At 40.0% G+C, this 288,358-nt stretch overlaps 1 protein-coding gene across 4 annotated transcripts; it reads right to left on the reverse strand.

Moving 5' to 3' along the window:
• Positions 1–119,010: 119,010 nt before the first annotated feature.
• ZNF516 (zinc finger protein 516) lies at positions 119,011–218,165 on the reverse strand. 4 transcript variants are annotated; one of them, XM_071554930.1, is made up of 6 exons: positions 218,031–218,165; positions 174,421–176,440; positions 131,564–133,033; positions 126,660–126,764; positions 125,685–125,752; positions 119,011–119,172 (listed from the first exon to the last, which is right to left on the reverse strand). In XM_071554930.1, the coding sequence occupies exons 2-6, from the start codon at positions 176,312–176,314 to the stop codon at positions 119,113–119,115; spliced, it is 3,597 nt and encodes a 1,198-aa protein (XP_071411031.1). In that variant the 5' UTR covers positions 176,315–176,440; positions 218,031–218,165; the 3' UTR covers positions 119,011–119,112. The 4 variants fall into 4 exon arrangements, with proteins under 4 accessions (XP_071411031.1, XP_071411033.1, XP_071411032.1 ...); XM_071554932.1 differs by lacking the exon at positions 218,031–218,165 and adding an exon at positions 217,881–217,952; XM_071554931.1 differs by lacking the exon at positions 218,031–218,165 and adding an exon at positions 217,849–217,921.
• Positions 218,166–288,358: the final 70,193 nt, after the last annotated feature.

The following is a 288,358-nucleotide window of genomic DNA, read 5'->3' on the forward strand; positions in this document are numbered from 1 at the left end:
ACAAAGTTTGGTCATACATACACACACACATACACTTTTCAATGGCTATTACTATGACATATAACAGGTCAAAACATTGTGAATAAATGGCATATTACTTGGCTGCTGGAATGCACAATACTGTGCTTCTTAGAAACCATGGCTCCTAGCTAGCTTCAAACTATGCCACAAAGCTAGCATAAAACTCAGCTTTTCACCTCCACCATTGGTAAGAATTTGAGTTAAACAATATGAACAAAACAAGCAAAAACACACCAAGCGACCAAATGCATGAGATAAAATCCAGACAAAAAAACATGTGGTTAAATCATTACATTGTCTGTCTTGTCCATTCTGCAGTCTGCTCTTTCAGAAACAGTGGTGACCTTTCCATAGGAAACAGGTTAAAGTAGAACAGTACTGAACTCTAGAGAAGAGACCTTGGGAAGGCATTTGGTTTTTATCAACCAAGGAGGTGTCCCTTTTTTTCTGACTGCTTTCTGTCACAGGTAATCAGGATTGCCACAGCAGGAGTTAACTAACCTCACACAAGCTGGGAGGGACTCACCCGGGTGTGGCTGTAGCTGGAAGTCCCAGTCAGCTCAGACACTGAGCAAGCGCCAGGCAGCCTTGCAGCAACAAACAACTTCCAACTTCCTCTTGCGGTTGCCATCTCCTCCTGCCCCCTATTCTCACTTGAGAGCATTGCACCCTTCAACAACGAGTGGGTCAGTAGCCGGCAAGAGCTCTGCCTCTGGTGCAAAGTTGTTGCCAGAAGAGTTTTGGCATCCGGCCTCAAGTTTTAAATAAGCACCTAGATATCCAAATGCCCCCATCTACACCCACAGGGGCTTCAGGGAGCAAAATTAAGCCTGGGATTGATTTTATCTAAAGAGGATGAGCACAAAAGGGGTTTTAAATATCTGGCCTTAAATGCTATTGAAAATGCGAGTGTAAAACTACACAGAAACATCTTCCTTGAGGAAGACTTGCAGCCGAATCATGCAGCAGAAACTGCTTTCGGGTCTGTTCCAAGTCCATTACAGATGACAAAAGTCATATCATTTTTCTATGCCTCACTGCCACCTTTGGATGACTGTTCGGGCAGTAAACAGTTTCCAGAAGGAATCATCTCTGGCTGTGTCTGTGTTGCTCTGAGTTCAGTGGAGCTCAGCTGAAGCAGTATTGTAACTATCTGTTTCTCTGCTGCAACAGCAAATCTCTAATTATAAGCTTAATTGAATGGTCTCAAAAAGAAGGTAGAGCATCATCTCCTATGCATATGCATTTAATAAAAATAGGACTGGGAGACAGAGCTGTTACAGCTTGCATCTTTCAGAAAAAGAATTAAACACAATAGGCTATTTCAGGATTTTGAGGGTCAGCTCATGACACCCCTGCATTGCTGTGTGTGAGACATACATTTTAAGCCCAAAGGTTCTTTCAAAAATCTTGGCCTCAGTAGTTAAGACTGCTTTATCATCAGTGAAGGGATCCTTTCTAGCCCTAGGGGAAGTCAGTGTGATCTGCTGGATAACACAGTGCCCTGGAACTGTACAGATTTGCTTCTAATCCCAGCCCTGTTATTAGTTAACTGAGATGACCTTGAGTACATCATCTCACCGCACAAAGCTTTAATTCCCCATATGAAAATGGAGGCCTTGACAGTTGCTTCATTTTTAAAGAACTCGAAGATCTACTGGTAGAGGTATCTTAGGTAACAGCCTAATATTATCATTAATAACTCACAGTTCTTATGCAATATTCTCTGTGCCAAAGATGGAAGTCATTTAATGGACCGAACTGCCATTAATTGCTCCCTTGCTGCTAAAAAGGTAGAATAATACTTGAAAAACTCTTGCAATAGAGGTAGTGGGGGCAAAATCAAGACCAGCTTTCATGTGAGACTGGTTGAATTTATTATTGTTGCAATTGCTTACAACAGAAAGAAGGACCCAAGGAACTTCGTCCCCATACTATTTCAGGAGTGTCCTAAATGTTTTAAAAATGTTCTTTTCAGGTCCTCAATCACCAAGCCTCTAATTAAGCTGAAAAATACTTTGACCCTTTGCTCAAAATCAGTCTTTTACTCACAATAGTGTAACACTTTTTAATTAAACGTAAACTTTAAGATGTGCAGGTTTTTTCTTTCTTCACTGGCACATTGAAATTACAAGGTACCAGGAAGCTGCAAAATAAAGTCTCTTTTCACGGAGTTTTAAATGAAGAAGGTTAAAAAAATGGAAACTCTTATATGTCCTAAGCAAATGTTTGGTAGGTAAGTTGCAAGCACTATTCCTTATTCTGTAATTAGAAGTGAAATGTTCTTTAATGTGCAGTAATAATGTTCAACCTATGCTATTTTGCAACTAATAATCGTATACATCAGCATGGGGCATGATAGCTAACGGAGTTTTTCCAGCTAAGTGTATTGCCCACATCTATTTACCTTATTTTCCAGTGCCTTGGCTTTTCAATCCAGCCTTTATGCTGGATATTTGAAACTGAGTGGAGCAGTAGTTACTTACCTCTTTAAGGAAAGAGTTTGAAGCAAGACTGCTGAGTAGTTCAAATCATTCCCATACAGAGCAGTGCATAATAGAGTTCTTTTGCTTTTTTGTTTGTGTCAGATAGAAAAGCTGGAGATTTGACTCCTTGATTCCTTTAGTCCTGAAAAGCCTTAAATTCTTTCCAGACTCACACAATGTTATGCAAACAGGGGGAAACTGACAGAAAAAAAAAAAAAAAGCAGAGGTCATCAAGACCTAGCAATGTGCGTCAATTTGCTCACAAATGAAGGAATAAATTTATCATTGCAGAGGCTGCATAAGTTACCATAGACTTGCACCACTTCCAAGATTTCTCGGGGGGTGAGAATACTGCTTACCAGAGCCAGCTTCTCCATTAGGCTTTTAACCGTAATGCTTCCTTGTTTTCCCAAGGAGGAGTTGAATGTAGAAGCATAGGGAGGGGAAGCAAATACACACAAAACCCACCAACCCTCTAACTAAATTAAACTAAAACATAGGTGAAGCCTCAGTGGGAAGCCTGCTGCACAAATTTGATCTCCAAATGAAGAAAAAAATAATTATGTGATGCACAGCAATGAAGTAAGCAACACCTTGAAGTTAACCTGGACAGAGTTATTGATTCAGCAAAAAATATAGGCACTTTGCTTCACCCTCTCTCTTGTTCTAATGTTAGCTTGGACTGTTGCCTGACCATTTCCAGCTAGCATTTAGTTCATTTGCAGCTGTTCTAAATGTGCACTCTTCCCCAACAGTTCACACAAAAAACTGATCCTATCTGAGTTGATGTGTTGGTTTGGGAGAAAATAGCATGTGTGCAAAAAAGAGTTTGCTGTAAACACAGCAGAGCAGACCTTGCCACCAGCCTGGAGCTCTGAAGTGGATGGCTCTCAAAACCTCTAGGAAAGCAGATAGAATTGTTCAAGCAGTTTTGCCTACTTCTGCTCCAACAGTGCCAGTAAATCACTAGCAACAGATGAGCCTTCTAATACCCAGAGAAGTCACATATTGCCCCATCCTACACAGCCTTCTGCCATCTCCACTCTTACATGCTGTGTCAATGGGAAACCTGTCTAAGAAGGATGATTTGGACTGCACACGTGAGTGATGCAAGGAGCACACAGCTGATCCATCTGCAACAACACTCTTCAAGTTTATATACAGCTATTGGTCTGTTCAGCAGCCTGAGAGGCCTCCTTAATAGCAGTGCCTTCCTTGCTGCTCAGAAACCTTTGAGAGCCAAAGTTTTGCTGATCAAAAGCTTTCTGTTCCAGATGCACTGTGCTGATCACCACCAGCACCTAACTCTTGGGGCAACTCTGCACTAAGGATCAGTGCTCCTGATGCATGCTACTACATGTGTGCCTGTGGCCATTTTGCCTCTCTACTGAGCCACAGTCATGCCTCCTGCATGTCTTTCAGTGCCACCTTCCAGTTAATTACACTGGTTTCGTTATCTACTTCAAGGTTTGAATCACTAAATAATTTGGATTCACCTCTTTCTAGGGATCTGTTCAGTGGTATTGTCTTGACTGACAGAGGCATGAATTACCCGGGAGCAAGCTCAGCTACAAGACACTTCATGTGAAGGTATCTTGGTTCCATATTTTTTATTTCCCTCCTTGGTTTAGCAGAGACAAGATTTATTGACCTTCAAGCCATGCCACAAAACCTTGCTGTTCTTGGCTTTTCTCAAAGAGCTACAGTGGCAGACCAAGGTACTATGGAACTTTGTGCTAGAGTACTTCTTCAGATGCTGAGCTATTAAAATCTCTGTACTTTATAATGATTGCTGTTGTGTCTGAAGTTTCAGTTGACTGTCTTTATACAAACCAAATATAATCAATCAATATACTGTTCTTTATGGACAATGATAAAATTCTATTATTTGTTGGTGGCTTATCTTTTTTACTTCAGATTTCACTGTTTTACAGGAACATGAAGGAAATTCAGACACATTTAAAAGAAAAAATTTACCATTTGCACCTAAACATTGCACATAGGAGGTTCTAATCAAGTTTCGCTTTTCCTGTCCTCTACTTTGCAACAATGAAGAAAAAGTAAAATTCTTCACTGTCTTAATTAGGAAGAAAACAACTTTGTTGCAGAAGGAAAATAAGACCCTCCTTACCAGCAATGCATCTGACTCACTAACAGGCCTGAAAGAGCATGATCTCACTTTTCAGAAAGTCGTAACAGCTGACATCTGGTGGATTGAAGTGTGTCAACACTAAAAGCGTTATTCTTTACGGTAGGAAAAACATTACAGTCATGAGGCTGGAATGAGGATACAGAACTCTAGGCATGGTGATGCATTGTTTCACTTTAAGAAGAAGGGAAAATGTAGACTGATACCCTGAAAAATTTTCCTAGGAGTAAGGCCTGTTAGACTGAAATTTTTTTAGAACAGAAAAGTCTGTGGTAGAGGGGAAAAGAAGCAGTCATAAAAAACCCCCTATGAAGCCCATTGAAGACTTCTGTCGCATTTATTAATTATAGGCAAAAACCAAACTGGGTTAGTTTCTCAATAGTAATTAGACATGGCACTGTAAACTTTGTCACTGATATTTTTGCAATTAACTTTGGCACCTAATGGAAATGCCAGCTATGGGTCAGGTGCCAGCAGTCAGCTACAGATAGAATTCAAAGAAGATGACGTGGTCCACAAAAAAAAGCCTAAAACAGCTCAGGTGAACTGTGCTCATAAGCAAAAGAAGTGGCATAGGACCTGCTCTTCAGACAAATTCAAGGGCTTGACTCTAGGCTGAAGCTTAGTATCTCTTTTCTGTTGAGTTTTGGAGCCAGGTAGCACTCCCTGGATGTCAAAGAAGCAAGTAAGCAATCAAGCCTGAAGTCCTTTCTTCACCATAGGGGAGCTTGATTCTCCCACATCCTAGCTGGCCACTCTAAACTGCCTATATTAATTAAGATAAAAGAAGAATAAATACCTCCACATTATAATTTCTAAACAGCATAATGTATTCAAATAATCCCTATAATGTTAAATCCTAGCTGTGGATATAGCATTTAAGTCCTACTGGGTCTCAGGCACAGGCTAAGCTCAAAGTGCTTTCAAATTATCAAAACACCTGATTTTGCATGCAATACAGAAATGATAGCCAAGAATCTATGTAATGAATCTGAGGGTGTCTTTAGGATCAAAACAGAGCACTGAGGTTTAACAAGTCAGACATGAGTATCTACAAAGACAGCTAGTCAGACAGATTCTCCTCCTCCCCAACTTATGATGGTAGCAAATGAAACTGTAAAACCTTGAAACAGGATTACTTCCTTGATTTGTACTTTCAACTTCCAACATTTGACCTTGGATTATCACTGCTTGGAAATTTTCCTTTGCTGAGAAGCTCACCCATGACTCTCTGTCCCTCTGAACACAAAACTATCTGACCATGCCAAACATCATGACCATGAGCACGGTTTGAACTTCAATTTCTCCAGTTCTGTACTTTCAGTTCTAAAGGGGAAGGAAACTACCATGAACAAAGAAACCAGTTTTTCTATCCCTGAGTCACTGACCAACACAGGAGTATTCTAAAACACATTGCTTCTCAGAATTGGTTTGAGACCTGGAGTAAAATTACAGTACAGGGCATTAAATATGAAGTGGACTGAGAGATCAAGAAGCATGTGCCCAATGAAAACCTTGACGGTCTTAATATATGATACTAGTTCAATTAAATACAGTTAAGTGCTTTAGTGACAAAAGCCCAGAAAAGTTAGTCAAAGTTGTCATTGACTTTGATGTCTATTTTTAACACACTGAGTCCCTCAGTCCCTTGGTGCCACTAAGTTGTTGCAGGTTAATTAATGACTGCATAGAGAGCTTTACACTTCTTTTAATTTAGAAACACAGACTGCATTTCAAGGAAAACAGAAAGCTCATCAACCTGAGTTATCCAAAATGATTCAGAGCAAAATATAAAGACCATCATAGTGTGGCAAGGACATTGAGTATGACTTTGCTTGGAAAAGGAGGCATACCATTCTCAATGAATAAAGTTAATCAATTCTCTAGGCCTTTTCCTCTCTCCATGAGTTACCTGGTAAGTCCCAGTTGCTTCAAGTTTGCTTAATGCAGCCCTTGGATACTTCATAAACATATGGCACAAATATTAATGAGTCACTGTTGTCCCAATGTAATTGGTCATCTAACCAAATGGCTCTGTTTGCATTCCTTGATTGGATTACCTCATTTTCTTTACAGAAGTGTCTAAAAATTGATTGTAGCTTAGTTTCTTTCAGGAGGTTTTTTCATTACCAACCCCATCTTCACCCAAACTACCTATCCTAACTCTCTATACTTCAAATGATTTCTTAACCCTTATGTTCCTGTGCAAAAAGATCATTCTTTGTCTCCAGTTATTAATTACTGACCTATGATAATGAGCATTGCTATGGTAGCTTTAACCTAAATGACTCTCGTAGATGTTATTTGAACACTTGTGATTAACACTTTTTCCTTCCTCAACTTCAGTTGATCAGCTAAATATTCACAAAAAAGAGCCTAGAGGAGGGTGTATATTCCAGTAAAACAAGTATGTATATATTATTTTTTTGTATATTCATCTTGCTAGTGACAAAAGAAACCTTCTACCATCTAGAAAGATCTGAACCGCACATGACAACAACCATTCCTCCTAGAGTTAAATGCTAATACTTTTAGGTAAACAGAACTTATTTATAATAACACCATCTGCGGGATTCTGATAATGTTAGGGGAGGAGATTAATTTATCTTGCATTTTAAATAGACATGGCCACTGGCATAAAAATCCAGATCTAGCTTTTAGCCACCCAGTTATCAGGGAATTTCACATTCAGGGTATTGCGTTCCTCACCAGAATGTCTCCATAATACTAATGGACAAGTGCTAGGAGGTGACAAAATGGTAGCACAGATCAGCTCCTCCTTCTCCCCTAAGCATACAGCATGCCCAGAGGGAGAACAATGCAGAAGTCTCTTAGTAATGGAAAGATCTAAGATTTAGGACTGAATTTTATTTCTAGGTTTTTTTAGTAGCCTGTCATATGACATAAAGGTCTCACCCTTTTTTGCAACCAGTTGAGATTACTACTGGACTTTGTTGTCCCAGGAAGACAGTAAGCAACTTCACTTCTGGACAGAGGCTTTCAGACACTGCAAATCTCCACTAAAAGGCTACATGATACATACATAATGTATTCCACTCCAAGCCTGCTACTATGCCCTCCCCCTTTTCTCACTTCATTCAGGGTCACTTGTATAGCATAAACAAAGAAGGTGCACCTAGGACAGGTGACCATGTGAGCTACTGTGCTATCCCTTGCTCAGTATTTCACATGATAAGTTGGTAACTGGCTCTTGTAATAACTGCCACAGTTGTAGCAACTGAATCAAAAGTGAATGGTATGGATGAGTACTAAAGGAAGTCCTCTGTCTTCAAATAAGGCAAGGTGACTTAGGAATTAAGTGTCCTACACAGCAATTTGGAGACACCAGTTCTGTGACACTCTTCACAGCCGCAACCTAAGGGAAAAGAACTCTGTCACTTCAGATCCTAAGGCCTGCTCACTTTTGCATACCTACTACTTTACCCACCTTGAAAGGTGACAGTAGATGGTGTGTCCAAGTAAAGAAAAAAGTCTGAAATGCCACAAAAATACAGGAAGCAGATAAAATCAACATGAAATTCCATCTACAACAATTTTCATAGAATAATGTGTTTATCCAGTGGTATGCTGCACATTTTGTCCAGAAGTATACTATTAGAGATGGTATCAAAACCTTTACTGAAATCCAAAAAGATTCTATCAACTGGCTTCTCTCGATCAGCTAGGTGGGTTACCTTGTCATAGAAGGAATTCAGACTTGACAAGAGGGACTTTCATGAAGCTGTGATGGCTGTGACCAATGACTGCATTGTCCTTCAGGTGTTTTTCAATACCTCCCAGAATAACCCTCTCTGAGGTGAGGCAAGATGATTTCCCTCCAAGGAAACTAAAATTAGTCCTGCTAAAATAAGTCAAAACCAAATTCAGTTTTACTGTACCAACATTTCCTTCCCATGACTTTTTAACTTATTGACTGGATCCCTACCATGGCCTTTAGGATTACAGAACTTGGATTCAATCTGTAAAGGCAGGGGAAAATGGCACATTTCAGGAATGAATGACTGCATATGCAAAAAAACATCACAAGAACAAAGAGTATCAACAACCAAAATCCTGGCATTTCTTAACATTTGAGTATTTAAGTAAAGTTGAAACCAATATTCTTTTAATGTCTTTTCATTTAGTGCCTAGGGTTTGCGGGTGTGAAAAAAAATAGATCTATAAATAAGCTGCATAAAATTCTTTACATTCATCTGTTAGGTGGACAAGAGGTTTGCAGAGGGAAAATGGCTGCTATTCTTGCTAGACAGGACACTTCACACTTGTATAAACAATGTGGCTTTAAAAACATAGCCAAGCTAATTTATGTACTGGAAGCAACATAATGGTGTTAGTGCCACCAGCAGCATCAAGATGAATTTGCTCCTAGGTGTCTGAACCTCACTCAGGTATCTCCCCACAGCATTCCACATAGATATACTGCACAGACACACACACCCCTTCTGCCACATGCTGCAAGGTGTCTGAGAAGAAAAGCTGGTAAATAGATGCAATGCTGCAAGAGGAGAGATTGAAAGACAGTCGAGAAAAACTCTGATATATTTGAGGCAACATCACGTACGTGTGAGCACTATGTGTGAACCTGATACATGTCAGCAGCACCATGTAAGTAGCAATGGGTATGTGTGCCTAAGGATTTTTCAATAAATAGCCAAATATATCCATGTCTCCTGACCACCCTACACCAAGATCTCACCACTCCAGATCTCAGAAACAGCAGCAGTTCAGGAGGGCAGGACCTCCGATGCTGCTGCACATTAAAGGGAACAAATCTGAGAGAGCAGCAACGTTCATGAGGGAAACGAGGACCAGAGGCAAGGGAATATGCTTATATATGTGCTTAGTTTCCTAAGACCTATGCTTGGTTGTGGTGTTACCTCGCTGAAAGTGTGGATCAGAAAGGAGTGACAGCCCTCAGCTGAGCCCCACGGGAGAGTGGGGGGCTGCAAAAGACAGACATGCTGGAGCTCTGCTCCCCCTCAGCCCAGGCAGAAATCCATGGGAGGTTACAGGGAAGTGAGAAATCACCTCGACAACACATTTCACCTGGCACTCCGACATTGTTTATCAGCATAATAAAAAGTGCCAATACTTACCACCTGTCTAAAATACGCAGTAATAATAAACACAGTTACAGGGCATATTATGGTCAATGATGAGATATTAATTTACAGCCCTGGAAGGAGGGAAGAAAGGAAGAGGCTACAGTGCCTTATGGGTGCAAAGCTTGCTGGGGATGAGGCCAAAGCCTTTTCCTCTCTTATGAGAATGAATGGAAAACCGCATTGATTTTTTTTTTCCTGTGGAGATTTTTTTTCTTAGTCTTAAAGTAATATCCCTGTTTATATGATCAAGTTACAAAAACAAATGGCCAGGATATTACCTTTCTGTTCCTATGTCATCTGGTATTATCTGCCTGAGAGTGCCCATTGATCATGTACAGAATTAAAGACAAATTAATTGAGGAGTGTATAGGGGAGGTCAGGGCTCTGTGGGGGCCAGGAAGGTGAGGGATCCCCATGGGATTCTGTAAGGGCAGGGCTGGGCAGCCAAGGACACCTGGGCAGCCCCATCCCTGGGCACCAGGAACCTCCCTGGGAACTAGGAAAAGGCGAATCAAGGCCATGGACCTCTGTCTGGGTGGACCTGGTTCAGGGGCCCATGGCCAGGCAAGTTCAGGGCATGGGGAGCTGGAGACCGACCCTGCTGCAGCACCACTGGGACAGGGGCTGATGGCCCTGGGGGCTGAGATGGGGGCCTGGGCAGGGTAGGAGATAGCCAGGAGGCTGGGCAGGGACAGGAAGGGCTCTGGGTGCCCTCAGGGTCATGCCAGCCAAAACTTGCAGTGCTCTCACACCAGCCTCTGCCTCATTGACTTAATTTTTCCCTTCTTCCCCCTACTCCAGCTCTGAACTAGAGCTTTTATAGAATAGGTTTTTTTTCTTTTCACTTTGGGCTGTTTCCCCCATGGAGAGTGAGAAGACATCCATGAGCTGCCACTGCCACCAGCACCATACTCCCAGCAGAGGAAGAGAGGTCCCCAGGATGTGCAGGGCTCTCCCAGTGCTGACTAAAACCTGAGTAAAACTTGGTTACTTCTGGTGCAAAGGTGAATGTGTGGGCATACTGCTAAACAGAAATATTTAAATTCTCTGTGCATGGAAGCATTTTTACCTACAAAGTCCAGAGAGCTGCCTCCCAGCCATGAATAAGAGCTTTGTGAGTATCCCAGCATGATACCATGCAGGTGGTTGTTATCAGTGATGTATTTAAACAGATTTTTTCTGTTTCTCAATTTGGAAAGGCAATAGCTATCTCCTAGGGCAGGGCTTCACTTATTTTTTCCTACTGAAAAAATATACTGAAACTTGCTGTGGCCAATCAGGCCACCCACGTTGATCATAACCTCACAAACATCACTGATTATCTCCTTAAAACAAAGAACTTAGATTGTACTTTGCCTTTAGGTTAACATCAGCTGTAAAAACACACTATCACTTGAAAAGACCAGACTACTCATAGAATGGTAAGGGTTATCACCGAGTCACTCAACAAGTGCATGTTTTTCTGTATTACAGTATGGGTTAAGAACAGTTGGCTGGGAAATTTTCAACCAATGGCTTATTTTTGGCCACAAAATTTCAATTAACTCAAGCTTCATTTAAAGTTCTGGCCATCAATGTGGTTAGCTATTTTCCAGAAACTTATGTGACTCAAGCACATCATAGGAAATAACTATGAGTTTAAGTTAAAAGAGGCAGATGTCTTTCTGCCATATCTACAACCTCCTACAGAGAGGTCTCCACCTGTAACTTTAGACCTGCAATGAAATGGGGAGGTAGGCCTATACAAAAAGACATAGTTACATGCAGCAGCAACTGAGCACTCTCTTGCTTATGTGTGGCCTGTCCTAATTTGAGCAGCCTGGACCAGCTTATTAATGTGTGGGTGTAACCCAAACTGTTTATTCTACACCCTCTGTGTAATTTCTAACAAACTGTTAATAATGGATCATTTGCAGCAGCTGCCCAGGGCATACCTGACTCCTCAGGCTACAAGCTGGATGTTAGAAAACCCTGTGACATAAGGTCTCCACACCAATGACTCAGGTGTGATAATGCCTCTCTGGGGAGGCATTAGCACCTTCACACACAGCCTGGGGTCATACCTGCTAATGGGCTAACAAGGAGTCAAAAAATATCCCATGACTCACAGAGTAAATCATCCATTGTGAAACTCCTGGCCCTGGGGGAAGTACTGGGCATTCCCATTTGAACCTGAGCATGTATAATCTTGGGGCTTGGGGACTTCTGGTATCACTCATCAGATCCAAAGGAGGATCAAAACATTGACAGGAGTGAGACCACCACTCTCGACCAGACTGCAACGATCATCCTCACCAAGAGGTTTTTCCTTTCCTTTTACTTTGGACTCATGGGGACCACGTGGGGCTCAGCACAGGGACTAATGAAGAACATTCTGTTTGGGCCCCAGAGTGCTGGTTTATATCTCTGGTTTTTGTAAATTAAAATCAATTTCTCTTTGTATCATTGCATTTATTGTAATATTTTTATTAAATTGTAACCCTGACTTATAATCTTTTTTGAGTTGGATTCATTTCTCCTGCCAGTTTACTTTTAAACCATCACAGGGCCCATCTACAATAAGACTGGGATTTCATTTCACTGGGGTTTCACTTGCCTTGTCTTGCGGCATAGCTGGGAAAGGAAGGCAGGGAGAGACGCACACCTTCCTTTAACTTGCTGCCCTCCTGTTGGAAGGCTAAGATGGACTTCAGGAAGGAATAAGAAAACTAGAGAAAGGGAAAGGCTGGGTGAAAAGCAGACCTCCTAGAGCCACCTGGAGGGTGAGAAGAGAGGATTGATATAGTACTTAAAGAAGTGGGGGTGCACTAAGGCCTGGCTCAAGCTCTAGGCCCAGGGTCAAGCGGACGAATGGTCAGGTTTCAAGCCATGTTTTGGCTACCTCCAGCTCATTCATATGTAGATTTTAGCAGAACAAACTCCTAGCAGTCATGTTAAACACAACTTCTATTCAAATACTTGTGGCCAGATAAAAATCTTCCTACACTGTCTGATTTGAGAACAATAATTAGGACATAATAACACAACTGAAAGTCCCAGGAGATAAAACCTTGGGATTGTGCTATTTAAATGTAAACACAAATTTTGCTAATGGCCTTGCAGAAAGATTGTGAGCTTCTGTTTGCCTTCAGCTTTTATTTGGGGAAGGGATTAGACCCATTCATTACTTCTCTGTATATTCATACGATCTTTTTGAGCCATAATATGTGGTGTCACTCTTGGAAAAGAAATAAAGTCTCCTTGTTGGTGAATTTGAGAGTAAATGAGTTCTAGAAATCCCACTCACAAATTTTTTTGGCATGCTTCATGAAGCCAAATTCAATATTTCCACATCACTCGCCCCTCCCTTTTAGTTCTCTCAAAATTATGTAGAATGAGTCTCATTGCCTACCAAACATCTATGCTCTTTCTCTCACCCACATGTACACACATGCTGCTGCACTGGTGTGTGCATACATCTCTCCAGCTGTGTCCTGGAGGTTCCTGGGAGCCTGAAGGGAATGCTCATGAAACATGACTTTCACAGATTCTCTGTCCATCTGGAATGCTAGGGCAGCATATGGCAGGCAGCACAGTAACTGTTTGTGGACATGTCAGACATTTTTGCCTTGTATATTACCTGATTAAGGTAAAAGAAGACATGCTGATATAAGCCTCTTTCTCCCACATTACCCCTCTCAAATTTTATTTTTCAATTTTAAAAGAAAAGTTGTTTTGGCCAGCCCTGCAGGAATACTGTCCCCTGAAAGATACAAGAATGTTCACATAAACACCGCATTGCTGATACAATGATACCAGATTTGCATAGACAAGGATAAAAAAGAAAGGTGTGCAAGGGAAGAATGTTTTTTAATACAAATTGTACGGTTATCCCTAGGGCTGGAGAAAAAGGCATAGTTAAAAAAAAATATTAGGAAATAATAACTAAAGCTGCATGCTTTATTACTTCAGGTAAAAATATCTTATGAATAATATAATCATTGTCTGTGGTTATTGGGTATGAAAAAGATAAGTGTAATCAGTGTACTGTGATACAGGAACATTAACACTTTCACATTGACTGAATACAGACTTAGAAATGAGTTAAGAATCACTGGGTCATCTAAGTGGAGGATTATTCTACACACAGGCCCCTAGGTCAATTTAAATTATTTAATTTATCTTGGTGACCACAGGGGCCTAACCATCCCTGTGCTTGCATTTTTATCTTGCAGTCCTGTTAGCATAAGTTTAATTCTGGGCAATCAGAAAGGCTAGCCTAACAAGACAGTGTACCAAAATATAGGCACTGGCTCTTGTAGGGTTAATAGTAGAACCACAAAGAGAAATGACTCAAATTATACCAAGGACATTTTATTACCCAGCAGCCTTAATCAGTATATATATTTTTTTACACGTTATTATACCAAGGGTCCTTTCAGTGCTCATTGGCTTGTTACAAGCATTAAAAGAGGGGACGATGCATTGCAATTAATTCCATGTCTTACCCTGACTCTTGCTATTTTCTTTGAAAAGATTTGAGAGGAAGCAGACAGATGCAGCTGAAAGCTGTCCAAGAATACTGGAAAAGAAGGTGAATAAGTTTATTGGCATGCTACGTTTTCACTCATTTATTTCACAGACAGTTGGGACTACTAGTCATTTAGTGCCGGGGTATGCAGGGTTTTTATAACCCAACCCCATTGCTTGTGAACACCAAGCTGGTTTCACTAGGCTAGGTCAGTGTGTGTAATACTCACACCGATGTGTTTTGGAGCTCTGAAAATTTAGAACTTTGGCTCTTTCTCATCAGGTGAAAGATTTTAACATACATGCTGGTTAGTAACATCTCTGGAGATGTTTCAGCTCTAGTGGTTTCTAGCAAAGAGCAAGAAAGACCAAGAGAGAACAGTAGGGTCAAAAGAAAGACACCAAAGCATTGATGATACAAATTGGAGAAAAGTTAGTGGCTAGAGTCTGTACTAAATTATTGACAAATATAGTCATGCTTCAATTTAATTTAAGTCAGCTACACAGTCAATGGTAAGATGATCACACAGACAGGAAAGATACAACCCTATTGAAGAAAACAAATCAATGCCATCTATGTGCTGATACAATATGTAGCCAGGCTGTGAAATTTCCCAATGCCTTGCACTCATATTTTCTGGGAAGTTAGGAAAATCATCTTATCCATTTAGTCATTCTTTACAATGGACCAATAGGTTTAAGTTTTGCATTGGTTTCACTTTTGATGTGAAACTGATATTCTCATAGATATTAAGGTATTTCCTCTTGTATGGTGTTCTTTGAACAAGCAGATGGTAGGATGTTACCAGGTCTCTGCTATGCCTCAGCTGCGAAAACCTTCAGCTGAAGTTTAGTGATCAAAATACAATTTTTAAAAAAGGAGAAGTTACCTGCACTGAATATGCCTCGAGTATGATATTTAAGAATGAAAAAAGTAATTGAGAATTAACAACTACCAGACTTCCTTATGTGAAGCATTATACTCCTAGTTTGGACTCCAGCAGCAGCTAAGCAAGCACCATCCAAGGCAATGCTAAACACGCTGTGGAAGATTGTCTATCAGGTAGGATTCAAAATTTAATAAACATTGCTTTGATTTGTAGCTCTAAAAAGGAAACTATGCTCAGGAAAGGAAACTGTGTGAGGAAAGTTGGTTCTCTAGCATTTTGTTTTTCCTTTATCCAACTTCCATTATTTCAGTTTGCTTTAAATTCTAAGCATAGTAACATCCCAAACCTGAAAGATAATTTACCAGAAACAATCAGCTTTTGCCTCTTTGCTGCTTCCAGGTCTGTACTAGCTCAAGGTTGTGTGTTGAGTGACTCAGCCTTGACTTGCTCAAAGCAAATTCACAGAATCCCTCTCTGGGAGTTTGTTTTAAGTTTAAGCCAAAACATGATTCAAAGAAAGAGTTAAATCTGGTGGTTTGGTTTTTGGTTGTTTGGTTGGGTTTTTTTCCAAAATGTAGAATGGGCATTTCAGACACCTCTGCAGTGCCAAAGAAATTCATATCTGGATAAAGCTTCCAGAACTTTCAGTCACAACAAGGTTTCAGAATTGGTTACAAATAGCTGGTAAAAAAAATCAAAATAAAAAAGAGACAAAATCACTGACTTGGTTCTGCATAAAAAAAAAGGAAAGGTCGTTTTGTTTTGGTTTTGTGGTGGCTTTATTGTTATTAACTGCTGAGAAAAAAGACTTAACACTATTGCTGGGGCTAATATTCCCCCCTCTTGCAGATTAGCCCAGGTTACTCATGGTGGTTTTGTACAGCATATTCTTTTCAGCAAGCCAACCTTTTCCACCAGAAAAAAGGATCATTCTAGTCTCCCTGTAAAAATCTGTTTACATGGAGATTTATGCAGTCTATGTGTTATGTTTCAGAGGAAACTCAAGGTGAAGTTGTTGACTCTATATATGCTGTTCAATGTGAACCTGAAATAATAGTTGCTCAATGCAAGTTAATAAGAGCTCTTTATTTAGTACTTATTTTTTCCTTTTATTTGGAGATTCACAGCAGTAATGATATTTCAAAATAAAACCAGATTCATTTTAAAAGATTACTTTCCCAGGATTTTTTCAAATTTAGATGCTTTGAGAAGGGACCTACAAAATACTACAGTTCAATCAATCATTCAGAAGGAAACAAACATTTCCTGAGTTAAATCAGAGTTGCTAGATACCATGAAAACAAGAAAATAAACAAACAAACAAACCAGAGGAACCTGGAGGAAACTGTATTTTAAACAGAAAGTTCTGAGAGTCTTGAAACAGAATGCCATCAGCAAGCTGCAAAGCATGTTAGCTGGAAAACTTCAGAGTACATATTGAAAATTATTTTGAAAGCATCAGTAGGTCAAATATTCATCTATTGCTTATCCAAGACGCTCAAGAGAATTTTTTTGATTTCCTGTTTTCTTTGAATTGAATAACAGGCCTAGATGCCCACAAGTGTAAAACTGCCTCTTTCACAACATTACAGAAATGATGGTTATTACCCCAATGCAGCAAAGCTTCTTGATGCAATTAGTATTTTCTTTGTATTGAAAAAATACTTTGTTTTCCATTGCTGAACATGTAGAATACCTCTCCAGTGAAGTATCAACTTTAGTCCTCTTATCCCTCAAATTAATGGAGGAAAGTGAAGTTTATAAACATGCTGGAGCTTGTAACATTAGAAACACTTGCCTGTGTTTGCAGCTCCCCAACTACACAGCCTCATTTGCTGCCCAATCAAACTCAGTAGTTTTAACAGTTACCTATGCAGGTCTTACTCTAGAGTTTAAAATTCCCCACCTACAATATATATAGTTAGTCTTAATAAATAAATGACTTGAACTATGCATTATATATCATTCAAATCCATGAGGACACAAATTATGTATAATACATTGGCTGTGTAATTTATTTATTAAGCAAAACGTGAATTTTCCGTGGTTGTGTTTTGAGGCACAGTTTGTCACACATAGCTAAATGATGTATTCTTATTAGTCCCACTCAATTACCAAGTCATCCCTCTGTGCACTGTATATTTGTTAATGATAGTGCCACAACTCTGCATCTACAATACCTGTGATTTTAGTGATTCATAACCACTCACTAAAACTGTGAAAATGATAAATTGACTGCTGTTGATTAAATGCCACCAACAGTATGTTTCGTATGTGTTTGTCGCAGTTAGGAGTTAAAGAAACAGCATTGCTCCAATCATTTAAATATCTAATTAAGCAGAACCCTGGCTAGATAGAAAGAGCTTGTTGGAATGAAATATTAAAAGAAAAAAAAAAAGAAAAACCAGTATAGCACTGATTTTTTCATGTGTGTATATAAAGACGTTTCATCTCAACCCCACTGGTCATAAATATGTCATGAATAAAACAAGACCAAAAAGATAAAAATTAAAAAGGCTCAAGAACTTGAAGTGGAGTCCTCCCAGACTTGCTGCACAGCTGCACATGGTTGATTTGATGGCTTTAGCTGATATCCGAGATTGGCTTTAAACAAGAGTGAACTCCAGTAACATATAAGGCAGTCCTTGATGACAGCCCTTAAGACTGGGGCAAATAGAGTGGAGAGGAGAGGATAAGGTGAAGCTATATTCCAGTAAACATATAGCATCTCTCAGCCTCCCACTGTAGGGAAAAATGTTTGCACACTTGCAGCAAAGGAATGACAGAAGAAGGAGGAAATATCTCTTTCGAACTTAGATTATTTTTATTGCTTTACTTAATGCTTTTTTTCTCCCTTTAGATTAATTCTGTATAGAGTCCTCAAGCTAATACTGGAAGAAAAGTGGAACAAGACCAAGAAAAGTGGATGTTTTTGTGCCAACAACTTGACTCCTAGCTGAGGATGCTGGAGTAGAGAGAGTAATAAAAGCAAAGACTTGCCAACTTATGGTCATCTTATTAAGATGAATTGGAAGGGGTTTTTTCCCCTCCCTCATTTTGAATTTGGAGTTAAGTAGATAGACACCACAGTAGATTAGGGGTTTCTCTTTTTTCCTCACCATTCTCCACATAGGCAATGTTTCCATATTTCTGTACCTAAATAGTAGTGACTTTCACTTCAAATCACTTTGCACACTCTGCGGCCAGAAAACTGCCAGTTTAACAGGAGAAGCAGAGAGAGGAAATATCTAGTGCAAAGTCTGTATCTTACATTGTCCATGGTATGTTTTCTTTTAAACAGAATAACCATGCCATGTCTGAAAATGCTTCACATTTTAAATCTGCAAAGAACACACATGTGCAGTTTATTACAACTCAGGAATAGAGGTATAAGCCAATTCTGCCTAAATTTTAACTTGTGTCCACAAGGAAGGTAAATATTTTAGACATGATCTTACATGACAAAATCACCTCCTGCAGTAGAGTCTTACTATTATGTCATATATGGTCTTTTTCATTTAGTTTTCAATAGGTATTCTCTTTCTACAGAAAACATGTCCCCAGCATTGCACATGACTTCCTGCTCCTGTACCACCTGACTCCCATTCAGAGTTTTGTAGAAGTCAGTAAATTAGGAGCAAAGCAAAGATATCTGTCTTTCCAGGGAACTGTTTTGTATAAGTTGAACAAATATTATCATAAAGAAAGCAGCTCCAGGCAATGCAGGGCTGACATGAATAAGATAATCTTTGAGGTGCTTAACACTATAGTTAAAGTGACATGCCTAAATTAACAAAGAATATAGGGATAAAAATTGAAACATGTAGAGAGTACCTCTGAAATTTAAACAAACATCTTATATTTAGAGCCACAAACTATCCACTCTTCTTGTTAGTTAATAGGACTCTTGAAAATACTTTGCCCTCTAAACAATTATTTTATTTGTAGAATTGAAAATGCATATTCCTCTTTAGATGCCACAAAGACTAGAATAGTAAATATTGTTCTGTTACAGAAATCTCAAGCTTTTCCCTCCAGTCCACTAAACAGTGATATTGAATAAATCATTTACCTGAACCATACCATTGGTATCAGAAATGAGACATATCTAAGCAGGCTGCGCCCTTATACCTCCATGGGTAAGATTGGCTTTATTCAAAGACAGCAAAGTGGAATTTTTTGCTACATGCTAAGCAACAAAGAAGTTACAACAGAAAGAACTAGCTACAAAGTGCAGCAAAACATTGCCTTCATTTCCTGGAATCCATGTAACTATGCAGTCTCACCTGTCTAAAACAAGTAGTCCTATAGCTGACTGTGGTTTAGAAGGATCAAAGGATCAGTCTGACTTTTAAACTTATTCTTTGGCAACATGTGGTAATGCAATGCAGTGCTAACCTTAACACTGGTTAATTCACCATCTGAAGGAAAAAGAAGCCTCTGACTGAATCCCTTGTTGTTTTAAGGAAAGGCTCTGTCCATGAATAAACATTTAAAGAGGTATAACTGCATATTAAAAAATAGTGAAAATACTTGAATAGTGTAACAGGAAATAAGGAAAGCCCTTCTTGTCTATGCTAAGAGTGGTCAGAGGCTTTCCTTGGCACAGCATTTCCACTGCAACCTCCACCTGAAGCTCTGAGCAGTTTGCAAAACCTTCGTGAATTATTTCTTAGGCAGAACTGAATTCTTCACTGCTCCAGAGGATAAGTTATCCCTGAGGACAGCTATGCAATGTACCAGTGAGGAGCTGGTTACTCACTACAGACTTTCAGAAACCCTTGGAAAAGGCCATGTCATGTCAAAAGGGCAAACAACAAAAACAAGAATCAAGGACATCAGCTCACAACAGCCAAATAGCCCCATTGTTAACTTATTCAGTTACCTGCCATGAAAACAGAGACACTTGCTAGAAAGCACAAAGGTAGAAAGAAAAGGCAAATAAGTATCCAACAAAAAGGCCAGACTTTTCTGGGCAATGCCACACTAGGGAGAATGTGCATGTGGGAGTGCGTGGGTAGCTGGCTATTCACGTGCACTGGTATGTACATAGACATTAGCTAATTGTCCATCCAGAGGGTGAGAAGAAGTAAAAATGCAAGGGCACTACAAAAGCTGCTGCTAGGGTTAATTTGTTCTTCCAAGTCGGTTTTGCACAAGGAAGTATTTGAAGCACATTCCCCAACTGTGCTGCAGCAGCAAATATGAAGCACATATAGGAAGAAAGGGCAAAGATTTTCCCAGGACCAGAGGCTGGAAAGATTGGAAATTAATGTCTTTTCCTTGGTTTTTTGTTTTTTGGGGGTTTTTTTCCCCATGTTGACCACCACCAGACTCTAAATGTGAATGCTGAATCTTACCACAATACAAATAATAAATCTGTTATGCACAAATAGAAAGGAAAGCTGGAAGCATGGTTGTGTGTCTAAACTGGCAAGAAAACAGCGTCTAATAAAAGTCTCCTGATTTTTTAAGACAGACTCACCATCCCAGCAGTTAAATATTTTAAAAAGGCCAAATCTCATGTTATTTTGCATCTGAAAGTTCATAGAAAAAGAATAAATAAAAAGCATTGCATAGAAGTGCCACACATTAATACTTCAAACAAAAAATTCTACACTATAGCAGGATCCTATTGAAACTTACCTTTCAGACAAAGTGCCTAAACAGATCTTAACTGTAAATTATTGGGAGGAAAGGGAGTAAAACAACAATTTTGACAAAATAAAACCCCAGAGTATTAGGTGTCATAGAAAATGCACATCATTCTTCCATAAATAAAGTTGCTAAGCAGATTTACTGTGAAACCATTTATGCTGTGTTATGTAAATGGCAAAATTCTTAAGCCTGCCTGGTTGTAAAGAACAAACCTGTGAAAAGAACCCATTTTTGCCATCAGTCACACTATACATTTAGCAGGTGTCTATTTTACCCACAAGCCTTGCAGGTATGCAAATAAATACATAAATTGTCAAAAGTTTTATCTATTGCAATAAAGTTTTCCTGCTCATTATTTTCTGAAAGAAATGAACAATTGCTTTATTAGACCTGGATCGATGTCCCTTTCCAATTTCTTTGTAATCAAACAGAAACTTGGAATTTACTCTTAGACAACACAATGTTTTAGCTTCTACTTAGCTACTCCTTCTGTAAAACACTCTTGAGAAGGACTCTATCATATCCTGAAGTGTACTCATAATAGATAATAAAATTCTCAGCTGGCCTTTTGCTTACCCACTGCACAAGCAACACTGAAATTCAGGTTGAAGAACCACAGATACTGCTGGTTGGAACCCTGTTTATGGTTATGAAAGCAGATAACAAGTGCTAAATGGGCAGGGTAGCTACATGTTACTTCTTGCATGGCATATCTGTGAGTCACATCATAGCTTTCAATATCTATGATTAAGCATTACTGTGAGAAACAAAAAGAGGGTTCATTGTGGGAGGTGTGGAAGGAAGGGGTTTTGGCTGATTTGAACAGTTGAATTAAAAGGTTCTGTGTTAATTGCTTTTTAGAAAAGCGGAATGGCCCTTTAAGGGGGGGATTTCTCCACATGCAGGTTAGACAGACGGGCAGTCTGTGAGGCAGCAGCCTCAGCAGGAGGGGCTGTTGTCAGGGCCTGCGGATGGTGGTAGGGCCTGATAGGGCCACTGGATGGGCCAATCAGCGTTGATGGCGCAGCAAGAAATTGCCCAAAGAAGGCAGTGAAGGAGTGAAGTGATGGAGTAACCTCGAATCAGCGTGCACGGGACCATACATGGACTACGGAGGGATGGACTCCTGGAGGGGAGGGAAGAGGGCGTGGCGTGAAGGAAATAAATGGGGGTGACCTCCCCCTCCCCATGTGCTCCCTGGTGACTTCGCTGTGGCGGGGCACCCTGTGCGTGCAGTTTGGCCATTAAACCCTATTTTGCTTTGCTCCTTCAACTCGTCTCTCTAAAAATTCTTCAAGCTGAGATTTTTCTCACAATTACTAGTAAATGCTTCCATACATTTTCTGATATCACTTTCTTCCCTCAATCAAAAAGGAAAATCATAAAGTTTTCCATCCCTCCAAGTTTCAAGTAGTTATAATGGGAAGATCAATCCATCTTTCAGTTCATTTCTGCTACAGAGCTCAGTATTTATTCTCCCTGCACATCCACAGGAACAGAAACATCAGGTGCTCAAATGCATCTGAAAAGGGTGACTGCAATCATAACTGGACTGGTTTGAAGCCAATGCAAGTATAAGAAATTATTCTTCCATACTTGCTTAGTCTATCTGGTGGTGTCCAAAAAAACAATGGTTCAGAGGTGGGCAGAAGATGTATTGCTGACACAATGGGAAATAAATGCCTACAGTTCAATTTACCATGCTGTTATCACACATCTTTGATACTAACATTTGAATTCAAACATGGCACATATTCTTCTGCCTACTCAGACCATGCAAATAAAGAAACCAGATAGCACAGAGGCACAGGCACAAGGTGCTTCTCTGACTCCCCATCGACGTCTGACTGTGGCACACTCACAGAGACACAAAGTTTGCAGCTGCTTAAGCACAGTCAAACAACACCAAAACAGTAAAAGCAATCCACTTTGGTTTTGGTTTTGCTTTATAAAAGATCCAGAAGTGGTTTCTTTCCACCAGATGTGTTTGTCTTCCATTCTTGTGGCTGTCCTCTATCATTTTCCCTTATTGCTCAGCCTGTGATCTGAATGAAGTTTCCCCTTGCAAAACTGAAGCAAATTATTATAACAAGGTACTATTATAAAAGTCAGTCCTTCAATCAAGATATTACATATTTGCCAGTGCAAGATTGTTTAAGAGTGTTAGTTTTTTAAGTTAAGAAGTTCCTGAAACTTTTATGGATGCTATTTTTCTAATCTTTTTCATTATTTTTTCACTGATCACTAAAGATGATTGGCTGGCAGACTGTATCACTCAGCCTGAGTGCAAGAATTTGCACAATACTATATTTCCAAAAAATGTGCAGTGAATATTCAAGGCTCTATCCTGAGTAGGTGCCTTAATTAGTCTGTTTGATTGGATCTTGTCTTTCATTTTCAAGTTATTCAGTAGCAGACACAGTGTCATTCAGTTCCTTACTGGCTTCAAGTAAAAGAAAAACTTCAACATATACAAGAAAGAACAGTATCAATAGAAAGTGGAACATACAAATTAACAAAGATGAAAATTCTTAATAAATAAATATAAGCTTACTGTTTTATTTATGGTTTATGTTTGCCCCATTTACTCTCTAGAGAGGAGTAAAGTTACTGTCTCAATTTTTCTAACAATAATTCATTTGTGTTTGTGGAGCTGCTGTGGTTTAACCCCAATCAGCAACTCAGCCCTTAACAGCTGATCACTCACTTCTCCCTGGTGGGATGAGAGAAAGAATTGAAAGGGTAAAAGTGAGAAAACTCACGGGTTGAGATAAAGACAGTTTAATAGGTAACACAAAAGCCATGCCTGCAAGCAAAGCAACACAAGGAATTCATTCAACCACTTCCCATGAGCAGGCAGTGTTCAGTCATTTCCAGGAAAGCAGGACTCCATCACACGTAAAAACATCTTAGGAAGACAAATGCCAGCACTCTGAACATCTCTCCCTTCCTTCATCTTCTCCCATGTTCATATACTGAGCATAATGTCACATGATATGGAATGTCCCTTTGGTCAGCTGAGGTCAGCTGTGCCAGCTGTGTCCCCTCCCAGCTCATTGTACACCCCCAACTCACTCACTGGTGGGGTGGGGTGAGGAGCAAAAAAGGCCTTGACTATATGTAAGCACTGCTCAGAAGTTAGTGGTTGCCAGCCAAAGGGAATGACTCCCAAGCACACACTCCACACACAGCAAAGGGTGGGCAAAGAAGCAAATTTATTTGGAAGAGCACAGACTTTTATAGGGTCAGTGAGGGAAAGTTCTAGAAACTGGGCGGTAACCTGAAGAGGATTGGAAAGGAGATGGGGTGGAGTATGCAGCCAGGAAGACAAACATCCAATAAGGAGACAACCATCAAACAACCAATGGGAAGAGGGTCTTAGGAAGAGGCAGGAAAGGTCTGAGGGGAAGAAGATGACATGGAGGGAGTGACTCAGGGAAAAACAACAACCAGGAAGGCATCTTTAAAATGTGAAAAAATGGGGGGAACATTAAAACTCTTAACACAGAAGACATTATAATTTAAACAGCACTCATAGGCAAGTCCATAATGTTATTTCCAAGTCCTAGATCCCATTTTCGTTGGGTGTCTGCCTCCAGTCGTTTCATTGACCCTTCATCCTCGTAGATCCACCTCTTGTAGTAGTCTTCCATTCTGCATAGGTCAAGCATTCTCCCATAAGCAATAACAAAAACCCCTGTCTTATTGACACCATTTTCAGCTCAAATCCAAAACATTGCCCTATACCAACTAATGTTAGGAAAATTTACCCCAGCCCAAACCAGTGCAGGAGCCAAGAGGCTCCATTATCAAATTCTAAACTACAACAGAAACCAAACCTAATTGTAATTATTGTAAAAGAGGCATGAAAAAATGTTATAAAGCAAGAGGCCTGTGAATTGGAAAACATGAGAAAAGAGTCAATACAAATTAGAAACTCATTACCCCTCAAAAGTTTGTTGAGCTGCTTGGTTGCTGGATGGGTGGTATTACTTACATTTTATATTTAAAATGTATTAAAGGGTATTTTCAGTTAACATGGCATGCCTACTTAAACAATGTGTTCACTTTTTGTATTGCAAAGTATTTGTTATAATTTCTCTAAATTTAAATAAAGTGCTTTTTGCGTTTAGTGCTTGAGCCTACATAAACTCATAATGGAAACAAAGGAGAACCTTTTACTGCCATTAATGCCTTTAAGGTATTCCTGAAAAAAGAGACACTTTTCTATTTACTAATGCCTTCAGGTTTCATTAGAATTTTTTTTCAAAAAAAAGGCTTGAAATCATCACATAAGTATTTAGCCTTCCAATTTCCTCAGTCTGAAGTACAGTTAATACCTCATTAAAACAAAGACTTGAATTTAAACAAACAAAACACCATACATTTCTAGTGTGACTGCTTCTAATACATGCAAAGTTATAAAAAGAGTCTGTCATTTATAAAAGGGAGTAGACTTCACTTCTAATGCAAGAAGTAAACTTCGATTTCAGGGGAAATTTACCCTGAGACAACTGTATTAGTCAATACATAAAATAATGACAGTTCCTAGGGAGTAAGGGAATTAGAGATTAGTGATGTATCACAGCCTGCCAGAATTAGAAACACAGGGGCTAGGAGAAATTTTATTCTAAGCAATAAGTTCAACTAACCTGGAAATTCTCTTTCTCTCCCTCTAAAAAAAAAAAAAAAAAAGTCGACTTGAGCCATACGGAGCAGACTTAGCCAAATAAGGACACAAAAGAACTAGAGAAACCTCAGGACTGATCATTGCAGGTCTCCACTAAATAAAAGAAAGAGAAAAGAATAACCAGTACTTTGGGTTTTTTCAAAGTAGTTTTAGATAGATGTTTTCCAGTTTTCTGAGCCTTTGTGATTCACTTTTTGAACACCCTTTCCCAATGCAAGAGCTAATTTTTTTCCCCAAAATCTCAAAGCTGAGAGGATCGCCTCTCACCTCATTCCAGAAGCTGTAGATTTAAGGGTCACAGTAAGATTCCTACTTTTCCCCTCAGAAGACCATAGATTGCATTAAAAAGCCCCAAATATTGAGGACTCCACAAGTCCCATGACATCATGGTTCCAAACCCAAACAGACACAGGCATTAAACAATAAAGCAGCTGCTATACATTCAAGTAAATTTCTGGTATCCCAAGGGAACAAAGGTACCAGGACACAAAAACTCCATCATCCTCCAATATATGTTAAACATGTGTAATGCTGAGGCTCTCTGAGAATCTCAAATCACAGTTACATTTCAGTGCTTTTGTTCCTATTTTTCCACATTTCTGCATGTAAGTTCTTACCATGCTTCTACAATAGATCTATGACATAATGCAATATAAAGTTATGCTTTGAATCTATTTTTGGCACTGTTCCATACACTTCTTGCTCTGTTTCCTTAAATAAGAAGCAGGTTAATTAGTAGACTGCATTTTAAGCAAACACTCTATTTTGAGTACTGATGCCTTCCAGATAGCACATATCAGTCCACATTTCAGTTGCAATCTACAGAAATCTACCACAAACCTGAAATTTGGCCTACCAGATCCAATTTCAGTTACATGGCATGTACAAAACCAAAGTATTTTCAGTGTGCAAGTTATTATTAATTTCTGTCATTTGTAGGTGAAATCAGGATCTGGACCACTGAATTTATTTTTCCCACTTGACTGTTGTGAAAACAACAGTTCCGTGGAGGTGTCCATAGAAGGCACTAATCTGTTCAGATTCACTTGTTAGAACTACTTTGCATCAGTTTTAGTAAACAGCAATGTGCCTTCCATTTTTTCTTTCTCAGACATTTTCTTTCTTCTTAGAGAAAGCTTTAAAAAAAAAATGCTTTCTTCATGAGTCTTCGGCCTTACGGAGTGGCCTGTCCTCCCAGTGTCCTTCCCCAGGCCCCGAGTCATGCATCACTCATCTTGTCACATTGAACTCCAGATGCTCCTACCCTAGAGAATGCTCTGACTCTGGCAATTTTTCTTCATTCTCACTAACAATTTGGTAATGAAATATTGATTTTTAGTTAGATTCATATTGATGCTATTAGGTTTGCATTGATAAATCATGCTGGCCTCCTGTCTGAGAGGCTAGAAAGTGCTACACTGAACCCTGGAGATTACAATCAACTCATTGATGTGTTAATTTGATGGATTTTTCCGTTCTCTTAGAAGTAGGAGGGGTAGTGGAAGATTTTTCAGTACTGCTGTTGTAAAGTTTTCACAGCAAAATCAGGGACAATAATTGTGAGGTTTTCTATGCGCATTCACTTTAAAAGTATCTTTCTGCCTATTTGTCCAGAACATAAAAAGAAAGGAGGGGGAGAAGGACTCTGGGGTTGAGAGGATATGACACACCTTGTAAACAGAGCTCCAGACTCCCACATAGAGTGGAAAAAATAAGAACAGTTAAATCCCAATTAAACCCTTCAGAGGTCGTAGTCAAAGAAACATTTCCTTCTGCTAAACAGGTCTTCATGTAGAGCTAAATCCCAGGTGAAGAGAAAATATTGCGGGAACCCCCTCTGCTGGCCCTGTTCTATCAAGAGCCGAAGCAGTGGGACAGCTCCCCCCTCCCTTCTCCAGTGAAGTGCCACTTAGCCAACGTCCGTCCACATGCATCTGCAGCCTATTTAAAACAGCCCCTAGCTTTGATTTATGGTACTGTGCAAATGTAATGTCTGTCATTAAGGGACAATACGTGCCAAACCAAGGGATTACATTGTGATTTTCTTCAAAGGCAGAGGGTTTCAAGGGGGTACAGCAGCCACTACAGCACAGGAGGAAAGGCTTTTAGAGAACACTTAAGTCAAATTTTGCTGTATCATTATTTTGTAAAGAAAACCATTTCACATTTAGTGATGCTTCACTTATTTTCCCCCCTTCATTTGCATCCCCCATCATGATACCCAATACCAAGGGACAGTAGAAAAGCCAATTCAACAAGGGACCAATCCTGTAAATTTCATTAATAAAACTATATCCCCCAATAAAATAACTTCTCAACTCCATAACCAGATGCTTGCTTTTTTTTTTATCCCGTCCCCTGTCTTTTCCTGTCCCTTTAATAGCACCAGTGATCAGCATGACAGGTCAATGACATCTTAACTGAGTCTGAACATCATACAGCCTATGGTTGACCAAAAGACTTACTGAAAGACCCTCAGCAAAAGACGTGCAGCTACCTTAGCTACCTTTGATTGATAATTATTGTATGAAGTTGAAGGGAGCAGAGGGTGAGTGAAAGAAACTTTATTATCAACTCTTTCTGCCTTTCCAAGAGGCTTCTTTACTCCATTCAAGGTTGAACCATTAAAAATAATAATGCCATTTCAGATAGGGCAGTGTATTTTTACCTTAGCTGTTCTGTTTAGGTGTCAGTTGAAAGAAAGAAGGGGGACTTGATGGAAAACAAAAAACAAGGGGGTTTATGTTACATAGAAATGGGCACATTTTTGCTGGAACTTGATTAAATAAACCAATTACATACTAGAACATTTTCTAATTAGCTACACTTCAAGGCTCCCTCCCCACCTCCCTCTCCTTCTTCGCCCTCCCAGATGAAAGCATACGAAGAGTCCTGTCTTAAAGAAATATGTCCTAGTACATAAGGAGGCAATCATCTGTACCTTCAAAAAGATTATGTCAGTGATGAAACTGTTAGTTAAATTCTGTTGTACTATTGACATCTTAATGCCACAAACCCAGCTGGTATGAGATCAGTAACGTAAACAGTCAAGTTCAAATTAATCTCTTTGAACCTCACTGCTGAGCTGAAACCTCTGTTTGACACTCTAAACTGCCAACTTCATCTTCTTCTCTCAGTTATACAGTAGGCTAAACATGAAAAAAAGCACCCTGCTAATGTGAAAAGGTTTTGCATGTAGCAAGGAAATTTAAGCTCTGGCAACCATTTCGAGCACAGCTCTTACTCTTTGCACACATGTAGTATTTTGCATTACCACATATGCTGTTAAACAATTTACTCATTTATTTAGATTTTTACAGCACTTATCCCATGCTCCAAGTGCTTTTAGAATTATTTAAACATTCAGTGCAACACTTAACATTTAAATTTACAATTCAGTTAAGAATACTTAGGTTATGGTAGAACAACCAAATTTAAAACTAATTTACTCTACCGAAGCACCCTAACAGAAAACCCACAGGGAGTTAAAGCTGTCAGCCCAGCTCCATCCCACATGTCTGGAAAAAACTGAGAAAGAAAGGAAAAGCAAGCAAGACTCTGTGCTGCAGTAGCTCGAACCAATACAGACTCTCAAGACTGGGGAACGGAACTATATTCCAGAATCAGAAACCCATTAAGTGCCCTGCAAGCTACTCTATACCTTTAAAAACCAATTCCAGCCATTCTGTCAATGGCTTACCACGTCTTAAACTACTTCATCGGGACTTATAAATCTGTGTCCGCCGAAGCTCTCTCCTATGAGTGCAAGGTGGCTCAGGGTTTATACCCACACTCCAGCTACCATGGCTAAGCAAGTTACCAGAGATTCGTTGAAACCAGATAACTCTCTTTGAGTGCCCTTATAGCCCATCATAAATATGAGGTAATTCAATTTAGCCTGCAATGAAAATAGATTAAGCTAAGTCAAATCACCTTACATTTGTCAAAGGCGAGGAGGACACACGCGGACTGCTTCTGCAGCTTAGCTGATGCATGCTAACCTGTTAAACTGCAGTAACTCAATTGCAGGTCTGAGCCCCAACCTGCAGTCACTCAGAGGGGCTGAACCTCTTGACATGAAGCATGCCACTTTCCAGCAGGGCTTTCTTCACTAACCTTAACAATTACAAGTGCTCATAGCAAGAACACAAGTCCTGCCCTGTGGTTTCACTGAAGTCCGATTTAAACAAGTGTGTAAATACCTGCACCAGGTTGCACATTTAAATTCAACCTGAAGTTATTCAGCCTTCTCCCCTTACACCTGAAATGTTCCCACTGACAATTCAAGAAACTTTCATGGTCTGCAGGACTCCAAGAACTAAATGCAAAGCTTTTGAGAGAGCACAGAATTTATTTAAAGCTGGACTGCAATTGCACTATTACAAGGATAAGAATTACAGGAATGGTAGGAAGAGAGGGGGAAATAAGATTAAGGGCTAAGGTCTAGAAATTGGGTCTTTTCTGACTGATTATGTAATATTTGTTGATGTTTTCAGGAACTGGATGACTAGGAATAGCATAGGTATGCAGAGATATGTATTTTATACATGATAAAGGGCAGCAGAAAGGTATAAACTTATATATCTACCTACATGCTTGTAAATAGTAAATGATTTTCTAACTATTATTTGTCTTCTTAACTGTTTCCATATAGATTTTCTCAAAATTTCTTAAATAGTCTTGATCCAATTGACTGAAGGCTTTTATGTTACCCCTAATGTTCTAATATGGGATTTCTTACATATAGATCAGAGATAAAATCCATCATAAAACAGCCCATAGAAATCTTGGGACATTTCACATTTGATCTTAACAATTTTCACATTTTTGGACCTTGTGCACAGATCTCTTCTTCTTTGATCAACTCCTATTTTCACCTTGAAAAACTCCAGCTAACCTGGCTTTCCATTTTGCTTTTACATTAAGTCAACACATCCCCTGCACAAGATCCTGCCCACCAGGAAAACTTGTACAGATGACAGCCACATCCACAGTGGCTTTTCAGTGCATGCAGATGTTAATTTTGCTCAGGAATGGAAATTTCACAAACTATGGCAATTCATACCAGTACTGCAATGATAGAACAAGGGGGAATGGCTTTAAACTGAAAGAGGGTAGGTTTGGATTAGATATTAGGAAGAAATTCTTTATTGTGAGGTTGATGAAACACTAGAACAGGTTGCCCAGAGAAGTTGTGGGAGCCCCATCCCTCGAAATGTTCAAGGCCAGGTTGAATGGGGCTCTGAACAACCTGGCATAGTGGAAGGTGTCCCTGCCTATAGAAGGGGGCTGAAACTAGGTGGTCTTTAAAGTCCTTGCAGTCCAAACTGTTCTATGATACTGTGAGTCTATTTAGTTAACAAAGCCTGAAGGACCCTTTGGGAGAGAAAGAAAGTGAAACCATCTGTACCAGTAAACTTTTAGTGACTTTAGCCCAAGTAGAGGATGAGATACAAAGCCTGTCTCCAGAGACTGCAGCAGGCAGAAATGTTTTTCCACCAGCTCAGCTCCCACCTCCTTCCATGAGGCCATCTTGTCCCCTAGGGGAGAACCGGGGACCAAGGGTGCCAGTGAGGCCACCAGGGTCAGCTCTTTCTTTCAGGGAGATGTCTTGTGCATTGCCATAGAGGCCCCTGTCACTGGCCTCCCCCTGACCCTTCCCCTCCCCAGCCATGCTCCACAATTAGATTTCACTAAAAGACAAAACCTCTCTTCCTCCTTTTCACTATAGGGGTCCTGAGGAGGGGGAAGGGGTAGAAACATCATCTACATGGAAAATAATTTCCTGCTTGCCAGTGTATCTGAAATTGATGCAGCCAACAGCATTCCTTGTGAATTTTAAATTAATTTGGAAAGCCTTCATGTATTGTTCCTTACTATGAAAAGCACTCATCACTTCTCACTGGCTCTCTGCCCTGCCTAGGAACAGGGAGGGAAGTTTAACAGGCCACAACCAAAAACGTTCATGAGGTTGCAGCATGTGACTTAGCATGAGGAATGGGAAATTCTTATTCCCCAAAATATTGGCCAGTAATGACAGCTTTGTCTCAAATGCAGAGAATTCACAGTTTATTAATGCTGCTGCACCAACTGTGAAAGGGAGATTGAATTGTCCTTAAAGGAAAATAACAGTAAATAATGATTTCTTTTGGCTTCACACTTACTTGAAGCCTGTTTAGAAGGTCAGTACCTAAAAGCTCACTGGACTAAAAAATGTATAGGTATGGAAAACAGTATTATCAAAATGTCAAAATAATCTAGAAATATTTTTAAAAACTAATAAATCTTCTTCTGATTAGTTTGAACTGTGCTTGTAAAATTGTTGTGGGTTTGCTTAAATGCTATAAGGAAACAAGAAGGATTCAAATTAAATTCTGGAGAGCAGGTTTCTTTCTTTGTTCTTTTTAAAACCACTATATTGTCAAAATTTGATTCTATATTGTATTTCATTTTCCATTGCTGCTTTACCTTACTCTAGATGCCTCCAAGTATAGCCAGTCTCTCTTACAGTGCCTCTCAACTATTAACTCTGTATTTTTTTTTATTGAACTTGCTCATGCTTTCTGCCTGCCTTATATTTCAGAGGATGATGTTACATATTAAGCCATTCTGTCTTTTACCTCTCTAGTAATTTTGACTTTTTTCTTTCCTTCTCAGAATGGATTTTCTTGTTATTAAATCCACGTTCCACATCAGCCTGCTAAGTTGAAGATTGACCTTTAATTTCATTTTGCTTTTAGGCCTCCATTTCCTTCCCTAAAATCTATTTTTGGTATTTCATTTCTAATTAAAAGTAAGTCTGAGTAGCAAAAAATCTCTAACCCTTCTAACCTTCTCAGCATTTGGATCCAGAGGTTTCAGCAGCCACAGCCAGGCTGTCCAGCTGTAGAGCTGCAGATCTGGGCACAGGCTGTGATTTCAGTTGCCTGAAGGTCACAACTTTGGGAACCAGCATTGCCATGAAAGTCATTATTTAGAGAAGGCTAAGCTATTTTATTTTTAAAAGCTTATAGTACACTAACAAGAGGAGCATGAGTCTGGTTTTCCCAGCAATTACTCAATTCCCATGGAAGAGAGAAAGGTCTCCTAGTTCACCCACTCAGGAACTAGAGTATTGCCTCATAAAACAGACCAGAACTCCCCTGTTATCACGCAACTCATTTGCTGAAGTTTACCTCTGAGATATCATGAAAAGAAGAATTTCAAAAGCCCATTTTTAAAACTACCCTCTATAACACTCATAAGAGACTGGATTAGGAGACAAAACAAAATGGCTGAAACAGAGTTATCTCCTTTATTCTGCAGAATGGGGAAGTCTCCTTCCAGGTGAGGGATTGTGCTAGAAAGCCACAGGATTGGCAGAACTGCAGTATACTTCACGTTATCACTCCAAACAATGTGTGCTGCCAAACCAATTCTAAAGCACTAATTAGAATAGGAGATGACTTGTCCTTCCTGACCTCAAAATTTCCCCTACATCTGCTGAAATGGTATAGCACATACTAAATGTACATGTTTAATATGTTTAACATCCTAAATTATGTTTCTCATTCTTCCCTCCCCGATGGTGCACCACCATGTGCAGATGTCTCCTCAAGAGGCACTAATGGACTTGCTGGCTTTTCCAACCTGTGTTTCAGGTCCTAATGTGGTTAACTGGTTTTTTCCAAACAGGGGTTTTTCAATTCCTGTTTTGCAAACAAGGTATGTGTCCATCACAGATCAAGGAACAAAGCTGGAACAATCACCTTCTGTCTTTTATTTGAGAATTTTTAAGACTAATATTGCTTCACAACTCCACCTGAAAATCACCTCCTGTTTTGCAAGAGATAGTGAAAAGCAACCTATATCCCAAAAAGCTTCCCAGCAGGCAGGGCAGACTAAACCTGGGAGTAAAGAGAGAAGAAAGACAGAACAAAAAAATGGCTTGCCTGGGGGGAGGACCAAGAAATAAACCACTTATTCAAAGGTCCAGCTTTTAAAATGAAGCTTTATTATCCATATTTGCCAACAAAAAGGTTACAGAACGAATGTTGAAGTGGGGAGTGGTAGTGGGGAATGTCTAACCTGAATAATTCAGTCCTAAAGACAAATTAGTAGTGGTAGACAGAAAGGAAGCATGCTCCCCTGCTTTCCTTTTCCAGTTCCACAATAAGGATTTCCAAACTGAGTTTACTCATTTAAGGTGACCCAGGAAACATGCATTTTTATAGCACATGCTATCAGGTACGCAGATCAGTCAGAGGGACATAGAGAGATGTCATGGCTCTGTAGATTAAAAAACTGAAGGTTACTTGCCATTAGAGATGGAGGAAAAGCTCCTTAAGCAGTCTTCTTTAGCAAAGACACTTTAGCAACCATACTGATTTCCTGCATACACCTAAGCAGGAGTAATAATTTTGCTGCAACAGCGAGGGCCTGACCTTCAGCCTTGGGTTTGCCTTCCCAGAGTGTCCTGTATAACCCTAAATGATGATAAATGATATCAGAAAGAAACAAGAAAGTTCTTAATGGGCCCCAAGTACTTGATGGTTCTTGGGAAAGGGCTTCTTGATCATAGGTTGCCAGGCTCTGCTTAAAACCAACAACTCAACATATTGGATCAGCATCAGTATGCAAACATCCAGGTAAATCTCAGAGAAACTAATCTGTCTCAGGTCTATAGAATATTACTCAAATTCAGGAAACATTTGTACAACAAGCAATGAACATCTATATCTTTCCTTTCATAATCAAATTGCAAGAAAAATGCAGAGAGGCTTTCCACAAAATCATAAGTTAAGGAGGGAAACATTTGACATTTTCTCTGTGTCCCAAAGTATACCTGTTACTACAAAACTAATCATTATTATTATTATTATTATTATTATTACTTATTTGCCAGCTATTTTCAGCTTGACTGCTTTGCTTTTGTAGTTTGGCTATACCAGAAACTTTATTCCTAACCAATGTCTGGTGTAAACTTAAGCTAATGAGGTTGGTTTTGGATGTATCATATGCTAGGTGAAAGACTAGAGATGACTTTATCAGGGGCATCTGATCAAGGTAAAGAGTACAGCAAGGGGGTAATGGAAAAGACATGTACCTGTGACTATCACATGCAAAATCCATCCCTAATCATGCTTTCCCATTGGTAGACCTGGTCATGGAGAAAACCATGCTCACAGATAGAGAGAGAACATTTGCCATGATAGATAACTGCTGAATAAAATTAAATGCAATCTAATCAGAAGCCTTGATGATTCTGTCTATGGGCCTGTTCCACAAAGGTGAGGTAGTTATATTTTAAGCATTTTGAAGGGGAAAAGTTCACCACTGTCATGTATGTTTTCCATTCATGTATTTCTTGTATTGGAGCATCTATCCTAAGTAGATTTCTCAAGCAGAGTTCACTGCAGAGCTCAGCTAGAGATTGAGAGCTTTCTTTGTAAGTCACAGCCCTTGAAATGAGATTTGAGCGTGGCGTCCTGGACATGCAATGCCTGTGTGTTTTCTTTCTATGTGAATCAGATAGAGGTCCATAGGCTACATTAACTGTATTGCAGTCTTCTAGTAATTACCTATAGGCAGCCTGTCCCTTTGTGCTTACCTGCTGGGAAAAATGGTATTTATCTGAATAACCTCTAACCCACATTTTAAAATCTTGCTACTTATTCAGATTAAATCTTACTGTTATTGTTTCTAGAAGCTATGAGGCCTTGTTGGGGAAGTAGTTATCTTCCTTTTCTAGTCCATTCTCTGTGCTAAAGATGGGGTTTTGTGGAGTTGGAAAACAGGATTTAAAAAAAATAAAATCTGTCAGTCCATCAAAATTTTACAAAACTAGCTAATAGATAACACAAATAAGATGCATTGCTTTAGTAAATTAATAGAAAATAAACAAAGGAAATGCTTATCTTCCTGTTTTAATATGTTAGTTCACTTTTTTCTAATATTTAAAATCTGACCACCTGCAAAAGATTATCAAGAGCCTCTGTGGATTTGCAGGAATGCTTGCAGTACTTGGAACGAATGAGGTACTCTCACTAGCACACACTACTCCCTATCATTCAGCATCCTAACAGTGAGAGACGAGACCATCAGCAATGCAATTGTTATTATTTGGTAAAGACTGGGGGTGACTTATGAGTTTCAGAGTGCAGCTTTCTCATTTGTTTACTGTTGAGAGATTACACTTTCCATTTACTATGGTTTTATAACACGCAGGTGGGAAAAATCTCTTTTCCGAAAGCTTGTGAGTAGCTGGTGCCAATGCTGAAATATTCCTGCTTGATTCTTGCAAATGAATCTATGCCATGTTTGGGTACAACTCAATGTCCAGATCCCATAACTAATGCCTGCTGCTAGCTGCTGCCAAGTGCCCAGACACGGTGCCCATGGACAGGACACACTGGCCGCACACCGCAGCCGGTGGGACAGGAGCCAGGCTGAGATCAGCCTCCAGTGTGCTGCTCGGGTGCAGCCGGTGCTGGGTGAAGGAGCCTGAATGAGTGGTAGGACTGCTGCACCCTCACAGCACTCCAGTATGACTCCTGGCCCTGGTGTCTTCCTGTCTTGGCTTCCCCACCACTGAGGGGGATAAATAGGCTAATTGCTGATATTAGAGGAACTCCCATGTCCTGGGGAAGAGATCCATCTGTACAGTTTTAAAAGGCTGGAGAAGATTTTATGGATATCAAAGCAGTAGGTCTGAATTGCAACATATTTGAGGTATGGGCCCTTCCAGCCTCTTTCCCCTGGAAAACCCCAGCCTGACAGCATGGATAGCTTCACATGAGTGCCTCTGTTCCACTCATGTGATGCCAGCCTCCCTGCTGCCAAAACCAAGGCTTTGTTTTGGGGGTTCAAGCTGAGCTATGCCCTATTGCCTCAGCTCTGCAGTGCTTCAGATTAAAACCAGTATGATAAGCAAGTTGGAAATGTCAAATCAGTTTTCCAGAAGGTAAGGGTGCAGCTATGGGGCTCTGCCATGAAGGATGTCACCCCATGCTGATTGACTACCTCTGCTCCATTTACTCTCTCAAGAAGCAGAGTTGGCAGAACTGTAATATTAGTAGTAGTCTAGTATTGCTGAAAAACTTGAGCCACACCTTGACTGTGGCAGGGCAGGTACAGAAATGGGGGTCAAAGACCACAGGCTGAGGGTCAGGGAGAGCTGCTGAAAAGCAGCAGCAGGTTATGTTAAGCTGAAGGGTGGGTAGGACCTTTGAGTAAAATCTTAGTACCTCTTGTGCTCATAACTAATGCCATGTGGATTTTTTGTAATGAAAGGTTACGTAAGTCCCCATTTTTGTTGGAGGAGATTGAGTGGGCAGTAACTGAAGCACTGGAATCAAAGGCATGGCAGCAGGAAATCTATCTGTAGGTGCCTTGCAGCTTTTTGGTCCAGTATATAGTGTTGAATGCAACAGGTGTGGGGATTTTTTCCATTACCTGTGTATTATTTCCCCTTTAATGATACGCCTTGTGATCAGATTTCTGGGGATGGTGATAGAAATTGGTGTGAGCCTGTTCCTAGGCAGATATAATGGCAGAACCAGGTCACAAGCCCTGTGTTCGACCTACACACGTGTGTGCATCTAATAACAAAAGTGTGTGTTGATAAGCAGCATTTTATGAAAGAATTATTTGCCTAAAATATTATTCTGACTTAACATCTGCATGTGGATTGAAAACTGACCGACCAATCCAGAGTAATTTTAAAAGGTACATGACAGTATAAAGATGGTGTCAGGTGACCTCCTGGGACAGTCATGGTGAAATCAGATTGGCAAAAGTAAGGGCTGAGCTATTACTTCAGAGAAAGAGGCCAATTTGTAACCATGGTATGTTATTGTGTTAAAAGAGTATTTTTACCTTAATCTACTTACTTTAATCTGAAAGCTTGAAGGTCTTAGAAAATTAGTTAGAAGTAATTTCTTCTCTCCTTTTTTTTTTGCTTGTATAGGGTTTTTTGGGGGTTCTGTTGTGGGTTTTTTTTTTTATTTTGGTTTTTGGGGTTTTCTGTTGTGTTTTTTTGATTTTGGTGTGTGTGTGTCTGTGTGTGTGTCTGTGTGTGGTTGTTTTTTGGTGTTTTTCTTTTTTTCTTCCCTCTGGTTTGGTTTTATTTCCTTTCTTTTGTATTTGTACAGTAATGCAGGTTGAGTATCTCTGAGAAAATGAAGTACCAGGAAGGGGACAGAAAATAGTGTCTGTTATTTCATGTAGACAGAGAAAGAAGCAACACCTTGGAGGTGAATGATAGATATTATTATAAAAGAGTTGTAGCTCAGGGCAGGTGAGCAGTGTGTTAATGAGGAGCCACCTCCTGCTTTCTGACAGATGACTGTCATTGTTCAAATGCTGCCATCAGATTGATTTATAACTGGGTCATCCTGCCCTGCAGTTGGAGTAGACTGACTTCATTCTTTTGCTGATTTCTCTAATCTGCTGACCTGGAGGTGACCCAGTAGAGGTGGAGCTGAGATTAGCATTTCATTTCTTGTAGAACAACAAGAAAAAATTCACAAGGAGGTGGTGGGGAAGGGGGGAACATTAACTAAAAACTCAAAGAATGTTCTGGCCCCAGAGCAACCCCCAAACTTATTCATCATGTGCAAGAGCAAAAGTCTCTGCTTTATGAATAAGGAGTTTTAGTATTCAAGACATTTATATTTTTAATAAAGACTTAAATCAGTCGTGTTCATTTCTGCAGTGTCAGCTTAAGCTATATGGAAAGATGTATAAGATCTCTTCAGAACACACAAAGAAATATAAAGACCAGTGTATTGAGGGGCAAGAGAATAAGCTGATACAACATCAAAATGCTTGCTTTGCCTTAATGTCTCTTAATGTTCACTAAAATCACTATTAAAAGACCAAATAGTAAACAGCATGCTTTGACAAGTGAAATACAGGCATATTATCCCAGATGACTGTTATTATGTGGAAATAATGGCAATTCTCTTTCAAGATTTGTGTAATTTTCTCTCTTTTCTTGATTTAAACTCTTCTGAAAGCAATGGCATGGTGAGTTTACCTTTCTCCTTGTCATATGTTGGCAAGGTACGATGGCTCTCATCTGCTTTGGGAGCATGGAGTGCAATATAATAGTCAACTTGAGCCAGAGGGATCCTTGCAACTAATTAAGATTCAATTTTCAGAATTTTTGGAACATTGCTTTGGCCAAAAGTTACATGAAAATATCCTTCAAATAGCTTGTGAAATTGGCTCATTTCTGGCACTCTTTTAAAATTACTGATCCTTCTATTACATGGACCAGCTCTGCAATTTGAGACTTTTCTATTTAAATGCAAAATTTTGAACATTTTACAAGAATATGTGTTATTGCTTCCATGTTCCTGGAGAATCCTCTACCTCCTCCTTTCTCATTACTTACAAAAGCAACCAAGCCTTTCTATCTTGGGACTCCAAAACAATAGAATACACTTATGGGATTTAGCTAATCAGGTGTATAGACCTGGAAGTGTTCTGTTTGATCATGTGTGCTCTGTTCATGTGCACAGGCCACACAGAGTACCTGTAGTTCAGTTAAAGTGTTAGGCCACTTCTGAATTAGTTGTTTTGCTTCTACCGAGGACAATCTTTCCTTTTTAAGTGAGGCTTATGTTTTCAGACATAAGCAGTGAGAAGTCAAAGTCAATAACTATCAGCTTCGAGATCAGCTTCAAATCTCCACACTACAGTTCTGAATCATGATTTGTGTTTTAAACACACTCAGCCTTGCAGCATGCGAGATTGCTTTATGCTCCCGAAATACATAACTAGATGCTAGAACTAAACAAAACACAGAAGAAAAAGAGGTTTGTCAAAAGAAAAACATAGCCAGCTGTTCATTTTTAATACTTAGTATCTGTAACACCATAGTTCAAGCCATTTCTGTACTGTGGAGTAAATTTTAAAGTTATCTCTGCCTGCAGAATCTTTCTTAAAACAAGAAAGAAAACTTTGATATAGGTCAACCTCTAATAATTAAGGGGGTTTGAGTATGGAGTATTTCAAAGAGAAATATTAAATCAGTTCTCCTTTACCTGAAGCTGCATGTCTATAAAGTATTCACAATTTCCTGTGCAATGTGTATAACCTGGGTCTTCATTTGTTGCTGTTCTTTAGTGCAAAACAGTGGGTCCCATGTAACTTTCAGTTTGTGTAAAACAATAACCAGGACAGTTGTTTTGCTATTATAAGAATAATTCTTACCATAGGCCTTCTGTGAAAAAGTCTGCCCTTGGATTCCAGGAATAAGCACATTATCAGGAAGCATATTTGAAAGGGTGCCTTGGAGTTCTGTGAGTGAAGGTGGGTTTCTTCTGAGCCCCTTGAAGCAACTGCTACGGAGATTCTCCATTTAGCTAAGGCACACTGCTAAATCAATTCAGCTCCATAGGGCTGTGTTGGAGTGACATTAAAGGTTGACTTTAAACCCATAAAAGCCAGGAAATTTAGGGCTAAGGCTGAAAATCCTGGCTGCAGATCTAGTCTTGATGCAAGGCTTCATGCCAAAATAATAACAATAATGCAAAAGAATTTGCATTGAAGTTGCAGTGGCACACTAGATTTCAGATTCCACTACAGTTTTTTTTTCTTTACTGCATCCTTCTCTTCAGTCACTTTTTGTACTCTGTTCTGTTACAGCAAACACTTCTCAAACACTCTGCTTCATATACCTGATCTAACCAATACATTTCTGCAGATGGAAGTGGTGACATCTCAATAATATAATTGCCAGGAAATGGCAAATGTTGTCTTTTCAGCATTGCCCACTAAAAGACCTTTAAGATTCCCATCTTGGGATGTGTGTTGACAAGTGTGCCATGGTATCTGAAGTGACAAACTGGTTTGCTGTTGTGTCTATAAACTGCCTTTTAATGTCATCTAGTTTTGCTCCTTCTATTTAAACCATAACTCAGAAAGGAAAGAGATCATCAAAGAGTTCCAGAAGGCAACAGAGAAAAAAGAAGTTTTCAGGGAGAAGGCTGTATTGTGGGTTGGTGAAAAATAGGAGACTCATTTGATTTCAGTTGTGGGAGTGGAAAGTCAGTACTGGATGAGCAGCAGAAGAGCCAAGATATAGGCTGCAGAGAATTCAGAATAATCTTGGCTTCCATTTAGATCTATGGCAGAATCTCCATTGACTTCATGTGGGTCAAGATTTCAGCTTCAAATCCCCAAGTTCACAAATGAGATGGTCATTGTGGATTTTGTGTGCAGACTGGCTTGTTGTCCCTCTAAGCTAATTTTAGCTTCTCTTACTGTAGAGATTTTTTTTCCCAAAGAAATATGGGAAAAATATTTGGATGATGATTTACTCCTCACTTGTCTTCCAAGATGGTTTGTTTCACCTGACACTTTCTATATAGGCATTGCAAGCACAAGCTAAAATGGTGTAAAGGGGGACAGTGTGTGGAACCTGAGCTGAACACTGGAGTCTCTTGCAGTAACTAGCTAAGTATTCGTTGCTGGCTTCATGAGGAAATTGAATTGGCATATTTAACATTGTTTCTTTATTTTATAGGTAATGGACTATTCCCATAGCTCTGTTAAAAATACTATGCATATGTATATATATATATATATATCTCACAGATTTACAACTCTTCTGTTTCACTAGGGATACACTTAACGTGGTATAAGTCTCTGGATATGACAATTAAATTCACATGACCCACAGACTACCTCACAACCCAAAATTGCCCTTTGCATATTACAAGAGAATAGTGATTAGCCTCTAATCACTTATTAAATCTGCTTTTCAAATGAAACTTTGTCTTTCCAGGACCTAAAAAGATGGAGGAAAAAAATCTGGTGTTTGTAACAAAACCCAGTAATGTTGCAGTGCCCATTTTCTCTACTTCTGCTAAATATGCTCAAAAGAACAGTGTCATGTTTCTTCTCCATAAGAAACTTTAGGAGTCAAGAGAAGCTTTTGTTAAGAAGAATCTTGTATACATAACTTTGCAAATGGATCGTTTGGTGTGGTGAAGAATATTGCACTGAAATAGCAAGAAATTAACATGTTTGCTATCTATCCTAGCATCTTGTGCCAGATAAATATAAGTCTGCCTCAGCGTTGATAAAAGTGATCTTTTCTTTGTTTTGAACTGGTGTGGATGAGCAAAAGCAATAGGGAAAATCCATGTTCTGAATTTGCCATCTCTCTGTGGTTTTGGAGAGTCCAAGTTTTTGAAAAATTTGAAGTATTACTTGGTCACTGACTTGCTACAACTTTTTGTTATCATAACCATAAGCCGGAAGTGCAAGAGCGTGGTGTTTTCTGCATTATGCTTGAAATGCCCAGAGCCTCTAACATGTGAGATTGAGGCTTGGCTGAGTCAACTCAACATTTCATACTGCTGAAGCAGATAAATACACTTTCATTAAATTTACTGTGGGAAAATCTTTCAAAGCTAGGTCCCATGGCACTTCTGATGGTAGCAGATTTCTGCACCTGGGTTTTTGGCCAAGGTTACTGTATACTAGCTGTCCCCTTAACTGCCATTCTTCATCTCAGAGGTGACTGAATTTCAGTGATGGGTGAAGTGATTTTTCTGCTTTGACTTAGGATATCTTTGGAGAAAAATTATAAAATAAATGTGAGATATAATTAAACACAGAGTGCAGAATTTTCTGTATGGGGAAGGGATAGATAACCTGACTGTTTCAACCTGATCTATAAAAGAAGTATATTAAACCATGCTTTCTTTCTTCCTTTGATTGTGTAACTATTTTTCAAATAAAACCCACTATTTTTATAAGGCACAAGTAAACTATCCCTGCCTTAGCAGGTCTTAAAATTAGTAGGGAGATCTTTTCATCTCCTGGCATGCAAATAAAAGTGTTTTGTTGTTCTTCCTATCTCAGGGATAACCATGGTGTGCCCCCCAATAATGTAATTCATGACTAAATGAATCACCTGTCCAAAAGGCCAGACTGACACCTGCTAACAAGGTCTCTGAGGTGGAGCATTAAATTCCACACAAACCTCCAAACTTTGCTCTGATCTTTTACCTGCAGCTTAAATCAGCTCTGCAGGCTTTATAAACAGCAATGAGAAAGATGATTTTATATTAAAAAGTAAAGGCAAAAATGCAAATTCTTGTTGCTTAAACTGCTGTATTCTGCAGGCTTGTTTGGGACTTGAGGCAAGACTGTGAAATCCAAATATGGTTTTTGGCCCTTCACATAACTACAGGGGTGAAATGGTCTAGTGAATAAGCATAAAACTCAGGATAGCTCCTTCCCCTTTTATAAACTACCTGTGTTACATTGGACAAATTCTCTGTGGAAGCGTGCCCCAGCTCCCTCTTTGGAAGAAAGGGGTGAAATAGCATCTCTCTTGTCTATAGAGATGAAGAAAACCACGCTAAATACACTGCACCTTTAGACTCTGATGAGGAGGGAAAAAGGAAAGCCTATATTCAGCATGTTAATGCTAATGTGACTAAGATTAACCTCACCCGAGGTTTTTTAGTTGAGATCAGCTAGACCTGCAACACCTGGATCATAGTGTCACTGCACTTTGGGACTTAGGGGAATCAGAATGCTTTGCATTGGGCCCCCCTCTAGCATGGAGACTTTTTCACTAAAACTGACCCCAGGTCTTCCAGGCTGTCCCCTCCATCACTCTGATTTCATGCGTGACTTTTGTTGTGATGGTGCAAGGCCGGACAAAACAAGCACATCTCAAAAGAAGAAAGTTCTCCAACTAAGACATGCTTATGCCTACATACTTACATTCATGGTAAATCAGGAGCTCACAGCAGTCAATATTGCCAAGCAGTGATAAGAGCATATATTTCACATTGGTACCATTATTTTTAATAACAAATATGAGTGAGAAAAAGAGTAAGGGCACCAAGTACACAACCCTGTTATTAAGTCACTCACCTCATTTGTCTTTTTGTTGAGCTTGAGTTCAACTTGAAGCATCATACAAAGTAAAGCAATGCCTGAATGCCCACCAAGATCAGAAACCTTGGTTCGGGGTACAAGTTGGCTAGGGTTGACTATGAGTCCTGGAGATCTTGCAATGAAAACAGGGAACAAAATGATGGAGGGAACTTCCAAGCACAGCAAGCAAAGCATTTGCTGCCAACATTACATGAGAGTTACAGTGTCCTTTAGCAGGATGCGCTCCTAAAAGGGAGGTCTATCCTCAGCTGTTTTGTATCTCCTGTGCCAAACCCAGGTGTGGACAAGCTATCTTACACAAGCCAGCCCGGGGTGAACAGACCAAGAAGTAAAAGGCAGCAGCTGCTTAGCAGTCATTAGTAACAGGTAGTGCTTCCTCCCTGTGTTTCTAGAGGAGATCTGCAATATGGCAGGTGGAGAGGAGGGGGTAATCGCTGACTTGAAGTGCCCCCAAAACACTGAACCAAACACCATCCAAACTATGTCTGTCTGCTCAAATGGGCTGGAAATTCAGCAGAGTGAACTGAAGTGCTGGTATTTCTGGCCCCCTTTTTCCACTTCTATTGAAAGGACAACATTTCACAGGCTGTCAAGCCCCTTCCAGTTACAATACAGCAACACTAGCACATACTAAAATGGGGGGGAAAGCTAACACCATAAATGTTTTCAATAGTCAGAAAAGGAGATTAATTTCAAATTTGGGACTCCAGATCATTCTTTCTTCTCACTTTCTTGTGAGCAGGCCTGAATTGTAATTTTACTAGAAGGTGCAGTTTCATATTTTAATTTTGTCAATAAATCAAGGCAGCATTTTCTGCATTACATTGTTTATTAGCATTAGACCCAGAAAAACAACAGAAAATAACACACCAAAACTTACAAAAATATGCAACAAAACAGGCAAAACCACCCCCACAAACCAACAACAACAAAAATCAACAAACAGAATCACATGTTACAAACACTAGAATCACAGTTTTCCTGTCTAAACTCTGTTTATTTAGGCAATTACATTGTCTGCTACTTACCCATAATGTTCTCCTTTTAGTTAGAGTGCTCTGTGGATGATTTGATGCTGATAATGTCTAGTTTTCTGGGAGGAGAGATGAGAAAGGAAACGTTACTCCTGAACTCTGACCTCAGTAGATGGCTTTCTGGGGAATGCACTCCACTAATTGTCTTCTTTTTGAGCTGCAGTGGATGTAATTGCATATATATGGCCTGTGTTTTGCTTGCATTACTTTTTTACGGTACAGGTCCGTGTCCACAATGGTGCATTAAAGTAATAATAATGAAAATAGTGTCCATCAAGTAATTTCAATGCTGTTACCACTCTGGGATGTAACCGCCCTGCAAACCCTGCGTGGTTACACCTGGGCTCCATCTGCCTTCATGCCATTAGCTCTCTGTTCTGGATGGCTTGGCAAGAGGCACCCACCTTGCAATTCCCAGGCTTGCAGCTTTCATTCCATCTAAAAGAGTATTTGGCAGTGTAGTTAGTCCTCTCTTCTCTGCTATAAGCACACGTGCATTTTGGTGTGTGCCCATCTTCAGCACAGCTAGAGAAGGGGCTGCTCAGGGAGAAGCTCATGGGCCCTCAGCTTCATCCTTCTATGAGGGAGAAAATATTATCATCGTGTTACAGATGAACAATCAGATACATTTAGGCAATACACCAAGCACTAGCACATGAACTAGTTTAAAAATAACGAAGGTGGCCATGCTGTTATTGAATCTTCCTCTCACTCTACAGATATGCCTGCAAACCTTCATGGCTGGCTGTTTGTGCAGAAGGGCCCTGTGAAGGAAGCAAGTATAGGGGCTGATTTCTCCTTTCAGAGATTTTTCCTCCAAATTAATGCCTTTTCCCCAGCTGAAAAAACAAAACCAAAACCAAACCAAAATCAAACAAAAAAGCCCTACCCAATACACTAGCATCAACAACAAAAGAAACAGCTTCATTTTATTCTTCATCGTACTCTCATTTCCTCCTTCTCTTTAGCAAGGCTACTGTTAACACTAGTTTCATACCAAAGCGTTGTGTCTCATATTTTGTTTGGTTTTTTCCCCTCAGTAGAAAACCCTAGAAATAAAAATATTCATGAGACTATCCATCTATTTTTCAATATTACATTCTTCACTAAAGTTACTACATTCTTCACTAAAGTTTTTTCTGTATTTGCACAAGAAATTTGTATTAAAGTCCTACTTTCTCTTATTAATTTTGTACAAGTGTATATGTTAATTTCAGTACAAGTATGCATGTATTTTTGTACTGCAGATCCCTTTTATATATCGTGGTCTTTCTATATGTACAAATAATGTAACTATACATCTCCCTCTCATGTTCTTTGTGTTTATAGACATATATACATTTATGTATATATGTTTATATATGTGTATATATATGTATGTCTGTGCGTGTCTGTTCCCCTGTATGTATATATGTATATATATGGATAAAACATACATAATTGCCCAGGCTTTACAAACGGATGCCAGCAAGCAAATACCTGTCTATTGCTCTGTCAAATGTGACTCACCGGGAAAGCTATTGGGTTTATAGAAGAGACAAACATTTCAGGCACGCCATTCTGGGGTAATGAAGCATGGCAACAAAATATACCTGTGCAACATTTGATAAAGATGAGCTGACACACCAGTCCAAATAGGTTCTTTTGTGTGTCTGCACGTGTCTACCATCATTGCTTTCATCTTAAAACAGGAAGGTAGGAATAGCAGCAGCAGCTGGCAGGAACCACAAGAGGAAGAGCAGCTCACACAATTAAACATCGTTTACCTCTGGCCTTTATTTCACTTCTCTCTCCCCCTAATTTATTATGTGTTTTCTCCATCTCTATGCAAAAAACACAGGCTCAATTTTTCTTTCTTTCTCGTGCTATCTAGCTCTTTTTACAGAGGGACTAAACAAGACAATAGGCAAAATCCCATGGCATTAAGCTTTGGATCTTAACTTGAAATGCTTCTAGTGGGGTTTTTATGGCCTTTATTGTTCTTTGATTAATGTAAAGTAAAATTAAACCCTACAGTTACACATTAGAACATCAACTAGAGAGAAGGCAAAACTGCACTGTGTACCTCGCTTTACAGAAAACATCTTTTGTTGTGTTTAATCTTCAGAGCGAAGGAAGGGAAAAGCCTCACCTGCTGCATGGATGCTGGAAGGGAAGAATCATGGACTTCAGCTGCAGTGCCGAGCACTGTGAGTGACCCAAGTTAAACTGTTGTCCTCCTTAGGGGCTGGGTAATAGCCCTAATTTAGGCACAGCTTCTGTGTAAATCAACAGGTATTGTCTTGGTGTATGAAGCCCAGAAAAGAGGTCTCATAGGCTCTGCCTGATGGCCACAGATCTTGCTTTCAAGCAGGGTGCTATTTAGACATAACCAGACTTCATGGTGGTTGTTATGTAGTTCTGCACCAGTTTTTCCCAGAGAGAGATGGCTGCAGAAATATTTCTTTCATGTTTTCATAGCATAGAGATGTTATACATATGTGTATGCTTGCAAATATTTGTATTTAACTCAAATGAAAGCTTAATTACTTATATCATTCTAGCTAGTATCTTCTACTGAACAGGCTGAAGTCTTTCTTCTATATACATTGTATGTGACAAATATGTGGGTTTGGTTTTCCTTTTTTTTTTTATATGCCCTCCTCTTATCTCTTCTCCTTGAACAAAATCACTTTAGTATGTGTGATTTTTCCCTCTGCCTGCTGATTAATTTCTACTCCTTGTTTCCAGTGATTCTTTTCTTTTCCCACAGAGCTTTCTAGATATAATGCACAATAGTTCAGCTGAAGTAAAATATTCAGCATTATGGGGTTTGAGTGGGGTTGGAATTCGGGAGAGAGACAGAACAAGTTTGACTCCTTGTAATCTTTGTACTGAAGCAACACAGAACTGAAATGATTCTTTTTTTTTCCACCTGGCGAGTAAAACCCCTGCTAAATCTGAAAGAGGGTTCATAGGTTTGGCATTACATATCCCTCAGAGCAGCAGTGTTTTCATTATTTACTACTAGTCAATGTGGCTGATAATAAATGCCTCTTAACATGCTTATTGTTTTCAATTTTCATCAGTAGTCAGAGCATGGGAACTTCAATTTCAACCTCTGGTTGTCCCCCACCTCACACTCATTTCATGAATCTATTGTATCTGTAGCCAAGTTCACAAGTTAAATGACACATATGTGGCCTTTCTGTTCATTTCATCTGACACTAAGACAATTCAATTGGCACTCAGCATAAAAAAAATCCCCAAAGTTACCGAGCATCTCTGCCAAGGGTAAGAATAGGTCAAGAGCCAAAGGAATTTAAGCAAACTGTCTTTTATACACAGGATGCACTTAACATATGGAATAAAAGAACAGGGATAGCAATTGATGAAACATTTGGGAGAAACTTAGATAAACAATCATAAAAAAGATTTAGAAAAGTGCTCGGAGTAGCTAAAAAAATAAATAAAACTGGTATAGAGTGTGCAAGTGACTCCATGTTCCTTCTATTCTGAAATAGCTGAAATAAAATAGCAATGAGCAGATAAACTACAAAATATCATTATGATTTAGTAGCCATTTCTTTCCATCAGAGCTACTGTTTTAATTTTCATTCTTCCAAATTACAAAGTAACAATAAAACATCCTTTTCAATTTATGACAATGAGATCCTTTTAATTGAATTTCAGAAATTAGTTGATTTGACTGATGTGTAGGTAATGGGGGTATAATATTTACAGTTGGAAATGCATTTCTAGTGGAAGGATTTGAAAAAGCACAACCAAATAGATATTTATAAGCAGGATTTCAGATGGCTTACATACACACACACACACACAAAAAAAATAGATATGTTCACCTTGAAGTACAACAAACAATATTTCTGTTTAATCCTAAAAGCCTCTACCAAAGGAAAAAAGTTCATGAGCACTTAGACCATTTATTTCAGTAACAGCCAAATGTACAGTCGCTATGACCTCATTATAACTCTTACTTTTTCTCACTGTACAGACACTTGGGATTGAGGGTGTTTTTTCCCTGAATGTTAAGCCAAATCTGGAAATATTGGAAACTTACAGGCCATCTCACCCTGCCTGAGAGTTTACATGGAGTAGTCTACATCAGCCATCACTTTTTGCATTGCAATGGCAAAATTCCAGCTGACTTTAATGGAGCCAGAATTTCACCCCAGGTGCACTATTACAATTGCCTAGGGTCTGATAGATTGATTCCTGAGATGCTCTGGATTCCAGATGTGGATCTCATAAAATTGTAGAGTGTGGTGTGTGCAAAGCTTTTTTTTGGTCTTTTTTCCCCCCCATTAAATAAATAATAATAAAACACAGTCCTTTTAAGCAGTGTAATGGAGAGTATGTACTGCAGTTTTTTTCTGTCCCCCAAGAAATAGCTCCTTCTTCTTTCTCTACTACTTATGATCTTACATTTATATAGCAAGGAGAAACAGCAACAACAACAAAACAGCCAGTGAGCTGCATCTGGTTTAATGTATATGTAGAGCTGAGTCCATATGTGACTGTTGAAATTTTATCAGCAACACCTGCAATAAAAAGTCTAATCAAAAGGCAATTGTGCTAAGTAACAGAGACTGAAAAATAACCTAAAATGCCAGGCAGTCCACAGAACTGTAAGGGGAATAGAGCAAAAGAAGCCTTCAACTGCAAGAGGACTTGGTGCAATAAAGGGAGAGGAAAGGATGAGAGTCCTCCCACTCTGAAAAAAGCCCTCAGAAACCTGGAAACCACAAGATGCCAACAGCAGGGCAGATGTGTCCTATCCTGAGCCTGTCAAGTCTTGGGAAAGGGAGGATGGCTGCCCTCCTGTAATCAGATACCTGTGCTGGCTCTTCCAATTCTCCCTTCTGTTCTTTTTTGCTCTTACAGTTATTTGAAGTAAATTCATCTCCGTGTCTATAAGGAACCTAGGAAGAGGGAAAAAAAATTTAAATTCCCAGGAGACAAGTAACAGTGGAACAGTGTCCACTCAGTAAGGATATAAGGGCAAAAATTTGAACCTTTTTTTCTCACTACTACACTCTGTAGTAGCAGAGAGAACTATTCCTCATGCCTCACAAAACAGAGACAGGGAGATGAAGACAACAAAAAAGCATGAAAGAGTAAGATGTTCAGTCAGTAGAGTTATTCTTCTGCTGTCTTTGGCTTCCCAGGGGTTAGGAAGCTTGGGCAAAGCAGAAGTGACAGAGCCCAGATAGGCACATGATATTCTTGTCGTGTTTTCCCACAACTTTGTGGAGCATGTATGTGCTACATGTAAGTTAAAAACAGAGTTGTGAGGAATGTGCTGTGTAGGAAAACTTCCAAATACTTCCTAGAAAAGGTGTGTTGCCAGAAGCAGACGACCACAAAGATAAATAAGCAAGGCAGCCAAAAAGAAGTAACAGTCAAAAGGGGGATGTTTGATCTTGGGGTAACCCTACTTGGGGCTTTAGAACCTACCTCTTCTCCAGTCACTGAGTGCAAAGCAGTGAAAACAGGCTGCACATCACCAAAGAAAATCCCAGAGATTATTAGATGATGTGCTAGATGTGATTGAAAGAGTGACAAAGAAGGAAGAGGTTTCATGAAGCTACATGGAGGAGAGATTAAAATCACTATACTATATCAAAAACCCCCCAAACATATCCACTATATACACCAAAAAGGCATGCCAAAAATAACTATCCCTCTGTTTGTGAGCAGTACGGTGGTATTTTAAAACTTTCTGAAAAGCACTCTGTAGCCACTGTATTAAAAGACATACCTGATCAGGTCAACAAATGCCCCTCTTTACAATTCCTACTGTGGACACAAAAATATTTTGTGTGAGTCTGTATTTGTGCAGAATTATCAGATGCATCTGCTCATGGAAGGACAAACATGGACAAGGTCAAAGGAAAATATTCTTTAGAATAGCCCTTAAGCAGGCAGAGGAATTAGACCTGATTTATGAATGTATTTCCACAATTCACTTGAAAATTTGTAATGTCTGTGCAGCCTGGCAAGAAAAAAAGTTCAGGGTAATGTGAAGGAATGCTTCTATTCCACTTTATTGTAAAATTATCCCATGTTACCTGCTCTAATCCCCTGAAAACAAATTAAATCCTCACTAAGCTGACTTTAAATCAATAGTTTCATTTAAGAATAGTGTGACTTAATAAAAATAAAAAACTAACTGGTCCAGCCAATTTAAGAGGGAAATAAATCATTGCCCAAGGAAAAAAGCAGATTTGACTTGTATATGGGCCGCAGTTTTGTTGAGGGGCTAACCTGCTGTCTAAATTAGCTTGGGGTATATTACAAATCTCATCAGCCTCATTCAGAAATCTGCTCCACTGTACTAGGGAAGAGTACTAAAAACAAACACACAAACAAATAGGCAAACAAACAAAAAACCCTGGAGATTTTATTATCTGAAACAATATTTTTGAGAAGATTTAGTAAATCATGAAAGAAGACACACCTTTGAATTGCCCTGAATCATCACCTTACACATCAGTGTCTCCCATGTCTAACTTGTTTGGAGAGGATGTTTGTGAAGTAAAAAGGCTGCCATATTTACAGCTAGAGCAAGAGCAAAAATAGCTACATTAGAAATGGGAGAGAAAGGAGTAGTAGAGCAATGAACAGACAGGCAAGCTGCCAGCTGCTTAATTCATTCATACAGCAAAACTAGTTAAAATAATAACTAAATAAATTATTTGAAAATCTATAGATTGAATTATCCATGCAATCTTTGCAGCTTGGTGAAGATATTACTTCAGTGTTATTAAGTGTGGATATATTTATCATTAATTTTCTTTTTAAATGTTATGAAACTTGCATAATAAAAGTCTTAAAGGTTTAGAAGACTAGAATATAAACAAAGGCTACAATGAAGAGGCTTACTCAAATCAGTGCAAGTTATGCATTGCAAGCCACTGACAGCAGGAGAATTTAATAATCCTGACTCCAGCTGACTTATTCTAAGCATTCCCGGATGAATACCTTTCTCTGTCACCACATTTCCAGGCAAGCCTTTCAAAACTATCTTTTAAATAACCTAGGTAAGGGCACCCCACAAGCTGGCAACAAAGGACGGGACCAGTTTGTCCAGAAGCTCAGAAAATGCTTTCACTATGCACCTGTCCTGCAGCCCATTGTCATAATCTGTAGAAGCTGACAAGGTTTCTGGATTTGCTTCAAATACCCTGGATTCAAGAAATAGATTGCAGTGAATCTGTAAGCTTACAGACTTGGCTTAGAAGAAAGGACTTCTCATGCAGATTCCTTTACATTTATCTGATTTCCCCAACATGATCCAAAAATATGTTAGTATCTTCATCTCATTTCTCTTACAACATTCATAGACCAGTAGAAATAAACACTAATAACTTTGATGATGAGAACACTAAGAAGTCATGGGATGAATAGGGGAGTAGCAGTGATGGGCTATAGACTATAACCTCGGTGTTCTCCATGCTGCATCAACAGTACAGGCTTGCAAACACTGGCAGGGCCAACATAAAACTACCTTGCAGAAATGTTTCAGTGGAGAAGGGAAATGAACCATAAAGTGTCCAAGTTTATAAAACTGGGGAAGCTGTTCTTCTTCACTTAGTTTTATTCCTAATACAAACATTACCATAAAAGGTAATGATACAAAAAAAAAAGAGGAAAAAAAAGATGCTCCAGGATGCCGAGATTGACTTGGAGGGCTCCGGAGGAAATGGAGCATATTGCAGACCACAATTGTCCAAACTGCCCTGAACCTGCCTGACAGAATACTACATGACTCTGTGTTTCACAGGTACTTTGGAGTTGCAGTTATTCATATTTGTATTCCCCAGTAAGTGCTCCTAGATTCTGCTGTCCCACTGTGATTTTGAGATATGAGGTCTTAAGGAGAGTTGGATCAAATAGTGTCTCACAAGATCATCTGCACTGGGCCTTTTTTTTCTTTTGGTTATCATTTTTCTTATCCTTTCTTGATTCTGAGCTTGCCTATTTATTTGTTATAGGGATAACTATCTGTGTTAGAGCTAGAATGAAGGATCATTGTACATGTTACATTTGTATTTGATGGACTCCTTCTTGTTAGATAAAAATACAGTATGCTGTTGTACACTGTATCAGACTGAAAATACAGAAGTTAGTTTTCTTTCTGGCTCTGTATTAAGTAATAAGCTTTTAGATGAACTTTATATTCCTGAAGGTTTATGGCTGCACTCTCCTGAGTGGAAAGGATTTCACTATCATCTGAACTTTTTTTTTTTTCTAAATTCCTTAGAAATGAATGGTTTCCTTCATGTTAGCCAGAATTTTCCAGGAATATGTGAAGGAACGTATCAAGTTGCCGAAATCATTGGGCCATCCAGTGTCCACATAATAGTATTTTCAAAACATACTCTCCTTTTGTGCTTCTTCATATCTTTTTAAAATTTTGCATCTCCAAACCACGACCCTCAAAAACCTACAATATCAGAAGTTAGGGGTGTTTTTTTGAAAAAAATTCCACAAGCCATGGGTTGTGACATTTCTGTTTGCAAACCTTTCCTTCTCCTGTTTCAAAACCAAATGCTGAGGAAAAAGTGCCTATTTTGCATCTGCAGGGTACCTTCAAATCAACTGTTGCTTGTTGTAATTTGCAACTTACATGTGCAAACTCAAGCCTGTTAAAGAGAGAAATGTGAAGAATGCAAATCATGTCAAAATCATACTGACAAAATGATAACACTCAGGAAGCACTTGTAAGGTTGTGGGAAAGGTCCACACCTTGGAGCTGAATTTTGAATACTTGCCCTTTAAATTCTAAGTTAAAGACAAACCTTTGGGCTCCTTAACATACAGTTTTGACAAGTGAATAAATTACTAAGAGAATAGAATTCATTAGTTTTAACAGAAAGGGAGAATAAGTAAGTATGTAAAGACAATAGTAAATGATACATTACAGACATCATCATTGTAGTGTTAGACATGGTATTGTCCTGGGGTGTAAAATTATTTATATATTTTTAACTAGCACAGAGACAAGGGCACAACTTCATTGGTAAAAAAAAAAAAGGTAATAATAATGAACTAATTTAGTGAACATGCCACATGCCCATATGGCATACACACTGCACAGGGAAAAGAAGCAAATAATTGCATTTTAAAACCAAACTTTTGTAGAATCTCTACTTTGTCTAAAGGTCTCCTTGTTACTCTTGCTTAAAGATTTTAATATTTTTTTCAAAATTCCATGGTCCCATTATTTCCAAAAAGGATTAGCAACCTAAAGTAAAAATGTGTGCTTTGCTATTTAACAAGGTCTACATGTCTAGGGTCACTCCATCCTCCTGGACTCACTCTACTGGTCAGACTTTCAGTATACACTTGGGTGCAACAACCAGTACATAATAATCAGTTGATGGCAATACTTCTTAATCTGGGAGTGTTTCATAAATTAGATTTTGTAATCTGTTTGCTATTGCATTTTAATGTCCTTGGCACCTAATGCACCAGAATATTAGTCTTTGATCTGGGTAACATAAACTACAAATGCTCAGATGTTCCTCATCACCTGGATGATGAGAAAATAAAAGTATTCAATCAAACTTCTGAAGATTAAACTGTAAGAGCTGCAAATTTCTGAATAGCTCTGGTACAATCTGTGGATATGTTTAGCTAGTGCAGTCCACAGACCCTCTGAAGGTGGTCAGCTGAGGAAAGGTTGTGTAGTCATTACAGGAAGCCAAGTACCCATTGCCATGACAAAGGGCTCCTTGTGTTACTTGTACATGCCCAATTCAATTGGACCTATATTTGCAACTTGCAAATAGCTTTTCCTGAAAGAGCTAGATTTGGAAGTGGTATGCAAAACTTTTCCTTAGTAAGCCTCTTTGGTTTTAATTGAAATAAACAAATGCTCTAGATCTTTACATAGTTCCATCTTCTCCTGTTTGTTTATGGAATCACAATAAATATTTGGGATTCTGGATTTCTTTTTCCCACCATTTTCCCCTGTCAATGCCCATCATATAACTGACTGTATATGGAAACTTACCAAGAGAGCAAACAAAGAACTATAAATCTTACTAGGTCATGGTAATCTCATGCATTCCTGGCTCCCAGCTGATCTACGAAGAGTTCATTTGGTTGAAAGCCAACTTGCCAAACCTCCTTCTCTTGTCACTGTTTTAATTTCCTTTTTTGCTTGCTTTATTCTCAGTACTGGTACATTTTAAAAGAAACAGCATTTGCATCTTTACAAGGAATGCCATTTTAAATAAGACATTCTTGGGCAACAACAAAAAAGAACCTCTGTCTCTGAGGATGTGTCTTGACAACTTGTTTTTAGTGCTTGGGAACACATACCACTTTGTTCAGTTCTGCACAAGGAGATAGTTTCAGACAACTATTTCATAGTACCCCAAGGAAAAAAAAAAAAGCAAAGAGTACACAAATCATTGGCTACTTATCCGAAGCCTTGATACTTACTGTACACGGAAGTCTTCTCCCTGTCTGATGGCTGAAGTATTTTCAATACACACAAAATATCTTCTCTTGCAGATTTGTATATTGTCTAACTCACTGAAAGTCAGACACAGGATGGGGGGCAGCAGTCTTCCAGCATTGCAAAGGACAAACTTCTTGACTAGCCAGTTTTCTTTTGGCTTTTATAAGTGAGAAGCACATCTTGGTCTTGATTAATCTAACAGTCTGGTTTTGGCTTTCTAGTCTTTGGTTTCTTTCCCAAGTTGGCTGTTGACAGACTATGGAGTATTACACATGGGTTTTAATCTTCAGGAAACATAAAGCATATGTAGCTGGCTTCAAATCACCAGCTCTCCCATACCACAGAAGATGAAACATGGGGTTAGGGGTGGGGCTAGAGTAGAGAGGGATGGGAGTAGTAGGAGCTTTCAGAGTATTGCACATAACCCCAGTCACTCCCATGTTCCCACTGAGACTGAGACATTTAAAATTACTTGACAAATATCTCAGCTATTTGAAGCTAGTCCAGGAGCTGTTTGGGCTCTACAAATAGAAAGTTATCAAAGCGCCAGCATAGCATTGTCTCTTCCTCTCCTCAACCACAAGTTTTTCCATTTACACGTAGCTGGTGCATTCAATCCAATATCATGTTTCATTCTTACCTGAGATGCAGCTGGAAATCAAAACAGTCCTTCAAGCAGAAAAAAAAAAAGAGGAAAACTTTTCTACAGATAATGTTGCTTCTTTCTCTCCTCTTCCAGTTTTTGTTGCTGTTGTCCTTTGTGATGAAGGGGAAAAGCCCTAAGAACCCATTTGATTTGCTGCCAGACGGGGATGGCAAGGCTCTAATTTGCTGACATTCATCTCCAATTTCAGGTGATGTGAGTTGAATCCTGTCCCAGATTCTGCAGCTCAGGCTCATTTGTAAAGTAAAACTCCCTCCAGCCAACAGTGCCACAGCCCAGGGTCAGTAGCACCACCAGCACAGCAAAGACCACTGTCTCCTTCTTTGACAGGTTCACAAAATAGGAGCTCTTTAGCAAGTTACTTAGGAATTTCCCTGTGTCTAGGCAGCCTTTGACAGAAGAATGGCCTATGGATATTTGGGTGGTCACAACACATTCCACAACATAATCCAACAACTGGCCCAGCCTCTCTGTAATTAGACCAGAGTAATCCCAGCTCCCCCAGAATCCATGCCCTTTCTCCTTCATCAGCTCAACAAGTGAGGAACAAGCTCACTGATCAAGTTATGCTTCTGTCCTACTGTTATCTGATAGCTTTGGGAGGGAAAGGGGGACTGTCAGTAGTTTATAAGAACATTCCTGGAAGAAGAAGCCAGGAAAGAAGATACTTGTGTAAGAGTCAGAGTGCTGTCAGATCAACTAAATGAAGGACAGGATTTCCTACTTTCATCCAGCAAACATATCTCAAGACTTTTTACCCTCATATCTTTATATTATAGTATTATTGCTCTTCATAGTTTAATAAGTTTCCCCATTGTTGTGACATGTGACAGCAGACCTGTGTTGGTGGATGAAGTAAAGTGGGAACAATGCCTTATTTTCTGTAACAAATAGCTGTCAATTCCAGATTGACAATTTCTACTTAAGATAATTTACAAAAAGAAAGCTAAAACACCCTCTCCTGGGGTACTATGAAAAGAAATAACGAAACACTTGATATATGCTTTTACAACTGGAACAAAACCTAAAGCTTTAGCTAAACAGCATAAAAGAAAATGATAGAAGGAAAAAAATTAACATGTGACCTGATTGACAGTTGCTCTCAAAAAAAAAAAAGGTTTATATCTATGTATATACTCTTATCTATAAAACAAATGTATTCCTCTGGAAACTGGGTGAGAATCTTTCTTTTTCTCTTCTGGAATGACCTAGAGGAGCCACAAACCACTCCCAAGGCCACAATCTGTAGGTGATAAAAGTGGCTTTGGCCTCCAGGACCACACCTTTGCTGATTCACTCAGTGAACACAGGGCCACACATGGTTTCTATCAGTTTTTACCAGTCTGTTTATAGCATTTAATAGAGCAGAGCACAAGCTCTCCTAGAAAGGGCTGGATATACTTCAGAAAAGAACTGCTTTAGCAGTTCCCTCTTTCCTTCCTCCACTTTTAGGGATCTGATGATGGAGTTTGGCTTTCTCGCAGTGCTGATCATCCTCGGCTGAACCCAAACAGGAAAAGAACATTAAATGTCTGCTTTCAAACACTCTGTGCTGGCCTGGGCAGCAGCATGCAGTAGGGGGCTCAGAAAGACACAATCACTCCCCTTTCTCTGCTGCCATATGCACTTCACCACCACGTGAGTCACGCAGCAGCGGAGCCTGCAGGAGCGCACTGTGGCTAATGGCCATGGTAACGAGAGGCCGAGTGTGCTGAATACGGGCAGACAGACGGCATGTTTCAAGAATGTGTTCTCTTAAACACATCACTTCCCTATTTTCTACCTTCGGCAACTGAGAAAATGGGACTTCATTAATGTTATTCTAGACAAAGAGAGGCAGAGAAATGTAATGTTAAAAAAGCCTATATTTTTAAATTGAGAGAGACCAATTACAAAAGCTATAAACACTTTAATCATTTCTCTGAACATGTGGAAATACATACATTGGGAACCTTTATCATAGGAAATGCTTAAATCCTTTCCTTAATGGCACATTTTCTTAATGGCTTTACAGTTTCTCAGTTCATTTCAAAGGGCTGTTATTTGTTATGTGGACATAAGTTTAGATTATGGTTTAGAATGCTGAGAGATGTTTGAAAGAATTATCTGGTGGATGGTGGCAGCTACTTTTGCGTTGCCTTCTGTTCTTTCTTTGAAATATATGAGAGTGGAGATACAGGGAGGTGGAATGTCTGTGTGCTAAAAGTTCCTCATAAAAACGTGGGGTGAAATCCTGTCCCTGGTCAAACCAGGAACATACCTGGCATTTCTTCCACTGCCAGATTTTTTCCAGGTATTTATTAAGTACTAAAATGAAAATAGATTTTATTAAAAAGGATGCATTTATTATTTGCATTGGGTTTTTTTACCTTATGCTATGATTCTTTCATCTTTGGGGGCATAATGATAGTATGTGCAAGGCTGAAAGAAAAACTAAAGAACAAAAATGTGCTGTATAAAAAGAAGTCATGAGAGAGGTATTGCAGATGATGAAGTCATAAAATTAAAAAACATTGATAATTTCTGGAAACAGAATACTCTTTGTAAAAGATTAAATGTGGGCTACATGAGTGTCTTAGAATGATGTGCAGATCTTGGATGAAATCCCAGCCCTGTTGAACACAATGGGAATTTTTCCATTCACTATAACAAAATCAAGTTTTCATTTGCCCCTCACTTTAAAAGCATGTGGAGCTCAGAGGGGTTTCTTCTTTAGAAACAAATTTTGTCTAATTTAGACATGTGCACTCCTTTCCTGCCCTGCATTCCTCTCTGTGTTCCAGAGCTCTTCACTACTCTAGTATCTCACAGAAGGGAATTCTTCCCCAAACTCAGAGACTGAACTCACTCACCAAATGCCTAATTTATAGAAATTGCATTGAATAGGTATCAACACCACTCTACCTTTGGTAAGAAGCCCATTCCACTGACTCTAAGAGCATTTAAAGCCTGAGGGAAATTTCTGGGAGGTCCAGCAAATCATTTCAAGTTCAAATACTTTTGCCCATATTCAAATCTTGCTGGAAACAGTAGGGAAGGAAAAGAGTAAAAAATAAAATAATGATGGCACATTTTATGGTTAAGTCAGCCTTAGTGGCTGGATTTGCTATTTCTTCAAGTAATAGCAAAGCAAGCAGAAATAGCTTACACAATGCGACAAAGCTTATGTAAAGTGAGAACTGAAGCTTCCTCGGGAGCCTCTGAGCTAAAGTGGGTGCCAGCTTACCTTGAGTCCTTCCTTCACTTCACCATCACCTGTTCTGTTTTGCATTCCTGATAAGGAGAATGGATGCAATTGACTGTGAATCATAAATGTTTGCAGTTCTCACCACTTAAAACATAACCTCCAGGAGGTTATTCCACTCTTACAGATATTTTGCTTGTGTTTGTTGATGTTAAGGAATACTCTGGGTCATTGCTGTGTTCTCTTCTATCACAAATACAGATATTACTCTAACATGTCTTCTGAAATGACAAGGCAAATTTGACATGACCCGTGGGATTCCTCCTGTGAGGAGTCACCACTCTGTCCAAATCACAGACAGTACAATTCAGTTGATGTGGACACAAATCGCATAAAAGCTTATTTTTTTCCCCACTGTGGCTGATTTCACAAGCAAGGAAGAGCTGGTTTTGTGCTGAAACAGTAAAGTCTGCATCTTTCATATTTTCCCAACCACTACCACACACACACACTGGAAGTTCAGTTCACCTGGTATTTGGGAGAAGCTTACAGATCCCTCCATATTAGGTACTATTTTGGAAGACTGTATCCCATTGCTGTTTTTGTTTTGATGAAAGTCTCAAATTACCATTCTGCTTGCAGACTGCAGTCCTTGCAGAACTTATTCTAAACAGAGGTAGATGCAAATTGCCTCCCCATCTGCATCATGGCTTGTCACTTGCCACATGCAAGCTTTGCACATGCCCAGTGATCTCAATTCCAGTGTTGACAAGGCAAATATTACAAAAAATTCTAGGGAATTCATATAATTTGTGCAATTAATCTGTGGTTCACACATTGCACAAAGTTCTTGGGACGTTCTCACTTATTGGAGGATGGCAGATAAATTCCGTAAATGTCAACCTCTAAAGAATATATGCAAACAACGATGTTGTTCTTGGTCTGTGGGGTTAAAGATTGAGCCTGACAACCAGATGTCCACCATGCTTTCCACCCAGAATAAAAAAAGACGTGTGCTTGTGTGTGTGCGCATGCATGGATGTGTGTCACATGAGGGAAAGAGGGGGAAAGAGAACCTTGGAAATGCAAATTTCTTACTGTCTTTTAGCAAAAAAAAATAGTTTTGAGAATATTCTTCACCTTGAATAAAGCCCACTTAAAATATGTTGAATTTGCCTTCCTGATCTAATACAAATGATTCCTGTATTTTAATCCCAGCCTGTATAGTAGGATATTTCAATGACTTTTCTTAGCTGTGTGAAACAAGCTGGGAGGTCTGCAATATTTCACGTTGTAGTTCTTCCCTATAAATTTGAAGTTGGATTGCACATTGCAGCTGTGGGTTGCACATTTTAACAACTCTAACTAGTGCAATATGAACTACTTCAAAACAATGTGTAAATGGTGCCTGAAGAGCCAAAATGTTCCTCCTAGGCATTCAGATAGCCTAGAATTCTCTCTGAAAAACTGTGACTGGAGCAGTATGCAACTCATGGAGAAGTGGCAGGAAGCTTTCAACAGTGTTGTGGTGCATATCACTTGGAGAGAGACGGGGATCCAATGGATGTGGGAAGGGAGAAGATTCTCATGCCATCCTCTCCTGGGGCAGCAATACCAGTCATGGAGCATGAAAGCCTGTACACAGCAATTGAGGATTAAACATTAATGTGAACACTAATGCCCATGCTCATTCTGCCTCTCAGAGTTGAGGAGAGCACTTGGCATCATCCAGAAAATGACAAGCCTAGCCACATCCACCATATTCAACAAATTCCTGCTTCTCACTTGTGCAATAAAGGAAGGTGGAAGGAGCCTTATGCAAAAAAGGAATGTGAACCACTTATATGGTAAGATTGATGCTGTAATTGGACTCTCAAGAGGGCCTTAAGCTCTGGGACTTCAGTGTACATCTAGAAATGCTGTGCACAACACAGAAACACCTTTGCCAATACACAAGAGTAGAACACAGAGCTTTTCATGTCCAAGAAATCTCCATAGCCATCAATAAGATTGGTTAGCTTTATTGTTTTCATTAGCCAGTGTCAGATTTTTAGGCCAGCTGAGGCACAGGTAGAGAAAGGGTTGGTGTGCTTAAGATATAGTGCTTATGTGATTGGCCTTTCCACCCACCCCAGCTCATGATGCCATATGTACTGACATGACTGTCTTATAGTACTGCCCAGACACCACAAGCCCTGTAATTTATTTCTTCTTCCTATTGTCTCTGAAAGGCAAGGAAGTGTCATTATACCCATTTCACAAATAAGGAGAAAAATCACTGAGACAGAATCACTCAGCAGATAGAGTCACCTCAGAAATCCACCCAGGATGAAAAAGGGTGCTAGAGTCCCTCCTAATAGACTGGCCAAGCCTATTTCTTCTTGACATCTGTATGTGATCTGCTAATATTCCCAGAAGCACAGATGTTACAACAGCCTTGCCTCTCACCAGTTTGCAAACATGCTGGGAGGCCCTTCCACTTTGAAGGTTTCAGGTCACATTTAGCCTAAATCCATCTCTTTGCAATCAAACAGAGAAACACCTGTCAGTTTTGGGAAGCACACTTCAGCTTTAGGAGGTGAGGGACACTGAATATGGAGAGACGAACAAAAGAACATCTGCTGGTTCTCGCCCCAGGGTAGGAGATCAAAGATCACCCTTTTTCGAAGGTGATCATACTGTCCAGGAACATAAAACAAGATAAAAGACAAACCTATTGGTAAGTAGATTCTATCACTCCATAGACCCCTAAGAAGAGAAAAAATATTTATTTATATTTTCTATATCCTTTTTTATATTGCTTCTTCCCTCCCTCAGTGCTTGCCTTTTGATTTTGACTTGTTTATTATACTTTCTCATTGTATTCCCTACACTTTAGATTCTGGTTTATGTTCAAATTCTTGTTTTACTAGAAATGCTACATCCTGGTGGAATTGAAACCCAAATTGGATTTAGAGTACTGCTTAATTTGAGCTGCAGTGTCCCAGATATTGATTGGGTGCTGTGAATGTTACAAAATCTAATAATATTTTTCACCTAAAAAAGATCCATTAATATAATGCTAGGAATGAGATGTGCTGAGAGCCAATGGAAGCCAAAACACATCTGAGTAAACGTTGCCAAACTGCTTTTTCTCCCCTTGGTTCCCATCCTCTCCCTAGGCTTTAGGTACTGCAGCACATGTGGAAGGCCCTTGTAACACTAGGAAATGCTATACAGTTGTGATTTTACAGAACAAAACAAATTGTTTTACCTCCTCTAATATTTAATCCAGATTTGTAGTTTCCCAGTGCACTGCTGTAAAACCATCCAGTGTGGTGGGGTCCTTCACTAGTCCAGGAGTGCCAAGTCTCAAGGTGGCTGAGCTGAGTATTATGTTCCAATTTGGCAGTGGAACACCGTTTCCATAGACAAATTAACATTGTTTCATTTCATTTTGACACCATAATGTCTTTTCCATAGACCTGCACTGACATTGTAGTGAAATCATTGCGTCCCAGTCAAGTGAATGGGAAATTAGCACAATGACACAAAACATACCGAGAAAGTAACCACTGCTTAGTTTATTTGTCAAACTGAAATACCTCAGCCACCTTCAACTGCATTTTCTGAAGCACCAGAAGATGCAAGTGCAGGAATCAATACATAAAAAACATACGCTGTTAAATATGTTCCTTTCATTCAAGATTTAGGAAAGTTGCTAAAAATGAATGACCCTTACTGCTGGCTTTGCAAGTTAGGGCTCATGCCCTCCATCCCTTTTCTTCTCTCTCAGCATTTCTCTGTGATGCTTGCATCTGAACTGAGGGTTTGTAGTTCCAAGGAATCAGTGTGACTTCAGCATCCCTTGGCTTCTCAGTGTGCTCAGTGCAGCGGGTGCTGGAAACATTGCTGTTAGCATTTTGATGGGACTTGAAATAGAAATCATTTTGGGTTTTCCACGGTTTGAGCTTGAGGGCCTTGGTAAAAGCGCTGCCATTGAGAGCTAAATTTGAAACCACAAACAAATCTCGGTTTGTCGCAGATACATCCTGTTTACTTTAAGTTAGAGAACAGGAAACAAACACACAACAAAAACACAACAGTAGCCCAAATCACAGATTTCTTAAACTTTTTGCTCTCAGACACATCCTAACAACATAGACAATATTTCTCTATGCCAGTAAAATGTACAACACCAACCTACATAATGATTTTAATTTCTCTTCATCCCATCCATGCATATAACACAGATATTAAAAGAGGTCAAGGCTGCACAGCAAGCACTCAAAAATGTCCAAATTTGCCTCTCTTGCATATATCATACATTATTACTCCACTTTTGGTATCTGTCATGATTTCTTTTGTGCCAGTCCACAGCCCATCTCTCCTCTTGCCCAGAATACTCTGCTCTGTCGTCATTTCCCCTTCCAAGCCATTTCCATGGCCCCATTGCTTCCCCTGCCTCTCTCTTGTGCAGTCCATCCATCCCATCTGAGAGAGGACGCATCCCTACTACCCTGGTCTCTGCTTCTGTGACACTATCAGATGAGAGCACCAAGTTTTACTTTGCCACAATCATATATTTTGGGCTTTTGGAACCCAAAACATCTGCACCCCTTCCCAAACTCTGTGATTACAATGGCTCTCAGCAGGACTTGGTTCAGCAAGGAGAAGCTCTCCGATAAAGAGAAGGTACTACTTCTAAAACTGATGGCAATCTACATCTTGTGTATCACCTCACATCTTGTGCTCTCTTTTGAGCCGAAGGGACCGTAAAAATCAGCATTTTTAACACTTATTCACCCCAGCCATGGACCCTTGCCAAAAAGACACTCCTGAATAGAGTTCAGCCAAGCCGATGCCTGAGTAGTACTGTGCCATAATCCTCTCCCTCCAGCTTGGCGCCAGGCACTTTTGCTTGCCTGTACTTGTGGAAAGGGCAGGAAGGGGCACAAGTGTGGACAAAAGGTTAAAAAAAATAAATTTCCAAATTCAACAACAAGGCAATTGTGTTTCACTCCTACCACCTCAATCTTCTCTCTGCAGATGGAGAAAGAGAATTAGATTGAGTCAAATTTACTGTTTTAGAAAACATCTGCACACTGCCTTTCAATTTTCAGTGTCTTTTCCTCTTTGATGTGTTCATACAGTTTCCATTTATACTATGCAAGAATCTCAGATATTCATAAAGAAGCAGCTGGGCCAACTCGCCTGTCACTTTACTCTCTATCGTGCTGCCCTGACAGCATGAAGCAGATGAACTCTAGTGGGTATCACCCTCTGGAAGATTTCTCTTGCCTGATGGGAACCCTCTGTTGTCATCAGGCTGTTGGCCAAAGCACTGACTTGGGAGGAGTTTGCCTCTTCCCAGCTGGCATCAAATTACTGTAACAGCCTCTTGGGTCTTCCAGAATAAGTAGGAGTTCAGAATTAATCTCCCATCCTGTTTGTAACGACTGTATCCAGAAGTGCATTTCTCATATTCATCCCACCCCTAGGGTGAGCGTTCACATGGAGACAGGCCTTGTCACGCTGTGGAAATTCATCTATCCTGAATGCCAACCCTAAGCTCACAGTGCTGCTTGGGGGGCTGGGAACACCTGGTTGAGTAGCCCCATCCCCAAAACAGAGAACTTGTTCCTCTCACTCAGAGCAGGAAGTCCACAAAAGTTCCACTGGCTCTCTGGAACTGTACTTGCACCCTCAATTGCTTTTGCAGACAGAAACGGTCTATAATGATTTGTGGACAATTTTACCCCTCTACTGTCTTTTTATACAGTTCTAAGTGGCCAGAATAGGTGCACAAATCTTGCTCTGACTGTTGTATGCCAGATTGTTCAAAGTATTAGGTGGTTGAGAGTCCAATTAGGGCTCTCTAACTATAATTCCCAGCTCCTTAATTCCTTCACCTTAGCAGAATCACTTTTAGTTACACTGCATTCTAACTCTTTTGCATGGAGAATGTACCACAAAAATCCAGTCTGGCATTTGTGATTGTTTTGAATTGCCTTTCCAGCATTTCTTAGTCTCAAGTTTATGCTTATTCAAATTCTAGTTAGTCTGTTTATCAAAATCCTATGTGGAAAATATGCTAATTGGCAGAGAAGCCCTTTTTTTCAGTGTCAACTTGCTCACACTGGATTTCTTACAAATGGAGCTGTAGTTTATTTTACAGGATACCTCCCAGCCCACAACTTCCTCAGGTATCTGATGCAAAGCAAGAAGCACACCCACTTGACATCCTCTTGGGCTTGAGCTGATTCATGGGGTGAAACCACACTGTGATAAGTGCACTAAAAAGATTACTAAGGAGGAAGGTTCTTAGAACAAGGCTGTAAGCAGTCACATTGCTTTCATTTTAAAAAAGCCAGCAGTACAAAGTTGCCCCATTGATACAACTCTTCCAAAAATTGTCACTTGTCTGTTCTTCAGGACCTGTGCTGTTATTGCTGTTGTTTGGCTGGTAGCCTGCCTGGGGAAGGGAAGAGAAAGGGAGACAGAGAAAAGCACAAAAAAAAAAAAAAAAGAAAGAAAAAGAAAAAGAAAAAAAAAAAGAAAAAGCACCAAACTTGGGAATCATTTCAAGGCCTCAAATGTGGACAGGTTTGCCGAAAGATATCTTGGAACTGTAAAAGGTAAACATGGTCTAAATCACCTGCTTTGGGAAGATAAGTACTGCGAGTTCTCTAAGCTAAATGTACACTGCTGAAATTTGATTGAAAACTTTGCGATGTGAAGACTGAAAATCACAAGAAGGAGGCAGGCAGCGTTTAATCTCCTGTTGGATGACAATTCAAGATAGACTGATAGAGATACCTGCTGCCTGATAAACCAGTCAATATTGTAGATGGTAGATACTTGCAGGAAACAGACACTGCAAAAGGGGAAAAAATCCTTGGTATTTTTACATTTTCATCCTGTTCTCAGATCCCTGCTAAGCAGGATGAGACTGGTGTTTTCCTCTGTTAAGTTATTACACTTTAAATACTTTGAGCATTCCAATTTCTTTTCAAGGGCATGTTGTTTAAGTTAGAAGTAACATGTATACAAAATATATGCATGAAATCCAGGGAATTCTAAGTGTCTGGAAACCACAGCATGATAGAAACCAAAGGTGACAGACAGATCCAGCCACAGTTCTGTATTAATTTTTTATCTTGTCTATTATGGAAGAATTATGTGACCACTAACCTACTGGAAACTAAATGATGATGTTTAGTATAAGCAGCAGATCATTCAAAATAAGCTTACCTGGCTGTGAGACCAGAAAGAAAAACCCATGAAGTTTGAAAAAGCATGAGGAAATCACAGACAATGGAAAACACTATTTACACTTCTCTTTAAAAAGACTTGGACAAGTTGCTGTATACATATTCTCACCACAACACTTCATATTTTGTGTGTGCCTATCCTTTGCATTGTGTTCATTATGAGAGCTAAGACAGCAGGCTTTCTAACAGCTCTCTGCTGCTGCTGTCTTACTATGATTTTCCTATCTTTTAATTAAAAATATATTTCACAGCCAAGCCAAATGTTTTATAATAACTAGCAGGAAATGCAGAGAAACAGCGAGGAAAACTTTTGACCTGATGCAAACTGAACATACTTCTTCTTGCCATGCAACGAGACTAAATCATTGCATGTGTTGCTGATGGACGTTCATCATTATTTTTTCCCAAACTGAAGGCATATTTTATTTTCCTGAAGTCTGGGTTTACTCCAAATTTTGCAGGGAAATTTTGCTGCCATTGGAGCTTGTTGCTGTGTGTCACCACCTGCTGGCAAACATCAGTTGAGGGTTTCTGTCTTGATTGTGCAGCTGAAACAGTGTAGACAAGGACTTTTATCTTCCTTGATAGAGACAGATAGGTGGCCGCAAATAGAACATATGTTATTTAAACAGATTTTCGGTCTTGAATGCATATATTCAGACCAAGCCTGTTTGTATAACATGCAATCTGGATTCTGCAAACCATTACTCAGGCAACTAGTTCTTCACACAGGAGAAAAGATGCAATTGCATAGAAAAGGTTACCAAAGTAGGAAAATGTTCATGGACAGACCTGAGTTTGCCAGAAAAATAAATAAATTAAAAATTAAATATGCATGGTAAAGGCTGCTGCAATATTTAATTAAAAATAATGTAGAGTGAAAGCTTACAATAAACTTCGAGAGACAATCTCAGGTTTAAATTTCCTAACCTATGCTACTTATTTCATAGGAGTAAGGATTAGAGTTTGGATTTTTCTCTTTTTTTTTTTTTTTATTTTCCACAGATGGTTTTAGAAATCAGATCTTTGAATATGAAAGTATATTTTGAAGCATATAATATTTATTCTATCCACTCTAATAGGTGAATGTGCATTGCAGTGTGGGCACTAATGCTGATAATTCATATCTTTTATCTGATAGATCAGGAGCCATTACAGCCTGTTGTGTAAATTCATATTTTGGCACTCTTTAAAAAGTGGATTATTATTGACCCAATAGACCATAACAGCTCCAAAGAAGCCATTACTGTCTATTGTGTAAGTCCTTCATGGCACATGTTTTATTGACCCTTTGGAGCCATCATGGTCTGTCTTGTCAATCCGCATGCCATACAAGCATATTAAGGCTGCCTGCGTAATATCCGTGCAGAGTGGTAGTCACATTATTGATGTGCACCCCTACGAAATTACATTTTAAGCCACATCAGCCAGCTGTTTTTTCCTCAGGTTCCAAAACACCTATTGTTCTGGTTTGCATCCTGAACTAGAGGCGAGGGCTACAAAAATCACCTGAAGATAATGAAGCCATTACTCTTTTTTCGTTTAAAATAAACCAAAAGAGTAAACATCAGGCCCTCCATCACCACAAAAAGAGAAATGGCTGTGGGTGGTCAAATCACTGCAGTTCTTCTCCATGACCCCTTCTGTTCTCCCAGTGCACACACATAGGAGAGCACTACAAAGGAAGATGTCCTTTCCTCCCTTCATGGTCCACAAAAGACACCTTGCTGGAGGGCATGGTGGCCAGCTTGCTTGTGCTGGGGGAAGGCTGACCAGGGTTTGCCCTTTGCAAAAAGATGACCACCCTGCATAAGGAGCAAGCAGACTTGCACACAGCACTGGGACAAAGGGTTCATATGTGCTATATGCACTGAGGGGCCCAGATTTGAGGGCTTTTATGAGAAACAGAAGGGATAAAAACAAGACCCCAGTAGAAAACCTATTCTGAGGGACTGCCTACAGCCGCTCCCAGGCTGACAATAACACCTTGGCCAACCCTGCAAACAAAACTCCAGCCAATCCTTTCTATCTCGCTGACCCCTTCATACAAGAGCAGCATCACCCTGCTCAGCACACATCTGTCAAGGCAAATGCAACTCGTAGTCACTGACCTGTTACCTGTGGACTGCCCCTCTCCTTTTCTCTGACACAAAAAATGCACAGAAACCACACGACCTGAGCCACCTCCAAAGCAAAGTCTTCCTGTGGCTGAACAGCAAGTGGGGTTAAGTTCAACCTGCAGCTGCCTAAATGCTTGAATTATTCCTATGCCTGGCATAATAAAGATCTAGTGTTGGCAGTGCTGGCTTGTCTTATACATTCATAAATATTTATCCAAATATTAATGAGCAGAAAAACAATTTATTTCTTTTTTTCCTAATTGTAACATCAATTCTAATACATTTTGTTACTTATTCACCTCACAAGTATATTGATTTTCTTATCCACCAATAGGTAGTTAAATGTTTTACAAATGCATGTCAGGATCCTGAAATGAGAACTGTGTTTGGAAGTTGTAGCATGGCTGTTACTTTTAGATTTATTTAATTCTTTTCCTAACACAGTAGGAGTTATGTAATAAAAATTTAACATAAAGGGTGGATAGTGGTTTCATGCAATGTTCATCTCCGAAGACTTCTTCAGGCAGTACACAAGTGCAATGTACAGGTGCAAAATGCATCTTGATGCAGAAAATGCCACTCCACTCCACACATTTTTTTCTCTTTTCACACCAACACCCCCCCCCCCCACCACCCCAACTTGTGCATAATATTGGCATAATTTGCAATTTCCGGTTGCAAGTCTGGGAATCTAATTTCCAAGACAGCATTCAAGAACTCTCCTTGTAATTTAGTTTCCAATTCAGCAGCCTGCTGAAGCACATGGCTGGTTTAGTGCAGACAGAGTCCCAGCAAAAGCAGCTATCTGCTTAGCCACCTTGCTAAATTGAGGCCTCGCTTTTGATAGATCTCAATGACTTTTTGTCACCCACCTAGATAGTGAAAGATGCAGGTAATCTGACCTTGCATAGTAACTGAAAACTTTTTCAGTAATATTACTTGTGACAGCTGTATATTTCCTCAGAGGCAAAGATAAAGCCTCTGGTCTCTGCAGTTCACTAAAAGAACATTTTATTAGTCCAGCATTTACTTGTCTGTGGCTGAAATTTTTATTGGGTGCTCACCAGCACCCTGATGGGCATTAATGAGAAGACCAAAGGGAATAACCTCTAGTGCTGACAAGAACTAGGCATGAGACCCTCTTCTTCCTGCATAGGTACCCATAAGCTCTCTAGGTGGCATATATGAGAGATGAAGTTACATTAATGATCCAGGAGACTCATCTACTTCAGGTAGTCCAGAACTCTCTCTCATTGCCCTTCCAAATAATGGAAGTAGGGGTTTTCTGTATCTTTTCCATAGACATATTTGGTCATTTTCCTTTTATCCTGATAATGGTTTTATTTGTCATTATTGTGATGAAGAGAATCTCCTCATGCAAAATTCTTTTGCCTAATAAGCTTAAGAAAAATTTAGGTATCCATGAAGTTCATACACAGGATACAATATTTACCAATAATAAATGGTAGCTTTACTTCTTTGGTAATTCACTTATTTTTAGAGATAGGAATTTATTTGTTCAGAAATAAGAACAGCAGCTTCATCACCATCTTCAGGGGAGTTATACCCAACGTGCACTGTTGTGAGAGTAGGCAGAATTTCAACCCAGTATCCTGACTTAAGGGCTCTTTTCCTTCTACTCACACGTTTCTGAGACAATGGATGATTTGTAATGCTGCCAAATAAAGCCCCTACAAGGAACAGGCATGGATGTCCAGCAGAGCTTAAAAGTCTGAGAGAGCCAAGTCTCAGTTTAAGTCAGGAATAAAGGTTGCATTCTCTGGGCATATTATGTACCTCTTACTGGTGCCCATGTTAGCTACAGGTAAGGGCAACTAGACCTGGCAGCTTCATCTCAACACTGCAAAAATAATTGCACTCAGATTAGAAAAATCCCCAAAAAGTCTCAGTAACCATTATCACAGTTTTTCAGTCCATAGCCTTATATATCCAACAAGTAAATGATCTGGGATTTTATAATTGTATTGCAGTGTTCCACTTCTGTTCACAAAACCATGGACAAGCAAGCCTTTGCCTGGCTCTCTCAGGGCACACATCTGATGATCTCCCTAAAACAGCAGGGCCACTGAGAAAAATTACAACCAGAATGTTGAGTGTCAGGATCACCTCACTCATAAACTCCTGACAGACTGAATACACCAGAGCTGGAATTACTGGAAAGATGATTTACCTTTTTCCCAGTTGCAGACAACTCTGAATCCTGCCACAAAAGGCAAACAAAAACCCAAGAAAATATTTGATGACTTTGTGTTTTTCTATGACAACCAACATCATTTATGACCCATTATGTAATGACACAAGCATTATACATTGAAAAGCTGTCTAGAAAGACATTGTAAATAAACTTTTCTGGTTTGCAAACAGGAAGCCGGAGATATTACTGTGGAAGCTGAGAGGATGGGGTTAGATTCTTCAAATGTGAGTGATTTGTTTTTTCCTTCCATCTCTCTCAAACTCACGGTGTAGTCATATTGTTATTAGCTAATGCATGTCATTTTCTCTCCACTGTTATAGCTAAAATATAACTTGGAAAAAAAAGAATAGTAGGAGAAAGACAGACTTGATAGGTACAAGATGAGAAGGAAAAGTGACAAAAAGCTAAAATAGGAGGCATAAAGTATCTAAGACTACAGGGACTCAAACCAAGTGCTGAAAGAATCTAATTCTAGCAGTGGCTTCAGCCAAGGCACAAAATCACCAGGAATAAATATTCCTGTCATGGAAGCATCTTCAAATTTCACATATTGCATATTCAAGTATGTTCTGCCTAGTGGGAGGTTTTTTTCAGACATGAGTAGGCATTGTAGCAATTGGAAGGGTACAAAGAGAGGTAATACTTTATGCTAGTTTAAGTATTTCCAGAAAAAAGAGTTTGTGTCTCAAAAATGTTCTTCAAGGCTGAGGCAAGCAACAGACTTCAAGCTAGGCTTTGCTGATTCTTTTTGAGATCTGAAGAGAGGCCTGTATACTTAATGTCTGTCTGAGTTTTGAGCTGTGTTTCTCAGTCCAGTAAAAACCGCTCTACAAACATTGCTTTGTCACTGTCCTTAAGCCATTACAACTACTAGTGCTCTACTAATTACCTTCCCTTGACTTGAGTGAAGCAAATTCCTGACAGCAATGGGTTTCAACTGGCCAAACCCCACTCTTTCCTCACTGCAGACTGCACACGGGGTCACACTGCTGGCTCCTGCACAGCCCTCCATGGCTAGAGAACGATGGCCTGCCAGTTGACACAGGACATGACAGAGGACTCACCACCAGCTTTCACCAGAGCAGGATTAGGCCCTTTTTCCTTCTGACGTATTTCAAAACATCCCTTTTTATTATGCTTACTGCTCATAGCAATTGCCCAGTCATAGGCATCAAATAAACACTGGCTTTTCTATCCCGGCATTGGTGTTAATGTGAAGGAAGTGTTCAGTCAAACAATATCACTGAACAAAACCTTTTCTCCTACTGATGTGTGACAATTTTTTTTTTGGCTTTAACCTGAATTTCTAACCGATTTTAAATCTGCCATTTTTTTCACACATTAATGGGAAGACGTTTTTTCTCCTTCTTCTTCTTCTTTCTCTGCCTTTTCCCCCGTTCAGTAGATGAACTTTAAATGCAATAGTGTGCTCATCCTGAGTGACCCTGCCTGCTGGGAGTAATTGTCTAGAGGAGAATAGAAGAATCTAAGAGCTTTTGTGCAAGGGAATAGAGAAGACAGACTTTATTATGATTCTGAATCGTAAGCCTGCTCTCTCTTTTTTTTTATCTTTTTCTCCCTTTCTTTTTTTTTGGGGGGGAAAGTGGGTTTCTAACAGCTGTTTCCCATCACAACCAGTGTTTGAAAGACACAGCAAAATTGAGTGTATCAGTATCACAATTAGTTTCACAGGCGGCTAATAACTTACTTGCCAGCCATGCCTGATTTAATCAGGACAGTCCTGATTTATGGTTGTTTGTCCCAGTGTCCGATTTTCTCTGCCAGTTCCAACACAAGGAGATGCATGCAGCCTGCTTCTGCTCTCTGTCAGGGCCACCAGTTCACTACTCATGGGCTTGCTGCACCAGAGGGGAAAAAAGAAGGAGGCGGCTTAAATGAGAAGTCTGGAGTCGTCTAACACAACTCAGGAAACATATTCTTCTTCCTGTGATAAACAGAGAGGCTCACACTGGTGCAGGCGTGCCAGGCTGACTTGTAAGGGCTTGTACATTTATCAAGGTATCTTACAGTGGCCTGCTACTCCCCTCTTCCCTTGTGACCTGGAGGAACCTCCTGGGTTAGGGTCAAGAGGTGATTTTAGCAGCACATTATCTCAAGCCTGCAGGGCCCTGAGCTGCTGCAAGTGAGTCTTCTGTCAATGGTGCCAAATTACGCGTGGCTCATTTTTGCAAAGTGATCTACTGCTGCTGCTCATTGGGGACAGAGCTGAGACCATCCAGCTCATTTTTCTTAGGACTGCAAGCTGGTCTGGAGGAAGTCTCAGCAGCAAGAGCCCAGCTCATGCCTTTCTCACTCAGCAACTCTACTCATCAGAGCTGAAAAATATGTCCATGAGAAGCTATTGAATAGATCGGTTGTAGCACTTAAAAGATGATATTTGAGGCAGTCTTGCCTATTGATGCAAAAGGGTAGGAAAAATAAAAGAAGAAAACAGGTCTGTAGGAGGCTTTTGTCTAGGCTGTCTATACTACTGCTCTTCTCACTCTAAAGAATTTGGCAAGTCTCTTCCTTAAAGAACATGACAAACTAAGCAAAGCTGTCTTATAAACAGGCATCTGAACACTCACCCATAGGTCTTTTCAGGGTGAATTTCCCCACAGCCACCTGCAGATCACTCCAGAGCTCTCCTTCACATCTCTCTGCAGGATTGTCTGTACCGGGATGGTTACAAGACCATAGCAGTCACTAAGCCCGCACTGAGCCAAGCCCCCTGACCATTGCTGTCCCACTTTCACCTTGGCCTCTCCAAAGTAAAACAAAGTAAAAGGACTGTCTAAATTCACTGTTTCTCTCTCATCTTTTGATTTTGTTTTGCCTTTGTTTCTGAAATGGAGAGGAGGCTGAGGCCCAAATCCATGGCTGTCATTTCTTCATGCCACTACAGTAACAATAACCCTCAGGAATGTCTAATCAGGAGAGGTGAAGCACATTCACATCAGAGGGAGCCTGTGCATCATGATTAAGAGTGTTTTCAACCTGTGAACAGAGGTTTTCTGCTTTAGTTTGAAAAATTGTCATGGAAAATCCCTTGCATCACCTGTTTAAAAGATGTGTGTTACACTTCTATAGTTAGCTCTGAAACGTGAAAGACAAGATGGGCTTTGTCATCACCTTCTTAAGCCAGGGATCTAGAAATCTGTGTCCCCTGATTTGAAAGGGGAAGTGCAAGCAGATGTTTTACACCTTGCTTGTATGTGGTGGGGGATCACACCGCAATGGCATTGCTTAGGGCTACCACATAGCCCTGGTCCTTGTCCTAAGGAACTTATGGTTTGAGTAGAAAAACAACAATCTCATTGGGAGGCTTGAAAGAAAATGTTGTTGTTTTGTTTTTAATTTTCCTCTTTTCTTACCTTATATGTAGCATTTGGTAATGTATAACAGAGGACATACGTCTCAGTTAGTTGTTGTCTGAAGCCTAACTACTATCTAAGTTACAAGAGCTACTAACTAGTTTCCTGAAAGACAAGACATGAGCAGAGGCCACAGTACATGTTTTTCTCCAGCTGCAAGAATTGAAACTACATCTGCAAGCCCCTATTTCCCTAAAGAGCAAGAATGAGGGCATCTCAGTTGCTGATTTCATTTGATTTTAAATAGATTCAAAATGCAAATTTGTGTTCAGGGTTTGCTGCTAAATAAAAGATACCTTGCCCTTTACAGGAGGTATTCACAGTGCTTTACCTGGACATTTGCCTCCACCTCTTGGGTTTCCTATCAGCTATTCCTAGGTGTCCCTCCCTTCAGTATGGAGACATGCTAACTAATCCTACAGCAGGGACCATTCTGTCTATATGGTCCATTATGGAAGGCTTAAGCTTTTCTCAGAGGCCTTTAGAGAGGACTCATGCTCTTCATTTCAAGCTGAAGGGAACTTGAGGCAGTCAGGAAACCCTAACTGAGGCAGCAGCCTCATTTTTAGGTTTTACACTGCTCATCAGAGGTCCTGAGGGAGAACCTGGGGCTAACATGTCCCTACAAACAGGTATAGAAGCACATGGATTTGAGTGGTAATGTCTCCATCCTCTTTCATAAGAACTTGTCATCCTTTTTTTTATCAAAGGAAGCAGAAAGTAGGACTGGAGCTGCAGCGACTCCTGTAAGAAGTCTAAACTTCGGATTCTTTCTTGCTGTTCTCTTTTCTCTCTCTGTTTACACAAAAGACAGACCATGTTCAATGGTATCAGTGCAACCCAACCATGAAACTCATTGAGCATTGACACACACACAGATACAAAGAAAAAAAAAGAAAAAGAAAAAGTGACAGTCTATCCATCTCACTTGGCATGTTTATATGTCCTTCTTAACCATAAAAAAGAAGCCTGTTTACAAAGTAGAGTGTCGGTAACATTGTGTAAAGGAACACTTATCTGAGAAACTTTGATCTCCTTCTGAAGCACCATTACTCTGAGGCTGAAGGGCTAATGGCTGTTTGGGTGGGAGAGAAAGTTTTTCAACAGGAAAAGAAGGAAGTTTATTGTGCTATCTAGTGGACACATTTAGCAAATCCTGCTCCTTGGAAATAAGTTGCAGCCGTGTCACAGGCAGCCTTATCCCACATCACGCAGGCTGCTGACTCGAGGGGGAAATAACAAGACACTGAGGCCTCCTGTAATGGGATAGCAGGGACGTTGTTACCCTAGGGCAGGCCTGCTATCTCACTCATTTAAGTAATGGACATATTAATGGAGCCGAGAGCTAAACCAGACACATAGCCTGCCTATTGGAGCAAACATTTTCCATTTACAGACTCCGGGACACATTTTACAATACTGATTCACGTATCTAGGTCCTACTTGGGTGAGTAATCATATTGGCTTCAAGACCACAAGCAGAACATTGGCCCTAATGACAGGAGTAAAAACCACTGCCAGGAGAGTGATGCGGTCAGATCTTAAAACACCTAGTGATACTACTAAAAGAAATATTTTTTAAATTATTTTTGAAAGAAGGACTGAAAATTCCTGGAATCCAAAAAATGGATTGGAAACACACATAAGACTCAGGTAGATTTGGTTTCAGATAGGTCTGAAATCCCACAAGAACAACATCATTTACCCTACTGCCTTCGCAAAAATAGCACAAAATCTTGCCCAATCCTTTTTTTCTTCCTAATTACAAGTTTTCCAGATCTCCCTTAAGACACTGAGCTTCACTTGATGCTTCATTTCAGTCAAAGATCTGGGTATCTCCAACCTTTCCTGTGAATATATTTCTCTAAAATGTTTGTTAAAATGCACTGTCAAATTGAAACGTAATAGCACAGACCTTCCTCGCAAACATAAATAGCACCTCCAGAGGCTCACACATCACCGCTCTTCGCTTGCATCTGTCCTGCCGCTCTCCATTTTATTTCTCTGCACTGCCGCTTGCACTTTTCAACTTCTTCTGTCTGTCGCTGAGTCCCTCATTCAAAGACCACTGAAATATTTGGGAGCCCATCCAATACCTGCCGCTGCCTTTGGCCCCCACCACAGCAGTTTTGCCCTGCAAGTACTGAACACTTCCTTCAAGGCACAGAACAAACCCATTAACCAATCTTGTTAAAAATACTCCTTCACTAGCCAGCCTTTAGACAGTGGTGTCCATTGTATAAATGTGTATTTCTCTTATAAACATTCCTGGGGAGACAATATAGAGATAGGCTGGACCTGCCTTTTGCCAGTTGCTTGGCCTGTTGAAACAATTAGCTTGAAAGATGGACTTTAAAAGATGAGGGGTTTGTGCCTGTAAAAGAAAAGCAGCAGCTTCAAAAGAGTGTGATTTATTTGAAAGGGAGAAAAACTAAAAGGAAGCAGAATAGTTAGACTCATTGAGTTTCCATCCTGTAGTTTCCTTAATTTGCTAGGCTGTGAAAGACCGTGGCCAGGCTCTATAGAGAGTGCACATTTGAACCCAGATTTACTAATGACTGATAGAGCAGTCACAAAAGTTCAATTTATGTCTTTCTTTTTCCAAAAAAACAAGGCATTTGTAAGCCACCGTATTTTTTGGTGGGAGACAAATAAGGCAACTCTTATTGCAGGGCAGTTAAAATAGATAACACCCGGTTTGGAAACCAAGATGAAGTACCCCTCTATCTGGCATAGCCTTGAAACATTTACAGAAAGCCTTTTAATGGAGATTTAGTGCATGTATAATCATAACACAGAATTTGATACCCTCTAGGAAAAACCTGCCTGGTGCTCCCTTAACCACAATTACTGCACAACTTGTTATACCTAAAGTCAATAAACCAGAATTAAAGTTATGAATAAACTTTATTAACCAGCAGGAAACTGTATCTTCTCCCCCTTGTGACTGTCCCATAAGCGCCAAAGACCCTACATTTATCCTTTGGTTTACCTTTCCAGACCTGAAGGCTCTGGTGGTGACTAAAATATACTGGAGTCAAGTCAAGTAAAATAATAAAAATAAATGAAATGAAATAATGAAATTAAATGAATAAATAAAATAAAATAAAAACTAATAAAATAAAAATAAAATTATAAAAATAAATACAATATCACAAAAGAAAAAAAACAGAAAAGAAAATAAGAAAAATTAAAACAAACAAAAAAGTAAAATAAAACAGAAAAAATAAAAGGAAATAAAACAAAGCAAAATAAAATAAAACTCCACAAAAAAATAAAATAAAAAAATAAAATAAAATAAAATAAAATAAAATAAAATAAAATAAAATAAAATAAAATAAAATAAAATAAAATAAAATAAAATAAAATAAAATAAAATAAAATAAAAAAATAGTCGGCAAACCAGGACACAATGCCGGGATGTCTCCCCGCGCTCCCGCCGTGCCCGCTCCCAGCGCGGCCGGGGCGCTCTCCCGGCCGGATCGCGGCGCACCGAGCGGCGCGGGCGACACCGTGTGGCCGCCGCCGGGAGCGCCCCCGCCTCCTCCCGCCCCTGCCCGCGCCACCGGACCCGCGGGACGCCGCGGGGTTTGGGGTGGCGGCGGCCCCGGTGGGCTCCGCCCCTGCCCCCTCTTGGCCCGGCCTCACCCGGTTCTCCCAGCGCCCGGGGACAGGAGCCTGCTTCCTTCCCTTGAGGGTTAAATGAGCGTAGGAGACAGAACGTGCCTTAAACTAACTTTGGGTGCGTACGCTTCTACACTCCTTTTGGGAGCCCGTGGGACGATTTGCAGGAATGCTGCACTACCCAGAGTCAGCCGGGCGGGGAGAGTGGAAGGGCTCAGTTTTCTCATCCCTGGCTGCTCACAGCAGCCTGTTTTCCACCGCAGCTTCCAAAGGAAACCGGAGGACACCAGCGCAGCGCAGCGCAGCCCGTGCCCGCGCGGTTTCTGGGTCAGACGGCCTCGCGGGGAGATGGCTTTATTTAGATGGAGTAGGTGGTGATGAGATACCATTTGCAGGGCCAACAGAATTACAATGCATGTGGTTTGGGCCTCTGTGAGTCTGTCCTCAATTATTTTTATTTATTTTGGTGCTTCCCCAAGTCTTTCAGATAGAGTGTCTTCACTCCATGTATTTGTTCCTCCTGGAACAGGCACGAGAATCCAAACTCCAGGCCTTGTCTGACATCGCATCTCTTTGCCAATAAGGCCAAAGCAGTTGTACTTGCTGTCAGAAATGAGCTTTCAACAGGCCCCTGCAAGTAGAGCCAGTGAAGATAAAAAACAATCCTTCCCTTCTTTGCCCCCCAAAATGCCCATAAACTTTGACCTGCCTACAGAGAGAGGCCAGCGGTGGAAAGGGTGTGCTGTGGAGTCACAAACTCTGCTAATGGACGTCTGCTTATGAAGCTGTTCAGTTCTGCCAGCTGCTCTTCCCAGAGTTATCAAATAAGCAAAACTAAAGTATTAAAAAGTTTTGTAATCTATTGGTTCTCACAGGTAGAAAAAGGGACTAGTTGCTTCATGCTCCTCAGGATATGTTAAATTTTAAAGTATATAAATGCTTCCTGCATAATGGCAAATCTCCCATTAGCCTTCACCCCATTAAACACTGAACATAGATTTCTATCACTATTACATGCTGTGGGCTTTCCAAAATATGTCCATGACCTGAAAGAGATAACATACAAGCTGTAGAAGGTCCATACCTTTGGAGAGAAGTGGCTGGCTGTCAGGTAGGTGGTCAAGAACACAGAATTACAGAATAATTTGGAATGGGCCCTTACAGAGCATCTAGTTCCAACCCCTCTACTATGTGCAGGGACACCTTCCACTAGACTAAGCTTCTCAAAGCCCCATCCAACCCAGCCTTGAACACTTCCAGGGTTGGAGCATCCACAGCTTCTCTACAGAACCTGTTCCAGTGCCTTACCACTGTCACAGTGAAGAATTTCTTCCTAATATCTAATGTAAATATCCCCTCTTTTGATGTAAAGCCATTTCCCCTTGTCACTACATGCCCTCTCCAGCTGTCCTGTAGGACTTCCTTAGGTACTAGAAGGCTGCTACAAGGTGTCCCCAGAGCCTAACATCTAACATGACACTGGAAATGGATGTTTTGGTGACTTTACCATACCCACATATCGGGCTTTTTTGCCTCATACCTATATTAGATAGAGATGCTTAAGGAATTGGAGGTCTTTTCAACATCCTCAGTACACAGCTGAAAAGGATACATGCAGAAGATCAGCAAGAATCAGGTTGTATTTGAATTAGGACAGGTGTGGGCTAGGAAGTTGCTAGAGTTACAGTGGTTGGTTGCTGCACCTCTGTGCTCACATTCCAAGACTAGCACAGATTTTGCCTGCAACAGGGAAGTCTTCTCCAAAGGTTTATAACCTGTTGCCATAATGCCTGAACTGACCTTATTTGGTGGAAGGAACATACCCAGCTACTGGCCAGGCAAACCTCCTCTCAAGAACACCAGAAGACTGTCCACTGCCAGCTGTAACCAGGTCAAACAAAGCACCACCCAAATACTCTATTGTCAGACTTACTTTAAAGAGAGAAAGCAAATCACTTGCTCTCCAGCAAAATGTATTTTCATTCCAGCCAAATGTATGTTGAGATGATCACAAAACTGAAAACAAGGTCACAAAATAGAAAAGTAATGGAGACTATTTATAGGTATGGCCTTTCAGAGCAGAGCTCTTCTCTTAAAGACACAATGTCTAGGTGTGTAATGAGAAAACCATGTCATCTACAGATGGGTGTAGAGAAACTATCAAAGTATCTTCTTAAGAAATGTCTCTCTTCCTGGCTCATCACTCCATCTAAGGAAGTATTTTCAATGAGAAGTTAAATCAACAGATATAGAGAAAAGAGACCCTTCTTATGCCTTCTAGGATCCACTCACCTTTCTTCTTCTCCTCCTCCCTGTGGTTCTGTTTAAAGTGAAACATGTCTGGTGCCCAATATAATAAAACTACAGCTTTATTTCTGTCTCCTGGAGGAAAGAGGCTTCTTTCTTACTGTGGTTGTTCAGCTTCACCTGAAATCTGGTTCACTTCTCCTGAAACATAAATAGAGTGAGAAGATTCTCAAACCTCTCTCACAGATTTGATATAGGTAACAATTTTTCTGCTAGTTGCAATACTTCATAATCACATGTCTTAAAAATTAGTGATTATATCAAGCCTATACACATCCAATTTAACATAAAATGATAACCCCATAGTTAGCAAGTTTCCTCCAGCATAGCAAAGCAGTCAAGCATGACAGAAAAATATTCTGGATCCTCAAGGTGGAAATAGATGTGTTTGTGTTGAACACAGCTTATTTGGGGGGCTTTTGCTGTACCTACATTAGATGCACGTTTGTCATTAATCTCTGAAAACTGATGCCTACTATCCTGTGGCACAGCTCTAACTGAACTCTGAAAAGAGCCCCTGGAGATATATGATATGTTTTGTCTAAGGCTCTGCATAGCATGACACTTTTTGCCTTGCATTGTGTCCCTTGGACATAATATAATATGACCTCATATAATACATTGTTATAGTAAGAAAGACTTATATAAGAACTTACATTATAATTGAGTTTAAATTGCCTTCCACGGTTGGTGAGTGCTCTACTGACTGACACAACAGCAAATTCCTGCAGTTTATGCCATGATATGGAAGGAGAAGCGTCAGCACCTAAAAGTACCACAGAGCCATTGATGTTTGCATTGGGGTATGTGGATCCATCAGGAGCACAACTGTCTATTTTATGTGGTGGTTTGCAGCACACTGGTAACTCAGGTGTTCAGATTCTTGCAGGAGGACTTCATTTCTGCTGGACAGACACTAGAGCTGGTGCTGTTGGTCTGGAAAATTGGTGGCACCCATGCCATGGGACTTCTTCCCTCCCTTTCTTGAGCCCGCTTACACTGACTCCACGCAAGACTAGTCTACTTTGATGTGCTCCTGAGTAGAGAAGGGAGTGTGGACAAGTTGAAAAAGGCATTAATATTGTCCATTCATTTTCATCCTCTCCATCAAAGCAGAAAGGTCATGAGCTATGATTATCCCAGCTCTTTGGGAAAACATTGAGGAAGGCCAGGGAAAAGAACAGTACTACAAATACTGATGTAGTATCAGCATTCAACAGCTTTGATATTGCAGAGACAATCATGATATTACTGATGAATCATAATATCATGACGATTTGTGATATAAGTACCTCACCTCCTCCATGTTACTCTCCATTTCAATGGCTAATGTGGGGTGAAAGGCCATCCAGTATGTACAGTTCACACAAGTGAGTTTTTCAGCTGACCTGGGAGGTGTCAGAGAAATTGGTTGAGGACCCAGAGGTCAGAGCCTTCGGAGGGCTGGGACAACCCTTTCATTTCAGTAATTGGTCTTCTACTCACTCTTAGCCTCCCTGAATTTATGTTCTGGGCTTGAAATAATGTCAGTGTGCATCAGAGTTTTCAGTCAGCCTGAATGATGAAATCAGCTCCCTATTGATAGATTTGTGTTGAAAAAACTCCGTGATATTTGTTCTTTCCCTCTATCTGTGTCTCAAAACAAACAGTTGGTAATGTCCAGGATTATCACAATACAGATAGATCACTAAATGGCTTACATTGTTCTTGCAATCCCATTGCTAAAAAACATCTAGATACCCATCAAAGGAGATCCCATGCCTATCTAAGCATGGGAAGAGAGTTTCAGAAGATTAGTAAAATCAGAATTTAGTAAACCAAACTGGAGAAAATGTTACAGCACAAGGACCTTTCCAAAAGCCTGCCAAGTCTGGACTTGTCTCCTATTCGCAAAGAACTGTGGCACCTCCAATATCAACCCCAAATATACACCACAGACATCTTCACTAAGGATGATCTTACTCCTTTTTAAGGAGCTTACTTAGCTAAGTAAGCCCTTCAACTACTGAGATGTCCATCAGTGAAAACCAGAATACTGGCTCTAACTAAAGACTTACTGGATCTGAGTTTGGACAGCAGGACTACCAACACACAGTTTAAGACCCTTAGTACTCTGCACTGACTTGACCTTCCTTTGCAAATTCAAATACCATGTATTCCAAAAGTGTCAAAAACATGAACAATCATGCCATCTCCAGAAGGAAAAGATATGCACCGTGTCATGTCAGATAGAAATGAAACTCTTATCCTTGACCACTGCCATTACCTTGTGACTAGATCCAGCCTAAAATTTAACAGGATATAAAGGCAGTACCAGTCCTGTGGCTGAGAGAAGTTTGACCAGTTCTTCTCCCTCTTCTGAGCATTTGGTTTCAGGTAATTAAGCATGCCAACAGAAAAAAAAATAGTCCTTTTTCAGACTGACAGTTAAACCCTGACTTAAAACCATAACCTCAAGTGTGTTCAAAGCTGAAAATCCAATCTGGCTGACATTTTGTCCTTTAACATATGCTATTGTGATCACAAATTGAAGACTGCAGTTATAGTTATATTGTACCAAGTTAAATCACACAAATTTCAAAAACTTTGTTGTGTAAAGGAAGCATAGGGTTAAGTAAAGATGGTGTCAGACCAAATTTGGTCTTTGTTGGTGTTTTGAGTTTTTCTTAGACCTTGAAGGTTATATACATTTCATGGTCTAATTTCTGTCATTCCCTTAGGCATTGGTGCATATTTACCCACTAACAATAATAATTCTTCTGAAACATAGTAATTTATAATAGGCATATTTTGATCTTTTCAGATGTATTGTGATCTAATCACTAGGCACGTATTTAGGAAATATAAAATGCTTTCAGGACTTCTACCTTGAGACAAGCTGAGAATGCACAATGCATAAATACACATTCATAACAGTTCACAGTTTGGTAAGATGATCCATTTTCCAAAGCCATATATATAAAAAGTTAAGTGAACATTAGCCACCTTTCAAAACTTAATTGCACAGCTTGTCTAAAAGAGAAGAATGTGAAGAAATGTTTTGTTGTTTTTGTTTTTTTTTTAAATCAAAGGCATGTTCAAATTGCAGACACAGAGAGAAATGGGAATAGTCAGTTTTGTCTGGATTGTCACCGTGCCATCATTTTGTGTCTACAGGTTTAAGTCAGACTCTAAATGCAAATAAAGGATGTTTTTTCTCAGCTGATGGCCAAACTTCAGTAGTTTGTTACATAAAATTCAGAAGACCACCTTATCACTGTGTATCAAATTCACTTTTTAGTAATTTGATTGTTTTCCCTGTAAGTTAGGTGAACTCTCAAGCAGCTTCAATGGAGCTGTATCAGCATAACAAATCCTGACACAAGTCAACACACCCCACCACATTTGCTCACAAGTGATTGACTATAGTAGTGCTACACTAGCCTGAATGTATTCTGTTCCTGCTAAGGGATTAATGATGATAAATAAATAACTACAGTAAGGCAAGTAGATGAGTAGTTGGAAAACTTGGTAAAATGATGTCGTTTGACATGATGGATGGCTTTATTCAGTTATTTCATGTCATGGGATACAAACTTCATACTTCAGTGGATGAACCTGAGCTGTGACTAGTGTGAGGCAAAATAAACCTTTGTGACTGCAACAAAAATGCTTATTACTGCTAATAAAATATGTTCTTTCAACATTTCCCCAGTGAAAGAATCTCTTCCACCAACATCTCATAACTAAGCAGTACTCGTATTATGTCACTACCTTTTCTTGAACCTTCACTTGCAAATATCTGCCAGGCTGTCTGGCAGTCATGTTATTTTTTGAAAGTAAATTTCTAATTGTAATGACCACTAGGTAAAGCTTGAAAACATGAACACTGAAGATTATGATGCCATCAGATAAGTAAAATAGATCCAACTCTTTGCAATTTTTAAACTTTTTTGTATTCTTTTGCATGTTTTCCTCCTTATCATCTTAATTCAAATCATTCTTATAATGCTATCATTCTCTAAGCACATATCTAGACTGTGCATTATTTTTGTTTGATGCTCACCAGGAAAAAAAACACCTGACACACTACAAAGTAGGCATTTCTTACAAAACCGCATAATTCTTTGCTGATATTTCCCTTACACAGTGGAGGCTAAACCACAGGGATGGATAAAGGTGATTCTTTAAAATTAGCTGAAAAACATATCCTATCCAATGGTTTTATTTTCCAGATATTAAAATTAATTGGATGGACTTCGGGTAAAATCTTCAGAGATGGAATTAAAGACAGATTAGATAGATTAGATAGATAGATAGATAGATAGATAGATAGATAGATAGATAGATAGATAGACAGACAGACAGACAGACAGACAGATAGATAGACATTTATACACAGGACAGTTTTTTTTCTGGGATTTGAACTTTCATTATAGATTAGTACTTGCAGGTTAAACACAAAACCAAATGTCTTCCCCTCCTCCTTCTGTGCAGCTTATGGGATAGGGTATAGCCTAACCTTACTCCGATTTCTCTGTTTTCAACTGCTGAGGGACAATGAACAGATCCGAAAGCCCGTTATTCCAAATCTGAAATTCCAAGTGCATTACTTGTTCAAATTAAGCCATGTGATACTGTTTTAGTTCATTGATTTGACAACTGTGACATTTAAAACAATGTTTCTAATACAGAAACTGCTGGAAAAGCAAATGAAAAATGTCCCAAAAGCAAACTGCTGTGGAAAGTAAGCACAGCTGGACTCTAATTCTTTAATAAATTGGAATGAATATTCCCAAACCAAATTTTTAGTATTTAGCTGTGTTTTTTTAAATTGCAAGACTTCTGAACTTGTGTGACACCTGGAAAACATACCATCCTCACTCTCTCCCCAAACTATCTCAGGAAATTTTCTTGTCTGTACAAAAGAAAAGCCTCTAATTTCAAACATGATTATCCCTACATTTTAGGCATACAGCTTAAAGCTATAGAACTTTGAAATAATTTAAGCATCTAATGGACGAATATTTGTTTACCAAGATTTTTAAAGCTACCAAAGCTGCTTAAACACCCCAAAACCATGTGAATATGGCACCTGGAGACATGGTTTATTGGTGAACATGGTGGTGCTGGATTAACAGTTTGACACAGGGATCTTAGACATCTTTTCCAACCTTAAAAATTCCAAGATTTTATGAAAAGTGCCTTTAAAAATGTTATTATCTACTTGTACCTCTGCTTTCTGCCTTCCCATCCCCTGTCTTCTCTTGTCCCATCATCTCCATTGCCAGCCTTTGTTCCTTTCTTTGCTCCAGATTAAAATTACTTTTCTTCTGCTTTTCCCACCTACATCTCAGCACACAGACTGTACCTTTGCCTGGATTCCCAAGACCATTAAAAATATATACAAACAATCAGTGAGGGGTATCATGGAAGCAACAACGGCCTAGTGTACCTGTCAGATGCAAAGATACCTTGAAAACAGAGAGGAAAAAAGAATAAAAGTGGTGTTCTCATTCCTCCCAAATGAAGTAAGAGGTTGTCATGGAAGCTCAGTTTTCACACTCCCTGCCCAATTTGTTGGCCAGCCTGCTCTTCCTTCCCCACTCATCCGTGAGGAGTTGAAAAGGGCAGAACCCAAGCAGCACAAAATGGGAGTGAGACTTGTAAAGACAATGAAACAAAATGAATAGACATAAGTAAAATAATCCTAAACCAATGACAGCTCTCTTTATTGTAAAAACCGAGATGATAAAACGGATAGTAAAACTTTTAATCGCCTCTTTACTGCAGTGCAAGACTGCTGCTGTCAGGGTCCTGCAGTCAAGCCGTGGCCATGGTGAGCAGGTTTTTTAGAGTTTCATTCTTCATCTTCAGATTTCAGGAATAAAAGGATTGTTCCTAGGAGAGGAAGTTAAAATTTAAATTGCCCAATTTCTTCCTTAGGCTGACATAAATCAAAAATATCAGTTGAGTTAGGCTGGTTGGGAAGAGATGAAAAGCAGGTCTTCAATATTTAAAAGAAAATGCATTTCTATTAGAAAATTAATTTTTGTTGCCTCCATAAGACAACCATAAGAAATGAAGGGAAAACAAAAAGTTCAAATTACTGTTCTATGTCCCATGGTCTCTTTTTGGCATACCAGTCAGTCAGCCATCAGTCCTAAAATATGGCCCTGCAAAACTGCAAAGCACTTCAGCTTTGGAGGAATCCAAATTGTGGCTAGAAGCCCAGGGCCCCAGCAACTGACCAGAAAAAAAAGGCAGACTCCCGCCACAAATCTGTCAAACTTTATACATTTTCACAAAGCATTTCATGTTAAACTAACTGTTCCTTTTTCAGTTTTATCCTGGCTCTACTCAGGGGGCCTGTAATTGTGCCAGATTTCTGTAAGTGAAGAACAGGGAAGCTTGAATCAAAACCATCCGATTTTAGATACAGATAATCTGCAAAGTCCTGTCAGCATCTGGCCTGAGGGGCATTCTAGCTCTTCATTTGCCATTTATAATTTTCCCCCCTACATTTATGTCAAAAACACAGTCATTCTCCTCTTTAATCTTGGACACATTTCATAAACTGAATGCTGGCTGCCACTCCAGATGAATGACTGATGAAGTCTCTATTTCTAAATTAAAGCTGAGAGTAGACTACAACATGCCTGACCCAGGCTAGGATGAGTCGGATGCTTGAGTGAGAGGGATAGTTGCAGTAGGGAAGGGACAAGTCAGAGATTTAAGCTCTGTGCTGCTTCTTGGTCTGGTGATTTGGGACAAACCACTCTGCCCTTCTCCCTGCTGTTCTTCTACTCCATAGAACAGGAAGGGGGCAAGTAAAAGATGGTATTTGTTTGGAGCATCCTATAGATCCTGGAGCCCACACCCCAGTGTTAGACCCAGGCAATGCAGCTACATCCCAGCAGCAGCCCTCCTGGGAGAACAGGGGGCTCCAGGCTGCTGCTGGATGTCTGACAGAGTTGGTAGGCAAACTAAGATGAATTTGAAACTTCTCCTCCTAGCACAGGAGGGAAAAAGATTAAAACAAATGGGCAACAGGATGGCTAATAGTGCTGGTACGATCACTGGCAACAGCAGCTGTAATAGAGCAGCCTTGGAGTGAGCTGTAGAGTGGTGATGTTACTTTATTCTTCATAATGATCATTGTTAACTAATATTTGTCTGCTGAATGCCCACAGGTCTTTGTCAAGGATCAGGCCCCCACTATGGCTGGCCCTGAATACCACCTAATAAAAATCCACCATCCTCCAGAGCTTGAAATTGAAGCACCAGTCAAAAGACAATAACTGAATTCTGCAAAGAAACAGGTGGACCCCAGGGTAACAATGAGACAAATGCGTGATGACATGGCCTGAAAGTGGCCAAACAGTTACATGCAAGAGGATGAGAAATGCTGCTATTTCTGTTAATTTGAAGAATCCCTCAGTTGCCAGGTCTTTTGATGCCTTTTCAGAGTTGAAGTTTGCCTCCTGGTAAGCAGCTGTCAGGAGGACAGGGAAGAGGTAGCCTCTCTCTCGTGGTGATGTGAAGTGAATATGGGAGCAGCAATGTTGATACCTAAGGCTAACTTTCTGCACATAGTCCATTTGAACTGCATCTTCCAGAAGCCAAACTGGACTTCCCAGACAGCTAATAAAAGGAATTTGTCTCCTGTAAAAACTGGCTGCTGCCAAATGGCCACTGCAGAGTGAGCAACCGGTCCTTCTGCAGGCTCACGAGCTTCAGAAAATAATGATAGCTTTGCTGTCTCTGCTGACCAGCTCTGTACCAAAATGGGAAAGGTTCCATATGTGTAATAGGAGCTCAGAGACCATGGTAATGAGTATGGTGTAAAAAATGATAGATAGGTGGATGGACAGATAATTCTTTATCATTTCTCTGAGCCATCCAATTTCCCCAGGCACGGAGTACACCCTGGAGATTTGGGTTTAAGGCAGAGAAAGCTTTACACGATGGATTGAGTGTTGTGTAAATATGTAAATAAAGAATAGCTCTTTAATTTTTTATGAGGAGTGCATTTTAAAGCCCTGCTTTGGCCTCCTTACTCAGGCAAAATTGCCACCTAACAAAATGGCAGTCATACCTGAACAAACATAACCATGTTCTGCACATAAAACATCTGTATTAAAAATTAACTAATGAAAAAATATTTGGATAATATTAAGAAAAGCAAAAAACTCATGCATTAGATGAAAGCTTCCTGGGGTATGAAGTGCATTCAGCTATCAAGATTATTTTCATAGGCCACATGCTGCTTGCTGACATGCTTGAATCCCAAATAAACAGGCTTTACACAGGGAAGCTAACAGGGTTCAGGGGCAAGTGGAGTGTCAGAGCCACCCTACTGCCATGTGTGACATGTCTTAAGGCAGTCTGTGCACAGCAGTATATATTAGTGGCACGTATAGGACTGAGCTTTTCAGCAGAAAGAATGGCACCTGAGCATCCAGAACATGCCGGGCCCTCAAGATGCCTACTGGGCAGGACTGTCAAGAAAACCTGTGATGGGGTTTAAGCACACAAGCTCCCCAATTGGAAGCTGCAGTGCCACCACACTGGGAGAGGGAAAGTGGAGAGCTAAGCAGTGCCCCCTGGCACTGTCTGATCTGGCCCTGTGGTGCTGGGTCCCAGGCAGGCACATCTGCACCCTGTGCCTCAGTACGCTGGCTCAGGGCTCTCTGATAAGACCCTGGTTTTTGTGGTTAAGTGTACCCTGTACAACTGTGTTCTTCTGCCATGACAGCGTTCCCACACAATCTCTGTCAGCGTTGCAGTAAGGAGGACTGCACAGCTCATTTCCCAGCTGCACAGGGAAACCAGCATGCTCCTCCTGTCTTCCTCTCTTCCCCTGAGCTGGTCTGCCCTTACACACTGAAACCAAGAAGGGAGAGGAAGGGATCCCACAAAGTCATGCATTGAAAGCCATTTATATGTAGGTTGGCTAAGGCAAAGCAGTGTATGTGTCCAGGAACAATTCTAAACTGGCAGGAGCACAGACAACATGGTCCACACATAATTACTCTATTCCTCCTCCAGGATCTCCAGCTAGATGTGAAAAGGTTCAGCAATTGATCAGCATCATTCAAAGGAAACTTTTTTTCAGAACTCTGGTTCTGCTTGATTGTAAGAAAAAAATCTCAGAACTGTTTTCCTGCAAGAAGTTCAAGTGTAAGTATCATCCATGAGGAGAGACCTTCTGCCATTAAAACTATCCTTGCTTTGTTCTTACCACCAAAGACACAGTGTACTGCCTACCAAAAGGTCACAAAACATCAGAAATTTGAATGCTTCTATCAGCAATTCAGGAGATTTCACATGAAGCCTGTAGCCCACACAGTAAACACATATACATACATGCATATTTACATATATTTATATACACCCGCATACATACAGTGAAGGAGGAAATACTTTCTATAACAGCATGACCTTGTTGTTTTGTACCACTGTTTGAAAAAGGGATTACTAATGAAGCCAGCAGAAGTGCAGCAGTGTTTGTTAAGGCAGCAAAAACACCCATTCCTCCTCTTTTCAGTCGAACTGAAACCCTCACATACATCCACACTCTTGCAGTGTTTAGGTGTAAATAACACCCAGTGTGTACAAAGCTCCCCCTTTCATATTCATTACTGTCATAGCTTTGAAAGGAAAAAAGCAGAGGTCATTTATTAGAGGTTACTTTTCATGCAAAACACCCTGTGGTTGCTGTCATTCAGAACTACTTAGTCTACGCCCTCAGTCATCTATTAGCAGGGCTTCAGGTCATAACCTTTAGTGGCATTTGGAATCCCAGAACCTCTGATTAGTGCAGGATTTACATATCCTTCAGTAAAAAATGCTCAGCTATAGAAATGCATGAAGTGTAGTAAATTTGTTTGGCCTTTTGTCTGGAATACATATGAACTCTGCATTCAAAGTAGGGTGCATTAAACTATATTTGTGTATCGTGCCATAGCTCCCCTATTAATGGGGCATCAGTTAACCCATTAAAGACAAACTGTCCTTTCAAAATGGGCTCATAATTGAGAAGGAAGAGGAGGTGGACACCAGTGCAATTAATAGGTTCAGATTACACAAACCAACTGTTGGTGCTTCTTTAGGCCTGTTACATTTTTCTCAGAGAAGTAGCTGTGCCTGTACGAAGTTTGATTTAATAGTCTATACTGGGACCCATATCATGAAATTTTACTGGAAGGTGTGAGAATACTACTGAGTTGCTGTCTTGGCAGATGGTAACAAGGTGTAACTGTAACCAACCATACATTTTTGAGTTTCAGTAGTATAGAAACATCATTCATGTGCAATACAGGATCAATACACGTTATCTTTTTGTTGTTGCTGGAATTTAGAAGTAAAACCAAAGTACACTGTTCTTCTAACAGGAATGTTATTAACAAGCATTAGCATGACTAATTGGCTGATTTAGCTTGACAGAGTGGATTTGTTAAACAATACTATGCTGGTTTCCCAGATACTTGAGTACTTGGGGTGATTGTCTACATTCTCATATATTTCAAGGAAAACAGTTTTAAAGGGTATAACACTCATGGGTACATGGCTAGAAGCAGTCATCTGTGCATTTGAGAAGACCTCAACCAAACCGAAGTTCTCTGTCACAGTGAGAGACCATCTATGTTTTATTCAGACTCTTTCCTGGATGTGAATTCTAATAGTGATAAAAAAGTGGTACCCTGGTGAATGGGCTCTGTACCCTCACAGAGCTCCACCAGAATGTTCCAGCCTTTGAGTCAAATGAAATTCCAAGCGGAAGTTAGTTTAGCCTGTGGTCTTTCTCCTGCAGAAGTTAATTTGGATGTCAGTGAGTGCCAGTGAGAACATAGCAACCAGAATACTTGTCAGGAGTATTTTTCACACACACATTATGACTTTGAGTGTTTATATGTACCCTCTCGGTAGAGCTGGAGACATTCTCACTCTAAATTTACCAAAATAAATATTATTTATAAATAATATTAATACCTTATTACACTAAATGAATACATCACCATGCATATGGGCTGCTGGATATCTTTGGCCCCAGGTCCTTCCAATTTACAATCCAGCTGAGGGATGATGCTTAGAAGTCAGTCTCAAAATTCTTTGTTCAAAGAGGCAACCTCAGCCATCTCCCTGCCAAATCCAGCATTTTCATAAATTCAGATGTGAGAGGAACTCCTTGATATCCTGCAAATATCAATGGGAGACACCATCTGAAAGGATGATCCCTGCATGGATGGAGCTTTGGAAGACTGATCCACAGTCAGCAAATAGGACAACACCTTTGGAGGTTTATCACAAGTCAACATCCAAATGACTGTCCAGTTCTGTAGATATTCTTTGACTTGACTGCAACAAGTTGAGAATGTTGGAATGGCCTGGTCCTGTTAAGTGTGAAATATTACTTATGTCATGGCTGTGCATTGCTTCATCCAGAGGCTGCAGTCCTGCAGGAATGAGGTGATTCATTTAAATATATCTACTGATTTAAATTAAACTGAGTCATAAGAGGCAGAGGAGACTCCACATTTGGGTGATTTGCTGCAAGGGCTTGGAACTAACCCACCCCACAGAGGAGCAGAAGGACACAATCTCATCTTTCAATTCAGAGAAATGAGGAAGGACTGTGAACATATGAACTGTATTTCAGGTGATAGTAAACCTGACTTTTTCAATTCTAGAAAGTATTTCAAGGCATAAGGGCTGAAACTGAGAGCACAGATCTACTCACAGCCTGAGAAAAAAACCTGACCCTATGGCTCTTTTTTTACCACAGAGAAGCAATACCTTTTCAATTATAAGAGACATCCAAAAGTCTATCTGTGACAGACACAAGGCTGAAATACTTACCTAGAATATGTCATTTTCCTGCAACATCAGGTTCTGGTATGGGTATCTTCATTGATCAAGCTTCATGAACCCTCAAGATTACCAAACTCATCAAGGTGGAATCATGTGTGTCCATCTTATTTTACCTTTCATATTTCCAAGCAGAACCAGAGGGAAAGGCAGAGAGCAATTTTCTATTCTGCAGGATGAGAAAAGAGTATGACAGAGCCAACAATCACATGAGTTCAGGGGCAAATATGAGGACGTTTCCTAGAGGAGTCTGAGGTGGATAATGATCAACTCTAGGACACACATTAAGGGTCTAGCCATGTCTTCCATTCATTTTTTGAAAGCCTGAAATGCTACCGATTCTCCAACATTGTACTCAGAAGTTGTAGGGGGAAGGACACTGCCAGGTAAATGTGGTATCTGATATACCTGATCCACACAGAGAGAGTCTGAAATGCACAAGAAAGGCTATCTGCCACTCTCATCCAGATGCGCCTCTGCACCAGCACACATTAATACCTAGAGTAAACAACACATAAAAATTCATTGGTAGATGTCATGGTTGTTCTGCAGGGACACAGGTGAGAGATGGTTTTCTGAGCTTTCATGGGATTTCAGAAAAAATTCATGAAGCAACCCCTGATGACAAAAGAAGCTTCATACATGGGACAGTGCTCACCACTCGCAGTATAATAGCCCTGGGGAACTTATGAAAGGTAAGGAAGGATTAATAATGGGAAACGATGTCAAGCAATAGAGAATTAAAGTAAGAAGCAGTAAAAGGCATGGAGGAACGAGATCAAAGCAGTAAAATCACTTTGAAAGCAAACTTTCTCACATGATTGGGTAAAAAGAACAGACACCTCTTTTGGACATCCCTTGACTTATAACAGCTGCTTGTCAGCACAAGTAAGAAGGCAAGCCCACAGATACCTCTGAGCTGGCTGACTTCTGCCTGCCTGTGGCATGAACATTTATACAAAGTTAAAATGGTCAAAGTGAGCAGCACTCCAAACCAGAGATTTTTCTGGTAATATGAAGAAAGAGAACTGGAAAACTCTGTTCCAAAGTGATACAAAAGATTACTAGCTTTAGCAATTTGTAAGAGAATTTGCTTTCTTCTACTAGTTAAGCAGTTAATCTTCATTCATCAAAGCTTTTACACCAACTTTAGACTGTCAAATAACAGCAGGACTCTAGACCACCCTTAGTAAAGATAGAACACAAATGATCTGCTAAAATGAGACCCAAGGAAACCATGTCTTTACATAGAAGTCAGGGAATGCTTTGTGATCAGCATCAGTGAGAGAAGACTGAATCCCATGTTGCATGATTACAAATTATATTTTAAAAAATTAATTTAATTTAGAAATCATGTCATTCTATAAATACCCTATTTCCTGAAATAAATCCTCTGCCCTTTGTCTTCCTCTAAACCTAGTTATATGAAATTACAATACTCAGGAAAATAGTTACATTAAAGTACAATATTTAGGAAAATATTTTATATACTGTTAATGTTGAAACTGAAGATGATAAATAAATCCAAGCATTGATCTATTCCTGCTACTGAACAGGAGGAGGTACTGTTGAGGTCAACATTGAAAAGGGTTGCCACCAAATCTCTGCCATGTCTCATCAGTTACTCACATAATCCACAGTGATTTAGTTAAATGAGATGATTTGGGCTTCTCTTGGTCTCTGACTGTGAATCACATGTTCTCAACTAAATAAGGAAATAAATACAATTTTGGTCAGCTTTCTACCATAAGTGAAAGTTTTGTGTTTGTATATACAGACACATATATCTTCATACACACATACAACTTTTGGTGGATTATTCTGATTGTCTGTCTTACAGCTGCAGCACATTTGCTGTGTTTAAGAACTCTCTGCCCTTCCCCTGCATAGAAAACTGTGTCTGCGGGAGAAGACACATCTATATGTTCTCCCCTGTGCTTCTCCCTCCTCTGCTTCTGTACTCCCCCACATCCTGACACTTGCTCAGACAGGAAGGTCTGACTATTTTCCCACTTTACAGGTTAATTCATTTTATTACACCACCGTTCTTCAAAATTCGCCACCCCTGCCCATGTTTGCAGTGCCTGTGCACTACAGCACCTTAAAATATAACTCTATTTTGTCTTAGGGGCTTGTGCATTGACCTTATCAACTTCCCTTGCAATGATCATCATAAACAGCACTTTTAAACACCAAATTTATTTAAAACTGAAGTGACCAAGAGAGCACCGCACAACCAGATGTCTGGGAACATGCTTTTTTTTGTCTCTTCCCCAACTGGCTATTAAGACTTTAGGCAAGTTACTGAGTTTCTCTGTGCTTAAATTCAGCACTCAGACATGTTTCTCTCAAAGCTTCACAGTCTCGGAGACAAGAACTGTCTTTTACCCCAGATTTGTAAAATAAATGGCACAGTAAGGCCTTGTTAGTAGCTGGGGTCTGTAGGTATTATGGCAATACCACAAAAGCTGTTAACATTTCATAATAAAATACTGCATTGCTAATGTATTTAACACCCAACAATCAAATAACATAATAGGTCCCTGCCACATAACCAAGGTTAGATTTCACTTAAAACAATAGCACTAAAGAAGTCATCTGAATGTGGAAAATGGAGTAGACTTGAGATACAGCCTCTGTGACATTTCCCTGGCTTACACAAGCATTGTCTGCCTTCTATCTGAGCTGCCACAGCCTGATGTGCTTGCCCTCATAACAGAAGGGGTGGTGAGTTTAGGGTCATGGTGGCCACAGGGCTTTTTGTTAGCCCAGCACGTGGGGAGTGTGGGTGCTTCTGCCTGAAAAAGGTGTAGAAATATCCTTATTCATCTGGTGGCTCAGAGTGAAGCTGCCCAGCAGAGCAGGCTGCAGTGTAGATGAACAAATGGAAATAGGGAAGAGGAAATCACCACCATCTCCTAAATGGCTCTTCAACACTATGCCCAGCCAGGACTCGGCTGTCCCCTCCTGCAGTAGCTATGCAAACATCTACTGACCTCACTGCAAGACAAGTGGCAGAGATAAAGTAGGTGACAAACACCAAAGGCATGCTTTCATAGATAGTCATATTTATTATTTTTTAGGCATACACACACATTGTAGAGCAAAACTGAGACCTAAACAATTTGTATGCGTTGATTTTTGCAGTAGACTCAAGTTGTTCAGTTCACCTGTAACATCTCTCAGGAGAAGTTTTTTTAAACTACCATGTGAAATGCAGTGAAAAATCCCTTTTGATCTATCTCTATCACAAGTGTCTTCACCTCACTGAACTTTCCCAGTAAAGTATCAATGAAACATAATGATGCCACTTTTACTCATTGTTTCATTTTCCAGCTGTTGGTAATGAACACACTGTGCCTTAACCTGTAATGATAAAACTTAAACCACACTCTTCATGTTTATAGGTCTCTGCTCTTTTGAAATGGTGACATCTATGCTAAAATAGGTCTTTTTGGCTACAACGGGAAAAATATACCAATCAGATACTTGGTCGAAACATATTTTATCTCAAAGAAGTGAGAAGGATTATCTTTAACAAAATAATAAAAAGAATTGTGTATTTTTATGATTTTTAAATACTAGAGATTTATAAAGAAAAGTAAAAATCCAGTTCTATATGGCTTTTGTCTTTGTGTGTCATAGGGCAAAAATCCTTTCAAACAAGGACAACAACCCCCTGCAGCGCTACAGGCTGGGCACAGAGTGGCTGGAGAGCAGCCAGGCAGAAAGGGACCTTGGAGTACTAATTGACAGGAAGCTCAACATGAGCCAACAGTGTGCCCAGGTGGCCAAGAAGGCCAATGGGATCCTGTCCTGTATCAAAAATAGCGTGGCCAGCAGGACCAGGGCAGTGATCCTTCCCCTGTACTCTGCATTGGTGAGGCCACACCTTGAGTACTGTGTTCAGTTCTGGGTCCCTCAGTTCAGAAAGGATATTGAGATGCTGGAGCGGGTCCAGAGAAGAGCAACAAGGCTGGTGAAGGGACTGGAGCACAAGTCCTATGGGGAGAGGCTGAAGGAGCTGGGGTTGTTTAGCCTGGAGAAGAGGAGGCTCAGAGGTGACCTCATCACTGTCTATAACTACCTGAAGGGAAGTTCTAGCCAGGTGGGGACTGGTCTCTTCTCCCAGGCACTCAGCAATAGGACAAGGGGGCATGGGCTTAAGCTGTGCCAGGGGAAATTTAAGTTGGATATCAGAAAAAAATTCTTTACAGAGAGAGTAATCAGGCATTGGAATGGGCTGCCCAGAGAGGTGGTGGATTCACCATCCCTAGAGATTTTTAAACACAGATTGGACGTGGCGCTGGGTGCCATGATCTAGTAAATGAACTAGAGTTGGACCAAGGGTTGGACTCGATGATCTTGGAGGTCTTTTCCAACCCAATCGATTCTATGATTCTATGATTCTATTTTAGTTGTAGGTGTTGCTCAGTGAAATATCTCCTAAAGTGGTTGAGTTGAGGATTTTTTGGAGATGAGAGGTGTGAACCCAGAAAATCCAGACAGAACAATGTATGTATATACTGCGTGTGAGCAAACTAGTGCTGCTGGGACTGAGGCTGCCTGGTGAAGACTAGGGAAACAGCTATAGCCTACAGCAGGAAGAGTCCCTCTCCTCTGTTCCTGCGAGTCTTGTGCATTGCCATAAATGACCATCTGAAGGCTTTTCCAGAAAGACAAACTTCAATTAACAGACAGCTGGGGTAGTAGGTGGCATTTCAAAATCAGGATGTGCCATGGTCCCAGCTTGATGGACTCCAGCAACACAGACCTGATGAGAGAGAACCCCATAGGTTACTGGGTCGCACATGTAACGGCACTAAATTATTTTGGTAATGAACTCTGGCTCCCAGTGGATCTAGATTTGGGAGACCTCAGAAGATGCAATGAATTAGCTGGTGCTGTGCAGCCCACTGCCCCAGGCTGCATCTGCAGCTGGAATCCCCCTGACAACCAGAATCATTTTGAAAGTGTGTTACACACCAAAGTTATCCCCCATGAACACTGTCCTACATTTATCCCTTCTTGTTTCACTACCCCCAAGAGTAAGTGCAAAGCATGCAAAGAAAAACTTCCGACTTCTCTTTAAAAGCTAACAGTAATAACACCTAGGAATTACCCCTTTTGTTTCCCCATTATTATACTCAATCAAATGGGGATGACCTGGAGACAGGGATACCAAAACTCTCAGCTGATACATGAGGGAAGCCACTCATGTATGAATGGCAGTAGTCACTTAATACCTACATCCACAGACAACTGGAGGAGCATAAAGGCTCAGGCAGTTCTGCTTGTTCCTTTTGAAAACCCCTGTTTTGGCAAGCCCCTCACCAAGCTGAGGCTGAGATGTACCATTTCCTTCTTACCTTATCCCTCTCTCCACTCTCTCACCCCCAGTTTAAACTGGAAACCAGTCAAATATTTTCCTTAGGCCTGCGAGTCTAATTCTTTGTAGGTTTTTCCTTTTTTTTTTTTAATAAAAATGCCTAGTTTTGTGTAACATAAAGATTTTTTTAAGAGTGGCTATGTATTAAAGGTAAAAAAGAAGAAATAAAGAAGTTTTATTATTTTACACAGTGGAATGGACACCCTATATGGCTAATTCTTGAGTTAAATGAGTTTTCCAAGAAAATGTTTAGTCTTTCATTGAACAATTGTTTTAAATACTTTGCCACCAAGAAGTAAGGCAGTCTAAGTTTTATGAACATATAATTTTTTCCTTTCACAGAAACATTTGCTTGACTGATCCCTTATAGTTCCAGAAACAAATATGAGTGCATTTGCTTAAAATAACAAAACCACACACAATACTTAACTCATTAGGATGATTTAGCGGCAGTTGGATATTTCTTTTGGCTGAGTGCTCTGGATGAAATCCCACATACACAGTCTTGTATTTTACACTAATAATTTTACTTCAGGTTATACAATAATCTCTGTCAGACGCTGTACCCCAAGTACAGTATTAAAAGCTATCTGCTTGTGGAACGTCTCTGTCAAAAGGGCACGTGCAAAATAGATTCAAAAAATTAAACTTGTTTAATGCATTACACTTCTTTGGTATTAGAGCGGAGAATTAATTGAGATAGTAAACCCATACTCCCCAACACTTAAAAGATAAACACAGTCACTGAGCAAGGGATATATCTGAAACTATGAGGAAAAAATTTGCCTCAGTTCTAGAGAAACTGTCTCAGACTGTCCTCTTTCCTTTTCATGCCTGACACATGTAGAAATTAAACTTGTTAAGTTGTAAATTTAATTAAAGGAAATCTCATAAAATATATTAATACAATCTCTAGGAGTACTTCTCTGTGCCAAACTTTTATTGGCTTCCTTTTTTATGTGCCAGAATAATCCTTTGTGAAATTTCTCCTTAAATACTTTTTTAAAATCTGTCTGTCTGGTGACACTCATCCCTAACATCCCTGCAGTATGGAGGCTGTACCCTACACACTGTGTATTGAGTGTGTGCCACAAGCTTTTCCAGCTGAAACTTGCCAGATGCTATCCTATGACCCTACACTCAACTGCCTGCTATTGTGAGCGTTTAGGTACCAAAATGTTACTTTGAGGAAGGGTGACAGAATCCTGACCTAAAAAAGACTGTGTATTTACAGGCTCCATTCTGCCATCCTTCCAGAGGTTTCTAACGTTTCTAGTTTCCTACTGGCTTAATTAGAGCTGCAGGGGAGCTTCTAATTTTTCTGGTCACACTTTATTGTCCTCTGATTACTAACCATTAGTCATCTTTCTCTAGGGCTCTTTTTTTTGTTTGGTTTGTTGGTTTTTTCGAGGATGTTATTTTGAGTGAGGTTTTTTGCTATTTTAAAAAATAATTTTTTTTAAAAATGATCACGAATAAGATGTATGTTGCAAATCAATTTCCTTTTGTCAAAGCAAGCGCTAGCTGGGGATGATAATTTCTTTGTTCGGAGCAGATACAGAACTATTGTCTTGGCCTCCTAAATTGGTACACCATACCCCATGCTGTCTGCAAGTATCAGTATGGAGCCATGCACAGTAGATGCTGAATACACTGTATAACGGAGGTGTCCCTGTCTAACAAAAACTAACTCTTTTTTTTTTAATGGAATAAAAATAATGAGACAACCACACAGCATTTTAGTCCACATTTCTCTATTTCCTTCCCATAAAAGGTCTCAAAGAAATAAATGCAAAGCACCATTGAAGAGTTCAAAGACATACCTCAGAATGTGACTGCACATTCAAGGCACACTGACATATTCAAAACTGGATAGCTCTATTGGAGGGGGGAAAAAAAAGGGAAAGAAAAGAAAGAAAAAGGCTCAGCATACAAAATACAATACACAATATCTACTTCTACTGTGTGAAACTCACTGCATTCATTTTGCTCACTGAGCAAACTAGGTCCCAGAGTATAAAACACAATTAATCCAGCCATTTTTTTTCAAAGGAGCTGATTTTAGAGAAGCTAAAAATTACTTGATGTAAATGATGCAGAGGCTGATGCAGCTGAATTTATAAATTGGGTTGAAAAGTTTGACATGCTGAATTAGATTATACCATATAATGCATCACTAAGTAATTGATATGTACATTACATGCAAAGAAAGCCCTGCTAACTCATGTGTAACTTTTTTTTTGCATTATTGTGTAACTTGGACATCGACTCATTGTGAGTTGAACAAAGTTTCAAAAGGAGATTTAGTCCTTTATGAGCTGAATAAAAAATTTTGTTACATTCTGATATTCTAAAAATAAAATACAGGATAAAGATGTATTTTTTAAAAGTAGAAAATATGTAGGAATGCATAAGAGCATTTAAAGTCCTTTTCATGGGCCTTTCCCCTCAATTTTTAGAGAAGTTTTCCTTACATTTGTTCAAGAAATGTAAAAGTCCAGCAGAAAGATGTGCATTACCAGCACCAGCTGGAGAAGTGATGGGGAATTGAAGGGAATGGGGAATATACAATTTCCTCAGCTAAAAGCAAACAATGTAACACAGATTTTTATCTTGTAGGAGTACACTAGAAACTTTTTTTAATTGCACCAGAAAGAAATTTCAGTTTTATACTAGCTGCTCAGTATATTTCCAATCTTCCATTGATGATCTGCATTTATTTTAAGGAGATGAGAGCATTTCCCTCTGAAATTACTAGCATATCTGCTCTGATCCAATGCTGATTACAGCATAGGGTCTTAAATCTCTGTAATCTGTCTGAATTGTTATTAAATATTAGATTTCAGTGTGATTTGTTTTCTTATCACTTTATTTGTAACTTTACTGCCATTCACCGCCAAGAGACCTTGAACTAGAGGCTACAGCTTTAATCTCAATTTGTTATACTAGAATGCAAAATTAAAGAAAGATGAAGGCAGTTGAATATTACCAAGGAATGTAATTGATAACATTGTGTCATTTTTGAGTTTTAATATTATAAACCGAATTTTATGATACTCTACCCTAATAGTGACATATTTAACATTTTAAGACTGGATATAACAATTTTATGGGACAAAATGGGTATAGTTAGAAGATTATACAGTAGTACTTTATCAAATGCTTGTATATTAAATACCAAAACACTATGATAAAATAATAGCAAGTTTCAATTCTCCTTGGAGAAGAAAATCTGTCTTTAGTGTCTCATCTCTGGTTCAAGACTTCCTGGAGGTCTCTGGTCAGTAAGCAGTGTAAGGTGAAGCACATGCCACCATACTTCTGTGCACAGAGGTAATGGACAGACAGAATTTACAGAGTGCTAGCAGCTTTAATTTGAAAATGCAAAATAGGGACATTTTTATAGTCTTGAAAAATTCTGCTTTGCTTCCAGGCAATTCCAGTTTGGTAGGTGCCCAAAGGATGCATACCAAAGGGAACATGTATGAGCATGCTTTCAAACAGTGCTGGAGCAGCCAGGGATACAGAAATTTGTTTTTCCTGCTGTGTCTGACCAGTTCCCACAGCAGAGGTTCTCTCTTTCATATCACCACCCAGACTCAGTCTTCCTTAAATCCAAGCCCCTCTAATGCACCTCTAGCATGCTGCTGGTAAAGATGCTTCGTGATTTGCACATTTTCCTTCCAGTCTTCTCTTTCCCTCACCTCCATCTACCTCCCTCTCAGCCCATCCTTAAATTGTGGAGAACTTGAGATACAAAGAAATAAGAAAAATGCAGAAATCCAAATGCATGTTTCAAGTGAACTACTTCACAAGAGTGTGTCAGGATGTCACCATTTGTAATGTTGGTACACATCTGTCATGGTAAGCGATGGCAACCTTCTGGACTGGGAAAAGGGAATCATTCCCTGTTGTCAGGAGTCTGAAATTCAAACAGTGTCCAAGTCCAAAATAAAACCAAATAAAAATAATACATTGATAGAAATGTTAGATGCTATGACGGCAGTACAGGATATACAAATGGCAGCAGCTCTGGAGATATATGTGCAGGGAACAGATGTACCAAGAGGAAAGACAGCACAGGACTTGCAGCCATGGAAATCTCCAGGTCAGGATACACACCCAGGAATTCCAGTGTGCTTTTTCTGCCTGAATCACTATTCACCATCATCCAAGAAATATTCCTCTTTAACAGTCTATCCTTAAAGTGCATATAATAAAATGAGGCCACTGAGACTTGTACATGGCTGACTCTCTCCACTGATTTTAATTCACTAAGTAGAAATGCTGCACAAGGTCAGTTTATGTGGGAAAAAAAACCTCTGTATCAGCAGAGGCACACATTGACCTTTCTTTCAGAAGGAAATTATAGGATTTCAAATTGGTGTTTTTGTATAGATTGGGAAAGGTGTGTACAGAAAGGAACAGTGACTGCAATGTATTATAGACATATATAAAGGCTTTGAAGAGCTCTGCCGTATTTTTGTTAGTTCTTTAGGGCTCTTTCATGATCTATAAAGACTGTGGATTCAGGAAGCAAGGAAGGAAGGAGGGAGGGAGGGAAGGAAGGAGGGAGGGAGGGAGGGAGGGAGGGAGATGGGAGGGAGGGAGGGAGATGGGAGGGAGGGAGATGGGAGGGAGGGAGGGAGATGGGAAGGAGGGAAGGAGGGAGGGAAGGAGGGAGGGAGGGAGGGAAGGAGGGAGGGAGGGAGGGAGGGAGGGAGGGAGGGAGGCAGACTGGCTCTAGAAAGTTCTGTATAATAAGCTCATGTGCCCCTGATGTGGAGCCCCAAGCATGATCCTCTATTGCTTAAATTTGTCATCTCTTACTGGTGAGATTTAGGGACAGAGGCCTTTTCCCAAATCTTCCCTACAAAATACAGGTCAACAAAGGCCTTGCTAGGTGGTGTATTTTCTTGGTTTCCTTTCAGATTCACATCTTAGATGAGTATCCCAACACTTCCTCTATGTTTGTCCCTCTTCCTCCCTGTTTTTGTGCATTTGCACACAAGGTGAAATAGTCTCCATTTAGTCTGTCAGATATGGATTATTTTTTAATTCTACAGTATCACAGGATTGGAAAATTTTACAGTAAAATTTAGGGAAACATAGGGATGCCTACCTATAGCAACAAAAAGTCTACTGAAAATCTTCACAAATATCAAGGACAACATTCATCCAAAACAGGATCTAACTAGATTCTCCCTCCATCCATGGAAAGTCCTGGTAAGAAAGGTCATGATCATCTCCCTCTTGGAAGAGGATCACAAAATAATTTCTTAGATACTAGTTTCAAACAGACATCAATTACTCTGCCTGCAACATTATCCCAGGGCTCAGTACAGAAGAGAAACATTTATTTAAACATGCCAACTGTGTTCAAAGTGAAAGAGAACTCCCCTAAAAATACTTTCAAAATAGAAATGAGCATCAATTAAAAAAAAATCAGCCCACATTTATGAAACAAGAAGAGAAATAAGTGTCTGATCACACTGCAGATGTATGTGCACATTTTGCAGTACAAAGAAAGAAAGTGAAGCTAGCTAATTTTCTACACGTTTTGCTTTTTATTTCTTCTTAGAAAACAAAGGCACAATAGGAAATGAAAAGCAGGGGTGAAAACATGAAGGGAAAAGGAAACACTCTCTCACAAGCAGGTTCTCTCCACTTCCACCTTTGGAGATGTCAGCAAACACAAAAACCTGCGCCAGCAGAGGGACAAGTCATTACAAATAATAAGAGCCACATATTTTGCACCAGGCTGATGTCCCAGGGAAGCTGTAATCCCTAACCAGGAGCAGCTGGTGGAATCCCCAGGGTTTTTCTGCCCCGGGGCCAGGAGAGCAGAGCAGGCCCTGGTAGGGGCTGCAGCCGGCATTGGCATCAGGGCATTGCAGCAAAAAGAAGAGGACTCTGTGTACTTGCACACTGTAGGGTGCTGTTCTAAAAATTACTCTTCCTGACACGATTACTGTGATTTGGCTTGCTGCTCCTTCAGAATAAAAAATTAAAAAACCCAAACCAACCAACCAACCAAAACAACAAAAAAACCCCAACATCCAAACCCCAAACAAACAAAACCCAACCAAACAAAAACAAACCCCACAGACACACACACACACACACACAGGCACTGAAACAAAAAACTCCAAACAAACAACAAACAACACAGCAACCCATAAAAAGCCCAAACACCCAAAAGGTCCATCCCAGAGCCATAGCACCTGAGCAATAATTAAAGGGAACATTTTTTATATTATGTCACAATATAGTCATGGAGTTTGGACTTGTCAAAACAAACAAAGCATATTCAGGGAAATCTGTGGCATAAAAGAGCTAAACAAATTAAGGGGTAGATGCAAACGTGGCCACACCATCAGCATTCAGGGCCTGAAGAAAAGAGTGGAAACTTTCAGGGTCTGAATGCAGAAGTGGAAAAGCTAATTGAGCACAAATGAAAGGATCTGTTACGGCTGAAAGAATAAGTGAGAGTACAGGCAGGACAATACTCTCATTTATGATTCAAATATCCATGGATAGTGCAGTACAGCTTTAAATACAATTCACAGCCTTGATTACAAATGACTATGTGCATCAACTTGGAAGGAATGCAAGGACTGTGAGTGAGAGAAAGAGCCTGCCTTGTCAGAAAGAAAGGAGAAGGGGATAAGTGACAACAAAGCTGAGCTGGACACTCAGGAGCCATTGGAATGTGCAGAATTATGAAATAGGGCTTTTAAAAACCTGAAGATGAACTGATTAGTGGGCAAGAAGGCTCACATTTAAAATAACTGAATTGTCCTCTGATAAGATTATATGGGGAGATTTATGCTACATAATCGCAGTGAGATCAGGGGTAAGGGAGTATCATTCTGTCCCTGTGTCTTTCGAAAGCAAAATATAAATATATGAATGTGGTAAAAATAATAAGCACTGGAAATGAAGAGCAAGAACAGGCTCTTTTATGGAAAGCAGTAGCAGCTTTTTTTCCTCAGCCTTCAGGAGACCGAAAACTGACCTGAAACTACCCAAGCTGTGAATTACTTTCTACGCAGAAAATGTCTGTATCCCTTTTTTTTTTTAAGCTGTGTTATGTTTCATGAACCAAACATTACTTCTGTTAAATTTTCAAGAGTTGGAAAATTCTAAAAATCTTATGAAAATTGTGAAATTATTTGGGCTGTGTAGCAACAAAATTAGCACTAGCCTCTGCTGGATGGACATTGGCACCAAAGATGGTGCTCCCTGAGGTTCCACCAACTTGACATTCTCATGTTTTCTATTCTACACCCATTCCATGCTCCAGAGAACATTGGAGGCCACAGCAGAAAATAATAGTCAAGAAAATGCCATCAACCCTCCACAGGTGACAATTTCCCAATTCTCCTAGAGCCTGCCTGAACTAAAAACTCACTAAAAAGCAACTGGTGGGAGCTACACCTCACTGACAAGGAGACAAGCACAAGCAGATGCAAACAGCTGGATGAAGTTGTGACCTTCACATCTGCAGGACACCAGTACCTGAGACCTCAGCCCTGCTACACTTTTTACTGGTATTGGCTAAGGAATAATAGGGGTAAGTATGCATTTACCTCTTTCTCTAGGTGGCCCCTAGATGTTGTTTCTTCCAAGCAGAAATCACTTACTCAAAGTGATCTGTGCATCCATGACAGTCAGCCTTAATTACTGGCAGTGCACCATATGCTCAGGAGTGAAACTCAAATTTTTAAAAGCCTTCATACCTCGTGCAATATGCAGCAGTCCCTTGAGTAAATAAAATTAAGGAGCTGTACATATATTCCCACAACATCCCAACCTGCTTCCACCAAACCCTTGCCATAAATAGTTTTCAAAACCTGCAGGTAGTGAGAACAACCAAAGATCAGGAATTGCCTCTCCTCTCATAACCAGAAGCCACAACCTCTGTGATTATGTTCATGGGAATCTATAAATGTGGAACGAGGAAGAAGAAAATGAGTCTTCTGATGGCCAGCTCAAAACAATGCAGCTTCATCTATGAGCCCAAAGAGTAACTGCACAAAGGACAAACCCAAAGTCTCCTCTGTCTTTCTCATCATAACCATTCATTGCAGAGCACAATAATGCTGGGGCAAGCATGTGTATTTTTACTTCTTTTGTAAGGGTTCAGCTGGCATCTTTCTTAAGCAAGGCAGTTAGCATGAGTAGCCAAATATAGTACTGTCTCTCCACAATTATTCATTTTTTAAGGTCATTGTTTTTCAAATGAAAAGAGAATAAAACTATATGGCATGTGCTCCCAATCTCAGATTGGGAATAAAAGAAAATAATGGCCGCACACTGCTATACAATTAGGTCTGTCTTGGAATTATACTGATGTTTTTTTAAGCAATGCCAGGTGGTTTATTCACCAAATAATGAGACACTAAATGGATCTAAAGTTTCTTGGCAATTGGTAAATGCTTACCTTGGACTCCCTGTTTCTCTCTTAAAGAAATGGTTTGATTTTCCCAAGAGTTTTCTTAAGTAGCTCCTCAGCTGTGATTAAACACAAATAACAGTGGTCTGAAGGTTGGTTGACTTATACTTGTTTAATGATACAGCTCAGGGAACTGCAAGAGTACCTCAGATGCCTCATTGATTTAGTAAACAGCTTCAGCCATCAGAAGACCTTGTTTGCAAAGTCCCTAATTCTCTTTAAAAAAAAAAAAAACAAAACAACAAAACCCCCCAAAACTGTTGTAGATAACTTTTCTCTACTTGGTCACTGCCCAAAATCCTATTAGAAAAAAAAATAAATCTTATGTTCATTATTAGCAAGAGCAACCAAAACATGGACTCTTTTTCCTGACAGTGCAGGAGGTGATAAGAGAAGCTCAGCAGCAGAGCACCTCTGGAAGCAGGAGGTGGCTATGTCTGGGCAGCAGCACAATGAGGACAGGCGGTGGCCACAGCCTTGCATGGAGGACCAAAGGAGCCAGGCTGCCTCCAAAGCCAAGCAAAACAGGGAGAGACTATGTCTCAACAGGCTTATGGCAGTCACCAGGCTCTACGTCAGCCGTGAAGTAAATGGGCTTCACGTGGATATGAAGAAGGACTTTGAGGGACCTGGCTCCAACATCTGGCCAAGCCCCAGTGCTACTCCTGGTGGGGCAGCCAAGGACCTCAAGGCCAACACTGCAATAACTCCCACAGTCATCCTGTGCTGCTGGGGCCTAAGAAGTACCAGTTGAATCATTCCACTGATCCCAAGGTGTTATGGGTTTAGCCAGGTGGGCCTAAATTTAGGTTTTAAGTTCAGCTAGGCCTGGGAATTGTCAGCTGACTTGAGCTGGGCTGAGCTAGCTAACAGCTGACTTCTTCTAGCCAATAATATTGTATTCCATACCATATTGCATCATCTCAAAAGGGGTAAGAGCTGGTGTGTGGGTGTGGCTTGGGCAGTTGCTTCACAACTGTGGTGCCAGCAAGACACTCTGCTGTCCCAGGAGGGATGGGGAGGCCCAAGCCCAGAGCACCGGCTTAACATCATGTTATCTGAGGGAAGTAAAATATTTGTTCCTAGCTTTTCTCTCTGCTTAAGTCTGTCTCTGAAGAACCAACTTCTCTAGAATGATTTGTAGTTAAAATGGTAGAATTTGTGTTTACTGGGAAGTGGGAAGTTATTTCTTGTTATACATGACTTATGTAAGTGTGTGTTACATTGTAGTTTCCTCTTAATTTTCTCTTTTCTGTATAAATACATGTAGTTAGTTTCAGCATAGACCTGGCTTTGAAAGTTTTTTTTCCCTCTCTCCCTCTTCTTTTTTCCCTTGGTTTGCTGGGGGGAGGAGGAACCCTTTTCACTCTGTCCTGGACAGTTGGCACTTTGCCAGCTCAGCCCAGGACAGATAAATGGTGCATTGGCCGGGAAATTAAGGACACTAGTAAGTGTCCCAGAAGGTTGGCGGGGTTCCCAGGAGCTTTTCATAGAAACATTCCTTGATTTCTGCTTTGTTATGGTACATCTAGAACAACTAAGATAAGAATGTCCTCTTGCTACTGGATACTCGTTTTATTCCTTGTACTGACTGTTTCTGTGAGTTCAGACAGCTCAACTTGTACCTGCTGTGAATGTAGCCACTGCAAGGAGAAGCCTTACAGCCAAAGCAAGCTGTCTTTCTCTTCTGCCTCACCTCAGCAGAGAGCAAACCCCAAGCATGAGTCACATGGTGAACTGTCGTCCTGCCTGTGTGACCAGGGGAAAGACATGAGGAGGTGGGACAGTGCATCTACTTCTGTGCTTGAAGTCCAGGTATGGAAATCAAAACATAAGAAAGCTGGTAAAAAAGCTGTCCACATGTTGAAGCAGAGATCCCAGAACAGAGCCAAGAACCACAATTAAGCCGCCCTGCCTCCAGCCGAGAGGAGGAGGAGAACGACCAAGTCTACTGGACATTGCCGAACCAGAAAACTAGCCAAGACTGTACCTCTACACTGACTTGTAGATGACAGCCAGTGCCCCTCTGAGGGTGGCTGGACCGATAAAAGAAGATTAATTGAATCACAGAGAGGCCCATGTGGGCTGTTGGTGTGTGGCAGGACACTGCTGCTTGAGTAGAATCTGTAGAGATTCATCACGTGGATGCTCATGTGCCCAAAGGCTGAGCTAATGAAGGAACAGCACACCTGGACTAGCATAAGGGAGAGTTGTTCCTGGCTCAATGGGCCCATGATGCCTCAGCCCACCTGCAGGTGGACAAGGCCGAGGGGTGGATTTAACCATGGACATTATTTCCCAGGTTATCCGCTATTGTGAAACCCCTGAGAAGGGGATAGTGACCCCAGTGTGGGGATAGAGACCCCTGAGAAGGGGATGGAGACCCCAGTGTGGGGATAGAGACCCCTGAGAAGGGGATTGGAGACCCCAGTGTGGGGATAGTGACCCCTGAAAAGGGGATGGAGACCCCAGTGTGGGGATAGTGACCCTTGAAAAGGGGATAGTGCCCCCAGTGTGGGGATGGTGACCCTAATGAGGTTACAGTGACCCCTAAGAAGGGGATGGGATAATCCCAATGTGTGCCTCAAGGACATTTAACCTTGAGGAAAAAGGTAACTTGGATTTTGAGTTTTGTGTTGTAGGACATGAACCATGAGATGAAGAAGACCTGAGCTGAACTGGTGTTGGTGTCCAATGATGAACTGTTTTTTCCTGCCTTAAGTACCTACCCCATCCTAATGGACTATTGCCTACAATATGGAGGGGTGGAAGACAGCCCTGGAAAGAACAAAGACTGTTTAAGCGCGGGAATAGATAGATTGAAGATATGAGTGATGTAATATGGTATGGAATAAGGGGTGGAATATGTTATGGGTTTAGCCAGGTGGGCCTAAATTTAGGTTTTAAAGTTCAGCTAGGCCTGGGAATTGTCAGCTGACTTGAGCTGGGCTGAGCTAGCTAACAGCTGACTTCTTCTAGCCAATAATATTGTATTTCATACCATATTGCATCATCTCAAAAGGGGTAAGAGCTGGTGTGTGGGTGTGGCTTGGGCAGTTGCTTCACAGCTGTGGTGCCAGCAAGACACTCTGCTGTCCCAGGAGGGATGGGGAGGCCCAAGCCCAGAGCACCGGCTTAACATCATGTTATCTGAGGGAAGTAAAATATTTGTTCCTAGCTTTTCTCTCTGCTTAAGTCTGTCTCTGAAGAACCAACTTCTCTAGAACGATTTGTAGTTAAAATGGTAGAATTTGTGTTTACTGGGAAGTGGGAAGTTATTTCTTGTTATACATGACTTGTGTAAGTGTGTGTTACATTGTAGTTTCCTCTTAATTTTCTCTTTTCTGTATAAATACATGTAGTTAGTTTCAACATAGACCTGGCTTTGGAAGTTTTTTTTTTTCCTCTCTCCCTCTTCTTTTTCCCTTGGCTGGTTGGGGGGAGGAGGAACCCTTTTCACTCTGTCCTGGACAGCTGGCGCTTTGCCAGCTCAGCCCAGGACACAAGGAAACATCATGTTTCAACAGCAGCTCTGTCTCACTGATACATCCTCTCACCCCATGATGCTCCATCTTAGAGAACCAGAAAGTGAGTGGTCCAGCTCCAAACAAAACTAACCTGGGAACAGTACACCTACTGTATATGTACAAAGTAACATAAATAAACCTGGGGCTGCTAAGGTCAGGCTTAGGTGTGAGCTTCTCACCCACACTGCTGCAGAGAAGTATCCTGCACTGGCAGGGGTGGACATGGCCTGGTGGCCTGGGGTGGACACCAAGGACAGGAGAAGTACCAGCACCTGGCAGGTAACAGCACTGGGATGTCACTCAGGGGAACAGCTTTGCAGTAACAAACCATTTTGGAACTACCAGCAGACAGCAAATAGAGTAGCCAATGGATTTTGCTTCCCTTTCTTTTTGTCAATTTAGGGTGCAAAGCACATTATAAAAATATTAATAAGGAAAAAAATTGCTATGAATAATTCTTCACTTACGTTTTCTCCTCCAAATACTTGGTCTTTAGAATTAGTATTGCTTCAACCATCTCTGTCTGAAGATGGCTCCCATTTCAAAAGATGACTATTCACAGCCAGCGACTCAAAATTTCATTTATGTGAATACAAATTGATATCAATGTAAAATCCTACATGTCAAGTATGTCTGCTAAAGAGTCATTTTCTAGAATATTCCACAAAACTCTAAACATACTGAACATTGCAAGGCTTCCCAAGAAGAACTAATTACAACATCCAAATTAATATTTGAAGAAAATCTTGAAGCTATGGCTCTGTTCTCATTTAAATATGTGACTACTCTCTTTATAATGTGCAAAGCATTATAACCATTTATATATGTTCCAAGTGATATATTACTGAGTTGAACCTAGTTTCCCCTTCTTTTGTTCTGGGTTCATAACCTTGCTGTATAATCTTCCATAACTCTATAGCTTGCTAATGCATAATTCAAGCCTCTCTTATTGACAAAAGGCATCAGAAAGAAAGAATATTTCAATACCGCTTTCCCACGCAGATAGTATTGCTTTCACTTCAGCTGGTATCATTTCCATACTAAAGCCAAATCTTTTAAAGTCTATTAAGTATCATTTTCATTGCTTATTCACAATTGATTCACTTGGACATCTTCTGAGACTACTTTATTGCACGTTTTTTGATGGGGTGTTTTTGCTTGGTTGTTTTTTTTTTTCCTTTTTTTGTACGATGAGTTTCTAGCCAAAAGAAGAAACTTCAGTTAAACATTATGATCTAATGTATGACATCAACTTCACACTAATCCCTTAACTAGAGCTTGGCTTTAGGACTAGTGTCAGTTTCCCCAGATGTGTGTAAAGAGCAGAACCATTTTGGCATCATCCTGCAAAGCCTGTTGTAACTCCTTCCCTGTATAAAGTAACTATACAAATAGGCATAAATCAAGTTCCCATGCATCACTGCCTGGAAGTCAAATTTGTCCTTGAAGTCAGTCATGGATCTATGCAAAAATTCCACCGATGTTACTGCAGTTGCTTCAAATACACACAGGTGTGAAGACAGTTTGCTCCTTTTCCATGTTGGCAAAGGATACACAGAACTCCAAAGGCTTTCGGTCTCCTCTGAGACACAGTTTGCCTTCTTCCAACAGTACAAAAGGAACACAGACCCACAGAATAATTAAAAACAATTAAATACTCCAAGAAACAGCTAAGTGTGGGCTCAGTCTGAAGTCAGACTTGTCTACACATCACACCTGCCCTTGTGGCAATGTCCACCATCCAGACAGCATTATTTTTTTCATACCTCGGCTGCAATAAGAGCAGAGATTCAGGCAGATTGAGCAACCTCAGGAGTGCCAGGGCCCATCCCCACGGCAGGTAATACCTCTAGAGCACTGCATGTGTCCCCTGTGCACTGCATCTTGCCTCTCAAAGCAGCAACTAGTTTGCCTCACAGGCAGCTTCAAGGCACTCAAGCAGGTAAGCAAGGTGGGCAGAGGGTGAATTCGCCCTCAAGGCCAGCTGAGTCGTTTCTGCATGGCAGCCCACATGCAGCTTTTTAGCATCAGGAAATGTCTCTTACCATACAGTGCCCAGCACAGACACCTACCTAAGAGGCCCTTTACATAATGAAGGAAACTGTAATCTTACAAATTATTCTGCCAAGAGTGTCATAAAAAATTATCAGAGGAGGCCCTACAGGGCACCTGGACTCCCTGAAGTCACATTTACCAAACCAGCCTCAGTAATAATAATGTGGTCAACATTTAGCTGGGTTTAGAGTTTGGTGCTTCCTCCTGCCACCTCAGCACTTGTCTGTTTCTGGCAAGTTCAGATTCCTGAAGCATTGTAATTCTGGCTACAGTCAAAATAATTTCTCTAAACTTAGAAATTTGTGTATCTTTTTCTAAAAACTCACCAAGACTCATTTTCTGCAAAATACTCAGAAAACACAGATTAAGAAGCAAAATTCAGGTAGGTTTAATGGTGCCTCCAGCTGTGCCTCATTTTAAAGTCAACAGAATTTTTATTCAACAGAATCAATGCAAAGGAGAATGAACTCAGTCACCAAATACTTTAATGTCACAGTCTGAAAAGTAGACAGTAACACTGCTGTCTCTTGGACTATTCCCCTTCTACTTGTCTCACCCTAAAGGCCATGGAATTTCTCATATCATGTGCTGAGAAGACAAAATGAAAATAACTCATGTAACTTTGCAGGGAATTCCTTAGATGTTCCTAATCCTGAAGGCACTAGAACTTTTAGGGGCAGTGCAGGAAATGGAGTAGCCCAAAAACAAGTGCTGTGAAGTAAATCATCAGCCTCGCCAGCAACAAGTGAAAGGCTGTCATTTTTGAGAGTTGCTCACTACCTGTCCTTCCTACTACCCTCAACACTGTACCTGCCAAATTGCTTTGTCAAACATCACACACAACACTGAGGAAAGCACTAGAGCTGTAAAACTACCCATCAGATTATCTTCTGCACCCACAAATGGTGACTTGACTAGACTAGAATTTCACTTGGGTTTGCCTGGATTTAACCCTAGCACTTGTGCTCAACTTAGCTCAGGAAGTTCCTGCAGCTGTCTGCCCACAGATGACCCCATGCCAAATGCAAGAAAGCCCTTACTTGCAGACTGTTCAGACTCTCAGTTGTTCATCACATGCAGGGTCCCCCACGGAGGCCTGAACATCTCCCCAGCTAGAGCATGGGCCTGCTGGATCCTAGGCTGCTCCCATTGCATGGTTGGGGCAAAACAAAAAAACCCAAAACACAGCTGTGGCAAGGCAGAGCCACTCTCCTCCACGGCAGGGGTCAGATCAGTCACAGTTCCCTTCATGGCTCTGTCCTGGCAGATGTGGCTCTTGGGACATGAGAGAGCAAAGCTTCCCCCCTGCTTGCTGGCTCTGAACTGGGAAAGTGAAAAGGTCAGGAAAGGGAGCCCAAGGAAGATCCAAGCATGTTTCACTGCTGAAGAAAGACCAAGTACATGTTCCCCTTCATCACCAGTGTCAGCCCTGGGCCAGTGGCAGCAGGCAGCTTGCACTCTCAAGGAACAGGGGTGGTGATCAACCTGAGACTGAGCACATGAGCAAATTTCCACACAATTCCACCTTCTGGTTAGCAAATTTCCAAAAATCTGTCATTGTAAGAGCCCTTAGAACCTACCAGGAGACCTAGCATACCTAGAGTTATGAGCTTCATGTTCCATCTGCACTAATCTTCCTCCTGACTAACAATGCAGTGCCAAGGATACTTTCCACTCTGTCAATATTTGAAAAGAAAAAAAAAAACTTGTGAAAAACCAATCATTCCCATATCCTCAGCAGGCTTTTGCATGTTATGAGAAGCATGGCCACACAACTAATTTGCCATTTGACAGGACAATCAGGTAGGAAACCCCAGCAGAGCAAATGGGACTAGACAAGCTCCTGATACTTTCCAGCTACCTGTTCCCACCACTGCTCTGGAGATGTCACCTGCTCTATGGTGCAAGTAACCACCTGCATCTGTGCTGAGGGAGGAGGAAGAGAAGTTTGGGAAAGCAGTAGCCAGCAAACTGGTTACCATTTTAAGTCTATGGTCTTTTGTGGGTGAGCTAACTCCAGTAACCTCCCACTGCTGGCTCCCATGTGGAAGAACAAATCCAGTGCCCCTGCAGCATTACCACAACTCTTTGCAAAAAATTGTGGTAAAAGCAAGAAATGCTTGTTTGCGACCTACCTTCACCAAGGGAAATCCCTCACAGAAGCATGTTTATCAGAGCACTGCTCCAGAACTCTGTGGCAAATTGAAGGTCTCAGAAACACCAGTGGCTTAACTGTCCTAGGCAAAGCACAACACTGCCCGGTCTCAGAAAAGTAAATTGAATTCTGGGAGTCAGATAAATTGGATGGTCAATGTCCCTTTTATTTTATGTCATACCATAACAAAGAATATTTAGAAAATAAATAAATAAATCATTTTTCTCTGCTTAGAAAAACCTTCCAAGACTCCTGTGGTACTTGGGTTGGTTGATGGTTATGAAAGATGACATGCAGAGATTTTCACTTACAGAAAGGGAACATGGGTAACTCACATTTTCTAAACTCTTGACAAGAAACTCACCTGATGACACAGGAACAAACAAATCAAGTCCTCTGTACCAATTTCACATGAACCACAACTTAAATTTGAGATACAAAGGATTTCACAAAGGACAGAGCCAAGTGTCTGAAGCCATTTTAATATCAGACATTTTTTCTTAACAGTTTTAAGCATCTCCGTCTCTTTTAGCCAACACACTACAAGGCATCTTAAAATACTCCGTATTAGAGCATGTTATCTGAAAGTACCCTCTAGCATCCTCAAAGGATTGCTCCAGTTCAGCATCTGCTTAGAACATTATGCCTTCTTGCTTGCTCCCCCTCCCTCCCCTCTCCTGCTTGGGGCTAACCAGTCTGTTTGTTTCTCTGAAAGAGCAGTATGTTTCTCAGAACCCCTTAGGTATTGGACAGACCCTTCAGTCCAGCCTCAGCTACTCATAATTATAGTTCTACGTCTGGTTCACCCATCAGTCAAGAGAGTAAAGATCAAAAAAGGCATTCCCTTGTTTTCTGTCAGAACATCATGGAGGCTAAGAATATTTTTGCAGAATATGATGATTCACCAAGTTTAAATTATGTGCTTATTTTCAGAAGTTTCCAATCCATCTCCCCAGAAGCTGTCGGCACATCCCTCCTCATTTGAACAGAAGCCCTTTGCAATGGGCATACACCTTAGGTTTCGGAGTTTCTGCTCCGTCTCCACATCCTTTTCATCTCTCAAAATGTTGACTTTGTCATTTTTTGACAACTTTTCCACTCCATAGTGGTTATCTCTAAAACTCTTGCTCTGTTCCTGGGTTCTCCTTAGTCCTGTCTTCAGCTTTTGGCCTTTCTCAGACACTGCTTTCCATCTACTTCAGAGGGCCAAAACTTAAGTCTCTTACTGATCTTTCATCTGCTTTCTTCATGTCTCTTGCTTATGGTCCTATGAGCAACATCCACCTCAGTATTCAAACCCACAGATCTGGGTCATGTTAATGCTCTTAATACCATTACCTAAACCACAACAGAACCAACCCCTGGTCTGTGCCTGCTTCCTATTCATAACACATCCTTTTCTCTCTCACTAGCAAAAGCATCCCTCACTTTCACTAGTAACTTAGAAATACTTGTTTATATCCAACACATATGGATTTTTTTCCCCATGTACCATCTGCTCTTTGACTACTAGAAAACATTTTCCTGGGGTTTAGAGTTGGTTTTGGTTTTGCTTCTCTTAAAAGCAATACTAATGGATCTGAAGGAAAAACTACAAGCAAAAATACCTTTTTAACAGCTGCTGTCTACCCTGAGCTAGCTAATGATGTCAACGTGTGGTTATAGTCCCTCTCAAGAATGCCAGCATTCACACAGCCTTAAGGAAAGCAGTTAATTGGTTTGTCTATGCTTTCAGTTATCTTCAACTGCTTTACACCACTTGCTGCTCCAGAAACAAACATTTAATAATTTAGAAGTCAAAATTAAAGTTTTAATGTGTGTTAATGTACTCCATTTCACTTGTGTTACCCTCTAAATATTAGGACCAAGCAGGTGTTCCTTATCTACAAGCTCTCAGTGAATCCACATGAGCTTTGCCTATGAACATTGGACTGCCCTGAGTATGGGGTAGTCTAACACAGCTAAAGAGAAATAAGAGAGCACGAGAGAAGACTCTGCAATTCAGTGCTTTGCACAGAACTGCTAGCTTAAAAATACTGGCTTGTAGGAAGGGTAGGAAATTTGACTTGTCATAAAATGCAACTTTCCCATTTTTAATCCAACACATTTTATGTAGTAAGAACATAATAAAGAAGTTACCTCTTGCTTTGTTTCACATCTTCTTCTGACAGATTAGTTTTTAAAGGAGAAATCCCCACATGTGTCAACGAATTCCAGCACTCCTGGTGGAGCTGCTGAGATATACTTGAGGTAGCCCAGGATGGGAATACAGGAAGGAGGAACAAAACCAAACACAGGCTTGGTCACAAACTCTTTGGGCATGAAAATGAGTGAACAGGGCAGGGATGCACTACCATTAGAGCAACACAATTTTGTAAACTGGCTCAAAACATCATGCACGTTCTGATGCATTGAGCAGGACAAATGGACAAATATGCCCCACAACACACAGCACCCCAAAGTACAGAAGGCAGCAACACATTTACAGGCATTACCATGAAATGTGCATGATGTCAACACCTGGAAATCCTTCCAGCAATAGATTATTATCTTACAGTTAATAGCAGAACACTGTTTGCACCCAACAAGCAGACGCTATTTTCCAAAGGATAAAAACTAGTTGTTTTCACTAAAGCTGAGTTTTTGATAGGACGGAGGCAGAATTTTATGAAAAGGCTTTCCTCTTGGTTTTACATTTTGTAGAATGCACCGATTTATACATAGCATTTCTGACAGAAGGAATTTCATGAATGCAAGCAGAATGGGCAATGTAGTAAGTAGCTGATTATATCTGTGGAAGAAGTTTCTCCAAGTTTGACTTTTGGTCAGTGTACAACATTCAGGACACAAAAACACTCTGGTGAAGGTGGTCTGTCTTTCACGTCAGGTATAATAAAAGAGATCTTCTACACTTTAGCTGTAATAAATGGCACAAAAACCAGAGAGAGAGGGAGAGAGAGAGATGGCAGATACACTGAGAATCTGCAGTGTAGATAATCAAACCCTTTATTGTCTAAGTTACATTAGACTTGCAACACCATAAAAACCTGTTAAGAAACAGTAGATTGGCAGAGGTAGTAGAAAGTCCCTGCAACAGTCATAAAAGGGCTTTACAGGAGTGTGTCATGCCAAAAAACTTATCACATTGCTTGAGAGCTGATCAAAGCCCACTGACTAAATAAATAAGGAACACAACTCATTTTAAATACTATGGCCTAACTAAAATAACAAATCAATACAATACAATGATAAGGAAGAAAATAGAAATTGTGGGATTCGCTTGTGGAAACAGATGGTCTTTAAGGTTGGCTTTCTCCCATCCACCCTTGTTTCTTGTTTAATTAAGTGAAAATCTCATTTCTGTGCTATACACAGCATATAATTATTTAAACTGATTTCCCCTACTGTTGTTCTTCATGAAGCTAAATTATGATTGTAAACTTTGCTGATTAGTACCCTGGTAATGGCAGTGACAGCACTAGCTTCTCTGTCAAGGACTCTGGAAGAAAAGTTCCAGAAAGAAGGTTTTGGCTCTAAATATTAACTCTGATTTTCTAGTTCAGCTTGCCAAAAAAAAAACACAATTAAAAAGAAAAATAAAAAAAAAGAGAAATTACAAATGTACACTACACTTTCATGCCATTTGGGGTATAGAAGAGTTTTTAATAACTAAACCACAAACAAATAGGTTAAGCAACTAGCTTTTGTGCATTACTGAACTCTCAACATTACTTTCTCTTATGGAAAATAAGACTCAGAAAAGCAACGAAAAAAAGGAAAAAAAAACAAACAAAAAATGAAAACAAAAAATCCCCCCCCCAAAACAAAACAAAACCAAAACAAACAAAAAACCCCCCACCCAAAACCAAGCCAAATTGACAAACTGAGAAAGCTAGTGCAAACCCAAAATGATAATCATTAAGCAACACAGCAAAATATTTCCACTTTTTTTCTCCTTTTTTTTTTTTTGTGTACAATGGAATGTGTCTATGCAACCTCCCTCAAAATAACTTCACAAAACAGTTAATTACAGTCACTCTTAAGTACTTGCACAGATATTCCTAACTACACCGAGACTTACAGAGAATTCTGGTATACATCTCGTGTAATAGCATAAGGAAAATCTAGTTTAAAAAAATACATAAGGAAGTTAATTTGCATTGTTGCAAGTGTTGCAAAGTAACAAAACCTGTCAAGTAATTTAAAACAAGTAACAAGTAGTATCCAGATCAAATTACTTACTATATTTTTTTTAAAAAGCAACCCCTCCCCGCTCACCAAAACTATTACAGAAATAACCCTCTTTTAGGTTTTTAATTTTTTTTAACAAATCTTTGTCAGAAGCCTGTTTCTACAAAAACAGCACTATTTCATTACTGTATTAAGTAAACTGTGGTCTCACCTGTATTAAAGGTTAGCATCATTTCTGTACATGTAAAATTATTGCTTTTTTGAAAAATATACTTAGCATGCTAGGTTTTTTTTTTAACTCCATTTCCTGCCTTTAAAAAATGTTACAATTAAAAAAACCCCAAAACAAACTAGTAAAGCTTTTGCAAAAATTTTCACAGAACATTTTCTTTCAAGGCAGCAGTAACTTTTTTTCTTGATAATGCATAAAATTATATGTGCAAAATCTGAAACTCTCAGAAATATTACCATCACACATAGTGTCACAGCAATAACAAAAGAAAATATTTAAATCTGTGGAATACATTTTTAATTACTTACACTGCATGGTTTAACAACCTGTTATGTGCCACAACCCCACCTTGAAAACTTGCAGTTAAAGAGTTACTGTAGAAGAGGTATATAAAGCTTTTTTTTCTTTTTTTTCCTAACACCACCAGTGATCACCAAGTACAAGACATGACACGTTTATATGAACATTAACCTGCCACCACAAAAGAAGTTCCTCGCCTTTCCAGAACATCACTGGGCCCAAGGAGGAGCAGTAGCCAGCCTGCTGAACCAAATGAAAGAGCAGAGAGCACCTTACGGCCCCAGGGTTGCCTGAATTCATTCAGTGACACCTTTTCTGTTCTACACAGAGAGATCAGCAGCGTTAGACAGCTGAATGTTTTATTATTTCCTTTATTTTTTTTCTCTAAGTGAAGACTTCCTTTGTGATCAGGTTGAAGAAAGTAGCCCTGTTACAAAAAAAAGGTCCTGAGAGTAAAACACAGAAGCCTGGAGTTTTTTTTCTTAGTGTTCGACCAGCTTTTCTTTTCCAAAGCAGAATAGAAGCTTTTCTCTGGAAGTGTTTCAATTTCCATATTCACATACTATTAATGGCATGCAGTCAAGAGCAAGAGCACTAGAAATGCAAGTGGTCCCCAAACTGTAATGAAACAAACCATTGCATAATGACGGTCTTTCTCTTTAGTCCCTTTAATCCTTCATCAAGCACTGCTTTCTCAGCACCAAATGCCACCTTTTCCCCCCACACCCCCCATTCTTCCTCCCACTGTTGTTGTTTTTTTAATTTGCTTTTCAGCATGACAGGCAGTGGCAGTTTCATTAATTAATACTTCTCCAGCCCTCAAATCCACTGCTGTTTTTCAAATGTATCAAGTAGTCACTGTGAGCATCAGGGAGGTTTTTGTTACAGTGCTTAACTTCTTCATGCTGTCCAAATCACATAAAGTTTAATTTTTCCAGTGTCTCAAACTTCTCTTGATTAATATAGATGCCTCGTGCTGCCACAGTGCTTGCCAACTCCACTGTTTATTATAAAGGAAATAAGGAACCCTGGGACTGATTAGTACGTCAATTTATATATATCTTGTGTAGCATCTTCATTTATTTTAAAATGATTAACAGTGCCGAGGCACCCCCCTCCTGGCAGAATGCTGGTTTCAGTCTTGTGCAGCAGCTCCGGGCGAGGCGATGGCTGGCAGGGGGTTGCTCTGCTCTGCTCTGCATGGGGAGCTGCCAGTGCTGCCCCTCGGGCTGGGGGTCACTGGCCTCAGGGCTCCTCCACCAAGGCTCTAGGTTCCCTTCCGGAGATGCAGCGTGTGGGTCAGCTCCGCACCGACACAGTCTCTCCCCTGCAAGAAGGACAACATGGGGAAAAGCTCATTCTCGTCTCTGCTCCCAGGCATGACCCTCCAGCAAGTTCTGCTGTTGTTCATTACCCTTTATGAGCATCACATACATTCATCTTGACCCACCACATGAGAAGTTTTTTGGCTATTTCGGGTTTTTTAGTTTTGGTTTTTTGTTGTTTTTTTTTAAAGCATCTCCACCAAGAAAAAAGTGTTTCAGGCTCATATAAAGTCTCCAAGCGACTGGAACAACAAGTCATAGCATCTGATGGAGCAGTTCAGAAAAGGCTGAGAACAGAGGGAAAGAAGAGGTCTCCAAAATGTGGAACTTTCTGCTAGCCAAAAGGGATTCGTAACAAGATCAGCATTTTAAAAAGGCTGAAGTTTAAGGTCACAGAGGCAGATGAATGAAGAAAAACTGAATTCTTGGGCAGGTCTGTCAAGTGCTAAGGCAGCTTCCCCGCCCCCCCCTTGTCATCTTCCTTTTATTTTCTTAGCTAATTTTCATGAATAATTACCACGTTGGAAAAAATAGCATGGATATTCTAAAATCAAGTGAAATTAAAGATAACATCATGAATAAGTGGGAGCCTGCAGCTCCCAAGAAAAGCTTTAAAATGACATTTAGAACATCACTGTCAGAACAATGCAGTTTACAATCCTGATCCTAAAACAACATGGCAAGATTAATCTTACATAAATGCATTATCCTTAAGCTAAAGTCTTGATGAAGTGAAACAGACCATTTTAAATTAATGCAACATAAAATACGGCACCCATGTAAAATCCAAGCAAGTTTCAAGCTGTGCCTATGGCAGCCCTCGAAATAGCTGAAGAAAGCCCAGCTCTGGTTGACATAATGTATTAAGTGCATCTCTTTTGTTAATAGATTTAGAAAATTCCTAATTAAACCTGGCCTGAGATTCATGACATTTACCAGTCAAAGTTTGGTTTAAGTCGGAAAGATTTGCAACAAAATTAAAGAAAAAAAAAGCTGCTGTACAGACTGCAGTATATTTGAAATGTAGGAAACAGTAACTGAATGAGAGATGTGATAAAACTTCCCTTAGTTGGATGCTGAATTTCCTGCAGTAAACTAAGAAAGATGCTTTACATTTTTGTGCGGCTGCATCACGCCTGAGAGACACAGCCACAATTCCAGGAGGAGGCATTAATCATTAAAATGTCTCATATTGAACTGGCTCTACACTCACTGGGGAGAGCAGCAGGGCTTTGCTGGGATAGGGGAGGAGGGATGGAGAGAGGCAAGGGAACAGCAGGCACCTTACCCCAGATTCTCTGAATAAGAACTGAAAAAGGGGTTGTACTTAGGGTTGCTCTTTTGGGACAGAAAGCCTGGCGGGTGGTGAAGGCATGCCATGGACCACAAAGCACACGGGACTCATGAAAAGGATAATCTATCCTCCCCACACCTGCAAGGACAGCACAGAAGGGCTGGAGGTGATGGGTGGGTAGCTGATGCATATCTGTGCTCCCTGTTTCACTGAGAAACAGCACCTGAGATTCACATGTGCCAAAATCCACTCAGTGGCCACCCCCTTGTACTCCCACTGGCCCAATGGTACAGTCAGATTTTGAACTGGCTGATGCATAGTTGGATTGAATTCTTCCTGAAGTTATTTTTTCCCTTTTTAAAAGCAGGCTTTCTTCACTATCAGTGAAAACCAGCAGCTCTTTACATGAAACCTACAGCTTCCATGCCAAAAGAGGCTTTCACACCAACTTCTGGGGCTTTTCATCAGTTAACAAGAAAAAAATAGTTTGTGTGCATGTTAATATACTGGACACAGACTAGTGCATGGCATTGAAATAAATTGCAATGACTGGTTTGGAGCATAGATACACTTTGGTTTGCTGTCAGGGGGAAAGTGTTGGGACAAGAACTGCAGCTGCTAATCCTGTCTCTAATGCTCACGAATTAACAGACATACAGCACATGCATATTACTCAGATGCCAGTACAGCAGCCTCCATGGTTCCTTGATTGTTTGCATTATAATCTCCATATGTATGAACGAGACAAATTAGGTTGCCACTTATTTGTTCATTATCTATTATTTTGATTAATGGAATTCTTGTTCTCAGAATAACTATTTAAAAATAACATTTGCAATAATGAGGACTGAACTATTAATCATGATCTTAGGAAGAAACTCTGCAAGGAACTGGGGCAAGACATTTCATAAGAACAAATGTCATAAATAAGACTTCTAACAGACAGCACTAAAATTTCAAATGCAAGAAAACCAAAACCAGGCAAACTCAGAAATCAACAGTTTAAATAACTTTTTAATCTGGGCTGAGCTTTTTTGCCTCCTCCCCTCTCTCCAAAGTTGCTTTAGGACAAGCACAGCTGTAGTGTTGCTGGACTGAAAAAACCTTACAGGTAACAGATGTCCTCAGCTTTTCCCCCAAGCTTGTTCACAATACACATACACACATATACATACACACATAATAGTGTTTTCTTGATGGTTCTTTCCAACCTCTCTATCTCCCAGAATCTGACTATTCACATTTATGCTATTTCAAGTATTGAAAACTGCAAGAAATATTTTTAAGTACTTTCAGTGGAGAAAATTAAGGCTTATGGACCCCTTATGAAGCTGCTTTACCCCTGTCAGACCAGACTTGCTGCACACCTCTCTTTTCAGTGAATGAGGCCCAAGGACTGTGATGCCCACAGCTGTTTAACAGAAAAGGACCATCAGGACCTTCTTGCACAGGGAAAGCTTCAGCCAGAGATATTCATGATACCAACAGTTCATTTTTTTTCCCCTGGGCTGTAGCTTCTAATAGATTTTCTGTGAATAAGAGTGTTTTTCTGTAGAGGACAAAGGTTGGACTTTAGGGGTTTTGCTTGTTTCACTCTCACAGAAAGAAGAGAAGTTGGTGTCTCTGGCTCCAGCACTGCAAATATGCTTCACATACATAATATACTCTCAATTAGACAGAACTGTTCCTCATTGTTAACCAGTAAATCATGCCTTTTGAACATCCAATTACTTTTCCTTTAAAATTTTTAGAGCATATTGATTGACACTGAGAAAGGATAAACTATACACCTAAAATGAGCCAAGTTTTTATAACGGCTTTAAAAATGCAGAAACAGAAGTTAAATGCACAGCATATGTATTAGAAACTGCTACCACTGCTGTCACCATTTTGCAAAAGCAGGCTCGAGACTGACTCCTGTGCCACTGGGAACTGGGCTTCTGGCTGCAACGCTGCAGCATCAGGCAGTGTCTCTGAAATGACCCCATGCTTTAGGAGAGCTTTGCCTTGAGATACACACAGCAGCTTTGAGACACACACTGTTGCAGGGCCCCTTCCAAAGGGGAGCCAGCTTTTGTCTTGCCATGTATATGTAATTGGAGTGTGTTCCCCGAATTCATGCCTAGTAAATCATATATTTGGATATTGCTTAGTGTATTTCAAATTAAGATACATATTCATTCTGGATAAGCAAGCTTAATTATGTATATATTGGGATATTTAGCATTTATAAAAATATTCAGAATATTCAATGTGTTTAATATGGCAGCATTTCAACAGAATCTACATGACTTTGCACAGATTGTATTGACTTGCAATATGTAATGAGCATTTTTTGTCTTTTAGATAAAGACAAGTAGAAAATATTCCACAGTTCATGGGAAATTCACTTTATGTAAAAACATCCTTTTTTTTAAAAAGCATTCAGGTAGAAATAAGAAACCACAGTAAATAACATTATGAATTAACATCTTGTTTCCTACATTTTATTTATATTTCATTGGTGCTGACAACAAAGCATGAAAAACAGCCCAGTGTTAACAGTACCAAAACTGGGTGTGTTTGATCTTTTTACACACTCCTGTAGGTGACTTCCTTTTCAATGATACTGAACACCTGCATCTCCTGTTGGTGGTTCACTACTCTAACATAGGGTTCTTATTTAAACACCTAAATATAGATTTAGCTGGGTCATTTTTTAAAAAAGCCTGGAATTAGAATTATTCTGTGATAAAACTGCTATAGCACTATTGTAAGCTACCATGCTGGGGGATTTTAAAAGCTCTACCTAACATTCTTTCATAAAGGAAAGCTTCAGAGATGATCTTCTGGTTGATCCCTACAGAAGGAAATGGGGGAACCATGAAATACTAATGTTAATATTTTTACTCTTTAGAAGACTACTCAGGGGAAGATATTTTACCTGTGAGGAGGAAACATTATGTAAAGTGAATCATTTTCACTTGACATTAAAAATAAAACCTTTCCTTCTCAAGCTACTGTACAAGGTAACTACTGTTTCTTGCTCGGAGCATGTGCATGGCACTTCTGTAACTTGAACTGACTTTACACCATAAACTTTCATGAATAGATATGTCCCCAATTAAGAAATGAAATGAAGACACGGAGTGACAACGTTTAAAGTGGGAAATGGTAATGTTAACGGAACGCTGCAGGCACCGTTCTCTGTGCGAGCTCATTTCTGTGCTTCTAAAGGCCCCTACAGCTGCAGGTAGAAATGAGAGTATTCCTTCTGTAATACCCAGGGACTGTGCAGGTGGAGTCTTCCGGGGGAGCACAATGCCTGCTCACGATGAGAGCAAGCAAAACAGCAGACAACTGAATAATCCTACCCGACACAGATGCTGACAAACTGAAACAAAGGCTGATACTGAGAAGCAAACAAGACAAAAGAAAGCTAACTATCTCCTGGAGGAGCGATCATACTGCATCTTCTGTGGAAGCAATACTGACTGGCAGGAGATAAAGTGACTCACGAAGCTAACCCCTACTCAGTATTCTGCTATATTGAGAGATGCTGTAATTTAATCAAATGCTTTGAAGACAGATTGACAAGGACCGAGACTGCAAGAGCAAGCTACATTTGCCCTGGAAGAAGTTAGTCAATAAATTCTGGCATGACAGGAGTTTACAAAGACAAGATTATGAGTAAATTTATTGTGCAGTAAAATAACCCGAATTACAAGAAGAGTCCAGATGTGGTCTGAGCTACCACATTTCTTTTTGGATAGATACAGCCATTTCAGACTTTTTGAAAATATATTTTCAACTTTGACCTTTATTGCCTTCTAGAAGAAGAAAGCTCAGATGCCTTCAGAATCTGATCTCAACTATACATGAGAGAAAACCATAAGCATGAAAGGATGAAAGAGCATTTTAAAAGATGCTTAGGTTTACTAAATTTACATTACTAAACTGATGAGAACCATAATCTAGTTGAGCTACTTGGCAGTGCTGCAGTGCTTCACTCTGTCACATTTACTGTGTCTGTGTCTCTGTCATTCACCCTGTCTGTTATTGAGAGATACGTCCTTGCACAATTTTATGCTTATCTAGCATAATAACGAGGGCACTACAGCATAACTTTGCTGTTACTGTCCCATAAAACAAAACAAACGTTGCCCACAACAACTGAAGCTATCTTGAAAACTTTATGAGAGTTGCTGACCACTCTTACAGCTTAATGTCAACTCAGACACTCCTGTGGCAGAGGCTGGGTTCCCCATGGAGCCTTTGGGCCAAGATGCAAGTGTGACAGAGAAGGTGCTAACAGTCTCCTTGAAGGCTGCCGTGTATGAACTCGGTGATGTGGCGGTGCCAGTGAGGATGTTTACTGAGCAAGTAGAAATCAATTCCTAAATTTCATAATGGTAGAACTAGCATGGAGATGCATTCTCTAAGCATGGCTGAAAACATCTACAGCACTTTAGTAAAAGACAGGAGGATGGGGCCTGCTGTAATGAAAATTAAAGGTAAAAATGTGGATGAAAGGACTCATGCTGGCGGCAGTTTCACTGTGAAACTGCCCACAGGAAGGTGTGCCCTGAAACCCACCTGCCAAGCTGCAAGATGGGAGTGGGAAGGTCCAGGCTGTGACACCAGTCTCCAAAGATGTAGGATACATGAAACAAATTCAGTTTAATGATTTTCTATGTAACAGCTTTGTCATGTATAATTCAGAGCACTGAGAAGTGTTTGTCAAGACAGGAAACTGCATACTAGAAACAGGAAAGCACACCAACACACAGTCCATAGAAACTAGTAGAGGAGAGCCTTTCAAAGGCCAAGTACTAGATATCAGGATATAAATACTCTTCAGAAAAAATACAGACTAAACGTTTATTGTCTCACTGCAGCAGAAAATGTGTTAGTTCTAAAAGCAAATTTCTAGGAATTCTTTATGTACTATTTCACTATTACATGTCACTGTACATTACAGAGTAACCTATCCCACCCGGTCCCCTGTAAGCCAGTAACATGTTTATTTAAACACTAACTACCTGCTTTACAATTAACTGACTCTCTATATAACAGATTCTGATAAAGTGCTTAAAATATTTAAGAGCTAAAAATTAAGCAATACCATTATTATTTATACATGTTATAAAACAGTCAGTGCTTTAGTGATGAGTATCACTGTGCAACTTTTTCCCAGCCACCACATTAAAAACCAAACATCCAATTAATTGTAAAACATACTTGTTTTGGGGCATCTGCGGAGGTGGTGTGAACTTCAGTACCTCGGAGTCCATTAGACTCAAATACCACTGTGGGAACAAGGGGGCTTGTTAACAGATGAACATTCAAGCTTCGTTAGTGTGTGTACATTATTTGAGACCATTACAGATTAACCACGTTCAAAAAAAGACACCAGTTACTAGCCTGTGGCCAGAAAATACCAATTTACCGTAACACTTACTGTAAGAGAGTGTGCTAATGGCAGCCTAGGGCCACTGCCCTTTTTAATTCAGACTTCAGCACTGAAGAAAGCAATCACTGACAACATTAATTATCAGTGTATGTGTAAAGGGACCCTCTTCTTGCATTACTTACCATTTGGCTTCTGTCATTTTGCATCAGACTGGCTTATGTATGCATCATTCACACTTTTGAGGAGGAACCCGCTAGTCTCACTGTCTCATGCAGTGCTCAGGAGGTCTCACAACACCACTGGCTTAAACCTCCTCCAGCCTCAACCACAGACCGCATCAGGTTAAAAATGGCTGGTAGGGATTTCCCATTTTAGGGCTGACCAGTCTGAGTAAAAATCTTGTTTCTCACAAAAATGTTCCTGTCAACAGCAACGATGAGGCAAAACAATGCCTTATGTTCTGCTGAAAGGGGTACTTTGATTTCAATTTGTGCTGGTGGCAACAGAATTCATTAGCATATTCATTTCTGAGTACCCTACTCTCTAATTAAAATAAAACATTTGCAAACAGACTTATCTTAAATGCATTGCAATTTTATGGAGTTTGGGCAGGGATCAGGTAAGCAATATCTGGAGAACAAGAGCAATAGTCGTAAAAATAAAAAACCTGTCTATTAGATTTAGGTACTGGAATTACTGAGGTTAACATGGTATGTGAAATGTAATTCTTGGCATTTTGTTAGCTGAATCTGAAATCAGGCAAGTGGGAAAGGGAGAAAGCAAGAACAAGTGTGAAAAGGTACCTGCGTGGGACCTCTGATGAGTCCTGAGGTGACTGGGTTGGGTAAAGCATTTCCCACATTCTCTGCAGACACAGTCTCCTTGGTGTGTTTGTGTCCTGAGCATCCCTGTAGTCAGGGAGAGAGGGAGGGAGGGAGGAGGGGGTTGGGGGGGAGAGGAGAGAGGAAAGTTGAGAAGAAAACATTATGCCAGAAGAAAACATCATTAGTATGTCTAATGTGTCATTATGTGAGGCTACCTTCAGGCCCTGGATGACAACTGTCAGCCTTCATCTAGGCATTGGCTGACAGGCCAGGCACACACAGGACTGCAAGAATGCATAAATTACATTGAATTAAAAAATGCTCCCCATGATGTGCCCGCACCAGGACTGGCATGTCAGGTGTGCGCTTTTCAGAGCAGCTGGATCCACTTCTCAGCCATCACCCAGCTTTGTCAAGCAGTACATCAGGCAAATCAAAGTGACTCCAGCGTGGTGGAGACAAGTCACATGGATAATAGGAAGTGAGTAGGACCAGAGCCCGACTGTCCCCCCCAGGCAGCAATACCTCAGAGACAAATGCAGAGCGAGCGGAGCCTTCGCAGACTGATCAAACCTTTCGCCCCTGCCTACCTGCCTGCCGGTGCTGCTTTGACCCCGGACCTCTGAGGCACAGACGAAAGACATCTGTGAATGAAAGTGTCATTCCGGACATTTTGAGCTGGTAGCAGCACAGCAGCCTTCCCCCAGCCCTTGGTAAACATGTTTTCTAGGCCATTAGCATTTGTGGAAAACCGCTCAAACCTCTCCTTTTTCTCCAAAGGTCAGTTTACAGCATCTGACTTAAAGGGCTGGTCTTTGTCTTTTTGCTGCTGATCAAAAAAGACACATTTGACTTTTATTGGGCTTTTTTGTTAATAAAAAAAAATTATGTTTGAACATCATCTTTTCTATTTTAGTAAAACGCCCTCTTCGAAAGGAAAGAGCTGATGTTTCCATTTGCCACTGGAATACTTTGGGTTTTAAGGAAATTCTGAGAAGGTTGTCAACAGAAGTGAAGTTTCAGATTTTCTTTTATATTTCCCTCCCCACTATAGCATTTAAAAAAATTGTGAAGAAAATGTGGCAACAAAAACCCTCTACACAATGGAAAAATCAACTGCAGGATGCCAGAGGATTCATCCAAAATATGGATGCTGCATCTGAAGATGAATGGAAAAGAAGACAGCTCTCATTTACTCTGTTGGTATGACACCAAGTGTCCTGCAATGCTTTTCACCAGAGCATATACTGGAAAGAAATGTCTAGCTGAAAAAAAAAAAAATCCCCAACAAACTGTTCACAAATTGTTCTCTCCTTTTATAATAGCACCTCCTGCAGATGGCAGCACAGTCTGTAAAATGTACCTAAACCCTCACTCCCAAGTTTCTGGGAGTCAAATAAAAGACTGTGATTTTGGGGAAAATCCAGATCAGATATACCCACACACACAAACACCTCAAAAACTAATATTAAAAAAAAATCACGTCAATGAGAGCCTTACTGTACTATAATGAGACAGACTTGCCTTGTAAGGCATCCAAGATTAAAGCAGATTTTCTTATCTGATATTAGCATTTTCCCCTCACTGGCCAGACCTGAAGCTGAAAACCTGAAAGCAAAGCTGAGGGAAGTGTACTGAGGAACCAGCTGTAGCCTTTAAAGGACTGCTATGCTGACTGCTGGACAGGCAGGGACTGGCAGAGCAACTCCACTGAAGACCAGGATAGCTGAGTTCCTCAGGTCATGGTTCTGACACCTCTGGAAAGATATTCAATCCCTCTACAACCCACATCTCCCTCTGATGAAGGTCAATACATTTATTTGTCTCAGCAGCCATTATAGATCCGGTCCAACAGCCTTCACGGAAGCACTGCTCCCACGTGCATTGTGTATGAGTGAAGGTGGAAGATGCTGTTGTAAACCAGCATATGTTACATGAATGCCAAAGCTGAGTGGGTTAAGACTTTCATGTAACCCCTCCCTAGCTCTCATTTTTCGGTAGTTATTCAAAAAGCAGGTGAAAAGAATGCATCACTTCCAGGTATATTTGCCATTGCTGTGTTTCCTAAGTAGCACCATAAGGTTTTGGATAGTTCAGAGCTTTGAGCCATGGGCATCACTGCTGCAAGGCAATGCCCCTAAGAATCATCACTCAAGTTATCCTACACTCGAACAAAAGAGGGTGGATGACTACAGGTGTTAGCAAATTGAAGGTAAATGAACGTGACTATCTGAACGGGAGTTCCAGCGAAATGGATGCTCAAAGAAAAAAGAGTGCATCTCCTGTCATAACCCATCCTTTCCTAATATGGTGATTCATGTAAATGTCATGAATAAAATAAATAATCACTATTAAATATAACAATAAGATTCTCTCTACAAGCATTCGGGAAGATTGGGTAGTATGAAACAAACGTAGCCTAAGCGCAGCAAGCTTTGTGTTTGCAGCTGTATCACAACAGTACATACAACAATTCTCTTCCAAGGACACACTGGAATAAACAGAAGTGTAAAAGAAAGGATCCCAGAAATAAATGCAGTCACTCTAAAGGAAGTTGAACACTGTACTTCCACACACTAAAATATTCCAGTGTGATCCAAGATGTCATCATATACCAAAAGAAAAAAGTAAAGTCTATTGGGAATACTCAGTTAAAGCAAAAAAACAAGACAAATAGTACACCTAAGTGGGATTTTTTGTTGTCCTTTATGTCATGATTGCCATATTCACATTACAATATTAAGGCTAAATTGTATGATACATACTGACTCACAGGGTTCAGCCTAGCTGGGCCCATATATTATTTCAAAGTTCAATTACCCTCCTCTGTTTGCAGTTGGTAGGATCTTGTTTCTTTTGCCTGAAGCAGCTTTTTATTTGAGTGCTATGAAAAACAGCCATCATGCCAATTGGTTTGGAGAAACATCCACAACCTGGAAGTTGTATATAAAACGAAGACAAGCTACATTAAAAAAAAAAGAGGCTTCAAATTCTGAAAACTTGATTGCTGTAAAACACTTGGAATGAAAGAAGAGGTTTCAAAACAGAGATGGGCACTAAATAACTTCCAGTTAAAGTGTCTCTGGAAATCACTGTGCAGCAAAAACATTTTGGCAATAAAATCCCTCTTTTAAAAAGCAGGTAGAGACCTCTTTGGAAACCCTGCCCCTATTTTACTTTGTTCCAACAGTCATCATGAATTTACTGATGCCTGCATTCACCAAGTCAGTTTCTAGTTCCTAGCTTTTACTGTTTTTCTCTCTCCCTCTTAACACGGCTGGGAGCTCACTAGATCAGCAAGGTTTCACTGAGCAGGATGACACAATGTAATATAAAATAACATCAAGGAGGGCACTCACGTGAAGGTACCCCAATTTAGTGGTGGAACAGTTCACTGATATTTAGAGCAGGAAGTGAGCAGGGAGAAACTTTAGACTACATAGGAACAAAAAAACCCCAAACCCTACAGTTTTAGAAAATGAGCATATTCTTCTCTACTTCATTAACAAAAACCAGGAGCCTGAGGTTAGTTAAAATCACCGTGTAGCCCCTAATCACCTGCAAAATGATCTGCTCAATAAGTAACAGTTGTCCTCTACACAGTATTACTTTTTAAATGATTGAGCAAAGCTCTCAACGGTGTGGATCACAGGTGCACCTTATGGACTATGTCAGACAGATCTTGCCTTCCTGTCTTTTCCAAAAGGTCCTTCCACCAAGACCTAACCAAACATTATGGCTCCTTCCTGCCTCACAGCTGCCAGAGAGGTCAACTTTCATATACCTTCTCGGCACTAAATCATAGCTGTCTGTAGACTACCAACTTCCAAATGTCCTGGACTTTGTACCACTTGCAAAATAGGGTCACAAGCTCCATTTCACACATGCTTTTGACGAAACAGAGAGCATTATGTCAGGTGAAGACATTAGAACACTGGTCTGGAATATGTGCTTTTTCTACATGGAGTTTATTTGCACAACTCCTACAAAGAGAAAACGAGTATAAAAAACTAGGACAGTTTATAAATGGTGAGAGGTGAGACTATGGCTCCCATTCTCATCCCCTACTGACACACACCTATCTCATGTGTAGTCAGTCATTGTGACTTGCAGTTTCCACTGAGACAAACTAATTGTGGCAGATCATCAGAATGATATGGTTTCAAATGCAAATATATAGAGTTCTGTTATTTTTTTTAAACATTACTTTTTTTAGTCCCTGAACTTTTAAACTGGCTATTTGCACAACTGACTTCTCTGTTTATGTGAATTAGCAGGCATGTACTTTTTTTAATTATCATCATATAAACAGATCAAAAGACTCATTTGAAATATCCGGGTAGCAGTCTTTGATATGGACAAGTAAGGTCTTCAGACTTTTGTCAAGAAAGACAAAGGACAATGACAAGTGATTACCCCTCTCTGTTGCTGGAAGACTTGTTTGCAGACAAAATTGAACAAAACCTCCAAAATAACATCACAGATAAACCCCAGAGGATGTTTATTTTGCCTGAAGCAAAGAGATGACATGTGTGCCAGCACCAGCATATCAGGGGGATCTTCCTGTGACAGCACATCTGTGTAACTCTAGCCTGCTTGAAGCAACAGGACAAAGGAACACCAGTACTCCAGGTGGAACCAGATACATTTAACCTGTGACAGAAATATCACACAGTGCACAAGAGGGGATGCTGCAGTGTTAAAAAAGCAGTAAACAAACCTATTCAAGCCTATTCCAGCAATGATAAAAACAATGAACTTGTAATCATAACCATTAAAGGTAAAGAAGGAAAAAATTGAGAAACAGTAAGTCATGGCTCTGAATGAAGCAGGAACAAGCAAGCCAATGGCCTCAACTATGGAAGGGCTTGTGAAAATCTTACCTGTGTGATCCAGGACAGGGGTGTTGGCACCGCAGGTTTGGTACAGTGAAGCAAGGTCCTTTGGAATGTATGTTTTAAAGATATTTAAAATGTCCAAATGTTTCTCATGGTCATCTGATCCCAGATCCTGTTTGCTGGAGTGTAAAGCTGGAGAAACTCCCACGGCACTAGGCTGAGACTGCAGCACTGGACTTGCTCGTGCTACTGCTGTACAGTTTGCCAATGTCCTCATCTCATTCCCAGCCTTCATGTGAGACTCCTTCTGAGGCACCAATGGCTCTTCGTGTTTAGTGTACTGCTCACTTTTACACAGAGGATGATACTGCTGTGGTGGGGTGTATTTGGCCTTCATGGAATCAGATGCACAGTGCTTACCTGGAGGGGCAAAATTAGTACTTCCTTGAGGAACCATATACTTTTCCACTTGCTTACTGTTGGTGGGCTGTGTGCTAGGCCTGGATGTGACTGTTTGCGTAGGTGTTACACTTCTATTGTAGGTCCCCATTTGCGTAAGTTTGGAATTTGCTTCATATTTACTTTTTTGTTGTGCTGCTATGCTGTACTGCTCCTGGGAATGGTTGAACTTGGGCTGTCTGTACCCATCCAGCCCTGATAAGCGTGGACCACAGTGGCTAAAGGCATGACTATCCTTTGACTGATGCATACTACCAGACTTTGCAGTCATCCCAACAGAAAGAGAGCTGGTTTTGGAACCTGGCAATGCACTTGGCACTTGAGTACGTGTAAATCTAGCAATGGGCAAAGGCTGGCATTCCTTACCACCAAGAACAGGAGGAGGGCCAGTACGCCCACTCCTTGCCAGAAAGACCAGGTTGTTTTTAATACTCTTGAATCCATTCTGTTGAACCCAAGGGGGTACCATAGAGTTACAGCTGATTTTGTGCAAAATTCTTTTATGCATCCACAGGACTTCAGGGTAGTAGGTCTTGTGACTGCAGAAAGGACATGGGTAGACAATTAAAGCAGCCTGCAAGGATGTATTCAGATATTTATTGCATGAATTATCCCTTGTTGATTTTTCACTCAAATCAAGTGGAGCTACCTCTAGAGCTTCAGCACCTTTTCCTATCAGAGGATGCTCCCTGTGCAAGTCTAGCAAAGTTTCTCTAGCACAAATAGCCTGCACTTCAAGTGATGTTTTCAAGTCCATGACCACATCTGAAGATGTCTGGCCCACACCCAAACCAAAGCTAGCAATGTGACTGGAGCAAGGAAAACCTTGGCTGTGATGAAATGCTGGCATCTTTATGTCTGCACAACCTTGGTATTTTGAAAAGGGTTTCTTGATGACACTCTCCAGTGCTGACATCAGGGCAGGAATCTCTGGTTTAGATTCCCTGGCCTCATTTTCTCTGGTGTTGTGGCTTCCCAGCTTTGGGAGTTCATCTAACTGAGATGTTCTCATTGCGGTTTCGTCTTCAGGAAAGTTGCAGTGGTATGGCTTTTCATCTGTATGAGACAAACAAAAAAACATCACTGTCATTTCAGGAAGAAAGGAGCTCAAAAGACAGAGCAGAATTCAAGATCAGAACAAGATAGCAAGAGAAAAAGAAAACTTTAGTATTAGTTTTGTAGTGACATGCTACAGACTTAATGTACTGTATAAGCAAGAAAATCTTGAAATAAGACACAACAGTTCAATTTAAAGATTTTAAAGATGACTGCGGAGTCTGGATAAACTCTCTAATGCTGCGTATTTATGATGTTTTGAAGAAAAAACCAATAACATACCCATGTTAAAATTGTGGGACTGCGAGAAAAAATAAACAAATCTGCAACCATTTAATGCTTTAACAAAAGCAAAGATAATGGAGCCAGATAAAACTGACCTAGTTAAAGGTCTGTCAGTGCTTCCATTACAAGCCCCTATTTTCAAAGGGTATTTTATAACTCAGCAATAAAAATTGGCTCCACACAGAAATCAAGCATAAGCAGGTACAGCATACAGAATAAACTGCTCACTTAAAAGGGACTTTCGCAGTGGAAAAGTATAAAAGATGACTTACGAAGGGTGTAAATTTTTAATTTTCAGTCCTTTAGTTTAAAGCAGGTATTTTTCCCTCTTTTTTTTTTTTTGGTAACGTATGTTTATATTTGAGTCAGACTTAAGGAAAATTTTGTCATTGTTTGATTCACAGAAAGATAAGGAATTAATAATTTCAGCCATTTGGATTACAGAATTCAAAACAGAATTTCAATTCTTCTTATTTTCTTCTTCACATCTCAGCTCTCCAAAATAAATTTATCTGCCTAACACATGTCCTGAAAAGGGATCGTTCTGGGCAGTAATTAAAACTGTTCAGGGTAAAAGGGAAGGATTTGTTTTGCTGGGAACATGACTATGTCTGCCCGCTCTCCTGATCTCTCAGAGCCGCTGATGAAGCCAATGAATCCCTCCAAATCAGTTCACAAATCAATTCCACAGAGATTTTCATCACAGCAGTAATGCTTACTGCACTGAATCCATTTAACATGTAACTGAATTGAATCATCTGACAAACTTTCAGTTTCAATTAACATACAGTTAATGAGCCACTGCCAGGCAAGTGTAAGGAGATTGTGCTCTATCTAAAACGTCACCAGTTCAAAGCGATCACTGCATCCGTAGGAGGGGTGACAAGGGGAAAGGAGTGAACTGCTCTAGAGCTGGATATCCTCTCACATCAACTCATACAAGCCAGGAATTCAGAAAATCAAGCGTCATTCATAAGCACAGTGCACTGCCACAGGCATTATTCTGCTTGGTGCAATGGAAGCAGCGTGTTGTTGGCTGGAGTTGCTCAGCAAATAAAGTCTACTTAGCCTCACCTTCAATTCAAGCAAAAAAATTCTTAAGCTTTTGTTTAATTCGAGGTAATTAGGTTAAAAATAACCCATAGGTTTGCAGCCTTTCAGGGCTGAATGCTCACTCAGCTAAGCTCATTTTCCTTTCAAACTTGCTAAGGGGATATATTCAGGGGAAAAAAACCCCACAACCCAGAAACTCACTTTTCTTGTGTTGCAGGGGACAAGGTTTTGGGCAAGCACATGCCCAGCACTACTAACCAAATTTACAGTTTGAAACAAAGACACTGCATGCAGAGGTGAAATCTGACACTGCAGATCTGTGCTGTGTTCAAAGCATATCTGTCAAAGCCCAAAATATTTGTGCTCTTAAATAAGATTTTAAGGCTTCTTTTTATGATCACAACGAGTGGCTCCTTTCATCATTGTAGTAAATAATAAAGCAAAGCAAAACCAAATCCTTTGGCTGAATGGTACTCGGTGGAGACTGAACCGACCAGCAGTCAACACTGAGCCGAGCAGGCAGAGGACAGAAGTGGGAGACCACAGCCAGCCCTGTTCCAGGGACTGCAGACCTGGGAAGCTCCAGCCGCTCCTTGCTCTGCCTGTGCAGCCGTGATGAAGGGCGCCTTCGGCAGACACCTGAGACTCCCAGGCTGCTCTGCATACCCCAGACACAGCTTGATACTTTCTGACTTGGTCACAAATCTATGTCCTGCACTGTTTCAGCAGAGGACAAGGTCAAACAGATTGTAAGTCGTGGCATATGTTAGGTCTGGGCTTGGTCTTCAGGTCTGGACTCTTTTGGTTGAGGAACTTGGGAGAGCAGGAGGAAGAGAAAGCAAAGAGACAGACCATAGTTCCATGTGCCCAAATAAAGCCTGGGACTACAGACTTTGAGGTGGTCCTTTTAGCCCTATTTTTTTTAGTGCAGCCATCAAAGGAATAGGGATTATCCAGGTGAAAAACGTAACACAGAGTAGAAAAACGATGAAGGGATCTCTGAGGTGTATCTAGGCCTGCAGTTGCCACAATGCTGAAGGCATATGCTGTCCATACATTATATGAAAATTTGTAAGGTTATTACAAAACATAGCTTCTAATATCTCTTCATAATGTCTTGCTAGATTCAATTGCCCTGATGTCCCACAAGAACAGTACTGAACATACTAGGAATAATTTTAAAAGCTTACATCAGAAGCCTCAATAGCAGTATTGCTCAAGCTGCACTTGCAAAAAAAAAAAAAGAAAACCACACAAAAAAACATACAACAAAACCTCCAACAGCAAAACCAACCACCAAAACCACATCCCTACCTTCCTTCCCAAGACTTGGACGAAAACAATTTTCACCTGCAGGCCAACTCAGACTTCTTCATTGGTACACAGGCACAGCCTATGCTTTTTCCCTAGCCCCATCCTGCTCTCCCCCAGGGACCTGATCTGACACTACAGATACCAACAAACAGGTTGCCACATGCCATTCTTCTCATCATAGCAGGTAGTCCAGGCTGGGCAGTGAGCAGGTAGCAAAAAACAGGTGGAAGAGGGGATTCAGGTAAGGGAAGATGGTATGCAACACAATAAAATAGGTAAAGCCTTTTTAAAAAAACACATTAAATTTATTTCTGCCTGCTCCCACAGCCACTTGCCCCAGTTGAAAAGGGGTAATTATAATCCTTTTAAATCACTGCTATAAAATACTATTCTAACCAGCACAGTGTAGGCATTACTGTCTCCAGAAACTTTTGAGATTTTATTATGGCCAGGTCAAAGCAAAAAGTCATGCATGAGATGCCTTCTGCTTCATCTCCAGGGACTATAACTCACGTTCCCCATTGAAAGAGTTCTTGGCTAAGCATGCTCTCACTTATTATCCTATAGTCCCTGTCATCTCCTTGTATTTGTCTCAATTCCTTTGTTTCTTACCCAAACAGCTGTTTACCTGTTGTACTTATGAGTAAGAAAGGTCCTTTTACCACAGCTCTGAAACTTTACAGCTTTTCTGTGTCACAGATACCTGGAAAACAGCTAAAGAGGAGGAACATTGCAAGGTGCCCAGCTGGGAGGTGGTGGCTGCTGATGTCATCTTGTGTCTTCAGTTTGGCCATAGCTTCCAATATCAACAGCACTGCAGGCCACAGGAAAGCAAACCAGGACAGTGCAGAAAACTTAACTATATGAAAGCCATGGTCTACAAACACAGGAAGATTGAGAAGTTCTTCAGAAATACACCTAAATGCCATCACTCAGTGACTTTACCTAACATAAGCAGATGAAAGTGACTCCCCTTCTCGCACACACATATCCCTCTTCTCTCTTTCCCCCTGCCTCATATGCACAAATTCCACTTGTTTTCTTCCCAGCACTGTTTCTCCACAAAACCACATTTCAGAATGGGCTGCACAGCTGTTTTAATTCAGGAGGCTTCATATAAAGTAAACCAGGCTACAAGCCTGGGGACAATGAAACTGTGATTTCTATTCAGAAGAGCAGAACTGGCTAGAAATTGGCCCCTTTTCTGGCTAGTGTTAACAGCACTAGGAGTCTGAGGAAAAGGAGCAGATGTGATGTGTTAGATTTTTAGCAAACATTTGATAGCGATTTGCACTTTGAAATGAATGCTGTGGCTTGATTTGAAAACCGGCTGCAAATAAATCACGATAAAAGCAATGGATAACATTGGAAGAAGGTGCAATATTGCTAAGACCTGTATTAGGTCCTATTTCACTTGGTATTTTCTTTAATGATCCAGAAGAGACTAGTCAGCATGCTAACTTGAATCTACAGGAAATATCACATTTGGAGAAGCTGCAAAAATGGGGATGAGGAAGTAAAGCACAGGGACTCAGAAAGAATAGAAATGCAGTCTGAAAATAATCAAATGAGATTCATTCTGGGTAGAAAAAAGCAGGCTAAGACAAGTGAAGGGAAATGATCCAAAAAACCCCATGCAGTGTGAGGGAAAAATCTGGAAAGCAGCAATGTTGAAAATAACAGATGTTACAATAGATGGCAAGTTAAATATGAGTGTACTAGAAGTTCTTCAGCTTAGCTTTCACACAAAAAGTATGTATTATAATTAAAACTAGCCCTCTGAAGAAGACATATGATGGCCTTGCTGGTCACAGTGTTTGGTGTGTATATATATATAACTATATATACATATAAAAGTATCTATAGAAATATACACACCATAGTAATGGGCATCATGTAAAAGCCCACAGCAAGCACATTACAATGTGACATGACAGAGGGAAACAGGCAAAAAAGTAGTTTTGCAGTAGAAAATCAGGTCTTTTAACCTGTGAAAGGAAGATCCAACAAAAACACTCTATGCCCCCAGAATATCTATGCAGATCTGCAAATACAGGTAAGGGAGAAGGAGTTAAGAGAACTGCCAAAGAAAAGTAACCCACCAGAAAATAAAGACAAAGAGTTAAGTGTCCCTCACATGGCTGAGGGAAGATGGAAGGGTGACAGGCCAATGTCTGCAGCCTCCCCACGAGTGCCAAACTCCAGAAGAAATATGTCATCCTGAGCACTGGAGTCTATCAACAACAATCAGATACACTTGCATGCAGGAAAACTCATGATGAAGAGAAAAAAAACAACCAACCCAACAACCAGATTATATGCATTTGCAGCTTGAGGAATAAATGTCAAGGGAAGAGGTGCAACACCACTTGGACTGTAAAACCTGTATGGACGAAACATGGATTATCAACACATAAAAATCCTCTCTCTTCACAGGGAGGCAGAAAGCATGATTTACCTTTGCTCTATCTGCACAGCAAAGCAAAACTCCCTCATAAGCTAGTATGCAACACACTATAACTGCTTTATAAACATATGCCAAAATCAATGTTCCTTTCACACTAATTCCCTATGTGGTTCGCTTAGGAAAAGACTCCTGGAGCATTCAACTGTGAGACCATGACCCTCCTTGGCAGCAGGTTTATCCTCTGAGCATAGGTCAGGCTGTTCTAAGAGACCTGGTATCCATTTTGCAGAGGAGGATGTCACTTACATGAGCCATGTCCCCTGTTCTAGCTGCCTGTGTGTCTCGTTTTTATATGCCATATGCTATCCATCACCCCCCTGCTTTCTGCTCTGGCTGCATCATGCAGCAGATCCCCAAAGGATCCCCAAAGGATATCAAAGTGGGCGTGATACTGAGAGAACTCCCACAAACCCTCTTAGGTTTTCTTATAGCACAAGGCCACATGCCTCAATGCGATACTGGGAAGAAGTTATGCTGTTTTGATAGGAGATACACCTTCTCATCTGCAAAGATCATCTGGCTTTACATGATGATAGATGTTTTCACAGGATCATATACACCAGTTCCCCAATAATTCAGACAAAAAGAGATAACCAAGGATTAGACTGGAGTACACAGTACAGTAGGATAGGGTAGATTAGCAGGTAAAGAGAGTGATACCAAAGAGTAGAATGCACACGATCAACTAACATCCCTACTTTCTCTTGGATTAATTTTAGAATTGACAGTGAGTGGTTTGGCTGAGGTTTGAGGCTTTTAACAGGGCAGAAACCCAACACAGCTCTTGATGCTGGCTGATACAGATGGTTTATCAGTCAGCCAACACAAAGTGGTTTCCCTATGGCCATGAGAGGGGGAAAGAAGAGTAATGCCATTCCACACCACAGCCCAGGAGCACAGAGAAAGTAAATCCCAGTTGCCCCACAAAGACCTGCCTTCATCTGGTCACAAGCAAGGTGGTTCTGGTTTATATCATACTGCTTTTTGTTTTTACTTTTGAGCATTAGCTGTTTTCCTATTTTTGTTGTCACTAGTTGTTGGGAAGTTAGCTTTATCCTTCCATGCAATCTGCTATACATTTCTAACAACATTATACATCCATCCTTAGCAAATACACCCAGGTCATGGGTTTACCAACCAGAACTAGCAGTACTTTGATACAGTTTGCATTCATGGTCTCCATTCTCCTTTCCTACATGTAAATTTTATTAGTTCCTAAAATGACTTCTCATTGACTTTTGAATCTCTTAGCCAATAATTTCAGGTCAAGGATGCATGATGGGAACTGTCTACTTTCAACAAAGCATTGCTTGGGAAAGGATGCTGACTACAAAAAAGCATAATCTCACAAGATCAAACTGTAGTTTTGTATCCTTATTTTTTGGGAGTGGGCCTAGCATGGAAAAAATATTATCTGACCAAAGAAATTTTAATTCTTTTAGGCACTCTCCTGGTTTCAGTCTAGACAGGGTTAATTTCTTGCAATAGCTAGGAGGGGGTGTGGACAGGACCCTCATGTTATTTGATACCACCTTGAGCCATTGTGGGGGCAGGCCAAAGGGACTCTCTAGCTTGGGTCCCTTCTAATGGAGGAACACTGGGGGGCAGAATAGTCCAATATTTGTTTACTGTCCAGGGTTTTTGTGTAAATGGTTTCTTTGTCCTACGGTTTTTGCTATTGCTGCCATTACTGGTTTCCTTATCTCATTACGGTTTCCAGTAAATTGTTCTTACTGTGATCTTTGCCTTTTGTGTTTCCAATTGGAAGAAGTGAGTGGCTGCACGGTTTTAGCAGGAGTATTAAATTGGAGAATTTAATTCCTAAACCACAATAGGGATCTTAAGAGTAACAAAATTTAGCTTTTCTAACACTATTTTCTTCCCAAACAGTACTAGTGTGTTGCCACAGTGATTACATGACTAATGCTTGGTGCCTTTAATTCAATTTTCTTTAACCATACTATTTTTCAGCTGTTTTTCTTTCACTCTCCCTCCCCTGACCCTAGGCTTCCCTTTATTCCTGGAACAACAATATACTCATTTATTCCAAAGTTCTGTTTCCTTCATTTCACTAAGTTTACCCTCCACAATTTCTAATTTTATCTGCAAGTTAAATGAACTTAGCCTTACTGTCAAATGAACCTTACTGGCCATGCCCAAAGTGTACGAATAGTGGAAGAGCCCCATTGTATTGTTTGTCTCCTTTCCTCTGCAGAACAGGGGGACACCACAGGGGACGAAAGCAGGTCAGCCCTCATAATGCTCCTTGGTCTCCATTTGACTGATCTCTCCAGCATTGTCTAGGAGGACACCTGTTGCTTATGAAAACAAACCCCACCAAAGTTCTTACAATCCTGACAGCAAAAAACACAAATAGGCAACCACCAAACTAATTTAATAAAGTTTGTTCAGTTCTGGATGGCACATGTTGAGGTTTTTGAATTATTTTAGATTATTAGTGTTATTATCATGAAAGATCCTGCATTAGTTTTGCATTTCAGAAAGAATCTGAAATGTCACCAAAATGACGGGAAAAAGTACAAAAATTTTAGTTGATTAAATTTTGCAACTTAACCTTTTAAGATGAGCGAAATATGAGTCTGAGAACACTAACAGTATAGCACATAAAAGACCCCTTTCTACAAGGTGTCTTTTCCTAGCTCAGTAAAATTACAAATTTCTTTGCACAGCAGAAATGCTTTAGAGTTATGTCACACTTCAAGGATCACTCTTTTTTTAACCCCAAAAGAAAAGCGAGGCCTGAAACCATCCCACATCCACATTGCCACAAATGCAAATCCCAGCAAAGTTACTGGAATTTCAGGCACAATCAAGAGAACAGACATCAACAAAGGAAATAAGGAACTAGGTTAGAATGGGTATCAGGTCCAAAATCAGTCAGAATGAAGTGCATGCCATTAACTACGGGAAGAATAAGCCTGAAAGTTCACAGTGAAGTTTTCCTCTCCAGCTACTTGCATACAATGTTTTCTTGAAAAATGTTTGGCTTTGTTGTTATCTAGGGTACCAATGCTACAAGCCTCCCAAAGGCCAACTGGCTGAAAAAGTAGCTCCATGTACAAATTATTCCAATATCCCTTCATTCAGGATCTTTGCATCACCCTGTTTTGGAGCAATGCACATCAAGTGTAAAAAACTTTGTGCTGAAGCCCAAAGAGACACTCTCTCCTAGGGCAGGTACTTTGGGATCTGTCTTCCAGGTATCAGCCATTCCAGAGTTAACACAGACTTGGAGGTAATGGAAGGGAAGCATCCACAGCAGAGCACATAATGGAGTGAAAAGCGCAAATGTGGGTAAAATGGCTGCTGCTGGCAGCGTGCCACAGGCACATTTCCAGTGTTCAACGCATCTCTCTGCATCTCCTCAATGGCATTATTTTGCTAGGTTGTTCAATACCTGGTGTATAGGAATTCTGGGCAGTGGCAGAGCTAGTCATGACTTACCAATCCTTTCACCGGTGTATTTCTCACAGAGGTCCTTGAGGTGCCCAGCAGCAGGCAAAAAACCTCAATGAAATAACATGTAGCAAGTGAAGCTGTAGCTTCTATTTCACAGCATTTCCAAGTGCCTTTTTCACCCTTTATCCACATTAGATTGACACAAGGGTAGTGAAGAATTCAGTGGGGCTTTTGCTGTTTGAGGAGAAAGCTTGTCTTTTATCTAAAGAGCTGAGGGGCAGGTGACACTGGTCTGACCAGTCTCACCCAGCAAGACTGCAACTAATGCATCCGATCCCCAATGATGATGCCCCATCCTGCTCACATCTCCAATACAGTCCCCCTTCTGGAATTTGGGACCAGATTTCCCAGTCATGCCCCACAGCCCCTCTTTGCCCTCTGAGCTTCAAGAGCATACTGACATCTTCCCATCTCACACAGGGCTGCTGCAACTACAAGCCAGGCAAACCACGGCATCAAGAAACAGGCACTTTGAGAAATACACAAGGCACTTACAGTTTTAGGAGTCATGTGACAACGAGTTTTATTAATGGGGAATAATAATGCTGTCTCTTCAACAAGTTATCCACATTATGCACGGCTTTTACAACTCTGTCCCCAGCTCACGAAATTTCAAACCCACTTTCCCTCCTTTAAGAAATGTAATGCCCTAAGTGCGTAAGTAGATGCAGAAGAAAGAGTCTGTAACTCCCACTTACAGACTGAGCCAGAGTAAAGGCACTGCACTGGCTTGAAATGTACAGGCACCTTCACAGTTCCATATCACCGGATGCAGAAAAGTCTGGCTCCTGGAAAGCAGTGAGGGAATGGTAACTACTCATCTAAAAACTGTGGGTAAAATAAAGGGAGAGAGGAATAGGCATACAGAACCAATATAACAACACATTGCAGGGAATGCTTGCCAAAATGAAAACCATACAATTTGGCATTGCCTTAAATGTTGCAGCTCATAATATACTTAAAGAAAATTATGGGATATAAAACCCCTGGAATGCTCTGCAAAATTAGGAAGTGATTAGGCCAGATGATACCAATTTGAGTCTAACACAGCTTTCTCGTAATTCCAGAGTGAATAGCAATACAGTATGAACTGGTCCAGAAGCTAGGCAGAGCACTTCCAGTATGCTCCATAGCTGCTAGGCAATTCTCCGTGTGTGTCCTGCCTGTGAAGTTTGGTGCAGGTAGAAGGGAAGAAGAAAGGCTGTAAGACTATTAACACAGCAGGATACATAATTAAAATTTGAGAAGGTTGGATTTAGGCTGTTGTGGTTTTTTGAGTGTTGGTTCTTTTTCTTTAGTTTAAGGCACAGAAGGAACAGTGCAATAGGCTGTGATGCATCAAAAATACTCGCAGAGGAGAAAACTATGACTCAGGGGTTTTTAAGCAAGTGGCAGCCTGCTTTTATAGCCCCTTCAAACATAGACCCAAACAGCTGCAAACCTTCCTGGAGATTTTCCCTTTCATTCCAACAGTAATATTTGCCACAATGTGTTCTCCATAGTGTCTTCTTGACCACCACCTGTTCCTCCTCCTTCAAGTGCATTAAGGAGAAAGGCTTTCCAGGTCAAGTCTGTGGGCTGGCAGCCGTCCCATACAGCTTAACATTCCTCATCCAATATTTCGTTTCTCGTATCATTTGTTAAGCATGGGTAGCGTACTGCCATACATCATAAAGCCCTTTACTACAGTTACTCAGTCTAAAAACAGAGGGTACAGCTGTGCTGTCAGCTAGCACTCTGCAGAAATACCTAAGCTACAGCCGGCAAGCCCAGCATGGTAACAGAGGTAGCAGTTACAGAAATAAGGAGCTCTGCATGACCTAATTTACCTTGTTTGTCCTGCTGAAGGCCACATTACCATGGCTGGTGGCTCTGTTAACAGATTAAGGCAGTCAAGAATCTTTTCTTCGCAAGTCCATCACATAAATTACAGCAGCACTTGACAGAAAGGGGAACTTAGATTGTAAGTATTACACAAATTTTAAGATTCATTAGTTGAACCATATTTGGACAGAAAAATATGCTTTCTTGTGCAAATTTTTTTTCAGGCTTTCTTTCATTGGAAAGAGGGCTTTGAAAAGAGAATGGAAGAAAACAGTGTTGGAATAGGAAAAGAAGCAAATCATATCAAATCCAAGACATAGGCTAGACAGATTGAACTATGATTATATGACCATCACTGGAAACTGGATGCCTTTGATGAGGGGTGACACTGCTGTATCATAATTAGCACTATTATAAGGTGCTGCAAGGAAGCAGCAGGACAGATGAGGGGCTGAGCCCTGCGGAGTTTCCTAAAGGTAGCGGAAGGCTCTAAGCTACCAACGTAGCGAAAGTTGATTTGAACAGCTCTGCTCCAGATGGACCAAAGGGCACCAGAGCTCCTGATGGTGATGTGACTGAAGGCTTAAGGGCAGCCTTTGGCCACTCAGCCAAGGCCACTGACTCAGCACCAACTGCAGTCGAACTGCACCAAAGGTCTACACGTGACACACGACCTGCAGCCTTGAGCCAAAGGCCTCAAGAGACGAGGCTGGAAGTCCTGCCTGCCAGACACAGCCTCCCCTGTAAGCATCCTGGCTCCTCATTGGCAGTGTTTACTCCTATTGACTGCACAGGACAGGGGTATTTCCAGGTTGGTTAATTGTTAGGTAAGTAGCCTCTCCTCTCCCCTTCCCTTTCCAGTGTCCTTGCTGAAGGTCATAACTATGGAAGGCACTTCCAGGAAAGTAAATGGCCTTCAGACCTGGCTTGAAACTTCAACTCTGTGACAGCCTTATGCAGATCACTAAAGACATCAGCCATTTACTGCAACTTCCATAATCCCCTTGAAGGGCTAATGGAGAAAGTAAGCTCTAACATACTGCCAACCAGCACAGCAGCAGAAAGGGCAGCTGTCTGCAGGCAAAATTTGCTCTAAAAGGGATTCAGAGCTTTAGCATTTTTCCTGACACTTTAAACCGAGAGGTAAATTTAAGAGTTTGTGAAAACACCAAAGTTCTGGGCTTGTTTAAATTCTTACTTTTTGAATTCTTCCTAATCTGAAAAAGGAATAAAGGGGGAAAAATAACTTTCAAGATGTCATTTAAAAGATAAAATAAATAAGTACAAGGATCTATTAATCTCTGGTGGAAGAGACAGAGATAGTCTTCTGTTTGGGATGGAAGTCAGATGAGAATCATCCCAGAGTGCATGATGTAACTCAGAAAGGTCAGAACACAAGGGGATGTTTCAAAGATTGTATTGAGAAAAGAAGAACCAGCTACAAATGTGTTTTAATGAATCTCTCAAATAACAGAAACTTTGTTATGCTAAAAGAGGATGGGGAAGAGAAATCAAATCCATTTGAGAAATGGTAACAAACACATAACTTTTAAAATAAGCGTTGTAGATAATGAAACAGTAAATCTGAACCTGTGAGCCATGATTATTTGTATCACCCACTCATTTTAGTAACAGCTCTGGGAAAATGCTAAAACATTATTAAATCTGAAACTGTATGCATGTAGTGCATAGGAAGCTTCTCTGCTTTTCCAGCTAGCACCAAGGCTTAAGCTTTAAACACAGCAGAAGCAAAAGAAATGCTGAAAAACACTGCCACAGGCTGGCTTAATTTGGAATTTCTCCTTTTCAAAGGGATTAAAAACACAAAACCAAACAACTGAATACATACATCCAGAAAAGCTGTAAAGTACTTTAGATTTTTTTCTTTACCCCAACACTCATTTTATTATGTTCCTTACAAGTGAGTAGGAAAGAACATTTAACGGCAACTTACAAACTTTGTTTGATTTAAAAAGTCAAACTTCTACACATATACCTGCAGCATCTTGCAAACACCACTTCAGGCAAGAGGCTCCATTAACCTCCCTAACATCTCTTGTCTCCACAGAGCATCCCCTAGAATGCAGCATGAAAGATCTCTGTGCCTGCTCTGGAATTAACAAGGGAAGATTTTTAAATGTCAATGTTCAGTTATTTATGAGGTGTCCTTAAACAGAAAGATGTCTGCCACTTCAGTGCAAAGCTTGTCTGCTCAGACACACAAACCTGGCAGGATGGAAGAGCATCTCACTGGGAACAAGGAACAAGCTACACTGGTTCTTGGGCAAGGGCTGTGGCTTGGAGAATTTTTGCAAGAAGCAGTACTGACACCTCTCCTTCTGAGGAGTTTTAGTGTTCATTATTTCCCAGTGTTCAGGACTTACAGGGACCTGATTTTTTTTGGAAACGCAGAAGAGCCATCTGCTTTCCCAGCAGCACACAATGGGCCTGGTCAGATCAACTCTACTGGGGAGTGGACACACTGGAGAGGGATGAGGGGAACTGAGGTAACCAAACCAAACTCCACTGCCTGAGCTGTGTATCAGTTACTGGGTCTGTTTTTATGCAGATAAAGAAAAAAAAAAACAGAGAGAAAGGGAAAAAAAAAGGGATTAGGTTACCAATATGGAAAGAGCTTCATTTATCCACACCCTCCTGTTATAAGATAGGACATCCCCCATCCCAACCTCAGCTGGCTCCTTAAAACTGCTTTCAGACAGAAATAAAACTTGCCAAAAGAATGGGCTTAAGAAATTAATCTGGTTAATTCAGATTCTTAAATAGTAGAAAAACAGATGTTTGCCCAGATATTTACAGAAAGAGAGTGAGTGTGTGTGCATGTGTGTTCCCAGTAGCACCACATAAAGAAGTACTTACCAATACAACTACTCTGACAAAGATACAGATTAGGTCCACGTCAGGAAAATAAGTGTTTTGATAATCCTCCTCAAAGTCATAGTCATTTAACATCTATTCACTAAGAAGCATTTAATCCATGCCTTAATCCACCTGCACACCTGACTACACACAAAGTCCAGGTGATAACTAGTCCTTACGGCACAGACAGCGCATCAATCAGACTTCAGCTTTAGTTCTTTAATCAGAAGAAACACAGTTTAGGAAGGGACTTTAAGCTGTTAGGAGGGAGGTGACATAGCCAGCGGCGCCGCCCACCCCCAGGAGTTCAGCCATGCACCCTCAGCACTGCTGAGATGTCCTTCACCTCGGCACCTTCACCTGCGCACAGGTAACGCGCTCAGTTACAATCCCACCCTACGGGAGTACCACCACCTTCGACCTTATCCCGGTGCCGATACCCTCCCGCAGCTCCTCGAAGAGCCCAGGTAAATACATCTGTACAGGATAGTCGCCTGCAAGAAATCTCTGGTATTTTCCCTGTCACTAAAGGCGCAGTTATTTCCCCCTGCATGTCGACGTCGACCCATGGCTCTGTAGCAAGCTGGCACCGGGCAGCCGCGGGCTTCGGAGCCGAAGAGCAGGCCGGGCAGGAGGAGCAGGAGGAGGAGGAGGAAGGGCGAGCTCCAGGCGCCGCCGCTCAGTCCGCGGCCACCAGGTGGCGCCACCGCCTCGCGGACGGGCTCGGGCGCTGCTTCCCGACCCGCCCACGCCTTGGCGTCCCGGAGCGGCGCTGGTCCCGGCGCTGCCGGGTGGGTCTCCCGCTCCCACAGCGCCACACCGCCCCCAAATGCATGGAAAACAAACAAACCGGGAACTGACGAACAAAACCAAACCAAAAGAACAGAAGCTTTAAGCTTCACTGACCCAGCACGGGCAGAAACCTCCCATCCATCACCTGTGGCCTCGGCTGAGTCCTCTGCAGTGGGGAACGCCGTGAAGTTGGGGAAAAAACAATAAAATATTTAAAAACAAAACAGAAAGTCACCAAACAAACACAACCAACAAAGAAGGCTTACGCCACAAAAGTGTCCCCAGGCGACAGCAGTGCTACAGAGGACACAGTTCCCCAGAGAGGCAAGCCTGCTTCACCCCACACTTGGGGCAGTCCCATCCCTGGACTGAATGCAAGCTCGCTACGTGCATTGTGCAGATCGAGTCAATGCCACTGGCGTGAGCACCTACCACACCACAATTAAACAAGCTGAAGACAGAACCACCTCGCGGTGCTGAAAAAGTCATGGGACCGGGAAGGCGCAGCCAGCATCCCACAGCTCTTCCCATTATATTATATCTTGCACCAGCTGTGAATTTGGGAAACGTGGTCCTCACCGAGTTCATCTCTCCTGCTGTCCACAACCAAACGCACACGTGCCATTACGACTCTGTGTGATGGGGACACAAGTCATCTGGTGACCAAGTACAGGGCACCTCTCAGTGCTGTGGGCGAAGAGGGGCTCCATCCTCTCAACTGAGACATGCTCCCTGCAGGACTGAGGTGTGCTGGCATGTCTGATGACAATAGGCAACTCACCCTAAGTCAAAGTGACACCCTCATGAATATAAAAGCTGTCTCCGGTTCAGTAATATGGGGTGTACAGAAAGACTAAGGGTTTTCTACATAATGAACTATACCATTTTTCTTCTTTTTTTTTTAAACAAAACTTCCTTGCAATAAATAGCCCCCAACATGTTTATATAGGTTAATTTACAGGAAGCACCATGTTTGCAGATGTTAAAAAAAAAAGTATCCATTTTAGGGGAAACAAAACATCTAACAGAGAGGTTTTGACTTTTGTTCACTGCCCCTACTATGTAGAAAAATCTCTGTCAAAACAGGAGAAAGTGTGGCAGTCAGCAGTAGGATAAGGTAATGCCAATCACTGTTTCAGAGCGTCCTTAATCAGTTAGCCCACATGCTCCTCTCTGCAGGAAGGAATTGCTTGAACTTTCCTAGTGCAGCCACTGGGAAAAATACAGAAAAAAACATGGGAGAAGATGATACAAAGACCTCACAAATGCAAAAAACTTTGCCTGCCAAAGTTCTAATTGAGAGAACATTCCTGCCAATTAAAAAAATGCTCTACAAGTGGGAGAAGCTTCACTTACATACAGCTAACAGGAAAGTAAACCAATGAGCAGTAACTTGCACAAGAGAACAGGGATCTATGGAGATGGTAACCTATATATGCAACCAGGTTACTACTCCATACTGCTGGTTTATGGTCATAGGAGGACAAACTAAGATGTTGCAACACCACATTATTAAATTCAAAATATCTCCAGGGAGCACATGAATAAAAAACTTCAGATTGTGCCCAAGGTAGTGGGGACGAGAAAAAAGTGTGTTTTAATGTCCTGAATTCAAGTTCAAGCAAAGACCAGGAGAAGGATAAATGGAACTAACTCTATTCTAAGGGAAAAAAGAGAAGTTAGTTATTTAAAGAAGAAGTCCTGACACAAAGGCCTAGGTCTTTTGAAGTAGTGAAATATTTTGGGTACTCCTATTTTATGGCATTAAAACATATTTCATGTGCTTTCATTCAAAAGGCACAGCTTTCAGAAGACAGGTACATTTTATCATGTTCTGCCCCATATGGAAACTCGATCTGTCATTGGGCAGCTAAGTGCACTTGGTTCTCTGGCACCTCCTATTCACTTCCAGCTTATCAAGAGCAAACTGCTGACTCTTCCCTGATGCTGCACTTTTCCATTGCACTATCTGGGAATGGAAAGCAATGGTAGCAAAGTCAGAACATGCAATTTAAGGATGTTTTAGTAAATTTTAATAAAAAGTGGCACTTTCAAAGTAAATTCTCAAAAAAATTGCCTGGTTTAAAGATTTAGACTTAATTCACATTAATTCCTTCATTATTTCAGAATTAAAGTTCCCACCCAGCAAAATATAAGAGCATAAATGAGCACAGAGTTTTACCAGGGACTTTCCAAGGCTCTGTCTTAATTTTGTGTATTTGTTGATGAAACACTGGCTTTCCCAAGCTCACTGTTGACAATTCCCCTGGCTCTCCCCCTTTTTTCTTTCTTTTAGAGCCTTTCAAGTTTTCTTTTGTCTCTAATTAACAAATTCTGTGTTATGAGATACCTCTTTTCATCTGGTTTGGGGTTTGCAAGAAAGCTTCCCATTAGAAGGGAATCCTTAGCATGGTTTCTAAATTGCACAGGTCTGTGTTTAAGGTCAGAGGTGTGAAAGCCACGCTCCACAATTGCATGCAGAATTCAGCAGCAAGCCCTTTCCACCAATTACGAAGCTGAGTCAACCTTTCAGCCTCCACTGTCTCACTAAAGGATTTGAACTCAACACTTTTCTTCTTTGCCCTTCCTGTCTGAATCTTCCTCTACCTTTCTGTATTATTCAGGCTCTTGAAAAGCTGATTACATATGTGTAACACCTTTTACCTTTATCAAAACTATAAAGATGCCTTCTGGACTTCTATCCCCCACACCCTTTCAGTATCTTGTGAACTTGTCCTTCTTTGCTAGTCATCTTTTTCTGTCCTTTGTCTTCCTCTATCCTCTGTGTCATGAGAAAAAAAATTGTATCTCAGAAGGTGGATGGTTTTGCAGTTAAAAGCAGACATTCCTAGTTACAGCTTTTGTATTTACTAAATAGCTTAGTCCCATAAACAATCATGAGAAAGTTGTTCAATCCCTCTGAGATTAAAGTTCTCGATCCTTTGGAGGAGGAGTTACCCAGAAGCAAGAATATCTCTCCTACTAACTGAGATTTGTCCTCTACCCAAACCAACTCTCCATATAAAGTCTGTCTTAATTTCAGTTCTGGTTTCTTGACCACCTTCCCTGGCCAGGACAGAAAACTTAATAAGCTGGTACACTGCCAGTTTTTCAAGATGTTAATACATTGAAAACAACCATACTGATCATAACTCCTGACCCTATTTAGTTTTCTGTCATTTACTACAAATCAATATTTGGATATCAGAATTTGTTGCCTGGTTATTCCTTCTTTTGACTCTAGTTAACTAGTGGCAATGAAGCTCTGAATAATTAAATTAACTTATGCAAAAAGAAGTTCCAATCATTATGGAAAAAAAAGGTAAATTTAAAACAAACAAACAGCACTTTACATTCTCCTTGTCTTTCTCCTTCTCTCAACACGTCTGAAGACCATTCTTTGGTTCTTCTCAATTTTCTTTATACTTTCAGTGCATTAAATTTGTTCTTGTGAAAAGTAAAAAAAATCCTTTAGGCAGCAACTCTTGCCCAAGAAATTCATGCTCCCTCAACCTAAATATAAAATTCAGACTTCAATTAAACTACCATGCATTTCATACAGCTGAGTATCACTGGCACTTGCATTGTGCTAAGTGTTTTCTTGATGCTTAGTGCTGGACTTCAGAGGGAAGTCCTGTCAACAGAAACAACTTAAAACTTTTAAGACTACAGAATACTTTTAATATTGTGGTAAAATACAATCCTTGTCTTCAAACAAATCAAACGTACAAGTACCACAGCTACTCTTCTAAAAATCTCTTCATTTGGTTTACCTAAAAAATGCATTATTGCAGTGTTTTACTCCTGTATTTACAATGAGAAGTGTCTTTAAAATGGAGTGGAAGTTTTTATGCATATGCTATTTTAGTTCAAAATTGATCCACTGCTACTGGTAGCAAATTTAAGCTGTAATGTTAAGAATATAAACCTATATTTTTAATAGAAATTGTTTCTATGTAACCTAATTATCCAGGTTACTATCTGAGTCATCCTGTAACTAGGCCGGGAAAAAAAACCCAGAAAAACAAAGCAATACTTTGTCTAACAACATGATGATGAATAATTATATATGAATATATAAATTTATTATTTTCTGTGGAAAATAGTGGTTCAAACATTATAGTAACACACTGCTACAAACAGTACTTTCAAAATAAACATATTTAGATCTTAGACTCATTTTAAGTAGCTTTTGTGAAAATTTTCTAACTTTCATTTTAAAATTAAGTATAAGAAATTTAAAGTATCAGAATAAGCTCAGTTAAAATTGCCTTCAAATTCTAGGCTGACAGGTTCTATAATCCAAGTTGAAAGGCATGAGGAGGGGTTGTGAGGAGTTTCTCTATCCCTCTGCCAGTCTTCTCAAACCCAAATCCTTGACAATTTAGTTTTCTCCATTCCACAAACTCTGCAAGAGACAGCTGCAGCTTCAAATGGAGATCCACCACTGAATACGTCTCACCTCTCTTGGAAATTCCCTCTGAGAAAGTTTTCCATTCACCCAAAGCCAGAAACAGACTAACAGTCCCTTTAACCATGGTTGTCTTTTTGCGGCTGTGTGCCTACCCACCTCTTGTAACGAAGCTTCTTCCTGCATCTAAGAGGATCTAAGAAATCCCTTACTTGGTGGAGCCTGTCCTCTTAAGACATGAAGACTCAGGGTGATAATGGGTCAGTACAGTCTAAAGATAGATCAGCCTGCTCTAACAGCTTAATAACTCGTTACAGGCAGCTGTAGCACTTAATGAGGCAAAGAACAACAGCTCCTGAGAGGTTCTGCTCCCAACTCCTGGGAGTGGCATTTCCCAGCTTGGCCAAAAAATAAATTAAAAAAAAACTAACCCAAAACATAAAAAACAACCAACCAACCAAAAAAAAAACCCAAAACCCAACCCAAACCAAAAAACTAAAACAAAACAAACAAACAAACAAAAAACAGAAAGAAGAAGAGGGACACACAACTTGTGATCATCATCATATTATTACTCATCACTAAGTCCATCTCAGAGCTAATGACAATATCTGAATATCTGCATAACCCAGATACAAAGCCCATGTCTACCAGGTGATGCTGGCCAGAGACAGCATAAATTAAGTCTCACTGAATTGGTATCAGGACAGGCTCTCCAGCAAACTGCTGGAAATGGATGCCACCTCTGTCACATTTGATCACCAGTTTAAAGGGAAAACAGGACAGCTGCTCTTTCCTTTTCACTTGCTGAACTCCAAAACCAGATTAGAATCAGAATCACATTCTCAATTGGAAGGGACCTACAAAGATCACCAGCTTGGCGGACAAGGTCTTCACTCATTCTCAACCTACATGTTTATCAAGCACTGCCAAGGAAGAGCCTTGACACCACACTGCAGCCGCAGGACAGACAGTTTGGAAGAAAGCAGAAGCTCAACCTTCTTAATTAGTTAATTCCCCAGAAGGAGTTCATTCCATGAACATCTGCTCTTCCAGGGAATTTCAAGCTTTGTTGGAAGAAGCAAAAACAGTAACAAATCCACAGTGTTCACGGGACTGACATTTTTAAACACAACTTGCATGACAGTTACTTTAAGGACCTTCTTCTTTAAGCAACCTTGTCACGACTCATCAGTTTGTGACCCCAGAGGAGGACCACCTCCATCACCACTACATCTGTACCCTTGATACATGCCATTTTCAGATTTGAAAAATCTGCAGGTTTGTATTTTGCAGAGAAAAAGTAATAAAAGACAGGCTATTGCAGGCATATCTAAAAAAAAAAAAGTTAAAAAAAAAAAGCTAGTACTGGTGGATCACTGCAGACACTGGGTTGAAACTTCTTTCCATATTAAAAAGTATGATGATATTTTGGACCTGATAGGAAATAACCAAAATTGCTACAGTGCTTCCCCTGTGAGCAAATCAAGTCAGGAATAGAAACATATGAGCCACTGCCCCAAGTGCTCCAATGGTACTTTGAGGCACATCAGACTGTGCTGAGCAGTGAAGCATCCCTGAAGCACTATAACTTTGGTTAGAACTTGTAATTCAGAAATCTCCCAGCGACCCCATTATCAGTGTAGCATAGAGAAAACAGAGCTGGTCTCGGTCTGTGAAGGCAATGACTATTCAGAGAGCTTTAATCAGAAGGAATTTAACTGAACAAACAGCCGTGGCTCCCAGAGAAGGCCTGAGTACTTTTAAAAATTGAAAGTAGCTGAGCCTATGCTCTAGAACAATAAGATAGAATTATTACACTAAAACCCTTTAATTAATGCATGCAACAGAAGCTGTGATTTTAAAACCCTAGTCTCCCTGTCATTTCAGTTTTTAAGAAATAGTAAGAAGCACCCATCTGCTCAAGCTGCCACACAAGACCCAAAGTTCTGTTCTCACACCAGTTTTGCACCGGATGTCTCAATAAATTTACTGCTTATTTACATCAGCCAAAATGGAGAAGAAAGATGATGATCTCCTAAGTTTGCCCTCCTGCAAACATGGCCAAAATGTATTCTGCTGTTACAGCATTATCCCTCCTAAAAGCAGGGGCTTGTTTCCCCCTCCCCCCAAAAGAAAACCCATAGGGCATTTCTAAAACCCTGACAGATGTTTAATTACAGAGGCACTAGCAGGCATTATTTTGAGAAGCTCAAACACAGAACGACTGTTTCTGACAACCAAATGGCTAAAGTGTCTGCTGTACCACTAACGAAGCAAAAACTCTGCTAATCCACATTTTGCTAATTCAAACACCCAATAATTCATATGCAAGCAAAAAGCTGCCGGTAGCACAACACATCTGAATAACCATTTAATAGCAGGAAACTGTGGTGCGATCTCATGTTACCAGGGATGTATTACGAAATGTAGCAAACAGCAGTCAGTGCTATGTTATGAAATATCAAACCAAACTCTTACTCTCAACATCTAAGAACAAAGTACCTTTTGTAATGCAGGTTTCTCCCTCGTCCTGCCTTTATTAATTCATTAACTTCATTCATTTAAATAGGTCCTTTAGTCACTGATGTAAATGAACAGGGAACTACAGTACATCTGTGGGCTGTGTGGCAGGAAGAGAATAGAGATGGCATTGCCTTCTCCACTGTTATTTCCAGCTGTTTCTTACAAATTTCTTACTGATTCCCTGGAAGTTCTCTCACTAGGTTCCAATTTAAAAAAATTCATTTTATTCAGAAAATCCTATTCTGACCTTTTAAAAGAATAAAACAAACAAACCCACAAATCCAGTCACCTGGACCTCTGACTAAAATTTCTTGGCTATGCCTCTGAAGAGAGCAAGACCTGCATCCTCTTTGCTGAGTCAAATTCTGTAGTGAATAATCTTCACCCTTTATCCACCCTCACAGATGAGGGAGGCGTATGTGTCTTGCTGTGCTGTAGAATTGTGTAGTGAGCATGCAGCAACACGAAATATTGTCTTAACAGATTTAAGCATGCCTCAAAGCACATTGTTCTGACAGCGCCTGGGTCTCCGTCATCACTCTCATAACTATCAATGATTCTGGTTAATTTTACGATCACAAGAGGTACAAGCCTCCATCTGGTTAGTCTACATATTGCTGCAGAGTTGGAATCACACTGATCAACAAAATATGTTGGCTAGTAATGCTCTGTTAAGGTGGACTGATGAATGGAGAACAGCCTTTCTTTCAGCTACACTAAAGACCCAAGGCAAATACAAGGGAGCAGAGCCTGAGGTCTGGTGTTCCTGGGGTAGAGGTGCCTGGCGCTCTAGGGCTGCCAGGGGAGGCAAGACACATGGATCAGGACTCAGGTGTGCTGGCAGGAGGACCTGGTAATCTAACACATCAGGTACAGTCACCTGAACTCCTGCAGTGTATAATCCAAAAGCCTGCCACAGCTCTTTCCCTGGAATGAAGCTGAAGGGAAGAGATTTTCTCATTTAATGCCTGTGACTGAAGCAACCTTGAGAGCACAGGTGGCAGGGTTTCCAACCACCTTTTGTTCCCTGCTTGCACAAACCCCAAGTAAAACAGTACCCTTTCCCACAATGGAGTTGTGGTGTAGCTGCTACTACAGTGCAAGCCACCGCCATCCCTGTCATCCCTCACCAAGAAGCCCTGCCTCACAAGTCTGATGGGGAGAGCAGCCGTGGTGTCAATGCATGGATCCTCACGCCAACAGCATCAAGGTTACACCCATGCCAAGCCAAAACCAGATACCTATAGAACAGTCAGCACAAATGCAGATATCCTGGCAAGACTGCTATTTGTGTTGTTACAGCCCCTCCTCTAATGCCCTTTTTCTACACAAAAACCAGCTAAAAGTGCTGCTTGGCTGACATTGTTGCACCTGCACCAGGGGTCCCTTCCACCAGACCTATATGGGTCAGGAGGGTAACGTTGCTGTAAGGGTAACACAGGCAATTCTGCTGGCAGAGCCTGCTATGCAGAGTGTATCTAGGTTCTCCTGTGAAAGAGGTACTTCTTGCTTATCTTCCAATTTTGAGTTACTTCTGGATGTTGTCACAAACTAGAACCTCCTTCCATTCCGTTCTGTTATCCAGAACGGTGCTGATTTCTCCCAAGTCTAGCTCGCTCTTACTCTCATCTTCTAAACAGGCCCTTTCCGTGAACTCCAGGCAAGCACCATGTTTAAAAGCAGAACTAGATTTCTGTAGATCTGCACCTACAGCACTTCTCAAACAAATTAGCAAAAACCCAAATTACTGTGCTTATGTACTCCACATTTCTCCTCCTAGACTTCAGAAGACACTTCTCCAGTAGGACCATGAGTAAAATGATTTAAATGCTCTTAAAACTTCAGCTTATTCTGTAATGCAACATTTGCATCTGAGAGGACAGGATACGTAAAGTATGAATTATACAACGGAACTCCCTTATGCATGCAGTTAGGAAGCAAAACACCTCAAACTCTGTATTGTTTCAACCTTTTTCATATTAATCTATCAGGCAAACAGAAATAGTCCATGAGCAATGTGTCTTTGTTGAGAAATTGCCTTTCTATAGTTCCACTCATATCTACTCACCATCAGCCACAGCACAGAATCCCCCAATCATGTTTTATTTCATTCACCTAATATTATTCTAAATATGGACAGAAAGACTGTTGTAACTACACTGAAATCCCTGATGATACAACTACTAACCTGAAAAGAAGGAGAACTAGTCCAAAGTATATAAATAGAAAGAAAACAACAGTAAATTCAGAGCCTCTCTCAGCTCTGGACAGCTGGAGTGTTTAAAAACCAAGTGGCTCCATAGCGTAAGCAATTGAAAAACAGGTTACAGAACTCAGCAACAGGAATTAATAAAAATGACCAAAAGTCATCTGTAGTCTATCAATCACTATATCGTTTACAGTTCATATTACAGTAGAAAGGTATGAATGCTGTCAGTGTTGTTCACTGGCTACTCAGATCTGTCATGAATAATTGATAGAGGTTATCCATTTGAGTCCTAGTCTATTAGTCAAAACTCTAAACCTGCTGTTCACCAATAGCAGAGCACTGCAAATGAAGGATGGAGGGGCACTACTGGGAACTATTTTCAATGATGCAAGAAGTTATGAGGGAATGCAGATTATCTGAAAACAAGAACTGAATTTTTCTGAGACCCAAGACACTACCCTTTGTGCATCAGCAAAACAGCATTTCATGTATACCTATTTTGCACAATTTATTGTCAATAATAAAATACATCGGCAAAGTCTGAACTTGAGGTTTCAGTCTTAAATCTCTCTAAATTCTTGGTGTTTGAGTTGAAGTTTGGGAAGTGCATTTGCCTTACATTCCTTTATGTATTTTGCACTGACCATCTACTATGTATCTTCCTGATAAAGTGACTTTGAACTAAAATCAAAGAGTAAAACTCCTTTCTGTTATGGACCAAAGTTTTGATGTTACTTTTAAAATAAGTAAATAACAAATCTGGAATAGTGATACTTTCAAATATACTGGATGCTTAAGGAACATGACCTACATTGTATTAATCCCGACACAGACATTACCTGAGTAACTTATGCCATGATGGTATTAATTCCAGTGGTAGCAAATGGCAACATATCTTTGAAATTTGGAGCAAGGGCAATGCAGTAAATAAGAATCTACTAACTACAAACAGTGCCCTACTAACTAGTGTCCTGCTTATTTATTTACAATTCACCAGGACTGAACCAAATAACCATTTTGACTCTCTCAGTCCATACTGCAGGGTGAAAAACAGATCATAATTTCATCTTAGATTTAAGAAGGTCAGGCTCACTGAGCTGCCTTTGTATGGTTTATAACGTTAGAATAATACCTTACTACAATGATGCCTGAAACATGGAATAAGATTGTCTATGAGCAGCAGCCACACTTTTTAATCTTTACAGCAGCAGTTCAGCAGTGGCATTTGAACACGCCATGATATAGTTACATCCTTTGAGATGCAACACCTGAAATGCCTTCCTTATCTTTGCACATCCCAGGAACCAACAAAAATTTTTCCAATAAACATGATAGGCAGGTAGCCAAAATACAGCTTTCTCTGTAAATTTAGGGATATCAGACCCTGCTTTTAATTCTCTTTGCTGAAACACAAGGCTTTGTCTAGACACCAGCCTTAATGGCACTCTCTTTGCATACAAGGCAGGTCAGGGTATACTGGAAGAATAAGGATTGTGAAAAAACCTGTTTGGGCTTTGGCAAATTAGTAGTACATGTTCTCATGTTCTGTAGACAGCACAGTTCTTGGGCTTCGGTACGACAGAAGCAAAAAAATGCTACTGTCTTTTTGACAAACTTTCCCTGCCAAAAGCCATCCTCTCTCCAGCTATTAGCAAACCAGCCTGAAGGCTTTGTTCAAATCTCCACCTTCTCCTACCAGGAGATAAATTTTGTTTATTTTGACTCAGTTTGAGAACCTGCATACTTTGGACTTTGAGTCACCAAGAACAGTAATACTAGTTTTGTATTTGCCACTCATCTTTTCTACCAACTCAGTGGTGCTACTTTTTGACCAGAAACTAATTAACATCCTGCCTGAACACTGCAGTAGAGCCTCTTCTCTCACACTTCCTGTAAACAGTAAAACTCAATCCTACTCCCATCTTCCCTTTAAAATATTTTTCTCACACCAAGCTCTTGCACAACTTGTACACTACAGCTTGTGTGCAGTGGTCAGACTGTAGACACCTTGTGCACATGCAGTCAGTGGCTGCTTCTGCTGGGTCAGACTCTCAGCTATTCCACTCCCAAGGCTTATGGATACAGACTTCCAGGCAGCTGGGTGAATTGAGTTTGAAACATCATTTTGACAACAGGGCAATTGAAGAGACTGAACAGTTTTCACTAAGAAATTTATGATGAATTGGTCAAGCCTTTGGTATGGTGGCAGGGTGAGGTGAAAGGAAGACAAAGAGGGAAACAGATTTGATTGAACACAAGTAATTTTTCACTCACTTAACTCTGTTGCTTCCACATAGTTCCTCATCTAGTTAGAAAGTCAACAGGCCCAGACAACATTTGATGTAGACAGGCAAATACAAATAGCAACATTTAGTAAATCAGTTATGAAGATTAGCTTTGCCTTACAACATCTGAGCAAAACACAAGATCTAAAGCTCAAATGAACTTCATAATGTAGGAAAATAACTAACTGCACTTTAAAGAAAGCCTAGTAAAATTACTGCACAATCAGAAGGGAGTAATTTATTAATATGTGAAGATAATGTATTTCTGTTCCTTTTAGTTAGGCTTGGGTCTGAAATATGAACCTTATATGGAAAGAAGAAGTCATTTATTTGGGAAAGCTTTTCAGCACTTTTGTTTCACACAAATGATTTGAATGTTTAAAGCATTGAAGTAATTTCATATCTAGGTGTTAATAAAGAGATGTTGTCTTTTCCATCTTTCATACTTTTATTAAGCTTTTAGTGAAAATGCAGCTGCTAGCTTATAAGCAATTCAAAAATTACATATATACAAGCTGGCAGCCATTTTCACAGTCTGGCAAGTAACACATTTCCATAAATAACAAAGAATTCAGGGTCATGATATCAGCTGTTCAGAAATTTTAAAAAGTCGGATTGTGTCTATTTTTGCAGTAACTATTTGCTGCATTACTTTTATTTATGGCTTGAAACTGAATTTAGAAGTGTTTTCCCTGAACTAACCAACTAACTGGCCTTCTCTAAGCTGTTTTCTCATTTGACTTCCATTATCTGTGTTCACACTGAGGGCAGTGGATGACACTGGCCCACAAGCTGGACCTGCAAAGGTTTGCAAACATCTGAATCTACTCCTCATGCATTTGCACGGACAGATTGCACGCACATTGGGTTATTCGTTCACATACAGGATCAGCCTCCCTGTTATCTCGCTTTTCAGATGTACAGCATTAATTGCATTGTACACCAGCTTCAGGTAATCAAACATAGCTGCATGTATGAAAATGGTAACATGCAGTGGGAAATCCTGTTGGAAGATTTTTGGTCATTACCACTTTCATAGTTCTCAAGATTTACCATTATCTACTCCTTAATTCTCTGTTTTGACCCCTGTTTAAAGTTTTCTTTTCCTTTGTGGACTTTGCCAAGCTTTCGATCTGAAAATGATTCTATGACATTGTCACTCTGCCTCCTTTTAAAAGAAAAAAAAATCACATATATAATTCTGTGAAAACAGAAGCAGTGCCCTTAAAAGAACTAAGGAAAAAGGGGGGAAAATAGTATTTTTGACCAACAGAGTGAATGGACAAGATAGGGGTGTTATTTTCTTTTCTTTTAAATGACACATGAAATATGCATTTCACATACTTCTTCCTCCCCAGAAAAGCTGACAATTTTTCTAGAAAGAGACAGGAAGCTCCACTTCTGGGAAAAAAACCCTAAAAACAACAAACACCAAAACTGTCTCAGATCTGCTCCATTAATTTTCTCCCACAAACATAAGTTACAAGCCATGGTAGCTTAGGAGCTGAATTTGACAGTCCCATTAGCTCATGATTCAGGTAACTAAAAAAAATAAGGCATGCTACATTTATTCACAAAAACTGTGAGACTACCCTTATTATTTCTCATTTGAAAATACAAGTCAGGTCTCCTCGAAAGAATGGCTTGTTTCATTCTGTTATATTGGTGCGGGGGAGGGCGGTGGTGGGGTGGTCACAAAGAGGGAAAAGATTACACTGGTGATTGTGAAAGTACAAAAACTCAATGGGCACAAAGCCATACACAGAAATAAATACAGCAAAATAAAAATAAACGGGTTTATCCAGTCTGACTGCATATCTGCATATCTGGCATCCCTGAATCAGAATATGGTATTAGTTTCAAGAGAATAATCAAGCAATTTCTTCACTGGTTTCAGAAGGCCAGATACAGAAGACTCTCTGAAGAAGAAGAGTGATAATATGGTAAACCCAGAAATTAGAGAAGTGTATATCTCTTTGATTTTGATTCATGAGCAAAGATGTTTTTCTTCCTTTTTTTTTTCCTAACTGCCACTAACTGTATTTCTGGTCTTCTGCTTCAAGGGAGCACCAAACTTCTAGGGGATTTCCTAAGTGGGATTACTAGTGTTTCTTTAGTTCCTGCTAGCTGCTTACAGTTGCACCTGTGACAACTTAACCAAGTTGGCTGTCAATGACCTGCAACCAAACATGAAGATTTAAGCTCCCTCAGAAGCAAAGCACATGGATGAAATGTAACCTCAGGGTGGGATTTCTTCTTTTGGCTGAAATTGGTAAGGACTTCTAAGTTCTAAGAAAGAACAGAAAATCTAAGAGACTAAAAACTTTAGTCTTTTTGTGAAGAGTCTTCCCATTCAGCTTTTGCTGAAGTACAGTCATAGTGCAGAATGTAATTAACCCCTGAGTAAGGGAAGAATGGGAAAATAGTTTCTCTTCTCTTCTCAGGAAAAGCCTTTTTGGGTGGGAGGGTGGGAGTCAAAACAGAACAGCACCACAGCTTAGAGAGAGGCATAATTAAGCTTTCATACAACATCTGTATCACATTTACACATGCACTCACTTGCAAGGAAGCAACAGACATCAAAACTAATGGAGAACATCCCAACTCTCCAAATGCAGGAAGAACGCTGCAGCTTTCCCAGCTGTGCTCTTGGGACTGTAAAACAAGAGATTGGCAAAGGAGCCTATTTTTTATTACTTTTACTGTTGTTTTTGGACAGGTAATGTTACAAAGTTCTTAAACAGAGTTATCCTACTGCACCATGAGAATTATGTACACCAAGACTACTGGAAAACAATGGCTGCAGAATAAGCCTCATCTTCTGGTTGTACGCACAGTAATTGGTTCCAGGGTCAGCACTGCAATGCTACAACAAAGAGCTGTAGCTTTAGGGTAAAGAATAAACAGCAGAAGTTAATGGAAGTTCTGTTAATATAAATGCCTCACACCCCCAACCCCTTCCCAATGAAAGGCAGAAAATAAAATATTCTGTATAAGCAAAACTGATTATGAATCCAACATGCAACCTTAGCTCTCAACAAGCTGTTAATTTAGTTAAAGAAATACAGCAAGTATTTTCAAGCAAACAACGCATTAATATTTTGAAGCTAGTTTGACAAACATTGTGCTTGCCATGGGTGCCAATTTATTTATGTAAAAAATACAGGCAAAGAAAGGTGTCTGAAATTACACTGTTATTCACAAAATACCATTACTAGAGTACAGGCAACTTTGTTCAAAATACCATGTATGATTGCTCTGGTGAATCTAAACATCTGGGGCAAGTTATCTAACTGGCTTTAGTGCCTTTGAAATGACATGCTACATTTAAGCTAAGAGGTCCAGTCACACCAGTTTTAACAGTCATGTTTTCAAAGTCCAGCACTTTATCATTCTGACTCTTCCCATTCAATGACATTTCTGATAAAAGTATATTTAATCCTTTTCCCCAGGAAAGTGAAACAGATGTAAAGGTACAAAGTTTTCTTTCAAAGCTTTTCTCCAAATGTAACAATTATCTCCCCACACTCAAACACTCAGATGAAGAGATACAAAGGAATATATATATACACACACACATATGTATATATATATATCAAATAATTCTTGTGATTTGCCAGGTGAAACGCTAAGACATGTAACATATCAAAATGGAATGCCTCATTTCTATGTTTTGCTGTTATCACTTCTCCTCCCCTTTTCAGTTTCCACTGTTCTCTAGAAAGAAATTTTTCGTGTTTTTCTTTCGCCTGCTCTGCTGCTTTGCATGGCTTCAGGTCCTGGGACTACTCATGCAAGGTTGTGGCACGGGCACTGTGTGACCTCCTTCCCCAACACTCCCATACCCCTGTGTGAACACAATGACACTGAGCTACAGCGCCTCCTTCCTTGGTGCTCCATTTTCTCTCTGTGGTCACTCATTTCCTTCCTTTAAACAAGACTCTGTTTTCCAGTGCCACCTGTGCCCACATAGGCATACTCCCCACAGTGTATGCACATGCTGCTCCAGGCCTTGGCTATCCTCATGGCCCTTCTCTGGCTGGTAAGCTAACACCACCTACACAAAGACAACGTGCTTTTTAGCTCCAGCTTACTTCCTTGTGCTGTTGATTCAGCTTTTTCACAAGGCTACTCCTTAAGCTCCCATTTGCTGCCACTCCTACATAAACCACCTATAGTTTTGCAACTAACAAGAGCCTGAATCCAGACCAGTCCCTTCAAGACAAACTCTTCCATTACTTCCTTCAGTTCACAACCACATGACGGTCTCAACAAGCTGGATCAAAGAGAAATACTCCCAGCCAGGTCACATCCATCACCCCACAGCACCCAGCTCTTGGTAGCATCAGACTGAGTACCCCATTCACCCATAGCAAAATTTAGATACATCGTGAAATGGCACTTTGACTCACTCTCCATTCATACCCTCTCCAAAAGTAATACAGATTGTTTGTCTTACAAAGTACATGCTATGAGACACTTTTGATACCAAGCATCAGAACAAACAGTTCATGTTAGAAAGCAAATTGACAGATAGGGCAGTCACTGCAGAAAATGACATTTCTAGCTTGTGCTTTTGCATGGCCCCCACTACAACAGGGATCTCTGGAGGACTGTCAGCAGCAGAAATCTGCTTGGAACTATGAATGAGCTTCCAGAAGTTGTTGTTTACATCACTTAGATGCACCTCTAGTAGCAACACATCAGCCTTTTCCCACTTAGATCTATTAATCTATACTTATTACATAAACTCATATGCTTTTTGAGTATGTCTTCATTTTCTCAACCCTTTTTCTGCTTGATGGACTTTTTAATTACATTATGTTTTTGGCCCATTCCAACCTTCACCTCACACAGGTATTGTGTTTCGCTTCTTCTGGTTTCTAAAGGTCTCAAAGAAAGTTGCAAAACTGGAATCTGAGTAAATACTTTATGAAGGGTAATTTCCATGATGCCTTGGTTGAGTGATATTAGTATTTCAACTTACTGAATATATTCTAATTTTTTTTTTAAACAAAATCTTGCTCGAATATAACTGATCAAGAAAGGTCAGCATAGCAGAAAACTTTAGTAGCACATAACTTCATTATGCACTAGTAACACTTCAATTCCATTGTAAGACTTAGTACTAGGCACTTGCATGCTGGTAACGTCAAATATAAAAAACCTTAATAACTTCACTTGTAAAATAAAGTGATTATGTTTGAATGATAGCTAATGTGTCATACCTGTGTGTATAAACTACTAAAAGAAAACCACTGTCTATTTCCTACAAAATTAACAGTTTGGAGGTTTCTCTGTCAAAAACATATTTAGCACTACAGTAATAGTGCACTCATTACTCACTTATGTGCACTCATTTTGTCCCAGAACAATCCAAGTAAAGACTAATTTTTTCCTGCTACAACTTCACTTGTCATTCTGTGTCTGAGTATCTTTTAGGGCTTCTCCAGGCTTCAACAGTACTTAAGGTTAAGGCATTTCTGGGAAATTGCTGTGCATGTGGATACAGGCATGTGCAAGGGCAAGAAACTTCTGCAAAGAATTTTAAGGGGTTTAGGATTAATATGTTCCATGTGCAATGTAAGCTGTACTTCCTGAATTCTCTTTTAAGGGAAGAGACAGATCTGTTTGCTTTATTATCTGCTTATAAAAAGGCTTTACTACCTACTGAATAAAGGCTAAATTGCTGAAAACTGCACACATCTTCAGTTCGGTGGTGCTAGGCACCTAGCAAAGCATGCAAAAGGCAAAACCAAAATACAGCATCCGCTCCACTGTCTTGGGGTACAGCAGGCATGGGAAGAGATGAGGTCTTCTACATCTATAATGCTTAGTCATGGCATTCAGTCTTTCACCATCATGACACTGGCATGCAACCTCTACTGCTGAAACACTCAGAAAATGTTTCCCAGGGTGGGACAGGAGGAAGCCATTTAGACCTGAGATTCACCTTTCCAGAAGAACCCATATATTTCCCTTGTGGTTATGTTTTTACTCTCTCACTAAATATTTAGGTTTTGCTGACAACAGCTTGCCTCAAATGCTGTTTAAGCAGTAAGACATCACAAGACATATGCTATCCTAAGATAACACACACCTCTGAAGTGTTGTTAGGTGTAGCTGATGCCTTCAACTGCCTCATGAATTTGTTATCTCAAAGAAACACAAGGTTTTGGAGGGTCTTATATTACAAACCAACTCCAAATTTGGTGTTTAAATAAATAAATAAATAAAATCAATCCATGATTTTGCATCCTTTGGAAAAAAAAAGAGAGACAGAGATCTGACTTGGAGTAAACCCTAACTTCTGGCTCCCACACAAGACTACAATTTTAGCTTTATAACTGTGATATGACAAATCGATTATTTCAATGCTATTTATTTGTTACTTGAAGTAACAGAGATAATGAAGTAATAACTGAGGTTTGAGATCACCAATCTGGAAAACAAAGTCCCAAAAGCAGGAGGGCAAATCTTCCCACCCATGGGTCCTGTACAAGGAAGAGTATTCAAGAGTATTCTCATGCTCTAAATCCATGTTAAATAAGCAGCCGTATCCAAGTTACAATAATCATCAATTGAGAGAGCACTTTTGTCTTTCACATGGACACTTTCTAAATAGAGATTCTGCACTTTAAAAGGACGAAGGGTTGGATTTTTGCCCTCTGCACCACTAAAGTGTAACCGAATCCATTAAAAGAGTATCCCACAAAGGACGATTCTGAGACTTGCTCCTCCCCTAGTCTTATCCCCTGTAAAGTTTGCATTCTATAGTACATTTCAGGATATGCAATTTATACTGGCATCTGTTACAGAAAAGAAAGATTTCTCTATTATTCTCTAACCTCAAGCCATTAAGTGCCAAGTGGTTCAACAAAGCAATTAACAATGATTCCAATCTGACTGCTTGTATGTTTAAAATCAAGCCAGCAGTTAAATGTTTTGCTGGATCAGGGCCAAAGTATTTTGCAATTTGCCAGTTCAAACCCATGCTGTCTATAAACAAGGAAAACAAATTCACCATGAAAGTAAGTTCCCTATACATTTACAAATCCATTCAAGGCATTGGAAATAATGTCTAGATATCAGTCACAAAGTATGGCACAGTAGCAATGACACACAAAGTACAAGGATCCAAAAGTCTCATTCAAAGCCTAAGGCACTGAAAATTATCATGAAAACCTCAAGTTTTCCTCCACAGTTTTAATAAAATTCACTATATGCTTTTCATCTCCTCAAAAATACAGACTTGGCACTGATAAATCTTGTAGGCAATCAAAATAAAACTGAGAATAAGAAAAAAGTTATTGATGCTTCCATTGTAAAGGGTTCCCTTAACTGCAGCTAAGCTGCTCTTGACTTCTACTCATACAACTCATACCACAGTCTGGCCCATTCACAGTAAGGCAATCCAGTGCTTGAATGAGACTACTGGGTTAAAAAGTAATAACATGAAGTCAAGTGCGACCTAGTAAAACTTGTATTTGTGAAATGCCTCTGCAGAGAAACACATCACCTACCAGTGCTAGGCCAATCCACACATTACTTTTATACCCTGTGCAGTGCTGAAACTCCTCCACGTTTCAGATCCCACAGAATTTAGCCAACCGCATTCACTGAGAGCATCTGCTGCCAAATCTAATGCGCTAACAAAGAAAATCTGACTTTCGGTTTAAGACTGATGAAGGACAAACTGTGAACCACAACATTAAGAACAGCAAAAAGATTTAACATTAAAGGTATCTATACAAGCTGCCTTGTTAACAGTAATTTACAGCTCAGTATAATCCCACTGAACGCAGTCAGGGCACTACCGAAATATCTGGGTATCAGATTAAAACACTTTCATTGCAATTTTCATTCCTGAATATTGTTTTACTAGTCTGGTGGGGGGGAAGGGAACTCTTGGTCTCTGATCAGGAACTGCTTGAAAATAAAAGCACTACACAATGTGATCTTATGACTATAAATGTCATAAAGCAGTATTTCACATGCTATAGTTTGATGTAATAGAAACATTCAGTACTAAGAACTACTAGAGATGCAAAACTGACTTTTTTACAAGGCAGCAAAGCCAGGGTAGGTGTCAAGAAGTGAGGGTTTTGCCAAAGCTGAGTTTCTGTGCAGCTGGATTTCGAAGTGCACATCCCTATATGCAGACTTATAATATTTGCTGAAGAAGAGCTAAAAGCCTACTATGAAAACCAGAACCCTGAGCAACTGACAAACATAAAGGGGCATTTTTGTATGCCCAAACTGAAACTAAGATGGCTAATAGCTTTCCACGTTCTTGGAAATATTTTTTGTAAACGCTACTGTATGGCAAGCCTGGAATGGAGAATGATGACTCAGGAAGGACTAAACATAGACCCAAGGAATCCTTTGAAGCAGCTCCTGGGACAACATTTCCAAAAACTGGAAGCAGTAGCATGAAAACCTAATCTTGGGCATCTTACATAAGCTTCAGGACAAAGCTTATCTTACTATCACCTATCTAAGAAACCACACTTGCTTCCTTTTTTCCTAACAAATAAAATAAAGGCTGGGTAAACATCTCTCTCCCTTAGCATCTGGTACAAATTTTCTTCCAAGCTGAGCTGTGTTTGGGTTGCCTATACCACAGAACTAGAGCTACAATAAACTGCTAAACAATACTCCTGCCTGTGTCTCCTGTTACTGTATATGGTAACCTGCAGAAAAGAAACACTGGCAATTAAAGCTAAATACAGTAGACGTATCTTTGACATGCATGAAAGTTCTTCAGTACTGAAAACCCCCACTGAAATGTTTGCCAGGAATAAAAGCTGTGCAACAGTTGGATTAATAACTTCAAAATGCTACAAAAAAAGTTGTCTCTGAGCAACAATAAAGGCATTGTCTACTGTGAAAAGTCATTAATCTACTGAAGCATCTCAAGATCAGCCAGCAATCCTCAGTTCTAACTTGAGCTGACTGTGTGTTATCTGTTCCTCATCACCCTGCCCCATTTCAAGAGGAACTTGAATTACCATTTAACACTTTTGCTGGCCACCCACATTACATGAAACTGAGTAAAACAGGACTGAGTAACACAGAGCAAAGCGTGGTAATCGGGAACACAGTGGAATTTACCCAAGATGCCTAAAGAGCAATCATTAAACATTCCTTAGTTGGTATGATGTCAGAGTACTGACTAAAGGGTACATACTGCATTATCCCAAAGCACTGCTGCCCTATTCCAATCAAAAGCTTTTTGCCTAAGTTTCTTGAAGCACAGCTCACATCATTAGCCTAAAATACAGAAGAATCAAAAAACTTCATGTGTGTTAGGTACATCTGCCATACCTCTAGATGTCCTATGGCTTTTCCCTCCTCTTGATACACACTGGAGTGATTGTGGCTACCAGAATTTCTCTTGTTATCCATTTTTGGGACAATCAGCTTAATTTCAATTTTGTTCAATTTCCTCAGTAGTTCTTCCCATTCACATCAGCCCACAGTTAAAGAAAAATAAAAGCAAAACCTATTGCTGATGGCAGCACCACAGGAATATATATACTCACACAGGAGATATCCTCTGCAATTCTGAGGAGTATATAAGAGCCCAAAGGGGAGGAAAGAGGTAATAAAGTGCTGCTCTGGAGATATACGCAGGCCTGTAAGGGGCACAAATGATGTTTCAACCTGCAGTGCTTTACAGAGATTCTTCAGATCATGAGAAAGCAAAGCCACATGCAGTATGATATTAACACACCATCAGGACTGGACTACATACAAAGCAGATATAAAAGAGAAATTTCTGAATGGTACTAGTAGGAATGTTCAAACTGGTATATGATTTAGTCCTGATCCACCAAATTTGCTTTAAAAACAGCTGAAACTTTGCAAGGTTCCAAGTAACACCCAATGGATCTTACTGCCAAGCACAGGAGCCTTGCCTCTGTCCAGTTTCCCCTACAATTTGCATCATTAATCTGCTGTATTTTGAAGTCCCAGAGTTTCATTGATCTCACTAGCATTAACAGTCAAAACAAGTAGTTTCGCTTGCAAAGTTGAGCGGGTTTTATATGCCAACTCCTCAGCAATGCCAGAATTAACTGCTCAATGTATAATCACAACATAACACCCTTATCTTTGCAGTTCTAAGACACTGTTCCTTCTTGAAACTAACTCTTTTCTTGGAAGCCTTGAGCAATAGTTACCAGTTGTCCAGCACTGCCACATTGTCCAATTCATTATATGCTTCTTCAGCAAATCAAATATGCTAAACAACTTAAACATACTTAAGACAGCACATATAGAACAAGGTATCATTTGGTGTATCATTCCCCAAAAGCACTGCCTTCAGTGGCATGATTCTATGAGATTTACCATCTGGCATGAGAAGTATCTGAAGCATAATTATTCAAGATACATAGCAAAAATTTTTGATTTTTAAATAGTGGAGAGAAGTTCCCCTGTACACAAAGAAACATTTTTTCATATAAGAACAATGAAGTCCTGGTACTGGATACTTGTAGCTGTTTTATGTACTCATGTAAGCAACAGAAAACAACAACTAGGACTATCTTTCTCTGTTCTCTGGAATTACTGTACATTTTTATTTTTATGATTTAACTGGTTTATGCTTACTGTTCCTTTCTTCCTCAAAATTACACTCAACACTTTGCTAAAATATTAAAGCAAATCTAGATGATTTTTAGTTTTGAATTATTTTAAATAAAAAAACTGCTGCAATTACACACTTTCCATTGAAGTTTCAGCTTTTGGATTGTTATCCTTTATATCTAAGCAAAACAAAGTCCAAATTTATGCTTCATAAATCACTTCTACTCTTCTTCCTCAGAACTCACTAATCCTATGATTTTAGTCAAGGATTCCAATTTACAGATAGGATTTTCTTATAACATGCCTGGGATAAAAGGTATTACATCCCCTACTCTGTATAACCTGTAATTCACAGGCAGCTGTTTCTCCTTCAGTTTACTAAAAAAAAAAATACTAAATCAGTAACTGGCCATGAATTTCTAAGAGTTTCTGAAATGTAACAAACACAAAGAAAGGTGTCCAGACCTTCTGTTTTTCACATAGAAGTCCTCTTGGAGTTACCCACTTCTGAGTGCAGAACACCATGAGCCTTTACAGCTTCAGTGCAAGCCATTCAGCATGCTGGCACTGCCTTGGAGGGCTTGAACGCCAGCACCATTCCACACCTATCTTCAGCCCCCATCCTCTTTGAAACCTCATCACACAGCGTAGCTCCCTTCACCAAGGTCCTGCTTCTCTCTACCTTCCCGCTGTGCCTTCTCTCCTTCTTGCACCTTACTCTCATCTCTTGTCTCACCCCTTCATGGAGCTTATGCTCCTGAGGAAGTTCCACCACCCCACCAGTAATTCCTGATATAATCAAGTACAGCCACGCACCACTATTTGGTACTCGTGGTTTGGGTTTTTTTATATTCTGAGCAGTCTAGCAACTTGTGTTCACCCACAAGCTTCTTGGCCTGAAAGCAGCATACACGGTCCAGCACAACAGTCCTCACTCGCAACCAGCCCCTTCCTGCAGCAGCCAGTGTAATAAAACCAGCATGTGTGCAGTATGAGTGAATCAGTCTCTCCTTGACACATTTCAAAAATTCAAAGCAGTCTGACAGAAGGAAAAAGAAAGCCAAAGAGAAGGGAGAGAAGAGGCAGGAGATAAAGAAAATGGACAAGATGGTTTTCACTGGAAGCAGCATTCTGGGGTGCAATATCCTCTCCTTTCCCTGAGGGTAGAAGCAGCATTCTTCTCCTTTATTCCTATATAACATTCCTTTTCTTTTTTCCCCTTCCTAGATTATTTTTAACATTTACTTCCACTCTTGTCTGACACTTACATGCAAGAAGTACCACCTTTATGGCACTCCCTTACTGATGGGCTAACATAGGTCTGTGCTTTAACTATGTGTGCTGAGCACCAAGCGGTATTTAAATTGTTTTCACTTCTTTTCTTCATCTTCCCACCTGCCAACAGCAGTAACAGCCTCAAAAATTATGCTTCCTGCTTCACTGCTGGACGGAAACAGTTCATAGAGCCTAATGTAACAAACTGTAACACCTTCACTGCTAAACACAGCATGGTAATGAAGGGGCTCATGCCTTAAAAACACTGACCATTAAATTACACTGACATATCTAAAACTACATTTTAGTTGAGAAGCTGAAAGATTATAAACATAATGTTTTCTCTTCGCTTTTATCAACAAATGTATAATCCCTCTCTACTCTCTCAATCATAGCTCTGGGGCTCTTTTTAGGGAAAAATAAAAATCAGAAAAACACCCAACCCATAACCTTAAATTGGGGAAGAGCTGAGCAACAACCTACAGGTGGTCCAAACAGCTTGAACTCAGTGAAAATTGAGTGAAACTCAACTCAGTGAAAACTCAAGTTCAGTTTGCTAGTGGCTTGAATGATAAATAAAGACTCATCTGGGGCAGGAAGACCTTAAAAGTATTCAAAGTCTGCTCGCAACAAAGTAAGAGTGCTCTGAGCCACCTCTTCCCACATGCCTATCACACAAAGCACACATACTTCATGCATGACCTTTGTATGACTACATCTATCTCTAGAAAACTCATTTTACTCTCCTTGCAAACAGATGAAATACACTGTGTAGTCAGCTAGTTTACCTCCTAGCAGCTGATAAACTGGGTTTGCAAACATACACCCTCCACCCCCTCCTTGTGTCTGAGAAATCACTACTTTCCTAGCCAAAGGCAGCAGAGACAGATTACCAATGTGATAAGAAAAAAGAAGTGCCTGCCCTGGGGGCTCTATACCCCATTTCACGTGCAAGGTGCAATTCTTCTCCCAGTAAGATCTATCAGTACTTCCCAGCCCATCACCCTCAACCCCAACACCTGTTGGTCATCAGTGACCCACACAGGTCCATTGTCAGCTTCCCTGTTACAAGACACTGCGTTAACAGGACTACTCAGATTATTAATACTTCAATGAAGAAAGAAGTACTTTCAGCTGTGTCAAGGCCACAACATTCAATACTTGGCAGTCTCAAGGCCCCTTTTTGACACAAGATAACATAGTAATGTGTCAAAGGGGGGGAAACAGTAAAGCCAGGAATGGAAAAATAATCCAACAGATACTATATAACATTAGGAGTAGCACAAGATCTTCCTGACCACAGCCTGAATAAAAATAATACTGTAGAAATAATTTCAGGAACAGGGACCGAGAGCCCTGCTTGCTCACTTCCACTGGAGAGGGAGGCTGGCTGTAGGGCTAGAGCACGCTCTTGATGGAAAAGCTTCACCTGGAAGAATAACTGAAAAAAGCTGCAGCAAATGATAGCTAGCTACAGCACTTCTAGGACAAAATGTGCTTCAAGGCCATACCAGAATACCTGATTTTAGCAGGCACATACATGAGGGTGGAATTTGGCCTATATTCTGTACACCTTAAGTTATTGTTCACAGGGGAGGGAAAGAAAGCATTGAGTTTAAACTCTTGAGATTAAAACTAATTCTACAGCTTGCTGGACAGAAGAACCTCAGTTCCACAGAACGCAATATAAGAGCAGTGACAGTAAATACACCTATCAAAAAGAGACAATTGAGAAAGTGAAGTCCTGAACACTGACCTATGAAACCTCCTTTAAAAAACAAACAAACACCACAAAAAAACCCCCAACAACAACAAAAATAACCTCAACTTTCTTTCAAATTTAAGAAGACCTCTGTTACTTGTAAAAAGTGTTCACTTCATTGAGGCAGTGATTTGAGTTAAATAAACTCTACTAAGAAGCAAGGGTAACATTCCTCTTGCATTAAAACATTTCTTATTAGCCAGTTAAACACTTGATTAGCTCTTCAAGTGACATTAGCAAATATAAAATGAAGCAGCCACCCTCCTCAATTACTGCAAACACATCCTGTTTCCAAGATGCACCTTTATTTAGGCCCATCACTTTGTTGTTTCTTTACAGTTAAAGAAGATGAGAACCAATTTGGTATCCAAATAAACAAGCTTCCAGGTGTTGGCTACTAACATCAGTTAAGCCAGAAGCTTTAATTCCTGAGAGGAAACTGCTGTGTGACTCTAACTCACTCCTTTCACTCCTCAACAAGGGCTCAAAGCTTGAGTTGAGGCAAGAAGCAGGACAAGCAGAGAGAAGAGACAACTCTTCTTGTTAGAAATAAAGTGCTTAATATGGAAAGTGTATAAGAACAGTTTTCCTATTCGAACACCATGCAATAAAGTGTTGTGGTATTTTCAGCCCATCTCCAGAGAGGTGGTATTCCACCAGAGCAGTTTTGATAAGGACACTGTACATCACACTGCTAAAACATGTCATCCCATTTAACTCTAGACAAAGCTGCAGTTTTATTGCCACATCTTGTGTCAGCAGTACCAAAGTGTTTCAGGTGGCAGCTGATGGATTTTCACAAATAAGTATGCATGCTCCCATACTTTGTTTAAGTGTTCTAGAATTCAACAGCAGATGGGAAAGCCAAAGTTTGAGTCTTTTAAAAGAGCAAGCAATCATGCTGAAAATATTTAAGTCAGCTTGTCGTTAGGACTTTTTGGAGTTGTTTATGGAAAGAGCAAGAAAGCATTAAAAAAAAAAAGTAGAGTTCTTGGATAGATTTATTTTCTGTTCTAGTGTGCACCCAATTTGTCCATCAGGGACTTGATCCAAAAGCAAAATCAAGTTTAGGACCATCCCTGTAAATTTAAGGACAAAAAGATGGATTTAATTTTTCAGAATTTGGAGCTCTCTTCCCTCTACACCTTAAATTTGCAAGTCAAATTTCCAAGCAGTGTCAGCCCCAACTTTAGTTGTCCTAAAACTTGCACAAAATAAATATAGCCCACATCACTTCAAAAATTTATGAAAAACATGTAACAATACACAATTCTGGAAAACATTGCTTTGTTGCTGCGGGGTCTGAAGCCAGGAAAAAGGGCAACATACATAATATCCTGAAAGAACAAGGTAATTGAACAAACCCACCCTCTTCCATAATGGTGCAGATTACTTCATCCACAATGGTCTTGAAAACGAGTTTAACTCTATAGATAACTCTGTTCTTCACAACAAAAGGAATGAAAATGAGAGGAAAGCATTATTGTTCACCACACAGAAACCAAACAAAAACCAGTAGAAGGGCTAGCAAGGAAAGAATGGTTAATCTCACATTTCTAAAAGGGTATTATAAACAAAGCATGGTGAACAACAAAAATAAAGGATTAAAAAAAAAAAGAAGATACAAAAGTGCTTAATGGTGTTCTTTTAAATATTTACTTTGCTGCTATTTAGAGAATAATTTGTTCCATTTACTAGCATTGGACTCAAAGGACTGCTTTAATCCAGAGAGATTAATTATAGCCTTTGGAGTTATAAACACAATTTGGGAAGTGAAGCATAGAAGAGGAGAGAGACTTCTCACACTGGTGATTAACAAGTTTATGTGCTTTGGGGCTACACTGCACAGACTGTGACCCTGCTACACCTGTACAATGCAGGCAGACTATTGCACAGGACACCCATGAACTGAGGAAAAACAGCACCCGAGATACCCAGGGAAGGCACCATCCTACCCTACAGTGTTGCTACAGGCAACTAAGGTACTTCTCAGGTGTCCTTCACTGAAATACAAGTTCACTGGCACATTATGAAAACGGCATCTGATCTCACTTTAATACCTGCACCAGAAATGAGTCACCATGCTGAGACAAGCAGAGAGGATGGGACCCCATCCACACTGCCTTTAAACCTCTCACATGCTTTCATATGTTTCACCGTCTGCTCGTTACTGTGTCCCACACCAGGAGACACAGGGGCCAGCAACATTAGCAGGTCAAGGCTGGGAGCGATCTTACCTAGCAAGGGGTTGGCTGCTCCTTCCTCTGAGCTCTCCTCAGCCCCTTCCTCCCCCAAACCGGACGTGGCAGAGTCCTCTGGGGCGGATGCGGAGCCAGGAGTGCTGGGCCCGCTGACAGACCCCAAGTCACCTTCCTCGCTGCTGGAGCCATAGCGGTCAGGCTGGGCAGCTGTTCCACCCTCACTGCAGCTCCTCCGCTCCTTGCGGTGCACTCGGGAGTGCAGCACCATTTGATGGTAGGTGCGGAAGATCTTTCCACACTCAAAGCACTCGGTGGACTTGTTCTGGGCAGCGCGCCGGCTCTGCCGCGAGGCAGGGCGGTAGTCCAGATCCCCTTGGGCAAGTGGGCAGCTCTCCCCTGGTGCGGCATTGCTGGTTTTCTCCAGGCGCCCACTGGTGCAGCTCTTCTTCTTGGGGTTGCTGGGCGAGTCCTGGTCTCGCTTGCGCTTCTCCTGGTTGACAAGGATATACTCCCTCTTATCCTTGTCATAAGTCACATCCGCATCTGCGAGGGCCTCATCCCATCCCACATACTTCACATACTCCGAGGGCTCTACTACTTTTCCTTTAGTGGCCAGCTGCCAAGCTTGGTAGCTACTGACTGGATCCAACTCGGCTACTCTTTTCCCAGGCTGTCCTCTTGTAACTCTATCCAGCACTACAGATGGCTGTAGATTGAGACACTGCAAGAAAAACTGCTTCGTTACCGAGCTCAGGCTCCCATCAGTCAAGCCCTCAGCTTTATCCCCAGTGCTGCCTGGCTGCACCCGGTAGTGAACAACGTTATGCGCTTTCAGGCTTTCCATATTTGTAAACAGATTTCCACACTTGGTGCAAACTTCATATAGAGATAGGCCTGTCACAATTGTCTCCTCTTGTATCACATCATTGATAGTGGCTATGAGCTCCAAATCATTTTTTGGTTTGTTTTTGCTCCCAGACCTGGGGCCATGTGACTTCATGTGGTTTTTGAGAAACCAGGGCTCTTTGAATCTCCTGCCACAAATATGGCAGCCGTGATCAAATGAGCCCCTGTGCTTTTTCATGTGAGCTTTCAGGAACCACGTTTGACTGAAGGCCTGACCGCAGACTTCACATGGAAACTCACCCGCACTCAGCTCACTCTTGCAGTTCTCAGTATAGGCCTCCCCATTGGGGACCTGAGCTGTTATATGGTCCTTCTCTATGTGGTTTAACAGCGTCTCCTCCCTTAGGGTCATGTAGCTGCACAACCTGCACTTGAATGGTTTGTGGACCTGGTGCAGGTGCTGCTCCAGGTCTTTCTTCCTTTCAAATTTGTTTTTGCAGAAGGTGCACTGGTAAGAGGTCAGTTTGCCATCCTCCTCGGCTGGCACTGTCTCCATGACCTCCTTCTTGCTGCTTCTCAACAAGATCTTGCTGCTATCAACCTGAGAGGTACCATTCAAGATCTTGTTGCAGGCAGAAGTACTTTTAGTGGGGCTGGTGCACCCGCCAAGGCCCTCTGAAACGCCCATCTCCCCCAGCTGCACCTCTCCCATCTCCACCTCATGTCCCTGACTTAAGGTGCCTGTCCTGTGACTACGGATGTGAATCTTAAGGTTGCCCTTTTGGGAAGCTCTGTGATCACAGTAAGGGCATTTGTAGGGCTTCTCACCAGTGTGCTTCCTCATGTGCTGCGACAGGGAGCTCTGAAAAGGGAAACTTTTACCGCAGATGCAACAGCTGTGGCACATGGTCTTGTCAGTATCCATGTCGTTCTTGCTTAGCTTGCCAGGGCTGGAGGATCTCCGTAACTCCATTTCTGCCTCTCTGCTACGATCCATCTGTATTACTGCAACAACAGGTAAGCGGGTCAGGAGGACAAAAGCATGTCTGGCAGCAGAGGTGGCCTGGACTGCGTTTTCAATCATACGGCTCTGCAGAGAAGTGTTTTTATTGCTTCATTCTCAAGGTAACGCTTCTCCTTTCAGTTGCTCAGGAGAGTTCAAAGCAACAATTTACTTCTGTGTGCTGTATAAGAAGATGGCATAGATCACCTGAAACAAGAATAAAATCATACAAATGTACAAATTGTTAAGTATATTCAAATCTATTTGTTTTTAATTCAACAGCTTCCATCACTCACCCCACATTCAGAAGCATCCCGTACAACAATGTATTGCACCAAAAAGCAGCAGTTTCTCCTTTTGCTGATACTATAGACTTCAATGATAAGTGTAATTACTAATAAGTAAAGTCCATAAAAAAGAAAACATTCATTTCCATACACTGATATCAAAATGTCTTGAACAAAGTGCAAACTTTAAAAATATTTTTGTTTTAAAACCAGGCAGAAGTGGCTAAAAATACACCTTAAATGTGGAAAACATTTCTTGAGGGGGTTATTACACTTTAAATCTGTGGCTTTACAGTCATGTGTAATTTCATATAAAATACTTACTTGTCAAAGATAAAAGGCTCTCCTAGAGACTTTAGCAAGTATCATATTCATACTGGCAACTACATTTCTTTGCGTCTAAGACAGCTCTGCTGTGCTTGATGTGGCACACACAGAGCAGGCGCAGAGGTTGAGGACGCTCAGTGCTTTGATTAGAGAGCAAACAAGAACCCAGAGCCTGACAAGCATTCATGAAAACTAAAAGCTACCTCCTGATGGACAAGGAAGAAAAAATCCTCCAAGGGTAAAATTTAGTCTCAAACTAAGAATGAACTGATAATGTGTGTAGGTGTCAAACTACCCTGACAGCGAGTGATTTATGTCAACACAATTTACAGGATATCACAGCACCACCCACCTCAATGAAACAGAATCTTCAGCATAAACAAACAAAACAAGAAACAACTCTGATTAACAGAACAGCTTAATAAAAATGTAAATATTTTTGTATTTTGTCATGATTAAATGCAAGGGTCAGTATCCATCTCAGCGCAAGATGAAACACATCAGCAATTCTCCACCTTGTATATGGTAAAAAACAAGTGGTCAAGATTCCCATAGGTTGTTTCTTTTCCAATTACCACACTGCATCACAAAATCTTCCCCCCCCCCCTTACATCCTCATTAAGGACTACAAACATCACATGACTAACATCAAAGAACACAGCATTCTCTAATGAAGAGAACCGATCTATTGCCACATTAAGAATATATCAGCTTCTTAAAATGTAGCTAAAAATATGCAGAGCATTAACAAAACCATATATTCGCAAATCCATCACTTGACACTTATGGCTCACAAAAGAGCTACAGATCTACAATTTCTCACTGTTTTCACCTGTGACTCTTCAATATGTAAATAAATAGTCTAACCACATCACCAGCATGAGCTTAACAAAAAGGTAAAACTGTAACATTTATAATCTCAGTTACACACTAGAGAACAATTTCGTTACATTTAAATTAACTTAGCCTTCTTATTTGCTAAAAAACCATTCACTTCTGGGTTTGATTTTCTGCACATCTAGTATCCATTCACCATGCTAAGAGTTATCAAACAAGATCAACCCAAACCACCTTTTCTTCAGAGAGCTAAAAATATTTAAGGGATGAGTTACAAAAGCAATTTCATTTCTTGAATGAAGCAATTTTTTATTATTGCTAAAAAAAAAAGAAATTTCACAAGTTCAGAAGTTCATATGAGCAGCAAGTTTACAAACTAGAGCATCTAAATTAATCCTGAAATTAGCTATTTAAAACCAAATTGAGGGACAGCCTCAGAAGACATTTCCTGGCTATATAAAGGATGCCAACCACTGAAGCTGTGGCTGTACCAGAAGGTATAAACATGAAAAAACAGCAAATACAAATGCAGCTTACCCTGCATATTGATGGGAAAAACAATTCAGAATAACATCTTATTTATTTGACCCATAATCTAACTCTGTCAAGTAACAACTCATATTGTCTTATAATCAAAGACTTAACCTAGAACTCATTAAATCATACATCAGGTAACTTCTTGTTAAAATATACTATCATGTTAAATTCAAACAATAGGTTCTTCAGAAATGTTCCACACCATTTCAGGGGGAAAAAAAAAGTTTTGGGGACAGATTTTTTGAGGTTATTTTATACAATGTTTTCTACATTCTTATTTTTCCACAGTTTACACTAGTGAGAATATGAGAATACTGCTTTTACTGGCAGGCTGACTTTAAACTAACAACTTTTTCCAAATTTATTTTTAAATATAGGTCCCATTTTAACTCAACTTTCTACAGCATTTGCTGTCTGAAAGTTCAAAAGAGCTCTAAGAGTCAAACTTGGACAAGAATGCTATATGCAGCAGTTCAAGCACATATAAACCCAAAGCTTCAGAGTCCCTTTGTTTACTTGGCCACATATTCCCTGGGCTTAGTCTTGACATATTTCACTTTAATTATTTATAGCATTTTCATTAATGAAACTTAGTTATGAAAATGAGGGTATGAAGAAAGCATTACTTGTAAGAAGGGTATTAGCCACTCACAGGAGATCCCCCTAGCCCTGTAATAAATTAGGCCAGGGGATCGAGGGGGAGAGAGTTAAAAAATTAATGAATTATTTTATTAGTGTAAAATACTTATTGGAATTGTTACTGTCTTCACCAAAATATTCTGAGAAAAATTCTTCTGTCTTTATTACTTTATCTCGGCCAATGCACTGCAGTTTATAACTTTAGAAACTGAACTAAAGTATTCCTAGACTTGAATTATTTGTATGCACACACATTTAATGCTCATAGAATTTCAAGTCTGATCTTCCATAGACAAAAATTCCTTTGGGAGGAAGGCTGTTCAACCAACTTGAGCTTGCTTTATACAGTCTGTGAAAGTCTACCTTAAGTTTTGGTAAATCGACGGACACAAACAAACACCTCACCACTCTCCCTGTATGTCTTCTGAGTGCCACTTAAAAATTATTCTTCTCTGCAGGACAGCAAAGACAGTTGACCATTGGAAAGCAGTACATAGAATACCAACTTTGAAAAAAGCTTCAATTTACACCACTGAGCATACAAAATAAGGGTAAAAACACTTGTAAAAAATCCTACCAATAGGAAATAAAATTCTGGCTTAATAATTTTTACCTCAATATTAATTACCAAATATCAAAGGTGACACAAAGGATGGAAGACATCAACTCATAAATGAAATCACACCTATTACTCCTTCACTGAGAGTAAAATCTTGCCATAGCTATTTTTGTTTCTTCCTGGCTGACTGTGATGATAAAAATAGTTGTGTTTTGAAATAATTCCAAATCTGAAAGTATTCTGAAACAATTCTCTTTCAGCACATATGGAATGCAGCCACCTCCAGCTACCCTCAGGCTACCAAGTGCTTCATCTCTCAGTAGTTTCAGGTGGTAACAAGCAACCTTTCCCTGCTTTGGTCCAAACTCACCCTGGAGTTCCATAGCACTGGTTTGTCACACAGAATCCACAGCAGAGTCACATTCAGCCTGCAGATTTCTCCCAGACTGTCACAGCACAGAAATCCCCACTAGCAGAGAGGCAAGCTGTAAGGAAATGCAATTGAATGTAAACTGCAAATTGACACGTAGTCTTTAAAACATGGTGTGTGTTTTAATGGCACTGCAGTCTATGCCAAATGCCATACAACTTCTTGGGGGTGGGGGTGATACTTTGTTGTAAGGGGCATATGAACTAGATTGAGTTTATTTTGTTGAATTAGGAATCAGTTCATGTAGAAGCAGCTGGCCAGTATCCATGAGACATTTTCAGCCTCTTTAAAACACACTAAGGCACTTAACATCACTGTTTACATGCAAGTTTGAAATCTAAAGCAAGATGTAAGAGAAACATGAACAAAGACCCAAAACCAGGAGGGGTGGTGTGCTGAGAAATGCCTTTGCACAGCCAAATACTTAGTTATAAGGCTTGTTCCTGCACCATTGCCTCACAGAGATTCTTCGCCTTGACCCACATAGGAATAAATACAAACTGTTTATTCCCCTAGTCCCCCTGAAGGGAAAACAAGCTTTTCTACAAACTTAAACCAAGCACTTGTCAGAATCTACCCTATTTCAAACATTTAGGCATCAAAACTTCTCCAGTTTATAAAACTAATTTGGATGGAGCTCTTGGCTTGAGAGAGAACACATTTGACCAAAGTGAGTTGCTCTCAGAGCCCCAGCATCTTTTCCAATATCAGCCATGGCTTCCCCAGTGAAGCCATTGATGCCTGTCCCTGCCAGCAGCTTGGCAGGTACACTGGTGCATGGGTGCATACCCTGAAAGAGCACCAGGGATCTGAGGAGTACCCACAGAGTGAGACAGACCCTCTTAGGGACCATTTGTGCCTCTTTGAAAACAAGTAACTTCTAAAAAGCGTAATTGAAAATAACAAAAGAGAATTGCTGGGGAAAAAAAAAAGAAAAAAAAATGCAAAAAATACCACATTGGAAAAGTAATTGCAAATTCATTTCTTACATACAAATATCCTGTGCAGTGGAGGCAGGAAAACATAGAAGAAAATGATTCCTGTTTCAACATACAAAAGACTATACATTTTAAAAAAAATTTAATTAAACACGACTTTAAAAATCATACTGCATGAGCTACATGAGTAATAAAGAAGAACATACAATCTGGTAAGCTACATAGACCTATTCAAATAGCAGAGTGAATCTTTTAAAACAAACTGCCTTCAGTCTGGGTGTATTTCAAGTCCCATCTGAAAGATAAATGCACCGGAGAGATACCACTTTTCTAATCTCCAAGAGGTTTGAACATACAATCCAACCACTCCACCATGTTCCCTCTGTCAAAATCAACAAGGACTTAAAAAACAAAAAAACCCCAACACACCATGCAATGTGAGGTGTGATCTGGTGGAAAAATATCTTACTGAAATTCCTTTTAGATGATGAAATGATAGGACATAGCACGTAAATATAGGTGAATTGGAGGAGATTGAATGTTTCAAGAACAGCAACCTGGAGAGAAGATCTCTCCTGATCTGAGAAGGCTCTGGTTGCCTCAGTCAAACAGGCTTTGCCATTCAGAGTAAAGAGACCAGAAGAGAGTGCAGGAAGAAAGGAGAAAAAAGACAAAGTATTTTACAATTGCCCCACCAGGCTCTGAGCTCACTGAACACAGATCTTTCTCCCTCGCCATGTCTTCTTCCCAGGCTACAGACTGTCCTCTACACACACACCAGTCTCACCCTACCTGCACGCCCTCTTCCTGACTTTATGAGGGGACGCTGCTTCTTGTGGACATCCAGATGCCATAGAGGGTCTCTGTCCATTACCCTGACAAAATGCTCAATCCTGCCGTCTTTCTTTAGGCATCAGTCCTACCAAAATGCCTCTTATGAACCACGTCACCAGACCATTTATGCCTTGAACTGATAGCATTCTTCAGACCACACCAGGGCACAGAAGAGCAAGCTTATCCTCAAACAGTAAGCCTATAGCTGATTTTGCACGAAATCCTGGCATTCTGCAACTGATAAAGATGAAGGCAGCATAACTGTGAATTGATTTTCTTAGAGTAATCCAAACTAACCCAATAAAAACCTATCCAACAATCCCAAGCCAGTAGTAGAAGACTGACAAATTTTCAAATGTATCCAGTTATTAAAAGCAGCAATCTTGACTACAGACCTCCTAAAGTTTGTTTAAGCCTGCCAAAACTGACACAGGACTGAAAAAAACCCAACAAAACCAAAAACAAAACAGAACAAACAAACAAACAGAACTCCTGGAAAAACAAACAAGAAATTTCTATTAGTCTATTTCCACTCAGGCTTTATAAAATCCTTCAGCAGCATTTTGCAATACTTTTTTTTTAATTATTTTCAAACAGTCTTCCCCTGCAGCTGGTGAAGCTCTTCCCATTTTCAAAGTTTGCTGTCTGAACTCTGAGATATTGTTTCGAGCTTCTCCAAATACATCATGTGTTTTTGTGTCTTTCTCCCTCCATGAGCTAATGACATTATGCAGCAGCTTTCCGAGCGGGCAGCCAGGGCTGGGAAAGCAGTCAGGCCTTTCTCAACTGATGCCGCACCCTTTGCAAGGGAAAGAATACAATGAAATAAGGGAAAAAAACACTAATGCTGAAAAAGCTGGAGGTAGGCATCTGTAGAGAGGTGACTGCTCTCAAAACAAAGCCAACAAAACCTCTGTAACCCAGATTTTTTTGTGTCTCCTCAAGAAGCGGTTCAGGAGCAAGGCGGGGTGGGAGGGAGTTTGCTTTCACACTGCTACAGGGATATATTGAGTAACAGAGAACTGTCACCCACTCAGTACATATTTTGTGTTTTAGTATACTGTGTGTGTTTGTCTTCTGAGAGACAAAGAAATGCACTTTACTAGTTACACTGTAGTGTTCTAAGCAATGAATTGAAATGTATCATTAACATCCAGGACAAGCTTTATCTTGCTAACAAAACAAAGGGACTATTCTTTTAACAAATTGAGGGGGAAAATCCCATAATGACAATGAAGAGTTCCTCTCCCTAAAAACTGTGCTGCACAAGAGTAACAATTACAGGCTTATATTCTACAGACGGGGGTTGTGGATGGCTGCATGAAGCGACGCATTCACTATTGGGAGAGTAAGTACCATTGATGACAAGGCCTTGGGGCTTCTGCTGTTCACAGACCAATCAATAATCCATTATGAACAAACTACATTTCCCCTCTAATATGAAGAAATGAATAAAAGGGAACCAGTAACACTAGCACTTTCATGGGAAAAAACCCAACAATGCAGAAATCACGAAATGCCACCACAAGTCTTAAAACTATCGGTGATGATTAACACTGACAGAACTACCCACAACAATCCTTTATTTTACAGCAGTTGCTGGAAACCACTACATTATATTAAAAAAAAAATAAAAGCTTATTTTAAAGACAAGATTTTTTCAAGGCTACTTAATCTGGCTTCAGGACAAAACAAAAAGCAAAAGCCAATATTAATCTTTCAAGGCAAGGAGAAGAAAACAAAGTAACTTCACCCAAACATCTACCAGCTTGCTTCAAACTGTTTTCTAATGCAACATAAATAAGAACTTCTAATTAGAAATAACTGTCCAAATGTGACTGGTCAACCATAACAAGACTTCATTGCGGCAGCTGCGTTACCATCCAGACATGAGGCCCTGAAACTGTTGTTCTCCCATTGTCATTGTCACATGCTACAATACAATCAAGAGAGGATCCATTTAAACAGCACAGCCACAGTAAACCTCAGCATGCTCAGTCCAGTCCCTATCTAGATCTCTGAACACAGGACCAGAAGGCAGAAAAGGAGAAAAGCCCTCCCGAAAAATTACAGATCAAGTATGTAAATTAAAAAAAAAAAAATTTAAAAAGAGAGAGAAAAAAGAAGTTACTGATTTTTCTGATGAGTAACAGTAAATTAGACCCAAAGGAAACACTGAGACTGATATTACTAATGCATAAGGCAGTCTATGTCCTTCTTCTGAAATGTAAAGACTAGTAGTTACAGTTGACCTTGTGGGGTGGGGGGCTAGCAGGAATGAATGCACAATGTGATTATTGATCAGCCCTAGAAAAGCCAAGAACTACACTAGCACAGATGTGATTTTTCTTTTCCTACGGTCATTAATGATATATATTGGCAAGTCAAAAGCTCTTATTTTGACATGCTGTAACAGTATTAATTCTGAAAATAAGCTTCATCTTACATTGAAAAAAAAAACCAACCAAACAAAAAAAAACAACAAAAAATCCCAAACAAACCAAGAAATTAAACAAAGAAAAAATACCCTTCTCCAATGTACTTCATGTAACAGTAATGTTTTCCTCTTTGGCCACACCCACCAAGGGAGTTACTTTAGTGGCTTACTATTCCTCAAGACTAAGAATTAAAAGCTGAAGAAACACAACTCTGATAGTTTCAAACCAGAAAGTCAGCCACTTACAAGCAAAGTCACCTCAATATTGTGTATTACCTCCTTATCCAAATCAATGGCATTGATTCTGTCTATTCATGCATGTCTATGGAAATGCATATATATATATATATGGGCAGCATAGTATTTTCCCAGCATCCAATAATGCCTTTTTATTTAATGATCTAGTTAGGACTTCCACTACAAACCAATTTACACAGAGTTGCAACATGGGCATTTTAAATCTTCAGCATGAGGGCTGACTTCAAACTGTACAGGCAGCGTATTTTCCTGCCAACATGCTCTGCTGCAGGCTCAGTTTGTATCTTAAAATGGTAAAATGCAGGAGTGCAGCACATTGCACACAGAGACACTCACACACTTCTCCTTGCTGCCTCTTTCATCTGCCCCATCAATGCAACCTACACACATCCTCAGCTGCCGTAAGTGCACGCAGTGCCATGAAATCAATTTGTATCAATTCAGAAGCTGTACCCCTTGCTAAAACTGGAATGCCTTTGTGCTGTGTAAATCAAGACCTAAATGCAAGAAAAACATAAGCATAATTGAAAGTAAACATTTTGAATGTTGATTTTCTACCCCAGCAAAAGTTACACAGCAACCTTGTCCTAAGTGCCCAAATTCCATTCTGTCACAACGAACAACTACACCAGTAAGGAACAAACTTCAGTGCTTTAGTAGATTCATACAGCACTGTAACAACTTGTTCATGGCAGACCTCAAATGCAAAAAGCTGTATCTTTAATACCAAGCAACTTTACTAGCTACAGCTACGTATTCACCAGGTCAATGGAAGGTAAATATTATTTCTATAGGACATTGCTACAAAATAAGCTGCGTGGAGTATTAAGAAATTCAAGGTAATAAATTAATTTTCCTCATACCTAATATATCCTACTGCTCAAATTGCTACAGTAAAATCATTACCTTATAAATGTAAGTGTTGCCAAGTGTTAACCTGTTAACTAAATTACAGCACTGTTTTGATTAACTATTGTCTTACTGTAACAAAAAATTATTTTTGAAGTGACACCAGCAACTTGTTTACTTACTTTTACCTCCTCTACAGTATTATGAAGGAATTGTAAAGCAGCGAAACAAGAGCAAAAAGAGTGCATTAAAAAACAAAACAAAACAAAAATAACAAAAACAAACACAACAACAAAAACGTGTTGGGGGTGGGGGGAAGAGTGGGAGAGAGGGAGAAAAGGCAGAGCAACTGTGTCCTACAATACAAGGAGGAATAATCATATGCAATAAGCCATAAAAACATTCTGTTAAACATTACCTTTTGAGATAGAACTGCTTAATGCTGAGAAGCAACACAGAACTCACAAAACACACACCACTAAAACCTCATTTGCAGATGTTGGGTTACTTTTTTATGTGTGTATATATAGGTATATAGAGAGATGTAGATATAAAAAGTATTTCACTGTTAGCTATAGTAAAGCACAAAACAGCATGGATGAACTCTATTTTAGGAAGATTTCTTAAACGTTTAAGAACTTAAGCAGGTAATTCATTAAGACTTTCTCAATCACACTTTTTCCATTCTCTGCAACATTTCTGAATGTCAAGTATGCAGACTATGCCCAGGCCCAAGCAAAGACAATGCACTTCAAAGATTCCAAACCAGCCAAGCTGAAGTTTGCTCTACACCAGCTAAGACTCAGGAGCTACTACATTACTTAAACTGCACACAGCTTTGGCTCTGTGACACCAGTTCAGAACTGGCAGAGGACGCTGCTGAAAGCCAATCTCTGGCTAGCCAGTGACTCAGAAATACCTTCATTTCACCTTCTTTATACTTAGGTACACAGTACCCCTGAAGATTAATTCATCCACAAACATACTTTGTGATGTTGAGCTTATCTTACACTTATTAATAAGACACCTGACTGCTACTAGTTAAGAAGGATCACAAGTTCCTAGGTTCACAAGCAGTTTTAAAGATGAGAAGATGCCAGCTTTTGTTTCATTACTCCAACAATTCATTTCAAAGTTTTCTCCAGTTATCACTGTGAAAAGCTATTTCCAGTACAACACGTGTTTTTAAAAACAAAGGGAAGAAAGCAATAGTCTTGTATGTATATCAAATGAATACAAAGTGTTAGATGACTTTTCCTGGATTTCAAAGCTTCCAGTCAGGAGAAAAGAAACTAAACCTAAAATCAAGTCTTTCAGCTTTCAGTTGGTCTGGCTTATTTTGGTATGAAATACTGAACTATCTTTGTGGAACATCGCTCCAATGTATCACCCAAAGAGACAAACATTCCATCCAATCCTCATAAATAAAACTTCAAGGCACATTTTACCAATCCTGTTAACTTTGCTCTCATTACGGCACAACGTAAGATATGCTTCAGAATTTGGCACATCAGGACACTTTGAAACCACAAGATAAACCCCAACAACTCTCTTCCGAACTACCCTACATGTACTTCCCCTCTCCTTGCCATTTGAGTCTTTGGGCCAGTCCCTCACCTACAGTGTACAAGTAATTTTCCCAGAACTCCAAGGATAGACAGAAATTTACCCAAGTGCAGAAATTTATTCTGTGTTACATCCTCTGTGAAAAAGAAAGGCCTGAATAGATGGCTATGCCCAAAACCATTTGTGAGCTCACTGCTGCCCTTGGGAAGAGGAAGATACAGTTAAGAGCAGAAAAAAAGCAAAAGAACAAAACCCATTCCTACTTAGATACTCTTGTAACAGCCTCAACACACAAACGCTAAACAACTACTCGAAAACAAAACAAAACCTCTGAAATTATCACTCACAGGATAACAAACAAGCAAGCCTGCAAGAAAGAAAGGTCTGTTGCTCAGGCTGTTGCCAGTTTATTTTTCCATACACTACAGCTTGCAAGACGAATCTATCAACTAGTAAGAAAATTATGAATTACATACACCAAAAACACAAATCTGTTTGCATCACAAAATACTATAAACTTTATTACCCCTTTCAAAGAAATGAGTCCATGTACCACATGTAGACACCAACACCCCCTCCTCTCACACTCTTCACAACAGACAACTCAACACACCCTCATTACTACACATGTCTCTTCTCATCCACCGCAGTCCATGTCCCTGCGCATCCCATTCGCACCCACACCACTTCTGTGGCACTGACCTCCTTACTGCTACTCTCCTACCTGGCTCCATGCCACCTGTGTCATCACAGTGCCTCCAAGTCCCAGCTATCCATGCACACTGCCTGCCTGTCAGATCCCTTCTGGATCACCTACAGCCAACTGTCAGGCGCACAATCCCTTCCCAGCCACTGCCACCCTGCAGACGTAGTTTAAAGGCCACTTCTTTTCCCCACTCTTTCCTTTCCGTCTGCCTGCTCTTTAGCCATGCTTTCTTAGTTCTCCTCAACACTTCTGCTTCTTCCAGGAGCACCTTAGCTGCCTTCTCTCTCCCAAATTTGTTTGGGCCCTTTGTGATTAAATCTTCCATTCAAGCCCTCCCTTGTTAGCACAGCTTCAGTCCCTGCTCACTGGGTCCTTTTCAGGCTTTTGTATCCTCAGCTACAACAGTCATTTCCAGCCACCAAGCTCAGAACTTGTTCATCTCTGTTTTTTCAGCAACTGCTGCTCTCCCAAAAACCAAAGGATGCCAACATCCATGTCAAACGCCTCACCTGTTAGATTCAACACCATTCTTCAAGGACCCATGCATTTCCACCCTCACCCACCTCTTTTGTGTGGGCAGTGATTCACTCTCCCTATTACATCTTTTATACTGGTTTCCCATTTTCCTACTTTTGACTTGTCTTCTTACATTGCATTTAGAACTGGTTTTTCATTATATTTTTCATTCATTCTTAAAAGCATGTATCTCAGAAGTAACTCAAAATAGTTTTCCAGAAATAAATCCATCACTCAGTTTTGTTGGTTTTTTTTTTCCTCTGATGCATAATATGTGCACTACATATTGCTATGTTCTAATTGGCATGTATATTCCTCAAGGCAGGGACTTGAGAACCTTTATATGTACTCTTTTATGTACTTTTATACAGTGCCAAATGTTCCAACTTCAAATAATTTCTAAGAGCAAATTATCATTATAAAGTCAAGATTCACCTTTTCAAGGAGTCAAAGTCCTTCTTTTCATCAGAAGCACTGACAGAAGTTGAGAAATACCTTCTTTCCCATGAGCTCCAAAGGTAAACTAAATCCCCTCTTCTGCCTAGCCAGAGTTGATCTCCTAGTTAACCAAAAAGACCGTCAGATAGTTAAGAAGCTAACAAGGCATAAATCACACATCACTAACCTCTGGCCTCTCAGAAACCTAGATTTCCAGCCAATGTTATGCATTTACAAGACATTAATAACAAGCAAGTATAACAACAAAATTAAAGTGTCACACTTCCCTCTGTTTCTTCACAAGCAACTGGGAAAAGAGTGTGCTATGCAGAACAGCAAATTAAAGTGTAAGATCATTAGTGATGAGGTACTCCTCTTATGGGGTTAATCCCTTTCTACATCTGGGACTGTACGTATGATTTGAAAGCTTTCCAAACTCACTTTTCTCCAGAACGTGCATGCTGCTTTGTATCACACAGGTTACCACCATTCCACAAATAGAAATCTCCTTCTCTACCCCCTCAGGGCATTGCTGAAGCGAGTGGATTTTCCACCAGAGAAGCACAATGTAACTGTGACTCCTTAACTCCAAGAGCAGAATTTGAGCCACACTGCTAAATCCTTAAACCTGTTACACAACAAATAAGCATGGATTACAGTGTGGCTGGTTCATTATGGGATGTTTTGTGATGCTATTCCTAACACACAAACGCCATTTTGTCTTGGCCACATACATAAAGACCATTCTCCTATTTTTTTGTTACACATCTTTACCATCACTTTCACTTCTCTGCATGTCACCCATTTATTACTCACCTACTGCCTATTTAATACACTTTTAAACCCTAGACAGTGCTAAATAATCATGATATAACACCACAGTATTATACTTGCTCTGTATATAAACAACAGCTCCCACTACAGTTACTTGACACTTCTTACTATCAAAACAAACCATTTATAACTATGTATTATCTTTAATACTTCATGTCTACTTCACTTGCAGCATTAAACAACTAACTAAACTAAATAAAAAGGAACAATCTAAGCTGAGGAGGTTTATATTTCAGCAGAAATATTAAGCAAAAGTTACAGAAAATGCCTGACTAAAAGCACATTTTTAGGCAGGTGTAATCTAATTCTGGCAGGTTTACAACAGTCAGTTACAATCTTTGCTAATACTTTAGAGGATTTGGGGGTTTTATTTTTTTTAAACAGGTATAGATAAGCACACCAGTATTTACTTCCCTAGGTAATGGGTACGTTTATCAAAGCCACTGTTTATAATCTGAAGAGAAGATTTTCTCACAAGAAAAACCTGCCACATATATTTAAAAAACCCTCAGCCTCACAACTTGACTAGCAATAAAAAACACAGTCTTGAAAGAAAAATATACACAGCTATATTACTGCTGTGCATGGGGTCAAAAGTACACCACCTTATCTATAATCAAGTATTTTCTAAACATAAGGAAATTTTTTTCATTAAACCCTTGTATCAGGCTTGTAATCAAGTAGGACAACTCTTTTCAATATCACAACTGTGAATAGACTAAATGTGTACTCAATGTATCATTCCTCATTCTGTCACACTTCTCTACTGACAGGCTTTCAAGTACTGCTTAACTTGCCACATGTGATTAATTCAATTAACAAGTCAAGGTGTTAAAAACAATATCCAAAACGAGGTTTGGATAAAACCTGCACAGAAAGCACAATAAAAATTATTATCTTAGTACTGCCAACTCAGAGCACTAAACCTCATGGGTCCGGCATTTAAATATCATGATACATCCATAAACTCTGGAGAGGTTTTTGAACAGTGGATTTTCTCATTTGTCTTTTGAGCTTTTACAGTACGCTCAGTCATATTTCAAACTTCCTCCAATAATAACAATGTCAAGGAACTTTCTGTTTTTGGAGGCTTGCATCTTCTGTTTTAGAACCACTGGACTGCTGAAAAAGGGACTTTAGGAAATGATCCATACCTTCTACTGTTAAGAAGTGGTAACACCATAACTGAAGCAAACAGATGTGGTATTTCTTTGCTCTGCCTCTTCACTCATAAAATACTCCTCAGAAGGCTACAACAGCTTACCTATAAACACCTAATACAAGGGGATGGAAAAATCCCTATACATATGCATTCAGTGCATGGCCAGTGAGATGTACAGACCATATGCAGTCTCCACTTCACGGCATTTACAGGTAATCAAAAAACTACACAAAAGAAAACAAGCTATTTTATTTTGTTTGGAAAAAAGTAGTATTTTTTTGTAGGTATGTAACGCTTGAGATCTAGGTTAATAAATATCTTCTGTAATGCTTTAGACTAGATGTCACAAAATTAAGAACACTAAAGATAAAATATAATGTTAAAAAATATCTTAACTTGTTGCACCTATATAACCATATAAAAATCTAGATACTCACTGACAGACATCCAGTGCCATACTCCTATTCCTTGGGCCCAGCTACCTCTCCCCTGCAGGACTCAAGTTCTTTGGTAAGTCTGCCAGGTGCCTTCTGGTCAAATGTGGCACAAATACTGCAAAATCTCTGAATGGCACTAAAATACTTTGATCTTCTGCCAGAGTGTTTCTGGTATAACCCTGCATGTAAGCAGAATGGATGGTGACACCACTATTGTAAGACAAGACAGCTGTGTCTCACTGTGCTGGTCATTTGCAAAACTGCCTGTGTTGGGTACAGCTAAGGGCAGCCGCAGCACCTGCTAACCCTCTAAAGAGGAAAAGATTCGGTTGTTTCAACACAAACTACTAGGTGTCCCATAAAAGAGAAGTCAACAAACCAACACTCTGAGATACAGCAATAATGCTGGAAAATAAGACCCTGAATAGCATCTGTTTCATCATTTATTCTCTAGCATATTATCAACTTGAAACTTGTGAAAACAGTGTTCCTCCATATGCTTCACACAACAAAACAAAGGTACAAAGGGTGGTCTCACACTGCTACCTAGATGTTTCCTCATGCTGCTTTCTAGACAACTGGACCAACAGTTTGGTCACCAAGGGGCCCCATCATTGGTCAACATGGTACTTCTTGCACAAGACAACTGCTCCTTGGAAACCTCATTATGGCAGTTTGATACAGCTCATTTAATCAAGTTTCTCTTATCTCAGGGCATAGAGAAAGACTGCCAGCCTTACGAGAAGTTTAGAACACTCAAGGATTTGGTTACAAACTGTGAGTCAAATTCTAACCTGAGTCAAATAGGTGTCCCTTCCGACTTACCATGCTGACTTCAGTGGAGTCATTGCACATCCACATAAGAACGGAGACGCCAGCCCTTCAGTTCTTGTTTTGAAGTGCAAGACTGACATTTATCTTCTTTGGAATTATTTCCTTTTGCACCAGAATACTTTTTACATCCTGCCTGAGCCCATCAGCTGGAAACCAAGGCACCCAAGATTTTAATAAATTTCCTAAAACACGTAGCCCTTTATCACCATCTAACTGATTCAAAAGAGGCTCAACATTTGCAATGGACAAACCCCTGAAAGAAGAGTCCATACAGGGCTAAGAAACCAAAAAGTCACAGACACAACCTCTAGCTTGGTCACTGAGCTGCAAACTGGTCAAACTGGAAGGGTACTCCAGCAGGAGTTACCACTAAACACCTGCCCCACTTCTCATGCTCCTTCCCCCAAGCAGTTGCCACCAAGCACTGTTACAGGTAGATAAAGCACATGAACCTCCAGCCTGATCCAGTTCAGACCCTCTTACAGTCCCATAACTATTAATAACAAATCTCAAGCCAACTGCTACTGTACAAGAAAAAGGCAAAGGCCTCCTTGCATTCAGATCTTACAGCCCATCCACCTCCAGTTGAAGGATGGGGACTTGCTTTTATGTGACCGCAGAATTTCAGCACAAGTCTTATCTTTCACGGCAAGTTACAAAACAGCTGGCACTGCAGCCACCCAGCGCATAGCCACCATCTCCAGCAGAGCAGTAGGAACAAGCCTTGCCAAGGTAAGATGACTCCCTTCCCTGACTTTTTATGAACATATGCGAGAGGTCAACAGTCTCCAAAAAAGCTGATAACACAACTTTCAAGTTGGGAAGGCAAATAGTGCCGATTCCTCAGAACGTGGCAGGGAAGAAAAAAAAAGCTCTAAAAACACACACATCTCCCACTCTGCTACCTCTTCTGTTTCTGTGTCACAACTTCCCACTACTCACAGGCTGCCAGTAACACAGGTATCTTCCTTACTACAAACCAAACACTGTCACGGCTGCCTACTTGAGGATTCAGAGATACGCTCCTTGTAAGTCCATCGAATTAACTCAAGTGACCAACACACCAGTTGTCTTGCAGCCAAAGGGAAGAAACAAAAATCAAGTTAAAAAAAATTAACTAATGACAGAGGGCTTTTTAAATCTTCGGCAATGACATATAAAAAGATGTCAGTAAGATTTAAAGGACATTCAGTACACAAATTTCTTGAGTGAATGGTATGCTACTATGAAGAGTGGACATTATCAATGTGTTTGCACACACACCAGACTTCACAGCTTTCACTGTGAAACCAATAGTTTCTCTGTTTGAAACAGCCAAGCTCATCTGTAGCAATTTTGCAGCTAACAATCATTTGATTTCACTTTTCAGCAACAATACAGCCATCATATTACAAATATCATCAAATGAAATTTTAATTATTTTCTAAGAGTCACTTGGTAGCTGTTAATGAAGGCAAACTGTTAGAGAAATCCTGCCAAAAGAAAGTAATGACCAGATGTGTACCAGTGCAGCAAGGTCTTAACCTAACTGAATAACAACTTTAAATCATTAAAAAATATTGGACTCATCTACTATCAATGTTCACTCCAACAGTTATTTTAAAGCATTTCTCCTAACTCACACTCTACATAAGCTCTCGAATAAAGTAGTTCAGAAATCATGAAATATATATAAATACCTAAATAAGAGAAAGAGCAATAACATTACAGGGTTTCACATTTAAATATCAAATTGTTTTCAGTAACTTCTATTAACCTCTCTTTACAGCTTTTTTGGAGTTCATAAGGCTTCCTGCAGTCTAAAATAAAACAAAATGCGGAGCTCTCAGAAAGCTATAGATGCGCACTTTAATTACCCTACATTAAATATTTTTGTCATCTGCATTAACATTGTAAACCAAAACAACACATGCGGATCCAGGGATGCATTTGCAATACTTTGCACCCTTGGCCACCACGCCTGTGTGGTAGCAGCTAATTATGGGGGTGAGCAATGCCAATATGGAGCTTGTGCTTGTATTGCAAAAAAGGGCAGTTCATAGTCCAGCTTAGTTTTAAGTGCCCAGCATAGGGGCTTGGAGAAAAGGCTCACATTTTGTACTGATATTATTATATTGGTATTTTTCACAAAGCTGAAGTGAACTATTTCCATATACATCAAATAATAAGAAAGCACAACTGAACCACCACTTTGTATCACTTTACATTACTTTACAAGGGATCTGCAACTCAAAAAATATTTAAACCACTCTGATAACCCTTTGATATAAACACACTGAACTCCAAGGCATAAAAGCACAGCATATCTTTAGCACAGCACAGAAATATCAAATTTAAAACTATTTCATTTGTGTTTCTTTATTAGAAGAATGCTTATTGCTTCACTGGTTCATATTCCCATGTCTCTAGCCTATTGAGCAAATAAGTGAAACAACATCTATACATTTTATAATTAAGTTATCTCCACATTATTGTTCTTCTTCTCCACTGATGAAAGCTCTAAAGGAAGAAATGCTGTTGCCGAGCACTGGAGGCACCCCTCATTTAATGTACCTTATAGAACAAAGGCTGAAGTCAAAAGTTGGTCTCAATCATTCAGCACAATAAAATTTTTCCAAGGACAGTCTCTACAATCAGCAAAAATCAATCATCAGATGTGCACAGAATCACAGTTCTCCACCTATAAATTCTAGCACTTACAGCACTCCTGCTAGGGTTACAATTTTTTTAATTATTTGAATCACTTCTCTAAAGAAATACAATCACCAACCAAAAAACTACATGCAAGGTTTTAATATTCTCTTAGTGTCTTACCATGAAGTTTGTTCTAACATTTTTCCAGCTGGCCAAGAAAAGCAAACACATGTCAAGGTCAGAGGGAAATAACCGATTCTTGCTTCATCTGAATTCCAGTTCTGGGCAACAAAAAAATTCAGCAATTTAAACAGGAAACTGGCTTGATATCCAAATTAATCTTTCCCGTGAATGGAGAAGCAACATGCAGCAACTCTGTCTGCTTCTGCTCATTTCATCATTGAGAGGAGGACAAAATTTTTAAAAAAGCCTTTTAGTTCGTCTTGCTGAAGAAGATCTGCAAGTAGTGGCTGGTTTAATAAAGCTTTACTTCAAGGAAGCACATGATATGTAAACCGCAGACCAGAGTAGCGTGTTGCTTTCCTAACACTACAGTGCTAGTTTCTAATACGAACAAGAGCCTCTTGTACAAAAATTCTGAGAATAACCAAGTGCTGCCAGGTCATCACTTCTTGTCATACAATTTAGTGCAGTTTTGGTGACATGGCAAGCACTCTATGGCTTTACTATAGCTAGCTTAAAGCTTAACTGCTGCTTTGGTTTTCTTTTTTAAATCATTTTATTGGAATAAATTTCCTTTTTGTGACAGACATTGCTCATATTGGGTATTGAAATAACAGAGCATACATAATCATGAGGATGTTGCCTTAAAATCTGAGCCATTACAGCAGTGATTCAGGGGGAAAAAATATTTCTTCTAAAATCAGAGACATCTTTCATCTAAGGAAAGCAGTAAAAGATGAGACCAGTACCCCAACTTCAGAAAGCACAAAATAATTCAGAAATAGGCAACAGCACCCTTCTTTGAAAAGGTGTCTTCTTGACCTCATGCTTTGAGTAGCCCTTTATACCAGCAGTCATATGTCATAACCTTCTAGTTAGCCTCAGCTGTAATATTTTACTCTGATAAATATCTTGGTTTAGTGAGTTCCACAGGTCAAATGTCTTTGAGAGGTCAGCTCATTCTTGCACCCAGCCACAAGACATTTCTTTTCACTCAAGCATAGCTCCAATTCCACAGACGGTTAACAGGCAATACTGGGTTCGAATATAAGTTCAGTGTAGAATATTGGTAACATAACCTGAGCCTAATGCAATCTTTCCTCGATAACTACATTTAATTTGAAAGAGATGTTAAGCCAGTTTTACCATACAGTACATTTTTTATACTTGCACATGCACAGACAGACAGAGAGCCATAAATGGAAATTTTCAAAGTAGCCAAAAAGTCTTACAAATCATATTATGAAGGTTCCTTTGAAAACTTCAGCTATGCTTTTTTCAAGTCTCCTTATTTGCTAACTATTTGATAAGTACTCAATAATGCATTCCTAGAAAGGGGAAAAAAGTCACCATGCACATAGAAGGAAGTTGTTAAAGATAGTGGGATGCAGGTTATAGTGTGAGTTTTTGAGGGAAGTACTTTTAGGTCTACCCCTTAGTGTATGGGAGCTCAGTATGCTTTAACTGCTGCTTTGAAAATGCCCTATTTTGTCTTCAGAGTAAACCAAAAAGTGTCTGAAACCATTAACCTTCTAGGTATTACCCAGAACAACTATTTAAAAAGACACATAGTGGATTCTGCTCAAATTTTAATAAAAAGAAGTATTTTTTATTGTGTGAGGAAATCTAGGATGTCTTGAGCCCCACAGCATGTCCACACTGTATGGAACTATTTCGGAATGTATTTAAAACTTCGCATTCATGAATACACTTTACTAAAAATTGTAGTCTTAGCACTCCCACGTTTTGTTGTATACTGCTTGAACAAAATTATCTGATACACATTATTAGTGTCCTAAAGTGGCCTGCATTAGAGAAAGCCTCATCTGTCTCCTCATTCCACACAAAACCATTAAACTGCTCTGCGTGGTGAAGTCATCATTTCATAATTATAACTCTAAATTAAGGCTTTTGTGTTGTTAATTCTCCAGGAAAACTTGCACCTATGTTTTACAATGAAAGGAAAAATATCAAAATACATCTTACTAAAGGTTTATGAATGAATCCATTGTATCACTGATGAAACATGCATAAGGCCAAAATCCGTTCTATTTCCATGTTACTTTTTTTTCCTTCTACAGGAACAGAAGTTGACCTAAAATTATTTTCCTTTTTGAAACAAAATGCTGAGAGTGGGCTGGGCTGTGAATACAGGCTTTTCAGACATCTTAAAAAAGTTATTAAGAATGAACAAAAAGAAATTTAAGTCATTAACGGAAACTTTACACAAGATCAAATTCTGCAAACATGCAACTGAGTAACTTCACACACATAAATAATCTGCTTAAGTCCAATGGGGCTGCTCTTATTTTCAAAACTATTCATACTTATGAAGAGTGAGTAGAATCATGATGCGGTAGATTTAACAAAAAATGAAATCAGAGATTTCACTGGGCCAAAAAGGCACTACTTAAAACACTTCATCAAATTCTACTCATCTGCTCTAAGTAAAAATACTTACAATATTTAGAATTATTTAAAACTAAACCTGAAATTTCCTAAATGATGTATAATATTTTTCAAACAGTTAATTTGCTTGGGAAATATTAACAGGCTACTAATTTAGGTAAAAGAGTTTTCGTATCTCAGATATCTCTACAAACCATCATATTTAAGTGCTTAACAAGAAAAGTTTGCTTTACAAAGTGCTTATTGCTGCATTTCCCATTGACTGCAATGGGATTTCCAAGTACTCAGATCTTCTGAGTAACGGAATACTTAATACCAGGACACAGGAGTGCAAATAAAGAAATTTCTAATTAGGTCATCTAGATTTTAGAGGTTTTATCTGAGTAACTATCTGTGCATTGTTCTAGAGATGACAAATTAGCATATATCAACAAAAAACCAAAACCAAACAAAAACAACCAACCAACCGAAAAAAACCCCTAAACCACAAAAATAAAAAATCCCAAACCTCGAAATTGCATCACAGTAAAATTCGAAGCGCACATCCTTTCTATGAGGATGCTAATAACAGACTGAGGTTTTGATCTTCTTTTGAACAATTACTCCGACAGTGGCAGAAATATCTTTAAACCTCCAAAACAGATTCACCCAACACTACAAGATGCCAGTGCTTTCTCAATGCGCATTAGAGGATGACTTAACCTGAGAAGTCCTTTAATACTTCCTGTACTACTATGCTGTCTAAGCACATAGCAAAAACCTTCCCATTGTACCTCCACCTGGATTTGCAGATAAAATTCTCTACAACTTGGATGCAATAAGCTGCCCTTCATTTTTCAAGTGTAGAATCAATATTGTTAGGTGGGAATATGGGTGGGTTTTCTTCCCCTTGTATGAACGCCTGTAACCATTACTGAATCATTTCTCAACTGCTATCTTGCATAACATCAGCGTTTGCTCTTTCAGCTTTTCCCTTTGTTTCTGCTGCATCTCCACTTTCCAAACCTGCTTCAAAACTCATTTTGGAGCCATTTAGTCACAGCAGTGTGATAAAAAGACTTCCTTGGGATGCTCACTTTGTGCTATATTAAACAAACAAACAAAAAAAGCACATCACACATATTAAAAAAAAACAAAACAGTGACTTCCTGATACTTCCATTGATTTTTTTTTCTCCTAAATTTTATAGGGTGTTAGTGACTCAGCTTCCAAATGAAACTTATGCTGGAAAGATGTCAGGAAACTATTTATATCTTGCAAGTTATTAAATGTTGCAAATGTTTATGTTGTAATTTAAGAGAAATTATCTGTTACCAATACTTCAGCTGCCTCAATCACTGATTTCCTAACGTAACACACCCATAACTGTAATACAGATCAATACACATTTGATAATCACCAGATACAAACTGCCCATTTATAGTATTGATCAGCAGCTTTTTTTTACACGTGCAATAGTTCGAGGGAAGAACAGGCACTTGGCAGTATCAACACCGCGCTGACAGAAAGAGAAACTGGCTGGCGCTCGCACAACATCATGTCAGTAGATACCACGTCCATCAAACACCGACAGTTTGGCAGATCAGACGCTCTCTGCCATAATGTCATAATGACTTCAATTTACTTCTCCACAGCACCCAAGGGCTGCGATTTCATCAGCTATCCAAGTCTCTTGTCTTCAAGAACAAGACTCTCTTGCTTTTACATCCTTGACAGCTTCATGTATTTCCTTAAAGTTTCCTAGTAGGCATAACCAGAACAGTAAGAAACACAAAGCTGTTAACTGCTTTCCTCATAATTTATAAGAATAACCTGAGTTTAATCTAGCAACCAAAATTTCATGCTCAAAATCTCAGCAGCAGCAAGTTTCAAGTGCTGAAAAACAAACAGAACAGAAGAAGGAAACCCTGTAAAAAACCCACAGGGGCAGCAATTTTCACAAACCCAGGGCTGACAGAGCTGCCTACACTCCTAACTGAAGGCTAAGACATTAGTGTTCAACATCCAAAAATGTGCTTCCATTCACCGTCAGGAGGCGAAACCAGCTTTAACTGTGGATAGGCAGCAACACAAAGATGAAGCTTGATGTTTGCTCCTCTACACTCTTGGATGGAGGAAAGCACAGGCAGTGACATGCTTTTCAGTGACAGCAATGGGAGAAAACATACAACACTGCATTAGGTCACCAAGACACCATCAGCAACCAGGACATATTCAGGTATTTCCTCACAGTTAGTCAGATGAGGCAACAGGAGGAATGACTGTGTCCATCAACAGTTGAAATGAAACTGCTGTTTGAGTTTTCGCATAAAATGTTTCAGGTTCCTTAACTTTAATACAGCAGTATTCTTAACTAGACAGGTACTTGTTTTTTCCCATTCCACCTCCCAGCTCCCTCAGTCTTTCTCTGCTGGCCAAGATGACTTAAATACTTTACATCGTCTTGAATAGCACAATTTGAATCTTTTCCTTTAAAACACAGTAAGTGCATAATAATGAGTGTAAAAGTGCATCAAACCTATTTTGAAAGAACAGAGAGACTTATAATCAAGAAATCAAACATGGATTTCTCTGTGAGATTTATGTTTGCCACAGGAAATATTTTATTCTTTTTATTTTTACTCATTTTATTCAGGCAGCTAGACCTAGACTTCTGGTAAACTGTAGCTAGATAAACCTACCCACCTGAAAGTAAAGACAGGGGTGAGGAGGTAGGCTTTCCACCAGAGGACTTCAAAGCACTCTCCAGCTCAAACAAAAATCTATCAATGATTCCAGTGGCAGTGAGCCACCACCTCCAGGCTATATCTCTGGTCTCATGTCTCCACCTTTTCCATCCCTGTGTCTCCACCAGGGCTCTACCTTCCACTTCATGGCCACTACAACAAACACAGACACGATGCCGTGAGAGACAGGAGCACTTTCTTGTGGGATTTGGTTGCTTAAGAAGCCTGGCCCATTGAGCTTGAAAGGATTAAGAGATCCATATAGCATGAGGCAGAACTTCCATGTTGCTGAGCCAGCATAAAGCAAACAATGCTTTCACTGCAGTTTGTACCACTGAAATGGTTACATACTATGCACAGGGCAAAAAGAATAGCTTGATCTTATCTTCAAATTTCATTAAAAATAAATAAACCAACTTCTCATTCACCTAACAGCCTTTAAAAATGAAGCAACAAAAAACAATCCTAAATAAAAGTTTATATAAGCAACCTAGCTTACATCACAATAAGTGATTGTTATATAAATACAGAGTAATTATATCTTAACCCCCTAGTCTGAGAGACAGATCTTGTTAATCTGAAGCAGTATGCAAACTCTATTTGTTACACTGCAAAACCTCTCCAGATTATTAAATTAGATCAAGTTACCATATGACCCAGCTCAAACACACCAACGCCTGCTACGCTGCTGGATGCCTCACCTGTCAGTAACCACAGGATGAGTAACTAAGCACAAGACAATCAAATCTCACTGCACCCTTGTAGCTGCAACAACTTGGTTTTACCACTTTTTAGCATACCTGCCAATTGCTACATCCCAACCAAATCCCTTCCTCCTCACCCTTGCAAAGTTTGACAGGATAGCTAGCATGTTAATGATATCTCTCAGATGACCTGTTTTTCACATTTATCAGTGTCACAACCACAAAAAATCCCAAACAATGCACATGGATTAAAACCAAACAAAACTGAAAAACTTCATGTCTAAATATTGACTCAGCAATTCCATACCAAACCTCTCCTGAAAGGAGGGGTACGGCAGGCTAAAGAACCCACCCAGCCCAGGATCTCTTCTTAAGGTCACGTCTCCACCAACAGTCATGATGAAGGGCCATCTTCATGCCCAAGAGCATATACTGTTGTGAATAAAAAGGATAATGACCTTGGACTTTGAGCCTTGCTTTTGAAGCTTTTCAAAGTTTTTCTCCTTTCACACGGTAGGGAAGATTCCATGCACGTGTGTGTCTCCAGATCCTGGTAACAGGATCCAGCAAATACATCAGTCTTGCTTATGAGTTTAATATTTGCACATTCCTAATGAGGGCATGCAAATAAGTGAAACTGCTCAAACTACAAAAGTTTCAGGTAAAATGGGTGTACCTGACAATGCAGCAAGCGCTTCCTTGAAAAAGTTAAAATACTATCTTGGTTTATCCTAAACATTTTAAACTTGCAACATGATTTCCTTGACCTGGAATATTATAAACCAAATGTTTCATATTAAATCTAGTCACCTCCTCCCAGATAAACCCAATGTTGACAAACATTTTTGTAAAATTTATGCAGTTTTAGTGAGGAAGAGTTAGTTTTTGTGAGGTTTTTAAGAAGAGTAAGTAATTCTCACTGACTTCCTTGCCTTGGAACCTTACAACCACACACCTGCAGTCACTCCCTCTAAGCACATATGCAAGCAGGCAGTGTCAAAACATGCTTCCTGAAGTGACGCCTGAGAGAAGTTTTTGGCCAGAAGACATCCGTATAGGACTTGCAACATGAAAACTTGTGGAGGGGAGCGGCAATGTGCTACCCTGCTCAACCACTCCAGCTGTCACAACGGGGTATGTGGAGCAACCAGGAAAGATCTCACCTATGCTATGTCAGCACTGCATTTATTAAGTTGTTTTTCACTTATGCAAGTCAGTATTTTAGTCTTCCTAAACCTTCTTTCACGTTCTCTTCATTGCTTTGAGAAAAATTCACAGGAACAAACATTCCCGTCTGGTCTTTCAGTTCCTGACTTTGCACCTGTAGCTCTGCCATCCTTCAGGTACCTGGGCAGAAGCATCAGCTGGGGCCTGAGCCCCCAACCTGCCACAGCTTGCACCAGGGCTATCCCACACACTGGTACTGCGTTGCATACCCAACAAGGCTTTTAAATCATCCTGATGGTGACAGCTTCCCTTAGGATAACTTCAATGCTGTCATCTGGGCTGCCTCAGACCTCTCTGAGTATAAATCACAGCTGACTTGGGAGGAGTACCAAGGACTTCAAGGTTTTGAAAATCACAGCCAGTGGGGAGCTGTAAGGATCCCAACACTTTATAGATATGAAAACTACATCCGAGCATCAAGTGCTAAATCTAGTGCTTGGGGGCACTGTGGATCTGTGACACTTTCAGGAGGACTCTGAATCCATGAACTTATGGATGGATTACATACATTATGCAAACACATAAATACAGCAGTTTCATGCAGCAGACAATTGTCTCTCCTGCCACTTACATTAAACTATCTCTTTTAACACCCTTGTTAGGAACATCTCAGAAGTACTGATTGCAAAGCAATTATTTGAGTTCCAAAATGAGCCAACAGTGAGTTGTTAATTGCCTCTGAAAATAAAGCCCCAGTTGTACAGACTGAACCACAAGAGTGAATCTTCACAGTCAGTTCAACAGACTTCCAAGTGGACACTAGCATCAGCCTACATGGCTCAGCTTGCCAGAACAAGGATGAGTGTTAAATTACAAGCTTTGTACTCATGGCAAGTACGTTAATAAAATAAATAAATATAGATCCATTTTGTTTTTGGCAGCATGGCAACCCCACACAAAACCTTCAAAACCTATTTTCATATTGGGTTCACCCTAATATTATTTAAAAATATCAAATCAATAGCACCCTTTAATGTTTAACCAAACAGTCACACTTGTCCCTGGTTAAACTCTGTGAACACTGGAAAAGAACCAGAGATTAATATGGTTGAATGAATTTGGCTTTTAACCTAGACAATAAAATTTACTAGTTTAAGAGCTTATATCCCAACTGGCAATGTAAGGATGCCTTAGGGTACACTCTGGTTTTTGCCAACACCACATATCCACCTTTGCAATTTTAAAATAAATCTCTGACTTTTATTTACACATGTGCAAGCACACACTATATTTATATTACCAAAAAAAATCAACACTGACTTGCAAGGGTTAATAATATGATGCCTGCTAACGTATAACCTCGATACTATAGAGGACTACAAATAACCTAATTCTACAAAGCTGGAACTAGGAGAAGGAGGGGAAAAGGGAAAAGGGAAAAGGGAAAAGGGAAAAGGGAAAAGGGAAAAGGGAAAAGGGAAAAGGGAAAAGGGAAAAGGGAAAAGGGAAAAGGGAAATCTGCTCTTTATCAATGTAAAAGAAGCAGAAATACTGAACAACTACAGGATTCTGAAGTCAATGTATTAAATTGCATTCTTATCTTTGGCATTAAGTTCATCATACACTTACTGTTATTCCAGTGAACAAGTACCTTTTTTTAACAACACTTACTTAGGTGTCTTCTGTCATATTTGAGGAACTAGAGAAAACAATCTGTTTCTAAACCCATCACAATGACAATATTGCCTTCATTTTCCCATGACCCAACAAGGCATGTACCATTTTCGTTAACAACTGAGCTGTTACTTATAAAAATTTATTTAGAGCATGAAGGTCTATGTCCTGTATGCACAGAGGACCTAACTGGCCTGAACTAGACCCCTGAATTCTCCACATTGTTGGGAAGAGATGGCAAAGAGTTGAGGAAAATCCAGCTCACCATGTCATGAAGGAGACAAGGGGACAGAAGCACATCACACTGAACTGTCATAAACACCAACCGTTCTATACCATTTTGCGTGGCCAAAGATACACTTGTACCTAACAAGGCTGCAGGTATTTTGTTCACATGATTTAAAACAGATGCTCAGCATCAATAACAGACCCAAACCCAACAATTTCATATTTTTCAAGTCCTGGCCTGATAAGAACAACCCTTTTTTGTGTGTGTGTGTGTGTGTGCGCGCGTGCGTGCGCGCCCAGGCAATGCCAAGCTTAGGATGACTGAGTCATAATATCACCCTATAAGGCCAGGCTGGGTAACCACTGCTAACACTGGCAAACTCCTACTCGCAAGAAAGTGCCTCTCAAGTAACCAAGACTCCTCAGATGACTAAGAAGTGTTCACTGATGTCAGTAAAGATTAACCAGTGAGGGCTCTGAAGGTATTATTTTGTAGTGGGGCGTGTGTGTGCATACACTCAGGAGCAGACATGACTCCCTAAAAGCCACAAATTCATCATCAACCTACAAGGCAGTATGGGTTACAGGAAAAGCTGTCAGAAAGTAAGATAAATGATCCTATGCCATGACCTCAAGGTAGGAATAACCTCAGTGTAGGCCATGCCTACCAATACCAGGATCAAAATGACACAGGGAATACAGGGCTGAAGTACACAGAGGCACAAGACAAATGCCATGAGCATATCCCCTTCTGCTACCCCAGTTACCTGCCATCCTGCTACACTTTCTATGCCACAGTGCATATTCCACACATGTAATGCCAAGCTCTAATCTCAGATATGCTGTTGTAAATTTAAATTAACATGACTGAAGTCACTGGAGAACCAACAAAATGCAGAGCAACAGAGCAATGCTTAGTCTCTGGGGTCGAGCTGATGCAACGTCTTAAAGTGATGGAATTTGTATCATTTTCTGACTATTGCCTAGAAGAAATTACAATGCCATTTACAGATCCACAAGATGTGGCACTACTTTGCTCCCAGCTGCACTGGTCAGAAAGTACATAAAAGTAAGCTTTGTATCTGTGCATATTTACTATGCCAGCAGCTCTCACTAATAGGCTGAATTACCACTCAAAAAGTTGCTGCAGCTGTTTGCAAAGGCAGAGTATCTTTGCAGTGAAAGTAAATTTCATAAACAATACTTAAATCCAAGACTGAGAGCTGTACTCACATGGGTATACTCATACTACATGGCATGCCAAACTTGTTCCTCCTTGGCTGCTCTCATCTCTTGTGTGACTTTTCACTACTACTTCTCTATAACAGACACAAATAGAGAGGGGTAATGAGCCACCCTCATTTTTTCCAGGTAGCTGGCAGGTTAATGTCTGGGATGGCCCAGGGACATTGTCATTGACCACATTTCTGGGTACTCACAGCACCACCACACAGGCAGCCATCAGTACCAGGAAGACTGGCCAAATTTTGCCAAGTATTGTGTATACACATTCAAACACCAGATGAGGATCAAATGCTGAAGTTGGCTTCCTCCCACTCTAGTAAAATGCACAGGAAATTCAATGCTAATAGTTTATTACTATGAAGAGGGCTGTGATAATTAACATACATTTATTAGCATTTAATTCGACAGCAGATATGCTTTGGAGAACTTTAATGATCCATTAATGGATCCATACAACCACATATGCACAGAGAAGATACAATCAAGTCCTGGGACTTATTCTTACAATGTGTTTGTACACATCCCAGAACAGCAGCAACAGATCATCACTGCTACTGGGTGCCATCATATGACAACATCTTATAATTATACTCTCTTGATAAATCGTAATCATTTGTAAGCCTAAATCGCTGACTTTGTGTCAGATAAAAACAGATGCCTGCTGTGTTCCCACACACCTCTACCTGACCATCACGTTGTGGTTTGATTTAGAGGATGACTGTTAGCAAAAGAAGTGATCAAAACTAAAGAACTCTGGAAAAAGGAACTGCTCTAAGTCCTAATTTTATCTCCTTTGTAACTCTGAAAACAAAGTTATTCTCTTTAACAGACCAGAAACATTATCTCCAGCACATTCTTTGTAAGAGTAATCAGACTTAAAGTTGTAGCACTAAAAGTTACATCTAGAAAATGTGCTTTCAGGACAGACTCATTCCAGTATTCACAGAAAAGACGAGATGAATAAAAGGCTTCCCAAGTACATTTTTTTTTAATAGCTGTTTTTGCTGATGCACATCTTTCACAAACCTAACTAGTCCTAACAAATTCAATTTATTCACAGCAATTTCTCGGTTTCCTTTTTTAAGGAAGTTTGCTACAAGTGCCAGAAATTAATCAGCCTCGGTGCCTGTTAGCATCCTGCCTGATATTCTGGCCCTTCTGTGCCAGCAGCCTGGTTCCTCAGCACAGCTTCGTCCTTCTCACAGGGCCCTTGCAACACTCATATCGCTCCCATTTTCATCCTGAACGTAAACTGAAGTAACTGCACAGAAGAAAAATTCACTTATTTCACGTACATGCAAACACACATGCTCAGCCAACCTCCTCTTCTCTGCTTAAAATCTCCTCTCCATTATTCCCACTACCACTCTAATTTTTCCCAGGGACCCTGGTGCTGAAGCAGCTAAGAACCAGACAAAACCACCAGGTATCTCCCATATCCTTCTCCTGCACTGCTCTGCACGCTCCCATTCTCATGCTGCTGAGGGATGGCAGAGAATACCCAGCAGACCAGTGCCATGGGAAATAAAACAAGATCTCAGACAACATTAACCCATTCCAGACATCCAGAAGTGCTGTACAGGAACATGATGACTGGGGAAGTTCCAGCCACCACCTCAGCCTCACCCCTCATGAAGAGAAGTGTCACCAAAGGGAAATGATTCTTTTAACACCTTAACAAAAGTAACTACAGATTTCTGCCACGGTAATTTCTGACTAACAAAGTACAGAGTCACCATCTAAAGAAACTCACTGTTCCTAGGTATACGGGAAAGTGCCTTCAATGGTCTCCACAGCTTCTCCAAACACCCATTTTCTCCCCCTTATTTCTGACTGATCTTGTTACATTCTCATTTCCTTTAAGGCTGTGTTCAGCTCTCACTCTGTTTACCTCTCCTCCAGCTTTTGATGCATCTTCTGCCTGTATCAGCTCTTTACTGCCTCTAAGCAAGGAGACTGATGCCAGCCATGAAACAGCTAACAGATCTTTATAAGTGAACCACCTCATACTGGCATAGTTCTGCTACTCCAAACACAAGGTGTCATTACTTTACTTGTGGGTGGAACCACATAAGGAGTAACTGGTTATCTGGTCTTCAATAAACTTGACAGAGTTTGCTGTAAGACACTGCAAGAAAACTTGAGTAATCCTAGTCAAAATTCATTAGACCCTAACAACATGGAAGGAAAGCAGGGATGACTGTGGGAAGAGCACCTTTATTACTTCTCCACAAAATTATTTTTACATATTTTTCCACATGCACATATGCTATACCTACCTGTTGAAGAGAGTTTAGCTCAAGAGAGTGCTCCTCTTCCATGGGGATCACAGAGGACAAAGACTCTCCTGGTTTTTTTTTCCTGTGCAGAGAAGTACCAACTCAGAGGACAGTATTCCCAACCCTACAGAGCCAGCAGGACTGCTGAAAGCTCCACACACACTGTAGAGTAACCTGTGCTGGGTCTGCACAATGAACTGCTAGAGACAGGACTCGAAACAAACTTCAGAGAAACTTCTTGGCTGCAAACACTGCCCTTGGCTGCTCATCCTTCACCAAGTCCATTACACTCTCTCTCCCATCCTCCAGGAGCACAAAACTCACAGAAGAGCCACATAAAGCAGGTAACCATCTGTCTCTCTCTCCAGTCTGATGATACAGGTTTTGATCCTTGGACACCGGTCCTGGAGTCTGCAGGAGGCTTGGACAAGTTTTTCACAAGGACAGAAGAGGATCTAGTCTTTAGAAGGGTAAGGAACTAGCCTGATATCATATCTCAAGGATCCCATTTCATTTTTTGCCACCAGCTTGCCAAACTGGTCAGTCCCTAGTGGATTCCTCGTTAGCTAGTCTCTTCCACTCCTCCATCAAACCAGGTCAGTATTTCTTTTCTTAAACTTCTTGTTCTCTACCTAATTTTCCGTCAGAGCCAAGGACACAAGAACAATTAAGAGTCTCTCTGCCGATCCTGTGCAGTGCTTCAAGTATAGCTAAAAAGTTGCAGATCTCTTCACCTGCCATTTCACTTGGCAAGTACTGAAGAACCAAGCAAATGTCACTAGGTTATCTCAAACTGTACACCAGGACAAGGCAGCAAAGAGTGTGAAAGTCACAGCATCCCATGAGCCAGAGAGCAAAAAGTAAGAGTAATACCTAAAGGAGTACATCATGACTCTCATCTCTCATGAGGACTCAGAGGGGATGCCCTGGTTTGCAAGTCTATCCCTAACTCAGAGATGAATGCATGACTTGCAAAACATAGGTAGCAGTAAGAAGATTTTGTAATGCAGGGGTACCCACGGTTTGTTTGCAAGTTAGAACAGGACACACAGAAGCCACCAGTCTATTGTACAGACTGTACAGCATATACATTGTCATGACTCAAAAATGCCTTAGGTTCTGCACTGAAACAGGAGACGCAACAGCAGGCAACTCAGCAATAGGCATTTAAAATTTTGTGCTTAGTGGCCTGCGCAAATTTCACAGATTACTTTACCACTTTCACTGTGTTTTTCAGACTTTTAACAAGCTAACCTATCCTTTTACAATACAGGGGCTCGTAGGACGTCTACCTCAGAATATAAAAATCTGGGGAGGAAAGGCTGCTCACAGTCTACAGGCCACTTCTGAGCTACAGACACCCTCCCTTTAAGTGCGTGAAACTTTGAAGTGAAATATTAGCAATCCTTGCCTTTTGGACTGCTTACTTTTGTGATGGCAACCTATAATCCCTAATCAACCTAGAAAATAAATGACTGATAAACCAATCTGCTTGTAACCCCATTAACAGATTCTGGCTTCAGTATCAACAGGGTAATTTGCTGAGACTATTTTTAATCCCGACTGCTAAACCATTAATCCCACAATTTCCACACAGTATTCCCCCCACAACCCCCCAAATTCACCAAGAATTTTGCAACTCATTATAAAGCAGATAAATAAGTAACATTTGCAAATATACACCTCCTGGCACTGGAAAACTGAAAGACTCCGATTACTTGGTTGATCCCGTTTAAAGCCATTACTTTCTAATTGGAAGGAGTCATTCAGAAGCAAAGCTGTGTGTCTGGCATGTCACTTGACACCTGGTACATACTGCTCATGATAAGATGAACTCTCCAATATGCTTGCCACAAGGAGAAGTGGGTTATTTCATCATACCATCAATAGTCACAGCTCTCTACTAAAATCAGTTCCAATTTAATGGGACCAAGGTTATCAACATAAATTGTCATGTTTTCTCAAACTGGCATTAAAACGCCTTCCAACTATCATTATTAATGTCAATATAAATTATGCATTGAAGATCACAGCATTCATTACAGAGGTAAAATTTACCTGGAGGGAAAGGAAAAAAGAGACAAACAGAGCAAATCTAATTAAAGTAAGTATTTATAGATTTTGTACAGCTTTTCTCTGTAGTGATGAAAACACTTCTTTAAAAAGGGTCTTAAAAGAAGCCCTCACAGAGCCATCAAAAACAGTACCAAGAAAGTATTGTGTTAATCAGTCAAAGGTACAGTAACACACAGGATGTTGCAAAGGGACTGACATGATAATACACAAGACTGGTAGTTTATCCAAGGATGTATCAGTGTGCTAGCACAACAATCTGGAAGACAGACCCTTGGTTTCTCATAAGCAGCTACACACAGGAGGAAAGGCTGTATTTAGTGTTGGATGGGTGGTGTGCAATGCTCCTTTCAATTTCTATAAATTATTACACTGTCAGCCATTCCTAATTGGTATACATTAACTTTCAAACATCACATTGAAATTAGAAGCTTAGCAGTTTTTCAGTGTACTTACAGACACTTCACACAAACACATGAGTAACCTTGTTGAAATATCTTAGAATTTCAAGGTTAAAAGAAATTACTTTAAGAGACAGATGGTGAGCAACTGGAACCTCACTGAGGAGTGCCACTGACTTCTCAAAGTTCTCACGCCACATGCCATATGGGACTAACTCTTATTTAGTGTGCACCTTGGAACCTCAGAGAAGAGCTTCATCTCCTAAAATCCTGAAGATATGCATAGATAGGATGGCATGGGGGGAAAAGCCCAAAAAGGCAACTCTCGGTGGCTTCAAACCCAAAGGGAGAATATGCTATCTTATTTCCCTAACTGCATAGTTTAAGTCAATCCTTAAGCCACCTGATTCATGGTTTTATCATACTTGTGGCTGCCAATAATGGTACCAGCTCACCAATACAGGTGCCTCTCAGTCTATCACGAAGGAAGCCAGAATGCATTCATTAAAACAGACAACTAAGCAACCTCTGTGTAAAGACTGAAGCACGAGGAGGGGGAGAGAAAGTCCTTGCAAGCACATACTCAACCATCAAAGGAGCAGCTCTAGTTTCAGCCAGCAGAGACTGTAACACCTCACCCCGCAATCCTTTACAACACACCGTGTCACTGGCTATTGTTCATAACTCTTCCCGCAAATCATTTCAACATTCAAGAGACCGACTATTTCTTAAGAAAACTATTTCAGAAGGGAAAAATACTGCTTACTCATGAACCTGGTATCATTGTAACAATGAGGCAAAACAGCTAAAGACAATTACATTGCACAATCCTAAATGCATCATTTATTGTACCAGATTTCAGGAAAAGAACATTCTTAAACATTGAAATAAATCAGAGCATAAATGTGATTTGTTGTCAGCTCATACAATATGGGTTAAATGCTAGCGTATGGTGAATGCACATGTTACCCTTTTAAAAACAAAGAACATGGCTAATTTCATTCCTAATTCTATTTTTAAATAAATAAACATGATTATTTAAAAATTAGGCTACAATTGTGGCTAAAATACCTCAATTTTCAGCAGCCCTTCTCCCTCTTTTTACTACTTCACTGCTCACCATCTTTTTTAAAAAGACAAGGAAAAATTACTATTCAGTTAGCTTTATCCCTGTAATAAACCAAAACAAGCATTTCTATGCAGTGTAAAAATAGTGACAAGCCAACTCACCGTTCTTCCTTTATTATACCTGCCGGAAAGCAAAGCATGCATGTGAATGTGTGTGTGTGTGTGTGTGTGCGCGCGCGCGCGTGTGTGTGTGTAATGCATTAAAACTCACTGACATACAATCCGGTTTTCAGAAAACACTCCCAACAGGACCTGCCTGATAGACAGAGCTCTCGTTTTCTCTGCATCCCCCAGCATGTACTGAGACATACAGTTTCAACACACTCCCAGCCAAAAAAACAACAAAAAAAGGACCTAAGGAAACACCTATGAAATACACACAGGTTAGCTGGAGTAGATATTGTTGGTTTGAAAACTGTCTGTCCAGCCTCTGTGCTGAGTACTTGTTTTTATCATTATACTATAAATGAAACATGTCAGGTGTCTAAAAATAGCTACAAATTGTAATTACATATGCTTTGTAGTTTCTGTTTTACTTTGAAAAGAAGATTAAAAGCTAGATTATTTTAGAAACCAGCCTTAAAGATTTGGGGAGCCACAAAATTCTTCTACTTTGTAATTTGGAGTACACTGCTGGAAAACATTTCCTTTGGGACATAAATATGACAGCCCCATCATGAAGAAGCAACCTCCCAACACCATACAGTGAGATAGCAAGAAAGAAAAGGGAGAAGTGAGGACAAAAAAAAAAGTAATTTCTTAGAGATTCTAAGAGTGCCCTGATTACGGATGTAATACTATAAGCTTTAATTAGGAGCTAAGTGCTCTGCGCTAAATTCATCCTCACACACTGTACTGTAAATTCAGTCACCCTGCTAAAGTTACCTTGGGTTTACAGCAATTGTACAACAGCAATGCCTGGCCTACAGCTTCTGCAACAGCCCTTAATAAAACATGGATTTTGTTGAGCAAGCGTGAAGCCATGCAATATCCTGCTGATACAAATTAAGTTCTTTTCCATAAGCAATCATTTAAATGAAAGGTTAGCGAAAATTAATTTTAAGTAGTCATCAGAAGGCAAGCTGTCTTGAATCTACAGAAAAGAGCCTCTGTTCCTCCATAAGACTTAAAACAGTTCAGACCAGAGTCTTCGGCAGTTGCTGTCCCAGCGTCCCTGCAACGGGCACTACGTGCAATGTTAGCTCCCAACTCAGGAGTGGTAATCAAACAACTTATCTTACAGCAGCGACGTCCTACTTTATTATACCTGCAAGAATTTATTAGGCAATAAATAGTTCAGTAACAACTTAAAGAGACGCAAGTATTGTCCATCCTTATGCTAATTTAATCTCAGAACACATGCTTAATGCCCTGAGTCTGTTTGTATAAGGGCTATTGGCGTAATAGTTTCAGGAACACAAGAAGAAACTGCTAACATGAAGTGTGTAACAACACTGATGGGCCTCTTCAGATAACCAATATGTAAACAACATCAAAAAAATGAACAACCAGCATTGAGTAATCATCGCATCAAAAAAAATCCAGAGCTCGCTGGCTTCAAATGGCAAAGCAGGTTCAGCAGATCAAGAGACTGAACATTTGCTGACTAACAGTTACGTAATGAAAGTCAACATTTGCAATGAAGTCATCATCCTAATGAAAGCCGTGGCAGAGTTAACTACCTGGACCGTAATCCACAAGCAGGTTTTAATGCAGGCTCACTAACATAATATTTACTAGAATCACTCCAGCTGGAAAAGGAAAGGAAGTTTCATTTACTTTTAACGCAGAAATGACAATCAAGAAATACTGCTATCTGTTAAGCTGTTCTAACTCCCAAGTACTGCACTGATGACACCCAGAGAGTTTCTGTGCAGTTACAGCAGGTGACTGAAAAACAGAATGTTGCCTTCAGTGTCTGAGTCAGAATAGCTTTATCCTAGCACTAAAGTCTATAAATATTTGCAGCACATAAGATGTCTGATTTGAAAAGGCAATGTTGCTCCAAGTTTCAAATATTTGTATTGCAAATATCTAATCAAATAAATGTGATTTTTTTTCCTAGGTTGTTTTTTGGGGGAGGTTTTGCCATGCTGTAATTAGGCATCTGGATTAAGTTTATGGCTACAGAAAAAAACCCAAATGACCATAATAAGTTTTAGCTAAATAACTGCTGATACAATTAAGGATTTCAGATTTGCACACAGAAACTGTAACTGCACCCAGAATCACCCTCATGCAACTCCCGGTAGTCAACAGGAATGGCAGGTGTGCTTATTTTAGGGGGCAGCACTGGGTTTAAAAGCAACAAGACAATTTACAGGATGATTGCACACACCCAGCTGAAGAACATCACACTTCTGTGAGAAACAGTAGTAAGACCATTTCCTTTTTCTGTGCAGAAATCAAATGCCCATTCAGGCTTAAAAGGTATGTATCTACAAATTTGTACTTGTGTCTCAAAAACTTAAACAGGTACATTTTCTTGTAAAATTTGCAAGCTTGGACAAGTTGTTTCCTGGAAAATGCAATTATATTGCATTTCAGCTTTCTATTTTGATGACTTTAAGAAACGATATAGTCAAATCCAAATCTTCGGCATTGGTTCATTTTGCATACTGCATGTAATTCCAGAGAAGTCCTGGAAGTTCTGGGCCCAAATTTAAGTCTTCACAGAAGTGACAGGTTTCGAGTCATCCTAACTGTTGAAATCACCTGCACACAAAGACCTCAACAAAAAAATCCAAATAAACAGACTGTCCAAAGTTTGTAAGAGTTGGTGACTACTCCATTTCTTCGAGGATACTCTTCCAGATCCCCTCTAGTGCCAACACCCACAGCAAGGTGCATTTTAAAGGTTACTGATTTGTTGGCCAACTGAAGCCAAGGACGTAGCTTCTTAAAGTGATCTGTGACGTGTTAAGAATATGAACACTCTCCATTGGTAACATGAGGGATCAGTTCAACGGGTATTGATTCAGTACAGTGGCACAATCATTTTCAACTCCTTCAATAAGTACTTCTGTACTGATAATTGCTATTGTTAAACCTGGGTGACAGCACAATACTATGACCAACTATAAAATCATATGATGAACCTAATTTCTAAAGCAAAGACATTAGTCATTGTCACAGGAAAACTTTTAATCTATGAAAGTTGAATGTCACTCCTCTTGCTCCATTCCAGGAAGACATAATTACTGAGGTCACTCTCAATCAACAGTAGCTAGACTTCACCCTAGTGATGCAAACCATTTTCTTTTCTATGATGCACAGAGAAGTAGTCGTTCACATTCATGAAGGGACTGTATGCAGCTCTTGGCACATACTGTCTCACATAGCTGTGCTGAGCTTAGATAGGGCCGTGCTAACAAAGATCACTCTTCTCTTTTAACATGCTTTAGATCATTATTTAGGACAACTGTATTCTCACTGATGCTTTATTTTTTATTTTTTCCCTCCTTGTAAGCATCACCTTTGCATATTAAACTACAAATTTTAGAGGGGGGTTACAATGCCCTATTGTTCACGCAGACCACAAAGCCCTTATCACTAACTAGGTGTCACTTCAACACCACTTAGTTTTATAGCAACGAAAGGCTTGAAAACAAACCCCCGGAAAGAATTTGTAGAGATAGCTAAAAACCAGTTTTCACCAGCAGCTAGTAAAGGTTTGCATGCATCGAGTAACACAGAGCCCCACACAAATGACTTTATTGTACAGAACTCATTCACGATGGCTATGGCAGCTACTCATTTAACACTAAAGTTATCTCCTGGAACATCCACACCATGATACTACTCACACCACAGGTGCTCTTGCACAACTTCAGCTTCCAGTTTCACCAAGGAGGAAGCTCCAAAAACCACTGCGGCCCACCCTGGCAGGACAAGATGGGATGCACAGAGCAGTGCCCACCAGGCTGCCTGTGGGTTTGGGTGACTGAGGTGAAGGACATGTTGGCAGGAAACAAAGCAGCAGCGCCCACTGAGAGATAATTTACCCTGCCCAGCTGCCGAAGATAAAACTACTGAAGCAAAACTACCAAAATACTGCCCACCTCAATGAAACTTCTGCTCCCATCATCACCACCCTCCCCAGCACTGCTCCCTCTGCCAAATCCCCAATAAAATACCCAAAAGTAAATTACCATGCAGTTATTTTTGTCCCACTAGCAGCAGCCAGCCAGGGGGAGCAAGCACGTGGCAGGGGGGTTGCTGCTGCATCCAAGGTGTAGTACCACTCGCACCCACCTGTGGACACAGCCCGTGTGCCACACGCATGCACCTGCCCCAGTGAGGCATACCTACACCCCTGCACTCGTGTGACCCCCATTCTGCCATGCACACACATACCCGGCAGGACCTACAGGCACACATCTGGCTCATGTACAGCAATGGAACATACCCCATCCCTGCTCTGCATGTGGGCACACACATCTATCCTGCTTGCCCTAACACCCTTCCCTGCCCTGCGTGCAACAGCATGCTCCCTGGCATGTACATACACGTGCCCCCCAGCCACACACCTTCCAGGGGACTAACGGGGGGTAGCTGCAGGTCATTGCCCTCCCTCAGGGTCAGCATCCTCCTGCTTGGTCCAGAACACACAGGGCCTTAACACACTGCAGGAAAGCAACAGTCAAAAATCAGGACACACACGCATCCTCCAAAATAAAACTCTCGGCTATCAACCTACCCACTCATCATGTACTGGGATGAGAGCACAAGGGAAATCTGTCAGATCCTGAGAAAGACTCCCCCTCTCCAATCAACCCATGCTATGCCATTCATCTTTTGCTTAAAATTACATGTTTCTTTTTTTTTCTTTTTTTTGGGGGTAAGGGGAAGAAACCAACGAAACACACGGTTGCCAAGTCGAGTTAATGAAAAACCCTTTGGCTGTTAACTCATTTAGTGCAGCAAGCATGAAATAAAGTCCATGGCACGGGGCCAAAGCGCAGCGGCCCCTCCCCGGGACCTCTCCCTGGCCACCGAGGGGGCAGCCCCGAGTACGGCGGCCAGCCCCCACAGGTTTGAGGAGAAAACCTCTAGAAATCTGTGAATCTGACTCAGAAAAACTAAAAAAAAAAAAAAAAAAAAAAAAAAGCCACGCACAAAAAAACCCCAATTACACAAAAAAATCAAAATATCGATGGCTCCGCCAGGCCAGGGGAGATTTTTCATTGAGGTACTTCTGCATTCACTTCCCAAAAAAGCCGGACCCCACGGCTGAGAGGGGCACGGTGAGGGCGATCAATGGCGAGGCCGGGCGGGGAGAAGGCGGGGGCATGGCGGCCCCTCTCCTCGCCGCGCCCCAGCACCCTGGGGCCGAGAGGAGCGGAGCGAAGCGAAGCGCAGCCGGACCGGGCCGGGCGGAGGCGGGGGCGGGCCCACGGGCTGGGGCCGCCTCGGCGGGGCGGGGCCGCCGACGGGCGGGGGCTCGGCTCGGCGTCTGTCCGGCCCCATTCTCCAGCCTACTCCACCGCCCCCGCCCGCACCGCAGCACCCCCCGCGTCCCTCCCCGCCAAGGAAACTTCTCCGCTCGCAACGACAGAGTTGGGCTCCGCAGCCACGGAGACGCCGGGGGCGAGCGGGGGTGCGGCGGGGAGCGCCCCGTGATGGGCAGCCAGGGGAGGAGGGAGAGGCGGCGAGAGAGTTGCGCCTCTCCCCAAAAAGAGACTTTAACCCCGCATCGCTCTCCGGCGGACCTCGAATTACGTATTTTTATCACAGGTCGGATCCTAACGCACGTCGACACAGCGTCTAATTTATGAACTCATCAGCTTAATTTCATTATTTAATCATGCGCCCAGCAATCGTGTTTCCTTAAGAAAGGACTGACCTATTTTTGGCTGGAGATAAACGATCATGTTAACAGATGTTAATCTTGTAATCTGTTTTTCCTGTAAGCACTTCGCATACCCACGTTTCAGACATTAAAAAAAATCTTGCCCAAACGACTTGACGTCACGATTCAGTTCTTATTAAAAAAAAATCTCGCAGTGGTTTCAAAGACATTAAATCTTTTTCACTTTATAAATGCTGATTTGTTCTGCCTCAACTCCCACAGGCTTTTATTTGCATTTCAAATTCCACAGGTTACACCAGTCGCCTTTTCAGAAAATGTAAACCAACAATAAGGCAGCAAATGGGGGGGGGGGGGGGGGGGGAGCCGGGGGGGGAGGGAAGAGAAACCTGCATCTGGATTAAATAAAGAACAGAATTAATGTTTCGAAAATAGTCCGAGCAAAATCATATTTGCACGTCCAGTGCCCAAGCGTCTCCGTATCTATAGGGGTAACGTTAAGGATAAGCTGTGGGCACACACAATGCGCATTCCCCAGAAGATCCCTGTCTGCTGCTGGGAGCTTATTAACGCTCCTAATAAATGGTGCCGACTCTAAACCGACACCTTTCGGCTTAAAACACAGCAGTTAATTGCAGAGGTTCTCTGGTTTGAAGGCAAAAACAACGGCTGGCTGTCATGCTCCACACGCCTCCCCACACGTACTGCCAGTTTTAGCACCCCACCTTCTTCCCTCATAGCAAAGTTTACCCATCCAAACTTTCCTCAACTTGCCTAAGTGCTTAATTCGTATTAGGATCGCGACTCGGCGCTATGCTAATGATCACCGAAGATAGTAGCGGGGGGAGGGAGGGAGGAACGAGGAGGAGGAAAGCTTTTAGAGCACAAAATGTCTGGATCTGCATTATTTCTATTCTTCTTTTCTCTCCCTCTCTCTTCCCTTCCTTCTCTCGACACCTCCCCACACACCCTTTTTTTTTTTAACGTGTACATTAGACTCCCTGCCCACCCCGCCCGCATCAAACAGGCTATTTTTCCTCTTCTGGAAATAATCGCTACGGAGACATTGTCCTTCGAGCCCTCCTTGCTGTCTATATGTGAATAATTGTTTTCTCTGCCCGCCCACCCCCAACTTCCTTTGATAAACTGTGTACTTCTGTAACGGAGATCACGCAGCGACCGACTCGCCACGGAACCGAGAGCGACTCACAAAGGGGGGACACACACGGGCACAGCCCCATATCGGGCATTTCACGCACACGCTCGATCAATACTATCGGGGAGGGCGGGGGGGAAACAACCCACTCTTAATAATTGAAGTGACTATTCGAGGCTCGAAGACCCATCACCCACCTTCTTTAGCCGAAGCATTTTACTTTAAAGTAAGGCAATTTGTTCTTTGTCTCTTAATGGATTAATATCGCAGTCCGCCCCCCCTCAACGCCCCTGACGGAGCGTACAAAGCCAAAACGCTCCCGAAGCCCGCAGGGCTCCCCCACCCCCCGGCACCACCACTGCAGTAAAACCGACCTCCTCCTCCTCGCCAAACAGCGCAAAGTTACCATTTTGGAGCCGCTCCGACGACCGGGGGGAACAGTCCCCGTACTCGGGGGGAGGCACGAAGTTTTTCTTTTTTGAGGGTTTTTTTTCCCCCTCCCCAGGAGCGCAGCCCGAGGACGCCCCTCCCCCCGAGCCATCCTCCCGCCCCTCACCTCCTGCGCGGCCGGCCGTAGCACCGTTCGGGGAAGGGCGCGCCGAGCAGCCCTGAAGGTAAAACCACGCGCCGCATGCGAGCGGCGCCGCGCTGCACATGATCCGCCGAGCGGCTCCACTGGCGGGGGCGGCCCCGCCGGCCCCCGCCGCGCCCCGCTCCCGCGCACCGCCCCCGCCGCGCCCCGCCCGCCCCGCCGCCAGCGCCCCGCGTCCCCCGGCGGCCGCCGTGGTGTGGCTGGTGCGGGGTCCGCACGCACACGCCGGCGACTATTGTCTCCGCGGAGCAAAGTTGGGGCGCGGGGTGCCGGCCACCCCCGGGCGCTGCGGAGCGCGTGTGGAGGGCGGGGGAGAAGGCGGGCTCCCCGTTGTGCGGGAGCGGAGTGGCGCTTCTGCCGACCGCCGCCCCCGTTCCCACGTACCTCCTCCGCTGAGAAAGGTGCGGGCTGGAGTTGGCCCAGATGCATTTCTATGAGAAACTTTAAATTTTTTTCTCTCTTTTTTTTTTTGCGAATTCCACTGGTAAAATATTTATGGATCTATTGAAATGCGCGGAAACAACAACATTAAAGTCCTCAATCAAGATCAAAGAGGAATACTGTTCAACAGCCACGCTGGGGAAGTTGAAAGACCTCCGAACAAATCAATCTGCCATATGGCTTTAAAAAAAAAAAAAAGCAACAAAAAACTCACCCCCCCCCACTCCCTCCCCGCCCCTCCACTCCTAAGGCTGAAAAGTTCAATTCTTGTTTTCCTGTCTTAGCGAAGCTCGGTTTAATCACTCCAAATCCGTGTGTGCCATAGGCGAGGGGAGTGTGTTTAGTCTATTGCTGGGAAGCCTAATTTAACGCTTGGTACTAGGCATCAAGGGTGTGGATCGAGCCTTTTTTTTTCCCTCCCTTTTCTTTGTCTCGTAACGTGCAATGACGTACAATTGACACGGAGGACTTTTGACGAAGGGTCGGCGTTATCTCGACGCCCCGGACCGGTAGAACCCCACCGCCCCCGGACACCCCGGCTCCGAGCTCCCCGCCGGAGCTGCTCCCCGGCCCCGGCCCGACCCTTCCAGGGCGCACCGGACCCGAGCCGCCCTCACTCGTCTTGCACTTGGGACGCAAACTGCTTCAGCAATGAGAAGAAAATAAAATTGGGGCGGGGGGAGGCTTTAAATCCTGCGCTTTCCAGTGCTTATTACCAGACCCCTCGGAATAAAGGGAAAGGGTGGGGGCGGGGGGCAGGGAGCGAGAGGGGAAAGTTGGTAATGAAGGATACACGAATCATAAAATGTAAGCTATGTGTGATTAATGATCTGCACTAATTTGAATAGCAGGCGTGTTAAAGGTCATTGACAATTGTTGCTGCTTTCAGCATGAATGCCTGAGTGGGATGTATTTGGGACAATCAAATTTAATTGTAATTCACAGGAAAAAAATAATCAGACGTACAGTGCAGCTGGTCAAAATATAGAGAGGACACGCTGTAAAAATGTGCATGTTGCCTATTCTTGAAAGGCAGCTTTGTGACATTAAGGTGGCATCTTTAAATGCCTCAATAGCAAATAATGTCTGGATTTTGTTCCTTATGCATCAGCATCTTTCCTGCACACTTTTTCAATCTCAAGCCAAATTGTGTTCCCAGTTACTCTAGACTTGCAGAATTTTGTGGGAATTTCCAGTTCACTCATGCTGGACTTACCTGTGAGTAGACTAGAGGAGATGTCTCCTCTCTAAGTTTGAAAAATTCACCCCAGGCTCACACCTGTAACACAAGTGTGTAGATTCTCTAATCACGGTTGATATAGTAGTTTAGCATTTCTTTACACAAAGAGTAAGAAATCCATTATAAATCAGCATTCCTGGGCACTATTTAGAACTACAGTATTAAGCTAACAATTTCCATATGGCAAAAATTGACAAGTCAGAGCAATGAAAGGTGCATGAGACTTCCCAACTCCTCTACCTAAAAATGTGATTTTTATGATCTACTCCTTTTCTCTCAGAGTCTGTGCAGATCCTTTCCCTCAGACAGTAAAACATGAGAATACACAACACAGTGCTTGCTCTGTTACTTGATAGAGTAATGGTTAAAATGCTTAATATTTTCCATATTTGCTTCCATAGGGCCCAGCCTTACCCTCCGTGTTCCCATAAAAAAATAGGAGGCTACAGGAGTGAAAGAACTGAAGAACCCATCTCAGGCTTAGTAAGCAAGGGGTATTCCACTTTAATGGAAAGGCAATTAAAAATTCAGAAGATGCAGAGACCTTAAAAACAATCAAGCGGTATATTAATTTCACGGAAAGTCACCAGCAGAGTTCCTCTGTCCATGTAATTTTAAATAGGAGATTTTCTCACATTTCTTCTGCTGAGTCTAGCACTTCTGGGTTTTAAAAGCAAAACTGCAACAGTTTAGGAATTTATAGACTTAAAAGATATGCAAAATGTATTTGCATAATATTGTCAATGTTGTTAGAAATTTCAGGTAGAGAAGATACTCTTAATTTTCAATTTGTTAGTAACATACCATTTCTCCATGGATGATTAATCTGTTTTCAGACGCTGCTTACCCATTTTATCTTTGCCAGAAATCTTCCAGAAGATGTCCTCCAGTTTCAAATTCTTTAAATTACAGTATTTTCTATGAGAATGTCAGTGATATTAATGGCTCAATACGCATTTTGCTATTTATAGACTTGTATGTCTAATAATTCTGGCTAATGAAATACTCGGAGAAGGGAAGCATTTATTTACTTTTGCTACAGTCTAATAAATTATTTGTTCAGCATTTGGGACCAGGCTTTTTCAAGTTTGGGAAAATGGCAGTGTGATGAAATTCTGTGCGATGACTTGTCTGCATAACTTAGACTTAGGAGTGATTGGTGGAATTTAGATAAGAAAAGGTTCCCAAGAAACACCATGGTAGAATAGCGAGGGAAAAAGGCTGTTTCTCTAAAAGCAAAGCTGAAAGCATAGATAAATACTTCAAGGCAGGCAAACAAACTGAGTTTGGATTACATTTCATATATGTGTGTATGTGTGTCCGTACATGTCACATACACAGTTACATTCAGTGAAATGTAGTCTAGAGGACCCAGTTACTTTAACTTTTGATATATGCTTGCTTTTGTTGTTGCAAATCTATCTCAAGTTCAGAGAATGTATCTAAATAGTGCTAATCCGGGATGGTTTACTGCTCTTGGGTTTTTTAATGAATCTTTCTCCCATCTTAAGATTTGAACTAGCTTTTTCTTCAGTCACCCATCATATCTGTCTCTCAACGACCCCTTCCAAACACAGCCCTTGGCTTTATAGTTAGTTCTCCAGTTCTGGCAATAGAACAATATGTATCCATTTAAATCTAAGCCAGAGAGTTTGCTTTCACACTGTGCTTGGGTCAGGAAAAAAGCACACAAAGTGACGACAAATAATCTTGCATTACTCTTCACATTCTAGACCAGAGATTTTCTAGGTTTATCTGGAAATGCAAAGAGCATGTTCAGAAGTTACCAAGTGGAAGGCACAGGCCAGTCTAAAACACATGTACCTCTGCGGATCACCGCACAGAAACATTCTCAGTGATGTTTTTTAAGAAGAAACTCACATTTCTGACTCCAATTAAAATAGGCCATTCTAACATTGTTGTGCTGCCAGAGTTTCTGTGGGTGGCACAAATTTCACCTTGAAACAAAATGGCTTCAATCAATAACAAGCATATACTCTTGTATTAAATACATTGACTTCTCATGTGCACCACAGAAATCTTTTTCTCCTCTCTAATCATGCCTCAGTAGCTGTGTGGTGTCAGACTGCTTCCAGAGTTTGTACTATGAAAACACACCCCAGCCCATCAAAGATTTTCCCGCTGGCGTACTCTGGGTCTACATAGATTGAGGTCAAACTCCTGCACCCTATTAATTTAGTCAGGCATAAATCTAGCAAATGAATTTGAAAATATTTTTCCATTCAGAAAGGTGCATGCATTTTGTGATCTGACATATCTATTAATGTGTAACAACAGCAAACGACTTGGTCTCATCTGTTGGCAAATTGTGGCAGGTTTCAGGATGTGCTCATATCCTCTTTACCTTTTACTCATACAAGTTGTCCTCTTGCTACTTTGCTATCAATGCCATTGTAGTAATGATAAAAGATGATTGGTGTTTGTCTCCATCATCTCATTTATGAGCTTTTCCTCATGGCAGAAATAATCTGGAGACCTTTCTTGAAGAATCAACATTTTTAACTCTAATGTCTTTTATATTTGCCCCTGCTGTCAACACAGTTGCTAGGATATAGCCTGATTTTGATTTTTGTTCTTTGATCCTCTTAAACCCACATTTTTTACATTGCATTATTCAATATTGCTTTTACAATGACACTGAGGAAGATAGCAGGAAAAGTTCATATTGCCAAGTAAGTACAGCCTCAGTGTACATGGTTATTTTAGGTTCCTGCTAAATGTACCAACTATTCCAGCCCTGGCAGTCAGATTTTCTCACCCATATGTAATTTTATAAACTGCTTCACAGCAGGTAGGGAGCCCACAAACCTGTTCTTAATTTCAGTTTAACTGATAGAATCTCAGCAGCAGCTGGTTTCAGAATAGTTGATACAGACTTCCACAGATGTGGCCCATAATAGGTTTAGAAATAAAAAAGAACTAGGCCACAATGTAGAATTAATTTCAAGGAAGACAAATTCAATATGAATGCCACTTTTAAGGTTTGGGGGGTTTTACTTTGAGACAGAGATCATTAGGAGGGCATATATCTATGGCCTGGGTTTTTCCATGCTGTCTACAGACAGTAATACTGCAGTACACTGATTGCCTGGCAGGCTGGACCTGTCTGTTAGTGGGCTGTGCTCTCTCAAAGCAAAAAACTGGGCTATTTCTGAGTTTCTGTCACCTCCCCTCCCCCTCCCCCTTCTTATGTTCCTCCAAGCATAACTGATAGTACTGGAGTGCTTCTGCGCTTTTCTAACTGGACCAGACAAAGAGGTACAATAGCTAAAAATGACCTCTGATGTTACAGCGAATGCGCCGCTTGATAAAACTGGGGAAACTGGTTGCTAGCTCTAAACAATGTGTTATTTAGTGCTGTTCCACAAACTTGAAATAAAGGACTAAAGAAAAAAAATAATTTCACAAATGTTCATTTCTGGAGTTTAGTAAAGAGAATAATTTAAAGGATTTCTGGAACAGTATTGCAAATACATTGTTGTCCTGTCTTCTGCTGAGTAAAAAATACGTCAAAAGTAAAGTGGAACAAAACAGTCACTTATTCTTGCTAACAAAATTTCCCTTGACATTCTGTGCAGTGGTCTCAAGTGGTTGAATAATCTTAGTTTATATGGTCTTTCAGTTCAGGCACGCGAGGAAAAAGGAACTTCAAAAAGAGAATATTTTACCTGACATACTATTTTAAGGCTTCGGTAATTAGAGAACTGCAGAGGTCAAAATAGCCATCAATATCTCAAGCAACAGAGTAGAAGTAACATGTTTGAGAGGAAGTTAGTTGGTTGGCTGTAACATAATACGCCATAAGTGCTAGGACGTGGATCTGCAATGACAAGCAGCAGAAGAAACAGTAAAAGTTAACCAGCATCAGATATTTACTTTGTTGAAATCACACAAGAACTTGCAGATAAGAAACAGAGAAGCTTTAGAGTCTAAATCCCAGACTTTATTGCCTCACTGCAGAGATGCTCTGACCTATACTGAGGTCCCACCACACAGACCGGAGGAAAAGTTTGCCAGTGCCTGCTAACCTTTCAGTAAGCCAGACTAAAACTCAGCATTCAGAAGCTCCCAAACCCTTTTTCCTCCTTCTGGATCTCATTCAAATCAGAAATGTGTGTCATTAGCCTAGTTTTAGCATACTATTGCCTGCATCCTAAAGGCAAATCAGGAAATACTAGATCAGGGTGTGTAGCTAAGATGTTGCTCTGTTTCTTCTACTACTTAAACTATGTGCACCAGCCTGTATTTCTGAACTGGCATAAATTAAAGGTCAGTAAAAGTACAATGATTACATCTGAAGCTTCAGTAGTTTGCAACAGTATGTCATAATAAATATGCACAATTTGAGGGAAAATTATTTTGAGAACAGGAACTCTTCCAAAAACTTCCTACTATTTATTTCATTGCTGTTAGACCATTTTTCTTCCCTGTGCAGTTTTATGCCAAATTGGCTACTTTTCTGATTCCTCCTAAATCACAAAAAAATTCATGATTCCTTTTTTCACATTTGGATCCACAAATCAACAAAGTGAATGCATTCTACTGAGAGAAAGAGGCTGAAGCAAACACACAGGATCATTGACATAAAACTATCAGCATAAAATTATTCCAACTTTTAAAAAAAGTTGCAGGAGGCTTCTAGTTTGTTGTTTCCATTGGGTTCAAAAGACAGAAGTGAGTTAGGGAAGTTGGTCCGCTACAGAATTTATGAGGCATTTGCCTTTTCCCCCGTTAAACTCCAAAGCTAATAAACCTGGAGCATTCAATAACAAGCAAGGCACTCATGTCAACAAAGACCTTACTTAGAGACAGAGAGGTTTTGAGAAACTTGTGTGGCAAGGATTTGAAGATATTTTAGTCATATGCAATGCACTTTTGCTTCTCTGTTTCCTACAGTATAATCCCCTTTGCTTCCCCCCTTTGTGTTTTAAAATGAACAGAGAAAAGGCTGAGTGTTAAACTACACTATTCAATTGTCTGGTAAGTACACAAATTCTGTTCAAATCAGAACAAACTTTCAAGTAGACAGAAAGGGGCATTTGGATTTCTATTTGGATTTCTATTTTATCCTGGAAACCCTGGTGAACACCAGTGTGACAGGGAATATAGCCATATCAGACTAACAAAAAGCTCCTAATGTAGTGAAGACCTCCTCCCCCTCCTTTCCAAGGAAGCTGCCTGGCAGAGCTTTAGCTATCAGAATTGTTTGCAGAATAACCAAACGAAAGCAGCTCTCTATGTGGGTGCCTCATTCAGGAATAAGCAGCACTTTTATTCTAAAACACTTATCTAGATTCCTGAAGAGAACAGGCTATTTGGAAGATACTTCTTCATTTTGAATGTTCTTGTGGAGCAATACCTTATCTGTTTTTCCTTTTTTTTAGCTTCTGTTTACATTTTCATTTGCTTCTCTGACAAAAGCAGAGATGTGCTCACTCAATAAAGCAGTTATTACATACACCAGCAACTCTTAGATTCCTTCTGCTGTGCAAAAGATTCCAAATACTATTTTAATTGCAAAGGATCCCATTAATATCAATGGTGCGAGCATCCTGTTTGCTCCTGGGGCCTTATGCAATAAAAGGTTAAACTTTATAAAGTCAAATACAGTAGATCTGCATTTCACATCACTAGTATGACAATGTTCTTTCAATGCAAGATATGCCACTAGTCATACTTTCATTTCTATGAGGTATGTTGCTGGGTAATACTCCACTTGTTTTTCCCTAAGACATGAGAACATTTTATGCCAAATCCCTGTACCATCTAAAGAGTCGAGGATCCTATTTATTTTGATATTACTTGGGATAATAAAAATAATACATTGCAAAATAAGTGCGGTAACAACTCTGCCAAAAATGCTTGAATAATGATGGTGTCAATATTGTCCAAACCAACGTTTTGTCTCTCCAGAGAAAATGGATGCATATGACTGTATACTGTCAACTTCATTTGGTATCACTAAGGTTGAAGTGTGTGTTTGTTAGTTAGTTTGTGTTACAAAATTCAAGAGAGTTGGGTTCACCACTTGGTGCTTAACTCCCTGAAGGCTCCACTGAGTAGAACTGCCGACACAAGCATCTGTACATCTGTAGTCCACAGGAGAGACAGCATAAGGCATACATTGGAAGAAGGGGTCAGTAGACTGAGAAGGCAGGCCAGGAGCCCTCTGGCAATGTTCACCTTCCTTGTAATCCCAGTGAATGTTATGGTGGTCCCAGTGCCAAGTCCATGTGAGGCCAGGAACTGGAAACTGGTGTGAACAGCTGAACATGAACCACTGCCCTAAACTATAGGAATCAAAGATGGGTGGCTGGTGATATCATAGCCAGGAACTTTGCTGAGGGACCTGACTCAAAGCTGGCTGGTTTTACAGACCCCAAGCTACTGCCCACATCTCTCCTGAAGCCTGCTGTGTTCTCACCTCTCCTTTTTGGAGGAAGCAACTTGGCAGAGCATTAACAGTACCTCTGCGCACTCCTTATTTCATTCACAAGGGCTTCTGCAAGGCATATGTAACTTCATTAATTTTAGGTTCAAGAGTTTTCTACTGAGTCCACACCGTTCTGCTGTAGGGCAGGCGTAGTAGCCATAATCTGGTTATAAAAAAGTGCTGTGAATGGGATATTTGCATGAATGACCTCATTTTTCACATGCTCACTAGAACATTTTTAAAAGGAAGTATTTGCTTGGTTGGTAGCCAAGTGTTTTCTCCTTGACTACCAAATGTGTTTAGTCCATATTAAGGGTAAAATTCTCTCCAAAGTTCACTGGTAATTTCCAGAACCTGCAAGATTTGCACTCAAGAGACTGACAACAGAATTCTTATATAATCATTTCCCACTATATTTCAAAAAAATGTGGGTTTCCAGATGCTGCTGACTTCCAAATGCAAAGTGGAAAATGTCCAAAAAAGGCATTACTTCATCTAATGTCATTTATTTAGTGCACATACAGTCCTTCTGTCTTTTTTCTGCTTTATCAAAAGCAAGGGGATGTGTGACTAGTTTGTATAACTTAAATTTCTTATCTGGACTTGCTTAAGTGCACTCAGCAGCTTCCTCATATGTACAGTTAATGTGAAATTCCATGAGTTTTACACTTAAACTTAATCAGAGATATGAATGGAAGAATGTAACCATCAAAACTGTTGCAGAGTCCTCCACTCCCTGACCTTTGGGCTCATAAACCCATGAAGAACTTACATTCTTCCATGTACTAATGCATTTTTTTCATAGCTAATCTATTAATCTATGTTGAATTTCACTCAAACTACTCATGAGTGGATACTCAAGTCTTTACCAAGAGTTTGTGAGATTTGTCCTCTTTTCACCCTGTGCAGCTTGGGTCCCATCACAGGGGCACACACCTGGTCAAAGAGCCAACAGGAGTTATATCACAGAATATTTTGAGTTTGAAGGGACCCACAAGGGACCATTGAGTCCAACTCATAAGTGAGTGACCCACATAGGGATCAAATTCACAACCTTGGTGTTGTTAGCACCATGCTCTAACCAACTGAGCTAATCTAACACATCTCTCTCCCCTCCTTGCAGAGCACTGTGCTGGGTGTGATCCCCCTTGCACTTGTATGTACGGAGACTGGGGAGGACACTCCACTGCCTTGCTGCATAAGCCAGTTTTTCTGTCTGAGCCTCATTTTCTTATAGCTGCAAAATGGGTCAGTGCTTTTTGAGAGCTGCTCTCACTGATGTAATGAAATACCCTGAGACCTTTGCTTACCCTGGCAGAGCAAACCGTGGCATAAGTCATGCTTGATACCTGTGTTTGGAATTGTGTTTTGACTGCCCTCAAAGCACAGTGAAAAGAATTTGACAGGAACAGCTTCGAGTTGTGCCAGGGGAGTTTTAGGTTGGATATTAGAAAAAGCTTATACTCCTAGAGGCTGGTCAGGCACTGGAAGAGACCCCTTAGGACAGTGGTTGTAGCCCCAACCCTGCCGGAGCTCAAGGAGTGTTTGGACAAAGCTCTTAGGCAACTGTGTGATTGTTGGGGCTGTGCAGGATGGGGAAGTGGACTCAATGATCCTGTTGGTCCCTTCCTGCTCGGGAGTTTCTGTGATTTGTACCTAACATAGGGCAGAGCAAGGGTTATATCCATCCAGCAATCTCTGCCAGAAGTGTTTTTGCACCTTCCTTGAGTTGGCTGTGCAATTGGAGCAAATCAGTCACACTTTGAGTAGAACAGGAACTCTACCCCAAAGACAGACTAGATTAAAAAAACAAGATCTGATGCAATCCAGTATGGGTTAATCCATTTTCTCACAGTAGTCCAAGGTGGTAGATCAGGAAAGCATAAGCTGAGAAGTGCCCACTTAGATAAAGACCTCTAAGATAAAAATAGCTCCATCAACACAAACTGAATACAAATCAAAAGATTCAATGGGCCAATTGAATTATATTTAGGGGATTTTTGAATTATATTTAGGGGATTTTTCAGTGAAAAATGAAACTTTTGTTTCTGTTCAGATTTGGTGAGTGAATAAACAGCACCTGAAAGGAAAATATAAAATAAAAAAATGTTATTCCTTAACCTAATTCTGATTGATGCAATTTAACTTTGTTGTTAAAAAAAAAAAAGTACCATCCAGACACTGTGTGCTGTGTGCCAAGTTTTGACCTGATGCAATTTGATACAGGTGAGATATTAAACACTGAAAACCAGGTTAGCAATTGAAACAGTGAAACAGTGACAGACTGTTAACAGTAGTAAAGGATAGTGGCTGCCATTATACTTGTAAGTTATACGTTTTCATAGCACAGTGGGACAGCTGATAAACCCTGAACCTGCCTGCTTGCTGCCTTTAATTTGCCTGTAGTTTGTTAGACAGTGCAACTCCAGGAGTCACTTTGTGTTTACTCATTAATTCTGCTAGTCACTTTGTGAGGAATTAGAACAACTGGAGCATTTTTAATATCGAGAGCATTTTCCGTCATTTCTTCATTGTCTCTGTAATTTAAATATCCTGTTGTGTAAGCCTAAAGGCAGGAAGTGCACTATACAAACCCTTACAATAACAGTATTAGGTTGCAGATAAGCCCACGTGCTCAGTGGTGTTGGGTAATTTTTTTTCCCAAAATAATATAAATTGCCAATACTAGAAGAAATACTAGAATGCTTTAATGCATTTAAATTTTTCAAAATGAATTCTGTCTGTTAAGCTCAAAAAAACTGTACTCTCTTGATAACAAGAAATTACTTTGGTCCATAATGCCAGGCTTTAATTATTTAGCTTCACTCTATATTTGTGTTTCTGCCATGAAACCCAAACCTTTTCAGCAGACAGAGAGGTGGTAGTGGGGTAGGTGTGTACCTATCCACTCTTTCATTCTTTTCTCTCCAACTCAGCACTGTTTTAATGCAAATCAAACCCTTGGTGCGTACATAGCTAGCACAGATCTCCTTACACTTCATGCACATGGCAGTCAGCTTTCTTGCTGAGGCTGCTGCTGAACTGGATTTTTTCGTCTTGTCGTAATTATGCTTGTCTCTCTGCAATGGAAGACAACAAGAACTTCTTATAGATGATAAACACAAGCCTTTTTTAATATATAGCTGGATTTATGGGCCTAACAGAGAAAATTCTGTTAATGGTAATATTTAAAATTTCTCAAATGAATCAAATAATTTTTGCAAGCCAGATACATAACTAGCTTTTTGAACTGTGAGCAAGCCATGTAACCTACCAGTGCTGCATTTAACAAAAGTAGGACATGGTTTCTGTGTCTATTCTCCTTTAATAAGATTATAATCCTGACCTGTCCTGTTCCGACTGCAGTTGAAAGTAGTGTTGTTCCTGAGTGGCTCATGAGCAGAAGGCTTGTGTGCTTGCATAACTGATCCTGAATTACACACAGTGACTATCTATAGGTGATAATCTTGAACATGACAAAACGTTTGATAGTCGCATATATTTGCACAAGCCCATTTGCACCCACATGACATATCCACATTCATATCAGTTGCATGGCATTATGTGTAATGAGATTATTACATTTGTGCAGATGCAATGTGAAAAGGAAAAATTGCCTGACACTGTACCTTTATAAGCCTGTCTTCACAGACAGCTGAATTTTATCAGAGTTTAGTAATTTCTGCTGTCATTTCATGCAGCATCTAATTTAGGCTCAAATTCTAATGAAAATTTCAGCCTAAACAGTTTAGCTTTTCGTGAAACAGAAACTGGATTGTTTTGCCCATCTATAAACATTCTGGATATTCTCTGGGAATTGTTCTAGCACCTCCACAGTTTGAAGCTAGAGTCTGAAAAATCTGAAGAGTCTCCCTATTCTAGAGCTTTGCCTTTTGCTACTCTCGTTATACATTTGGCTGTGTTATAAGTCTGTGAAAAATCACAGTTTGCACATGTTCTATCACTACCTCCTCAATTGGAGTCGCTAAATTCTAAGAAGATTCTGCTGTAACTGGGAATGCTCAGGTTTCTCACAGCTGGTAGTGTCAACTGAACCAAATATGCCACATCCTCAGTTATCCACTAGTGTCTTCACTATTCCATATCAAATATATTAACCTAGGATAATATATTTATCCTAGGGGCAAAGCCAAAATTTCACTATACTAAGAACTTGGAGCAGTAAGGTTGGGATGAGTTCCAAAAACAGCTGCCAAGAGGGAGAGAAATTAATTTGTGTTCATGAAGCATTCAAATATTGTAGAACTGGTCACCACAGAAAATCTCATGAGGAATTTAATTATTCCTTTTTGAGAGAAGCATTTGAATAAAATTATTATGTGGCTGTGCAATTAAAGATGATACCATAAAGCACATAATAAGGGGCTGAATGAACAGACATCCTCACTATTGACATTTTCTACATTATTTTGCCTACATGACTTTAAGAACACAGTAAAGAACCTAGTTCCTTTAATTTATTCATTCACACATCTACATGTCTCTAGGCAGCTTTCCTCAAATTCAAAATAATAAAATAATGGTGGACCATACAGTGGTTAATAGTTAATTTCATTTAACAATATAAAAAAGCAGGAATAGCTAATCTGAAGTTATCAGAGACAATGATTTACTAGACATTATGGTCAACCCACGGTATAGAGCTTTCAGCTATTCCCTCTGGAATATTAAAATCTGTGATAACCAGTGAAGTATGAAGGGAGGGGTTTTCTGGAGTTTCTGTTCATGTCTTAGCAGGTTTTTAACAGAACAACCAAGAGGAACTGTCTACAATAAAATTCTCTGTCTTCACCTCTTCCAACCTCAATATGTGAGGAGCTCCATTTTCAGCTATGGAAATTAACCATTTCATTTTTATGAGATCTTGTTTCAGAAGCCTACTTTGAATAATAAACAACTATTAACTTTCAGAGCACAGCTGAAGACATATAATTTTTAAGGCACATCCTGTTTTGAGAGCTTCAGGATATAAACTACCTAAGAGCAAGAAATTGTAGAAATAAATGAGAGATAACAAAGTTGTTCCAGTACAGTGACGCTGTCAGTCTTTCTGCACTCCTGCCCCTGTAATTATATATGTTGTGCCTGATTCCCTGACTTCATTTGAGAACCCTTGGGGGAAAACCGAAGTAACGTACTGGGGAATCATGTTCTTCTCCCAACATTTATTTTTCGGAGGGCCAATCTAGTGTGGTGCTTAAAAGCCTCACAAGAATTGCACAGAGTTTACGTGATTTCTTTTGGCTTGCTGAAAGACTGAGTAAGGTACAGCTTTTGCAGAGTTATTTCCTGAGCACCTGTTTAAGCAGGTTTTAGTGTTAACTTCAACTTCTTAACAAGCTTAAGTATAACATCACATTTGATTTGGTTTTGCAAATGTCTGGAACTTTTCATGTGGCATTAGCAGATCTCAGACTTCAAGCCTAATGAACTCAGATAAAACTCAGCAGGATGTCCTGTTGGAAACTAATTTTTTTTGTACAAAGACAGCTCTTTGGTTCTCTTTTCTTGCATTGCATTTGTTGACTTGTCTCACAAGCTCGTAAGCTATCAGCTCTCTTATTGATCTACTCTACAGTCACTTGAAAACATAATTTTGAAAGCAGCATTTCAGCACCTCTCCTTGTTTGATCTCATTGCCGTGGCACAGTTTTTCAACCACTAGGCTGAAAAATCAATATTGGGGGTTATTTTATGCTTCATAATACATATTTTTTTAATATTTACATCTGTCTAATTGTATTTAAAATGCGTCTCTATATGTTAAGTTTTCTGCTTTATTAAAATCAGTCTGAGGATTCACATCTCTTCATTTTAATTTAGCTACAAATTGATTCTTAAAGTCTCACATTTAATAGCCTTTGGGGTTTGATGAGCAAACTGTTCTGACGTCTATTCATAGGCCTTTATAATGGGACCCACTCCAGTTTATCCCTTGAACTGTCAGGCTCTTTGGGAAATAATAGCTTCTGACAGTTGTAGAGTTAAAATATAGGATTAATGATCAGCTTTTAATGTGCAAATGGGGTATTCACCCTTCCTCTTACCCATCTTATTTAATGCAATTTCACTGTTGAAACAGGTAGCATGAGTTTCTTCTCTCACTAAACATAGATTAATATATCAGGGTAAGTCCCTGAATCAAAATAGAAATTTGGATACACACCACAAAGTAAATACAGGGCACTACATTTGTGCTGATTTATAAGCAAGTATTTTTCCTGTGCCAAGCCCATAATTTATTTTTAAAGTTTCAAAACCTCACTTTCACACAAAAATAAAAATAGCTGTGCATCGCAGCAACCAATTTAACTAGCAGGAAGGAGTCTGCCCCTGTCTATTAAATACAGCTGTAGAAAGCCCCACAGACTTTGATTTAATTGTTTCCAATAGGCCAAAACAATCTGATACCTGCACTTAGTAAAAAGTAACCGATAAAAAACCCAGGGATTTCTACAGTGAAGCACAGAGCAGATCAGATGTTTTCATTAGGAGATTAATAACATGCTTTTGATACTTGGCCTTAGGAATTGTACGGTAATCTTCAAATGCAGCATCCTATTAAAAAGCTTCCTATCTATACAAAATTTGACTATTTGTTTAGAAAGTGTTATATACTTATGTAATTGGAAAATTAATTTTAAATATGGTGTAATAAGAAGCATTTCTTCATTATGTTCTGCAGTGATAGGCAGCACAGTGACCAAGGAGCAGAGCATGGGGAGAAGATGTTCCATTAAGGTGACACTTGGAGAACATTGCACCTTTCTGAGAGTATCTGGGAGAAAAATGTTTCAAGGGTAATCTAAATGAAAGTCAAAACATATAAAAATAAAATAAGCACTGTGTCATTCAGAGAATTTTTTTATATTTAAGGCAGTCACACACCTGCCCATACATCTGTAATAACTACTAGCTTTCTCAAGCACATGGAACAGAAAGGTGTCCCTCAAGATATAAGACTTAATTCTTGCACTGCTTTGAGTGCTTTAAGCTGCCAATAAAGCAAAGAGTGAAGTCTGTTGTCTGCAGTTATTCCTTTGAAAGGAGTCACATCAGAGCAGCATACATATATAAGTAAAAAGAGCAAGAAGAATACACAGCACATCACATACATGCGACTTTTGTGTCTTCTATTATTATTGCTTCCATCTTTGCATAAATGCTTTAACACACTAACAGGGAAAAATATGATTAACGTTATTTGGGAAACCTGGTTCCAACAGCTTGTAAATGACCTCAGGGATTTCTTTTGTTGTTTTGATAACAGTGTAAATTTACTTGGATAATCTTCCTGAACCACCCCCCATCTCCCGCTCTCCACCCCCATTTCTAAGAATGCAATGATTCTTGACAAACATAAGCTAAATTTAAATTAACCTCACAGACGTTGTTAATAACATCCTTAGCTATTCTTTTCCTAATTTTTCCCTGCCTTTTACCTTGTATTCACAGCTGTGCAAAGCAAGTCAAAACAGCAGTCAGGCAGCAGCATTCAGCTGACATGCTGCATTCATATTGCTGCTGTAAATTAGGACCAGTTCAGCAGAGAACTAGTGATTGTAGACATGCTGATAAATATATATATAATAACCATAGTAGGCTGTGGCCCCTAAATGAACTAATGCTGTTACCTGGCACTCCATGGGCCAGAGGACACTTTATTAGCTACCCTATGCCATTGAACTTTGCCAGCGACTTATTCCTCCTGTGTCCCTCCTGCACTATTGTCTTGGTTGTGTAGGAGGCTGCATGATGGATCTGATCCCTGGAAACAAAAAACACCCAGACAAGATAAAGTAGACACCAATAGGAAATGCAAGAATAAATTATGATTTTGCCAGGGATATAGCTCTCTCACCCATTTCACTGTATAGCAGGACAGATCAATAAGAGACCAATGCCAAGGTAAAGCAGTGGCAGGAGAAAGGGAAGGACATTGCTGGCACCCTTCCTGAAATTCTTTTCATCAAATTACACCAGGAGAAACCAACATGTTCTAAATCCTGACCAGAGACCTACCTTCCAAAAGAGTCAGGAAAGTAAAAACAGCACTACAGCCAAACTCCACTCTCTTGCTGCAGCTATGTCTTCTGTTCCCTGGACAGAAGGGGAGTGATGTTTTCCCAACACAAGGTATTGTTTGTGCTGCAATAGGTACACGGGGAGGCAGTTTGTACTCAGGCTTGGAGCCTTAAATTTCAACATCTTGATGATTTTGCTTTACAGTGGCTACAAAATGCCTTCAGTTTGCAAAATGGCTGTCATGCCTTGTGAAAATTAAACCAACAGGTTCTAAATTATTTGGCTGTTTTCTGTAGATTGATAGAATTTTCTTTGGCGATGTGTTTTCAGATACAGAAATGAGGTTATTTTTAAATTTTCTGCAAAACATTTTCAGAATTCACTTAAAAGAAAAAAAGAAATTGAAAAATCAGACCTTGTATTTATCAAGTTTCGTTGATAAAACCTGGTAGTTGCTTTCCTCTCACAGTAATCGTCAGCAAACATTAATATTTCTTCTCCAACTTACTTGCTGAGCACTTAAAATTACAGATCAGAAAAAGTGCAGCTCACACAACAAAAAAGTTTTTACTAATCCAGTGAGCAGAGATTAATTGAGTTTAGAATTCAACTAACGAAGGGGAAAACCACTGAAAACTGGGAGCTGCAATATATGTCAAAGGGCCAATTTGAGGTCTGCAGTGAGGATAGTGAGGCTCCAAGGAATGAGAAGCTGCTGCTGCCTCTGGATGTTTATTAATTTGAATTATCCCAGAAAACAGATCCAGCAAAGGTAGGAGTCACATCCACCTCTCCCAGCCACTCCCAGAATTCATTAGTGCACAAAACTATTAATCAGAGGATGCTTAACATTTCACTTTGTCCTCAGCAGAGCTGTGGCAAGTGTTTGGGATATGTCTCTGCTCACGCAGGCAGCAGTGTGGACTAATGTGAGCATTGAATCCCAGCCAGCCACGGCTTTGAAACCCCACTTGTCCCCCAGCTTTTCCCCAGAGGAGTAGGAAAAAAAGAACCATTTTACCTACCCACCTAGTTCAATAAAGCATTTTATTTTAATCTCAGCTCTTAGACGAAAATGAAGTCAGGACTGAAAACACTTAGTAAACTGGAGTCTAAACTTTTGTGTTTCAGGGAATGACTCCCACCTCACTCTTGAGCAAGTCATCGCTGCCCTGATTCCATTGTGGCTAAATGGGCATAATTGAAGGGAATGGTCTCTCCTAGTTCACAGTTTTGTCCTGGGGCCATTCAATTGCCCTGCTTTTGTTTTGTTTTGTTATGTTTGTATTTTCTGACCTTGCATAACTTTAAAATGGCCATGCATAATTTTTTGGACAGTTTCCATCTGGGGAAGAAACCCTTCTTGACAGGTTCAGCAAAGGCTGCAATTTAATGGATGCATTTCAAATTCTCTAAAACCAGGGTTAGAAGTGCTCAGACACCAGTTTCAGCATTCTGGGATCACAACACAGTAGAGGATGTGTGAGCATGTACTGTTTATGTTTGTCTGCAGTTTTACTGATGTTTAGATACAAATAAGGGGTCAGGCACAATCCCAGTTGGTATTTTCTGTTGATGATATAAATCCCCAAAGGGGGATTCGGTGGTGGGAAACATCTTGGTAGAGGAATTTGCCACAACCAAACCTAACCATAACCCCTCTGTGGCTGAGCAAGACCTCCTGGGGACGGCATTAGTCCCCGAGATCGGTTCTGCCAGGCAGAGAAGTTACAGGACATGCTGACCCAGCACTTCCCCCAGAGTGTCTGTTAACAGTCATAAACTAAAGCAAATGCCTGCACTCACGTCAGTGCAAAGTCTGAAGGGGAGGAGGACCCAGTGGGAACTTTATCTCTTTAGGGAGTGAATCCCACTGTGGCATAGAAAACTTGTTAATACAGGAGGGGAGATTGCATGTCGGGTGCTGCCCACTGCTGCTCCCCTGTATGTGGCTCACAGACTAATAAAAGCCTGTTTGTTACTCTAGCTGCCAGCAAAAAATATAACATGAGGACAAGTATGTATAAAAATCCTGATAAACAATAGCATGGGGAAAACAAATTTAATAAAATGAGATGCGAGAGTTCACAGGGCAATTGGATGTTTGCATTGTCCCAAGAAAGTGCAATCCTGTGGAGCTGAAGGGAATAGATTGGTTTGTAGTCTCATTTTTCCTAAAAAATCACAGTATAACACTGGCAACTGGGAGACTGGGAAAAAACCAACTAAGCCAACCAACACCTCTAAGGCTTCTCTCTTCCTTCATCCCCTCTCTTGCTATTTTTTAAATTGGGGAATGGGGCAAAGGGGCAAAAGAGAAATCTTTGTATTTGCCAGCCAGTAAATCTAATTTCAATCCCAAGTGAAACAATAGAACAAATAGTTAAGTAAGTGGGACAGAAAATAATGGGGTCATGAGCAATTAAAAAGTTTGCCCAAATCTGACCAGTGTTTTAATGTACTTTTGAATAAGAAAAGTTTTATCTGTGTTAAATTTAACTGCTTGATTTTTTTGAATTTTCTTAAAAAGAGATAATGCCAAAGAAACTCAGTTCATTTAGTGGAATCAAAAGCTGTAGTGGGAAAAATATGTTTTCTTCTTGCTTGCAACAGCTGTTAAACTTCAGCATGCAAAATCATATAGAAGGAAAAAACTGCTTCCTTAAAATTCCAGTATCACTCTCAGTTCATCTAAACTGTGAAAAAGCTCGTAAGAAAATCCCAGTTCCTCCCTCAAAAGCTTCCAACCTCCTTATCCACAAGAAGGGGGAAACCAGCCTTGGCATTCTTCATATTGCCAAGATTAAAAGAGGTTGTTTAGATTTTCTCTTCCCTCTGTTCCCTTCACTTATAAATCAACACATTTTCCAGATTAATTTATCCTCTGTGTGTGCATGTGTATTTATAAAAGAAAGGCTCACAAAACCCATGTTTTTGATGAAAGGAAGCCTTTTTACATTATATTTTAAAATTAGCCAGGACTGAACTTTGCAATGCAGAAATGCTTCTCTTGCTCTTACACAGCCCTGGCAAGATATCCAGGGAGCAGTTTCAAGACACTTTAAATTGGTCAAGCTGGTGAGGGTCCTCCCTTTTCCCTGGGCCATGCCACATGTTGCTGATGCACAGAAGTGCATTAGCACTGCTCCTTATCTGACCTGTTATTGAGCCAATTTAAACAAGTAACTTTTTTTTTTTATTATTCTCTGTTACTTTTCAGCTGTCTTGAGACTTTAAATTGAGTCACTGGGAGGTCAGGGAAGCACCAGGGCCAGCAAAAGGGCAAGGTCTGAAAATACATCATGAAGTCCAAGGTGAGGATGGCACGGTAGCACTCACAGAGATGGAGTCATCACTTCCCATCAGCAAGCAGTGTTTCTTATACCAGCCAGCTTCAGTTTTCCAACTCCCAAGGTTTATTTTAAAAAATTTCACCTGAATCAAGAAATTAATCCAGCTAGAGATTATCCCAAAGGGATTGTTTTTCAGCCAGTTCTCTTCCCCAGTACAGCTTGCTGGGCACCTGTGCTTGCACAGGAGAGGCTTTTTGAAGAGTGGGCAACCAAGGAAAGGGATGTGCTGCCCTAAAAAAATACCTTGCTTGAAAACCTTGGCTGTTTTGTGAGGAAACAGTATCACCACTCTGGAATCTTCTGTTGAAAATTGTCTGCACTGAAAAAACTTCAACTTTAAAATGTGGTCTGTTTGTTACAGACATATCAGCTAATAAACCTCTAACCAAAGAGCTGAGTTTCAGCTCACTCCCTTCTGTCACCATTCACTGTTGTGTGTTCTTGCAGACAGTAATTATCAGTCCTAAAGCCAACAAGAATGATGTCATTTTTAATTCATCAAATACCAGGTATCCCAGGGGTATCCTTCACCAGAAATGTAGCAGTTCTGAAACCAACTTGGGATTTTGGTTTTGATGGAGGGGTAGTAACTTTGGGACTAAAAGCTTTTGAAAAACTCAAAAGTCATCATGGCATAATGACTTTCTGACTGTCTCTGCAAAAATAGGCTATCACCATGAATAACAGCTGACATTTCAGACTCAGGGTGACCCCTGGGTATTTTCTGGGTCTTTTTTTTTTTTCCCTAACCAGTAAGTTTAAATAGCTGTGAGATAAAACAAGGTAACGTATGCTGAAGACATCAGGTTACTTATATGCCCAATACTGTGATTTTAACCAAACAATTATGCATTAAAACTGCTCTTGTGTAATCATGCCTGTTGCACAATGTTGTTTCTAACTCAGACAGGAAAATAGATGAGCACACAATACGATGCAGAGACCATGTGTTATTTCTTGCATAGACTTACTGGATTTGTTCTGAAAAGTTACTGGGTCTTCCTGAAAAGGTTGTTTCATATCTATGGTGGAAATAGTCAAGCTTTTATAATAATCCTTATGAAAAAAAATCATGACTTTCCATGTCCAACCAAAGCCTGATTATACTCATTGAAATACTAATGTCAATAGTTATTAGCTAATATTAAAATTACTGCCATCTCATTTCTGTGGTTAGCCAGAAAATCATTATGTATCCCTTTTCAAAAATCATTGACTTTTTCTTAGCACAGAAAACTCTATTATCAGTCTTTATAAAATATTTATGGCTTTCCCTGACATTCTTATAATATCCCTAGCAGAACGATCAGCATTCCTTTGGCTGAAAATGAGACAAACTTTTTCTCCCTAAAAAATAATTAATGAACTAAATGTAAATGAAACCAAGGCAAAAAAAAAAAAAAAAAGAAGCTACAGCTTTTTCATCTAATTTTGAATCTTACTTTAGGAAAAATCAAAATCATCTCCATTTTAAGTATTTTAATACTATTATTTGGGAAAAAAGTGGTCTTGATTTATCACTGAAGGACAAATTATTCTTCATTGCACATGTAAGCATATGGAGAGAATTATTAGGCCAAATATAGGGGCTTTCCACTGATTCATTGATTTTTCTGTGCCTTTGATTGTTTGTGCCACTGTATCTTCATTAACAATACACGCACTCTGCAAGGTCCAGGACAGGGTTATTTTCAGTGAAGAAGTGCTAAATCACCCACATTTTCATTAAAGGCTGCCAGAGCTCCATATGAGCAAAATGTCACACTTCCATGCTACTATAGTCTTACTTTATGCTGATTTTCCCTCCTTTAACTATTGTGGAAATCCTGATATGTCTCATTGCTCCCCATTTGTATTTTCACTTTGATTGGTAATGATGGAAGATAAAAATGGGATTCTTCCCCACCACTAATATCCCTGCAGGAACCATGTATCAGCAATGCCCCTTGTTAAGTTAGCAATTCTGTCTTTGTGCAAACTTTTTCACATGCAATTGGCTTGTTACATTTCTCTGTATACTTAGCTGTATTGCCATGGCAATAGGAAAAACATGATGATGCAGATTTGGAGAGGAAGGAAAAAAGAGATAAACCATCACTGTCATCTCACGGCTACATGAGGTGAGAATTGGCTAATTTATGAAGTTAAAGGACATGCAATTTAAAAGATCAGAGAGGTTAAAAGGAGTCCGGAAGTTTTCCAAGTAGAATTTTTCCAATTCATAAACATGCAAAGAATGGGATCTGGATTTCCCTAAATTGGGTCTAAGTCAGCCTGCACTTGCATAAGAGGCATGATAAAAATTCTTGAGTAAGGAGTGGAGAGTTTGACTACGGCCTTTTAAAGCAGGCATACCATTGAAACTGAGTTTCAGCTTTTGCCTTTGTATTAAATAATGTAAAATTATTTATTTATAGACATAGATACAATGTTTAAATTTTTCAAAATTATTTTCATATAAATTAGTTAAATAGCCTATTGCTATTTATGTAGAAATATTCATTAAATTAGAAAATTTTCTCCCACTTTTCAACTATTTCCATATTTTCTGTTTAAAATTCTTTTGGCTTAAGTGAAATTTCCCCCATTGTATTCATAATTTCAGGATCCGATTGTGATTCTATTTCAATTCAAGCATCTAGAGACATGGTGAGCCACCTTAAATGGACAAAACAATACAAGAGTTTCACTATAGACCTCTAAGTCTAATCTTGCAGTCATTTGCTCATGTGAATACTTTGAAGCTCAATAGTACAACTCTGGTGACAATGTTACTCTTACAGAAATTGAATCTTTTAAATGCTTGCACATGGGAATAATTCCATGCATCTGAGCAGTTGTCTTCTATGAAATTACTGCCTTGTGTCAAGTTAACCATATGTGGATATATTTTCAAGGATGAGGGGGTTCCCAGGAAGGGGTTCCTGGGGCTTTATCAGAATAAGCCTTATTGATCACTTCATGAACAAAGCATCATACATGTGATCATGCCATTAGCAATGTGCAAAAATTCCACAAGTAATATTGATGAAATGTAAACCCAAATTTTTAAGAAAATGCAGATTTGATTTTTAACATGGGATTTTAATATGAAAATGTCTCTTTAAAAATTCACTGCAGTGAGATCAGTAAATATAAATAAAACATGTGAAGAATATTAATCTTAGTAAAATTGAAGAAGCAAGCTGTCAATGGCTGTCAGACACAATATGAACTGACAGTTGCATGGCTTACCGTCTGACATTGGGATCATTACCTGTCTGTTTCTCTATCAAAATACCTACAGGGAATAAGAGTTTGCAGATTACAGGCACGGGTGGGAGTGGGGAAAAGGGAAGAGCAGTTAAAATGGAAGCTTAATGACAGCTGTGAAACATACGTATGCAACATATTCATCAGGATTAATCATCAGTCCGAAGGAATGGCTTGCATCATTCATTATCAGCATTACTGGAGAAAAGCTTTAAAACAGCATCTATAGTTTTCAGATCCCACTCCTCCCTCAAATCAAACTCAAATGTGACACTCAACTCTCTTCTGGCTGCCACAGATACAGAACCCATAGATGAAGCTTTAATTGTGTTCACATATTAAGACAATTTATAGGAATGGGTCAGATATTAGCAGCAGATCCTCACATGAAAAGATACTGCAGGCTTTTCCACCCTTCTCCCTCAGTTAAGCTCACCTGGCCAGCCACTGACCCTGCTGGGGTGACACAGAAAGCCCCTGAGTCCACCCAGCATAACAGGCAGGAGAAATGACTCATGGGCAGCTATTTCTCCATTTGCAGTCTGTAATCTCAGCTACCTCTGTGACTGTGGTCAACATTCCCAGGGGTCTTCCTGGGAACAGTCGTCATGGTATAAGTTGATTTTTCATGTAAACTATGGTGTGAAAGGGTGACTGGGATCACAAAGAGCACTGATCATATTCCCTCTGGGCTTCCAGGATGGTTAAAGTTTGCATGACCATTTAGGTGATGAGAGAAGAACCACTGGGGAAATTTCCTTTCTTGGTAAATGCTTTCTACAAGTTTTACCACCAAACACCTTGATCCACACCTGCAAATCCTTGCTGAGGGTTGAGCACAGTGACGAAAGTTGATTACATAGAATTACTAGAAAAGCCTGAAGAAAAGCAGTGCTCAGAGGAACCAGCAGAGAGGATGGGTCAGGCCCATATTGATAGAGTCACTGACCACATGTATGCATTCATTTTAGACAACTGCATGCACAAAGCCACCAATGTGCGAGCACCTCCCTTAACAACAATTGGCTGAAGCGCCTGAGGTTGGGATGGCACATGTGGAGGCTGCACAGTGCCACCATACTGACTTCTTGATGTCTTAAAGAGGGCAGACAGCACTGCATGCAAGAAATGCACTGGGGTTCATTTATCCGCTAAAGAACAATTGAAACCAGGATTGCAAGCAAGTTGGGAAACTATTAGCTTAAGACTTTGGAAAGCAAGCCAGAGAAAAGTTAGAAAAATGCATCTTTTTTCCCTCTTCAGATCTAAAACTGTACCTTCATATGATCTGAGGAGCAGCACCCCAGAGCCCCCAGCATTCCAATCTTCCCAGCCTGGGTGGCTTGGACAAAGGCCACTGTGAGTCGTAGAAGCCTTGTCTGTGGGCTTTTCTAAGGTGCTTGAGTAGCTTTTCCTGGATAAACACTGACTGAAACAAAACACAGTTGGGTGAACAACACAAATTTTTTCTATTAAATTTTGCTCAGTATTAAAATATGTATCCATTTCACCCATGCTGAAAGTCTTGGCATCTCCTTGTCATAAACATTCATGCAAGAAAACAGTACTAGTATATCTTTATGGAAAATTTTATGCACATACATATCAATGAATTTCATTTTTAAATGTATTTCTTGAGAGGCTTCAGACAAGGAACCTGGTGAAAGTTGCATTCATTCACTTTAGGAGCAGAAATAATATCATGTGACAAATCACCATCAAAAATGCAGCTCTGGTGGCAAGTATTTAATATCAGCTGGAGAATGAAAAACAGCTCACAGGTAGAACCTTTGCAACATTTATCAAGAATTTTAATAACAAATACATAAAAAACTAATGCAATCTCCTAGCAGTAGCTTGTTAAAACTTGACTGAATCTCAGAAATTCAGCAGAACATTACATTAAAATTTCAACTGCCAAACAAAAATAAACCACATTGTTAATGATAATTTATGCAGCAGAATTTCATGCTTTTCAACTAGTTCCACAGCCTTAACTATTAGAAAACAGTTCCACTTATAAAACACATTCCTACAAACTCCTTCTGTTACACCACTGAAAGCGAAGAAAATGGATGGAGCAACAGGAAGAACCCTCACTGACCCCATGCAACTTCTTTGTTTGTTGTTTTGTTTGGAGTTTTTTTTAATGTAATAAATACAAAATTTAAGTCTCTCACACTTGATTCTTTCCCTAAAAATACTCTGAAAAGTGAAGACGAAAATACATGTATTTACTTTGTCTGGTGACAAATATTATCAGCATATTTATATTCTAATCTATAACTTTAATACAGTCTAGATAATAAAGTACTACTTTTCAGAACTTCCTTGAGCACAATTCCCATTTGTAATTATGTATAGTTATTTCTATGTTGGCAGCATCTGCAATATGCAGCTACAATCTCTAATCTCTTTATAGAAGACGCTTAACGAAATACAGGAGGAAACCTTGTCCCTAAGAGCTATAGTGCTGATGACACAACTTCAAAGGGAGGAAACTGTATCTTCTTATTTCATATTTGCTGAGGATACAATAGAGTCAACATTATGATTGGGATATTGTGTAACAAAGGTGATTTCCAAAGACATACTAGCTCACACAAAACCAAGAAATAGTAGAAATTATACTATCTATTATGTAGACACCTTTTTAGATTGTGGAAAGTAGTTTAAAGTGTGAGTTAGCAGACAGAGACTGAGTACCCATCATGATTCATAACATCATCACCCTGTCCTGAGCAGATGTTAGAGGATACGGACTTGCTATTGTTCTGTGTGCAGGTGGAATTGTAGCACAAAAAAAGCGCCAATATTCCCACTTTCATGTCATTGCAACATATGTACTGAATTCTTAGGATATTAAAAAATGCATGCACTTAACTCCTTTTTGTTTAACAAAACACCTAACCGTTTGGGACAACAAAAGCAAAACTTTCCCAAGGATAAATCATAACTTTTTAGGGAGATTTCTTCTGCAGTCACAGGGGCCCCAGGCAGTGTCCATAAGTTTTCCTGTCTCTCTCCACCTCCTCTCTCTGGTGTCAGTCATGATGTACACCATGAAAGTCTGTCAGTGCCAGGGATTTGAGCTGGAGACTGAAAATATGTCTCAAGTAAGAGTCACAGAAAGGCATAGCTAGGAAATGGAAGACCTTTTTTAGGCTGTTTTCCTAGTACATTCTTCAAGCAGTTTTAGGTAAAAGACTGATTTCAATCTCTGCCACCACACTTTGTTTTTTTTAAATTAGGAAGAGAGTTCAAATCGCAATTCCAAGTGAGTCTTAATGATACCTCTCTCTTAACGCTTCTCATTTTCCTGTGCTTTGATTACTGCACTACTCCTTTATCATTAGGAGACTAGACACTCAAAAGTTCATGTGGAGAAAAAGCTTGCTCATTGCTGAAATGACGTGAAGAATGATGCCTTTCAGTGAAAGGAAGTACATGGGAAAGCCCAAGGGAAGTCCACTCTGGAAACAACCCTCATGCCCTCATGGCATTGCACCGAGTGTGGCAGGGAAGGGCACTTGTGCTCACTGAGTGCTATGAAAGTCTGGAGACAGAAGGAAAGGCTCTGGCAGGTATCTCAGTGCTCAACTCCTACTCTCCTAAGAGGCACAAGCACCACATCCTTAAATCAAATGTGGAGAGTAAGGAAAAAGCAGGGAATGGGCAGGGAACAAGAACCCCCTAGAAGATATGATTTTGAATTGAAGCATTTGGGCAAATGAAGTGAATTCTCCCTTCTAAGAATGTGATTCACAAGGGAAAGATACCTGAATTTGTAAGCTTGTGATCAAGACTTTATGAACTCCCTTGATAATCATGAAGGTGAGCTCTTGTTAAGGCAGAAATCATCCCTTTTACCCAGGAAAAATCTGCATTTGCACTAGGCTTATTACCTTTATCCTCAACATAGTAAAATTCAGCCTCTACTACTGACATGTGGCCCACCAGCATCTATTTGGTGCCATGGGCCACTGCAGGGTGTGATATATCAGCTTTTCCCTAAAGCTTTAAGAGGAACCACAGTGCTCCTTAAGTCGTCTTACAGGTGTTGCTAACACAGCTGTGCCCAGGATGCTGAACGCTCACCTCGTAAACCAGTGGCTGGACATCCAAATAAAATTAGCCTACATCTCAGAAGAGCTCACTGTCTTGAGTTGAAGTAACAGAAGCTATAGGTCCTCATCTTTTTCTTTCAGGGCCAAAGTACAGGTTTTGGCATCTAATCTAGGTTTAAAATTTCTCTCTGAGATCTAAAAAATCCTTTCTTAGTGTGGCATATTCTAGATGTATAAGCCAAGTTAAAAATACACCTAGTTCACATTCCTTACTTTTAAATTAACATATGTCATTCTAATTATTTGTCAATTAAATTAACACAGAGACAAGCATTGTCTTCAAAATTGTCTGAAACAATGGAAATGAATTGTGACTAGATGGATAGGATTTAATAAGAAGTGTTTCTGAGGTGTATGTATGGACACAAAGTTTCAATTACAGGATAGAAAAAGAAGGGTCATTTCCAACTTCAGATATTTTATGATATTCCTATGAAAAGGAAACAGAAACTAAGAGAAAAAAAAATACTGAGTTCTTGCTTTTGCCACTGTTATTTACGTGAATGCAGATCTTGACCTGTGTACAATTAAAGACCGAGGAGTAATTTGAGAAGCAATCCCTCATCTGAGATTGCTGGAAATGCCAAATATTAACTTACTCTTAGCATGTTCCTCAAAGAGGCAGATCCGGACTCTACATAGGCAAAGGTAGGAAATAAGTAAGTAATTGGATTTTTAGGACATGAACCCTTGACATTTTGCTTCACTAGGGCTGCATACCATAGTCGGGACCATAATCTTTTTGTATGGAACAAGGAAATTTTGATAAAAAAACATACGCACACATTCCTCTCTGCTTCCTTATTTACACATTTTGTGTGTGAACCAATAAACCACACATTTTTCATCCACACTATTCATATTGAGCAGAGCCGTGACAGATTACTGCAGACTGGTAAAAGCTTTCAGTGGAAATTTTTAACCCATCTGGAGTGTTGAAGATCACCTGATTGTTTCAAGGTATTTTTAGTAAGAATGATAGTTGGTCTTTAAATTAAAAATTAAAAATCTTCTTCCTTTGCCAGATGCTTTTACTAACTTGTCAAGAACTTCACATTTTTCCCTCTTGGTGATAATAGGATGGTTTGAGGCTTAAGCGTTTACTAGAAGACAAAATACGTTTTTTTCTGTGCCTGATAGCCAAATTACATACTGATGTATACTTCTCCATCTTGATAATAACTCTATAAACTTTATAATTTGATGGAATAGGAAATAATAATCTGGTTTAGGCTGTAGCAAAGCATAATATTATTGTTTCACTTTGGAGAAAATTCTGGAATCAGTATATAAAAAATTTAACTTTCATATTGTCATCAATTATTGTTGATCTTACCCACAACAAGAATATCCTATAAGCAAAGACCTGAGCCTAATTAGCACGAGCCAATAGATAAGTTTAAAAATATCCAAATATGTACTGTGAAATCCAAATTTACTATCCCATTTTTTAAAAAGTCATAATTCAAACCTTTAGTCATCCACAGAAACAGGCCATGGCAATGTGAACCTTTTCATACTGGTTGTCTGTTGTTGTTCTAAGTGGGATTTCCATCCCATTAGCGTGTGACCTGAAGTGTCCCACTGGTGTCTCAGCTGCTGAAGCTAATGGCAAAGCATCAGCAAGATGATGAGGCACTTGTGGTTTTCTTTGGATAGGTGCCTACCATAAGGATCTACCTTATTTCCAAAAGCAAATCCATGATAATAACTTAATGTATGAGTAGCACTATCCTGCAAAGATTATACTTTGTAAGAATGAAAAGTGTTTCTCATTTCCTTTTCCCATCTCCCCAGACCTTTTCTCTCAATTCCTTTCCCCTGCCTCTACTATGGTTTTCCTTCTTTGACTCTACCTCAGTTTCTATCTAAATATCCCCTTAATTCATCATATCTATTTAGTATTCCAGTTGTCCTATTTCTCCTTGCTTGGTAGCCCTGTTCTACCAGGAGTTCATTGAGTACTGTTTAGTGTTCAAGAGAAGACCCGACATTTAATATATTACACTTAAAATGAAACTTAGTGCTTCCTTCCTGTGACCTTGAGGTACCTCTAATATGTAGTCAAATGTCAGAAATGCTCATTAAACATTAATACAGTTAAGAAAAATATCTGAGGATAAAAAATTACTAATTTTGGGCCAGAAAGTGAATCAAGAGGCAGAGCCAGGAGCAGAACCCTAGGCTTGTGTGTCTTGCCTTCTGTTCAATGACTTCTCCTTGTGTCTGCAGGTAACTTTCATCTGGAGAGCTCAATATAAATTCAAGTAAAGTCCATGCCTCTAAGAAGTAGAAAGCATTGTATTTATCTCTGCTGCACGTGTACAGAAGATTTATAACTTGTATATATTGTAAGGGCATATTCAGTGTCAAGGATAAGCGGTTCACTTGATCAGAGATGGCACAATGTTTCAGAGAGTACTTTGGTCTGTTTCTTCCCTATAACCTTGACATTCAGAATAGATACATGAAAAGGTTCACTAAAATTCATCTCAGCCATTACATATTTACACTAAAATAATGCATAATGTGTGATAATTTGCTTTTTAGAGCAACATTGAGACCATAACCCAACTACACTCAACATAAATTTGGTTTCGCTTTGAATTTTGGAGAAACATCCGAAGCTACCAACACACCCACAACAGGTATTCAAAGTAAAAGCCAACAGCAACTGTTTGCACACATCTTTGCTAAGTAAAACTGCAGTCATTATGCAGTTCCTTTTCTGTTTCTTGCGTTACTCTTTAGAGTATATTGCCTTCTTGGTTCCCTGTTACGAGCTGCACACATTCTTTGAGATCCAAGTCTTCATCTGTAATCCAGAGGGTATGAGTACTAAATCTGTATCCTTATACTGTCTGAAGTAATGATAATTAGAAATTAATCAGCTATTTTTAGCCTAATTTTATCTTTAGTCTGAATATTAAGACACAAGATAATTTTGTTTACAAAAAAGCTCTCAGAAAACAAGTCTTTTGTCAAAAATTACTGCAAAAAGCTAAAGAAAAATGAAAAAGCAAACCTTTTCCCTAGTGTTTTAATTGATTGTTTTGATTGTTTTAATTAGTAGAAAACATAATCTGATGTAAAGTTGTATTTAAGTTCATTATTACCTTTCCCACTTAGTTTTAAAATGCTGTAGAAAATCTTGAATTTTCTATTATATCTTGCATAATGATGTATTATCTCCTCCAAATACAATTAGCAATCTTCGCATATCTGAATGGATTTTTATCTGATATGCAGTTGTCACAGAGACTCTGAAAACACTAAGAAAGCAGGTAAATTTTTATTTCCACAGTAGTAGATATTCTGCTGTCCCATATCTGCAAAGCTGAAAGGATATTCTTTATCTTTTCAAACATTAAAGAAACGTTGAATAATTCATTTCCAGAAGTATTAACTAAAAAAAAAAATCAAAATCTTTGTCAGATACTGATTTTACAAATGTAATGTCCTTGGCAATGCAACTCAATGCCTGGTTCCCTAAGCAGATGTGAATCTCTGTTTATGTTATTCAGCTTCTCCCTATTATGTCATGGAGATAAATAAACAAAATTCCTGAATGGTAGCAGAATTGGTATTCTTAATTTTTAGTGGCTCTCAGAAGATTTTAAATCACTACTGAGTTCTTGGATTACTTTATCATATGTTTAAAAAGTTTGGACAGTAGGGCAAAGGGGAGAGAGAGATAATGAGGCATTAAACTATTTTTTCTTCAACCCTAAAGATGAAAAGTTATTTAAAAATGAAAAAGGGGAGGGGGGAATCTAGTTTTTGCTGCTTTTCCAGCAGCATCTTGGCAGCTAGATTCATCACTAAGAAGAGACTGAAAAGTTTTACCTTTGCACTGCTTTTATGATGTGTCACTTCAAAAGATTGAGTCACTTAGGAAATGAAAAATCATCATTGTTATCAAGTGGATAACTATTATTCATTTCTCAAGTGTTTTGAGCACCTTCTTTGACTTACTCAGCATGCTGGTCTTTGAGCTGTGATTAGGATCCTTGCCACTAACCAGGCTTGAGACCCTAACCTGGTTTGAGGTGGATATACATTCTTTATTTCAAAGCCCTGGGGAAAAAAAAAGACATCTCAAAATGTGTTAGCCTTGGAAGAAGAATCACATAAGGAGTTTCAACAGATAAAAGGCCACTGTTACTTAAAATAAGCTACTGCAATGATCAGATTGAGCTCTCCATTCCTGTGGTATTTTTCATGCAGATAGAAGCATTTCTCTCCATGTTTTAACCTTGCCACTTTAGAGAGCCACTTTAGGTAGGGACTGGCTCCCAGTGGGACTTGGTAGAGTGGCTGCCTACCCCAGTGAGGTCCTGTTCCCAGCTGGTCTGCAGACACCAAAGCACCATTTCTGCCTACAGTCCTCCTGATGAAACCCAAAAGCTCTAAGTTCAGGAGGACAAAAGATGTCAGAATGAAGTGCACAAGACAAAATATAGATCATTTTAATGGCAGAAGCAAAGATATGAATTCATACTCTCTACCCATCACTTTAATTATACAGTGTGTCAATAGATCAGAACAACACAGGGAAAAAAGTTGTGGAAGACTGGGAAGAAAATAGAGGAAAGGGAAGCGACAACACAATGCCCAGGAAACAGTTCTTACATTAGGAAGGTAGTAAATGATGCATCTTCAACAGAGAATGCTATAGTAGATCTGTCAGTAAAAGACATTTAAGAGCAGTAGCTGAAAACAACTCCTGTATGGACAGAAAATAGGTGTAGCAAAGTCAGCAGTGTGGTGGAAGCTCTGCTCCATCTCATCATTTTGCTCTAGGTGGGATATGGATATTCAGTTTGAGTGGGATTTTTTTTCTCTGTACTCAAAGCTTAGTGTCTCTGCTTGAACAACCCTGAGGTACCACTTCAGCTTGTTCTGGTACTACAAGAAACTGAACTGCAACCAACAGGCCTTTTTATAAGGGCCACTGAACATACATTGGATGGTAATACCACAATTTTCAATAGCTAACAACCTGAACTCCATACCTGGAAGGAACAGGTGCCACATCCTATTACCAGTCCTCCAAGCCAGATCCCTATCTGCTTTTATCTTAATGGCTGCTCTGCAGATTAGTAACTATTGTGCCTCCATCCCTTCTTTTTTTTTCTTCTTTAGAAACAAGAGGAAGATCCCTGTCTATACTCATGTCCTGTGAGAAGCTGCAAATATGTAGCTCATTTTACTGTTTACAATAAATTACACCATTTAATTATTGCCTTATTTATTTCTCTTTTGTATCTTCAGCAATTTTATAAATTGAAAATATATTGGCAAGAGATAATTCTAGTCTTGACATCTAACTTGTCCAGGGTGTCAATGAAGGAACTCTGAATTGTTTTTCTTTTTAAAACAGGTATTCAAAATGCAAATCACAGGTCTTGGGATACTTATTTTGTCAGAGAAGCACAGAAAAGACATATGTGATTATTATATTTTACTGTGATGTCAAATATGTATATACAGATGGAATAAGAGCAGACAGAAATATACAAATAGTTATCTGGAAATACCTATGAGAATTTTTTCATTATATCAAACAGGAGCAGTAATATAATTTTATTTTCCAATACCACTAAAAGTGTAAACACTGATTGTAATAGGTTCTTAATGGAGCCCCTGTCCCTGTGCATTTTAAAGGCATGCATCACTAAAATGCTAAAAAATACACATTTCTGCAGATTGTTCCTGCTGATATTCTATGATGCTCTTTTGAAAATGGTACAGTCTTTACTACTCTTAAACTTCCTCAACCTAAAGCCCAGAACACTGGGGAACAGTTTGAAACCACACTTCAGGTTAGAAGACTTGTCTTTACACTGGCTAATGAACTCTGTGTAATGTCTGATCCTCCTTGGCAGCAGCAACATGGCGGGGGCTGCATTGTGCTATTCTTAGAGCACCAGCCACAAGAGCTGGGCTGAGGCTTGAATTCTTGCTCTACGCTTTTACCCCAAGGAATGTAAAATACTTACAAGTGGTAGACTCCAGGTAAGTGGATGAGGCAATTATCTGCAGATTTAAATAGGAGGCATCTACCCCATGTGCTATGATGCTGTATGTTTGCATAATGTTTGGCTGTCAGACTCAGAGGGTTCCTCCTGTGCTGCCCATTTGGTGTTACTGAAATGTAGTTACCTCTAGGGCAGCCATATGAAAAAAAAGCGAGAATCATAGAATCATTTCAGTTGGAAAGGCCCATTAAGACGTACACAAGCTGTTGCAGATGAGGGACTTTTTTGCATAGACACCAAAACAATATTTATTACTAAAATTCTCCCGTGGAGTCTTTCCAAATCTATGGAGAAGAGGTCTCTGAGATTTCATCTATGTTTCCACAACTTTTTGCACAGAGAAACAACTTGATTTACTTGTACCACTTTCTGCCCAATTTTGTGACTGAAGACTTATTGCCCTGAGCCCATCACTGCAATCTGTAAGTGTTCCATAGATTAATGAATTCCTTGTTCTGAGAGGGAGAAGTTATAATCCTTCCTCTCAGAGGGGATGAACTGCTGCTAAAAGCTCAGGATTGAAATCCTCTGAAATGTTGACCTGTGTTTCAGAAATGAATGGAGGTTAGGGGTACCAAAAGAGGAGTGAAATTCCTCAAAGGGTTTTAGACCAAGTGGCTTTCTCTGGACCACAACAAAGCAGAGAACTGAATCTCTAAACTTTCATTCTGTGCCTTAACCAGAAGGCCATCACTTCTCTCTAACAGTAAAGGGTGATGAACTTGATCAAGCAGGTTGTAAAACAGTATTGCAACCTCAGGCTGAGTTGCAGGCCAACTTCGTAATCAACTCAAGGCCAGGATTTTGCTTAGTGTCTTCCTTGTGTGTCTGGAAAATAGAATAAAAGACAAAAATATGAAATTACATAGGATTTTTTCATTTTTGTTGAAATTATTTAACTTGGTTTACCACTTCTAATGATATGACTATGCTGCTGAATTTAAAAAACAAAACAAAACAAAAACAAAAACAAACTGCAAACAAACAAAAACCACCCCACACAACCCAATGGATTTATTGGAAATGAAACTTCCAAATAAGAGAATGGCTTAGTCAACTGTTATCTGAGTTCAATTTTTTTCCTCATTCTAATTAGCCTTACAGTGACTGGAGGCATATGGCATTTTGTCAAACCAAGGACAGTAGAAATAATGTAAACCTATTTTTTCTCCTGAAAGTACAAGACTTTGGGTCACTTTGTCCATAGAATTTGCTAGAAGCAAAGTAATTTCACAATTTTCCTATTATAGGATACATCCAACCCACACATCTTCCTAAATGCAGCCTGGAGGATGATGCTTTCTCTTTAAGGGAGGGTATTGCAAGAAACATACAATAACACTTGCAAAAAAGGCATCTACAAAACTCATATACATCTGCATTATGGAAGAAAAATCACTCCTGCTTACTTCTGTTAACTGTGCTAATTGCTCATCTAGACACTAATCTTCCAGACAAGCTTTGTGAATTACAAAAAAAAAAAAACAAGTGAAAAAAGAAGTGAAGAAAGATTTTTTGTTATGCCTGATTCCTTCAGCTCAAATCGTAGAATTGTTTGGGTTCAAAAAGACCTCTGAGATTATCAAGTCCAACTGTTAACCCAGCACTGCCAAATCCACCACTAAAACATGTCCCCAAGAGCCAGACCTACACCTCTCTTAAATACCTATAGGGATAGTGAATCTACCACTTCTCTGGTCAGCCTGAGTGCTTGAAAACCCTTTCAGTGCAGAAATTTTTCCTAATATCCAATCTAAGCCTCCCTTGATGCAACTTGAGGCCATTTCCACCTTTCGGATAGTTGTAGAAAGTGATAGGGTCCCTCCTATAATCCTGGTTACCTCAGCCAATTCTCATAAGACTTGTGCTCCAGGCCCTTCACCAATAATGCAGATTTATAGCTAAACATTTATACTTACACAGAAACTTGATGTAAACTTTCTTATTGTCCTTAATTCATCTGAGGTGCTGTGTTCACAGAGACAGTATGACAGCAACAACAGCAGCTTCTGCATGGAAGGAAGCTGCAGATCTGCAGAAGGAGAGCTCAGCGTCAACAGATATGGAAGCTCTATTGCAGACTGATAGACTAAATTGACAATTTGGACTCTTCTGCCCGTGCTCAGAGTCTTCAAAGCCAAGTTTTTTGAAGACACTTTTCACGCATTGACAACATTTAACCTATGTGCATCCAGCTGATCCAAAATTAAGGATGAAAGATTGCTAACAGTGAGATGGTGGCTCCAGGTTACACAGGAATGATTTAGACTGAACATTTAATGAACTTCAACTGATTCCCTTGTTACCTTTTAGGCAGATTTGGAGTCTCATTCTGAAGACTCAGGTTCAATGAGGCCAAAGAGGACCTTGCTTGTCAGTCTCAGCCTTAAGTCCTAACCTATACGTTTTTCACATTCTAAGGATAAGACTGAATGAGATACTGGCTCTCAGAGAGATGTAGGCAACCAAGTCTTCTGCTCTAGTTGTACAGGTTTTTCCATTTTCTCCCTGTCCTGGGAATGAGGACCTCAGCAATAGGCTGCACTTTGCCAGCTGCAGAAAAGTCACCAGCCTCATCCTCCCATCCATCTTGCAGAGATGAGGTCAGTAGATAGGCCCTTCTAGGCATGAATGGGATTTTGTAGCATTTTGATTGACTCAGGTCAAGCTGGTGTATGCTGTTGACTGTTTCCAACAGTCATGAGATAGTTACCAAACATTTCTGCATAACTGTGTTTCTCCTAGCTTGAGAGACAGTGTGTAGTAAAACACATTGCCCAGGTTTCCCTTTGCAGGTGTTGTAGTGTGACATGGTGTATTCTAAGGTGTCCTGAGGCAGTTCAACCACAGACCAGAAGGCATTTTGCCCCTGAAGAATTTCAAGCCGTTTCCTCCTTACTCTTGACCAAAAGGATTTAAATTACGCAGGGACAAGAAAAGCCCCTGAGCAGCCTGAGAATGCGGAGAAAAAGAGAAGATAGCTTAAGCAATCTCTGTTCTAGCCCCTGTCTCTGGACATTATTGGTACCTTGGTGACAGGTAAGTTTGTGACTCTGTAATTATCTTGGCCATTTTCATGCAGTATTGGCTGATAATAACAGAGGTGCCATAAGAACAAATTATCTTCTGATAAACACTGATTTTAAGGCTCTCTATTCTCTGCAGTATTAGATAGAAACACTATATACCAAAGTCGGCATTACCTGACATGCTGTTGGATTAGATTTTTTTTACTGTACCAGATGCTAAATCGACTGGGACATTTTGCATGCAGTCAAAAGCAAGCTAACAAAATAATGTTTTATAAAATACTTAGAATTGTATACCTTGCCAAAAGTTTCTGTAATGGAAGATGTCTTTCTTTTGCAGATTGCCAGGTGGCTTTTCACACATATTCACACTGTCCACATTATTTGAAAATATTTTTTGAACAGAAGAAAGATATTTTTTCTTTTCATATCTTTATCAAAAATTATCAAAAAGTCCTAGTTTTGCTAACACAATAAAATGGGAGTTACTTTTTAAAGTGGATTATACAAAAGGATTTTTTTCAAAATTTCAAGAGAGGCTGGCTAAGCAAGATAATTTATGTTGTCCAGAAAAGACTCTGTTAGTATAAGACTACATTTTTTCCTTGTATTGAAGGAGCTGCTTGGTTGTAATTAGATAAAGGGAACAAAATAAGTTAATATGCAGGTATCTGCCTTCCCCTAGAATGACCTAATACTTGTAGCAACCTGCAACAGGAAAGGAGACGAGGCTGACAGTCTGTACAGTCACTCTGCCTGTCGCTTGAGCACTATCCACCAAAGCAACCCCAAGCCTTTCTTTTCATCCAGAGCCAGCTCAGGTATGGACACAGCATCACTCATTATGATGGCTGGGCATGCCCTGCATGCAGTGTACATCAGACCTGACAGGATCCAATCTAAGCCTGGTGTTTCTCTGGGTTCCTTTGGTGAAACTGAGCTCAGAACCTTGTGGCAGGGCTGACTGAGAGGTAAATGCATGAGGGGCCCAGGGAAGATGCAGCTTGCCAAAGTGCACTTTGTGGACTGCTGAGGTGATGCAGGTATGATGGCTACCTGGGACATTTCTGCTGCAACAATTATTGTGTACAATTCAGTACACTCGTAACAGTAACCCTCATTTTTATTTCTTCACCATAAATCCCCCTCAGGAACCCTGCTTTGCTGAGTGTAGAGGGGACCAGGCGTAACTCTGCATTTACCCAGTAATTATAGAAATTAAAAATTTGTAAATCTAATGTTATCCATTTGGTTGGCAAGGTCCATGGGTACAATTATTGACAATGCATGTGGTGAAACTGCATCAAGTACTGGGCAATTGGGATGAGCCAAAAGCACTTGCCAGGGATGACTGGACAGGGAGTCTAACTCCACTTATGAGCCAACTATTTCTTATATCCAACATGACTAGTCAGGGTCAAATCCCTGCCCGTGAGCCAAATACAAAGCAAATATGCCATGGCCTGGGAAAACTAGGTTTCAATCCTAAATACTGAGTGACGAGAAAAATAAAATCAAAATAATTTGTGCTTTCAAGTACCAGAGTCAATAGAAAAAGCAGATGCAAGTTCGGCTGAGGTCAGACTACCTGCCACTTCCTATGGCTGTGCTGCTGGGATGGCTAGGGACAGTATGCCTGCCACTTCCCTCTCTGTCATCCATCTCTCTCCTGTTCTCTGCTTTGTTGTAATTCCTTGCTGCAGTAGTTTTAACAGTTTCCCATGTCAGTTTCCAGTCTTCTGGAAATAAGTAAGGGTGTAATACTGCATGAGCTTTCAGCTTAGTGTGCACCTGATCAGTCAGTGACAGAGGAGGAGGAAGCACCTGTGAAGGACCTGCATGCCCTCCTCCACTAGTAATGCTGGGAGTATGTGTAAGGTCTTGATAACACCATTTTTAAAGGGCCACATTTTGTCAGTTTGGTCATGGCATCTAGCCATGACAGCAAGGGATTTGGGTCTGGGAACCTCCTTACAAGGTCTTTGTCTATACTTTGCAAGCAATTTCCAACACCTTCTCCCTAGAGTGATTTCTCCATGACTGTTTCCTTTTGTGCCCACCCTCAGCCATAGATTTAGACCCTGTGTTATGACCACATTTTCTATGTCTCCTTGGTGTTTCAGGCAACCTTCAATTTGGAATCTCTTGCCAGCAACCCTGCCTGTTTCTTTTTTCTCACCTGCTTGTGCCTGAGGTTCTCCATTCACTTGCTGTGCTTTAGCCACAGGCATAAACATAAAGAAGGAAGGAGGGATTTTCTTTCTTTAAGCTGCGTTAAGGCAGCTGCTTACTGGAACTATCTTTTACTACCATTTCATTCCAATACAAACATGGTGCATGTAGAAGGGTTTTACCCACTTAGAAACAAGCACCTGAGATGCAGGACAAGGAAGAATGCAGCCAAAGTATTTAATTCCTGCTTGCTTCCTGCTTGGGAGGGGCAAGTGAGGTGACTTTACTACAGGTGACAATTACAAGCCCAGGACTAGATAGGCTTTCTCAGTGAACACACTGCTGTTGCTTTACATATCCAGCCTTAGGACAATTCCTTAGTCTGATGATGCTCTATAGGCAAACTCAGCATTCATAAACTTTCAGGTCTTCAGTACTTGACCATTATTTAAATAAAGCACTTATAGTAAAAGGAAGTAAAGATTGATGTGTATAGAATAAATTCATCACCATTTCTCATTCTTCCCTTCATTCATTCTCTTTTCTACCGTTGTTTATTGTGATCTTTTTATGCTAAGCCTGGGTTGCGTTGTAAGATCCTTTACTTATTTAAAATGTTGTGCATGTGTATTGTGGTATACAAATATATGGAGGAGACTGACACTGGTGAATAGTGGATACTGCCCCAGTGTGATGGAAAACAGTAATTTGGTGTGGAAAAACACAAGTTCAGAGGACTGGAGCCAGTAAGCCTGTCTTCCCAGGGATTACTCTACTTCTGGTAGAGATATCCACAGCTCTATGACATTCATCAAATATGTTATCTCTGTAGCAAATAAGAGCACAGCAAAGGTGGGGAGAGTTGAAAGAGCCTTGTGAACTCAGCACTGGTGAGGCCACACCTTGAATCCTGTGTTCAGTTTTGGGCCCCTCAGGACAAGAAGGACATTAAGGTGCTGGAGTGTGTCCAGAGAAGGACAACAAAGCTGGGCAAGGGTCTAGAGCACAAGTCTTGTGAAGAGCAGCTGAGCGATATGGAGCTGTTCAGCCTGGAGAAAAAGAGGCCTAGGGAGCACCTTGTTGTTCTCTACCTGAAAGGAAGTTGTAGTGAGGTGGGAGTCAGTCTCTTCACCCAAGCAACTAGCTACAGGACAAGAGAAAATGGCCTCAAGTGGCACCAGGGGAGGTTTAGATTCAATGTTAGGAAATATTTTTTCATGGCAAGAGAAGTCAGTCATTGGAACAGCCTGCCCATTGAAGTGGTTGAGTCACCATCCATGGAGATTCTTAAAAGACATGTAGGTGGGGCACTTACAGACATGGTTTAATGGTGAACTTTGCAGTGCTGGGCTAATGGTTGAACTTGATGACTTTCATGATTCTATGAGTTTCTTTCTCCAGTTAGTATTTACTTGGAGAGATGGTGGATGATTTGCTAATCCAGCCGATTATAGCACTACAGCTCCAGGATGCTGTTCCTCTCCACTGCCTTGGACTAAATTTGGTTGTGTTCAGTGAAGTTATTCTTATTTTCACACTTCCACGGCAGTACCACTCTGTCTCTCTCCTCCTCCTCCTCAGTTCAGTACCCTCTGAATTATTCTGGACTTACACTTCCCATCAAAGTCTAGCAGGAGCCCAGGGTTGTTTTTCTTAAAGGATTTCCTATCAACTTAGCAGAGATTCCTAATCTTTTCATACAGCTAATTTGGAACAGCCAGCCTCAAAAGGCTTCTGTGCTGTTACAAACCAATATTTTTAGAGACAGTTGTAACTTAATGTACCCATTTGGCTTCCTGTCACTGTTTCCCATGTTGAGACCATCTTGAGATCCACACGCCTCCTGCAGCACTAGAGAAGGTGGTGGATAGGAATAAAAGGAGTTTTGTTTTCTTTCACTGTTTTCAGGTGTGTTAACTAACAGGTTTTAGACTCCTGTTATTGACAGGACAAATTGTGCTTTAATATGGTTTAGTTGGCTCACTCCTAGGGCTCATATGCACTCCATAAGACATACTAAAACATTACTTGCTAAGCCTGCACTGGAATATGTAATATGGTAGTTAAAATGAGTTAGCTAACACATTTTTGAGAAAAATGCCACTTCTACTCAAGCCAAGACATTCTGTTAATGAGTTGAATATTCCTTCTAACTCTTTCTCCAGCAAAGGAAAAATAGTTTTTACATTGTCCAGACCTCTGGCATAGGCTCACACAATAGGAGAGGCAAGAAGTCTGGCCCATGGGATTGTGCAAGAAGGTGGAGTGCATCCCTACCCTTCAGGTCTGTGTGCCGGGCCATAGCTGAGTGCTTGACAGCAGCCGAGTGCAGGAGGATGGAAACAGGGTCAGATACTTTAGGCTGGAGCCTGGGACCATGCTAGCTGCAGGGTAACAGCCTCTCCTGTTGATGAGGCCAACCTTTTACTGGAACACAAGGAGAAGTTGAGGTACAGAACTCCCACCCATGAAAGCTGGATTTCTGGAAAACCCTGAACTACGAAACCAGAACTCAATATCTTCTGCCATTTCTGTTGCTAAACACCATCTGAAGACCCTGCTCAAACCCATCAGTCCAAACAACCCCTGGACTGGTCAAGAAAATGTATTGGGTAGCAGGTTTTTATATCTGGAGAAAGGGCCTTCAGTATTTTCATCACTTTGTACTATTTTACTTCAGAGTTGGTTTGTTGTTTTTTCAACTATAGTTACAAATTCCAGCCGGCTATCCATAAGAGAAAGGTGCTTTTTACAAGTCTCCCATTCAGCATTTATGGCACAAATCATGGAAATTCCTTTAGGCTATGCTGGTGCCAGACTCTGTGCCTCCCACTTTTATGTATGCTTAATAAAATGCATCTATTTTCTTATGACCAAACTATCTTGGTTTCAGTTGTATCAGAGATGAAATACAATGGCATTAGTAATCCCATATGTACAGTGCCTGATCTCCTGTTTCTCTCTGTTTCTTTAGGATCTTTTCCTGCCTTGTTGAGGAACTTTTTTCTTTTCTCTTCAGCTGCTCTTTTCTCCCTTTTTAGCCTTTTTCCTGCTGCGTCTCCCTCCTTCTTTTCCCCTCCCCCATTTACACTTAACCTTCTGTTCCTCCTAGTGTCCTGGCAGGAAGGATATAGTGCAATCGCTGCTATACAGTGACAAAAGTAAATATGGAGCTCTGAGTAAGTGCAACAGGGTCGAACAGTCCTTTTGCAATATGATACTGCATAATCTGCTTCCCTTCTAGAGATAGTTGCTTGAATGCTAAAGAGTTGTAGCTCCACTGCTTTTACAACTCAATAGTTTTTACTCTGCTTTTCTTTTGCTTTGCATAAAGGAGTTTTTTTACTAAGGCTGGTTCTGGAGCTATCTTCCAGACAAAATGTAAAGCAGGAATAAAAGGCATGGGTTCGCATTTCAGATGATTTGCTCGTCTTTTGAATATTCATATGTTTTTCCGCACGTAGAGGGAAAAAGGAGAGTTGGATAATTTATGTGTGGTAAAGCCACACGCACACACAGAGACACAGGAAGGCTTCTAATGCTAAATCCCTATGACTAAGCACCAAATATAGTAAGCATTCTCTTTAAACAACTGCTGATGGTATGTGGGCTTTTTAACTTTCCCAAAGAAAATAATGAAGCATAAAAATTTTTGAAAGAGTCTGTATGACTTGGGGGTCTACATTCCATTGAAAATCAATGGTACTTCTGCATCCCAAGTTCCCTGTCACTTGTGAAAAATTAGCAATACTAAGTGGTGCCACTGAAGTGTATTTTATGTGTCTCCTACAAAGGAGTGCCTTTAATGTGCCACCAGAAGTTGAAATTATGGGTTACCTTTTTTACATAACCAGTTAAATATGAGTAGTTTAATTAACTGCCTTACAGAGACAGATGCTTTTTAATACCAGTGAATTTTATAGTTTAAAGGTCCAAGATGACTGCTTGACATTCACCTGGGTCAGGAGGCAAGATGTGGTCCTGGTACATTTTCTTTGGCTGTAAACTGCCTTCTGAGGTTGCCTCCCGCACGCTCTCGCATCCACCATGCCACAGTTCACTGTTACCCTGAATTGTACCGATACAACTTTCTGGGAGGCTGCACTGTAAACTCACCATTAAAAATTAGTCTCCAAATCCCTCATGTTCTCTCATTTCCTTAACCATTTTATAGCACAGTGTCACAGTTTTATTGGCACACATCAGAAAGAGATAAATTGCAATTCAAGAGCTGAAGCTTTTGGGAAAACTGGGACTGGCACCATCTCTAGTCTCCTTCCCAGTCAAATAAAATGTAAACCATGGAACCACTTTCTGAAGTCACAACTTCCAGCACTCTTCCAGCAGCAGTGTCATGCTAAAGAGTCCCTCCTCCCAAGTTTTAATTGCTGTCTTTTTGCTTGTCTTTCAGTTTGCCAGGCTGCATGGTCACTGAGATCAACAAGCTGATCCAGGTTTCAAATGTACAAATAAATATATTATGTACTAAATTTATAAATAAACAAAGCAAACAAACAAATAAATATGGATTAATAAAATACAAGTCAATGATAGTAAGTAAACTGCAAATAAGTATACAGGTTTTACTTCTACTTTTTTGGTTTTTTGAGAGGAAGCATGTAGCAAATTATGTAGAAGGGGAAACAGGAGTGGCTAAGCCAGTATTATGGGTAAAACATAAATCTTCATAAAAGTCACTGATGACAATTCTATTGATTTTAATGGTACGTGTTGGATTCCTGCATTTTGGAACCTTTGCAATATATTCCTGAGAACAATGACAGAAGAGAGAGTTGTAAGGTAGGGGAGCTAGAATAGCTGAAGGAGAGGGAAGGAGAACCCTGAGATTTCCTAAGAGGTTGCTTTGGGTTTTATCTTTAAAAGGAATACCCTTTCTCAAATACAAGCATTTAAACTACTTCTAATATTCAGGAAACATCTGAATTTACATTACAAGTAATGAAGTAATGTCTTAAAGCAAAATAAATGTGAAGCAGCTTAGAGTTTCAGCAATATCTTTCTCTGAAGATGACACTACACGCAAAGGTGTCTCAAGTGCTGAAGAAGACAAAGTTTTATTTCATGCTGATTTACACAGATTTAACACAGCTGAAACTGTGCACCTCAGCTACAGACGGTCACACGAACCAGAGAAAAAGCAAAAAATTGTAATCCTACCAGGAAACAGAATAGATCCAAATTCTACACTCATGAAAGTGACACCAAATAACCCTCACCTAGTAAGCTAAAGATGAAACCTTATAGCCAAGTACCTAGTTTATAGGCTAAGAGTGTCTCCTCAAACTCATATTTGTGTGACACTGCTTTTGTGAAACACAAGACCTGTGTTGTGTCAGTAGGATTAGATCTAGAGCCTTATTTCAGAAAACTCATAGTTCTAGGTAGTATGGAATTATTTCAAAGATCTGGCCCATAATAAGTCCTACAAAGATGTAATCAGATGCAGATGCTAAAATTTTTAAAGTTAAATCCCTTGTTAAAAACTCTGGGAGGAGCCTCAAGTATTACAAACTATCATGATAAATAATAAAAGCCACAGTTCTTGAATTCACATGACACTGTGAGGTTCTCATTTGGCAATAGAGGCATTTGTTACCCCTTCTTGTTCTGAAGAAAAAAAATCTTGAAAGTGGAATTTTAAAGACTGCAGCAGCATCAAACAAAACAAATTACGGAAAACAGAACTAGCCTGTTTTTCAAGTTGGTTTTAATCTCAGAATTCTTAAGCCAATCTCTATATTTTGATGACTTGTTGATTTTGCACAGATGGAATGTGAAATGCCTAGGCTGGCACCAAAACCTTGGTTAAAATAAAAAATTAAAAAAAAAAAAGGCATTACTATGATTTGATCTGAGGATGTTCTAGATACTCACAAAACTATAGACATTGAGCTTTGTCCATGGTATGCTGTTTACTTGAATGCTTAAATATACATTTCAAGAAGCAATGTAAGGCAACTAAACTGAAAATATTGGCTATAGTTAGCATAATGCAATAGGATGGGGAAAAAAGGAAATTTTATACAGTTTTGTAATACGTGTTTTATTAATCTGAGGGCTATTTTTGACATATTCTCTTTAAGTACAGCCATAGAAACCACAGGGTGTGTTATGCAGGGAAACAGAGGCTGGAAATAGAGAAGTGAATAAAATTATTCACAGTGATAAAATAACAATTGGAATTAGAAATAAGGTGACATATCATGTTCTCTGAGGTTGAGACTTTTTTTGTGTTACAAACCTAGCATGTTGTGGTCACTACTCAGAAACAAATGAAGGAAAAACAGAAAGAAAACCAACTAAGACACTTCAGACTTGTGAAGACTGTCACAGGACTCTACAAACTACAGCTATCATGGGAAGTGCAGTATTGGAGTCAACCAGAGCCATGGCTTGGGCCAGCCCCAGGGAGCAGAAGCACTAGCAGTGGCACTGAAGAACTGGGAATAGGGATGCATCCCAGCAACAGCAGGTGAGGAACTCACTAAGTGCAGAGGAAACATAGACAAGGTGAAAAATAGATGAGTTAAGATGGTGTTGGTACAACAACAGAGTTGCAACATTATAATAGCGTAAAGTGGTGCAGAGAGAAGTAGTTTGTAAGAGAGTTCCTATTTCTGTTTCTGGAAAAACAGGTGTCTGGAACACCAGAGGTTTCTGGATGCTACATTTTTAGTTTTCACTTTTAGAAAGAAATATGTTGAAAAAAAGAGAAAAAAAAAGAATGTTATCATGGATGAGAAGTGACTTTTATTTATTATTTTTATTTATTTTTAAGTGTTTGTTTCCACTGCAGAGATTGGAGATGTGGTTTCATGGACTGAACTATTTTAGCAAAGAAATTACCTGTGAGTAGCTTCACATTATAGTCATATTCTGTTCAAATGACTTGAAGTTCTCAGAAGTAATTCCATACTATGTTAGAAAAAAGTAATTTTATAGGTAAGGTACTTTTTCAAAGGTGGGACAGTGTATGTGCACGTGGGTGCACGTGTGTGTGTAAAGGTGCCCATTGTCTAATGTCTAGTCTGGTTTTTGCAAATATACCACACCTCAGTTATTGGATATGCAAACTTAAAATGGGTCACCTTTTTTTCACCATGTGCTCAAGCAATGAGTAAGAGATGCACATTTAAACAAGGCAGAAAAAATACCCCTTAGCACTACAGCCAGCACAATACAGAAGGAACGAGGTGGGCAAAGAAAGATAAGGAGTAAAAGACAGCATAAGCAAGCAAAAAGACTGACTCTAAAATCAAGAGATGAAAGAATCTTCTGTATAGATGTACTACAAGGCAAATTAATGCTGTTACTGAGGAGCTTGATTTACGTGGTTGGCCTTTACATGCCAGCTAATCTTTCTAGGCACTGACCTTGTCATGAGTGTTTGTGTAATCTTTGAATAAGAATACAAACCTGCTTTTAAATAATATTTCCATAATGGCTAGATGAGAATTTTGCAGGAGCATTATACATAAAAGGCCCAGAACATGTTCCTCTTCCCACAGCGGGGGTACCAGCCCCCTGTTCTTGTGCTGCCGTGCAAACAAACATCCACCAAGTCTAGAGGGCTACAGCACTGTAGCACAGATTTTGGCTCTTGGGTCATTGCACCCAAGAGCATAGACACCAAAACATGCTGTACAGCAACAGACTTATAGCTCAGGCAGCTGGAATTAAATTACACATGAGAGTGTGTTGCAGACATGTTTTCACAAAACATACTATGACTAAAATGTTGGGGGCAACCAGGACAGCTGCAGCATAAGCTCAAATCTGAACTTCCATGCAATGCAAGCCAAAGAAGGCCACATAATACCTTTTTCCTCCAACCTGACCAGGAGTAAGCCTTTGAGTTTGACAAATCAATGTCAAAGCCCAGTACTGTAAAAACAAATAACAAAACTAACAAAAACCCTGAACAACCCAGAAGAGCTAATATTACCAACTAAATGTTTTTCAAACTAATTCTAGAGCAGAGAGCCAGGCAGAAGATAGGAGAACCTGAAAGTCTGGAAGTTTAAAGATGCTCTAGTGGCTAAGGAAGCACTACACAAAATGCCTAATACTTAAATTAATAAATGTTACTCAAAATTGCCAATAAATTGACTTTCAGGGCTGTTAAAAACTCACTTTGACAGTACAAAGTCAACCAACAACACATTGTTTTAAGAAAAGGTACCACAGAATATGGAAAGTTTTAGTTATGAAGCTCCTTTAACTGTTCACAGAATTATATATGAAAATTTTGATAGTGCAGCCTCAGCAGTTGGTGCTGCTACCTGACCAGAGTTTAGTTTTATGTTGAAACCAGCCAAGACAAGTACAGGTTTGGCATATCACAGGCGGGAGTGCAAAAGAGTTATGGTCTGCAACTTGTTTTCTACAAATATCAAAATGTGCAAGGAGTAGTTTCAAACCAATTATTCCTCTTTCTGCAAATTACTTTCTCTGTGATAACATCCAGAAGTGGAAAGACTAATTTTAGCTGGAAAGTTCACAGAATCTTACAGAGTCACAACCACAGTCACAGCTAATTTGAGGCAGAGAAAGTTAAAACACTGTCAAAATATAAATGCTTCCTTCAGCTGATTCATTAGTTTGCATATCATAACAAGGACTTTGTGTTCTTGGGTAAGGTTAGTGCCTCGAGAACATCCTGCAGATGTGTGCATTCTCAGTCCGAGTTTCTTTAATTTGTTATGCAAACATCAATTCTTTTTAAATACTGGAAAAAGGACTTTTATTGCAGCTAAAAACCATCAGCATTAACAATAGCTGTTCCTGCGATGCTGTTTTTGGGGAGAAAGGAGGACACCATATTCTAAACAGATGTTTACCCATTAATGAAGGTTGTATTACTCATTAGAAGAGGTTTAATTGGCAGACAAACCAGCTAGCAAGCGAACTCAGTAAGTCCTGCTCCAAGCCACGAGGCCTGGCATTTTTTGACATGTTAACTATTTTTTCCCTCAAGGAAACCATGAACTTTTAAAACCCCAAAGAGTCTAAGAGCAGAAAAGTCTGAGGCTGGCTTATATTTTCATTTTTCCCTTTTTCCTTGGATTCATGTATTTTAAAGGTATGGAGCAAGGGCAGAACTAGCAGAGGAGGGCTCCGTTTTGGCAGGCTTCAGAAAGAATGAAATTTGGGACTTTCTGCCTTAGAATGGCAGTTGTAGCAGCTCCCCAGCAAGCAAAGCAGTACTCAGCTGTGCTTTGGATTAAGCAAAATATTTTAGGTGGTCAACTTGCCTGTTATTTTACCCAGACTGTCCTGCCATGGGTTTTTCATTTCTCTGAGCCAGGCTGTGAGGACAAGGGTGAACTGACAGGCACCCAGGTGGTGGGAAGAGGCACTGCCAGAGGCTCCCACTCCAGCCACCTGATTCCCTGACCTCTCTCCCTTAAAACCCGGTCACTGGGTTGCTGGGGGTCACTAACAGCTCCCTACCACCTCTCCAAGACTCCCAATAGCTGGGACAGGAGGGAGAAAGAAAGGTGAGGATTTCTTTGGTGCCCTCTGGGAGGTTACTTCAAGCCAGATGCTCTTACCTCTGCTTTGAGTTATGACCACTGGGGACCTTCTTTGGTTTTTTGTTGAGGCACATGGGATGTGGCTCCCACCTGGTATTTGGATTGAGGGCAGCAGCATGGATCAGGAGACAGAGTCCTCTCTGCCTAGTAGGTTTCCTGAGGCTTCCAGATGGTTTGGGGAGCGCTAAGAGCCACTGGTCTATGGGGTCCTGGTCCATTTTCCTGCTCCATGTGAAGAGGAGAAAAAAACTAATTAGGTTCTCTCAGGGATTAATATTGTGCCAGTTGATGCTGCACATCTCAGCCTGACTGAAGTACCTGGTTAAGTGCCCTGAGTGCAGGACCTTTTCCCCTATACTCTGACTTCAGTGCACCTCTGCCAGGTGCTGATGCACCAGTGAAAACCAGACAGACCCTTCCTGCCAGTTAGTGCCCTACCTGGATGCTGTGAGCCCTACTGGTGTTGTAGGCTTCATCCAGAGGGTTTCAAGGCCTCCAGATAATTTGCCAGGAAAATAATGAAAATGTACAGGGGCTGCCAGGGTTTCTGCTTTCAAGATAGCCAAGACTGAAATACCAGATGTTTTCTGTCCTGGTCTATCAGTCCTGCCAGATACAAGCACAATCAGCTGATGAGAGAGCAGTGGAGAAGGCAAATAGTCCATACACCCAACCTTGACCCGTGTAATTGCTTTCCCTTTCTCCTTTTATTCTATGGCTTTATGGACAGTGGTGCAACATTTCCTTCTAGAGGCAAGTGAAACAGTGGTGCTGTAATAAGCAGATGCTGGAAGGGTTCTGACAAGAGTTTCATAGAAGAAGCCTGTTGTGATGTTAACAGCAAATCTGAAGGGGGAGAGTGAAAGCAACAATAACACTACAGAGATGCTTTAAGAGGTCATAGTGTGTTGCTTGACTTGCCATATTCCTGCCTCAAGACCCACACATGGGAAATTCCCCTTATGGTACAACCCAACTTCCCACAGGAAAACAAAACATTTCATTTCATATATGGTATTTTAAGAATGGATTTGTTAGGTATTGTGTAATGCTCTTATTTTATAACAGAGACCTTCTATGCAGCAGAATTGTCACAAACAGAGAGCATCCTGCCACATTTATGGCATCAGATAATAAGTTCTTGATCAGTCAACCCTGTCTCAGTGAAGAGGTCTATTTAGCTTTGGAGTCAGTGAACAGTGACAGGCAGAAGCATGCATTGAGACAGCTGTACACCAAGCCCAGCTAAATCCAATGTAAGTAACCTGCAGAGAACACTTTCATCTAAAGCATGATGTATTATTCACGGTTATATATTTGTCTTCCCTTCTGTTTCTTGGAAGTACAACTGGAGAAATACAGTGTTTGGCCCAAATTTGGCATATCTGTGAGAGATGGTAACCTGTGCTGTACTCTGGGCTCTGGGTCTTACATGGTACCGGACTGGTCATCAATACATGTAGCTTGCACTGGCTGCAGTTGTCCTTCCAAAGCAACTTCTGCTGTTGTGAATAGCTGGAAAACAAAAGCCATCTGGAAATAGTCTTACCATCTCAGCTTAGGCCATTAAGTGCATGTAGTGACACGTTTACCTATATCTATGTACCTATAGTGGTAGTACTGCCACTGAAAGTTGTGTTTAGGAATTGATTTTCACTTCCATTTTAATGAAAACTTTGCATAATTGCACTTCTTATTAATTGTTCAGACAGTTTTGGTTAACACAGGAGACAAATTTTTCATTAAGTCACATTTGAATCTCATTCACATGAAGGATTTGAAAGTTGGAATAAAGAAAAGGAGTAGAAGGCAAGCTTAATATCACTAAATCTAGTAACTAAAAAACTTCTACATGAGGCTTGTTAACTTTCTATTTCAAAGAAGTCTGAATGAGTAAAGACAGGCAGAAAAAATTATGTCCTTATCATATATAAATGATAAGAATATATCTTGTATACCAAATGCTGGTCTTCTAAAATTGTGTACCCAAATGCAAGAAAAGTAGAGGGTCCTAATAAGCATGAATAAAAGGAAGACGTCCCATGTTTCTTTTCTAAACCGAGCATGTGCTCAAACAGCTACTCTTTTGCATTGTGAATAATTAATAATATTCTTCCAATGCTGTAACAATAGAAAAATGTAAAGTCTACTTGGACGCAACTCAGCCAATACAGTGCAGTCTTGCACCTTGTACGACTGATTCTAAAGTGATCAGGCACAAATAGGAATTCGACCCTTACCAATGTCACCCAGCAGTACCCTTGCTCTGCCACAACAAGGCTGGCATGGCACAGAGGTAGTGCAGCAGTGAGATACTCTCTCCTTGCTTCATTGGTGAATCTATGTTGCTCCAAAACACTGACCAACGGCTTTCCCTGTCTAAAAAATTTTCGTTTTGGAGTGCAGGCTCCCAAGGCACTGGACTAATCAGAATGGCTCTAATTGTGACTCACAAGACACCTTATCCTTCATACTGCTTTTCTGACAATTGACAATTGGTCTTTTAAAATGCAGAGTCATTCTGCAGTCTGTGCCCTAGAGTACAGAACAGTCTCCTGGGTTGGGAGCTCCTGTTGCTCCACTGCTGCTCCTTTGATGCGTCTCCAAGAATCAGCGTGCCAGGCTCTTTCAAACTTGAGTTCCCAAACACGTTTTCAGGACAGAAGGGAAATAGAATGGCTGCCTTTCTATGAAGACTAAATGTTTTGAGGAGTAGTATGTTATAAAAGCTATAGACATATTAGGCTTTTAATGGCAGAGCCAGTTGTATTTTTTGTGGGAAATATTGCCACAGAGGTATCAAGCAATCATGGGACTTTGGGGTGTCTCAGTTTTTAAACCACATCTCAAAAGGAGGTAAGGGCCATTCTGTGTGGTTCTTTTTCTTTTGACCCCTTCTTTCCCATCTTCTTTCCCCAAGATACAAACATCCAAGGAACTCATTGTATGCTACTGAAAGTGACTTAAAAAATGAGGACAAGCCAGCTGTTAGTCAATGTATTCATTAGGCATACTACAGGGCAGCACAGCTGATTTAGAAATAAAATCCAATGCACAAGTCAGCTAGCTATATAATGAGATAGAAGCAGGGCTTTAAGTTAAACACAGCTCAACACTTTTAGGTACTGTATGGGAAAAAACCCTTCTTTCTGTCCATAAAAGCTATGTTCCCAGTTTTTTTCTTCCCATGGGAAGTGAGTTACAATATTATATTGTAACAGGTTAGCATTACAGTCAGGTAATGAGAATGCAAAGGCAATTTTCATCTAAGAAAATATCATCCCCTGCATCTCTGTAAAACTACAGTATCCAAGGGACACAAATTCTCATATTAATATACTGTCATTTAATTCAGAAAGGGTCTGATGGTCCTGACACAACACTCACTATTGTCTTTCCTATAATGCAAGATCTTGCCTTTAGAAAAACATTTACTCCAGCATTTTGAACCTTGTCTATAGTATTATAAGGCAGGACAGAGTATGATTGTCTTTCAGTTAATGATGCGGCAGGAGGTGGCTTTTTGCCAGGTTTAGGTTAGATTCCTTTTAAGTTGCAGCCTTTAAGATCCACCTGGACATGCAATAATTAAAGAGAATAGCAAATTAAGTGTATTAGGAAGGGGAAACGATTTACTAACCAGGGAGAGAAATAATTTATTAGAAAAGAAAACTTTTCCTTTAAGCTGAGAGAGTCAAATTACATCTTTCACAAATCATTTGCTCTGCTGTTGGTAACTCAATTTTTAGCTTTTCCTGCTTCACATAAAACCTCCTGACCCACAAGTCTGTGGCTATTTCTTTCCCTGAGGCACTGTTCCCTGGCACACAGGGCCCATCCTGACATGCGCTTTCTGTTTTGGCTCAAGAAGACTTTCATTTTCCCTGAAAAACTATTTTGGGACAGAGTGAAGGGATGAAAAAGAGAGCTGGGGAAAGCATTTTGGGACAGACCCTACATGCACTCCAACTGCAGAAGTAGTGACAGACACCTAGACAGAGCAATCTGATGGAGGGGACTCCCCTGAGGCTCCCATTCATGCACCAAGGCAAAAGCTGAGTTTAAGTCAATCAAGAGAAATTGAAATTGAAGAAGTCACAAATCAAATGGGAGGCAGGCTGTTGTATATTTCTCTCAGACAAGCAAGGAAGAGGAGTGTTCAAGTAATCCCAATTAATGTTTCTTTCTTTAAAACCATTTTTTTCTGGAATGTATTATTGGAACACTGCACCATAGTTATAAGTGAGACCCTAGCATTCATAACAATTAATAACCCCCATGTTTATTAAAATTCAGTCACAGTGGTACAACATAGCATGCAATTATAAACACAAAACAGATGCAACACCATCTTCTCTATAGTCAGCGAAGTTTGCAATCTGCAAAACCATGGAAATTTGTGTCCTTGATTTAATGGTTTAAAATGCAGGAAAGCTGTTTACATTTACTGTCAAAATGTTTGCATTACATATGCTCGGTGCCCCTGTAGTGGAAATATTTTTCCACTAACATTGCAGAATAAGCACAAAATGAAGATGCACCACTCTTACTAACAAAGTGCTGGCATAATGCAGTTTCACCTCTGCTAAAACATTTGTTAGTGACTCATCACACTGTGCTATTTGTTCCCTTTACCTTGGATCCACTTCCTGAGAAACTTAGTGTTATGCACATATTTTCAACACTCCACTGATCAGATAGCCTGCTGTGCAATACTACAGATATTGTTTCTATGTCCTAAAAGCATTGGTAATACAGATATATTTTTTAGTCCTTCATTGTAAACTTTACATTCTTCAACTAAATACACAAAAGGTGCAGACACCTTTCCTGACACACATTTAGGAGCAAGTAGGTAAACTGCACAATTTAAATTCTATTTTGAATTAAAATATGATGATTTTCAAGTGTCTGTACTCTGAAATCAGAAAGGATTTAGGAATGCAAGTCTCAAGGAGAATCAACGGCAATTTTTTAAATCTCCAGCTAAGACATTAATCAACACATATTGCAGACATATAATATTCTGCTGCCAGAAAATTTTTTAAATGCATATCTGAACACATAAAAACAGTATTGGTAATGCTTACGTTAATTGCTATGAACACCATAGTTTCTCACAAATCTGCAAAAATTCATTTAATTCACACTGGCATTGTACAGACTTGCCCATTTTTTCTTATGTTTTTCTCAGTTTCTGTGGGACTATATCCAAGATAAAGCCCATGTGGAAACCCAAAATCAAGGTCATAGTGTTTTATATTATCTGTAGAGCATAATTCAGACACTGTACCAGTACAACACAAAGGGCAGGTATATTCCATTCAAATTATACCAGGTTCATTTATTTTTTGTTAACTGCCCTATAGCAGGATTTGCTGATATATTTGACTCAACTTATGCAACTAAATAAAATGGAAATGAAGTATGTAGCAATTATGCAATATTTTCAGGAGTTTTATGCTGTTAGACCTTACCAAGAAAAGTACATTATTGAGTCAGACAAGCACACTGTGGAGGACCGTTTTGCAGGGTTTTTTTGCTTTTTTTATTGTGCAGTTTCTTTGCTTTTAAAGAAACAGAAGATGACATATCGGAGAATGTCAAGTGAATTCTGCAGATATTTTGGCTGCACTAAAGGTTTATCTTGACTCTGTTAGAAAAGTATGTTGACAAGAATATTTACTAACACATTCTCTAGCCGCCATCCTGCAGCCGACCAGCATTTGTTAACAACAATTTGCCTTTGGTAAATGCAAAAAAATAAAGCAAACAGGAATTTTTCCTAGTTAAGGAAATACTACTTGACTGGAAAAATCTTTCCCTACCTAGTTCAACCTTGCAAAAACAGGGTCTTCTGTCTGCAGTTTCAAAAATTTACATATAATTTTAGAGGCTTGATTATACCACAACAATCTGGCATTCCAACATGCTTGAAATGTATTATCCCCATCAGTCAAAGTACAAGATTGCTAGGATAAGGGAATGGTTGCTATCCACACATGGGCAGCAACATGGATTTCTTCCACAACTCTGTTTAACTGGAATGAATCAGGCTTTCTGTCTTTACAACTGGGCATCCACATTGTGTGTTTTCACTGTGAACAGATTCAGTTAACAACTTTAATCTGCTCCTTGTGAGATAGAACAGAATATTTTGGAGACTCTTAAACTCCATTTATGAGGGTGTCTAAACAATGTTCAAACACATACATATGCAAAAATGCATTTTTTCCTGTTTGCTGATGCTCACATTACATGAAAATGGCATATATGTATTGAAACAAACATGACTCCTATTTGAATTGCACATACACTCAGAATAATGCATTTTAACATGCTAAAAATGCATCCCCAGAGACAAAACTAACTGAAATGGATCTTCAACTGCTTGCACTACCAGTCAGTTCTCTGCACAAGTGAGCTATTCTCCATCATGACTGCCTTGTGACATCGCTAGTGGAACAGACTGAAGCGTTTCCAGAATGTTTCTACTTTTCCGGTATTCAATTGTTCAAGGCATCCTCTGAAAGAGAAAATACCTTTTTAAATGAATATCATTCACTCATTTCTCATACTGAGCTGTCCTAAATTACAGTGCAAGCCTGAGATTACTATGTGAGAGTAATTTTAAGTTAATGACCTTCTGACAGATCACAAACAACCCTTTTCCTACAGTGTGTGCCTAATTTCTATTTGTGACATTTGTTTACTCAAAGCTTTTTCTCTTAAATATTGCAAGATGCAGGGAGACAGTAAAAGATATGGGTAATGTCTAAGGAGACCTGCACGAAAAGTCTAAAATGAAAGCTAATTGGTTTGCAGTTTTGCAGTGAATTCAAAACTTTGAGTAGAGTCACTAATTCTGTGGCCTTTCAACTAGTCTCAGGGTGATTTATGGGTTTGTGTTGAAATGCTATAGCAGACTTAATGGTTTTGCATGATTGAAACATGAAATAAGGTGTAACCTGAGTGTTTCAACTGGATGTAGGTATGTGTTGGAGAAAATTTCAGCCAAATTGCTAAATTGTGAAACCTATATTTGCATAAGAACTTGGGGATTAAAAAAAAAAAAAGGAAAAAAGTCTAATTAATGCTTTTCTTCCAAAGCTACAAACTCATCAACAACAAAATACTTAGATTCATACCACTTTAATGTAATTGGCTGCTCTAAAAGGAATCAAAAAACATCAAAGGCAAAGCCCTTGCACTATAGTGACATGGAAACTAGCTTAGTCTTCTTGTTGTCCACAGTTTGGTGGTTACAGGGCATTCCTTTTGGGGACTGTTGTGAGTTCAAGTACTTTCTGAGCTAAAACCCAGTTTCCTGTTCTCTGAGAAAGTCCTGTAGTACATTGAAGGTTGACATGGTTACCCTCTGGAGTTCAGATGCATAAACCTTAGAAAGTTTCAAGTTTTGACTTCTAGTCATTCATCAGTGTGAAGGTACAGGCTGCAGACGGCATCCTAAATCTAAGAAGGAGACAGCATTTGAGATTTCAGAGAGCTCTGGAGCATTAAAAACCTTTCAATTGAGTGGCTGGATTTCATTCACAGCTGTGAACCCTAAGAATATCCTGCACAAGTACTCACTGTGAGGTGCTTCAACTCTTACTGTAGTATGAACAAGACCTTTTGTTAGTTTGGACCTTGCCTCTAAGGTTGTTCTCAGCTTTTATCTAAGCAAAAAAATCTTTTAAAACTCTCATTTGGAGATTAGCAAGTCTTGTGTAGCCCTATTCTCACTCACTTCATATCCTTCCCTCCTTTCCATGATTCTCAAGGAGTACAAGACTTTGTAAGAAAAAGAAATAAAAAAGTAACAAACTCAAATTCAATTGAGTTCTGGGGCTACAGAACTCAACTGAATTTCCTTGGTAACTTCATATAAATCCATTTTTGTAGTCACAAAGTTCTTTGATATTTACCTAGTTACATATCCCTGAAGGCTTTATGTACAGACACACCAAGGTCATACAGGCAGGGTTTGAGAGCAGTATTTTTTCCCTCTGTCATTGCAAGTAGAGATGAAAAAAGTTGTTTTCACATCTCCATCCCATCTCATCAAAACTCCAATTGAAAAACTTTAGAACAGAAAAATCATGATTTTTCATTCTCTGTTATTCTAGTTTATATATGGTCAATAATGCAAATCTTAGCAAACCAAAATGTGCAATCTGTCCGTAAAATAATGAGGAAGAGAAATTTATGAATTTCCTGGGTTTGGGTACATTCATAAATGAAAGTCCATTTGTAATGCCCAGACAGATTTGTTGCTGAGGTTTTTTTATGCTGTAGTGCAATTTTTAGTTACTCTTGAAATTTAGAACTTGTTAAAAACCTTAAAGTTTGCTGAGTCCAGACTATAATCAAACTCTAGCCATAATCATGCTTCATTGTTTCAATATATGAAGACGTAAGTCCTCAAAATAAAAATCCTCTTCTTTTCCAACATCAAAAAATGTTTAATTTGACATAAGCAACCCAGCACTTTATAGAACAGAATCTGGGGATCATAAAAAATAGTAAATAGAAAGCCAGAAAAGATAGAGGCTGTATGTGTTTTAAAAAGAGACAAAAAAGAAACAAACTTACATTTAAAGATGCAACTGTATCTGTTTACTTGATGGTTCTGCTGTACATGTTTTCATTTGCACTCTACATAGCAACAACCTGATCATTCTCCCTTCCTCCAAGATTGTATCCAAGTGACAAGCTGTCCTAGTTACAGCAGCTGGGACCAGCTTATCACGTGTGGGTGTGACCAAAGTTGTGTATTCTACACCCTCTACATGATTTCTGATGAACTCTTAGTAATGGACCATCTGCAGCAGTCACCCAGACCCCTCAGGCTACAAACTGGGTGTTAAAGAACATTGTGAGATAGAGGAGTGTTCCTCTCTCCATACCAATGACTCAGACACTCTCCTCTGGAGAGGCATCAGCACCTTCACACTCAGCCTGTGGGGTCATGCCTGCTAATGGGCCATCTAAGATTACCCACCTGAGCCTAAGCATATATAATCTTTGGGTTTTGGGACTTCAAGTACCACTTGTTGGATCCAGAGGAGGACCAGAACCTCAACAGGACTGTGAGTCCCACTGTTGGCCAGATTGAGACCATAATCCTCACCACAGGTTTTCCTTTCCTTTTACTTTGGACTCAGGGGGACCACATGGGGCTCAGCACAGGGGCTAACAAACACCGTTCTGTTCATGCCCCAGGATGCTCGGTTATACATTGGTTGTTGTGGGTTAAAACCAATTTTTTCTCTATATCATTGTATTTATTGTAATCTTTTTTTAAAATTGTAACTGTGACTTGTTTGAGTTGGGTTCATTTCTCCTGCTGGTTTACCTTTAAACCAGCACACAAGGAAAACTAAGGAATTAATAAAAATTAAACTGGGACCTGATTTAAGTGTCTCACTTTTGTCAGCTAAAATAATTTCCTCCCAGAACACAGTGTGGTTGTGATGGAATAATTTTCTTCTAATGAGGGTGGAAACAATATTAAAAAAATTGCTACTGTGACATTTGTGCATAAAATTAAGAACAGTGATGTCAATTATCAATCTAAACTGTTAATAGCAAAAGCAATTTTTTTTGAAACGGCATTTCTGAAAAAAACCAAATGAACAAAAAACCACAACCAAACCCCAAAATCTCTTCTCTCTGATAATCTTTTTAAATGTTTGTTCCAAAGCTAAATTTTTCCCAACCTAAAGCAACTTCATGGCTGCAAAGGGGAACTGGGAAACACAAGGAAGCTGGCAGGATAGGGACCTTTGTCTGAGCTGCAGAAAAACTTTGTCTGGTTTGATTTTCAGGTTTGATGTCAATAAACTATCCCTTAATGCTACTTTATTTCTTTCACCACTTATTAAAAGGATTCAGGATTACCTTCAAGCACTTTGTGGGACACAAAACACACGTTAATATATTGGTGTGTTTCTTTGAGAAGTGTAGGTAGAGATATGACAGTTTCTATGGTAATAACAAGACTTTTTTATTAGTAGCAGAAAAATAGGTGTTGAGATAACCTCTTAGAAATAGTCAGTGAATAAGTTATTTCTAGTCTCAAACACTGCTTTCAATTAATATACATTTAATTTATAAATAATGGTACAACTTTCTTTAGGAATTATATACTTCTCAGGTGTGTACCAGGTATATGCTAGGAAAGAATGCTACAATGGATCAGAGGAAAATATTCTGCAAGGAAAGCTTTCTGCTTGCTGTGGGATTCTCATGGTATTATTTTTGTAACATGGTGATCAATTTATTGTTCATCAAAAGAACTCACTTCTGAATTGAAACATTAAGGAAAGTTCAAGTAATTTTTTTTAATGTAACATTAAGAAATCTTACTTTTGGCAGGTCAATAGCTGTCATGGGATGCAGATATGGTATTTTCATTATTCGTAGTTAAACTTGACTTTTCATAGGCAAAAAAGCATGACCAGGAAAGGCTTCTGTGTGCTGCCTGAAATGGGTGCAGGAGTTCCGTAGAGGAAGATCCCAACGAGGACAATTCCTCCAATTACAGATAAAAACAATAAATGGTACATGTGCACACCTTTTTCACAGAAACTCACATTTTCAACCAGCTTTACACCTGATGTAGAAGCTTCTGTTTCCACAGCCCCATAACATCAGTAGGAAAAAGAGCATGTTGAGACAGAAGAGGCAGTGGTTGCAGTACTCCATATTCTCTATATTGTGGGTTGCGTATCCCTCATAAATTGAGTCGGTTCTTTTTATCAACTGTAATTCATGTAAGCAGGGCACTCATAGATTCAAAGCAGCCCAGGAACTACAGGTAGGAGGATGACTTAGTGGTTTTCTTGAGCTTTGAGGCTGCAATGTACCATTTAGTCAAATGGTACATTACAGCACTGTTCATCAACAGAGCCCAAAATGTAACCAGACTTGCAGTGCTTCCACTCCTTTTTCAAGCCCATTGATTTGAGCAAGGCTTTGTACAGGCAATCTAATAAAAGGTAAGAGTAAGGTCTGTACCATCTCAAGCTTGGTAAACTGTCCCTTCTCATAATCTTTCAAACAACAATAATTGTATCTTATCCATCATCTTTTTCTTTATAGAACAATATGATGGCTCCTTCATCTCATAAAAGAAAGGAAGTCCTACTCACTATAATTGAAGTAATACCAGCTGTTTGGAGCTGCTGGAAACTGTAAACTGAGCAGCCATTACTTCTCAGTAGAAAAATATTTTTAAAAGTAAGTCTCTGTTTATGGATGGTTTTTATCTGGCCCCATTACAGTGCTCTCTGAACAAATAATAGCTTTCAATGCAATAATCTTCAAGACAGGTAAACATGACTATTTTATAGTCACAAGATCTTGCAGACGCAGAACTGAATTTTTTTTGTTGTTGTTTATACTACAAAATTTTATAGGTCATGGCTCCATCCACATCTAATTTTGAAGCCAGATAAAATCCTGAACTTCTGTTAGTCAGGTTAGACCAGTTCTTCCAACTGTGCTTGCACAGTACAGGTCCACTGCTATCACACATGTGTAGACACTTCTGGAGGTATTGCCTACCTCTCCACAAGGAATTTTTCATTTAAAAACCTACAATTACTCTATTTTTTTGCAGCATTTCACTGTCTGTACTATTCAGCTTGAAGATTTGAAGCTATAATCATGATCTGTATAGCTATGAAAGCCCCAGAGTGGTTCCCAAATTCATGAGTTCAGAGTAATCATCCATGCAAAGTACACCTGAGCCTTGAGTATTTGCCCTAACCCGTAAAATAAAAAAATCACACAAACCACTATCTAGACCCTTCAAAACATACACTGAAAAATGTCAAAGCAAATATGGAAGCAAAAATAGGAACAGGCAGTGGAACTACCACTGCAAATATCTTTGATGGTTCTTTTCAAGCCACACGGTATTCAGCATTTTACAGAGAATTCGTGAGACATTAAAGGAAGAAAAGCAAATAAAGTGAATTGCAACATCAGTAAATGAACTATGATCTCATTCAGCTTCTCTAATAGCAAGCTAGACTCCTCTAAAATATTATGAACAAAAGTTTGCAAAGGATGATGTACTGTCAGTCATCATACTTTGTACACAATTCCTTGTTCCTAGTATCTTCCAGGTTTCAGCATCTTATACTTTCTACTAAGAACGAAGGCATGAATTGTAAAATTGCCCTTTTCATGCCTCACTAGCAAATGGTAAGGAGTACAAGGAGCAATTGTGATGATCTGTGATGCAGATCAAAACACAACTTTGCCATTTTTTAAAAACCTTGTTTGTTTGTTGACAGCTGGAGTTTTGTTTCGGCATGTAAACAATGATTTCTTTATTCCTTAAAATTGATAGATAAGGAGTAAGAGATAAAATGAACAAGTAGAAGGAAATAAAAAGTATGAGTATGTATGTATATGCAGCTCCTCAGTAAGATTAATAAAAGTACTTAACAGTTATTTACATTAGGCAAGCATTTCCTGCTGCCCAGCTCTTCTCATTGCCACCAGCTACACAGAACTTGGAGAGCTTTGGACAAGTTCCTTTGTGCTTGATTTCCTAATTCCTTCTTGTTCCACCTAATGGAATTTCTCTGCTTTATAAGTACTCATAACCATTTTCTTAAACAACAATCAGCAGTCATAAGTTTAAGGCTTTAAGCCCACTAACATGTGACCTACTCATATTCATTATTTCCATGATCTTTTTCGTCTGACCACTGTACACTCTTCTACTACCTCTCACTGGCACAGAAAATACTCATTCTTATTATAGTCCAGGTCCTCATGAGTCAGAAGAGAGAGTCTTTTGTTCAGAGGCTGAGATCTTAAGAAGAGCAGTTAGCATAGAACAGCATCTAAACATCTGTATACACTGACTTACATAAAATGTCTCTGTGACTTTTCAATAAGTCATACAGCTTCCCAGATTAATGAGTGAAATACCCTAATGATTCATCAGTGCCATTTCTGTCTATGTGTTCAAAAGGTGAAATGAAAAAATAAAAAAAAAAATCAAAATGTCTTCTAAACTCTTACTTCCGGACAGTTCACCACATCAGTCAGTGTCTTCAGTTCTTTCAGTTCCCTGAAGCAAAGCTGTCTTAAAGGTCTTGGGGACCTCAGTGATGTCAGTTTTTTCTGTAGTTTTTCCTCAGGCCAAACAGATCAACAGAGAGCAACTGAGAAGAGTTGTAACCTTCCTCTCGTTCTCACCCCACTGCCTCTGAACTGCCACCTGAGTCTTGTTGAGCTGACTCAGTAATGTTCCTTTCTACAGCTCAACATCTCACCCTTAGGTGATGGACCTATACTTGCATCACAGACTGCTTGGGAATCTTCTTAGCATCTCAGAGGAGCCCTACAGCTGACCAGTGCATATCTGTATGTATGCATGGTCAGACTTCATGAACAAAGATTTGGGAAGGGCTCTCTCCACGTGGGTGTGCCCTTCCAGCCTGCGCAGTGGATTTTTTAGGTGAGGCTCAGCGTGCGCAGAACTGGCCCCACCGTTTAAGTCCTAAAGTCCATCTGCCATGGCTGAGCAAGCTTGGACAGTGACAGTGAAGTCCTTGGGACTGTCACAGCACCCGGCACTAACCGGGGCTGACCCTGTTGAGCATCCAAGATCTGACTGGATCAGATGGCAGGGAGGCATTGAACTGCCAGAGGACGGTCCCCACTGAGACTCAAATTCAGGTCCTTGGGATTCAGAGTCCAGAATGCTATCCATTACACCACAGGATACCTGTAGCAGCTGCTGAATGCCAGCTCCTGCCTGTATCACCCTCTTTTTGTCAGTGCCACATGAACAAGGGGATCTGCATCCCTGTCTCCAAAACTGAAATTCCACCAATCCTTTCCTATCCATGTGCTGAGTAGTGGTATCTTTTGTGCTGTGTAGTGTTTGAGATCTGGTTGAATGAGGAATCTAAATGAAAGGATTTAGAGGACCTGACCCAAAGGTCCTGCAGATCTCGAGAGGAACAAAATTTTCTCATGGTGCATAACACTTGCCAGAGGTTAGCCCCATGGCAGCTCCATGCAGAGATGGTGGGAGAACACTGGGGCACCTACCTGACTTGTCACAAGGGTCACATACACCCCAAAAAGGCAAAAGCTAAGCAAAGCAATACATAGGTAACACTGAATAAACTTTTGAGACAAGAGGCTGTCAGCAAGGCTACCTACAAACTACCATAGAGATCTAAGATGATATTTTCAAGCTCTAGCTTCTTGAACTACTGCAGCAACAGAGCTGAATCTCATAGGACTGTTGAATATAGAAACCTGCAAAGGATGAAAAACTAAGCAAAAAACCAGTCATAAGGTGCATATTGCTGTGCTCGTCATGAAAAACAAGTGATAGTGAATAAATGCAATACATTTTTATACTGAAAAAAAATCTCCAAAGTTTCCTTGCAAGAATTTTTGTAGAATTTTTAAGACATAATTACCTTTCTTTCATGCTTACTTTTTATTTTTTTTATCTCAAACCACTTGCATCCTGGGGTTTCTTGGGATAGAATTCATATTATTTCCAGCTTAGGAACTGGGGCAAACATTAGGTCCTGGTCCTAAAAATCCTTCTACACTTGGCTAACTTTATAAGCATGAGTGGAAATTCTGTTGGCTTGCAGGTTTGACTAAAGGTTGCAAAAGTATATAGGAAATTTTATCCTTTGTGAACTGGAAAGATCTGCTGCATCTTTTGAGGTTAGCCTACCCATAATAAAACTGGGTCATAGTCATCTCTTGATCAGCTGTGCTGTTTAACCTGGTGCTAGGAATCTCCTGATAGGATATGCAAAATCGTTACTTCTTAAACATTCATTTGAACACTATATCCATTACAAGGGGGTTAGTATGTAATTTTATTCTCTAGTTGGGTCTTTTAGCTGGCTGAAACCTACACCTTATTTTCCTCCATTGTCTGGATGCCAAGATGAGTGTGGTTAGTGCTGGTATTGCTTTGAATTGCACACCTACTAATCATTACCATTAAAACTGGTAGCACTGTGGAAGCACAGAAGGTGGTACACTGCAGGTAAAGGTATCATCAAGTTGTCAATCATTACTTAAATGCATTTCTTGTAGTGGCATTTCTGTAAGATGGTCACAATTCCTCTTTGTGAACACAAGTAATCACATGTGGAGTAGGAAATCCTGTGTTTTCTTGCCCCTTTGAGCATTTCACCAGGTCAAAATCTGCACATGACATCATGTAAGCAGAAGCTGGGAAGAGAGGTTTTGGGGTCTTTTGGTGTTCCAGACAGAATTTGTTTTTATTGATTTAAAAAAACCTTAGATGTTTCTAAGGATATCCCAAAATTTCCAAATCTGTGATGCTATTCCTCAATTGTTATTTTTCAAAAAATATGCCTTCATAACTATTAAGTATCTGAAAATTTCAGTGTTCTAACTTTGCTAAAAACTGCTTTTCAAATTTAAGTGTGAACACCGAATGCATTACAACGGTTGCATTCCCAAGGAACGCGGTTTCAATGCACTGCATTTTCAAATCCCCCTTGGTGCTTCTCTTGATTCCTCACCCCAGCCTGGCAGCCCACAAGAACCATTCCCTCAAAAAGCTTTGGGCTTAAATTAATTTTCCTCCTTCTCTGAAAAGCTGCCCTGGGCCAATGCTGCCTTCGGAGTTCTCCCCAGGGTGGCTGCCCCTCGCTGGTTAGCAGATGCAGGGGTCTGGGCTTGCTCTCTTGCAGGCATTAAACAGTAACCAACAGCAGAGATTTATTTGCATTATCCTGACCCAATAAATAAAACTGATCTTTACTCTGTAATTTGAAGTCAAGCAAAAGTAAGTAGAAAAGTGCACTGGTAAGGAAACAAACCAAACGTCAAACAGATAGAGGTACGAGAACAATTTTCTTTTGTGAGTCATTAAAACAAGGGGGACACCAAATAAGTGGTAAATGTGATGATGAAAACTTCCCCAAAGGTAAAACAATGGGGCATTTCTACAGTTCATACTCCAGCAGTTAAAACTTTTCTCAATATGAATTCTAAGGAGAGCTTATATTTTATTTCTGAAACATTTTTTTCAAATTCCTCTGGCAGTTTCATAGAAAATTTTTTATGTCAGAATAACAGAATTGTTTAAAGCAGATTAAGACTAAACAGCCAGAAATTAACTGGTTTCCCTCTAAAATAAAACTAAACAAGGTAAAGAAGACTAAGGCTTTCTGAGTGCATGGAATTTGACACAAAAAGCATTTGAAAGTATGTCCCAGACCTCAGCATTAGGTCTTGGCTTCTCCACATTGAAGAAGAAAATTAACTGGTTTATGAAACGCATATGAAATTTCCCATCTGGCTAAAAACATGGATGTTTCTGCTCACCATGACAATCTGAAAACGCTGCTGAGAGGTTTTAAAGTCAGTGTTTATATCTAAAAAGCCAAATCTTCCACAGCTAAGGTGGCCCTCCTCGCTTCCCCAGGATATAAATTAAGACAATAAAGTCCATCTGAAACTCATTTTTAAAGCTGCATAGCCATGTTATATGTGCTTTGATTATTGCTCTTTAAAATCCATCATATACATTGAAGCAAATATCTACTTTCAAAGTTGTTTTTTCCCTTCATCAAGGAACATTTAATAATTGAGTTTAAAGCACATACATCTGCAGTTTATATTTCCTGCTAATCAGTTGAGCATTGCTAAATACATGTGTCATGTGAAGGTACAGTGCTACAATTATTAACTTTCAAAGGCTTCAGGTGCTTTGGAAAAACTGATGATGTTATGACAGACAGGTAAAGAGAACCATAAAGCTGTCTGCTAGATACAGTGTATGCAGAAGCAATTTGCCTTCTAAAACTCTGAACATGATATTCTCTAATATTTCCTGGCAGATCTTCAGTAGCTAGAAAATAAGCATTTCCATATGTAAGAAAATATTCCTTTGAAATGTAGATTTTTCTTTACAAGAAAAGAACACAGAGAGAATTGCATTTTTAAGCTAAGGGTTCATTATTATTTATTTTCTGCTTTGAAAACTGTTGTGTGTTTCCCACATAGCACTTAGGCAGTAATTGCAATTCTAGGATGAGCTAAATTACTCTTAACAAAACTCCTAGCTGTTTTTGTCCACTAAGAATAATCTCTCAATAAACAAATTTTGGGTAATACATTAGCTCCTCACAGAATACTTGAATTATGTTAAATTTAAAATACTGCTGCATAAATTACTGCACTTATCTAAAATGTGCTCACAACGCTGCCTCTCTGTTCCGCTGCTTTAATAGGGTGTTTTCCCCTTTAAGGAAAGCATTTTAAATGGTTGCTAGTCATCTCAGTTGCTGCAACCACATGATGCAATCTATTGTCAAATTAGTGGGTGGCAGCAAGTGGAAACAGATTTTACCAGCAATAAAGCCTGTCACATATTTTCATCTGTTCACAGACATAGAATCTCTTAGCCCATTCCTCCTGTTTGATCCAAAGGCTCTGTCCACATGGAAGCTGATCTTTGTTATCTTAAATGCCACTGCTAAATAACAGACTTCATCTTTGTGGATTGTTTTCACTAAGTGGTATTTTGCAAGTGTACAGAGAATTGAACCATTTAGCACAGAAAATTTTGCACATTTCTTTTTAAAAGTGGGCCAAATGCACAAATGTCTTTCCAAGTCAGATTAAACTTAAAGAAAACAGTAATGAAGTATTTGCAAAAAGAAACCAAAGCTAATTAAAGTTGTAGAAAAAGTTATTCTTTCAAAAGCTGAGCATACTGCACATAGTTCTAACATGTAGATGAAAATTATATCTGAAGTACAAATAAAGTAATTTATCTAGTATTAAGCTGCAGTAAATCAGCAAAAAGATGGAGGTGGGGCAAGAGAGAACAACTTGGTGTAAAAATAATTATAAACTTGTCATGCAAGTGGAAATGAGAATATTTCTAATCAGAAATTAGAATATTTCTATTCAGAAATATTTTGCTTCTGTTATGAAAATTACTTCTAATTTTTAGTGCCATTAAAATCACCATGACAAATGATAAAAGCAATCAGGTGGTTTTGGCTCTTTCTAAGTTTGTGAAATATATTTATCCCTGCCTGGTCCAGCACAGCCAACAGATTGCAGGCCCCGGGGCCAAGATCGTGAATTTCCACATTCATCTTGTAATGATAATATGAAGGAGAGTGGGGAATGGGAAGCACAGACACAACAGAAAAAATCTGGGAAGAAAACCATAGTGTGGGTGACAGAAGACAGATGTTTATCCCACCCCTCTGTATACCATACCTGAAAGCAAACTGAAGGGGTCACAGGGACTTAGGGACTCCCCCTCCCTCAAACCTCAGGTTTTCCTTGTTTCCCACAGACTTCTAGAAGAGAGCAATTGTCTTGTGCACTAATAATCTATGGGAAAGATCATTTGTCAAGGAGGGCAAGTTCCCTTCTAACACCTCAACACCAGGGAAAAATGTTTTCTTAGCCCGTGGCTCAGGGCTAAGCTTTGACCAAAAAAACCCATTCCATAACTAATCATCTGCAATACTGCTCTACAGTAACTGCAGTTTGAAATGAGGACAACTGTAATGTTCTGCACACCCTGGATCACCATACAAACATTGATCATTTGTGAATAATGTGTTTCCCACTTAATGGGTCAGTCAATGAAATTAAACCTAAATATTTGTGCTATCAAAATAACATTCAAAGGCCAATGCACAAATTTTTCTGGAGAAGTAAGTGTCACAAACTTCATTTTTGGAGAACTGTAAGCTAATGTGCAGATCAATAGGATCACCATTTCCTTAACAACTGTGGAAATGCTAGATACAGTGCACAGCATGTGTTTGAATTTCTCAGCCCTTACTCAGATTAACTTTAACTACAAAAGGAATCTGGCTATAAAATATATGTGACAACACCTACTGCTGCATCCCCTATAAACTCTTTCCATTGAAATTTGGTTCTCTTGCAGTGTAGGAAATCAGGAGGCATGGAAGAACATAGAGCTCTGGATCTAAATGTGGGTCCAATTCAGAAAACACTGATATGTGCTTAACCTTGCTTGGATCCTAAGCTTTACTAAAGTTGAACATATACATAGATGTTTTGTCAGTGTATTTGCTAGGTTCACTGTTAAAACTACTTTATTAGTGAGGTAGTTTCACAGACATAAAGAAATACAATGGTATGAAACAGAAGTCCCCAAACTCACAGTTAAAGGCCCTCTTTTTTGTGTATGTAGTCATTCATGTAAACAGACCTGTATTTAATTGTATTTAATTTCATTTCAAACATATCTGTATTTTATGTAGTCATTCTTGTAAACAGATCTGCTTACAAAAAATATTTATGCAAGAAGATCAAGTATTTGCACATCTAAGGACCCATTTTGCATGGGCAAATAGCTGTTTACATGTACAGATGAAAAATAGAGATACAGAAATATGCAAGTGACTCTGAAATCTTGACACACATTGCCTTACAGGATGAAGCTGGAAGAAAGTCAACAGGCAAGAATTATCCAATTAAAAGTCTGCAGTCGTGTATGCATTTGGAATTAGTTCTAAAGGCTTTACAGAAAGAATCTAATGCAGTAAACATTTCATCGTCACTAATTCTGTCCAGATTCATTCAAAGCATGTCCTCTTCTGAAGATCCATTTATATATTTTTGATTGAGAGAAAAAATCAGCAAACCATTTATTTCAGAAAGCTGCCAAAATAAGATGGAGACACATGTAGTGGAAAAGTATCGGGACTTTATTCGCAGAAAAAGCTAAAACTACTGAGGATCTGAGAGCAAAATCTGGCTCTTGGTATTTTAAACATTCAGTTAAAAAACTGAACATGCGCTGGTTGTTACAGAAAGAACCTCTTACTTTCAGCCACAATTGCAGATGTGGTGGGGTTGAAGTGAGTATGTAAAAGATGCATAAAAGTGATCTATTTTTTCTCAAAAAAGTTTAGATAATTTTGAGTTATACACTGATTGCCCAAAGGAATATAGGAGCATTCCACAAATAATTGAGACTTAAGTAATCTTAAACAAAACATAACAGCTGGGCAAACAGTAGTGCTTGTTTACAGATAACAGATTAAAAACAGTAAAATAAAACATGCATTAAACAATAGTCAAATGTAAGGACTTTACATAGTTGCTTGATTTCTCTATGTGGAAAACCATGAAAGAAAGTCTGCAGTCACTGATGAGAGGTAAAGAGGAGTACATCTTATCACTTGGTTCCCTGCCAGAGTACCCTTATCTCATGCCCCACCCAGATCAGTGCCTTTTCTGTCATGTTAAGTCCCTCCTAACATAAAAAACTCCCTGCACAGGTCTTCCTTAGTACAACAGGTAGTATGATGTGGTTTAAAACTCTCTGCTCTTTGAAGCTATTACTACTTAACTTTGAGATCACAGTAGCACCAAAAGGCCACCGGTCAAGGCCACATCACTCTACATTTAAGGTAACAACAGAGGAAGTAACAGTCTCTGCCTCAGAGACCTTAAACTAATTTATATTGTCCCATCAGGCAATTTCTGTGCCATTTTCTAGATTTGTCTTCTAGACAAAGCCAGCACAAGTTCATTGTCAAAGTGCTGTTTTTGCAAGCTATTTCTATGAGGGCTTGAGTTTAGAATCAACCTGTGCCAGTGCTTGACAAGTCTTTCAGCGAAGAAATTTTTCCTAATGTGCAATCCGAACCTGCCCAGGTACAGCTTGATGCCATTTCTACTCAACCTATCACTTGTTACGTGGGAGAAGAGACTGATCTGCATCTCACAACAACCTCCTTTCAGGTAGTTGTAGAGAGCAATAAGGTATTCCCTGAGCCTCCTTTTCTCCAGGCCAAAAGCTCCCAGCTCCCTCAGCTGATCCTCACAGGACTCATGCCCTAGACCCTTCACCTGCTTTCTTGCCCTTCTCTGGACATGCTCCAGCAACTCAATGTCCTCTTTGCAGTGAGGAACCCAAAACTGAACACAGGATTCAAGGTTATCAGTTGCCTCATCAGTGCCAAGTACAGGGGGATGATCCCTTCCTGATCCTGCTGGCCACACTATTTCTGATACAAGTCAGGATTTTTTGGCTGTTTGGGCACACTGCTGGATCATTCTCAGTCCCTGGCTGTCAGTTGGCATGTCCAGGTCCTTCTCCACTGCGCAGCTTTCCAGCCACTCTGCCCCTAGCCTGCAGCATTTTTGTGACCCAAACGCAGGACCTGGAACTTTGCCTTATCCCTCTTGATCCCTCTGCAGAGCCTTCCTGCCCTCCGGCAGGTCAACACTCCCACCCAATTCAGCGTTGTCTGCAGGGTGAGGGTACACTCTGTCCACTTGTCCAGGTCATTGATAAAGATTAAGAATGATTGGCCCCAGTACTGAGCCCTGGAGAACTCCCATTGTGACTGGCCACCAGCTGGATGTAACTCCTTTCACCACCACTGTCTGGGCCCAGCCATTCAACCCATTTTGTACCCAGTGAACAGTCCAAGTCATGAGCAGCAGCTTCTCTGGGAGAATGCTGTGGGATACAGCATCAAAGGCTTTAGTAAAATCCAAGCAGACAACATCCACAGCCTATCTCTCATGCACTAAGCAGGTCAATTTGTCATAGAAGGAGATCTGATCAGTAAAGGAGGACCTGCCTTTTATAAACACATGCTGGCTGGGCCTGTTCCCTTGGTTGTCCTGTATGAGCCATGCAATGATCTGCTCCATGACCTCGTCTGCCACTGAAGTCAGGCTGACAGGCCTGTAGTTCCCCAGATCCTCTGGCCCTTCTTGTATATAGGTGTCACTTTTGCTAACCCATGGTCAACCGGGACCTCCCCAGTTATCCAGGACTGATGGTAAATGACAGAAAGTGGCTTAGTGAGCACTTCCATCAACTTCTTCAGTACCCTTGGGGGGATCCCAGGTGGGCCCATAGACTTGTGTGTGTCTCAGTGGTGTATTAGATCACTGACCATTTGCCCTTGGACTGTTGGGGCTTCCTTCTGCTCCCTGTGTCTGTTTTCCAGTGCAGGGGCTGGGTACATTGATGACAACTGCTCTGATTATTGGAGACTGAAGAAAAGAAGGTATTAAGTACCTCAGCCTTTTCCTCATTTTTGTCACGGTGTTTCCCTCGAATTCAATAAAGAATGAAGATTCTCCTTGGCCTTGTTTTGTATTTATAGAAGTATCTTTTATTGTCTTTTAGAGCAATAGCCAGATTAAGTTCCAGTTGGGCTTTTTCCTTTCAAAATTCTTCTCTGGCATCTGCCCCTTCTCTCAAAGGTTGTAAACTCTTCTCTCTTCGTGAATATCAGCCAAAGATCTCTGTTCACCCAGGCTGGTCTTCTTTAGCTTCCTTTTTCGGTACATCTTCAAACCCCTGATACTGCCCTGCCTGCTGGTGCAAAGGAAGTGTGAGGGAGTGGGACCAGAGTGGTGGGGGAAGCTCAAGAGAGAAGACGCACTGGCCATGTAGTGTGGATGAAGGAGGGCTGGTTCACATGAGCAAGTCAGCACACATCCCTCCATACGACGATATGCCCCTCAAATTTGCATTGCTCAGGCTAGCAAGGTGAAGATTTAAGTGA

This window comes from Pithys albifrons, chromosome 4 (assembly GCF_047495875.1).
Source record: "Pithys albifrons albifrons isolate INPA30051 chromosome 4, PitAlb_v1, whole genome shotgun sequence".
NCBI classification, from domain to species: domain Eukaryota; kingdom Metazoa; phylum Chordata; class Aves; order Passeriformes; family Thamnophilidae; genus Pithys; species Pithys albifrons.

Coding starts and splice junctions, on each gene's coding strand:
- ZNF516 (XM_071554930.1), bottom strand. CDS start 176,314: ATGATTGAAAACGCAGTCCAGGCCACCTCTGCTGCCAGACATGCTTTT. Junction 126,765..131,563: donor CCCTGTCCTGGATCACACAG/GTAAGATTTTCA, acceptor CCCTGACTACAG/GGATGCTCAGGACACAAACA. Junction 125,753..126,659: donor TCATCAGAGGTCCCACGCAG/GTACCTTTTCAC, acceptor TTGTTCCCACAG/TGGTATTTGAGTCTAATGGA.